Source organism: Eumetopias jubatus, unplaced genomic scaffold (assembly GCF_037043125.1).
Source record: "Eumetopias jubatus isolate StellerSeaLion01/CBP00866 unplaced genomic scaffold, mEumJub1_p1.0 scaffold_7, whole genome shotgun sequence".
In the NCBI taxonomy this organism is placed as follows: domain Eukaryota; kingdom Metazoa; phylum Chordata; class Mammalia; order Carnivora; family Otariidae; genus Eumetopias; species Eumetopias jubatus.
Genome location: NW_028274813.1, coordinates 73,223,074 through 73,489,307, shown reverse-complemented (window position 1 = coordinate 73,489,307; position 266,234 = coordinate 73,223,074). Strand labels below are relative to the sequence as shown.

The 266,234-nt window shown below is 41.2% G+C and overlaps 7 protein-coding genes, 2 non-coding genes and 1 pseudogene across 18 annotated transcripts; 2 read left to right on the top strand and 8 right to left on the bottom strand.

The window, feature by feature from the left end:
- The first annotated feature begins 27,760 nt into the window (after positions 1-27,760).
- On the top strand, positions 27,761-96,312 carry RPGRIP1 (RPGR interacting protein 1). Its single transcript, XM_088024680.1, is given in 25 exon segments — positions 27,761-27,779; positions 36,751-36,883; positions 40,631-40,896; positions 42,027-42,117; positions 42,645-42,758; positions 44,683-44,788; positions 47,575-47,598; positions 48,491-48,637; positions 49,109-49,182; positions 52,007-52,152; positions 54,133-54,293; positions 54,726-54,869; positions 55,340-55,457; positions 57,531-57,983; positions 58,146-58,297; positions 58,746-59,088; positions 60,510-60,724; positions 60,727-60,753; positions 60,971-61,174; positions 63,589-63,727; positions 73,376-73,473; positions 82,397-82,589; positions 89,887-89,971; positions 92,968-93,098; positions 96,200-96,312. Coding segments are annotated over 25 exon segments (3,696 nt in total).
- Positions 62,185-62,747, bottom strand: LOC114202113 (splicing factor 3B subunit 6-like; annotated as a pseudogene).
- Positions 96,313-96,596: 284 nt separating the features above from the next.
- Positions 96,597-134,604, bottom strand: SUPT16H (SPT16 homolog, facilitates chromatin remodeling subunit). The gene is made up of 26 exons (XM_028095157.2): positions 134,431-134,604; positions 119,469-119,561; positions 118,050-118,220; positions 116,922-117,074; positions 116,005-116,151; positions 115,231-115,382; positions 114,224-114,396; positions 112,461-112,551; positions 111,408-111,481; positions 111,164-111,276; positions 110,204-110,269; positions 109,994-110,089; positions 109,769-109,884; positions 109,526-109,679; positions 108,914-109,041; positions 108,291-108,426; positions 108,058-108,184; positions 107,701-107,819; positions 107,067-107,192; positions 106,618-106,730; positions 106,233-106,308; positions 105,695-105,864; positions 99,759-99,888; positions 98,979-99,108; positions 98,775-98,852; positions 96,597-97,919 (listed from the first exon to the last, which is right to left on the bottom strand). The coding sequence occupies exons 1-26, from the start codon at positions 134,494-134,496 to the stop codon at positions 97,774-97,776; spliced, it is 3,144 nt and encodes a 1,047-aa protein (XP_027950958.1). The 5' UTR covers positions 134,497-134,604; the 3' UTR covers positions 96,597-97,773.
- Positions 134,605-135,708: 1,104 nt separating this feature from the next.
- CHD8 (chromodomain helicase DNA binding protein 8) lies at positions 135,709-196,336 on the bottom strand. Of its 6 annotated transcripts, none has more exons than XM_028095143.2 (38): positions 196,255-196,336; positions 175,424-176,481; positions 174,184-174,552; positions 173,122-173,507; positions 171,675-171,789; positions 164,860-165,042; positions 164,711-164,779; positions 164,293-164,348; positions 163,678-163,795; positions 160,446-160,529; positions 157,552-157,689; positions 156,222-156,343; positions 155,835-156,078; positions 154,846-155,022; positions 153,680-153,823; positions 153,182-153,437; positions 151,957-152,167; positions 151,510-151,705; positions 150,831-150,998; positions 150,452-150,631; positions 150,196-150,306; positions 149,653-149,849; positions 149,252-149,451; positions 148,991-149,171; positions 148,811-148,900; positions 148,428-148,531; positions 146,332-146,461; positions 145,080-145,155; positions 144,564-144,618; positions 144,178-144,385; positions 143,522-143,730; positions 142,711-143,430; positions 142,328-142,479; positions 141,745-142,047; positions 140,311-140,424; positions 139,949-140,128; positions 139,439-139,555; positions 135,709-136,687 (listed from the first exon to the last, which is right to left on the bottom strand). In XM_028095143.2, exons 2-38 carry the CDS (start codon positions 176,264-176,266, stop codon positions 136,121-136,123), a joined length of 7,773 nt encoding a protein of 2,590 aa, XP_027950944.1. In that variant the 5' UTR covers positions 176,267-176,481; positions 196,255-196,336; the 3' UTR covers positions 135,709-136,120. The 6 variants fall into 6 exon arrangements, with proteins under 6 accessions (XP_027950944.1, XP_027950946.1, XP_027950953.1 ...); XM_028095145.2 differs by having other exon boundaries at positions 148,991-149,147; XM_028095152.2 differs by having other exon boundaries at positions 176,434-176,481.
- LOC114202137 (small nucleolar RNA U6-53/MBII-28) lies at positions 140,621-140,709 on the bottom strand. The gene has a single exon (XR_003607762.1). It is a non-coding gene; the product is annotated as a small nucleolar RNA U6-53/MBII-28 (small nucleolar RNA).
- LOC114202136 (small nucleolar RNA U6-53/MBII-28) lies at positions 145,685-145,794 on the bottom strand. The gene has a single exon (XR_003607761.1). It is a non-coding gene; the product is annotated as a small nucleolar RNA U6-53/MBII-28 (small nucleolar RNA).
- A 2,929-nt stretch (positions 196,337-199,265) lies between the features above and the next one.
- On the bottom strand, positions 199,266-216,610 carry RAB2B (RAB2B, member RAS oncogene family). The gene is made up of 8 exons (XM_028095180.2): positions 216,317-216,610; positions 216,019-216,090; positions 213,584-213,651; positions 206,449-206,531; positions 206,142-206,234; positions 202,661-202,772; positions 201,972-202,040; positions 199,266-200,902 (listed from the first exon to the last, which is right to left on the bottom strand). The coding sequence occupies exons 1-8, from the start codon at positions 216,360-216,362 to the stop codon at positions 200,795-200,797; spliced, it is 651 nt and encodes a 216-aa protein (XP_027950981.1). The 5' UTR covers positions 216,363-216,610; the 3' UTR covers positions 199,266-200,794.
- A 58-nt stretch (positions 216,611-216,668) lies between these two features.
- Positions 216,669-230,546, top strand: TOX4 (TOX high mobility group box family member 4). The gene is made up of 9 exons (XM_028095178.2): positions 216,669-216,763; positions 216,975-217,043; positions 223,197-223,439; positions 224,312-224,572; positions 224,921-225,151; positions 226,889-226,969; positions 227,301-228,044; positions 229,163-229,326; positions 230,028-230,546. Exons 1-9 carry the CDS (start codon positions 216,758-216,760, stop codon positions 230,086-230,088), a joined length of 1,860 nt encoding a protein of 619 aa, XP_027950979.1. The 5' UTR covers positions 216,669-216,757; the 3' UTR covers positions 230,089-230,546.
- A 735-nt stretch (positions 230,547-231,281) lies between these two features.
- On the bottom strand, positions 231,282-243,118 carry METTL3 (methyltransferase 3, N6-adenosine-methyltransferase complex catalytic subunit). 2 transcript variants are annotated; one of them, XM_088024679.1, is made up of 11 exons: positions 242,875-243,118; positions 236,541-236,758; positions 236,374-236,445; positions 234,534-234,709; positions 233,722-233,938; positions 233,308-233,495; positions 232,894-232,932; positions 232,601-232,709; positions 232,416-232,481; positions 232,156-232,268; positions 231,282-231,514 (listed from the first exon to the last, which is right to left on the bottom strand). In XM_088024679.1, the coding sequence occupies exons 1-11, from the start codon at positions 242,972-242,974 to the stop codon at positions 231,403-231,405; spliced, it is 1,410 nt and encodes a 469-aa protein (XP_087880805.1). In that variant the 5' UTR covers positions 242,975-243,118; the 3' UTR covers positions 231,282-231,402. The 2 variants fall into 2 exon arrangements, with proteins under 2 accessions (XP_087880805.1, XP_027950980.1); XM_028095179.2 differs by having other exon boundaries at positions 236,041-236,445; positions 242,875-243,117.
- Positions 243,119-251,169: 8,051 nt separating this feature from the next.
- On the bottom strand, positions 251,170-265,989 carry SALL2 (spalt like transcription factor 2). Of its 4 annotated transcripts, none has more exons than XM_088025072.1 (4): positions 265,917-265,989; positions 255,426-255,740; positions 252,911-255,023; positions 251,170-252,280 (listed from the first exon to the last, which is right to left on the bottom strand). In XM_088025072.1, the coding sequence occupies exons 1-4, from the start codon at positions 265,987-265,989 to the stop codon at positions 252,040-252,042; spliced, it is 2,742 nt and encodes a 913-aa protein (XP_087881198.1). In that variant the 3' UTR covers positions 251,170-252,039. The 4 variants fall into 4 exon arrangements, with proteins under 4 accessions (XP_087881198.1, XP_087881199.1, XP_087881197.1 ...); XM_088025073.1 differs by lacking the exon at positions 265,917-265,989 and adding an exon at positions 256,132-256,198; XM_088025071.1 differs by having other exon boundaries at positions 251,170-252,447; positions 252,910-255,740.
- Between the last annotated feature and the right edge of the window lie 245 nt (positions 265,990-266,234).

The window sequence follows — 266,234 nt, the reverse complement described above, 5'->3', positions numbered from 1 at the left end:
AGGCTGCAGAAAACTCACCAACCCTACAGTTTTTCAACCCTAGATCCCTTCTCAGTTCTAGACTCATGTCAGCTCCCTCCTGGATCCACTTGTCAGCCTGTCAAGCCCTTCTTCAGACAAACCGTATCTCACCCAAACCAACTGACTTCCTTATTCCTTTCCACTACAAGAAGTAAAGGAAGTCTAAAGTGCTGGCCTGGGATACTATGCCCACTCTCTGGCCTCCAGCCATCCTGCTGATACCCTACATGCCAACCAAATTGGCTTACCCCTCCGTCTCCCCCCGCCTCCCGAAATGACCTACCATCTACTGGGTGGGATCACCACCTGCCCGGTCCCTCTGGTTATATTAAAGCAGCCCTAAACTCAGTAAGAAATAGGTCCAGCTCTTCTAAGGAAGGAGATTCCCTTGTGCCGTTAAGGAAAGGAAGATGCAGAACACCTGATGACGTGATTACATCTGTATCCATTTTAAGGGGTAAATGTATATGTGAATGCAGTTTTATGCATTAGCTTTGAATTAATTCTGAATTGCAGATTCACAACGAAGCTGTCTGTTACCTGTCAAATGACAAAACAAACAATTTTGTAACTAGCTTGATGTCCTTCCTTCCCAAGGGAAAACCACCCACGGATTGGGAGAATACAGTGCCTCACAAGTAATGGAGCCTTCTACTAGAGGGCGTTTGGGCAACAGCGACTTTTACAGAGCATTAGAGGCGGCAAATCAAAACAGGCCTGGAGATGCATATCTCACCTTATTTACAAAGGTCAAGGAAGAAGGAAGTAAGTTTGGGAGCCCAGTGTTGACTTGGCTTTTGGGGATTGGCTGACAAACTATACAGCGTTTCTGGTCAAGAAGAATTTAAATGAACACCAAAGTTTGGGTTTCCGGGACGTGACCCCTGGCAGGAGGGACTCCATTTTGGACCTAGAAATTTATTTTAACGTCCCTCTGGGGAGCGGACCTCTTACCTTTTTAAGTGGTATGCCTTTTTATACTACTAGATTTTTTGCCATATGCATGTATTGTTTTTCAGCTAACTTGAAAAGCAAAAACAAAAGCATGTAAAAAAAAAAATACCAAAATACTAATAGTGGTTCTTTTTGTGGGAGAATTACAGGTGCTTTTTGTTTTTTTAGGGTTTTTTTTTTGCTTGTGCTTTTCTGTATTTTCCAAATTGTCAACTCTGAACAAGTAATCATCCTCCAGGTGCTTAATGCCAGCTCAACTGCCACATTGCATTGGAAACTCACAGCTCTATTAATTTTACACTCATCTCTCCTCCTGGATGGTAAGGTTTTATTAAAAAAATGTTTATTATTGAAGTATGGTTGACAATGTTATATTAGTTTCGGGTGCACAACCTAGTGATTCCACAGTTTTATACATTATGCTATGCTCACCACCCACAGTAAGTGTAGTTACCATATAATGTCATTATAATATTATAGGCTGTATTCACTATGCTATACTTTAAGAATCTGTGGCTTATTTCTTTTATAAATCGAAGTCTGTACCTCTTAATCCCTTTCTCCCTATTTCACCTATCCCACCAACTCTCTCCCCCTCTGGCAACCACCAGTTCTCTGTATTTATGAGTCTGTTTCTGTTTGGGTTTTTTTTGTTTTATTTTTTAGATTCCACATATAAGTGAAATCATATGACATTTGCCTTCTCTGTCTGATGTATTTCACTTAACATAATACCCTCTAGGCCCATCCATGTTGTAAATGGCAAGATCTCATTCTTTTTAATGGTTTAGAAATATTCCATTGTGTGTATATAAACATATATATCTTTATCCATTTATCTATTTTAAAAAAAAGTTTTTTAAGATTTTATTATTTATTTGAGAGAGAGGGATAGAGCACAAGCAGAGGGAGAAGCAGGCTCCCCACTGAGCAGGGAGCCTGATGCGGGGCTCGATCCCAGGACCTTGGGATCATGACCTGAGCTGAAGGCAGACGCTTAACCGACTGAGCCACCCAGGTGCCCCCATTTATCTGTTGATGAACACTTAGGTTGCTTCCATATCTTGGCCATTATAAATAATGTTGCAATAAATACAGGGGTGCATATATCTTTTCCAATTAGTGTTTTCGTTTTTCCTAGGTAAATAGCCAGTGGTGGAATCACTGGATCATATGGTATTTCTATTTTTAGTATATGTGCTGCCAAAGCAAGCACAGGTATTTCTATTTTTAATTTTTTAAGGTACACCCATACTCTTTTCCACAGTGATTGCACCAAAAATTTACATTCCCCACCCTCCCCAAATTTACATTTTCCTCCATCAGGCCAGGAGGGTTCCTTTTCTGCACATTCCCACCAACATTTCTTATTTCTTTTTTTTTTTTTAAGATTTTATTTATTTATTTGAGAGAGAGAGAATGAGAAATGGAGAGCATGAGAGGGAAGATGGTCAGAGGGAGAAGCAGACTCCCTGCCGAGCAGGGAGCCCGATGCGGGACTCGATCCCGGGACTCCAGGATCATGACCTGAGCCGAAGGCAGTCGCTGAACCAACTGAGCCACCCAGGCACCCAACATTTCTTATTTCTTCTGTGTTTGATTTTAGTCATTCTGACAGGTGTGAGGTGATATCCCATTGCGGTTTTGGTTTGCCTTTTCCTGATGATCAGTGATGTTGGGCATCTTTTCATGTGTCTGTTGGCCATCTGTATGTCTTTAGAAAAATGTCTGTTTAGGTCTTCTGCCCATTTTTAATTGGATTATTTGTTTTTTTAGTATTGAGCTGTGTTAAGTGGTTTTTTTTGTTTTTTAATTAAGTAGGCTCCATGACCAGCAAGGGGCTTGAACTCATGACCCTGAGATCAAGAGTCACATGCTCTACTGCCTGAGGCAGCAAAGCATGCTGCTGTATAAGTTCTTTATATATGTTGAATATTAACTCCTTATTGGATATGTTTTGCAAATATCTCTTCCCATTCAGTAGGTTGCCTTTTCCTTTTGTTGATGGTTTCCTTTGCTGTGCAAAAGTTTTTTATTTTGGTGTAGTTCCAGTAGTTTATTTTTGCCTTTGTTTCTCTTGTCTGAGGAGACATTATCCATAAATACCTTGCTCAAGCTGATGTCAAAGAGATTACTGCCTGTATTTTCTTTTAGGAGTTTTACGGTTCCAGGTCTCACATTTATGTCATTAATCCATTTTAGTTTATTTTTGTGTAAGTAAAGTGTAAGTGGTCCAGTTTTGTTCTTTTGCATATAGCTGTCCAGTTTTACTAATACCATTTATTGAAGACTTTTTTTCCTCATTCTATATTCTTGCCTCCTTTGTCATAGACTAATTGACCATGTAACTATGGGATTATTGCTGGGTTTTCCATTCTGTTCCATTTATCTATGCATCTGTAACCATATTTTTTCAATTGCTATAGCTTTGTAGTGTATCTTGAAATCTGGGATACTGATACGTCTAGTTTTGTTCTTCTTTCTCCAGATTGCTTTGGCTCCTAGGGTCTTTTGTGGATTATTTGTTCTAGTTCTGTGAAAAATACTATTAGTATTTTGATAGGGATTGCATTAAATCTGTAGATTGCTTTAGCTAGTATGGTCATTTTAATAATAGTAATTCTTCCAATCCACGATCATGGCATTTGTTTCCATTTATATCTTCAATTTCTTTCATCAGTGTCTTACAGTTTTCAGAGTATAGGTCTTTCACCTCCTTGGGTAAGTTTATTCCTAGGTATTTTATTCTTTTTCTTTTAATTTTATTTTATTATGTTATGTTAATCACCATATTCTTTTTGATGTAATTGCAAATGGGATTGTTTTCTTAATTTCCCTTTCTGATAGCTCATTATTCGTGCACAGAAATGCAACAGATTTCTGTATTTTAATTTAGTGTCCTGAAGTTTTACTGAATTTATTTATTCTAACAGTTTTTTTGGTGAAGATTTTAGGGTTTTCTCTATGTAATATCATGTCATCTACAAAGAGTGATAGTTTTATTTCTTCCTTACAAATTTGGATGCTTTTTATTTCTTGTCTGATTATTGCAGCTAGGACTTCCAGGACAATGTTGAACAAAAGTGGCAAGAATTGACATTCTTCTCTTGTTCCTAATTTTAGAGGAAAAATTTTCAGTTTTTCAGCATTGAGTATGATGTTAACTGTGGTTTTGTCAAATATGGCCTTTATTATTTTTAGGTATATTCCCTTTAAATCCACTTTGTTGAGAGTTTTTATCATGAATTGGATGTTGAATTTTGTCAAATGCTTTTTGTGCATCTATTGAGATGATCATATTGTTTTTATCCTTCATTTTGTTATTGTGATATCTCATGTTGATTGATTTGTGGATTTTTAAAAAATATGTATTTATTTTAGAGAGGGAGTGAGGGGATGCACATGGCTGGGTGGGGGAGGGGAGGTGCAGAGGGAGAGGGAGAGAGAAACTTAAGCAGATTTCTCATTGAGCATGGAGCCCCACATGGGGCTAGATCTCAGGACACTGAGATCATGACGAGCTGAAACCCAAAGTCCCAACACTTAACCGACTATGCCACCCAGGTATCCCCTGATTTGTGGATATTGAACCATCCTTGTGTCCCTGGAATAAATCCCACTTGCTTGTGGCGAATGATTTTTTTAAATGTATTGTTGAATTTGGTTGCCAATATTTTGTGGATAATCTTTGCATCCATGTTCATCAGGGATATTGGCCTGTAGTTTTTTCTCTTGTGATGTCTTTCTCTGGTTTTGGTCTCAGGGTAATGCTGGCCTCATAGAATGAATTTGGACGTTTTTCTTCCTCTTCTGTTTTTTGGGAATAGTTTGAGAAGAATAGGTATTAACTCTCCTTTAAATGTTTGGTAGAGTTCACCTATGAAGCCATCTGGTCCTGGACTTTGGGTTTGGGGGAGGTTTTTGATTACTGATTCAATTTCATTACTAGTAATCAGTCTGTTCAGATTTTCTATTTTTTCCTGATTCAGTTTTGCAGACTTGTAGGTTTCAAGGAATTTATCCATTTCTTCTAGGTTGTGCAATTTTTCGCATATAAGTTTTTGTAATAGTTGCTTGTAATCCTTTATGGTTCTGTGGTGCCAGTTGTTGCTTCTCCTCTTTCAATCCCAGTTTTATTGAATCCTCCCTCTTTTTTTCTTGATGAGTCTGGCTAAGTGTTCTTCAATTTTGTTTATCTTTTCAAAGAACCAGCTACTGGTTTCAGTCTATTTCATTTATTTCCACCTTGATCTTTACTGTTTCCTTCTTTTTACTGACTCTGGGCTTTGTTTGGTTTTGGATGATAAGTTTTTGGAGGGGAGACTTTAATTCCTTTTTTTAAAGATTTAATTTATTTATTTGAGAGAGGACATGACAGAGAGAGAGAGAGCACGAGCGCATTTGGGAGTGCACAAGCATGAGCAGGGGGGGAGGAGTAGAGGGAGAGGGAGAAGCAGACTCCTGCCAAGCAGGGAGCCTGATGCGGGGCTTGATCCAGGACCCCGGGATCATCACCTGCCGAGAGCAGATGATTAACTGATTGAGCCAGCCAGGTGCCCCGAAGGATTTAATTCTTATTACTCTCTGTATTCCCCTTGCTTACTACATATCCCAGGGCCTTACACAGAGTGTTTGAAATTTGTATTAATCAGTAACTTTTATTTATCAGGAGAAATTGTTATTTTCTCAGGACACACAGGTAAACTGTCCTTTCTTTATTATATATTTTATATAGCACTTACTCAGAGGGACCAGAGGTTTGGTTGACCTGTAATTCATGTAACTACTGACTTAAGTAAACAGAAATAATCACTGTTTAAAAAGAGACAATGTGGGATCCCCGGGTGGCTCAGTTGGTTAAGTGTCTCCGGTTGGTTCAGGTCATGATCCCAGGGTCCTGAGATCAAGTCCCACATTGGGCTCCTTGCTCAGCAGGAGTCTGCTTCTCCCACTGTCCCTCCCCCTGCTGTGCCCTCTTTCTCTCTGAGAAATAAATAAATAAAATTTTAAAAAAAGACAGCAGGCCCCAAATGGAATCACCTGTGCTGAGCCACACTACCAAACTGAAATTTAATACTTAACCTAATTGCAGTTTCGTTCTCCCCCAGGAGTATAATCTTAACCAGTCAGTCTGAAATTGCCTGATCAGCACCAGTGAGGTAATCCACCTGATAGACCCTTTTGTCCTCCATAGGAAGTGACCTTGCCTGAAATAATCCTTTCCCCCCCCATTTATGTCTTCCTTATCTCACCCCTTCTCTGCCTTTTGAAAACCTGTCCTTCCTGTAATGCTTTGGAGTTCCTTTCTATTTCCTAGACAGGATGCTGCCCAATTCATGAATAATTGAGTGAAGTCAATTAGATCTTCAAATTTACTCAGTTGAATTTTGTTTTTTAACAACACTAACATGTTTTATTACTCATTGTTCTTGTTGAATAAAAATATCTATAAAATGTTAATGAAACCTACTTACTTTCATTTTACCAGAAATCTGTTTTGCTGCGTGATCTTTGTCATGACCTATTTATTAACCAGCACTGTATTTGATGCAAGAGAAGTACTTAAGAGACCATTTATGTTTTCAAGGAGTTTGTTTCTTAGGTGGTGTAGAAGTAGAAGATATAGGAAGAATTAACAATCAATCCCTCTGTCAAATAACTTAGAATTTACTAAGGATGGGAAAACAAGTGAAAAATAGCATAATACAAGACAGAATGCTAAGCACCATGTTGATGACAAATATTTATGATTCTTTTAAGGCTTTGTAAACCTAGGTGAGTAAGTTGAAAAGTAGGAAGTGCCCTTGATCTCTTTTGCTTACTCGAAACACCGTACAGTTCTAAAGTTGAATGCTTGCTTCTATTGGGTGGTTGTGTATAATACAAAGAAAGCCATGAGCCAGACTTCAATAATGGAGGTGGAGTGGGGGAAGAGGTAAGGAACAGAGAAGCAATAACTCCTTACCTTGTGATAAAGAAAAAACAGAACAAAACTGAACTTTTGTGGATACCTGGGTGGCTCAGTTGGTTAAGCGACTGCCTTCGGCTCAGGTCATGATCCTGGAGTCCCAGGATCGAGTCCCACATCAGGCTCCCTGCTCAGCCGGGAGTCTGCTTCTCCCTCTGACCCTCTTCCCTCTTGTGCTCTCTATCTGTCATTCTCTCTCTCTCAAATAAATAAAATCTTTAAAAAAAAACTGAACTTTTGTTTTTTAATTCAAGAAGTAATTATCTTTGAAGAAGGTTTTATGTGGTTTGGAGTTATTACCAATGTAATAATTACCTTAATACATTACCAGGGTGATGTATCCCCTGCAACCTTCCCTCCTCCCAATTCCAAGCCACCTGCCAAGAAGAAAGGAAAAGCAGCACCAGCTGTGAAATACATAATGTACTTTTTCCCTAAGTTATTAGCTGAATGTTGTACTCGGTATCACATGCTCTCATTGTACTTAATTATCTACATTATTCCATTCAACAAGTCAAATGGGACTATACTAGTCAATCGTCATTGCCTCTTTTCCTCTGCATCCTCCATCAGCCAAGGATGTCCTTCCTATTGGAGAGTGAGGAGGTGGTTTCTGATGAATCCAAACAAAGCACTTAATTTAAACCTCACAGAGCTCTCTGATATACCCAACAGTACTTTATAATTCTTTGCAGTCATTTGGAAACCTTTCCCAATGTTTGCAATCTATCTTCTACAGGCAACTTTATTCTATGTGAAAAATAACATGATAAAGATATTGCACATCACTTTCAAGATCCTTCCTCTTTTACTGCCTTGTGTTTCTCCCACACTGAGGCTGTCCCCCATGCTGATTCTGCAAATTACTGTCATGGTAATCGTCTGAAAGTATTCACTTTTTTGTGTGTGACTCCCACACTAAAATTCTATAATAGCTCTCTGTTGCAGTCCTACATTTTAATTGTTTCATTCACAGCTCTTCCGTGACCAGCCCCACCTTACCTATCAATGTTACCTATCAATGTTATCCCCCTCCCCCCCTCCCCGCCCTGCCCCACACAAGACCCTGCGCCTAGCTAGCACCTGCCGTCCTTGGACTGCAACAGGCCACACTGCCATTCTCTTTGCCCACAGTCCAACTATTCTTTAAAACCCAACTCAAGTCCCAGTTAATGTTTTTAAAGAATATAGATGCTTCAACTGCTTATTCAATCAACCAATACTCCATGGGTTTTTTTAACTTTGTTTTCTATACTCACAAAACCAGATATAATGTAATTCCAGTACTCAAGCTTTGTACCCCTTCTCAGACTCATTTCATAGTTATTATTTACCCTTTAACAAGGTAGTACTGTTTTTTTTTCCTGTAATCCTTTTATTTATGGATCCCATTTTGTGCTTGGTGTGTGTGTGTGAATCGTAAAATTTAATAGGTTGATGATTTGACTCACTGTCTGACATGGCATTTTGTTATACCTATTTCTGTTTTCGTTCCAAAGGCCTTTGGCAGTGGGTAAAATCATACTAGGGCTTCTCCGAGTAAACCCAGGTTACTGGAGGAAACACAGGCCATCCCAGACAAAGGGGACTCCTGACTCTCTCTCTCATTCACTGTTCTTAATAGATATGGGGGCTTCTCCCTCACTCATTTCCCAGGTTAATGGCTGTAATTGGAGCCAACTGTGATTAAGTCTACCTCGGGATGGAGACTTTAAGGAATATTCCCAAGCAGCTGCTAGAACTCCCGTTGTTTTGGGGAAATTCCCTGTCTTCTCTGGCCTGACATGGACTACCTATTCCTCCTAGGTGGCAGGAAAACATGGCGTCTGCTCCCCTGTTGGAGCTGATGAGCTCTATAGAACCAGGAACCCTTTCTCTGCCCTCTGACAGCACTTTGCCTCTTCTATCTCCCCCTCCCCCTTCTCCTGTTTCTGCACCACCTTGGGTGTTGCCTGCATAACTGGCTTATAGACCGTCCTTGGTGCCTCAGGCACCATAGCTCCTCCCTTCACTGTCAAGGAGCAAAGAAGAACACCCCCTGGACCTAACACCACCCACTCTAGATTTCCCCACCAGTGCCTCAGGTAAAAATTGACAATGGGGAGGATCCAGGTGGAACATAACTCAGTGTTTGAACTAAGTTAAGTTTGTCAGTTTAATTAAGATAGACATGTCTCTGAGCATTGACCCCCTTGCTTTCTCTCTTTCATGGCAAAGTTTGGAGTAATCTTTCATCCGTGTGTACAGAGATTGCTGGCCATTCCCGGCACTATGAGTCTCCAGACTAAAACCCACCCTCCCCAACACATTCACTCCAAGACTTTTCACTGGGAAAGTTTAAAACCCCAGGGATCAGAAGAGGATTCTAATCACTTGAGGAAAGTGTAGAGTGGGTAACCATTCAAAAAGAATAGGAGCATTCAAATATTGATGAAGGATAGCTGGAATGCAGGCAGGCAGGGACAAGGGGCCCCTGCCCTAAGAGGAAACCACCCTTAAAAGGATTTTACACCATCCTGGAAGGAGCCCTCCACCCTTTCCCATGTGATAGATGGGTGACAAAAACCTGATTGGATGAGAGGTGCAGTGGGTAAATCAGATTAAAACAGCCCGATAACAAGCCCATTAAACCCCTAGACTTAGAAACTTCGGTGGCAGCCGTCTCAGGTTCCTTCCCTCCTCAGGAGTTTTGTACTCTCATTCAATAAGCTGTACTCTCCTCAATAAGCCCTGCTTTGCTACCCACCAAAGGAAAAAATAAATAAAAATAATAATAAGAGATAACTTTTATTGAACAGTTACTCTGTGTCAGGCACTTTTCTAGGTGTTTTACGCAAATTAGTTTATCTGGTGATTTTATTATCCCCATTTTAAAGATGAGGAAACTAAACCACAGAGAGGTTAGGTAATTTGCATAAGGTGGCAGTTTTTGAGGTAGCTAAGATTCTGATGCTAGGAAGTGTGATTCTAGAGTGTGTGCATATAACCATTTTACAGCTATTAATAGTTTGCCAAGATGGAAAATCCTATCCATTTATTCAACAAATGTTTATGAAGTGCATGCTATGTAAGAAGTATTGTGCCACGTACTCTGCCAGGTCATAAGAACATAGAAATAAACAAAATAGTTGTGGTTCCTGACCTTCAGAACAGTCGAGTATTAATAATTAATTAATTACTTACAGTAAATTGTATTAAGTGCTACTAAAGATAAGTATGAGGTGCTGTGGAACCTGTATACTATAGGTCCTTGCCCCTTCAAGGAGATATTGTGAAAATAAATGACTTACTTTAAAGAACTTTCAGAAAAAAACTTTCTATTTCTTTCTTATTTCCTTAATTTCTTTTTCCCCCTTCCTACTAAATGTTTCTCCATCTTTTCCTTTGTCTTCTTTGCTCCTCTTCTAATTTTCATCCCATCATTGACCTAAATCTGGTTTCTTGTAGGTTAAGCCTTCTTAACACACTTGCCATCTGTTCTTCTGGCTCTGAAGAACAAGATTTTATCCTCGTAATTTTTCATTAGGCTAATCTTTATACAGCTTACAGAGTGCTTTTCAGCCGACAAGCCTTACATTTCTTTTTTTTTTTTTTTTTAAAGATTTTATTTATTTGACAGAGAGAGACACAGCGAGAGAGGGAACACAAGCAGGGGGAGTGGGAGAGGAGAAGCAGGCCTCCCGTGGAGCAGGGAGCCCGATGCGGGGCCCGATCCCAGGACCCTGGGATCACGACCGGAGCCGAAGGCAGACGCCCCAAGCCTTACATTTCTATTATGGTAGAAATTGACCTTTTGAGCACACATCTTAATGTTATAAAAATACTATGTGGGGACGCCTGGGTGGCTCAGTCGTTTAAGCGTCTGCCTTCAGCTCAGGTCATGATCCTCAGGTCATGAGCCCATGATCGGGCTCCCTGCTCTGCAGGGAGCCTGCTTCTCCCTCTGCCTCTCTCTCTCTGTCTCTCACGAATAAATAAATAAAATCTTAAAAAAAATTACTATGTGGACTGGTTCAGATCCTTTCAAATATGAAATTATATTTTATGTCGTAATTATCTTTCACATGACTGACCATTATAAAGTTTACCCAGGTATTTTTTATTTATTTTTATTTATTTTTTTAAAGATTTCACTCATTTATTTGTCAGCGAGAGAGCGTGCACCCTAGCAGAGGGAGCAGTGGAAGCAGGCTCCCTGCTGAGCAAGGAGTCTGATGTGGGACTTGATCCCAAGACCCTGGGATCATGACTTGAGCTGAAGGCAAACACTTAAGCAACTGAGCCACCCAGGCGTCCCTATCCGGGTATTTTTTAAAACATAATTTTGAGACCTGTCTAAATGTCTTAGGAAGATTTCCAATTGAATGATTTTTCTTTAAAGATTTTATTTATTTATTTGAGAGAGAGCACGAGAGGGGAGAGGGTCAGAGGGAGGAGCCGACTCCCTGCCGAGCAGGGAGCCCGATGCAGGACTCCATCCCGGGACTCGAGGATCGTGACTCGAGGATCGTGACTCGAGGATCGTGACCTGAGCCGAAGGCAGTCGCGTAACCACCTGAGCCACCCAGGCGCCCTCCGATGGAATGATTCTTATCTATTCTATTCCACAACTCCTCCCCCAGGATACTGCCTTTTTGTCATTTCAATTTATATTCAGAAACCTAAAATTCAGAACATACTCCCCTGCTCACTTCATTGTCCAAAGAACCCTGAGTACTGTTCCCTTCTAAAGAGTGGTGAAAATAGAATAGTAGGAGTTAAAAAATGGTGAATTTGGGCGCCTGGGGGGCTCAGTCGTTAAGCGTCTGCCTTCGGTTCGGGTCATGATCCCAGGGTCCTGGGATCGAGTCCCGCATCGGGCTCCCTGCTCAGCGGGGAGCCTGCTTCTCCCTCTGCTTCTCTCTCTCTCTCTCTCATGAAAAAATAAATAAAATCTTTAAAAAAAATGGTGAATTTGCGGAATGAAAAGAAATGCCAAATTGGGGATAATATCACAAAGAAAGGTAGCATGCCTTTGAATTGGCAGATTTGAGCAATGGAGGACTGATCATTAAAATCCCTTCCCTTTTTTAAAAATTTAATTCCAGTGTAGTTAACATGCAGTGTTATATTAGTTTCAGATGTGCAAATAGTGATTCAACAGTTCCATATATTAGTGCCCATCAAGGTAAGTGTACACTTAATCTCCATCACCTGTTTTACCTATTCCTCCCCCACCTACCTCCCCTCTGGTAACCATCCCTTTATTCTCTATAGTTAAGAATCTGTTTCTTGGTTTGTCTTTTTTCTTTTTCTCTTTGCTGTTTTGTTTCTTTTCTTTCTTTTTTTTTTTTAAGATTTTATTCATTCATGAGAGAGACACAGAGACAGAGACAGAGAGAGCACAAGCAGGAGGAGAGGCAGAGGAAGAAACAGACTTCCCACCAAGCTGGGAGCCTGACATAGGGCTCTATCCCAGGACCTGGAGATCATGACCTGAGCCGAAGGCAGACTCCCAACCATCTGAGCCACACAGGCGCCCCTGCTGTTTGTTTCTTAAATCCCACATATATGTGAAATTATGTGGTATTTGTCTTTCTAAAATACCTAGGAATAAACTTAACCAAAGAGGTGAAAGACCTGTACTCTGAAAGCTATAAAACATTGATGAAGGAGATTGAAGACGACACAAAGAAATGGAAAGACATTCCATGCTCATGGATTGGAAGAACAAATATCATCAAAATGTATACTACTCAAAACAATCTATAGATTTAATGCAAACCCTATCAAAATACCACCAGCATTATTCACAGAACTAGAACAAACAATCCTAAAATCTATATGGAACCACAAAAGACCCCGAATAGCCAAAGCAATCTTGAAAAAGAAAAACAAAGCTGGCAGTTTCACAGTTTCGACTTCAGGTTGTATTATAAAGCTGTAGTAGTCAAAACAGTATGGTACTGACACAAAATTAGACACAGATCAATGGAACAGAATAGCCCTGAAATAAACCCATAGTTATATGGTCATTTTTTTTTTTTTTTTTTAAGTTTTGGGTGCCTGGGTGGCTCAGTTGTTAGGCATCTGCCTTTGGATCAGGTCATGATCCCAGGGTCCTGGGATCGAGTCCAGCGTCAGGCTCCTCGCTCAGCAGGGAGTCTGCTCCCTCTCCCTCTGCCTGCCGCTCTGCCTACTTGTGCTCTCTCTATCTCTCTGTCAAATAAATAAAATCTTAAAAAAAAAGATTTTATTTATTTTTTGACAGAGAGAGACACAGCGAGAGAGAGAACACAAGCAAGGGGAGTGGGAGAGGGAGAAGCAGGCTTCCCGTGGAGCAACGACCCTGATGCAGGGCTGGATCCCAGGACCCTGGGATCATGACCTGAGCCTAGGGCAGACGCTTAATGACTGAGCCACCACAGGCGCCCCATATCATCAATTTGATAAGGAAAAATCTGTGTGCTAAGGTGGCTGACTGAGCCAGCAAGGGAGTCCCAGCCCCTGCCCTGGGGCTCTCTGCTTTGCTTCCCCAGCGCACCAAGAGTGCCCAGTATGTGGAAGTAGAAGTGTATAATTACCCCCTTTGTGTGTGCTCGGGGTTCAGACCTTTGGAAACCACTCTCCTCTGAGCCCCCCGGCATTAAATAAACCTCCTATTCTCCGGGTGCTGCTTGGTTCTTCCGTCGGCCGATTCAGTCCAGGTTCCATAACAAATTAATCTTTGAGAAAGGAGGCAAAAATATGCAATGAGAAAAAAACAGTCTTTTCAACAAATGGTGTTGGGAAAACTGGACAGCAACATGCAAAAGAATGAAACTGGACCACTTTCTTACACCATACACAAAAATAAACACAAAATGGATGAAAGACCTAAATGTGATATTTGAAATCATAAAAATCCTAGAGGAGAACACAGGCAGTAACCTCTTTGACATTGGACGTAGGAATTTTTTTCTAGATAAGTCTCCTGGGATAAGGGAAACAAAAGCAAAAATAAACTATTGGGACTATGTCAAAACAAAAAGCTTCTGCACAGCAAAGGAAACAAGCGACAAAACGAAAAGGCAACTGACAGAATGGGAGAAGATATTTGTAAATGACATATCCAGTACAGTGTTAGTATCCAAAATATATAAACAACTTATACAACTCAACACCAAAAAAATAACCCCCCAAATAATCCCATTTAAAAATAAGCAAAAGTCCCTTCCCTTTTATGTGACTCCTCAAAAGCAAAAGAAAGCCTTATTAAGCTTGTCTGAGAAGGTTCCCAATAACTGAATCAAGTATCAGTTTTCAAATTCAAATTTAACCTTTGTTTAAGTAATCTCTCCACCTAATGTGGGGCTTGAACTCATGATCCCCATCCCGAGACCAAGAGTCCCATGTTCTTCTGACTGAGCCAGCCAGGCACCCCTCAAATTCAAAGTAAATAAACCTAAAACTGATCTATGGTGATGGCTGCATTAGTCAGTGAAGTTACTAAAAAAAACATTGTATTTTACACCCGAAACGGCCATATGTAAAATATACCTCAATAAAGTTGTTTTTTGAAACTGGAAGGAAAGGAGTGCCTGGGTTTCAATTGGTTAAGACTTTGCCTTTGGCTCAGGTCCTGATCCCAGAGTTCTGGGATGGAGCCCAGTGGCAGGCTCTCTGCTCAGCGGGGAGCCTCTTTTCCCTCTGCCACTTCCCCTGCTTGTGCTCTCTCTGTCAAATAAATAAATAAAATCTTTAGGGGCGCCTGGGTGGCTCACTCGTTAAGCGTCTGCCTTCGGCTTAGGTCATGATCCCGGGGTCCTGGGATGGAGGCCTGCATCGGGCTCCCTACTCAGCTGGAAGCCTGCTTCTCCCTCTCCCACTCCCCCTGCTTGTGTTCCCTCTCTCGCTGTGTCTCTCTCTGTCAATAAATAAATAAAATCTTTTTTAAAAAATAATTAATTAATTAATTAATTAATTAAAAAAAATGAAACTGGAAGGAAAAAAGGAAATAACATTTAAAAATTTAGTCCCTTAGTCACATTAGCCACATTTCAGGTACCTAATAACCACATGAGGCTAGTCAGTACCATTTTGAACAGCATAGGTCTAGTACATAAAACTTTCTCCATGCTGTTAAAAAATACTTTCTTAAATCTGTTTCAAAATACTTACAACAGATATATATAATAGCCAAAATAGAAAATGTGCAAAAATTAATATCCTTAATATATCAGGGACTCAAAAGAAATATATAATGAGGGGATGGGAGAAACGGGCTTTCAGTTATGGAATGAATAAGTCACAGGAATAGAAGGTACAGCGTAGGGAAGGTAGTCAATGGAATTGTAATAGCCTTGCATGATGACAGATGGTAGCTAGACTTGTGAACATAGCATAAGGTAATAGATATGTTGAATCACTATGTTGTACACTTGAAACTAACATTGTGTGTCACTATACTCAAAAAAATGTTTAAAAAATGAAATATACAGTGATAATATTTTTAAAGTTCAAGTCAAGTAGCAAAGAAATGCAAATTAAAAGAACAATGAATTCATATTTTCATTTATGAAGTAGGTTTTTTTTTAAAAGATGTTTCTAATAGTAAGAGAAGAAATGAACGCTGCTGATAGGCATGTAAACTGGTATGACCTTTTGGAAATAAGTAACAAAGACCTTAAAAATAGGCATTCCCTTTGACTTAGCAATCCTAATTTTAGTAGTTCATCTTAGAGAAATAATTATGGATGTAAGCAAGGTTTTATCTATGAGAGTTTTTAATGCAATATGGTTATAATGACAAAAAAGTCAAAATGATTAAATAAGTTATGTATTTATAGAAATATTAAGCAGCCCTTTAAAATCATATAGTAGACTACTTAACACTTGTAAATGTTTATTGTTCATTACATACTGGTATTGAAAAATAATGACTTTTTAAAAATAGAAGATGATAAATGATCTAGAGTAATCAAACCTATAGAAACAGAAAGTAGAAGCGTGGTTGCCAAGGGCTAGGTAGGGGGAAGGGAAATGGGGAGTTGTTGTTTCAACTTGGGTAGTTGGGTAATGAGTTTCAGTTTTGCAAGATGGAAAGGTTCTGGAGATTGGTTGTACAATAGTATAAATATACTGTTAAAAACAAAACAGGACCCGAATGGAGCCACTTATGCTAAACCCCATGTCACCAAACTTGAGACTTGACTTAATTAGAGTTTTGGCTTTCCAGAAATGCAATCTTAAACCAATCAGGAATCCCCTAATTAGCACTAGTTGGTTAATCTGTCTGGTAGACCCCTGCCATCCCCAGTAGGAAAATGACCTTATAATAACCAACCAGCTTTTTTTGTCTAGTATAACTTCCTTGTTCCTGTTTTCTCTTGCCTATAAAAGTCTTTCATTTTGGGTGCCTGGGTGGCTCAGATGGTTAAGCATCTGCCTTTGGCTCAGGTCATGATCCCAGGGTCCTGGGATCGAGTTCCGCATCAGGCTCTCTGCTAGGCAGGGAGCCTGCTTCTCCCCCTGCCTCTCTCTCTCTCTCTGACTCTCATGAATAAATAAATAAAACATTGAAACAAAAATGGCATCTTACCAGATGGCTTTCATGTAACAGCAAGGTGCAGAATTCATTAGTGTTGAGAGAAAAGTCATGACGAAGAAAACACAGAAAAGATGGGCAAACCAAATGACGTAAAGTCAAATGAATAAAGAGCAATATTTTAAAAATAAATAAATAAATAAATGAAAGTCTTTCATTTTGTACAGCTTCTTGCAGCTCCTTTCTGTCTTTTAGATGGGATATAGCTTGGGGTGCCTGGGTGGCTCAGTCAGTTAAGTGTCTGACTCTTGATCTCAGCTCAGGTCTTGATCTCAGGGTCATGAGTTTAAGCCCCACTTTGGGCTCCAGGCTGGGGGTGGAAGCTACTTAAAAAACAACAACAACAGGAACAACAACAAAAACACAAGCAAAAAGATTGGATGTGGCCTGACTCTTGACTTGTTGAAAAATGCCGGTAAGATCTTTAAAATTTACCCAGTTGAGTTTTGTTTTTTAATAATACGTAACACTACTGAACTGTACACTTAAAAATGGTTAAGATAGTAAATTTTATGCTATGTATTTTCATACAATTAGAATTTTTTAATACTAAAAAGTAAGATAAATGATCCTGTTTTTATTTAAATATTATATCTCCTTTTATGCATATGCAAACAAAAATTATAGCATTAGCTATCTCTGTGTGATACGATTATTAGTACACCTCATTTTTTAAAATTTTTCTGTTCAAGTCTACCATCAACATGTATTACTTTTGTAATCAGAAAAATGTTATGATATCTCCCAACTCCTTTGTAATGACTTTAACATGGAACAAGTCCTTATATTCCACATTAAAGTACATTAAAAAGTACATTAAAAAAGTACACCCAGGGCACCTGGGTGGCTCAGTTGGTTAAGCAACTGCCTTCGGCTCAGGTCATGATCCTGGAGTCCCAGGATCGAGTCCCACATCTGGCTCCCTGCTCAGCGGGGAGTCTGCTTCTCCCTCTGACCCTCTTTCCTCTCGTGCTCTCTATCTCTCATTCTCTCTCTCTCAAATAAGTAAATAAATAAATCTTTAAAAAAAAAATACACCCAGGGGTGCCTGGGTGGCTCAGTCAGTTAAGTGTCTGCCTTGGGCTCAGGTTATGACCTCAGGGTCCTGGGATGGAGCACTGTGTCAGGCTCCCTGCTCAGCTGGGAGTCTGCTTGTCCCTCTGCCCCTCCCCCTCCCCTTTCTTAAATAAAATCTTTTTTAAAAAATAAAAAATAAAGTACATTAAGCCTAGTGAAAAAAATATCAAATGGTCTAAATTCACTCTAAGATGTAATGAGGATAGCAAGGAGAAAAGCAGGAGGTAACTGGTGGCCTCAAAGGGGCAGGAATAAATGTTTAAAAATTTTAAAAAATCAGGGGCGCCTGGGTGGCTCCGTTGGTTGAGCGACTGCCTTCAGCTCGGGTCATGATCCCGGAGTCCTGGAATCGAGTCCCACATCGGGCTCCCAGCTCAGTGGGGAGCCTGCTTCTCCCTCTGACTCTCTCCCCTCTCATGCTGTTTCTCTCTCACTTGCTCTCTAATAAATGAATAAAATCTTTAAAAAATTTTTTTTAAAAATCAGAGATACAGAAAAGAGAGAGCAAGATCGCCAAATACAAACTTGGCCTACTTCAAAATTTTGCCCAGCGCTATCTCTGGTTAGATCATCCAAAAAAGGAGAGAAGACCTAAGATTTCTTGTGAGATAGCTTGAGCAAGAAGCAATTTTAGGCGCAGAAAAGGCTTCTGTCACTTAAACTTGGGAAAACATGTTGATTTTCTTATTTTCACTGGGAAATTTATGTGTTCTAGGTCATTTATATACTTCCTATTTGTCTCCCTCATTTTTATTTTATTTTATTTTATTTTAATTTAATTTCATAGGATAGAGGGGAAGTCATCCGAGGCCCATTAACATGTGCTCACCCTCTTGGGAATCTCTGTACTTCATGGCAGTAACCAGAATGGAGTTTCCCAATGCACACACCGAGTGTGCATAAAAGAGAGAATTTCATATGACAGTTGAGACCATCTGCCACTTAATATATGGTATGAATGCAGTGACCACCCATGCAGAATTTTTAAGAACATCTAATTTTCACATATCAAGTTCTGTTGCATAATTACAGCCCAGTGTTCAGTTTGGAAATTATGGTCACACTGAACTGGGAGATAGACATTCTTTTACTTTCTGGCACATGTGGATTGAGCAGGCACTTTGATTCCACCAATGGATCAGGGTTTGTTCTCTCCAGAGAGATCTCAGGGCTCCCACTGTTATTGCCCTTCAGGAAGAGATTTAAAGATCATTCTCCCAATACCAACAAATTTTATTAACCTCAAATCAAATAAATGTCTTCAGCTTTAGTTTTAGTTGAGAAACTGGTATGTTAAGGAATCTTGTAGCTGCACTTTCTTCAACTACGACACGCATAGAGAAAAAGCAAGCCTTTAAGCTCAGATCTATAAAGAGTTAATATCTCAAGAGCTAAACAGAACTGTATTAATTCCTCTCTTAATCAGCCAGGAGGACAAGAGGATTCTAGAAGACCAGAGGACACCGGAACAGTCAGAAAAGAATTAGAGTGAGCTCTCTGGAGGAAGCAAGAACTGTAAGTTTATATGTAACACACATAGTCCCCCATTTCTTTCCCTAGGGTGTTTTTGAGAAGAGTGAAATAAGTTTATTAATTTTGTACTGTGTTGCCCGTCTACCTGGCATCCAGGCACCACACGTCACTAGGTCATCTTTAATCCTGTCACCTTCTCGACTCCATTCCATATTTCACTAGGTGGCAAGTCTTTTCATTCTCCTTCCTCAGCGTCTCTGTGATCCATCCCATTCTTCCATCCCACTGCCACCATCCTTCCTAGTCCAAGGCCACTTGCCTGAACCACCCAGCAGTATCCTTACATTCCTCCTTTCTGCCAGTCTCTCTAACTCACTAACGCCAGATCAATCTTCCTAAAGCTTTTCCGCAGCTCTAACTCTATTGCTCTTGTGCTCAAAATATGTAATTGCTGCTGATTATCTGCAGAATGAATAGAACTCCTCTGACTTATATGCAAGGTCTTCCAAAATATGCCTCCTTTCACTTAAATTCCCACAGCTCTCTTTCTCAAACTTAGCATGCCTACCTGCTACTGTCCAAGACCACCCTGCTCTTTGCACACCCCTGCACAGTCCATTCAGACTGCCCTCTCTGTGGAATACTTTGTATCTCCGCCTGCCAAAATCTCTGCCAGACTCCAACAATCCCCCCTCCACTAAGCTTTATCTGGTCCTTCAAGTGAATGTGAGTCTTCCTTTACAGTCTTATTTTGCTTTGTTCTTCTCTGATTGACTTTTTGTATTTTACCTTTTTTTTAAAAGATTTTATTTATTTATTCATGAGAGACAGAGAGACAGAGAGAGAAGCAGGCTCCCAAGGAGCTGGAAGCCCAATGCGGGACTCGATTCCAGGACCCTGGGATCATGACCTGAGCCGAAGGCAGATGCTTAACCATCTGAGCCACCCAGGCGCCCAACTTTTTGTATTTTACCTTACAGTGAAGAATGTGCTCTTCTCGTTTCCCCTCTTAATTATTTACCTCCTAAGAGCAAGGGCTCTATTTTTCTTCTCCCTCTAGCAACTGCACAAAATGGGCATACAGTAATACTGGTCAAATTAAGTTCCATCCAAATTCCAGGAATTCCTGTCATCTTTTCTGAGCTTTCATACAACCGATGCTACAATTACAGAGCCTGCACTTTTCTCCACAGCCTCTCTTTATCTCTGCTCCAAGTTTCTTTCTCAATACTTAACATCTCATTTGCTTCTATTCTCTTACATAAGATCAGCTCCTCCTGGGTTCTCTTGCTCACTATAAAAATATTTTTTAAAGGTCTATTCATAATTTGTTCCTTCCTGCCCACAGACCTTCAACTCAAAGTAGCCCCACTGCAGCCCCCCTTTCAGGGACTTGACGTTTTTGGGGGCCTGATAGAGTTAATTCCTTGTACAGTGGGAAGACTTGAATTCCTAATCCATATTCAATTGGAAATAGTTAAAACCCTACTTCTATATTTTGTCATACACGTGTACTTAATCCATTAATTTTTAAAAGAGGGGAATATTTTTGCAGCATCATTTCCTGTGCACTATTGAAATGCTACTGGCATTCCTTTGAGCAGATTTTCCACTTGATTTTTGAAATTTTCTTATTCCTCCTCTCTCCTACTCCACTCAGTGATACCACTATGGCTTTCACTTCACTGTGTCCTTGGATATAGAGGTTAAGAATTAATACAGAACTTCGTAAAATCATTAAAAGCAATTCCTAAAAGGAAAACAATTTCTTCTATGATCCAATGTCATAATAATGCATCTGCTGAAAAATTATTATACATCTGCAGGTACCAGGCACTGCGCTAAGCACTCTATATGCAAAGATGGCCTCAAAAGAGCTTACGGACTAGTGAGGAGACATAATGTGCAAGCACTATAGAGAACTGACTTATATTCACCAAAACACAAGAAAATCATATATAGCATAATATAAATCAGTACCTTATACAGATAAATACACTGTAGACTTATCAATTGGCCAGAGACTAGTTCAGTGGACAATAAAAACAGCTAGCATTTACCTAATTTGGAGACTGTACTAAATACCAACCATTATGCTTAGCTTTTTATAGGCATTATATTTTTTTTTTTATTTAAAGATTTTATTTATTTATTTCAGAGAGAGAGAGAGAATGAGAGACAGAAAGCACGAGGGGGAAGGGGGTCAGAGGGAGAAGCAGACTCCCCGCCGAGCAGGGAGCCCGATGCGGGACTCGATCCCGGGACTCCAGGATCATGACCTGAGCCGAAGGCAGTCGCTTAACCAACTGAGCCACCCAGGCGCCCTATAGGCATTATATTAATTGATCCTCATCATAACCATATGAGGTTAGTATTTCATCCCTGTTTTATAGATCAAGAAGCTAAGGAAAGTGGTTAAATAACTTGTCCATGGTCACACATGATGAAAAATTGTGAATCCGTGTCTTTCTTATTCTTAGGCTCTTGATTATAGCCATGATTTACAGTTCATTCTCTCCAGATTTAATCAGAGGTGAGTACAAAATCAGAGGTGGAGGAGCTGGCTGTATAATTTTAATTGTTGGTGTCATCAAGCGGGCTTTATGCATCTATCACAATTAAAGGGTTATTCTTTGTTCTCCCTCACCCGAGCTTCGCCCCAGTGCACTGCAATTGTGAATATCACTTCAAGGGAATTCTTTCAGTTTTTCATTCCATTGAGTTCAAAACAATTGATAAACCCTCCTTACATCTACTCTCCAATCCTTTTTCCCTGAGAGATTAAATCTGGCCACTTCATTGGATTTGGATGTTCCTTTAATCATGCCTCCACTGACGCTCTCTCCTAGGTTTTCTTTTCTGGTATTCTGACAGTGTTCAGGTCTTTATTGGAGCTTCTGTAGCTTCTGTTTTTTCAGTAGTACTTCTCAGTTGCTCCACAGTGCCACACAGCTTTGGTGGTGTATTGTGGAATGGTCAGAAATGAGGACAATCTTCTCTGGGCTCAAATAGTAAGGAACTACAGAATCTCTTCTTCTGCTATAGTTCTACTTTTACAAATGGCTTCAGGTCCTGAGGACAAGGCCTGTAATGCAATCACCTCTCCTTTTCCTTCATGTTGCTTCTCTACAATAGGAGGCTGGAAAGACTGGATAATTTAGCAAATTTGCAAAAGCTACCTTAAATGTGAGATTTACTTTATTTTTATTTTTTTTAAAGATTTTATTTATTTATTCGACAGAGAGCGACACAGAGAGAGAGGGAACACAAGCAGGGGGAGTGGGAGAGGGAGAGGCAGGCTTCCTGCCAAGCAGGGAGCCCGATGCGGGGCTCGATCCCAGGACCCTGGGATCATGACCTGAGCCGAAGGCAGACGCTTAACGACTGAGCCACCCAGGTGCCCCGAGATTTACTTTAAAATAAAATGGTTTCCTTGATTGCTTCCATTCTGTTCTAATCTTAGGACTATTGTCTAACATGTGAAAAGACATCCACTTGTGGGTGATTATTTAGTTTCTTTAAAATAGGTATGCTGTAGGGTGCCTGGGTGGCTCAGTCATTAAGCCTCTGTCTTCGGCTCAGGTATTGATCCCAGGGTCCTGGGATCAAGCCCCGCATCGGGCTCCCTGCTCAGCGGGAAGCCTGCTTCTCCCTCTCCCGCTCCCCCTGCTTGTGTTCCCTCTCTCTCTGTGTCTCTCTCTGTCAAATAAATAAATAAAATCTTTAAAAAAAATAGGTATGCTATAAAATCTGTATAGATCCATTTAAAATTATGTCATTAGAAAGGTATACTCCACTTACTATGGTTTTAAAAAAATGAAACATTACAGAATGGAATATGAATGGTCCAACTGAAGTTAAATTATCTAGAAAGTAGATCAACAAATGTTAATATTCTCTTTCAGTGGTAAAATTTCTCTATTACATTTCTCTATTTGTTCAAAGTAAGCTTGTAGGGGCACCTGGGTGGCTCAGTTGGTTAAGCGACTCCCTTCGGCTCAGGTCATGATCCTGGAGTCCTGGGATCAAGTCCCGCATCGGGCTCCCTGCTCAGTGGGGAGTCTGCTTCTCCCTCTGACCCTCCCCCATCTCATGTACACTCTCTCTCTCTCTCATTCTCGCTCTCTCAAATAAATAAATAAATAAATCTTTAAAAAAAAAAACAAAGTAAGCTTGTAAACAAGCCTCTTCAGTTGACAAGTCAAGCTAGCTTCTGCAGAAAGGGGGTATTTCTTATACAGGACATAGGACTCTTCTACAGAGCCTAAGAACAGGAACAGAGACAGGTCTTGAAAAAGACTAGAATCAAGAACAGAAAGCTTCAGTACTTTTTGACTCATCTCAGCCACTCAGTGTCATTCTCTCTCTTGATTTGTTTATTCATTTATCTATTTATTTATTCAACATGTGTTTATTAGAAGCCTTCTATGTTTCAGGAGCTGTTTGAGCACTGGGAAATAGAGGTAAACAAAATTAACCAATTTTCTGCTTTCAAAGTTGTCCTATTTTAGTGAAAGAAGACAGACAATAAACAAATATAAATAAAAGAAGTTTTGAGTATGCTAAGTGTTACAAGGGAAATAAACAGGGCAACATGACAGCATAACTGAGGAAGCGCTCACTTTAGTCATGAAGGTCAAAGAAAGTCCTCTTGGCAAATGGAAAGATGCTGAAAGACTGAAGGATGAGATGGAAACTGCCATGTAAAGAGCAAGGGAAAGAGCATTCCTCTAAAGGATGAAGGCTTTAGGGCAAGCAGCTTGATTGTTGGGGGAGCAAAGAGGAGGCCGGTGTCCAAGAGTGTTGTTTGCTAGAGGAGGAGATGTTCAAGGTAGGGATCTGAGAAACAGGAAAGTCAGATCATGGAGGACTTTGTCAGCCATGGTAAGGAATTTAGATTTGATTTGATTTGATTATTCATTTATTGAGAAAGCACATGAGCAGGGGGGAGGGGCAGAGGGAGAGAGAATCTTAAGCAGGCTCCATGCCCAGCACAGAGCCTGACATGGGGCTCCATCTCATGACACTGAGATCATGACCTGAGCCAAAATCAAGAGTCAGATGCTTCACTGACTGAGCCACCCAGGCACCCCAGATTTTATTTTAAATGTAATGGAAAGCCATTAGGGAATTTTGGGCAGGAAATGCTATGACCTGGGTTGTCTCACAAAGATCACTCTGGATGTTTCAGGGAGAATTGATGGGGGCGTGGGGAAATGGGGAGAGCATTAGAAAAACATGGTAGTCGAGGACAGAATTGAATTATAGTGGTAGCTGTGGAGACAGCGTGATACACTTTTTAGGAAATACCTAGATGACAAAAGGGAGGAATCAAGGCTTTAGGAATTAGTAGGATGCTAATGCTACTTATGGGGATGAAGACTGGGAAATTAGGTTTGAGAGAGAAATCAAAATTCCCGTGTGAGACAATTGAGTTGAGATAGAAACTCATACAAGTGGAAATGTTTAAAAGACAGGAAGGTGTACAAATCTTAAAGTCAGAGCTGGAGATAAAAATTTTGGAAGCAACAGTATTTATTTTCTCAAATTTTTAGTTAAGTTCTAGTTAGTTAACATACAGTGCAATATTGGTTTCAGGAGTAGAATTCAATGGTTCACTGCTTACAGCACCCAATGCTCATCGTAACAAGTGACCACCTTAATACCCATCACCCATCTACCCTGTCCCCGACCCACCTCCCTCCCTCAACCGTCAGTTCTCTATCATTAAGAGTCTCTTATGCTTTGTTTCCTTCTCTCTTTTTTCCCCCTCCCATGTGTTCATCTATTTATTTCTTAAATTCCACATAGGACTAAAATCATATAGTAGTAGTCTTTCTCTGACTTATTTCACTTAGCGTAATATACTCTAGCTCCATCCACGTTGTTGCAAATGACAAGATTTCATTTTTTTGATGGCTAATATTCCATTGTATGTATGTATATAAATGTCATATATATATATATATGCATCACATCTTCTTTATCCATTTTTCAGTTGCTGAACACTTGGGCTGTTTCCATAATTTAGCGATTGTTGATAACGCTGCTGTTGATAACGCTGTTGATAACATTGGGGTGCATGTACCCCCTTGAATTTGTATTTTTGTATTCTTTGGGTAAATACCAAGTAGTGCAATTGCTGGAGTATAGGGGAGTTCTATTTTTAACTTTTTGAGGCACCACCTCCTTAGTGTTTTCCACAGTGGCTGCACCAGTTTGCATTCCCACCAATAGTGTAAGAGGGTTCCCCTTTCTCTTCATCCTTGCCACCTGTTGTTTCTTGTGTTGTTCATTTTAACCATTCTGACAGCTGTGAGGTGGTATATCATCGTGGTTTTGACTTGTATTTCCCTAATGATGAGTGATGTTGAGCATCTTTTCATGTGTCTGTTAGCCATCTGGATGTATTCTTCTTTGGAGAAATGTCTATTGACGTCTTCTGCCCACTTCTTAACTGGATTTTTTGTTTTTTGGGTGTTGAGTTTGATAAGTTCATTATAAATTTTGGATACTAACCCTTTATCAGATATGTCATTTACAAATATCTTCTCCCATTCCGTAGGCTGACTTTTAGTTTTGTTGATTATTTCCTTTGCGGCACAGAAGCTTTTTATCTTGATGAAGTCCCAATAGTTCATTTTTGCTTTTGTTTCCCTCTCCCCCAGCAACATGTCTAATAAGAAGTTGCTACGGCCAAGGTCAAAGAGGTTGCTGCTTGTGTTCTGTTCTAGGATTTTGATGGTTTTCTGTCTCACATTTAGATCTTTCATCTATTTTGAGTTTATTTTTGTATCTCGTGTAAGGAAGGGGTCATTTCATTCTTCTGCATAGTGCTGTCCAGTTTTCCCAACACAATTTGTTGAAGAGACTCTTTTTTCTATTGGATATTCCTTCTTGCTCTGTTGAAGACTGGTTGACCATGAAGCAACAGTATGTATGTATGTATGTATGTATGTATTTATTTATTTAATTTTATTTATTTATTTGACAGAGAGAGAGACATAAAGAGAGAGGGAACACAAGCAGGGGGAGTGGGAGAGGGAGAAGCAGGCTTCCTGCTGAGCAGAGATCCCAATGCAGGGCTCGGTCCCAGGACCCTAGGATCATGACCTGAGCCAAGGGCAGATGCTTAACAACTGAGCCACCCAGGCACCCCATGAAGCAACAGTATTTAAAACCAAAAGACCGATACTATAATCCAGGAAGAAGTGTTGACCAAGGTGTGAGGCAATTCTACAGATAGGATTTCCCCAGTTATTAAGGCTATAGAGAAGAACATGGCCATACCAGAACTTCCAAGTATACGTAATAGTTCTAGTCATCCAAAGAGGCTAATTTAACTTTCTCAGTCCCATTTCCAACCATCTGAGGAAGAGAATCTGATTGGCCCAGCTCGGGTCAAACTGGTTACTGAAGGGTCAGTCCCTGTAAATGGAGTGGGGAGACAGGGATCAGAAGATTCTTTCTTAGAGAAAGGGGATGGTCACTTGCTTCTAGGATTAGCAAACACTTAAAAAATGACCCAAAATGACATGCATCAATTCTATAATCAGAAAAATGGATTTCATTTTAAATAAGTAAGGTCATTATTACTTAATGCTTAGTCTTACCCTTTTTTTAAAAGTAGGCTTCACACCCAATGTGGGGCTTGAGCTCACAACCCTGAGATCAAGAGTCACATGCTCTATGAACTGAGCCAGCCAGGTGCCCCAAAGTATTTTTTTTTATTTTAAGTAATCTCTGCCCACAATGTGGGGCTTGAACTCATGACCTGAGATCAAGGGCCACATGCTCTACTGACTGAGCAGGCCAGGCACCGCTTAGTCTTACTCTTTAATAAAGAGTGGTCAAGGAACGCCCAGGTGTCTCAGTCGGTTAAGCGGCTGCCTTCGGCCCAGGTCATGATCCCAGGGTCCTGGGATCGAGTCCCACATCTGGCTCCTTGCTCAGCAGGGAGCCTGCTTCTCCCTTTCTCTCCTTCTGCTTGTGCTTTCTCTGTCAAATAAATAAAATCTTTAAAAAATAAAAAAAAGAGTGGTCAACACCACCACAAAAAAATGCTAGTGTGTCATGTACTATCAAGAAAGTAAGGGGCGCCTGGGTGGCTCAGTCGTTAAGCGTCTGCCTTCGGCTCAGGTCATGATCCCAGGGTCCTGGGATCGAGCCCCGCATCGGGCTCCCTGCTCAGCAGGAAGCCTGCTTCTCCCTCTCTCTCTGCCCCTGCTTGTGTTCCCTCTCTCAATGTCTCTCTCTCTATATCAAATAAATAAATAAAATATTAAAAAAAAAAAAAGAAAGTAAGGGGCGCCTGGGTGGCTCAGTCAGTTAAGCGGCTGCCTTCGGCTTGGGTCATGGTCCCAGGGTCCTGGAATCGAGCCCCGCATCAGGCTCCCTGCTCAGCGGAGGGCCTGTTTCTCCTTCTCCCTCTCCCTGCTCAGGGGAGAGCCTGCTTCTCCCTCTCCCTCTGCCCACTGAGTGTTCTCTCTCTATCTCTCTGTCAAATAAATAAATAAAATCCTTAAAAAAAGTGTTGATAAATTCATACATACAACTTAAGTACAGCCTGCAGAAGATAACCTAAAGTTGCATATAATTGACTGGATTTGCCTTTATTTCAGTGTCCTCTGGGACCTATAGCCTGGGAACTGATAGGACATCACATCTGCTGTGGACAACACATCAGTAGACAACTACCTCTGATGGTACCAGCATCAAAAGGTAAATTGTGCCTGAAGATGAAAGTCTTTTAAAATCAAAACAATGTTCAGTCTGTCATTGTGGGGCATCTTGCTAGCCTCCAGAGTGACTGCTTTGCTCTCAGCTCTTCTCTTCAATCTTCTCAACATTTTATTTCTAAATTATTACAACAGAAGTTTTACTGTGCAAATTTAGGAGGTGAAGCTAAATACCGCCACAACAAAAGCTGAGAACAAATGAGTGGTCCATTCCTCTATCCATGTTATTAGCCCTTCACTCTCGCTAAACAAAGGTGGGCAATTTTAGATGAAAGAGCACAGCCCCACAAGAGCTTCTTCCACACTTACCTTTTTTTTTTTTTAAGGTTTTATTTATTTATTTGACAGAGACACAGCGAGAGAGGGAACACAAGCAGGGGGAGTGGGAGAGGGAGGAGCAGGCTTCCCGCCGAGCAGGGAGCCCGATGCAGGGCTCGATCCCAGGACCCTGGGATCACGACCTGAGCCGAAGGCAGACGCTTAACGACTGAGCCACCCAGGCGCCCCTCTTCCACACTTACTTTAAGATATTTTTTTAACTTTGTCCCTACTCTCCCACCCCTCAGTCACAGTTACTATTGAATCCATTTTTACTTGATTTCACTTCTATAAAGTTTTTTCAAGGGTAGGGTGCTTTATGCACTGCCCATGGGGTGTGTAAATGGTGAGGTCATTTTGGAAAAAAACTTGACATTATCTAGTAAAGTTGAACATGCAACTTTACTTCTGGATAAAAAATTTGCAGAAATGTTTGCATATGTGTACCAGGAGACATATACTAGAATGGTCACAGCAGTGTTATTCATAAGACAAAAAATGGAAACAACATAAATGTCCATAGTTCAGGAAATGAATGCACATGGCTATATAGTCATACAATGAAATAACAAATGTATTTTCTTTATAATAAAATTATAATTAATATAAATATTAATTTATAATATATAATAAAATTATAATAAATCTTATTATTATTAATATATAAACAAAATTATAATAAAATTTCTTTATAATAAAATAAATAAATCTAATTTTCTTTATAAAATTATAAAGAAATATAAGGCAGTTAGTAGTTATAGAACATTTAAGATAGTGGTCACCCCTGGGGGAAGAAGGGAATAGTAGGGTGGGAACTTACAGAAGGTTCTTCATGTACTAGTAATGTTCTATTTCTTAAGCTAGTGTGTATGTTTGTGTACACTTTATTATTGTCCAACCTGCCCACATATGTTTTATTTCCTCTTTTATATGTGTGATATGTATACACTAACATTTTTATAATAATATACATAATGCATTTTGTTTATAATACATTTTATTATACATAACAGTTTTAAATTGGGCTATAACTTACATGCCATAAAATTTACTCTTTTAAAGTGTACAATTCAGCAATTTTTACTATATTCACAGAGTTTTTTGCATTCATCCCAACTAATTTAAGAACATTTAATTACCCCAAAAAGAAACCCTGTAGCAGACATTTCCCTTGTCCCCACATTCTGCTCCTGATAATCACTTATCTGCTTTCAGGCTCTATCAGTTTGCCTATTCTGGACATCCTTTGTAAATGAAGTCACATAACATATGCTTTTTTGTGAGTCTGGCTTCTTTCACTTGTCATAGTGTTTTTAAAGTTCATCCGTGTTGTAGCATTTATCTTTATACCTTCTTTCCTTTTTATTGCTGAGTAATATCTCATTGTATGGGCATACCACATTTTGTCTATATATTCATCAGTTGGTGGACATTTGGGTTGTTTTTAGTTTGGGGCTATTATGAATAATGCTGCTGTGAATATTTGTGTACAAGTTTTTTGTGTGGACATGTTTTCACTTCTCTTAGGTATATACCTAGAAGTGGAATTGCTGGGTTATAGGGTAGCTCTATGTTTAACATTGTGGGGAATTGCCAAACTATTTTTAAAGCAGTTGTATCCTTTTATGTTCCTACCAACAATGTATGAGAGTTCCAATTTTTTTCATATCCTCACTTGTTTGTTTCTTTTTTTAAGATTTTTTTATTGATTTATTTGACACAGAGAGAGAGACAGCTAGAGAGGGAAAAAGCAGGGGGAGTGGGAGAAGCAGGCTCCCAGCTGAGCAGGGAGCCCAATGCGGCACCCGATCCCAGAGCCCCGGGATCACGACCTGAGCCGAAGGCAGACGCCTAATGACTGAGCCACCCAGGCGCCCCTCATATCCTCACTTGTTATTGAAGTGATATCTTGTGTGGGTTTTAAAAATTTGTTATTTCTCTTGTGGTTTTGATCTGCACTTCCCTAATGAATAATCACACTGAACATCTTTTGTGTCTTTACCAGCCCCTTGGATAGCTTCTTTGGAAAAAATCTCCTTAGATCCTTTGTCCATTTTTAAATTGAGTTATTTGTCTTTATATTGTTGGTTGTAAGAGTTCTTTATGTATTTTGGATACAAATCTCTTATCAGATATATGATTTGCAAATATTTTTCCCATTCTGTAAGTTGTCTTTTACTTTCTTGATAGTGTCCTTTGAATCACAAAAGTTAATTATTTTTTTAAAGATTTTATTTATTTATTTGACAGAGAGAGAGACAGCAAGAGAGGGAACACAAGCAGGGGGAGTGGGAGAGGGAGAAGCAGGCTTCCTGCAGAGCAGGGAGCCTGATGCAGGGCTCAATCCCAGGACCCTGGGATCATGACCCAAGCTGAAGGCAGTCGCTTAACTGACTGAGCCACCCAGGTGCCCCCACAAAAGTTAATTTTGATGAAGTTCAATTTATCTATTTTTTCTTTTGTCACTTGTACTTTTGGTTTCATGTCTAACTTCATAGTGTCGTATTTAATACTGCCTAATCCAAGGTCACAAAAGTTTACTTCTGCGTTTTCTTCTAAGATTCTTGTAGTTTCAGCTTTTACATTAGGTTTGTGATCCATTTTGAGTTAATTTTTTATATGGTGTGAGATAAGGATCCAACTTCATTCTTCTTTTTTTTAAAAGATTTTATTTATTTAATTGAGAGAGAATGTGAGTGAGAGAGGGAGAGCATGAGCAGGAGGGAGGGGCAGAGAGAGAAGGAGAAGCAGGCTCCCCACTGAGCAGAGAGCCCAACATGGGGCTTGATCCTAGGACCGCAGGATCATGACCCTAGCTGAAAGGAGACGCTTAACCAACTGAGCCACACAGGTGCCCCAGATCCAACTTCATTCTTTTGCATGTGTATGTCTAGTCCTCCAGCACCATTTGTTGAAAAAATGATTCTTTCCCCATTGAATTTTCTTGGCATACTTTTTGGAAAGCATTTAATTGTAAATGTGAGGGTTTACTTTTGGACTCTCAGTTTTATTCCATTGATCTGCATATGTATCCTGTATCAGTATTATGCTGTCTTGATTATTGTAGCTTTGTAGTAAGTTTTGAAATCAGGATGTATGGATCCTCCTACTTTGTTCTTTTTCAAGGTTATTTTAGCTATTCTGGGTTCCTTGCATTTCCAAATGAACTTTAGGATCAGCCTGTCAATGTATGGGGAAAAAAAGCCAACTGGAATTTTGATAGGGACTGCATTGAATCTGTATATGAATTGTGGAAATCTTATCAATATTAATTCTTGAAATCCATGAACATGGGATGTCTTCCTAATTTTTTTTTTTTTTAAAGATTTTACTTACTTAAGGGCACCTGGGTGGCTCTGTTGGTTAAGTGTCTGCCTTTGGCTCAGGTCATGATCTCAGAGTCCTGGGTTAGAGCCCCCTGGGGGGCTTATTTATTTGAGAGAGAGCACGAGCAGGGTGGTGGGGAGGAGCAGAGGGAGAGGGACAAGCAGACTCCATGTTGAGCATGGAACCTGACACAGGGCTTGATCTCATAACCCTGAGATCATGACCTGAGCTGAAATCAAGAGTCAGACACTTATCCAACTAAGCCACCCAGGCACCCCACATTGATTGATTTTCATTTGTTAAACCAAGCTGTATTCCTGGATCCGTTCCATTTGGTTATAGTGAAAAGCCTTTTTATGTGTTGTTCAACTCAGCTTGCTATTATTTTGTTGAGGATTTTGTATATGTAATTATAAGAGATATTGATCTATAGTTTTTTGTGGTATCTTTTTTTTTTTTTTAAAGATTTTATTTATTTATTTGAGAGAGAGAGAATGAGAGCCAGAGAGCACGAGAGGGAAGAGGGTCAGAGGGAGAAGCAGACTCCCCGCTGAGAAGGGAGCCCGATGTGGGACTCGATCCCGGGACTCCAGGATCATGACCTGAGCCGAAGGCAGTCGCTTAACCAACTGAGCCACCCAGGCGCCCTTTTTGTGGTATCTTTGGTTTTGGCCTCAGGTAATAAGTTGGGAAGTGTTGTGTCTTCTATTTTTTGGAAGACTTTGTGAAGGATTGATGTTATTTCTTCCTTAAACATTTGGTAGAATTCATCAGTGGAGTCATCTGGGCTTGGGATTTTCTTTGTGGGATGTTTTTGGTTACAAATTCAGTCTCATAAGTCTGTTCAGATTTTCCATTTCCTCTTGAGTCAATCTTAGTAATTTGGGTCTTTCTAGGAAATTGTCCTTTCTACCTAGGTTATCTAATTTGTTGACATACAATCGTTTGTAGTATTCCCATATAATTATTTATTTCTTTAAGGTTGGTAGTGATGTCACCTCGTTCTTTCCTGATTTTAGTAATTTGAGTCTTCTCTCTTTTATCTTGGTCATTCTAGCTAGTTTTGTCAATTTTGTTGATCTTTCAAAGAACCAATTTTAGTTTTGCTAATTTTCACTATTATTCTTCTGCCTCCTGTTTCATTTATTCCTGCTCTAATCTTTGTTATTTGCTTCCTTCTGCTTGCTTTGTGTTTAGTTTCTTCTTCTCTTTCTAATTTCTTAGGGTGAAATTTAGTTGATTTGAGATCTTCTTTTTTAATGTAAGCATTTGTAGCTATAAATTTCCTGTTATCTGTTATCTCATCCAATAAATTTTGGGTTGTGTTTCCATTTGTTTAAGACATTAACAATAAAACATGTTTAATTAAAAAAAAAAAAAAGGACCCATGGTGGGACCTAGTCAAGCTGGGTGGTAACCAAAGCCACATGTCTAGAGCTTGTTCAATTACTGATGCTAAATGGATCATAATATTTTAATAAGTGAAAAATCTAGGGGTGCCTGGCTGGCTCAGTCAGTAGAGCATGCGGCTCTTGATCTTGGGGCCATGAGTTGAAGCCCCAAATTGGATGTAGAGTTCACTTAATAAAAAAGAAAGGAAAAACCAAAAAAGAAAAATCTACTGTGTTCAGTATGCTCTTCAGCAGTGCGCAACTTGGGATTTTGTGCTTCTCAAAGCTTTAAGTGTTCCACGAACTGAAATGTGAGCTGGCTGGGATAATTTTCAAAGTCAGAAAAGTTATAGTACTGGTGACAGAAAACCCTGTGCAGGGACTGACCACCTAGAGAGTCAGTTTTGAGGCCATCCTCATGAACAAAAACCCAAAATAACTTAATATTTCTTCAAAAGAAGGTGCCAAAAAAATGAAGGACGTACATATTTACTTTGTGGGAAAGAAATTTTGTAGGTTTTATTACAAACTGTGTCAAATTTTCTTCCTAAAAGTAAATAAAGTGCTTGTTTTAAATGAAGATTTTCATAAAGGTTTATGGTCATGTTAAAAATTCTATTCCTAGCCGGGCTCCTGGGTGGTTCAGTCGTTAAGTGTCTGACTTCGGCTCAGGTCATGATTCCCAGGGTCCTGGGATCGAGTCCCACAACGGGCTCCCTGCTCAGCGGGAAGCCTGCTTCTCCCTCTGCCACTCCCTCTGCTTGTGTTCCTGCTTTCGCTATCTCTCTGTCAAATAAATAAATAAAATCTTAAAAAAAATTTATTCCTAGTGATCATTCTTTCCTGTTAAGCTAACTGTGCCTGGCAATCAGCTGCATTATTTTGTAAGTTCATTGATTTGGAAGTTATAGCTTTCTTATTCACCCCATTCTAAGCAATCTTGAATTTATTTTGGAAACTTTGCTTTGGGAGAAGAGAAACCTTTTTTTTTTTCATTGAAGTATAGTTGACACACAATGTTACATTAGTTTCAGATGTACAACATAGTGATTCATGAACTCTTTATTTATGCTATTACCAGTGTAGCTACCATCTGTCACTATACAACACCATTGACTATATTCACTGTGTTGTACCTTTCATCCCTGTGACTTATTCATTCCATTACTGGAAACCTGTTCTTCCCCTGCCCTTCCCCCATTTTGCCTATCCTTCTATCCCTTCCCCTCTGGTAACCACCAATTTGTTCTCTGTATTTATGGGTTTGTTTCTGCTTTTTGTTTATTTTTTTTTTTTTAAGATTTATTTATTTGAGAGAGAGAGAGAGCATGAGCAGGGGGAAGGGCAGAGGGAGAGGGAGAGAATCTTAAGCAGACTCCCCACTGAGCATGGAACCCAACGCATAGCTCAATCTCATGACCCCAAGATCATAACCTGAGCCAAAACCAAGAGTCAGAGGCTTAACTGACTGAGCCACCCAAGTGTCCCTTGTCTATTTTTCAGATTGCACATATAAGTGAAATCATATTGTATTTGTCTTTATCTGACTTATATCTTTATCTTATTTATTTATTTATTTATTCATGAGAGACAGAGGGAGGGAGAGAGAGTGAGAGAGAGAGAGAGAAGCAGAGGGAGAAGCAGGCTTCCCACTGAGCAAGGAACCTGGTGTGGGACTCGATCCCAGGACCCCAGGATCATGACCTGAGCCAAAGGCAGACGCTTAACCAGCTGAGCCACCCAGGTGTCCCAATAAATAATATCTTTTTTAAAAAATGTGGAAGTGCTCAAAAGCTCATGGAGATATTTTAAAATGACACCAGAACCAACTGAAAAGGCTCAGAGTGGCTGAATCTGGGACAATTTGGGTGTCAAAATGAATGATATTGATGGATTATAACCCACTGAATAAAATAGGAATCCATGAGAATGCATAGGTATAGATAAATATAATAATAAATAAATATAGTAAAGAGAAATCTTTACCCTAGAGTAGAATTCCAACTAATAAATGTAGAAGGAATAATGGAATTAGAATTATACTGTGGGTATGTCCTTGTTTTAAGGAAATATACAAGGAAGTGTTTAGAAATAATGGGACATCATGTGTACAATTTACATCCAAGTGGTTCCAAGAAATGATAGAGAATATATGTAATATTTGGGGCATCTGGGTGGCTCAGTCGTTAAGCATCTGCCTTCAGCTCAGGTCATGATCCCAGGGTCTTGGGATGGAGCCCCGCATCGGGCTCCCTGCTCAGTGAGAAGCCTGCTTCTTCCTCTACCACTCCCCCTGTTTGTGTTTCCTCTCTCGCTGTGTCTCTCTTCATCAAATAAATAAATAAAATCTTAAAAAAAGAGAATATATGTAATATTATATATTGTGATATATATATATATTTGGAAAACAGTTTGACAGATTTTTTAAAAGTTAAACATACACATATCTTATGACCCAGCTGTTTCACTCCTATGTATTTACCCAAGAAAAATTAAAACATGTCCACACAAAGACTTATACACAGATTTTCATAGCTGTCATATTTGTAATAGCCAAAACCTGGAAACAATTCAAATACCCACCAACAGTAAGTGGTTAAATAAATTATGGTATGTCTGTACAGTAAAATGCTACCAGCAATCAAAAGGAACTATTGATATAAGAAACACCATGGATGAATCTCAAAATAATTATACTGAGTGAAAGAAGTCAAACCACCCCCCCAAACTAAAAAATAAAACAAGTACATAATGGATGAGATCTATATAAAATTCTAGAAAATGGACATAAAGCCCTACTGGAGGTTGCCTGGGGACTAAAGTGGGATTGGGGTTAGGATGAGATGGAGAGGAATAGCTCACAAAGGGGCAGAAGGAAACTTGGCAATGATGGATATGTTCATTATCTTAATAGTGATGGTTTCACAGTTATATAAATATGTCAAAATTAACCAAATTTTATACTTAAATATATTCAGTGTATTACATGCCAATTATACTTCAATAAAGCTGTTTTTTAAAAACTTACTTATCATTCCCATAGGCTAGACCAGAGAGGTGTTAGTGGTGGCTGAGGTGGTTCTGAGACTAAAGTTCTGAGCTCTTTCTTCCAGGAAAGGAGCTATATTTTGAGTGCTGGGGTTTTAGGATCTTTCCCATGAGATCAGAGCTGACTCTGGGCCAGTGAACACACACACACTTAGACCAAGCAGATGTTCTATGTCCAGGAGGCAACTTTGGGGACAGTTTCCCGGACCACAAAAACAAATGAGATGATTCTTGGTAATCAAGAAAGGTTTCTATCCTTTACCTTAGTAAGGGTTTAAAGATGGTTTTAGGCACAATCTTTGTCTAGGTCCAGATTATCTAGTAAGAAGAATAAACAGAAGAGTCATTAAAAAGAAAAATGAAGTAGACTAACAGCCCTATTTGATATTTTTATAGAGAATGTACTTTCTAAGACTCTTAATCATTGGAAACAAACTGAGGGTTGCTGGAGGGGGGGGATGAAGGAATGGGGTAACTGGGTGACGAACATTAAGGAGGGCATGTGATGTAATGAGCACTGGGGATTATATGAGACTGATGAATCACAGACCTGTACCTCTGAAACCAATAATACATTATATAGTAATTAACTGAATTTAAATTTTAAAAAAGAGAATGTATTTTCTAGACAGGACGTTGAGTCATACCTTATGCTGGAACAATATGGAATGATATTCCATATCCAGGAATGATATGTAACGATAAAAAGCTCCATTAGCACACATTTCATATCCTTCCTGAATTTCCTCTCAAACACTCGAATCAAGATAGATTGAAGCCCTTTGGACAAGATGCGATGAGACACCTGATGGGTTAAAAAAAATATTACATGGAAAAATAATCTCTGTTTACCCTGTCTTGGGACTTTAGGTAAGAATATAAAAGCTCAACCACCCTTGAGCAGAATGAGCCGGGAAGAACTGGAGGACAGCTTGTTTCGTCTTCGTGAAGAGCACATGTTGGTGAAGGAGCTTTCTTGGAAGCAACAGGATGAGATCAAAAGGTACCTGGTGTTCTCCTTAAGTCTTTAAAAGCTGGGCTAAAAAATAAATAAATAAAAATAAAAGCTGGGGAACAAAGGGAAACGGGCAAGTAAGAGAAGGAGGTTTTTGTTTTTGTTTTAAAGATTTTATTTATTTATTTGACAGAGAGAGACACAGCGAGAGAGGGAACACAAGCAGGGGGAGTGGGAGAGGGAGAAGCAGGCTTCCCGCTGAGCAGGGAGCCCAATGCAGGACTCGATCCCAGGACCCTGGGGCCATGACCTGAGCCGAAGGCAGACACTCAACGATTGAGCCACCCAGGCGCCCCATAAGGAGGTTTTTATTTGCAAAATGAAACCAAAAATCATATTGATCATTTATTGTATGCAGGCATATTGTAAGTGCTTTATATGTATTAAGTAGCTTAATATCATAAATGCAATTAACTTATTTAATACTATGAGGGAGGTGCTATTAAGTGGAAAAGGAAACATAAAGAAGTAATTTGCCTAAAGTCACAGCTAGCAAGCGAGTGGTAGCACTGAAAGCTCTTGACTCTGAAATTATACCACGTACAGTGACCTTACAGTATCAGCTTTCAAAAGTGGATCTCTTGGGTGGGGACCTGGAGAGAATTCTGAAATAGAGTGTGGATAAATAATCAGATGGGAAGAAAGGGAGTTCTGAAAGTTCAGATTTCATCTCTAGGACATATTTTGAGGATATTGGTGTCAGTGTCTTCTGGCCAAAGACTAGCAGGAACATACCTGTAGTTTGAGCAAGTTGGGTTTATTACTCATCACAGCTAGAGAAATGCACACCATGGGGAACTATGGTCATTTCAATAAGAATGTGTTGGAAAAAAATCTATTATAGGATTTGAGTTTCAGTTGAGTGATTTGTGGGAGGGTCCAAGGTAACAGGAGTTTGCTCCAGATTTGATACTGTTAGAAAGCAGGGAGAGAAAGGGGAACCCTCCTACACCGCTGGTGGGAATGCAAGCTGGTGCAACCACTCTGGAAAACAGTATGGAGGTTCCTCAAACAGTTGAAATTAGAGCTATCATACGATCCAGCAATTGCGCTACTGGGTATTTACCACAAATATACAAATGTAGGGATCCGAAGGGGTACGTGCACCCCAATGTTTAGAGCAGCAATGTCCACAATAGCGAAACTGTGGAAAGAGCCAAGATGTCCATTGACAGATGAATGGATAAAGAAGATGTGGTATGTATACACAATGGAATATTATGCAGCCATCAAAAGGAATGAGATCTTGCCATTTGCAACGACGTCGATGGAACTGGAGGGTGTTATGCTGAGTGAAATAAGACAATCAGAGAAAGACATGTATCATATGACCTCACTGATATGAGGAATTCTTAATCTCAGGAAACAAACTGAGGGTTGCTGGAGTGGTGGGGGGTGGGAGGGATTGGGTAGCTGGGTGATAGACATTGGGGAGGGTATGTGCTATGGTGAGCACTGTGAATTGTACAAGACTGATGAATCACGGATCAGTACTTCTGAAACAAATAATGCAATATATGTTAAGAAAAAAAAAAAGAAGAAGAAGATAGTAGGAGGGGAAGAATGAAGTGGAGTAAGTCAGAGGGGGAGACGAACCATGAGAGACGATGGACTCTGAAAAACAAACTGAGGGTTCTAGAGGGGAGGGGGGTGGGGGGATGGGTTAGCCTGGTGATGGGTATTAAAGAGGGCACATTCTGCGTGGAGCACTGGGTGTTATGCACAAACAATGAATCATGGAACACGTCAAAAACTAATGATGTAATGTATGGTGATTAACATAACAATAAAAAATTATTTAAAAAAAGAAAGCAGGGTAAATTCTGCATTTGAATATCTCAGTAAGCTTTTTTTTTAAGATTTCTTTTATTTATTTGCGAGAGAGAGAGAGAGTGTGTGTGAATTGGGGGAGGGGCAGAGTCAGAGGGAGAGGGAGAAGCAGACTCCCTGCTGAGCCCAGGCCCCCCCCCTCCCAAGATCATGACCTGAGCCAAAGTCAGATACTTAATCGACTGAGCTGCCCAGGTGTCCTGGTATCAGTAAATCTTATCTACAGGGAAGGTAGACTAGAGTGAGGCTAAAGCTGTAATTGGTTAGAATAGCAGTCACTCATTAACCAGGAAAAGATAATGTTTGGTATTTTGTGTGTGGCACAGTGAACTTGTTTCTGTCTGTGTTTAGACAAAATTATGCAGTGGCCTTGTTCAGTATCACTCTATAATGGTCTCGGTGGCCTTGTCTGATATTGGGGTGTTCTGTGAGATTATGTCCAACAGGATAATAACATGGCCTAGCAGTGAGCACCAGGCCCGTTTCAAACAACACTGGGAACTAGTTATGTCAGATCAATTCCCCAAAGTCAAGAACAGCTTTTTGCTTTCTCACTGGTAATCCCCAAGAGTGGTTTAGAGCTACATTTAGAATCTACAGAATACAGGGGCACCTGGGTGGCTCAGTTGGTTAAGCATCCAACTCTTCATCTTGGCTTGGGTCTTGGTCTCCGGGTTGTGAGTTCAGGCCCTGCATGGGGCGCCACGCCACACATGGAGCCCACTTGAAAAAAATCTACAGATACAGGCTTCCATTGTATGCCAGCACTCTTCAAAGTGGAGATTCTTTTGCACTGCGGAGAACTCAAGAATCTGGTGAAAGCAGGTTGCGTAGGCCAAAAAACTCTTGCTTCTTGGTTGATAACCAAAAAATACTTGAGATTGTAGATATTAAGTGGCTAAATTAGATTCTATCCCCCTGACTCCCCTGGCTTTGGGCAAATTACCTGGCTATATTTCATGACTTGATTTCTCTCTCCGGATATAATGACATGTAATAATAACTAACTCCTACAGTGCTTACAACACACAGGACTGTTCTAAACACTTCACATATATTAATTTATTTAATCCTCATAACAATCTAATGAGGCGGGTGCTATTTTTATCTTTATTCGTAGATGAGGAAACTGAGCACAAAAGGTTAATGACATGCTGAAAGCCGCATAGATAGTATGTCAGAACTGGCAGGCAGGGGGCCACAGAGTCTGATGGCAAGGATTGAAAGCATGATTTTAGGTCAAGATGACAAATAGTGGGGGTGCCTGACTGGCTCCATCTGTAGAGCATGCAATTCTTGATCTTGGGGCTGTGAGTTTGAACCCCACCTTGGATGTAGAGATTACTTAAAAAAAGGAAAAGATGACAAACAGTGATTGACTATCCAATGTAAGTAAGGCTGGGTGTATACTAAGGGCTACTGAGGTATATACTAGGGGCTGTAGAGGAGTAATCCTTAAAGTTGGGCAACGTATACAGGGGTGTGCGGACAAGTGGGGGATGGGAGAAGTAAATATTAAAATTTCTTATATTTAATTATCTCCCCTTTAAAAATTAGTCTTTTTATGCTGTAACATGACCACGGTTTATCAGGACAGAAGTATATGCATATAATTTAAAAATAAATGTACAAATAAATATATTGAGGTGTGGCCCAACATTTTTTACTAAGACAGTTGTGTAATCATTGCAATAGAATGGACAGAGATGGACACCACAATGTCCCTGCCTTCCCAGAGTTAATTGGGGATAGAAAATTGATTTTTAAAGTGTAACTAATAGACCACAGTAGATAAATTTGTATCACCGATCAGTTCATGATTATGTGCCACCAGATCAACTGGAGAAATAATAACATAATTACAGAAGGAGGAGCCATCCCCACCATCTCTACTTTTGCTCATAGGTTGAGGACGGCCTTGCTCCGCCTGACCGCGGCGGGCCGGGGCCCGAGGGCGGATGTGGCGGAGGCAGAGCAGCCGGCAAGGCGGCGGCGGAATGCGGGTTGGCTGCAGCCCCTTGCTAAGAACCAGCGCCCCCTGATGCATGGGCTGCAACTGCAGTACCAGCGTGTCGGCCCACCTGGTCGCCGACGCTCCCAGCCGCGGGTCCGCGTGGGACACAGACAGCTCCACACCGCCGGTGCCCCAGCGCCCGAGAAACCCAAGAGGGGTGAGGTTCAGAACCAAGTTTCCCACATTGCTCAGACACTGGGAAGGATTGATCTGTCAGCCACATTTTCCTCCTCACTGCTTTACTTCACCCACCACCCCATTTTGTCTTTTTGTTCCTAGTGCTTCTTACCTCCCTAAAATCTTTTTGTCCTGGGTGGTTTGTCAGGTTCGAAGTTCTCAGTTCAGCACGAAGTACTGCCGAGGAGAGAATCAGACAAAGTAAACAGGAATTTTGCCGGTCAAGTTCTGCAGTGGGCCTAGAAAGTAGATTAGATAATGTCCCACTCCAGTCTGAGTGGCAGTGATCTTAAGACAGGTCCCTCTACAAGGCCTATGGGACCCTGGGCTGAGTGGCCATGCCTCTAAAACTGGGGTTCTTTGCTTTTTGGGGGGACATGGACTCCTTTGAAACCATGCTCAAAGCTAGGTCTCCTTCCAAGAAAAGTGCACGTATACATAGTCAAAACTGCATACAATTCCACCAGTTCAGGGGTGTACAAAGCCCATTCCTGAAGTCCAGGCCTAGAAGTCAGGCTGTAAGTGAGCACTTGAAATTTCTCTTCTTTCTGTATATTCCAAATGGCTGAGAGTCTCTGGCTGCTGAAAACCCAACACTGAATTAAGTAAAATGTTTTGTGTAAATTTCCTTCACCTAGCCTACTCACTCCATGGGAATGGGGTGTCTTTACCCTGGGGATTCAATGTTAGATTTGTTTCATATGGTTCTATATTTTCAAACTCCCTACTGGAGCCAAATGAATCTTTGCAAAAACAGCTAAAAGTAGAAAAATTAAGTGAGTCTCAGTTTCAGTTCAGTTTGACTTCAGCATTATTGAGTACCAGTTGTATACCAGGTACCAGAGATAAAGATGCATTAGACACACAGTCCCTTTCTTCTTTGCACCCTTCTTCTTCCCACTTATACTCCCTTACTTGGCAGATTGTAGTCCCTCTGGCTTAGTAAGTCTGTAGTTGCACATCTACGCAAGAGTAAAGACTGAGAACCTCTCCTTTGGGATCAGTGGTCCTTATGGGGATTTCCCCCAGGTCTCAAGGCTACCTGTTTTTAGCACTTGGTGTTCTGGAGAAATCTGTTGCAGAGTCTGCATCTTCTGTCTAAACTTTCAGGGCCCAGTGACAGGCTGAGCTACACAGCCCCTCCCACATTCAAGGACCATGTGACGAATGGGAAGACTAGAGGTGAAATATCCAGTGAACTGTGAGTTCTTTTCTTTTATCCTACACTGTTACTCTTTAAGCTTTAATTGGAAATACATCATTTAGGGAACAAGTGAATGTTGGCAATTTAAAGTCTTCCCAGCATAATCAGAGAAGGTGAAAGTCAGCCCTAGGTCAAATTTCAACTTCATTGCTTAAAAGTGGGAAATAAGCATCTCTCTGTCTTTGAAGGAAAGGCAAATAAAAGCCCTTTCCTAAATGAGGGTATTCCCTCTCTTCCCCTTTCTATTTTTCTCCCTTAGGTCGTAATTCATTTATATTTCTGTTTGACACTTGAGAGCTGTATTTTATAAGATTATCCATCGCACATACCAAATTAATAACTCCTCTAACTTCTCTTCATACACGTGAGAACTCAGTTCTAAATCCCTGTAAGAGCAATTTCTACTTCTTCTTTTTTGTGGGTAATGTTCCTAATTCTAAGAATGTAATTTCTTTCAGTAAAGTCATAATTATGACTAAACTCATTGGTCTGTGCATGCCTAACAGTGCTCATGTTATGACCAGCAATACTATGCTAGTGGAAGAACCACCCAAGTCTCCTGAGAAAATGTGGTCCAAAGATGAAGATTTTGAACAGAGAAGCTCTTTGGAGTGTGGTCAGAAGGCCATGGAACTTCGGTAAGAGTGTGGCATTCCATACCTCAAACCATATGAACTGAAAAAGTAACAGATTTTTATTCTTATTAACTCTGGCAGAGGAAAGGAGAATGCTTGGGATTAAATTCAATCTTAAATTCAGTCCGAGAAATAGATGTGGATTCCCATGTGGGTTAAGAAATGGATTCACCTAAAGAGAATGTTTATGTTTATTGGAAGATTTGCTGTTTCACATCACAGAAGGAAAACTTTTTCATCCTTATCACCAGATAGGGGTTCTCAGTCCTCACTGTACATCAGTCTTTTTTGGAGAACTTTTTTAAAAGTAGACTTTATTTTTTAGAGAAATTTTAGATTCACAGCAAAAATTGAGCAGAAAGTATAGAGATTTCCCATATACCACACACCCACAGCCTCCCACTCTATCAACATCCCATACCACAATGGTATTTTTGTGATAGTAGATGAACCCATACTGACACATCATTATCATCCAAAGTCCATAGTTTACCGTAGGGTTCACTCTTGGTGTTACACATTTTATGGGTTTGGACAGATTGTATAGACATGTATCCATCATTGTAGTATCATAGAGAGTAGGTTCATTGCCCTAAACATCCTCTGTGCTCTGCCTTTTTATCCTGCCCTACCCCTTAGCTCTGGCACCACTCATCTTTTTACTGTCTCTATGATTTGTGCCTTGGCCAGAATGTCATATAGTTGGAAAAATACACTATACAGTCTTTTCAGATTGGCTTCTTTCACTTAGCATATGCGTTTAAATTTCCTCCATGTCTTTTCATGGCTTGATAGCTCATTTCCTTTAGCCCTGAATAACGTTCCATTGTCTGGATGTACCACAGTTTATTTATCCATTCACCTACAAATGACATCTTGGTTGCTTCCAAATTTTGGCCATTATGAATAAAACTGCTGTAAACATTGATGTTCAGACATAGTTTTCAATCTGGAGACCTTTTAAAACTACAGAAGCCTGGAGGGATGGTGGGTGGGTGGGGTAGGTTAAATGGGTGATGGGGATTAAGGAGGGCACTTGTTGTGATGAGCACTGGGTGTTGTATGTAAGTGATGAATCACTAAATTCTACACCTGAAACCAGTATTACTCTGCATGTTAACTAACTTGAATTTAGATAAAAATTTGGAGGAGAAAAAAATGTTCTATTCCAAAAAAGATAATATTAAGAAAATAATGATATATGAGGTAATACAATATGGAACATACCACACAAAAATAAATAAATAAATTAATTAATTAAATCAAATCAAAAGCTTGTGTATCTTATAATATAATATATTTCATATAAACAGATCCTGAAAATTAAAAAACAAACCAACCAACCCACAGAAACCTGGGCCCCACCCCAGAGATTCCCTTTCAATTATTTGGGGGAGGACTTCAGGCACTATAGGTATAAAGATGTCCCCAGATGATTCTAAGAAGCAGCTAAGACTGGGAATCATTGAGATAGAGTCTAATGAACCCAAATCTACCTCAATACCTTAGAAATAATAAAGAAAGCATGGTCGCCTAGGTTGAGAAATAATAATCTTCCCCTGTGTTTCCCTCCATATCCATACCTTTCTGGTTTCTCTAAGGAAACAGGACTCAGACTCAGCTGGACTTTATAAGGTTTATGGGAAATTGTGAGCACCATAATTTAAAAAATAGCTATTATGTTTTCTCATAACACAGGGTTTAAGGTTGGTGGCGTCTCTATTGAATCCCAGCTAATAGGAAGGGAAATGGGAGAAAGGAGATTATTTACTGGGGTGTACATTCACTTCCTACTTCTGGTATGCTGTGGGCGAGGTGAAAAGGCAAGAGGCAAGAGGAAGATATTCTTATTTGGTACAGTATTGAGGGGAAGGGTGTTTAATTCTGTCCATTCACAGAATGTCTTAGCATTGTCTTCTTTCTCCAGAGCTTCCATTAAGGAGAATATAGAGCTGATTCGGCTTAAGAAGCTCTTACATGAAAGGAATACCTCATTGGTAGCAACAAAAGCACAATTAACAGAAGTTCAAGAGGTGAGCTGCCAGGGCAGGGCAGTGTGGGATGGCCTGCGGCCCTCAAATCTCAGACCCCTGGCGTCCTTGACTGTTTGAGAAGCCTTGCTGGGCCCAATCAGGCATCTGGTTCCAGTGGGGACTGTCTGTCACCAGTTTGGGGGGGGAAAGAGTCAGTATTATTTTCTCCATTTTATACATGGAAGACCACAACTGAGAGAAATAAATTGTCACACAACTTATAGGGGATATTCAAATCGAAGCCTTGTAATTCCAAGTCCATTCTTTTCCCAATACTTCCATTATCTCTCTATTAGGAAGAAGGCTCAAGCCCTGCCTTCTAAGGTGGAATTAAGTGGGGTTAACTTGTACCAGAGTTAAGGTCCCGGCCAAGGGCCACACCAGAATGTAATTAAGGTGGGAAGCCAAGAGCAGTCACAGGGGAAGGGCAGGAGACTAGGCTTTACTGAGGACTCACCATGTGCTGGACTCTGTCCCAGTTGCTTATAGTCATGGTCTCATTTAAGCCTGACACCAGCCCTCAATGTAAGTACATTTAACCGATGAGGGAACTGAGACTCAAAGAAGTTAAGTGACTTGTATAAAAGTCATAAAAATACTAAGGGGTTGAGCAGGTTTTGAGTCCAGGTTCATCTGGCACCAAGGCTCCTGCTCTTTTCTCATTACCACACAAGAAACTCATATACGAATGGTGGAAGTGGGGCATCAAGGGTCTAAGTGATAGATCAACACCATTCTTTTGTTGAATAAATATTTATTGAGTATCAGGAACTGTGCAAAGCACTGGGACACAAAGATTACAAAGTAAGACAGCTCCTGCCTTCAAGGAACTTACCGGAGCAAGAGAACAAGATGTAAACAAATATAGCTATCCACATAAGGAGTATTGGCAGGAACATAAGAGACACAAAGACACAAGAGTCAGATCCTCAGAGAATGGGGTGCGGGATCCAGAAAGGACTCATAAAGGGGTATATTCATGAGCCAAATATTGGGATACTGAAAGATTAGCAGGTGTTAATGAGTGTGCAAGAGAGGGGAGGGTTTTCCAGGGGAGGAGAGGTGTAGGCTAGGGCACGGAGGTGAGAAACATCAGGGACTGGATCATGGAAGCTTTATCAGGATTTTAGACTTTATCTCATAGACAGTGGAGAACTGTAAAAAGGTTTTAAGTAAGTTGATAATATGATCAGTTTTTTTCCCCAAAGAGATCAATTTGCCTTTTTTTAATGTTTGAAATTTTTTTGAAATACATTTTAATAAAGAAATGATACTTTAAAAAACTATTATAAAGCAATAATAATGATTAACTTGGAGTAGTAGAATTATAGAGGACTGATATCATAGTCTTTATATTTTTCTGAAATTTTCAACTTAATCAGAATCACAAACCCAGAAGGAAAGATCATCTGGCCGTGGAGTGAATAATAAAGATTGGCTGGTACAAGTAAAGTGATCAGGTAAAAAATGACTGCAGTGCTCTAAGAGAGACAGCTGAGGGTCCCAACCAAGGCAGTGAGAGAGGCCCACAAAGAAAGGGCTGTATTGGGAACTTCCAGAAAGTAGAAGAATGGACTTCATCACCAAAAGGGAATGGGTGGAGGAAAAGGGGAAATGAAAGACGATTCCTGATCTCTAGCGTGGGCAAGAAGATGATGGTGGTGTCATTCATCTGGATTGGCTACAGTTAGCACTGCCCTGGGTACTTCTGTTCTGATGGGGATGAAAGGCATCTTCACGAGGTCAACCCCCAAACCTGTGTTTTGGAGAGAACTATGCATATGCTTGTATTCTTTTGACTTGGTTAATTTTGGTAGCACTTACAGAATGTGGAAACATGGGAAGGAAGATAATTTAAAATTGTATGGGCAGATAGCAATATTTGTAGGATTACATTTTATTTTTAAACCCCATCTATTCCTCCATTGCTTTAAAGGAAAAAAGGAAGCAAGCCATTCTAAATCTTTACCCATGTTAGTGGTAGTGGTAGAGATGACCTAAAATGGTGAGTACTCACCCACAATTGTTTAAAATGTAGGTTTTACAATTTGTTTTTCTCCAGCAGTTTGTCTTTCTAGTCATTGTTTCTTGCACACATACTTAAAATAAGTTTGCCTTGTCTCAATCCCTTAGCAGTAAAATATGGTGTTTGGTAGCACAGACTCTGGAACCAGACAGGCTGAAAGTAAAGTTCTGCCTCTGCCTCTTGATAGCCCTATGACTCTGAGCAAGTGACTTAGCTCTCTGAGTTTTGGGTGTCTCATTTTTAAGGTTTCAGTAATAACAACTACCTCTCAGATATGCTGTGAGGATTAAAAGATAATATATGTGAAATAATTATAATGATCATAATGTAACAGATAATGAAACACACAGTACTGTTCAACCAATAACAGCTGTTGTAGTTGGTTTGTTTAGTGTTGCTTTTTCTGTTTCTAAAACTGGAAAGAAAACTCTCTGAAGCATGCTGAGTAAGAGATAGCACCTACTCTGAAAATAAATCTTTTTCTTGGATATTCCACCAAATGCAATACAAATGTGAATACATGACCCTTCGTGCCTTTTAAAGAAATTGTGTCATCGGCTGTGTTCACAGACTTGCTGGCAAGCTAGGGCAAGGGGAAAGTAGCAGCAATTAGTAAACAAGTATACAAATTGACTTGATTTATAAGAATTTTTAAATATCTCTTAAACTAACCATTTAAACATTTGCTTTACAGAGATAAATATCAAAACAAATATGGAGTTGATAAATCAGTAGAACAATATGTATTTCTTTCTTTCAGGCATATGAAACTCTGCTCCGGAAGGTACTTAATAAAGATTGTTTAAATCTCTATTTCTTAGTAGTAAGAGTAATAAACCCCCCCAAAATTTGTGTTAATCTTCAAGTAACACAACACCAGAATTTAGCCAAGTAAATCAAAGTTATTATGACCTAAAATTTCTATTAAGACAAATGTCCTATTACTATGATCAGAATATATTTACTGTGCCATTTTCATTAAACTGAAATATGAGATCTGAAATACATGGAATAGTATTTTTCAGCCTATTGCTAGAGAGAATTATATAGCATTTGTTCAGAAATTCCTAAGAGTATTCCTCTAGCATGTATAAGGTGATGAAATATAACAAAGGTGTTGCATACCTCCTCTGATGTTCTTAAATGTTCAGCGCCATTCACTCCTGTGAATGGGGTGCAGGTGAAGCCAGGTGAATGGCCATGATGAAGAGTTACTAAAGCAGAGTTACCAAAGCAGAGTTTCCAGCATGAACAGCCACAGCTGTTCCTCACCAGAGAACTTCTGCACACTTCTGAGTTAACAGGTCACTTTGCTAGGTGCAAAAGAAAGAGTGTATCACCCTAAGAAGCAGTCGGATAGCTTACAACATAAAGGCAGCTATGAAAAGTTATCACTTCACTTAGAGCCAGGGTTTAATTTGAACCTTGGGAAAATTCATGCTCCAATTATGCATCATAGTTTCCTGGAGTGGAAAATTCTCACTAACGGGGAAACGATACTTCCTGAGAAACGCTAGAGTGATAAACAAGGCCAATTTACAGTGCAAAGGCACCATGCTATTAATCAAAGCCATTCTTCTTGACATCCACTAGGGAATGCTAGGGTTGCCAGTATCTTGAGATCATTTCTACTGAGTGATATGACCATTCCCAGAGCAACTTTCCTTTTGCCCCAGAATCAGGGAATCCTGAGTGCAGCCCATGATGCCCTCCTTGGGCAAGTGAATGAGCTCAGGGCAGAACTGAAGGAGCAGAGCAAGAAGGCTGTGAGCTTGAAGAGCCAACAGGAAGATGTGTCCATCCTGCAGATGACACTGAAGGAGGTAAATAATAGTAATAATTGAAAGGTGGCATCAGTTGTAAGTTACATTTCAATTTCAGAGATATTGAAAAGTGTATCTTAGCAACACTATGGCTATTTCATTTTTTCAAATGAGAAAAATGAGGCTCCAGGTGGTTAAATAATTTGCTCAAGATTACACCATTAGGGAGAAAACTGGGATTTATAGGGTTTTTTTTTTAAGTTTTTGCTGTATTACAACGTTCTGTTGCTTCCTTAACAGTAGAAACCCAGACACCGTGAAAATTTGCTTCAGAGAATCCTCATTATTTCCTGTAAAAGTTTCTATCACACCAGCTGGTTCAAGTCTTTCTAGTTTAATGGCTCCTCATAGACATGAGACATGAACATAGGAAGCCTTCTACCCAAGCCCCACTCTGCCACAGAAGAAGGGAGACGTGCAAGGCCATGGGTGTTACAATTTTTATCTCAGGCACCCTCCTGTCATTCTTAGTTTCAGGAGAGAGTTGAAGATTTGGAAAAAGAACGAAACTTGCTGAATGACAATTATGAAAAACTCTTAGAAAAGTGAGTAACAAGTTTGGGTCCCAGAGCACTGTTTGTTATAGAAGACAATTATAGAAAAGTGCCCTCACATTCTAAAATAATGCCTAGTGTGGATAAGGGGAAGCTGGTACTCAACACTGTTAGTGAGAATATAAATCGGCACGGTCTTTTTAGAAGGGAATGTGGTGCTATCTATCAAAATGTTAAACATGGGGGCACCTGGGTGGCTCAGTCGGTTAAGCGTCTGCCTTCGGCTCAGGTCATGATCCCAGGGTCCTGGGATTGATACCTGCATCGGGCTCCCTGCTCTGTAAGAAGCCTGCTTCTCCCTCTTCCACTCCCCCTGCTTGTGTTCCCTCTCTCACTGTGTCTCTCTCTGTCAAATAAATAAATAAAATCTTTTTTAAAAAAATGTTAAGCATGCATATACATGTATTTGCAAAAATAATGTATAGTTTTTTTCTATTATAATTTTTTTTATTATGTTACGTTAGTCACCATACAGTACATCATTAGTTTTGGATGTAGTGTTCCATGATTCATTGTTTGCGTATAACACCCAGTGCTCCATGCAGTACGTGCCCTCCTTAATACCCATCACTGGACTCACCCATCCCCCGCCCCCCCCTCTAAAACCCTCAGTTTGTTTCCTGGAGTCCAGAGTGTCTCATGGTTCATCTCCCCCTCTGATTTCCCCGCCCTTCATTTCCCCCTTCCTTCTCCTAATGTCCTCCATGCTGTTCCTCATGGTCCACAAATAACTGAAACCATATGATAATTGACTTTCTCTGCTTGACTTACTTCACTTAGCATAACCTCCTCCAGTTCCATATAATAATAAGATATAATATAATATAATAAGAATGTTAATTACTACATTGTTACTAACAGTAAAAAAAAAAGGGGGAAACATCCAAATTTCCTTTGATAGAGATTAAATAATGTTGCATCCCCACAATAAAATACTATTAAGCTGTTAAAAATGAGGTAGACTTAAAAAAAATGAGGTAGACTTATATGTCTAAGATATATTATTAAAAGAAAAGTCAAGTTGTAACAGTATATGTTAACTCTGACTTACTTATGGGGGATGTGTGTGGTATGCCCGGGTGAGAGAGAGAATCTGCAAACCTCTCATGAGATGAAAGGATTGGAGTAGGGCAAAGAGGCACCTTCACTTTTAATCTATATACTTCTGTATCATTTTAATTTTTTTATAACAAGCATATATTCATTTATTAATTTTGAAATTTAAAATACCTGGAAGTTTAGGGGCATCTGAGTGGTGCAGTCGGTTAAGCGTCCGACTCTTGGTTTCAACTCAGCTCATGACCTCAGTGTCATGAGATTGAGCCCCACGTTGGGCTCTGCGCTCAAGGTGGAGTCTGCTTAAGACTCTCTCTCTCTCCTTCTGCCCTCCCCACCCCTCCCCCGCATTCTCTCTCTCTGAGAAATAAATCTTTAAAAATAAAATAAAATACCTGAAAGTTTAAAAAGAAGTTAAATGTGCCTTCTTAAAGGCAGTAGGGGACAGATTGGAGAGATGGTATGGGAGCATCCTGGGAATATCTGATGCTCTTCAACTCAGTGAAACAAAGTGGTGTGGGGATTATTCACTTTGAAGAGTCTATGTAGCAAACATTACTATTAGCCCCTTCCCTTCATCACTCAGAATGTTATCTGCTTGGATCATCATGTAATGTATGGCTAGGAGGTGCCAAGAATTTTTTTTAAAGATTTTTTTTGTTTGTTTATTTGACAGAGAGAGACACAGTGAGAGAGGGAACACAAGCAGGGGGAGTGGGAGAGGGAGAAGCAGGCTTCTCACTGAGCAGGAAGCCCAATGTGGGACTCGATCCCAGGACCCTGGGATCATGACCTGAACCGAAGGCAGACGCTTCACGACTGAGCCACCCAGGCACCCAGAACTTTTTTTTTTTAAGTGGGCTCCATGCCCAGTGTGAAGCCCATTGCAGGGCTTGAACTCACATCACTGAGATCAAGAGTCAGACGCTTAACCAAATGAGCCACCCAGGTGCCCCCAGAACTCTTAATACTAACTTAAGCAAGTTGTTCTTGGACCACATTTATTCAAATGAAAAATAGGAAAAAGACATCTGCAGAAGTAATAGCTTGATTATCAATGTCACTTCACTCATGTAAATAATCAAAGACAGACCATGTGTTTTACACTCAAAATGGGTCTGCCCTGACAGCTAGTCACAATGGTGTACAGGGTACAGTCATTGAAAAAGGTAGTTCCTGCCCTTCAGTGTAGTAATTTATAATCTAGTTCAAAGGCAAGTATTCTCTAAACCAGCCATTAGTGAAGATAGAGGAATGGAGTAAGGAAAAGAGGAATATTTTGTTTCTCATTTTTTTGAAAGTCTATTTATTTAAGTAACCTCTGCACACAACATGGGGCTTGAACTTACATCCCTGTGGTCAAGACTCATGTGCTCTTCCGGCTGAGCCGGTCAGGTGCCCCTGTTCCTCATTTTTAATTCAGTAGGCCTGAGAATGTCTTGGTACACAGTACCTGAAGAAAACCATCATGCTGGAGAAGTTCCTTGGGAAATAGATGTGACTTGGGTTGTTTGCTCAGTGGGCTATCTGAGACCTAAACAGAAGTGATACTGAGGAACTCCTCAGTAGAGCCCCGAAGTTCCAAGGCAGTTGGTAAATGACAGTTACAGAGAAAGCACGGACAGAAAAAACATGTAGGGGAATGAATGATGCGCTAGGCCCAGGAGATGCTGAAACTGTGTAATAAAGACGTCACATCACACAGCTTTGAGTATTTATCCAACTTTCTCCTCGCTCCTTACGTGCTTCCCATTTTCAGCATGCTGGACAGCAGTAATCAGCCTCACTGGAGCACTGAGCTCCTAGGAGAACAGCTACAGCAGAAAGTCTCTCAGTTGCAGGACCAGCTGGACAGTGAGTTGGAGGAGAAGAGGAAAGTCTTACTTCAGCTGTCCAGAGAGAAAGGTAGGTCAGGCTGTGAAGACCTTTCTCAAGTGAGGCATCCTCTGTGTCTGGTGTGGGAGAAGGGACCTTGGGCCAGCATTTCTCCAGTCCTCTCCAATCCCCTCACCTGATCCTATTTTTGTGTGGATCAGAGATAACTAGCATAAGAACACTGGCAAGCTGGCAGTCAGATCAGATTTACAATCAAGAAAGCATGACACCTACCTTACACACAGAGGTTTTTATATGTAATGAGTTTTCATTTGAGAGGATGACAACTCTTAAATTTATTGTTTTTATTTATTTATTTGCTTTTTGAGAGAGAGAGAGAGAGAGAGAGAATCTTAAGCAGGCTTCGTGCCCAGCATGGAGCCCAGGGCGAGGCTCAGTCTCACGACCCTGAGATCATGACCTGAGCCAAAATCAAGAGTTGAATGGATGTGGGCGCCTGGGTGGCTCAGTTGGTTAAGCGACTGCCTTCGGCTCAGGTCATGATCCTGGAGTCCCACATCGGGCTTCCTGCTCAGCAGGGAGTCTGCTTCTCCCTCTGACCCTCTTCCCTCTCGTGCTTTCTATCTCTCATTCTCTCTCTCTCTCAAATAAATAAATAAAATCTTTAAAAAAAAAAAGAGTTGAACGGATACTCAACCAACTAAACCACCCAGGCACCCCGTAAATGTATTGTTCTTAAACATTCACTTTATTTATTGAAAATGCCTTTTATTCTTACCAATTATTCTAAAGGTGACTGGGAGTCTTGCTTTTTGTTTTGTTTTGTTTTGTTTTGTTTTAGCACCTCAAACTGTGAAGCAAATTACTGCTCTTGGTTGCTACTTCCATTTTTCCTGTCTTAACTCTGAATCACAGTAGATAGTTATTCTGAACATTTTTAAATACTGTCAAAGAGACTGTTGTCTCACTTCTTTTTGCTAGGCTCGACCTTAATATTTAGTCATATCAAGGATAGATTTCATTAGATTCTAGTATATTCACATAGAGGAGTGAAGGAAAAGAAATATCAAGAAAAATAGAGCTAGGAACCATAAAGGGTTAAAGCTCAGGAGCACATGCTAAGGACCTTGTAGTATATATGAGATACAAAGTATTGTAAGCACTTTGGGATAATCTAATCTAAACTCCCTCCTCTAATGCATGATAATGAAATGATCACTAAACACTGATCACCTTCCTTCCCTGAAACACCCATACCCACCCACCCAAACACAGGCATGCAGAAATGCCCAAATGCCCATTCTCCCTCCCTCCAGGTCAGGGTGGGACTGGGAGGTGTCCCAGGGAACCGATAGCATGGAAGTCAGAATAGAGTTGGGGAGATACTGGTTTGGCTGGTGCTAGCAAAAAGTTTGCACTGTAGGGCACCTGGGTGGCTCAGTCAGTTAAGCATCTGCCTTTGGCTCAGGTCATGATCTCAGGGTCCTGGATCGAGCCCTCTGTCAGGCTCCCTGCTCAGTGGGGAGTCTGCTTCTCCCTCCCCCTCCACCTTTCCCCTTCACCTCATGCTCTCTCTTTCTCAAATAAATAATAAATAAATAAATAAAATCTTTTTAAAAAAGAAAAGTTTGCACTGTAGAGGTACCTGGCTGGCTCAGTTGGAAGAACATGCAACTCTTAATCTCATGGTTGTGAGTTCAAGCCCCACATTGGGTGTGGAGCCTACTTAAAGTAAAAATTTAAAAAAGAAAAAAAAAGTTCGCACTATCCCAGTCAGTCAAGTGGCTCTGTTTGCTGCTGGTGGTGGTTGTGTTGTTTTTTTTACAGTTCTGCAGGTGTTTTTTGAGTCCCAAGTGTCAGCTCAGTTTACTGGGTCAATAAGCTGGAACCCCTCTGTAGAAATAAGATGAAATTGCTTCTCTAAAGGTAAATTTATAAAATAAACATCAGTGGGAAAATTTAATTAGCACTTGGTCCAACTTTAAGCTTGATTTCTGATAACTACAGAGTTTCAACTTTCTGGATGATTTCCCACCCCCCACCCCGCAGCTCAAAACAAGGATCTGCAGCTTGAAGTCACCAATCTGCTTCAGAAGCATAAGCAGGAAGTAGAGATCCTCCAAAATCAAGAGACAATTTCCCAGTCTCTTGACAGGCAATCTGAACCAGCCACTCACCCAGCTCTATTCCAAGAGACCACTCCAACAGAGGTAAGAGCATGCCTAATCAAGCAAGTCCCCTGAACAGAGGGATCCCCTGTATAGAGGGATGTCTGGCAAATACCCCTGGAAGAGACAATGCTTGAGGGCAGTCTTCAGAAGGCCGTGAGAAGGCTGAGAATACAGATAGCTTCATGAGCTCCACACATTTTTCCCACCCTTTACAGCTCACAGCATTTAGAATGCTTTTTCAGACAAGGACTTGCAATGATCTGCAGAAGAGCCAACAAGCTATTAGAGGCTGTGTAACTTACTGCTGCTACTGAACATGAGCAACTAGGGGAGAAAGCCCTTGTGAAGTGCCACAGTCCCCTTTTACTCCTGTTGCTGGTATTTTCCTATTACCAACAACTGCTTTGAGGATAGTTATCACCGTGCCTCTCATATTTCTGTTCCCTTTTACCCATGCTTTTCTCCCGATAGCCCTGTGAACCAAAAAACCAAGAAGAAAAGAAACTGTCCCAGATGCTAAGTGAGTTGCAAGTGTCGCATGCGGAGACCACGCTGGAACTAGAAAAGACCAGAGACATGCTCATTCTGCAGCATAAAATCAACGTGTGCTATCAGGTGCAAGAAAAGGTGGTACAGGAAGGGGGTAGATAAATGGGCACTTGGGGACCACTTCCACACTGGGAATTAAGTGAGGCCCTAGTTTCCAGGGCTGTTGCGAGGCGATATGCTGCTCCGTGCAACACAGAATGTGCCGTCCTTTGACACACTGGAGGACTCGCACGTGCCTGTGGCACCTTGGCAGTAGAAGCTGGTGAAGGGGCCAGCTAATGAAAACAGCAGCTAATGAAAACCAGGCTTCTGGTTCCAGTTTTCCCAGAATCAGGAAACTGTTATCCTATGGCACCAATAGGACAACTGGTCCTGGAGGAGTCTGTGATGACCCCAGGATTTTTTCTAGTGGATCAGTCTGCCCTGTTAAGGAGATAGCGGAATCTCCTTCACCCGAACAAGTGCCACCTTTTTATTTGGGCCCTTTGGTGCTGGGCCACTGAGATAGAAAAGTTCAGACGTTATTTTTTTTTCAGGAGGAACTGGAGGCGATGATGACAAAAGCCGATAATGAAAGTAAAGATCAAAAAGAAAGACTGGAGAGGTTGAATCAACTGCTAGACCTCAAGAACAATCGTATCAATCAGCTGGAAGGTATTTTGAGAAGCCATGGCCTTCCGCTATCCGGCAAGTCTTAGTCCTTTGTTCTCATCTTGGACCCGTCACGTAGCTAATGCTTGTGCTGCCTCTGTGCGCCTGCCTGGAAGGAGGCCTTTTGCGTCTCGGCAGGAGACACGTCCCTCCTGTTCTTCGTCCTACCGTCTTTGGTGTTTTCACACATGGGTAGCGCCTTCTTTTCCTCTTTCGTGGCAGTGTCTTCCTCTGATTCCTCTGAAGAGTTTCAACAGGGCCCAGTGATTGCTGAATTTGTTTTGAGAATTGAGAGCATATCACTGTCGGCCCCCAGGTTGGCGTAACACACTTCCTCTCTCAAGGTTGTTTCCTCAACCCAGGCCAATATAGAGCTTTATCACTCATCTCTCATCATCCTTTTCTGTGACTTCTCTCTAAAAGTCTCTCGGTTCTTTGTTGCAGTTTGAGGATGTCGACGTGACAGGGCAGCTGGCCAGACACTTATGCAAATTTCACAGTGTGGTACTTCCTTTATTTAGGACAGTTGCTGCTGACCAGGAGCTGGTCTCAGTCTCAACTGTCAAGAATGTTGGCTTTGTTATTAGACTCAGTTTTCAGAGACCTGACTCACACTAACCAAATTCACCAAAGATCGATATTTAAATCAGAATGTTCATTTATTATTTTATGATAGTGGCTGTTTCATTGCTGCCATGAGATGGTCTGGAACTAGTGTTCAGGGCAGTCCTCTCTCTGGGAAGCAGAATCAGGAAGGAGCTTACTTAGTGAGTGCGGAGCTAGAGTGAAGGGAGGTGGGTCATGCTGGGGCATGATTTATCCATGCCAGGGCCAGTCTATTAAAAAAGTCGCTGCCATGTAACAAAGGAAATCCTCCCTTGGATTGAAATTCTCATGTCTTTCAGATTCAGGGTCTTTCTCCTGGGACAGTACAGGATAAATCCTCTTATCTACTTCTGAAGACTTATTTGCTTTAACTTATAGTTCTTTCATTCCTGGTAAGATCAAGGAGTTTTTCATATGTGTACCAGTTATTTATATTGTGTCTTTTGAGAATTGCCTGTTTCTGTCCTTTACCTGTTTCTTGATAGCATTTTATTCATTTGTAGAATTTTTTTATACGCTAAGATTTTTAGCCGTGGGCCGTGGAATGCAAAACTTTAAATCTATTTTAGTTACGTTAATCTTATCAGTTAAGAAACCATTAATCTAATCTTTTTGTACTCCATTTATTTTGGGCAGGAAGACATTCTGATGTGTTCAAAATATTTTTATTCTACTACATTAACTCTCAGTATATGAATTTCATCATCGACACACATTGTGATGATTCAAATAACTCCCCGATTTGAAGCAGACTATATATCAAAGTTTCTGATTGGTTGGACATGGGAAGTAATGCACAGATTTGATAGACTGTCTTACATATCTTTTCATCCCTTTGCCAGTATTTTCAATCTATTTCCAGTAAGTTTCCTCTCCAACTTTTTACTCCATTACTCTTTGACTTAACAGTGGATTTTTTTTTTTTTTTTTTTTTTTTTTTGCCTTCTTGTGTTGAAACTAAATTCTTAACAGTGTAGATTCTTATGACTGATCTGGCTGGAAGGGAAATCATTTCTTGGTGGAGCCCAATGTCATGTAGTAGGCACCATGACTATATCTTGGTATTCTCTTGATGGCCCACATCCCAAATTTTTGGAAATACTCCTATGTTGTGTTTCTAGTGCTTCTCTATTGGAATTAACAATTAATTCATAGGACTTTGCTGTAAGATAAAACAATGACATCTGTAGATGAAATTGTGCCTCCAGTGTTTTCCTGAGCTTAGCATTTACTTTCCAGTCATTCATTTTGTACCTTATCTCTAAAGCAGGCCTTGGGTTAGTTGGCCGTCAGAAATCAAAGCTCCTGGTTGTCATTCTTTTGCTTTTCTTTTTGAATTACATGGTGTCTCGAAATCATCAACAATTTGGACGTTCATCATGATTTTTATTCTCCTTCTGTCCAACTTATTTTACCCTAAGGAAGAGCTGTCTATGCTTTAATGGATAGGCAGTTTTCTTTTCCCTCTAGAACAGCTCAAAGATGTGGCTTATGGCACCCGACAGTTGTCCTTATGTCTGGAAACCCTGCCAGCTAATGGAGATGAGGAGAAAGTGGACATTTCTCTGCTGCATCAGAGTGAAAATCTTTTTGAACTACACATCCACCAGGCCTTCCTGACATCTGCTGCCCTGGCTCAGGCTGGAGACACTCAACCTACCACTTTCTGCACCTATTCCTTCTATGATTTTGAAACCCATTGTACCCCACTAGCTGTGGGGCCACAGCCCCTCTATGACTTCACCTCCCAGTATGTGGTGGAAACAGATTCCCTTTTTTTGAACTACCTTCGTGGGGCTTCAGCCCAGCTTGATCTACACCAGGCTATAGCCAGTGAGCACCACACCCTTGCAGCTGGATGGATTTGCTGTGAGAGGGTGCTGGAGACTGTGGAGAAAGTCCATGGCTCTACCACACTTACTGGTAAGTGCTGTTGGTTTCCCACAGCTCCCAGGACTAATGTGGAATTTCCCAGAGTCTATAGTTGCTCTTCTGGTGGTTTCCCATTTTCTTCCTCAGCCTTTATTCTTAATCCTCGCCACACCATCCGTATCGTCCATGCCTTTCATGCTTTCTGCTATCCAGGAGCTGGTGGAGAAGACTTCGGGGTGCTAGAATACTGGATGAGGCTGCGCTTCCCCATAGGATCCAGCCTACAAGCAGGCAATAAGCGAAAGAAAGCTCAGGCCTACCTGTCAGCCAGTGTGCTTGGAGCCTGGGAGGCGCGGGAGGATAAGGTGAGAGAAAGGATGTGCCCAAGCATCTCAAAGGAGCCACAGCCAAGCAGGTCATGAGAACAGCTCAGTCTTCCACTCTCAATAAGTATTTGCTGAATGTGAATGAAGGAAAAAAACTGTCGTGCCATAACCAATCCAGATTCTTCCCTTGGTCAAGCTTGGGTTTGAAATGAAATTGTACCCTTGGAGCTAGCTGCCTCCCCCCTGCTGTGAACAAACTAGCTTCTCTGTTCCATTCTCTAAGATAAGCCTTGAGGGCCAGCACCTCTTTCAAATAACTATCTGCCAGAGCTAGTGTGCAGGCCCAGGAAAGTCATTAGGTTTCTGTGACCCAGTCAGAATTCAGCAGTTCCTTAGGTCATAGCTCTTCCTCATCAAGGGTGCCGGGCTTCAGCTACAGGTCTCTCAGGCTGCCCTTTTCCTTCATCCAAGACCAACATCTCTCCAGTCCAGATCAGAGACTTGGAAGCATCAGAATGAGCTGCGGGTGGAAATCATCAGATGCTACGGCCTCCGGAGTCGACAGCTGGGAACCCAGCCCAGTCCATACGTCATGTACCGCTTCTTCACCTTCTCTGACCACGACACTGCCATCATTCCAGCCAGTAACAATCCCTGCTTTAGAGACCAGGCTCGATTCCCAGTGCTTGTGACCTCTGACCTGGATAAATATCTGAGGCAGGAGGCCCTGTCTGTGTACGTTTTTGATGATGAAGACTCAGAGCCTGGCTCGTACCTTGGCCGAGTCCAAGTGCCCTTGCTTCCCCTTGCGCAAAACAAATCCATTAAAGGTGGGAGATCGAGGTTATTACATCTTTATGCTCTCCGCCCAGTGTTGTCTTCGTGTTTTACTTTTCTTTGATTACTTGCTTGGAACAGTCTCTCTTAAAAAACCTGCTGAGAGGATTTTAGAATATGGTCAAGAGCAACAGAGCAGAAGACTCATTGCCTCACCAATCCTATGGAAACATTGGCTGCTTCTGCTCCCCCCCCCCTTTTTTTTAGCAACAAAAGCAAGGTTCTTAAGTGGGTAGACCCACCAACCTGAAGTCCATACATCCATCTCTGAACAAACCTTTTCTGACTCTGTAGTGCTTGCCAGTATTTGTGTTTACTTACGGCCTATTGTTTCTTTCTTTCTTTTTTTTTTAAAATATTTTATTTATTTGACAGAGAGACAGTGAAAGAGGGAACACAAGCAGGGGGAGTGGGAGAGGGAGAAGCAGGCTTCCCGCTGAGCAGGGAGCCTGATGCGGGGCTTGATCCCAGGACCCTGGGATCATGACCTGAGCTGAAGGCAGACACTCAACAACTGAGCTACCCAGGTGCCCCGGCCTATTGTTTCTTAGCACATGACTAGATACAGACTATAAGCTGTGTCCTTAATACTCTCCCATAATTTTCTTGCTTCTTCTAAGCACAAGTTAGACTTTCATGCCACATCATGACAAAGGCAAATTTCTTGGATCTTTTTTTCCCCAATATGGAACTGATGTGAACTTAGGAAGGGTCAACTCTCTGGTTCCGGTATTGGGAGGGTGAGGCAGGGGTGTCTGTGCTCTCATTACCAAGTATGGTTGGGTCTAGCCAGTACCAACTATGTTTAACAAGCTTCTGGATGTTCCAGAAAGTGTGTGAGGCCTCCCTCCTTCTGATACCACAAGAGCTAAAAAAAAAAAAAAAAAAAAAGCCGACACTTCTCTCACAACTCATTCTTTGCCAAAAAGAAGAGGCAATATGGGCCGTCTGTTAAATTAATCAGTGTTACAAATCAGAAGTCTGGCATTTAGAAAAAGCAATTTTGCTGAAGTTTTCTTGGCTTTTGTTATTTTAGAAATAGGGACCACTTGAGTGTAGATAATGGTTTCTTCGGTCTACCTAAGGCTTAGCAAGCATTAGGTAATAATAATAATGCATGTTTATTAGCTGGGTGACTGATGACAAGCAAGGTGTATCTTTCCATACGTCTTTTGACTATCCCTTCCTGAAACCTGGAGGTACCCATCTTCCCCCACGAATATTCTAAGTGAATATTAATATTCACGCTATTTTATGTTACTCCTGAGTGTGTTATCATTATGCTTATGTAATGGATGTTAATTAATGACAAACAAAATATGGTAAAATTCAAAATCGGGGAAGAGATGAGGCTCTGGTAAATTCTTGCCTACTTAATGTGATCAGATCTTATTAATGTCTGTTTGTCTCTCAGGTGCTTTTAACCTCACTGACCCTGCGGGGAACCCCAGTGGATTTGTTGAGGCGAAACTGGATTGGAAGTCTTTCTACCTATCCCCAGAGAGCTTCCTGAAACCAGAAGCTCAGCCTGAGGAGAAGGACACCAAAGACAGTTTAGAGATTTCATCTGAAAAGGAAAAGGCTTCTTTTTCTCCCCAGGTAGCAGATCTCCACCAATCCTGTGGAGCATAGTTGAGGAAAACAGTATTAAAATTGTAGTATAAGAAATGCCTCCTGTGAATGTCACGTGTTCGGCAAACTTATTCTGCATCCCTCGTAGTGCTGTGAGCCTACCGAGGAAGCAAAACCCTGGGTTTTATTGTTGGGAGGAGAGAGAGATGGCATCTCTCAGCTCTGTGGCAGGAGAAGCATGAAGTCTCATGCTAGGCTGTTAAACTCTCATCTTGTAAGGCTGTCTCTGATCCTTCTATTTAGGACCAGATGGCACTTGCTGAGATTCCCATTGAAGCTGGCCGGTATCAAGCTAAGCGAAAACCTCCACAGGTAGGAGAAAGAAAGGAAAGGGAACATCAGGTTGCAAGCTACTCGAGAAGAAAACATGGCAAAAGAACAGGCATCCAAGGGAAGAACAGAATGGAATATCTTAGTCATAACATCTTAACCGGAAATATACTACAAGTAAGGCCTTAGAAACCCTGCAGAGTTAAAATATGGGTTGTAGGGTCCCCAGATATATTATTCTCAGGTAGAAGCAGACACCCAAGATCAGCAATAATCATGTTTTTTTTTTTTTTTTGTGGCCAACATGTGTTTCCTCAAACACAGGTAGTTTAATAAAACTCTGAACTGTTCACTTAATTTCAATGTAATTTAATTCAACAGCTTATGGACTCTGCAATTTATACTGAGAATTTTACCAGTCTACCTCAACTGTAGTCAAAATAAGTTAAAGAGCAAATATTTATTGGACACCTACTACATGCTTTATACTGTCTTTTCTTCATAGGAAACTAAAGTTACAATGTAGCACCTAAAAATATATGAGATTGTAAATATATATTATCACAAGATTAAATAATATGATTATGTTATAATCATGTATATTGTATTGGATAATTACATTAATATAATTATTAATTTTATGAAATTATTATAATTATATAATATATATACAGTTGATCTTTGAACAACATGGATTTGAGCTACATAGGTCCACTTATACATGAGGGTTTTTTTGTTGTTGTTGTTGTTTTTTAAGATTTTATTTATTTTTTTGACAGAGACACAGCGAGAGCGGGAACACAAGCAGGGGGAGTGGGAGAGGGAGAAGCAGGCCTCCCGCAGAGCAGGGAGTCCGATGCGGGGCTCAATCCCAGGATCCTGGGATCATGACCCGAGCCGAAGGCAGATGCTTAATGACTGAGCCACCCAGGTGCCCCTACATGAGGGTTTTTTTCAATAAATATAGTATTATGAATATATTTTCACTTCCTTATGATTTTTTTTCCTAATTTTTTTTTACAAAAAGTTGTAAGTTTATTCCCATAACATATTCTAACATGTGTCAAAGTTTCAAGCAGGTCCTTTTGAATCTTGAATAAGAAATTAAAACATTCAGCATTAATTAAAAAGAAGGGTGATGATGGTCATTTATGGGTTTTAGTCTAAAATGAAAATGCAGAAAACCTTTATTTTGGTGGCTATGTGTTGATGCCATATTTCTCCTTGTGAAGCTTCAATTGCTCTTCTTTTTTGTGTCCATCTTCTTTTTTTTTTTAAGATTTTATTTATTTGACAGAGAGAGCACAAGCAGAGGGAGAGAAAGGGAGAAGCGGGCTCCCTGCTGAGCAAGGAGCCCGATGTGGGACTCGATCCCAGGACCCTGGGATCATGACCCGGGCCAAAGGCAGCCACTTAACCGACTGAGCCACCCAGGCGTCCCTGTGTCCACCTTCTGAAATGCCCTGTTGACATTATAGTACAAAGCCACCAGGTGTCTGTTACAAACATTGAATCCTGAAATATGATCACGTACCTTCTTGGCATCAAAGATGTCTTCACAGACCACATAAGCTGTTTCTCTAGTTTTGGGTGTGTTCCCCACTCAGATTTGACGAATAGGTCGATATTTACCAAATATATCATACATTTCTTCAGCTGTGATTTTGTATGGCAAATTTCTTATATGTAAAATCCGATTTACTTCAGGTGGAAGTCAAATGTTACTCCTCTTGGCCACTTGCATCGCCATCTTGGTGGTCTGATAAGGTTACTGCAACAAACACTAGAATTCTTCCAGACACCTCTGGAGCTCACTCTACTCTTTTTTTTTTTTTCCAAATTTTTATTTAAATTCTAGTTAGTTATAGTGTAATATCGGTTTCAGGAGTAGAATTTAGTGATTCATCACTTACATGTAACACCAAGTACTCATCACCACAAGTGACCTTCTTAATACCCGTCACCCATCACACTCCCTTCCCTCCATCAACCCTCATTGTTACTCTATTGTTTGTTCTCTATCATCAAGAGTCTCTTATGGTTTCCTTCCCTCTCTTTTTTTTTTCCTTCCCATATGTTCATCTTTTTGTTTCTTAAATTCCTCATATGAGTGAAATCATATGGTATTTGTCTTTCTCTGACTGACTTCATTTAGCATAATATGCTCTAGCTCCATCTACACTGTGGCAAATGGCAAGACTTCATTCTTTTTGAAGGCTGAGTAATATTCCATTTTACACACACACACACACACACACACACACACACACACACCACCTCTTCTTTATCCATTCATCAGTCAATGAACATTTGGGCTCTTTCCATAGTTTGGCTATTGCTGATAATCCTTATGGTTTTCTTAATATTTTCTTTGCTCTAGCTTCCTTTATTGTAAGAATATAGTATATAATACATATACAGAATGCGTTAATCAACTGTTTATGTTATTGGTAAGGTTTCTGGTCAATAGTAGGTTATTAGTAGTTCAGTTTGGGGTGGGGTCCAGAAGTTATATGCAGATTTTTGGTGTCCCCAACCCCCATGTTGTTCAAGGGCCAACTGTAGTTATATTTGTTGTCCTTATTCTGAAGCAGATGAGCTACACTGAATGGAAGTTCTCAGAGCTTAAGAGCTCCAGCGATGACGGTTTAAAAGATCAGCAAATGGAAGAGGAAATAACATCATCGCACTCAGCAGTGATGCAGAAAGAAGCCCTAAATCCTGTAAATGGTATTGTCTTTTTTAAAATCTAATTTTCTGTTTAATCATTAGATTATTTTATCAAGTCAGTTGTTTACTTTTTTTTTCATCTTGCATTGCTAAACTTTTCATGGAAAATGAGTACTGAAGACCCTAGACTTAGTTTTATGTTACAAGTGTGCCGGTTAGGCCAACCAAGGCTGGAATTCTCAAAGTAACTTTCTATGTATTTAAAACTTGTTAGCTTGCCAGTTTAGTTACCTAGCAAGTATATCTTGTGAATTAAAGTTACAAAGAAATAGGAGAAGGAGTGTGATTGGCTTATTTGGGATGTTGATCCAAATTTTTTTAATTAAGGCAAAGCTTTTTTGTTTCTTAAAAGCATTAGATAGTCCATAAGAGAGGGAAGAATTACCTAGCCTCGATCAGGAAGATGATTGAAGCTCAGAGAAGTGAGCTGGAACTGCTTCAGCCCTGAGACATTGCTAGTTTGAGACATTGCTAGCGGTGGAGAGACAGAATCATGCTTTTGGTGGAATTTTGGGGTGGGGAAACAGGATGCAGTCTGAATCTGGGGTATGCCTAGCATAGGAAGATGTCTACCCTGGGCAGAACTGGCCACTTTGGTCCAGGACCCAGAAGGCAGCAGCATTCTGAGTCTCTTATGTCCTGAGAGGTAGCACTGTGCTTTGGGCACTTGCAGGGCTGGAGAGACAAGGGCTGACCCAGTGCCCACCAGGACTCCAGACACCGGAATTATCCGACACAGCCTGTGTAACAGCTGTGCTTACTAGCTTCATGGAGATATAGCTGAATTTTAAAATGTCAACAAAGAACTGGAGCTATGAGAAAAATTGAGATCATAAGTTTTAAAAAATGTTTTGTCTTAAAATAATTTCAAACTTATATAAGAACTGCATGACTAGGACAGAGAAATTCATCTACACACCAGTTCACACAAATTCACCAACTTTTAGCATTTTCCCACTTTCTGCTTTATCATTTATTCTGAAGCATTTGAGAACAAGTTGTACATTTCATGCCCCATTACTGCTATATATTTCAGTAAGGAAAAGAAAATTATATGACCACAGTCAAGTTACCAAGTTTGCAAACTTATCATGGATACATAGTACCTAATGTCCAGTTGAGTCTCAGAATTCGCTGGTTGTCTCAATAATGTCCATTATTAGAAGTCTTTTGTCCGGGCACCTGGGTGGCTCAGTTGGTTAAGCGACTGCCTTCGGCTCAGGTCATGATCCTGGAGTCCCGGGATCGAGTCCCACATCGGGCTCCCTGCTCAGCACGGAGTCTGCTTCTCCCTCTGACCCTCTTCCCTCTCATGCTCTCTATCTCTCATTCTCTCTCTCTCAAATAAAAAATAAAATCTTAAAAAAAAAAGAAGTCTTTTGTCCCCTTATCTAATCCAGAATCATACATTGCATTTGGTCATGTCTCTTTAGTTTCCTTTAATCTGGAAGAGTTCCTCATCTTCGTCTTTCCTGACAGTTGACATTTTTGAAGAGTATAGGTGAGCTGTTCTGTAGAGTGTTCCTCAATTTTGGTTCATCTGATGTTTCTTTGTAATTAGATTCAGGTTATGAATTTTTTTTTTAAAGATTTTATTTATTTATTTGGCAGAGAGATACAGAGAGAGGACAAGTAGGCAGAGAGGCAGGCAGAGGGAGAGGGAGAAGCAGGCTCCGCGCCGAGCAGGGAGCCCGATGCGGGGCTCGATCCCAGGACCCTGGGATGATGACCTGAGCTGAAGGCAGCCGCTTAACCGACTGAGCCACCCAGGCGCCCCCAGGTTATGAATTTTTTTATGGGAATACCACAAAAGTGATATTGTATCCTCCTCACTGCATCACATTAGGAGGTACATGATGTCAGTTTGTCCCATTATTGGTGATGTTAACTTTTATCACTTGGTTAGGAAAGCATCTGCCAGGTTTTTTCAAAAGTTATCATTTTTGCCTTTATAATTATTAAGTAATCTATTAGAAGATATTTTGAGACTATATAAATATCTTGTTCCTCACCAAATTTCACTTGATAATTTTGGCATTCATTTATGGGCTTTCTGACTGAATCACAAAGTCTTTACAAAATACATTGCAAATTTGGAAGTGAATCAATAGAAATTAAAGAACTGTTCAATACAGAAATTTATCAAAGGAAAAATGGGTCAAAAACAGATTAGATACAACTGAAGTGAGAATTGTTAAAAATATTCAGAATAAAGCAAGGAGAGACAACAAGATGGAAAATATAAAAGAGGAGAAGAAAGATATAAAGGATAAAATGAAGAGGTCAAACTACATATAATTAAATGTAGAAGAGAAAGAAGGGGGCAGAGGCAATATTTAAAGTGATAATGCCTTGGATTTTTCTATAAATAATAGAAGATATTAAGATTCAATAAAATGGGCACCTTGGTGGCTCAGTTGGTTGAGCGACCGCCTTCGGCTCAGGTCATGGTCCCAGGGTCCTGGGATCAAGTGCCACATCAGGCTCCTTGCTCAGCGGAGAGCCTGCTTCTCCTTCTCCCTCTGCTGCTCCCCCTGCTTGTGCGTGCTCTCTCTCTCTCTCTGTCAAATAAATAAATAAAATCTTTAAAAAGAAGTTTCAATAAAATGAAATTCAATGAAAGTAGGATAACTTAAAAAAAATCCAGATATAGGGGTGCCTGGCTGGCTCAGTTGGTGGAGCATGTGATTCTTAATCTCAGAGTTGTGGGTTCAAGCCTCATGCTGGATGTAGGGATTAGTTAAAAATATTAAAATTTAAATTAAAAATTTCAGATCTAAACATATCAGAATCAAGATGCAGAAAGTAAAATCAAATAGAAAATATTAAAAGCATTCATCTAAAAGAAAACAATAGGGGCACCTGGGTGGTTCAGTCAGTTAAGCATCCAACTCTTGATCTCAGCTCAGGTCTTGATCTCAGGGCCATGAGTTCAAGCCCTGTGTTGGGCTCCACCTCCACACTGGGTGTAGAGCCTACTTAAAAATTTTTTTTAAATAAAAAAGAAATAAAAGAAAAAGATATCCATGGGTCCATTGGTAAGATGGATAACCGACTTGTCAATAGCTACAACTATAGCCAGAAATTAATGGCAAGATACCTTCAGTATGCCGAAAGAAAATAATTAACTGCCAACAAAGAATTCTCTACACAACAAAAATATTCTTCCAGAATGAAAACAGAATAGACATTTAAAGATAAATCAAAATGGAGAATTTGCTTCCAAGCCACATTTTAAGGTTCTTCTTTAGGCTGAAGGACACTTATCCCAGAAGGAAACACAAAGATGCAACAAGGAATGAAAAGCGAAGAATATGAGTTAGTTGAAATGACTGTATAAAGCAAAAATATCAGCTGTGGGGTTTAAAATTAAATAATGTAGTGGGTTCAACAGTAGCCCGCAAAAAGTTATGTCCATATTCTAAACCCCAGAATTTGTAAATGTTACCTTACTTGAAAAAAAGATTTTTTTGCAGATGTAACTAAGCTAAAGATCTTGAGATGTAGAAATCATCCTGGATTATCTGAGTAGACACACAGAGAGACACATGCAGAAAAGGAGGCAATGTAACCATAGAGGCAGAGTTTGGAGTGATGTGGCCACAAGCCAAAGAATGCCTGGAGCCACCAGAAGCTGGAAAAGACAAGGAAAAAAAGGAAAAGGCAGATTGTCCCCTAGAGCCTTTGGAGTGAGCATAGACTTCCCAATACTTTGATTTTTGACTTCTGGCCTCCAGAACTGTGAGAGAACAAATGTCCAATTGTTGTTGTTATTGTTTTCTTTTCTCATGAATCTTTTCACCTCTACTTCTCTTCTGGAGATACAGACATTTCATCCGGAACAAGCTTAAGTGACTTGTACATGTTTTACGTAAGCTGGGGGCAAAACCAAGGCTAAAATAACATCTGGCCCAGCAACTAACATCACTGAAAAAGCGCATAGAAAGTTCACTCTCTCCTTACTTTATTGTAGAATGAATGACTCTACAGAAAAAAAAGAGAGAAAAAGGATAAAACGAGGAGATCTAAGCTACACTTAATTAAAGGTAGAAGAAGAGAAAGAAGGGAGACAGAAGCAGTGTTTAAAGTGATAAAGAAGTAATTCACATAGGCATTCAGAAAATGAAATCATGAGAAGAAGGGCTATTTTTTCTGGGTTCTCAGTTGTTACCCTCATTAGTTAGTTGTGGATTGCTTTCTTTGATGACTTTCAGAAGCTTCTGGATTTGAGCATTAGATTAACCTATCTTGCATCCAGAGGGGGCAATTTTGAAGTTTCAAGGCTTCACACAGTGTCTACTATACCACCAAGGAATTCTCGTCCAGGTCCATTTTGATCAGGTTCTGTTGCTGCTGAGGGCAGTCGAGAGTTCTACACAACTGAAAGAAGTGATGGCACATCCCCATAACCACACACATCTCAGGTTACCCAGTGGTTTCTTCAGAACCTTACAAAGAACTACAGTAATTCCTATGTGTGTCAGTCCCAGATACAAGTGTATTAGCTTGATTTGTGTTGGAGTCACTTTGATAGATGATTGCAGCCATCACTGGTTATGTGGCAGCATCCTAGCACCAGAGTATGTAGCTTATAGTGACTCAAGCCCTCACACAGAAGTTTCATGCTGCCGTCCTATAGAGCATTCTTTGTGAAGAACAGGTGTGCCAGCCTCTGGTTGATGACTAAAGCTGAAGAGAGCTTTTGCCACAGTTTACTGTGAGGTGACGTTCTCCAGTGACAACCTCTGCAAGAAAAATCAAACCCAAAGAAAGAAATAATAAAGATCAGAGCAGAAATCAATGAAACAGAAAAGGAATGAGAAAATCAGTGAAGCCAACTTTGAAAAGATCTCAACAAACTTGATAGCCTTAAAAACAAAGCAAAACAACAAAGAAAACTTGATAAGCCTTTATCTAGAATGACTATACTAATTAAGATCCAACCAGAAATTGCTTAGTAATTTGAACAGGAGAAGTTTAAAGAGTTATTAACCGTAACAGGAGACTGAACTGGGTGGGGGTGGGTGAGGACTGACTAGTAAGAAGTAAAAAGAACTCTAAAAATACAGGAAAAGCAGACTTAAAGAGCATCCATTAATCCCCAGGGCTGAGACAGAGTACCCAAAGAAGAAATAGGTCTGGTAGACAACCCCTTTCAGGGCGGAAATCCAGACCTCACTGGAAGGAGTGAAGTCATGTTTTATTAAATGGCACAGAAGTTTGCTGTGCCCGTACATCAGAACTCCAAGAAACTGTGAAGTTGACCTCTGGAACATTGCAAGCAAACCATTCAGAGAAGTACCATGCCAGTGGCATTTCGGTGCAAAGCTACTTTGGCTGGGGGGTGGGGGAGGGGGAGGGTATACCAGAGGAACTGCCCACAGGGAGGTGCCAAATACTACAGGCCCCTGGAAACTGCTAGAATTGGATGTTGCAGAAACCATGTGCTGTGGGTGCCTGGGTGGCTCAGTTGGTTAAGCGACTGCCTTCGGCTCAGGTCATGATCCTAGAGTCCCGGGATCGAGTCCCGCATTGGGCTCCCTGCTCAGCAGGGAATCTGCTTCTCCCTCTGACCCTCTTCCCTCTTGTGCTCTCTATCTCTCATTCTCTCTCTCAAATAAATAAATAAAATCTTTAAAAAAAAAAAAAAGAAACCATGTGCTGCTAGAAATGTGTTCTGCAGGAAACTGTGAGTTGCTGGAGCCAGGTACTGAGTTGCAGAAGCCTGTTGTAGGAGCCTGGTCTACAGAGTCCTTCTCTTCTGCAGGAGTCAGCCTGCACATTGGAAACAGGAAGAGAAGCCTTTTCCTCCTCCAGTGATCCTTTCCTGCTCTCTACTGACAAAACTGAACATGGTTCAGATGGCAAAGAAGAAATATTTACAGGGTCCAACTCTATCATTGCAGAGCAGATGATGAAGTTTTTATTTTGAGCTGAGAAGCAATTAATTGATAATTGGCCTGCTGATCAATTAAAAAAAAAAGAGCAAAGAGACAAGTTAGCAAAATCAAGAATGACTGCAAGGCCACTACAGACTCTACAATTAAAAGGGTTACAAAACTTTATGCAACTTAGATGGAAAAGACAAATTCCTAGAAAGATACAAATTACCAGAACTGACTCAAGAAGAAATAGAAGATCAGTATTGACATATAAAAAGTATAGACAAGAATTAGTCATTTTAAATCTTCCCAAATAAAAAAGTCCAGTTCCAGATAACTTCACTGATGAATTCTGTCAATATTTAAGGAAGAAAAAATGCTGATCTTTCATAGTCCCGGAGAATAGTAGAGCAAGGGAAGCTTTCTAACCGATTTGGTTATAAAGTGGTATTGTCTTGATACCAAAGCAAGCCTAAGACATTAAAAAAAAAAAAAAAAAGACAACTATAGACCACTATTCAACATGAACATAGATGCAATATCCTAAATGAAATATTAGCAGACCAATCCAGCAAAATATAAAATATAAGGTTGCTCACCATGATCAATTGAGATTTATTCCTGGAATGCAAATTTAGTTTAACAGCAGAAAATTGATTTAATACACTGTATTAATAGAATGAAAGCTTTATGATCATCTCAATAGAGAAAAAAGCATTTCAAAAAATCCAACTCCTATTCTTTTTTTGTTTTGTTTTAGATTTTTTAAAATTTATTTATTTAGAAAAAGAGTGTGAGCAGGGGGAAGGGCAGAAGGAGAGGAAGAGAGAGAATCTCAAGCAGACTGCCCTGAGGGCAGAGCCCAATGTGGGGCTCAATCCCATGACCCCAAGGTCATGACCTGAGCCAGAACCAAGAGTTGGTGGCTCAACTGACTGAGCCACCCAGGTGCCTCCCAACTCCCATTCTTGATAAGAACTCTCACCAAACTAGTAGAAGGAAATTGCTTCAAACTAATAAAGAATAATAAAACCTGTAGCTAACATCCTACCATGTGGTAAAAGACGGAATGCTTTTCCCTTAAGATTGAGAACAAAGAATGGATGTCTGCTTTCACTACACTCTGTTTGAACATTGTAGTAGAGATTTCAATCATGTAATAAGGCAAGAAAAAGAAATTAAAGTCATACCAGTTAGAAAGAAAGAAGTAGTGCTACCTTTATTTGCAATTGACATGATTTTGTATATGATTTTGTATTTACAAAATCATAAGAAATCCACAAAATGTTTTTAAAAACTAAAAGCAAGTGAACAACATTGTAGGATATAAATCAAGATACTAAAATCAATTATATTTCCATATAGTATCAATGCACACTCTAAAGTGAAATAAAAAAACAATATCATTCCAAAAGAATAAAATATTTAGGAATAAATTTAACAAAAGAAATGCAGAACCTATATACAGAAAACTACAAAAGTTCCTGAGAGAAATTAAAGAAGTTTAAAATAAATGAAGAAATGTACCATGTTTATGGATTCGACCACTCATAATTGTTAAGATGGCAGTTCTCCCCTAGATTTATATAGAAGTGCAAAGAATTTAGAATGACCAAAACAAGTTTGTAAAGGAACAAAGTTGAAATTTTTACACTACCTGATTTTAAAACTTACTATAAATATAGAGTAATTCAGACAATGTGGTATTAGCATAAAGATACAGATCAGTGGAATAGAATTGTGAAACCAGAAATAAACTTTTACATTTATGGTCAATTGATTTTCCACAAAGGTCCCAGGACAATTCAATATTTAATCTTTCCATAAATGGTACTAGGACAATTGGATATCCACATAGAGGGGGAAAAAAAACTTAGACCACTACTTCACATCACACACAAAAATTAACCAAAATATATCATAAATCTAAATATTAGAACCAAAACTATAGCATTTCTAAAAGAAAATGTAGGATAATAAGCTATTTGACCTTATTAGACAAAGATTTCTTAGATATGACATCAGAAGCATGATCCATAAAATTAAAAATTGGTATATTGGACTTCAGCAAAATAAAAAATGCATGCTCTTCAAAGGATACCATTAAGACAATGAAAAGATCAGCTACAGATAAGGAGAAAATATTTGCAAATCACATTTATGTTAAAGGACTTGTATCCATAATCTGCAAGGAATTCTTGTAACTCAATAAAAAGACAACTAAATTTAAAATGGTCAATAGCGGGGGGGTGGGAGGATGGGTTAGCCTGGTGATGGGTATTAAAGAGGGCACGTTCTTCATGGAGCACGGGGTGTTATACGCAAACAATGAATCATGGAACAGTACATCAAGAACTAATGATGTAATGTATGGTGATTAACATAACATAATAAAAAAATCATATAGGAAATTAAAAGAGAAAAAATAAATAAAATGGTCAATAGAGGGGCGCCTGGGTGGCTCGGTCATTAAGCAGCTGCCTTTGGCTCAGGTCATGATCCCAGGGTCCTGGGATCGAGCCCCGCATCAGGCTACCTGCTCAGCAGGAGGCCTGCTTCTCCCTCTCTCTCTCTCTCTCTCCCCCTGCTTGTGTTCCCTCTCTTGCTCTCTCTCTGTCAAAATAAATAAATAAAATCTTCAAAAAAATAAAAATAAAATGGCCAATAGAAGGGCACCTAGGTGGCTCAGTCAGTTAAGCATCTGGCTCTTGATCTTAGCTCAGGTCTTGATCTCAGGGTCGTGAGTTTAGCCCATGTGCTAAAAAAATAAAAAAATAAAAAATAATTAAAATGGTCAATAGATTTGAGTAGACATTCACTAAAGAGCATACACAAATGGTTAATAAGCATACAAAAAGATGCTCAACAGCATTAGCCATTAGGAAAATGCAAAATAATATCGCAGTGAGATACCAGTACACACCAGCTAGAATTTATATATTCTAGAGGTTGATTGTACCAAGTATTAGTGAAGTTGTAGAAAAATCGGAACCTCATACATCACTGGTGGGAACGTAAAACGGTACAACTACTTTGTTTTTCTGTTTTTGTTTTTGTTTTTAAAGATTTTATTTATTTATTAGAGAGAGAGAAAGAGAGCATGAGAGGGAAGCGGGTCAGAGGGAGAAGCAGACTCCCCGCTGAGCAGGGAGCCCAATGTGGGACTCGATCCCGGGACTCCAGGATCATGACCTGAGCCGAAGGCAGTCGCTTAACCAACTGAGCCACCCAGGCGCCGAGTACAACTACTTTGAAAAACATTTGGCTGTTTCTTAAAACGTTAAACATATAGTTTACAATCCAGCATTTCCTTTAAGTATCTATCCAAGAGAGCTGGAAACATGTGATCACCCAAAGACGTGTACCAAATCCTCATAGCAGCATTATTCATCATTCAGAATAAGGAAAGATGTCTTAAATAAAAAACAAAATGTACTAGTCATAAAGAAAATATTGATAAAGTCAACTACTTTATTTTTTTAAAGATTTCATTTGAGAGAGAGCACGAATGCACATGCATGAGCACAGGGGGAGGGGCGGAAGGAGAGGGAGAAAGCTGAGCAGGGAGCCCGAGGTAGGGCTGAACTCCTTATGTGGCAAGCTTCTGAATAAGTCAATCTTTGAAAAAGAGGATTTGATTCTCAGTAAATGAAGCCAAAACCTAGGTACTCAAAACTAGTGGCCAGATAATAGATTGAAGATGTAGGTACTGGGTTAAATAGGGTGCTTGGAAATAGTTCTGTAACTGCAGCCTTTTGTCCTGCAGATAAAGAATCCTGTGAACAGTCTTCTGAAGTCAGTGAAGCACAAACTACAGATAGTGATGACATAGTGACACCGGTCTCTCTGAAATGTCCTAAGGCAGTAAGTACACCAGGGTAATCATGGAGTGTGAGACAAGGTTGTAAATAATGACATTGTGCTTAACGGCCACAAAGGTGAAAATAATCCAGTTTTATTTTTTTAATTTCTTTTAAAGATTTTATTTGTTTGTCAGAGAGAGAGAGAGAGAGCACACGCAGGGGAAGCGGCAGGCAGAAGAAGCAGGGTCCCCGCTGAGCAAGGAGTCTGATGTGGGACTCGATCCCAGGACTCTGGGATCATGATCCTAGCTGAAGGCAGATGCTCAACCCACTGAGCCACCAACGGGTCCCAATAATCCAGTTTTAATGAACCCGATGGGAAATTGGAGTTATTTAGTTAAATTTACATTGTGAATGAATGGAAATGTCTTGATACAGTCTCTGATGAAAGGATCACTTTCTTGATCTGGTATAAATGAGGACTTGCTTCAATACTTCTATCCTTTATTTGGATCCCTTGCCTGCCTCCTTCATTGTATACTGTGATTCATCTCCAGCCTGAGTGATGCCCATTTCCTCAATCCACCTAAGGAGAGCAGGTTTACTTTCGGAGGCGGAGGCTAGAAAAGAGGAAAGGATTATTTGTGGGAAAGCTCAGAAAGATCATTCAGTTTCTGAAGTTTTTTACCTAATCTTTATTTATTTATTTTTCTTTAGATTTCATTTGTTTATTTGACAGAGACACAGCGAGAGAGGGAACGCAGCAGGGGGAGTGGGAGAGGGAGAAGCAGGCTCCCCGCTGAGCAGGGAGCCCGATGTGGGACTCCATCCCAGGACCCTGGGATCATGACCTGAGCCTAAGGCAGACGCTTAAATGACTGAGCCACCCAGGCGCCCCTTGACCTAACCTTAAAACCTGAAATTGCTGGGGCGCCTGGGTGACTTAGTTGGTGAAGTGTCTACCTTCAGCTCAGGTCATGATCCCAGGGTCCTGGGATCGAGTCCCACATCAGGCTCCCTGCTCAGCGGGGAGTCTGCTTCTCCCTCTGCCTCTGCTACCCCCACCCCCGCCCCCTGCTCGTGCTCTCTCTCTCAAATAAATAAGTAAAATCTTCCCTTAAAAAATAATAAAATAAAACCTGAAATTGCAATTATTTATTAAATATTACAGTCTCAGATCTCTTGTGGAACTGAGGATACATACACACACACAAATATATATATGACTAAATATCTGCAGATACATTTAACAATCACTGTATTAGAACCTCGTGGGGTTATAAGTGAGGTAGGAAATAAATCTCTCTCTTGAGCCAATAGAATGCTCCCTGACACATTTGTAGTTGCTCAATAAATATTTGTTGAATGAGTGACTGAATGAAAGATTGAAATCTGATTGAGGATTATGAACTTCATTAGAAACATTGTAAGTATAGTGTGACCTAGAATCAAGTGGTTAAATTATGTGATAGAAACTCTTAAGGTTTGTAAGAATTCAGAAAAGTGAAATTATTGCTGTTTTGTAAAGGTCAGAAAACTCTTCCTGGAAAGTGAGAACTTGTACTGAGGATTTGCCGGCAACTAAAGGATATTGGAGTAGGAAGAAACCACTCAAAATCAGTAGCCTTAAACAGTTAAGATAGCAAATATCTTCTGAACTTTTATCTCTTGTATCTTTCTTTAGCCATTACATAGTTAATATCTTGAGAAATGCTTATAAGATGGATCAGAGCCATAGGCTGTTGGAATGGGACTATAAAACCTTAGAGATCATAAAGGAGAAGATTAACTAATGTGTCCAGGATATAGAGCTAGTTAGCAGAAGAGCTGATCTCCAGTAAAAGTTTCTAAACCAAGCCACCTCTCAGATCAACCTGAAAAGCAGTCAGCTGGTCAGCAAGTTTTTGAACTACAAGTCAGACATTACATTGAAGATATTATTCAGAATTAAAGGCTCCTAAATAAGATCTCTTTCTGGAAAACCTTTGTGGACCCAAAAGTGCTATTTGAAGAACTAAATATGAAAACTGAGCTTACTAGGGTGCTTGGGTGGCTCAGTCAGTTAAGAATCCGACTCCTGGTTTCAGCTCAGGTCATGATCTCGGTCTTGAGATCGAACCCCACATCAGGCTCTGTGCTCAGCGTGGAGTCTCCTTAAGATTCTCTCCCTTTCCCTCTGCCCCTCCCCTGCTTGCACTTGCTCTCTCTCACTCTCTTAAAAAATAAAAAGGAAACTGAGCTTACTTAGCAAAAACTGAGTGTTATTATCAAATTAAATTCACAGCACAGACACATATAGTTGACCTTTGAACAATGTGGGGGTTAGGGACATGACCCCCTGCACAGTTAAGAATCCACACGTAACTTTTTTTTTTTTTTTAGATTTTATTTATTTGACAGAGAGACGCAGCGAGAGAGGGAACACAAGCAGGGGGAGTGAGAGAGGGAGAAGTAGGCTTCTCACCGAGCAGGGAGCCCGATGCAGGGCTTGATCCCAGGACCCTGGGATCATGACCTGACCCGAAGGCAGACACTTAACAACTGAGCCACCCAGGCACCCCTCCCCACATAACTTTTAACTTCCCCAAAACTTAACTACTGACAACCTACTGTTGACCAGAATGCTTACCCATTACATAAACTGTCAATTAACACATATTTTGTATGTTATATGTATTATATACTGTCTTCTTATGATAAAGTAAACTATAGAAAAGAAAATGTCATTAAGAAGATCATAAGAAAAAGAAAGATTTATAGTACTATACCGTATTTTTTAAAGGTTTTATTTATTTATTTGAGAGAGAGTGTGCGCATGTGCACGCGAGCAGGGGGCGGAGCAGAGGGAGAGGGACAAGCAGACTCCTTGCTGAGCACAGAGCCCAATGCGGGCCTCAGTCCCACAACCCTGAGCTCATGACCTGAGCTGAAATCAAGAGTCTGACACTTAACCGACTGAGCCATCCAGGTGCCCCTGTACTGTATTTATCAAAAAACAAAAACAAAAACAAAACCCCCGGGGCGCCTGGGTGCCTCAGTCGGTTAAGCGTCTGCCTTTGGCTCAGGTCATGATCCCAGGGTCCTGGGATTGAGCCCTGTGTCAGGCTCCCTGCTCAGCGGGGAGTTTGCTTCTCCCTCAGCCTCCCCCCTGCCCACTTGTGCGGGAAGGATACTTGAGCTCTTTTTTTTTTTTTGCTTTCTTTTTTTTTAAAGACTTTTTTTTTTTAAAGATTTTATTTATTATTTGACAGAGAGACAGCAAGAGAGGGAACACAAGCAGGGGGAATGGGAGAGGGAGAAGCAGGCTTCCTGCTGAGCAGGGAACCTGATACAGGGCTGGATCCCAGGACCTTGGGATCATGACCTGAGCCGAAGGCAGAGGCGCAACTGACTGAACCACCCAGGCGCCCTTTTTTTTTTTTTTTGCATTCTTATGAATGAAATTAAACAGTACATGTTTTTCTTTTTAAAAACTTCTTATTTTGAAATAATTATAGATTTGTAAACAGTTGCACAAAAATGTACAGGCAGATGCCAGGTATCATTCACATAATTTTTTGCATTTTTTTTTCTTTTTTGGTACACACTATTCTGAAATGTGCATTTACCTTCAGTAACATTTTGGGATTCCATCCAAGTTGATATAATTTAGCTTTTTCTAGTTCATTTCTCTTAACTGCTGATCATTATTTTGTTAAAATAATATGTGACCTTTTATTTAGACAGACGTCAGTGGGCAATGCTGATTGCACTTCTATGCTATGCACTTGATATTCGTTAACTCACTAAAGCCTCACAGCAGCCCTGTGAGTTGTTAACTCCTTCTAACAAGTAATTATGGAGTACCTGTCTTAGTATTTGCCAGGCTCTGTGGACACAAAATGGTGAATAAGACAGTGTTGGTTCCTTCCGTCTTGAATCCTACATTCTCCTGAGGGAAAACATATAAATCAGTGAGAAAATAAATAAGATTATTTGTTGACTTTAAATACTATGAAGAAAATAATTTGAGGGGCGCCTGGGTGGCTCAGTCAGTTAAGCGTCTGCCTTTGGCTCAGGTCAGGATCCCAGGGTCCTGCTCAGTGGGGAGCCTGCTTCTCCCTCAGCCTCTCCACCCGCTTGTGCGCTCGCGCACTCTCTCTCTCTCCCTCTCTCTAGCTCTCTCGCTCTATCTCAAAATCTTAAAAAGAAAAAAAAAAAGAATTTGAATAATAGTAATGGGAGGGGTTGAGGCACCTGGCTGGCTCAGTTGGTAGAGTGTGCGACTCTTGATCTTGGGGTTGTGAGTTTGATCCCCACGTTGGGTGTAGAGATGACTTAAAAGTAAAATCTTAAAAAAAAAAAAGAAAAAATCTTAAAAAAAAAGAAAAAAGAAAAAAAATCTTAAAAAGGTTGAGTTAGGTAAGGTGTAAGGAAATACTTCTCTGAGAAGGGGACATTTAAACTGAAATTTGAAGTGTGAGAAGGTAAGAGATGGAGGGAAATTGTCTCAGACAGAGGAACTGGCAAATGGAAGGACCCTGGTGTAGAAGAGAATTTGGTTTATCTGAGGTACTGGAGATCAAGAGATGGTTATAGGTCAATAAAACTGGGGGGCAAAAAAAGAAGAAGAAGAAGAAGGAGAAGGAGAAGAAGGAGAAGAAGGAGAAGGAGAAGAAAAGAAGAAAGGAAGAAGAAGAAGAAGAAGAAGAAGAAGAAGAAGAAGAAGAAGAAGAAGAAGAAGAAGAAGAAGAAGAAGGAGAAAAGAAGAAGAAGAAGAAGAAAAGAAGAAGAAGAAGAAAAGAAGAAAAGAAGAAGAAGAAGAAGAAGAAGAAGAAGAAGAAGAAGAAAAGAAGAAAGAAGAAGAAGAAGAAGAAGAAAAGAAGAAAGAAGAAGAAGAAGAAGAAGAAAAGAAGAAGAAGAAGAAGAAGAAGAAGAAGAAAGAAGAAGAAGAAGAAGGAGAAAAGAAGAAGAAGAAGAAGAAAAGAAGAAGAAGAAGAAAAGAAGAAAAGAAGAAGAAGAAGAAGAAGAAGAAGAAGAAGAAGAAAAGAAGAAGAAAGAAGAAGAAGAAGAAGAAGAAAGAAGAAGAAGAAGAAGAAGAAGAAGAAAAGAAGAAGAAGAAAGAAGAAGAAGAAGAAGAAGAAGAAGAAGAAGAAGAAGAAGAAGAAGAAGAAGAAGAAGAAGAAGAAGAAGAAGAAGAAGAAGAAGAAGAAGAAGAAGAAGAAGAAGAAGAAGAAGAAGAAGAAGAAGAAGAAGAAGAAGAAGAAGAAGAAGAAGAAGAAGAAGAAGAAGAAGAAGAAGAAGAAGAAGAAGGAAAGGAAGGAAAGAAAGGAAGAAAGAATAAAATTTCGTAGCCAGACTTTGTAAATGAGCCCTGACAGGAACAAATGTTTGATGACCACACCTGGTCACTTTTGTTATTGTACAACCAGGTAACTACAATAAAACTGGAAAAAGAAAAAAAAAATAATGTCACAGTGAACATCTCTGTTCACATGTATCTTTGTGTATTTGGCAAATGTTTTTGGGGGATAGATTCCTAGAAGTGAAACTGCTGGTTTTAAAAGGAATGTGCACTTGAACTTTTTTTTTTTTAAAGATTTTTATTTGAGAGAGAGAGAGAGAATGGTAGAGAGAGCATGAGAGGGAAGAAGGTCAGAGGGAGAAGCAGACTCCCCGCTGCGCAGGGAGCCCGATGCGGGACTCAATCCCGGGACTCCAGGATCATGACCTGAGCCGAAGGCAGTCGCTTAACCAACTGAGCCACCCAGGCACCAGCACTTGAACTTTTGATGGATACCTCCAAATGATCAGCCCCCAAATGATAACCACTGTCACCCTATGGTGGCCTTTTCCCCCCAGAGAGAGTGTCTGTAAGGGAAGGAATCAAAAGTAATTTGGAAAAATTTAGATCCAGGTGGCATAGAGAAGTAACAAAACACCTGAGGGGTACGTTAGATGCTGGGACTATGGGGGCTGGTGAGGCCGACTTGTGGTCCTAGAACACAGGGAGCTGACAGCCTGGGAGGTGCTGTCCCCAGAAGTAAAATGTGACACAAAGTAATTTAAAATTTCCTAGTGTCCACATGAAAAGTGTGTAAAGAAACAAGTAAAGTTAATTTTAATAATATATTTTATTTAACCTAGTATATCCAAGGTATTATCATTTCAATATGAAATCAATATAAACAATTGTTGAGACACCTTACATTTGTTTTTTTCCTGCAAAGTCTCCAAAATCCTGTGAATTTTATGCTGACAGCTCCCAATTCAGATTAGTTACATTTCAAGTGCTCACTAGGCACATGTGGCTAATGGCTATTGTGTCATAGAGCATAAGGTGGGGTGCCATATTTTCCAGCTACAAGTTGACATCCCTAGACAATGAAATCAAAATAGGGGGTCCCAGCCAGCACTTTTTTAAAAACAAACAAAAAACTGAGAAAAAATAAAATACAAAATAATAATTTGCATCACACCTATTGAGGTTAAAAATTGTTTAAGGAGACTTTTATTTCAGTGATTTCTTTTTATACACATATATAAATATGTATAGGCCAAGTTGTATAGTTTGAAACCCACTGGTCCGGTGGCTGTTCATTTTTAACTACGGGAAAAAAAATGTTCATCCTCATTAAGCATAGGAGGCTTTTTTTTTTTTTTTTTTTTTGGTAAGATGTTGCTGGAGATCATTCAGGTACTTATATAGCTATGAACACTTTTCTTTTTTTTTCCAGACCTCAGTGTTTCCTAAAGTGTGTTCTTTGGAAAATTAAGCCCAACCATGTCCAGGAAAAAAACAAAAGTGATTGTATAGTCAAATATGTTTGGAAAAAACTATCTTTGTATCATCCTCTAAAAGTGTCCTGATGCATATTAACATATTAAAGGCTGTAAGTCCAGTTAGAGAAAGCTGGTAACTTTGTTAATCTTGATTTTCCAAAATGTATTTTTTTAAAGATTTATTGATTTATTTTCAAGAGAAAGAGCGAGTGGGAGGAGGGGCAAAGGGAGAGGGAGAGAATCCCAAGCACACTCAGTCCCTGCTAAGCAGGGAGCCCGACGCAGGGCTCCATCCTGTGACCCTAAGGTCATGACCTGAGCCAAAACCAAGAGTCAGACACTGAACCCACTGAGCCACCCAGGTTCCCCTCCAAAATGTATTTGATCACAGAACCACTCATTTGTAAAACACCTATTCCTCAGACACCTTTGAGAAGTTCTGCTTCGTTTTTATGAAACTATAGGGCATAGGGTTCCCAGCTTAAAAATAATTGCAACAGGGGCGTCTGAGTGGCTCAGTCTGTTAGCCATCTTGGTTTTGGCTCAGGTCATGATGTCAGGGTCATGAAATTGAGCCCACGTTGGGCTCTGTGCTCAGCAGAGAATCTTCCTGAGATCCTCTCTCTCCCTCTGCTCTTCCCCCTGCTCACACACATTCTCTCCAAAATAAATAAATACATAAAATCTTTTTAAAAATTAAAAAAAAATTACAACAGTGGCATTGGAGAACTTTCTAGGGTGATGATTCTGTATCTTGAATAGGGAGTTGATTACACACTTGTATATATTTGTCAGAAGTGTACATGTTAGGTTTTGTATTTTACTGTGTGTAAATTATATACATAAATGTTTAAAAGTTAAACAGAGGGGCACCTGAGTAGCTCCGTCGCTTAAGCATCTGCCTTCGGCTCAGGTCATGATCCCACGGTCCTGGGATCGAGCCCCACGTTGGGCTCCCTGCTCAGTGGGGAGCCTGCTTCTCCCTCTCCCTCGACCTCTATTCCCCCTCACCCGCTGCTCGTGCACTCATGCACCCTATCCCAAATAAATAAAGTCTTTTAAAAAATTTAAAAAAATAAAAGTTAAACAGATTGTCAGGAGCCATCCTAGGCAGTGTGATTTAAGAGTGGCTTTTATGCTTTTTTAATGACAGTCGCTGTAAGAAATACATTTCTACATTGTGCCCAGTACAATCATATATAAACAAAAGCTTTAAGAAACAGGGCTTACCATTTGCCATGAACTCTCATATTTTCTGTCCTATTCCATTCCATTCTATCCTCGCCTATCTTATTCTTTTATTAAAAAAAAAAATGCTAGTGAAACCCAAAACCCACCTAGCTGACCCGTAAGTGTTAAAACCCACATTTTGGAAAACATAATAGTTTTCATGATGGGGATTGTAGGAGGGTTTGTGAGGGTTGTTGAGAGGGCAACATCAAGTAGCTTTATTTTCAAGAGTCACCCAGGTTGTTCTGAAGTAGATTTGTTGAGAAATACTGCCTCTGGCTTCCTAGGAGAAGGCCTAGGAGCTCCGCCTGCTTCCTAAGAGAAGCAAAGATGGGGGTGGGGGTAGATCTTTGGAGAAGTGAAGGCATTGGCCTGGCAACCTAGAGCACGGGAGAGTCCCCGCAGGTGACAAGGGAGAACCATGGCTGGTTGGGGCCATCCCAGACTGACCCCTTACTAGTGTCAGCACAGCACTTGTTGCCACACTGTGGAAGGGGAGGACTTCACTTGGCCTTCAGCTTCTGTCTTGAAACTCGAAAGATGTCAGCCCTCCCCCTGGTGTCCCTAATGCAAAAATGGATACAGGGACGGTCCAAAGAGAGGACGGTGGCTGTGGCAGCAACTCTGAAGCAGGGCTGGAAGGACAGGTGTTGCCATGAGGGGGCAGGCTGCTGGGCGGCCTGCTCTATGGCAGGCACTTCGTGGGCACAGGAAGCTCTGGGCAGTGGCTTTACCGGTAAACTGATTCTCAAACATGCGTGAGATAGGGGCAACCCTCGAGGGTCCCCTCCCTCTTCGGGAGCTTGGTGCTATCAGCTGTCACTCAGTAAACTTTGCTTTGCTGCCCACCAAAAAAAAATTTTTTTAAAGGGTATATGAGATGGAATATGGCTACGATTGCTGTCTGAGGGAGTAATGTGTTCATTAGATGGAGTAGAAACACTTGGAGCATCGCTAACCTATAGGAGATAAATAAGTATTTTCCTTGTCAGGGTTCGGAGAAGATGTGCATTGAAATTGTCTCCCTGGCCTTCTACCCAGAGGCTGAAGTGATGAGTGATGAGAATGTCAAGCAGGTGTATGTAGAGTACAAGTTCTATGATGTACCTTTGTCCGAGACGGAGACCCCAGTGTCCCTGAGGAAGCCAAGGGCGGGAGAAGAGATCCACTTCCACTTCAGCAAAGGTGAGGCATCCCTTGTGCTTGGCTGGAAGAGGAGTCTGAGGGGTCAGAACTGCCCCTCACTTCCAATGGGGTGGACGCAACCTTGTTATATATCAAAGTGATAGATGCATATGGTTTTACTTATGTGTTTTGTTTTTTATTATTTTAAATAAGTTTTTTATTTTAATTCCAGTATAGTTAACATACAGTGTTATATTAGTTGGAGGTGTACAACATAGTGCTTCGACAATCGTGTACATTATTCAGTGCTCATCATGATGAGCATACTCTTAATCCCCATCACCTATTTCCCCCATCCTCCCTGCCCACCTCCCCTCCAGTAACCCTCTGTTCTCTATACTTAAGAGTCCGATTTTTTGGTTTGTCTCTTCTTTTTCCTTTGTTCATTTGTTTTGTTTCTTAAATTCCACGTATAGGTGGAATCATATGGTATTTGTCTTTCTCTGACTTATTCGCTTAGTCTTATACTCTCTAGATCCATCCACAGTGGCTGCACCAGTTTGCGTTCCCACCAACAAGGCAAGAGGGTTCCTTTTTCTCCACATCCTCGCCAACACTTGTTGTTTCTTCTTCTTGTTCGTTAGCCATCCTGACAGGTATGAGGTGATATCTCACTGTGGTTTTGATTTGCGTTGCCTAATGCCAATTATGCATATAGTATGCATATGCATTGCATAATGAGTGATTTTGAGCATCTTTTCATGTGTCTGTTGGCCATCTGTATGTCCACTCTGGAGAATGTTCATGTTTTTGCCCCATTTTTTAATTAGGTTATTTGTTTTTTGAATGTCGTGTTGTATCAGTTCTTTATGTATTTTGGATACTGACCCTGTACCAGATATGTCATTTGCAAATATCATCTTCCATTCAGTAGGTTGCCTTGTAGTTTTGTTGATTATTTCCTTCACTGTACAGAAGCTTCTTATTTTGATGTAGTTCCAATAATCTATTTTTGCTTTTATTTCACTTGCTTTGGGAGACATATCTAGAAAGAAGTTGCTCTGGCTGATGTCCGAGAAATTACTGCCTGTGCTCTCTTCTAGGATTTTGATAGTTTCAGGTCTTGAATTTAAGTCCTTAATCCATTTTGAATTTATTTTTGTGTATGATGTAAGAAAGTGGTCCAGACTCACTCTTTTGCATGTAGCTGTCCTGTTTTCCCAACATTGTTTGTTGAAGAGACTGCCTTTTTCCCGTTGCATGTTTTTGCCTCCTTTATCAAAAATTAATTGGCATATAATCATAGGTTTGTTTCTGGGTTTTCTGTTCTGTTCCATTGATCTATGTGTCTGTTTTTGTGCCAGTAAAAATACTGTTTTGATTACTACAGCTTTGTGGTATATCTTGAAATCTGGGAGATTGTGATACTTCCAGCTTTGTTTTTCTTTTTCAAGATCGTTTTGCCAATTTGGGGTCTTTTGTGGTTCCATACAAATTTTAGGAATATTTGTTCTAGTTCTGTGAAGAATGCTGTAGGTATTTTGGTAAGGATTACATTAAATCTGTAGACTGCTTTGGTTAGCATAGACATTTTAACAATATTTGTTCTTCCAATCAATGAGCACAGAATATCTTTCCATTTGTTTGTGTCATCTTGAGTTTCTTTCATTGTTGTTTTATAGCTTTCAGAGTATAGTTTTTCACCTCCTTGGTTAAGTTTATTCCTAGGTATTTTATTAATTTTGGTGCAATTGTAAATGGGATTGCTTTCTTAATTTCTTTTTCTGTTGCTTCATTATTAGCATACAGAAATGCAATGAGGGGTGCCTGGGTGGCTCAGTCAGTTAAGTGTCTGACTCTTCATCTCAGCTCAGGTCTTGATCTTAGGATTGTGAGTTCAAGCCTAGTGTGGAGCCTACTTAATAATAATAAAAATAGTAACAATAATAATAAAGAAATGCAACAGATTTTGTATATTGATTTTGTATCCTGTGACCTTACTAAATTCATTTATCAGTTCTAATAGTTTTTTGATGGAGTCTTGAGGGTTTTCTATATATAGTATCATGACATCTACAGATAGTGAAAGTTTTACTTCTTCCTTACCAATCTGGATGCTTTTTATTCCTTTTTCTTATCTGATTGCTGTGGCTAGGACTTCCAGTACTGTGTTGAATAAAAGTAGTGAGAGTGAATATCCTTGTCTTATTCCTGGTCTTAGGGGGAAAGCTCTCAGTTTTTCACCGTTGAATATGATGTTAGCTGTGGGTTTTTCACATATGGCCTTTATTATGTTGAGGAATGTTCCCCTTAAACCTACTTTGTTAAGGGTTTTTATCATGAATGGATATTGTACTTTGTCAAATGCTTTTTCTCCATTTATTGAAATGATCTCTTATTGATAGGCTGTATCACATTGATTTATAAATATTGAAACACCCTTGTAGCCTGGGAATAAATCCCACTTGATCATGATGATTTTTTTAATGTATTGTTGAATTTGGTTTGCTGATATTTTGTTGAGGATTTTTGCATCTATGTTCATTACAGATACTGCCTTGTAGTTCTCTTTTCTTGTAGTGTCTTTATCGGGTTTGGAATTTTGATGTTTTCCTGCCTCTTCTATTTTTTGGAATAGTTTGAGAAGAATAGGTATTAACGCTTCTTTAAATGTTTGGTAGAATTCCCCTATGAAGCCGTCTGGTCCTGGACTTTGGGAGTTTTTTTGTTACTGATTCAATTTCATTGCTGGTAATCAGTCTGTTCAAATTTTCTACTTCTTCCTGAATCAGTTTTGGAAGGTTATTGGTTTCTAGGAATTTGTCCATTTCTTCTAGGTTGTCCAATTTGTTGGCATATAATTTTTCATAATAATCTCTCACAATCCTTTGTATTTCTGTGGTGTTGGTTGTTTTTTCTCCTCTTTCATTTCTGATTTTATTTGAGCCCCCCCCACTTTGATGAGTCTAGCTAAAGGTTTATCAATTTTGTTCATCTTTTCAAAGAACCAGCTCCTGGTTTTATTGATCTGTTCTATTGGTTTTTAAAGTTTCTCTTTCTTTAATTTCTGCTCTAATCTTTATTATTTCCTTCCTTGTACTGGTTTGAGTTTTGTTTCTTCTTCTTTTTTTTAGTTACCTTAGGTATAATGTTAGGTTGTTGGTTTTTTTGTTTTTTAATTTTTCTTGCTTCTTGAGTTAGGATTGTATTCTTATAAACCTCCCTCTTAGAACAGCCTTTGCTGCATCCCAGAGGTTTTGGACCATTGTATTTTCATTTGTCCCCATGTATTTTTTTTTTTATTTCCTCTTTGATTCCTGGGTTGACCCATTCATCGTTTAGTAGCATGTTATTTAACTTCCATGTATTTGTGCTCTCTTCAGATTTTTTCTTGTGGTTGATTTCTAGTTTCATAGCATGTGATCGGAAAAGATACATGGTGGGGCACCTGGGTGGCACAATTGGTTGGGCATCCAACTCTTGGTTTCAGCTCAGGGCATGATCTCGGAGTCGTGGGATCAAGCCCTGAATCGGGCTCTGCACTCAGTGTGGAGTTTGCTTGGGTTTCTCTCTTCCTCTCCCTCTACCCCTCCCACTTGTGCACTCTCTCTCTCTCTAAAATAAATAAATCTTTTAAAAAAAGAAAAGAGGGGAGCCTGGGTGGCTCAGTTGGTTAAGCGACTGTCTTCAGCTCAGGTCATGATCCTGGAGTCCCAGGATCGAGTCCCACGTCGGGCTCCCCGCTCAGCGGGGAGTCTGCTTCTCCTTCTGACCCTCTTCCCTCTCGTGCTCTCTCTCTCTCTCTCTCTCAAATAAATAAATAAAAAAGAAAAAAAGAAAAGATACATGGTATGACTGATATTTTTGAATTTGTTGAGACTTGTTTTGTGGCCTAATATGTGATCTATTCTGGAGACTGTTCCATGTGCACTTGAAAAGAATGTGTATTCTGCTGTTTGGGGATGGAATGTTCTGAATGTATCTGTTAAATCCATCTGGTCCAATGTGTCATTCAAAGCCACTGTTTCCTTGTTGATTTTCTGTTTGGATGATCTGTCCATTGATGTAAGTGGGGTTATGCATATGGTTTTAAAATATCAAATAGGCCTAGAAAGATTTTTAATTAAAATTGAGCAGTCCCTTTTTCCATCCCTTTTCCACAAATCACTCCCTGTCGTCCTCCCCATTCTCCTCAGTCCACCACACCCCTTTTCACTTTTTCTGCTATTTCTTGTTATTTAACTCTATGTTTCTGAATAATGTTTCTGTTGCAATTTCCTGACTCACCAATTTTAGATATTATCTGCTGACTTCTTATCGTGACATGTAAAATTTCTCTTACACTACACCCATTTTCTCTTCCTCCCATAGAGTTGGATCATAACTTTCATTTAATCCAATCTTAATTGTTTCCATTATTATGGATATGTAAATATTAATTCTTCAGAACCAAGTAGTCTGCCATGGTTATAATCCTTTTTTTGTTTATTATTTTGTCTCAATTTTTCGTTTGCTATATCTTCATTATGCCCATTGTAATTCTTTTCACATCCTCCAACAGCCTTTCCAAGTTTTCAAATAATCCAAACCTGTCAAAAAATGTATCAATTTTTTTTCCTTGAAGACCTTTCTTCAGCCCACCATTCAGCTATTATCCTGCAATTTGGAGAATTTGATTTAATTTTCTCCTATACTGGATTTCTTGTCTCCTGGGTTCTCTGTCATCCTCTGATTCACTTTTATATTTTAATGGGTCATATTTTCCAGTAGCTTTTAAAGAAAGAGTACGTTGGAAGGAAACATTTTGAGACCATCGTGCATGAAGTCTCTTTATTCTACCCGTATATTCAATTGATAATTAGATCAAGTATAAACATCTATTTTGAAAACATTCTTATTCAGAATTTTGAAGCAGTTGGTCCATGGTCTTTGCCAAGAGTCTATCCTTTGTATGAAAACTACCTCTACCTGTCCAGAAGACTTGAATATTTTATTTTTTTTTAATTTTTTATTGTTATGTTAATCACCATATATTACATCATTAGTTTTTGATGTAGTGTTCCATGATTCATTGTTTGTGCATAATACCCAGTGCTCCACGCAGAACGTGCCCTCTTTACTACCCATCACCAGGCTAACCCATCCCCCTACCCTCCTCCCCTCTAGAACCCTCAGTTTGTTTTTCAGAGTCCATCGTCTCTCATGGTTCGTCTCCCCGTCCGACTTACTCCCCTTCATTCTTCCCCTCCTGCTATCTTCTTCTTTTTCTTTTTTCTTAACATATGTTGCATTATTTGTTTCAGAGGTACAGATCTGTGATTCAACAGTCTTGTACAATTCACAGCGCTCACCATAGCACATACCCTCCCCAATGTCTGTCACCCAGCCACCCCATCCCTCCCACCCCCACCACTCCAGCAACCCTCAGTTTGTTTCCTGAGGTTAAAAAGTCCTCATATCAGCGAGGTCATATGATACATGTCTTTCTCTGATTGTCTTATTTCACTCAGCATAACACCCTCCAGTTCCATCCACGTCGTTGCAAAAGGCAAGATCTCATTCCTTTTGATGGCTGCATAATATTCCATTGTGTATATATACCACATCTTCTTTATCCATTCATCAAGACTTGAACATTTTATCTTTCTCTTCAGTGTTCTTAAATTTCAGGATAATGTGTATATTTTTCCTGTAATTGTTCCAGCCATCCAGGGGGCTCTTTCAATCTGGAAGCTTATGGCTTTTAGTTCTGGGAAATCTTATTGCATTTCTTTGATAATTTTGTCCCCAGGATTTTCTCATTTTCTTAGTAGAATTCTTGATCTTCCAAAGTGATCCTCTAACTTTCTCATTTTCTTCCTATAATCCTACCTCTACTTTTTTTTTTCTATTTTTGGAAAATTTCCTTAATTTTTTTTAAGATTTTGTTTTTAAGTATGGCTCAGTCAGTTAAGCATCTGACTCTTGATTTCGGCAGAGGATATGATCTCAGGGTCATGAGATTGAGCTCCCTCCCCATCAGGCTCCACACTGGGCATGGAGCCTGCTTAAGATTCTCTCTCTCTCTCCTTCTGCCCCTTCCCCCACTGCCTCTCTAAATAAAAAAAAAATAAAAGATTTTATTTTTAAGTAATCGCTGCATCCAGTGTGGGGCTCAAACTTACAACCCCAAGATCAAGAGTTGCATGCTCTACCGACTGAGCCAGCCAGGTGCCCCCTCAAATTTCCTTAATTTTATCTTCCTGTCATTGAAAATTTATCTTAAATTTCTTTTTTTTAAAAGATTTTATTTATTTATTTGAGAGAAAGAATGAGAGAGAGAGAGAGAGAGAGCACACATGAGATGGGGGGAGGGTCTGAGGGAGAAGCAGGCCCCCCCGCCGAGCAGGGAGCCCGACGCGGGACTCGATCCTGGGACTCCAGGACCATTACCTGAGCCGGAGGCAGTCGCTCAACCAGCTGAGCCACCCAGGCGCCCTGTCTTAAATTTCTAAGAACTGTTTGTTGCCGTCTGTCCCCCCCCCCTTTTTTTCCTTAAGTGTATCTGTCCTATGAGGTAGAAGTTTATTTCTTACCTGTATAAAATGAATTCTGAAGGGGGCAGTGTAGGACCGAGGCTACGTGATTCTGTCAGGGTCCAAACTCCTATCCTGCCTTCCTATCAACCTAGCGCCTGTGTTCCATCCTTTGGTGACCCTGTCCCCCTTAATGGCCACCAGGGAAAGGAAGGAGGCCTCCCAGTTGAGCCTGTTAAGCACGTTTCACATAACACGATAGCTAGAATTGAAGCGTGCAGCCAAACCCAGCTAAAACAGAGGCTGGAAAACATACGCTAGTGTATTTGCGGCTGCAGCCTTCCCATATAGAAAGGAGGTGGAAGGGGAGGGTGGGTGTTGAGACAGGTACCTCGAGCTGAACCTGCTGCAAAACTCAAACCTCTGGGTGGCCCTAAAAAATCAGTCTCCTGGGGTTCTTCCAGCGGTAGAGCGGCGGGAGCACACTCACCTTGGCGCCACGGCAGAACAGAGGCCTCCTTTTCATCAGGGTCGACCAACTTTCTTAAAGGGCCAGATAGTAAATATTTTAGGCTTTGTGGACCAAATGGTCTCTGTCACAGCTATTCAGCTCCGTCACTGTAGTTGGGAAAGCAACCATAGATAATATGTAAACAAATAGGCATTGGCTGTATTCAGTAAAAACTCTATTTACCAAAACAGGTGGCCCACCCATGAGCCCTAGCCTGCCAACCTCTCTTTTCTGTCACACGGTTTTACATATACCTCTTATGAAAGTCTTAGTGCCCAAAGAGCAACGGTGTATGATACTTTGCTTTTCTCCTCTCTTATCCTTAATACAGTGATAGACTTGGACCCACTGGAACAAAAGGCCCGAAGGCGGTTTCTGTTCGCCATGCTGAACAGACAAGATCCTGAGCAAGGACGGTAAGCATCTTTCCACTTTGGAAGAAGGGAGATATTATCCACACAGGAGCTCAGGAGTTTAATTTGGTTTTGTGCTGATATTGAATATTCGAACAACTTCTTTCATATTAATTTACTGAATGGATTTCTCATCTCTTTGAGTCTGATTCATTTTTACAACTACCTGATAAACCATAGGAGTCTCATCGGTGTAGTCCATCTCTCACCCATGCCAGCCCCCTGATAAGCACTATTTTTGTGGCAGCAAGTACTTGAATACTAACAGTGCTCTATGAGGAATGGCCAAAACCCTTTGACATTCCCAGATAATTTATTTCCCACAAACACAGTACCATTGCTAGCTTGCCAAATATTCTGTCTTTATAATATTAATTTCATATTTAGTTTTTTTTTTTAAGTGGGCTCCACACCCGGCATGGAGCCCAGTGTGGGGCTTAAATTCATGACCCAGAGATCAAGCCCTGAGCTGAGATCAAGTGTCGGACGCTTCATCAACCGAGCCACCCAGACACCCCCCATATTTAGATTTTTAAAATTATTTCTCCACAGGATTACTTTGAGTTTGATGTAACTGAAATAAGTTCTAGGTGTACTATCAATTGTAGGAAAGTGCCCTTGTTATTCCTCTGATCTGAAGAGGCCTCCATTTAGAAGCTCCCGATGAAATGCACAGGACATAGTTATACTAAGAAAATTATTCGTTGTTTAGTTGAAATTTGAAATTCAAATTTAAGTGGGCATCTGTTTGGGGTTTTTTTGTTTTTGGCAAGATCTAGCAATGTTGCCTCCTTTTCAAGTGTGTGGGTAGGAAATAATACAGGGCTGGGGTTTAATTTGCATTTACTTTGTCTCCAGTCAGTCATAGAAAAGACTGAAAAAGGAGCCACTGAAATAAACAGTGAATCTGACTCCGGTATCACTGTGCACTTAAACAGAGAGAAGTTGACTGCTAACTTTTTGGAATGGGAAGCGTTTGGTTGTTTCCCTTCTGCATCAATGTTAAATTTAGTTATTTTCTTTTCTTCTCGCAGCATTCCTAGAATACGCTCTTCCTTGATTCCCTTACAGTGGTAGCTTTTCTTCTTTTCTTTTTGTAACCTCCTATTCAATTTTAGATTTCGATTAATTTTACCTTTCTGTTTGCCAGCGTCGTACAGTGGACAGAACATTGGCTTTGTAATCAGAGAGACCTGGTTTTGTTTTTTTGTTTTGTTTTGTTTTGTTCTGTTTTTTAGAGAGGCCTGGTTTTGAATCCTGACTCTTCCACTTACTAGCTCTGTGATCTTTGAATATTACTTAACTTGAAGCCTTGTGTGAGGATATAACTGAAATAATGTAGTTTATATAAAGCATCTGGGAGGCGCCTGGGTGGCTCAGTCAGGCGTCTGACACTTGGTCTCAGCTCAGGTCTTGATCTCAAGGTCGTGAATGAATGAATGAATGGATGGATGGATGGATGGATGAATGAATGGATGAATGAATGCCCTGTACCTAGAAAGGGGGGACTTGGGGTCAGGGAGTCAGCATTATCCCTTTGAATTGTTGAAGTTCTCAGTAAGGATACAGAAGCATCATCACAAATGAATATTGCCTCATGAGCTAACAATGTATCACTTTCAGAATTTCTTTTCAGCTTAGTCTTGTTTAAGCTGTGATTTTAAAACCTTGAATTTTTAGTCCTATTCTTGCTCCCTTACCACTATTTGCCACTAGTATTTGCTTTTAAAAAATTAATAGGGATACAGAATGTCCAGAATAGGCAAACCCAGAGAGACAGTCGATTGGTGGTCTCCCGGAGCTGAGGGAAGGAGAACGGGAAGTGGCTGCGTGGTGGCTGTAGGATTTCTTCTTGGGGCGATGAGCATGGCCTGGAATTACTGGTGATGGTTGGGCAACACTGTCATTTTACTAAAACACACTGAATGGTACACTTTAAAATGGTTAAGATAATGAATTTATGTGTGAATTTTATCTCCAAAAATCAAGTAGGTAATAGTTTCTAGAATTCCTTCTTTGCGGGGCCGAGTCAGGAGAATGAGTGCCGTTGACTACTAGCCGCTTGCACTCTGGCGCCCTGTCTCCAGACTTACAACTCAAAGGGATACACTTCTTATACATTTTACAGTTGTGTTGCTTCTGTTTTCCTTTGCTCCAGCTCGATACCCAACTTTTATTTAGAAATCTAAAAACTCTTCTAATTCTCCTATAATCTTGGTTTTTGTGCAAACACCTTCACTGTCCATGACAAATCTTTCCTCAGAGTTGTAAGCACTCTTACAAGGCAACCTATCTGAACAGTCTTTTGTGGGGTTTTTGTTTTGTTTTGTTTTAAAGATTTTATTTATTTGACACAGAGAGAGCACAAGCAGGGGGAGCTGCAGGCAGAGAGAGAAGCAGCCTCCCTGCTGAGCAGGGAGCCCAATGCGGGACTCAATCCCAGGACCCTGGGATCATGACCTGAGCCGAAGGTAGACGCTTAACCGACTGAGCCACCCAGGTGCCCCATATCATGTTGTAGTCTTATTTACAGTAAACTTGTGGGGTTTTTTTTTTTTAAGATTTTATTTATTTATTTGACAGAGAGAGACACAGTGAGAAAGGGAACACAAGCAGGGGGAGTGGGAGAGGGAGAAGCAGGCCTCCCGCGGAGCAGGGAGCCCGATGCGGGGCTCGATCCCAGGACCCCGGGACCACGACCTGAGCCGAAGGCAGACGCTTAACTGACTGAGCCACCCAGGCGCCCCTGTCTGAACAGTTCTGAGACAAGTTCATCAACTACATCATCTTGAGTCTTAGTTCCCTCTTCTCCAGGCCTGTCATTACTTTAAAATACACCAATTTCTTACTCTTTCGCCACTATAGTTGTGTAAAGTGGAGGCAAGGGAAAAGTGATTCAGGGAGAACACTGTGTTGTGTATGATTACTTCTATCCTTATATATGTATTGTAAGCCTTACAGTATCAGCAGTACTGAGTTAAATGGAACTTTTCCTTTAGTTTAAAGTTTACAGTGGTAAGTGATCCCATGGACGACGAAAATAAAGAATGTCAAGAAGTAGGTTACGCGTTTCTGGAACTGTGGCAGATCATGGAATCAGGAAGAGATGGTGTAGAGCAAGAGCTAGACAGTGAGTAATACATTTTCATGCTTCTCAGTTTCACTTATTTCTAAGGAAATCAGCCTAATCACGAATACTCCTGTTTTACCTTCAGTATATAATTACCACTATGAAGTTGATGATGATGTAAATTGGATCGAAATCCCTACAACTGTATTTATTTCTAGATTGAGCATGAGAGTAGTCAGTTGCATATTTTAGCCCATGTACCTCATGACAACTGGAATACAATCTTTTATGAACTCCAGGGTTTGAAATCAGGGAACTTTGAAAAGACCAATTCTTTTGATTTCAGTCAGATTTAAAGATCAGAATTCCTGATTTCTCTTAAGCATATAAGGTTTGTAAAGGCAGCCAACACCCTCCTCTTGTAATGTCTCTTCCATAGACACCCACTCACCTGCTCCCTCACACCTCATGGTATTTGTTACCGAGGTTTTTGGGGTGGGTTTTTTTTTTGGTTACCAAACCTTAACCATCCTGCTTCAGAAGTGTCTGGACTGTATCCCCACTTCCACCCCATTCCCATCTGCTACAGTGTTTCTTTACAAAAAATTTGATCACCATTCTTCTTAAATCCATTTTTAACATTGTTTGCTGCAAGACTGGCATGCTTCAAAAAGATCTGCCTCTGAATGGGCCTGTCCTGTCCAGTCCGCACTGCTCTTACCCTGCATGCCTGGGATTTCACATTGACCTTATCTGCGAGGCTGTAGTAGGCCCCGAAGATTACCCGCTCGACCAATGGTTTTTGTTGTTTTCTTTTTTTTAAAGATTTTATTTGACAGAGACACAGCGAGAGAGGGAACACAAGCAGGGGGAGTGGGAGAGGGAGAAGCAGGCCTCCCATGGAGCAGGGAGCCCGATGTGGGGCTTGATCCCAGGACCCTGGGACCATGACCTGAGCCGAAGGCAGACGCTTAACGACTGAGCCACTCAGGCGCCCCACCAATGGTTTTCAAACTGCCAGTCCTAACCAACCAACCAATGGGTGGTGAAATTAAATTAGTAAGTCATGACCAGAACTGGGCGGGGGGGGGGGGGGGGGGACTGTAGAAAATATCAGAGTGCTCTGCACCTAATTTTATGACACTTTCTTATGTACGTGTGTACTGAGACATGATATAAAATTACAGTAAGACTTGAGGAATACTCTTCAGACCGGGGGCTAGAGTTCGAACTAGCTGGTAGACAAGAGTCTTCATTTTATTCCTCTAATACCTTTCCAGCTGAGATGCTGGGCAAGTTGTGTAACCTCTCCATGCCCGTTTTCTCAACTGCAAGGTGAGAATAGCAGTTGCTCCATAGGCATGTCCCGAGGACTGAGGGAATGCTTAAGAGGAGGCTTGCGGAGGGAGAGCAGTGTTGAGGACCTCGCTGGCTGGCTCGCTGGCTGGCTGCACAGGGCAGGTGGGGTCTCTGTCATCTGTTTTCTTTTTTTTTTTTTTAAAGATTTTATTTATTTATTTGAGAGAGAGAGAATGAGATAGAGAGCACGAGAGGGAAGAGGGTCAGAGGGAGAAGCAGAGTCCCTGCGCCAAGCAGGGATCCCGATACGGGACTCGATCCCGGGACTCCAGGATCATGACCTGAGCCAAAGGCAGTCGCTTAACTGACTGAGCCACCCAGGCGCCCTGTCATCTGTTTTCCAACTCGCACTCCCAAGTGCAATTCCTGTCGTCCCCATTCCCTAGACATGCTGTACTCTTCCTGGCTTCTGGGCCTTTATACAGAAGTAACATCCCCTGAAGCCTTTTCTAGTTGTGACCTTAACATTTCTAAAGCCAATGAATACGTCTCAATTATTTTGATTTTTTTTAATCATCAAAAGAAAAATTTATAGTCATTTCTTTATTATGGCTGCCCTTCCTTCCCCTCAAGACTTTAATCATATTGGTCTGATTTGAAAAACAAAACACTGCTTTCTAGCCCTTCTCTCCTACAGCACTTTCAAACTCGGGCTCCTTGAAGTATTTGCTGAATGGTCAGTCAGTGCAGTAAGTACTGTTCTGGCACCGCCTACACTGGTTAAGATCATGTTTTCATCCAAACACTTTACTGACTCTGTTCTTACCGGTTTTCCTAATTGTCCAATCCAATTGGTTTCCTTATTCATCCTACTTGACCTTTCTAAACCTCTAATATTATTGCTCATTCTTCTTTTTGAACTCCGTTCTCCCTTTCTTACACCATTTGACTTTCCAGATCACTCTGTGGGGGATCCTTCTGTTTCTTTACAGGGTCTTCTCCCCCGATTTGAACGTTGGGGTTCTCCTGGTTCAGTTCTTGGCCTTTTTTTTTTTCTCTCCATCTACCCTCTTCCTAGGTGTTTGCATTCACTCCCAGGATTTTAATTATAATCTAAAAATTAAATCTAGGTTTCCAGTCCAGATTTTTAATAAAATCTAGACTTACAGTAGACCAACAATCACTACTTCTATGTTCCCTTAGTACCTAAAACTTGACTAGCCACCATCCAGTTATCCAAATTAGAATGGTCATCCTTGTTTTCAGCCTACTCCTCACTCCCAACATTTAATCACATTATTTTTAGCTCTCAGATGTTCTGAATCTGTCCTTATCTCTCCATCCTATTATATTTGACTCCTTTCTCTCCTGAATCACTGCAACAGCCTCATAACTACCCTCCCTGATCTGCTCATGCCCCCAATTGTATTCTCCAAATAATAGCCATTTTTTTGACCCCAAATAAAAATCACTTCTATACTTTGGTTAAAACCAGATCCCTTAGAAGACAAACAAGGCCCTTTATGATCTGCCCCTGGCTTATCGATATTCTTTTTTTTTTTAAAGATTTATTTAGAATATCTTAAAAACTTAGCTCAGGGATTGTCTCCGGAAAGCCTTTTCCAAATCCCCCAGCTTGGCTTAGGTGCCACTTCTATGTGTTCCCAAAGCACCCGGAGTTTTCATCAGAGCACCTCGCATACTGTTCTGTGCTCTCCCTTCTTTTCCGCTAGACTGAGCCCCTGAAGAAACGAGGCAGTGACCTGTAGTGTCCCCATCCCCTCACACGGCACTTGGCAGTTAAGTGTTTCCTAATTGAACAGTGCTGCCACCTGACCTGTTTGCCTTTCCTCTCCCAACAGTTGTCAGCCCTGAAGATCAGGCCACCCAAATAGGAAGGCTGAAGGTGTCCCTTCAAGCTGCTGCTGCCCTCCATGCTGTTTACAAGGAGATGACAGAAGATAGGTTTTCATGATGGAGCAAGTACTATTCCATTCTAAACTCTCGGAGGGAACCACAGTAAAAAAGTCTCTTATAAAGTAACTTGCTGTGCCATGAATTTGGTTTACTGTGATGTCTGGTATCTCTCAACCTAATGACAAAAGCTTAGAAGGACGAAAGTGAATTTCTGTGATTCTCCCTGGACAAAGGCATTATTCTCTAACATCTCAGCACTCTTCCAGGTGAGAAGCAGGCCTGCTTTCGGGAACTGCAAAAGAATGGTCACAAAAGGTGAATTTACAAAAACAAAACAACAACAAAAAAAACCACAGTTTATTTATCTTTTAGTTCTTCCAAAATTGAAAATATCAAGTCCTACTGCTAAGGAGAAAAAAACAAACAAACAAACAAAATCCGAGACCCCTCCCCCCTCTTCTCTTAAAGTCACAGAACACAGAAGGAACTGCAGTGGGACAGGTGGGTGCAGAGAACCGGGAGGGGGAGGATGGCGAGATAAACTCCCCAAATACTTAAAAAGCTGTTCAACAGAAACTGTGATAAATACAGGACAATGCAAGACAAGTAAAAATAAGGAGCAGCAGTGATGAGAGGCTGTGTTGTAGACGTGGCCTCCCTTCCTCTTCTCTTTTCTCATCAGGGTATTCTAGGCCCCAGGCATGACCTGCCCCTTCCAGATCTAAATGTTGATTCCTCTGAGCCTCCTTCTAGGTTTCACTAGAAGCAGTGCGTGAGGCACAACCATTCTTCCTCAGATACATCAGAAAAGAAACAGTGGTAATTTTGCTTCTACCATGGTACCATGTGTGAATTTGTGAGGAGGATGAAACCGAGCCAGGGAGCGCCACTGCTTCTTAGGTCGTCCAAGGCAACAGAGATACCTCTACCTGCGTGAGGCAAAAAAGCAGGAAAACTCAGACGGAGGTACCGGCCCAATCTGCCTCACTAGCTCAGATTGTGTGGTTTATCACAACTATTAGCAAATTCCAAGAACCTTTTCTTGAGTACTGCAAAGATGGGATGTAAAGAGATGTGAGGAAGGTCATGGCAGGAGGGCAGGATGGAGGCTTGGATCTGCTGGTCAAGAACCATGGTACAGGTAGTTAGGGGTCACCTCGTACCAATGTCTTGGAAATACAGCTTTGAGACATCAAAGAATAAGATGTCAGAAGCCATCGATGTCCTGGCAGAAGGTGGCGGGAAGAGAGGAATGAAACGGTACTTAGTAACAGCGGAAGCCTCTGCCCTTCTTCAAGAACACCTCCTCCCTCGCCATCTGGATGGGGCCACTGGCACGTGTCCTGGTGGGCCTGGAATTCCCCGAGTAGATTGGTCCACACAAATGGCCCCCTAAACCCATAAACACAAATGGCAAAACTTCAAAAAGAAAAAAAAGGAAAAATACAGTTTCTATGTCATGTAAAATTTGTAGGGGTTGGCTGGATAAAGAATGGAGCTGAGGACCAAAGTTCCGAAGTTACTTCCTCTTTTTCTTGGGGGGTGCAGAGCTGTGTCTGGAACCACGGTTAGAGCCACGGCCTGAACTGTGCACAGATGCCTTCCTCTTCCGGCTCATACTTCGACTCTGTTCTTCTTCTTCCTCGTAACGACTTTCACGGTCCGCTAAATAGGAGAAAGACGCACTACTAGTTAGCGATAGGTTCGCTTTGATACCTCATAGTACGTGATAGCACGTGCTACTCGAGTGTGTACTCTGGTGTCAAACTTAGGTTTTAACCTATTAATCTCCGTCGCTTCTTGGTTGTGTGATTTTGGGCAAGTACTTAACCTTTCTGAGCCTTGGTTTATGTATTCATACGACAGGAAATTGTTTTACGATTAAATAAGGTAATCTAGGGCGCCTGGGTGGCTCAGTTGGTTGGGTGACTGCCTTCGGCTCAGGTCATGATCCTGGAGTCCCTGGATCGAGTCCCTTATCGGGCTCCCTGCTCGGCAGGGAGTCTGCTTCTCCTTCTGACCCTCCCCCCTCTCATGTGCTCGCTCTCTCTCATTCTCTCTCTCTCAAATAAATAAATAAAATCTTAAAAAAAAAATAAGGTAATCTATGCAAGGTGCCTATCCCAATGCTTGGGACCCAGTAGATAATATTTCCCTTTCACCTTTTAACTTATATCTGGCATCTGGTTTCAGAGTAATTAAACTAGTATTTATAAAAACAATCCTAACCCAGAAGAGGTCCAGAAAATTAGACTATTACAGGACACATTTGGAAACTGGCCTAATTCTGGAGCCTTCCAAGACTATGTGGCTACCCCAGGAAGAAAGCATCAGGTAGACAGAGTCACGCCACTTGGAAGAGTGTGAACGCATTCTAGAGCTTCTCTGCTCCTCTGATGAAGTTGTAGCTGTAACTCCACGTGAGTTTTATAGTGTTCTTTTGTTATTCGTATTAGGCAAATACCAGCTCAAAATACTAAAATCTGTGCCTCAAAAATAAACAAAAAATAAAAAATTTACCTTTCCGGGCTTCTTCCTCCAGTTCATCCCAATCCTTTCCACTCTCTTCTTCACTGCCCAATGATTCCTTGGAATAGTCTAAAATAAAATTAAGCATTAGTCTTCAGACAGGAATGCAATGGCGGAATTCTTCCCTCCTTTATGAGTTTCCAGAAATGACATTAGATTAGAAAGCCATGAAAAATTTCCCCTACAAAGACTAACCTGATTCTTCAGCTTCTGATGAATAGTCTTCATCACTATCCTCCTCCTCCTCTTCATAGTCATCCTCTGAAGGATTAAAAGTCTCATCTTCGATCTCGGATTCTGAATCCCCTTCCTCAGCATCACTGCCCTGGTGAGTCAGACAACATAATACTATTTCCTGGGTTCTTTTTTTGACATTCACTTGATTAATGAATGAATTCAACCCATTTAGCACACCAGCATTATTTCTTTTTTGCATGAAAGAAACAAAACCCAAAACCCCCGAGTGACCAAGAGATAAACGGGCTAATGTGAAATTGCTAGGAAAGTGCAATTACTAGATAAATATCTAATTTGTATTTCTTAAAGATGCACTTCACCCTTCCTTACCCAGGAAAATTAACCACAGAAATACTCTTGGTAATAATGCAGTATGCAGAGGTGGAAGAACCACTTCTTAGAAAACAATTTTTGCAAAATGCCCTAAAGTTACACCTGAAACTGATACTATGCTGTATGTTAATTATACTTCAGGGAGTAATAGTAAGAAGTAAAAATGCCCTGAAGAATTTTTTCCCAGTACTAAGAACAATGTTGCAATTTCAAAGAAATCTGAGTGGCTACCAGTCCCCAGTCAATTTATCACCTACCTGTAAAACTAACCTGGAGAAACAATACAGTAAGACCAAGCTCCCACTCGGTCTGCACCCTTCTGTGCTACTTACATGGCATTTCCTAGCCGCCCAAATGGTAATGGGCACCACCATGTACCAGAAAAGAAACCCCACACTCACGCACCTCACCCTCAGGCTCTAGGAAAGACCAGCCACCTTGTTCGAAGAAGCCCTCGGGGTCGTCGACAATGGTCTTCATGATTTTAGTCCAGTTGAGGGACTGCACTCCTTCTGTGTACTTTAGGTCACAGGAACTGAGAGACAGGACATTATGAAGTCAAAATCAATTCTATGTATTTTCTGAGAACGTACTGTGTCATCTTGCTCATAAGCATCTCTGAATGTAGATAACCTTTTCCTCAATATAGGGGAGCAGATATTCTTTGCACTATGCCACCAGAATAGACCCAAATGGCTGACAGTTGGTCTCTAGACACCAGCCCTCACGACAGCGCAGCATTCCAAATGAAGCAACTCTGTCTCTTGAACAAAGCTCATCATCTTTTTGTTTTTCATGTTCTCTCGTAAGCACCGACTTCCCTGTTCCTCCTTGAGCCTTTTCTCCTCCTCACCTATGCCTTCCCCTCCCTGACTCACTCTTATTTGCAAGTAGTTTCAACTTACAACCATTCCTAGGATTCTCACTTTTCAGCCATGATCATTCACACCACTGCAGTTCAGAAATAGCAACTGGTCCTAGCTCCCCCTCCCCAATCTTCCACTGCTTTCTTATGTGTTGCTTATTTGATGCAGGGTCTATTTGAAGGTAGGGATAAGTTTTCTGTTTGTTTAGTACCTAAAGTACCCTGTATTAAGATGTTCAAATGACTTTACTTCTGTTGAGGAGAGCTCAATCAATTCAAGTGGGTGGGAAGGAAGAGAAAAGGAAACGAAAGAAATGACAAGAGTGAGGATCACAACAGGAAACCGCCGGCACAAAACCTATCTGGGAACTGCTGCTGTAAGTCCGTCACCGGCACTGCATCATACACACCGTAACTTGCGCTTCTAGCCACGGCGGTGTAACAAGGGCTAGATTTTTACCTTTTCACTTTTAAACAACTAGAAAGCCAAACGAGATATGAAACAGTTTTCAAACGCTAGCTAAAAAGCAGCACAGGACTATAATTCCCTAAAGGAGGAAACGTACAGGGTTCTGTTTTAGAACTACCCAAGTTTTCTGCCTGGAGGCAGTTCCCAGGCTGCTATGCAGGGAAGTGGAACCCAGTCAGAACCTGAGAGAGAGAAGGATTTGTGGAGGCTGAGACAGCTAGAATTTTGAGGCAGGAGTACTGGAGGAGAGAGTGACAGAAAAAGCTCTGGAAATGTGCAGAGGGATCCCCTTCAATCTCTGGCTGACAGCATATCTCCAACATGCATGAGAGGAAGCTAAGTAGAGCTGGGCAAAGCAGCAGGCCAGATAATTCCCAAATCTCACACTGAGCTGGAAATAGTTCCTGCTGTACCAGCTTCAGGGGAAAAACCTTATAACACACAGTGAATCTGAGCCCTCGAAAGAGTACTGCCTCAGCAATGGGGTAAATTGGTCCTAGACCAAAAAGCTGTTCTGAACCAGCACTAGTGACATCTGAGAACAAGTTCTGAAAGATCAAGTGGTATCCAAATCACTCAACTATACCTCGAACGAAATCTAGAAAAAGTTTTAAAAACCTAGCACACAAAAATGTGTAGTCACACTGGCAATTGATCACAAATTACCAGACACGCAAAAAGGCAGAAGAAAAATCAACCAATAGAAACAGACCCAGAAAATACAAAGATGGTGGATGGAAGTATCAGATAATGATGTTTAAAAAGTTATTATAAATGAAGAGAGAAACTTGAAGATGTTGAGAAGTGAAGAAATATGTGTCTCAGAAAAAAAAGGGGGGGAACTGAGCAAAAATATTTGAAGAATAATGGCCCCCTGCTTGTCCTCTCTCTCTCTAGAAAGAAAAAAAAAAATGGCCAAAACATTTCTAGATATGATGAAAACTACACACCCCACAGATCTGAGAAGCCCAACGCACACTAAGCAGAATAACCATTAAAAACAAAACAAAACAAAACACAGCAAAGCACCTAATAAACTATTAAAAACCACTGATAGAAACAGAAAATAAAATATCCTGAGGAATCTGTACAGAAATATGAACAGTGACAGCAGACATCGCAGCAGATATCTGAGCTGGAAGACAATGGAGCAACATCTCACAAATATTAAAAAAGACTGTCAAAATCCAGCAAAAAACATCATTCTGAAATGAAAGGGAAATAAATACTTTCAAGAAAAAAGCTGAGAGAATTTGTCACCAGAAAACCTGCAACTCAGGATGCCTGGGTGGCTCAGTCAGATAAGCGTCTGCCTTTGGCTCAGGTCATGATTCCAGGGTCCTGGGATGGAGCCCCACATAGGGCTCTCTGCTCAGTGGGAGCCTGCTTCTCCCTCTGCCTGTCACTCTCTCTCTGGCAAATAAATAAAATCTTAAAAAAAAAAAAAAAAAGAAAAAAGAAAACCTGCAGCTCAAATGCTAAAGAAGGAGGTTTATGAGGCAAAGAAAAATTAAAGCAGACAGAAGGCTGGAACCACACAATGGAGTGAAGAGCACTAGGAATGGTAAATACATAAGTAAATATCCAAGACTTTTTTCCCCCTCATTTTATTAATTAAGAGATAACTGCCTGGGGGCACGAGGCTGGCTCAGTCAGGAGAGCAAGCAACTCTTGATCGTGGGTCATGAGTTTGAGCCCCATGTTGGGTATAGAGATTACTAACAAAAACAAAAACAAACAACAACCAAAAAACCAACCAAACCAAAAACAAAAAACCCCAAAAAGACCTTAATATACAATCCATAAAAATTAATCCAATAGGCAGCATATAAAGAGGAGAAAAGCAACAAAGAACAGAGGAGAAAACCAAGAGCAAGATGGCAGACTTAAAACCCAACCATATTGTCAATGATAAATGTAAATGGTCTGTTTTCACCAATCCAATTAAAAGTAGAAGAACAGATTAAAACAAGTGAGACCCAAATATAGGTTGTCTCCAAGGAAGCCACTTTAAACATACAGTTAAAAAGTAAAAGGACAGCAAAAAGACACGTTATACAAACACTAACCAAAATAAAGCTAGAAGCCCATAGTAGTGACACACCAAGTAGATATTGAAACAAGGACTATTATCAGGAATAAGGAAGGACATTTCATCATGACGAAAAAAAAAAATCAATAAAATTAAACCTCTAGGCAGACTGACAAAAAGAGGAAACATGATCCATATTAGGAATGAAAGAGAACACCATTATAAATTATACAAATACTAAAATTGATAACTTAGATTAAGAAGACCAGTTTGTTGAAAGACACAGGAGGATTCTAAAATTTACATATAATAGTCAATGTAATACAGCCAATTTTTTTTTAAAGATTTTATTTGTCAGAGACAACATGAGAAGGGGAGAGCGGCAGGCAGAGGGAGAAGCAGGCTCCTCGCTGAGCAAGGAGCCTGATGCGGGACTCGAAACAGGACCCTGAGATCATGACCCAAGCAAAAGGCAGATGCTTAACCAACTGAGCCACCCAGACGTCCCTAATATATTAAGCCAATTTTGAGAAGAAACATATTTAGAAGACTTACACTACCTGATTTCAAGACTTACTAAAGCTACTTATGACAGCGGTATAAGGACACACAGATGCCAATGCAACAGAACACCATCCGGAAATAGACCCTCTCCTACACGGTTGATCTTTTTACAAAGATACCAAGATAATTCAGTAACTAGGGGACAATCTCATCACAAATGGTACTAGAATAATTGGCTATAAGTATGAACCTTGACCCTTACGCTACAGTAAAAAATTAGCTCCAAATGCATCACAAACCTAAATATCAGGCCTGAACCTATAAAACTCTAGGAGAAAACAGAAAATGTTTATGATTTTGGGTTAGTCCATTTATTAGATAAGATGTTAAAAGCACAAATTACAAAAGAAAGAATAGATTTAACAGATTTCACGAGAATTTTACACTTCTAGTCTTTAAAAGACACTTGAGAAAAAGAGGCATAGAAACTACTGAAAGAAAATATATACAAGGGGAGCCTGGCTGGCTCAGTCGGTTAAGTGGCCGACTCTTAATTTCAGCTCAAGTCATGTTCTCAGGGTCCTGGGATTGAGCCCCGCGTCCGGCTCTGCGCTCAACAGGGTGTCTGCTTGAGGACTCTCTCTCCCTCTCCCCGGGCTCACTCTCTCTCTAAAATAAATAAATCTTAAAAAAAAAAAAAATACAAAACCTGTATTTGGTTAAGGATTTATATCCAGTCTAAATAATTTTATTTTTATTATTTTTTTAAAGATTTATTTGAGAGAGAGAGAGAGAGAGAGAGAGAGCGTGCGCGCGCATGAATGGGGGGGAGGGGCACACGGAGAGAGAGAATCTCAAGCAGACTACACGCTGACCGCAGAGCCTGACTCAGGGCTCGATCTCACAACCCTGAGCAGAAATCAAGAGTCAGATGCTGAACTGAGTGAGCCACCGAGGTGTCCCTATCCAGTCTAAAGAATTCTTACAACTCAGAAAAGCAACCTCCTTTTTAACATGGGCAAAAAATACAAAGTTACTTCCTCCAAGACACAGAATGACACATAAGCATATGAAAAGATGTTCAACATCATGGGTCATCATGGAAATGCAAACAAACCACACTGAGACAGCACTGCACACTAAATGGCTAACATTAAAAAGATAGACAAAACCAAGTGTTGATTAGGATGCACAGCAACAATTCTCAAATACTGCAGGTTTTCTGGGAAGTGATTTGATAGTTTCTTACAAAGTTGAACACAGACTTAACCACAAACCATAAGACCCAGAGGTGCCATAGTTTAGGTCATCTACCCAAGAAATGAAAACCTGCGTTTACACTTTAAAGACCTGTATGTAATGTTTATAGCAGCTATTCGTAAGAGCCCCCATATGGAAACAACTCAAACGTCTACTAAGTGGTAAATGAAGTATGGAATATCCATGCAATGGAATACTCCTCAGTAATAAAAAGGATGCACCCAACAACTAAAAATTTCAAAAGCACTGAGCTAAGTGAAGGATGCAAGATACAAAAGATTACATACTGTAGGCTTCCATTTATGTCAAATTCTAGAAGAAGCAATTCTATCACTGTACAGTGATATAAACCAGGGATACAACTGTGGGAAGGGGAATGACCATAAAGGAACTTTTAGGAGTGAAGAAGTATTCTATATCCTGATTATGATAGATTTGAAACTGTATACATTTGTTACAACTCCTCAAATCACATACTTAAATTGGTGAATTTTATTACATGTAAGTTTTCCCTCAATAAAACCTGTTTTTTAAAAAGTCATATACATTTACACATAATATTTGTGACATCACACCACCTACCTGCATGTTTCTTAGGAAAATGCTCAGGGAGACCATAAATTTGTATTGTTCTCATAACTTATTTCTACATTCTCTCAACCCACTTCTTAAGAGGTTTATATTTATAGCACTTCCCCTTCACAGGTAATGGGGGCTGAGGGTGGAGGGCAGAGCGAACTATACTCATGGCTACCCAGGCCTTACCCTTCACCTCTAGGGAATAACATCTCCTGGATACGGAGTTGAGAAACTGTTTTAGCTGAAGTGTGTAAATATGGATGTCAAAGGCTGAAATAAAAATAATTTCTATCTCCTCTTTTAATAAAAACAAGAGAAAGAAATATGCCTCCCTTTTTATAATTAAATTATTACATGTCTTTAGGTTTTTTTATATACGTATCAAGGAGAATAAAAAAAATCTTGGGACTTCGTTTCTGTATGTATAAGTATTCATCAACTACTGTTGGAATTTCAGGAAAAAGTTATTAACTCTTTAATAGATTACACATTTTTAAGTCCTGGGCTATAACTCAACCCAAAGGCGGTTTTCCCTGTAAGTACACCAGCACACTTTATATACAACACAGCACACTCCAGTCTGTAACCCAGGGCCCGCCGGGTAAACGGGGGACCGCGGCCAATTTACTTACTTCAACCACTCCTTGATGGGGTCCAGGGAGGCTACCGGGATGGCGTTGATCATCGTGACTTTCTTGCTGTAGTCCTTGTACACTATCACCATATCAAAGTTCTTCAGGTGAAACTGAACCCGCTCAAAGTGAATCAGCTCCACTTCATCCAAGGTCACCACAAAAGGTGGCTGTTAGGGAGAAACTGGATCACTAACACATAAATCCCCTAAGGCACCAGTCTTCAAATTCTGTCAGAATCTTTTTTTTTTTTTTTTTAAGATTTTATTTATTTGAGAGAGAATGAGCACTCCTGTTTTTTTGGGAAAGACTAAAAGCAATACAACGTGCTGAGAAGCCTCAGTAAATGGATTTGTAAGATCAAAATCTTTCCTCGAGGAGAAAAAAATTTAAGAAAACTTTTAAAAAAAAGAAAATAAAGTAACTGTCAAAAATGAAAATCATCAGAAATAATAAGGACCTAGTTTTCAAAACACCTATGCTTCCGCTTTCCTTTCTCTAACAATTTTCTTACTAAAAGGAGGTAAGGAATACTCACCCACTCTGTAGCATTTACCAGCGCACTACTAGTGGGCTGAAGGAGGCAAGTACTCCTGTAAGGAGCTCCATTAAATCTGAAAAAGAATAAGAAAAAAGACTCAAGTAAGACTGGGCCCATTGCAAGAGAAATTTGCTGCCGCAATAACACTTCTTCCTTTTCCCACCCCAGCATGCATACCGGAGAGTCATTTACAGGGGAAGCCTCTCAGTCTGAGCCACTCACCCCAGCCCTAAAAATGTTCAAGCAGGAATGGATGTCTCAGAGGTTTTCAATCAAAGGAAAAAGGGAATGATCTGTTATGTTATTATAAAGGAAGAATAACTAATTTTTCTAATAGCTAGACAACCAGACTTCAGGCCAAAAAGATGAGGAGATATGTTACCCCAAGTCCCTAAAAGGCACTTCAAATTCCAGTTCCTCCTTTGTTAGAGCCTCTACTTTCTCAATGAAATTTTTAAAGGCTGTTTTCAGTTTGTGCCTCATTTCTCGTTCCATCTGCAGAAGAAAAAAGAAATACTAATTAACCATAGCCATCACTTTACTTGTTAATAGTACATCCCTTCAAAAAGTCCGAAGTGCTTCTATAGTCCTTAATTCTCATACCCACGATGCCAACACGGATACTGTCCTAGAGGCCACTACACCGTAACTGCACAGCCGAGGCGGCAACTGACGTCTAGTCCACAAGCAACAGCATTAGGCCAACCCCACACACACTCGAATGGTTCCACAGAAAGATTCAGGGGTTGCTCATAAAAGAAGACTACTGAACTCAGATGTGAAGCACAGCTACGTCAGTACCCTGCACATACAACAGGAAATGTCACAGACCTGCTCAGCATAGAGGTCATCTCGGTCATGCATGTGCTGATGTTTGCCCAAGTCCGTGGTGATCTCTCCCACTTCTGTGTAGAACTGCACATCTGTGTGCCGCTTCTTCCCGAACATGATGGCATTCTGGGGGCAGAGCAGAAAGCACAAGAAAGAAGTCAGAAAACTCAAAGTAGCAAATAACGACAACAAACAACATGAAAACAGAAATAATACCTATGGTGGAAACCATGGCATTTATGTAAAGATAGTTAAACCATCCCTGGGGTCATCATAAATAATGACATTTGGGAATGTGAGAGCGTATGAATTTTAAAAAGTACTCCTATTTATTAGGATGGACTTTAGAGATTATGCTGGAAATAAACTGTGTCTAAAGCAACATTTTTCTACTTCAGAAACAGGAATTTGGAGAAAACCTCATGTTTGGTGGTCATTAGGTATCACACCAAAGGAACTTACATGCTGAGCACCTTCTAGATTTCAGACACGGTGGACTTTATAAACATTATCTCATTCAATCCTCTTAATAATCTTACGTGACAGGTGATACCACTCATCACTATTTTAAAGGAAAGAGGGTGACACAAAGATCTTGCCCAACGTCTGACAGCTAGTAAGAAGACAGGTGTACCTTGAGGTGAAAGTGCAAGACAATAATCATTTCTCCATCACATGGCTGAAACAAAGCATGCTTGATGTTATTGTACAGGATATCCACTTTGTCTCCTCGAACAGAGGTGAAGCGGAAGCCTGGGGACAAACAAATGAACCTGCTAAACGTCAAGTGGCAGCATGAGTGGAGGCCAGAAGACACTGCATCTTTCCTGGCTGATGTGGACAGGCCAAAAACTATACAGGGCTTTCCGTTCCTTGCGCCCATACAGCAATGTCAGTAGATTCCTCCCAGCGTTTCCCTGGTGTACTCTATTTGATCATCTACAAACGTGCCCCAGAGACAAAGCCCAGACCCATGAGAGATCATCCATACCATTGACATGGGCCTCCAGTGACCCCTGCATCCTCTTTTGGGCAATGTTTGGGCGAATGTATAGATCTTTCAGTTTGGGATTACTCCGGTTGAGATTGATCACCAGGGAGTCTTGTTTCACAATGCCCTAAGCAGAATGAGAATTAATGTGAATCCTCACGTATGTCTCCTGTGTCCGCCAAACCCACACGTATCCTGTTGCAGAAAGGTCCTTTGTTGGTGTTCAAGCTCACCTCCTTCTCCTTCTCTTCTGCTTCCCGGGTCTTATAGCGCTTCTGTACTTCCTTTATAATTCGGAAAGCATTCTGGAGGTTCAAGGCTGGTACTGTCTGTTCTCCAGGTGCCTTCATGTTTGAAGCTCGGTACGTACTGTTATAAAGGGGAAGCCAGAACTTATATAAGTTTCTGTATCAGGCTGGGTAACTTGCACTCTCTGCTCTATTTTTAACTGACTCAATATCTTTTAGGAGAAAAAGGTACCAGTGAATGGCAGGACAATGTCTGGAAAGCTGAAAAACATCTCCCTTTCTTCTCTCTTAAATAGAGAATATTATAAATGGCTAATCCACTGGGTGGGAAATCACACTGATTTTTCAAATCTGGCATAGTCAATTTCCTATTTATGATTCTACTGCAAAACATGTGTAATCAGTTTAACATATTTTCATGAGGATTACAAATTGGGTTCCATCCTCAAAACAGTATAAAGCTAGCAGGATGATCCTAAACAGGTGCCACCAAGGGAGGCTCTGCCATTCATAAGATGAGGGAGGACACAGCACAGACAATGAAATGTTTCTGAGAATACTGCTCCAACCAGCAGGGATTTGGGGATAGTCTTTTCCTGGGGACTCACATTTCCTTGACAAAAGTGGCTTCTGGGTTAGGAAAGATGTTGCCCTCATTCCTGCCCAGAGCACTGCCTGGGCAATAAAAGTTGATTCGCAAGTAAGTATAATCTCCTTCCACCGACATGCTTATATTCTGCTCAAAGAAAGGAAAAGCATTAACAAATAAACTAACAGGTTTCTTTCCAAATTCAAGATTAGTAGTTATGGGGACACAAAGTTAAGTTGCGAGTTACAAGATGACTGCTAAACCCAGCCTGTAAACCTCGATCTATCTCTAATCAACTGTACCTTATATTTTTTATATGACCAAATGTGTGCTTCCAAAAGAACCACTGACTTCTCAGAGCACCTGGAGCCACATGTCCCACTACACATTAAAAAATGCTTAACGCAAATGATATTTCTAGACTAGACCACTGAACTTTCTAACCAAGTGAAAACTGGGGAGGAAGGTGTGACAACAGGAGGTAGGGAGAGGAGGAGCCGATAAAGTGAGAAGGGCAGAGTCCAAAGGAGCCGAGGGTGGGAGGGATGGTGCAGTTCGAAAAAGAATCTGCGGAGAGCACAATTCGTAGTTTCCAGAACAGTCCGGATGGAGCCTGACTTGGCGCTCATACCTTGATTGTGGCAATGTGAAAGGGCGTCGCGATACCGAACACCGGCATTATCACAGTTTCGTATTTCTTATCGATATAGATCTTCATTTCCCGAATATGTGGTTCCTTAGGCATCAAAGATGGGTTTTTATAGGACACGTTAGATTTGCGAGCTCTGGAGTGGGGATAAAAAATTTTTTTGAGAAACTTCTACAAATCACATGTGAACCTAAGACAACCTCGCTGCCTGACACAAATGCTTACTTCTGAATCTGTTGTTCTCCTTTCTGTTCTGTCAGTCGCCTCTTTGCTTCCTCATTGAGTTGAGCTGCCAGTTCCTTTTGATGGGCTCTTCGTTTCTCTTCTGCAGTCATCTCGTTCTGGAGAAAGACAAACCCAAGTCAGCAGAAGTGTCGCTCCTACAAATGTACCCCAGATATGAACCATAGGACAGGTAGAGAGCGATGTAGACTGAAACCGTAAACTCACTCGTGTTCTTTCTGTAAGCAATGCTGCCCGAGAACCTCTTCCCAACAGGTCCTCAGCCTCATCTTTCTCCTCCTCCTCCTCCTCTTCATCCTCATTCTGTGGGGGAAAAAAATCATACTCAGAAATTGGGTTTTAATCTTTTTAGCCAACACAATTTTTGCCTTTTCACAGTACCAAACTTCCTACACCACTTATCTTCCTTCTTCCTACCTTTAGAAAAATCCCCACATTCTTCACTTTCTTCTTCACAGAAGTGAGAACAGTAGCTGGGCCATCCTGGAATAAAAGGAAGAAGTCAGATATTTATAAGAGCATTTAAATGAGGCACTTTCACTTTCTAGCCTCGTATATAGGAGGGCAGGGCTTTGAAACTTCTGGATACTAAAATCTTTGACAATACATACGTACAGATTTTATCTTCCCAACCTCATGAGGAACTATAATTTGGGAGACAATACTATCTCAGATAATGATTAAGAACACAAGCTTGATTTGAAACCTGGCTCAATCACTTCCTAGTGGTGACACCTGGCTACGGACTGCTTCCGCTCTGTGTCCCAGTTTTTTTATCCAAGGGTAGAGTATCTACTGCGCAGGATGTTAGAATTCAATGAATTACTGCATAAAAGTCCTTATATATTAAGAATACAGAAGTATTTGCTATTAAGCTTAAGAATCAGTTCTGATAAAAAGGCCACAAAAGCCCAGAACAAGCAAATCCTTAGAAAGTGGTTTAGTCATTACCTAGGTTTGGGGGGCTAGGGTACCGGGTTTCCTTGTGAGGTGATAAAATGTTCTAAAATTAGATTGTGGTGATGGTTGCATAACTGAAAATCACTAAGTATCACTGAATTATACACTTTCAGTGGGTGAATTGTATGGTATATAAACTGTACCTCAATAAAGCTGTTTTTAAAGTAAAATAAAAGAATCAGTTCCCGTTACTATCATTACCAGGGTTCAAGCCACAAAGTAATGAATGGCTTGGTTTAAATCACTCCCTGTACTTGAATGACAGTCTCTGTTCCTAGCTGTATTAGGTCACTGTCCCGGATCCCTGCCCTACAGCTAGCATTTGACAAACACTTTCAAGGAAAAAACCCATAGAGTACAAAATGTACCTCAAATGTCAGTTCACGAACACTCAAAAGTTGATGAAGCAATACACACCTCATCCACAAGCACTGTGTCACCGATGAAGAGAGCATAGGTTTTCTCTTCTGGTTTCTTCCCTTCCTTGTTAGTCAGATCTGAGAATCCCAAATTGATGCTGAAAACCATCCCTACAACAGCAAACAGGAATCAGTGTCTAACTGTGAGAGAATGGAGAAGGGTAGATTTTACACCAAAAAGGGGGGAATAAAGCTAAAGGAAACTATTCAAAAAAGTATTTTCCTAAAGCTGTAAAACTCACCTTTTTTCAGTTTGTACTGATTTTTACTATTAATTACTAAAGAGCCTTCACGGAATTCAATTCCCATTCCGAACCTAAAAAAGAAATGAAGAGAAACTTCAGCAATAGGCTAAAAGATCTCTAACATGTGTCAAGTACAATATATTCTATTGCAATTTTCAGGATAAGGCAGTCAAACATGTTGAGTGATTTGCCTCTGCTCATCAGTCAGTTAAGGAGCAGGATTTCAGGACAATATCTGGGCTAATAATATGTTGAAAAGAATTTCCTAATTAAGTACCTCATGTAACATTTATTACATCGAGCCTTCTTTATTTTAGCTTACTCACCCATATTTAAATTTTAATATTCTAACATGAAATCAAATTAAGAGTTTTCCTATAAACAACTTGGCAGACTGTTAATGGGTACATTACCAAGACTGTAATTAGCGGATTAAGCAAGGCGATTGTTAGTGGAATGTTGATAACTAGGATTCATTAAGTCGCCTGGGCCAGGACTTGGTACAGGTTGATATATTTCCTCTTGTCCATCAGAGAAATCCAGAAAGAAACTATATATCCCAGACTAATTTTCATCTAAAGAAACTGACCAGAGCCTTTATTTCCCAAAATGTCTTTGGTTCTGTAAGATGTTCTTAAGTATTTCTAAGTGTTCAATGCTCAAATACACCTGAGAAATGCTGAATTAAATAAAAATTGAAAAAAAAATGTAAATAGTAGGATATCACAGAGTATTTCATTTGCAAACGTGAGCTGAGGTGTTCTAAAAGAGGAAATGTAGTAAGTAATGTGCCCTAACACTAGTAAGTTAAGCTAGAACACCTACTGGTATCTACTACATTGGTCTGGAAAAATCTCTGTAGATTTTTCCCCATCCCTGGGAGGAGAAATGAAATCTTTCTCACATTCTCTGATACTACTATATGTTTGGCATATGTTTAATATTTAATAGTCAATAAATGATGGGTGAATCAATCTAAGAATATTTTGCCTGACCATGGCCAGTCAGGAAAATTGTCTCAGAGTGACAATGTACATCATCACATCTTACCCTAGATTTTTGGTGATTTTGTTCAGCAGCTCAGGCTTCTGCTTTTTAACCACGTCCATGACAGCATTATACACGTCACATATCTTCACACCTAATGACAAGACAGAGAGGAAACAGTGTCTTTCAGGAAAAAAAAGTTTGATTTGGTTCGGTTTATCAACATTTTTTCACCTGTCCCCTAAAGCAGAGTTTCTCAAAGTGTGAACTAAGAAATTCAGCTGTGGGGTGCCTGAGTGGCTCAGTTGCCTGAGCGTCTGGCTCCTGATTTCGGCTCGGGTCATGGGATCAAGCCCCAGGTGGGGCTCTGTGCTCAGCATGGAGTCTGCTTGTCCCTCTTCCTCCCCACCAGCCCCTCCCTGTGCATACGCGTGCTGTCTCTCTCTCCAAAATAAATAAATTAAAAAAAATTTTTTTAGGGGCGCCTAGGTGGCTGTCATTAAGCATCTACCTTTGGCTCAGGTCATGATCCCAGGGTCCTGGGATCGAGCCCTACATCGGGCTCCCTGCTCCGCAGGAAGCCTGCTTCTCCCTCTCCCACTCCCCCTGCTTGTGTTTCCTCTTTCACTGTGCCTCTGTCAAATAAGTAAAATCTTTAAAAAAAATAAAAAAAAATTTTTTTAATTTATTTGAGAGAGAGTGCATGCATGCACACGAGCAGGAAGAGCAGAGGGAAGGGAGAGAGAATCTCAAGCAGACTCTGCACTGAGCATGGAGCCTAACTCGGGCTTATGACCCTGAGATCACAACCTGAGCTAAAACCAAGAGTTGCACACTTAACTGACTGCACCAATAAAAATCTTAAATTAAAAAAAAAAAAAAAAAGGCAGCTGCCGAAGTGGTAGGGATTAGAAATTTGCATTTTTAAAAACGATTTACCTAGTCACTTAAGTCATTACACTGCTTGAGAATCACTGACTCGGGAGAACTATGGGATGCTAGGTAGTCTCAGTGAAATAATTTGAGTTGATAAATGGCATGACATTAAAGTTACACATTTTGGGAAAAACAGGACTACTGAATGGGTGAATTACTATTAGAAGGACTCCATGCTTAATTTTTCACGATCTAGGATATGAATAGACATTTCAAGCCAGAATAGTCTAGATATGGTGGCCTCAAAGGGGTCCTTATCCTCACCAAGCTACCTGTGACTACGATTTCCAATGGGATTTCTCAAGATTGACTTGGGATCGTAAGGAGGAATGGTGTCTAGAAGCGAGGGCACATGGGTGGGCTTATAGAGTGGCTTAAAGGTGGAACATATAAAGTCCCATTTAGCCAACTGGGAGCGTGGAGTTTCAAGACAAAAGAGGTGTGGTGTCAAGCACTTTGCTGCCTTTTGAGGTAGACGATTGCTTGCTTAGCAGAGTTGCTATTAGTTCTGTTCTTAGACTATGATTCCTTATATCCACTTGATGTAGAATTAGCAATACAGGTTCTGTTGCCAGAGATACTAGTTCTCAGAACCTTCTAAAGAAAAGTATTAAGGCCAAGGTATTTTATGAAGATCTGGACACAGAGGCCTAACCAGTCACAGTTTTTTGTAAGCACCAATGTAAAACCAAAGTAACTACTCATGCCTAAAAGAAGACTGAAGAATGAAATGCTAGGATGATTCAAGGTTAGTAAAATCCGATTCTATTTTAGTATAAGAGCCTCAGGAATAAAAAAAAAAAAAGAGCCTCAGGAATAGAAATGCACATAAACACTAGAAACATTTTTGTTAACATCATTTCCAAACCTTCTTTTCTAAGCCACCTCACCATGTCTTAATTCCTTTAGCAGTTCCTCTTGAAGTTGGAGCAAAAAGTTGTAATTTTCTTGAACTTCCTGAGAAGGGTCAACCATCAAAGTGCGAACAAGGTTGGAGCAGTAAGATTTGAAGCGAATACCCATGGCACAAGTGATGGCCCCAAAATGCATGTGATTCTTGTCACTAGAGACCAAAGGAAGAAGTATTTCATTACGCAAACTAGCAAAGTCCTTAGTATCACTGACATACAACATCTGTAATCACTACCTTTCCCTGCTCTATCCCAAAGCTGAAGCAGAAGGACCTAAACTTTTTTTTTTTTAAATAAACAAACCAGGTTATAAGGGAGTAAAATTAGTGACAAAAACTTATAGAATAAAAATTCAGTGAAAAGCTGAGTTGTGGTGTCCTAAATAGACAAAGAATATACCAAATTCTATTCATTATAGTTCAACAGTGCAGGGGAAAGCGTCACTTATCCACCAGCCACTATGAACTGTAGTATTCATTATGAATTAGCCCTAGTCTCTTCAGCCTGAACAGGAAAAACAGCATTCTCTACAATACTTTTAAAAATTAGAAGAATTACATTATGGCATATCTAATAATACCTTAATGGTTTTTCTCAACATGTTTTGCATTTTTTCTTGGTATTTTTAATCATCTGGAAAAGCAAAATCAAATAAATGCTCAAGTAAGAAATGAGTACCAATGTGAAATAAAATAAAAATAAGCTAGGGCGCCTGGCTGGCTCAGTCTGTGGAGTGTGTGACTCTTGATCTCCCGGTTTTGAGTTTGAGCCTCACACTGGGTATAGAGATTACTTAAAAATAAAATCTTAAAAAAAAAAAGAAAAAGAAATATGCATAGAATAATACACCAAGATAATGTAGAAGGCGGACTAATGGTTATTCTGTCTCTTCCCACTTTTCTGAATTCCAGCATGAGTCCAAGAAAAAACAGGCCAAAAGTTGAAACGCTCTGGTTATTGTTACATTTTGAAGTTCCCGTACTTACCTCACCACACTGAACTTGAGATTATAGTTGCCACCACTTTGAATGATAGGAGGGTAACACATTTCCACAGTAGAAGGGTCTGCCCCAGCTAGGTATTTTTTCTCTTCAATGGCCTTTTCCACAGACTCAGCCAGTTTGCTGTGTCGAACTTTCTGTAAGCATGCCCAGAAATAAAACAGTATTTACAATATTCATCAAACAGTGGCAAAGAGTTTTGGGTTTTTGGACATTATTGTTTGAAGACAACACATACCCTGATATCACTTGGGACGCTAAGAAAGTCTTATGAAATGGTCTACATGTCAGATAACAAGAGGTATACCTGCAAAGCCGATTTTGAGAACAATATGTGAATTTACAGCTATAGAAGGAATTCTCAAATAAAATACTGAATAACCTCAAGAAACTAAAGCGCAGGTTTATAGTTAGTTTGAAAGAGAGATGGCAGGGCGCCTGGGTGGCTCAGTTGAGCGTCCAACTCTTGGTTTCAGCTCAGGTCATGATCTCCAGTTGTGAGACTGAGCCCTGCAAAAGGCTCCCTGCTCAGTAGGGAGACTGCTTGGGATTCTCTCTCTCCCCACCTCTGCCCCTCCCCCACTGCATGCACAGGCGCACGTGAGTGGTCTCTCAAATAAAAAAATCTATGTATCAAAAATACATTTATGTATTAAAGGCCTAATTTCAAAGAAACTGAACACACACCAAAAAGCACTGCATGGGAGGGACTTATTTCTGCTTCATTAAAACAGTAAAGACTTGCCCCTCTCCATTTACCTCATCTGCGTCAACTATTTCCATGACTCTTTCCTTGAAGAATTTGTTGAAGACCTCAGAGGTGATGCTAGCTGCTTTCTTCATTAGGTTGAGTTCCCCATCCTCCTTTACAGCAATGGTATAGGCCACAACTGCACTGATATCTATCTGCAGTCAAAGTGATAAGAGTTTCTAGCATGTAAACAGAGAATTGCTAAAGAAATGCATTGCTCCCTTGGGGCGCCTGGGTGGCTCAGTTGTTAAGCGTCTGCCCTCAGCTCGGGTCTTGATCCCAGGGTCCTGGGATCGAGCCCAACATCGGGCTCCCCGCTCGGCAGGAAGCCTGCTTCTCCCTCTCCCACTCCCCCTGCTTGTGTTCCCTCTCTCGCTGTGTCTCTCTCTGTCAAATAAATAAAAATCTTAAAAAAAAAAAAAAGAAATGCATCCCTCCCAATTTGACTATTATCAGTGAATATATCTGGTTATTTAGCAAACGATTCATCAGTAGTTTACAAAATACTGAACTACTCTTTTCTTGGATTGAATAAACAGTTAAAATAGCTCTTTATCAGGTCACAGTGTGTATTCTAATAGGTATTACATTAATGAATCATTTAAATGTAAATGTAAATGATCCTCTCTAAAGGATTTTGTAAAGGCTGAAGGAGGAAGACAGGCAGTAGAGCAGTGAGAAAAAATACGTATTTTTTGGAATAAGAGATTTTTGTTTCCCTCTGAAATAGCGGAACTATCTTCCCAATGCCTCACCCCTGACTGAAAAGTCAAACTGCTTACTGCTAAGCCAAACAGAATGAAAAATGGAAATGTGAAGGAATGCCGTTTTCCCAAAACAAATACTTTGCACTATCTGTTATGGAAGCCTGTCACACTTTTGTCTTCCCAACTGCCAATTTGTTTGTTTCCAGGAGTATTCTTACTTTGTCAAAGCCCTCTTTGTTGAGGCAGTCATTCCAGTTCTTCATGAACTCTCCAGGGAATTTGTCTTTGCTGAACACTCCAATCTTCTTGCCATTCTTGCTTTCTTTAATGGCTTCAATCATTTTGTCAAAGCTGCTCTTATTGCTTTCATTCTATCAGTGCCCCAAAGAAAAAAAGGGGTTAATCAGTTTTAGAATTAGACATCTATGTTCTACTAGTAACAGGCAGAGACAAATATTTGGAACCCCAGAGAGAATAAATTCTCTCCTCATGCCCCATCTACTTCCTTACGACAGACCATGACACACTAAAAGTTAACACAAAATTCCTTCGGATATTTTTATATCCTGAAGTGCCACGTAGGTTGACAAGACTATTCTTTTTCTTTAGGAACAGCTAAAACACACAAGGTGAACAATATTCTGAGAAAAAGTGCCAGAAAGTACAACAAAAAGATTACATGTGGGGCGCCTGGGTGGCACAGTAGGTTAAGCATCCATCCTGGTTTCGGCTCAGGTCTGCTCTCTGGGTCATGAGATCGAGCCCAGTGTCAGGCTCTGCACTCAGCTCAGAGTCTGCTTAAGACTCTCTCCCGCTCCCTCTGCCCCTCCCCTACCGCAGCACACGCACCCACAGGTGCCTGTGTGCATGCTCACATGCTCGCTCTCAAAAAAATCTTAAAAAAAAAATCATGTGATAAAAACTGAAAAGGAAGTATATCTGTTTCCTTAAGGGCATTTAAAGTTATTTATTCTAGGGGCACCCAGCTGGCTGAGTCAGTAGAGCATGTGGCTCTTAATCTCAGGGTGGTGAGTTTGAGCCCCACAGTGGAGGTAGAGATGACTTAAAAAAAAAGTTATTTATTCTAATGAAGGTACTAAGATGAAAAAAACCAGCTGACAGTATCCTCGAGAATGGACAGATAAAGTGATTCTGCTGCAGAACTGACAGGGTTATTGAACTTTTTTCTTCTTAACAAACACAACAAAGATGTGACAGAACTTTGTAACAGCAACCACAGTCAGCTAAAATCTTCCTCTGTATTCTTTTAAATTCTTAGAAAGCATTTCTATTCATCACTTTAAACATTCTCTCATATTTATGACACGTTCTTTATTAGTTCTGACCTTTTCCCGTATCAGTAGAGTGATAGCAGGGGCTCCATTAGCATTCTCATTGCCCTTAGTGTTGGCAATCTGTTTTAAAAACTCCACTTTCTTCTTGCTGGCCATAAAGATGATTTTGTCATCACAGAAGACCATGATAGTATCAGTCAGTTCATAACCAAAGAGCCATGTCTATAGGAAAAGACAGTATGTGACAACAGCATTTACAGATAAAAAAATTGATGCACTTATTCAGAAATATTTATAAAATAAGGTATCCGGAATTAGCTTCAAAATAATACAGATGTAGATACAAATGAAATGAAGCTGGCCAAGAGCTGGCAATTTATTGGATAATGGGTACGTGGGAGTTCAATATATTATCTACTTTGATGTTTGAAATAGTCCATAATAAAGACCATCACTTCTTTTGGATAATTTGTGTTTACAGGATATACTGTTGTTTAATAGGACAGAAATGCATAAAACCAGGGACAAAGTAGCACATCAGGGAACTGCACATTCTAGCTCCCCCAATGACTGCCAGTTGCCTACCAATTATTCATTTCTTCTTCCTCAGAAAGACGGGATTGTTAGCTGGGCACACTACTCTGCATGAAGACTATTTCCCATCCTTTCTTGCAGCTAAGTATGGCCATTAAGTTCTGGCCAAGAAGTTGTAAGTAGCAGTATTCTGTGAGACTTCAAGCAAGTCTCCTTATAAAGGGAAGGAGGTCTCCATTTTTTTCCCCTTTCTCCATTCTTTCTGCTTGGAACGCAGATATAACGGCTAGAGCGCTAGCAAATTTTGCACCACGGGCTGGACTCTGTGTATGGCAGAGTGGAGACCTTAAAAACCCTGCGTCCCCAAAGACTAACTAAAAGAAAAAGAACTGGGCCGCTATGTGGCTCAGTCGGTTAGTCGTCTGACTTCGGCTTAGATCATGATCTGGGGTCCTCAGATCAAGCCACGTGTCCGGTCCAGCTCCACACTCAGCGGGGAGTCTGCTCCTCCCCTTCTTTGCCCCTCCCCTCACTCATGCTCCCCCTTCTCTCAAATAAATAAAATCTTTAAAAAAATAAAAGAGGAAGAACTGTTTTGCTTAATTCAGTTAGATTTTGGTTATATCCCAATTTACAGACTTCTCTTTCCTTATGTTCTAAGCACTCTCCAGTAAACTTTTATGTTTCTTTTTTTAGGTGAAGTATAGTTGTTTCTGTCTATAGAAGAATGTGTTTACTTTAATTCTTTTTTTTTTTTTTTTTGGGTCCACTCACCTTTTAGTGATGATGGAAATATTCTCTACCCGCTCTAACATGGTAGCCAGTACCTGAGTACTTGAGACTTGGGATTGAGGAATTAAATTTTTAATGTGGCTAGTCACTACCATGTGAACAGCGCAAGTCGATTCAGGGCTAAGACTGCCATAAAGCGCTCACCTGTAAGGCAGTTGATTTGGCATAAACAATTTCTTCATCAACACCCACTGATACAACAATGGCATCAACGTTGGCATATTCATCTTCTCCTTTCTGAAAAGTAAAGAGTGGGTAATTTGGTCATTGTCTTTTTATCCTCGTAAAACTGGGCTACTTCAGTATTTACTCAGGGTATATATAATTTTTTTCCTAATAGAAATGCCAACTTTGGGGCACCCGGGTGGCTCGGTCAGTTAAGCATCTGCCTTCAGCTGAGGTCATGATCCCAGGGTCCTGGGATCGAGCCCTCCATCGGGCTCCCTGCTCCGCTGGAAGCCTGCTTCTCCCTCTCCCTCTCCCACTCCCCCTGCTAGTGTTCCCTCTCTCTGTCTCTGTCAAATAAATAAATAAAATCTTAAAAAAAAAAAAAAAAAGAAATGTCAACTTTAAGGTACATGTTCGCTTGGCAGCCTCACAGTCATTAGTTACTCTGTTTGTTAAAGAGCTTTATTGAGATAGAATTCACAGACAACACAATTCAACCATTTAAAGTGTGCAGTTCAATGGTTTTAGTGTATTCAGAGTTATGCAACCATCACAGTCTAATTTTAGAACATTTTCATCTCCCCAAAAAGAAATCCATGAGCAATCACTACACATCTCCTCCCAGCTGTATGCAATCATTAATCTAACCTGTTTCCACAGATTCGTCTATTTGGGACATTTCATATACATGGCCTTTGTGTTTGGCTTCTTTCACTTAACATGCTTTCAAGGTTCACCCGTGTTGTAACATATGTCAGTGTACTTAGTCCTTTCTGTCACTGAATAACAGTCTACCACATAGTATCTATTCATCAACTGCTGGACATCTGGGTTGTTGCCATTTTTTGGCTATTATGAAAAATGGTGCTATGAACACTCATGTGTGTTTCTGTGTATACACACTTGAGTATATAGCTAGGTGAAGAATTGCTAGGTCGTATGTTTAACTCTATGTTTAACTTTTTGAGGTTAATGGTTTAACCAGACTGTTTTCCAAAGTGACTGTACCATTTTATCCTCTCAACAGCAATCTATCAGGGTTCCAAATTCTCCACATTGTGACCAACCTTTGTTGACTTTATTAGAGCCATCCACTGCATGTGAAGTAGTAACTCACTGTAGTTTTGATTTGCATTTCCCTGACAGCTAATGATGCTGAACACCTTTTCACAGGATTACAGACCATTTGTCTACCTTTAAGTGCCTATTCAGATTCTTTGCCCATTCTGTAACTGAATTATTGCTTTATTAAGTTGTAAGAGTTGCTTTTATATTCCAGATATAAGTCTCTTGTCAGATATGACTTGCAAATTTTTCTCCATTCAGTGGGTTCTTTTCACTTTCATAATGATGCTGCCCTTAGAAACACAAAAATTTTTAATTTTGAAGGACTCCCAAATTATTTTCTTGTGCTTTTCATCTCATATCTAAGAAGGCTTTGTCTAATCCAAGGACATAAAGATTTACTTGTATTTCTATAGCAGTTTTATAGTTTTAGCTCTGATATTTAGATCTAATGATTAATTTTGAGTTAATTTTTGTGAATGGTATGGGGAAGGGGCCTAAGCTCATTTTTTTGCATAGGGATATCCAGTTTGAAAAGACTGTTCTTTCCCCATTGAACTGTCCTGGTCAAAAACCAAATTATATATTTTTAAAAAAGCAAATGACACTGGGGCGCATGGGTGGCTCAGTCTGCTAAACATCTGACTCTGGGTTTCGGTCATGATCTCAGGGTCATGAAATCAAGCCAGGCATTGGGCCTTGTGCTCAGCAGGGAGGATGCTTGAAGTTCTCTCTCTCTGTCCCCCCTCACTGGCGTGCGCTCTCTGTCTAATACATACATAAATATAAAAAAAAAAAATCAGGTGATGCAAATATGAAGGTTTGTTTCTGGATTCTCAATTCTATTCCATTATCTATGTTTCTATCCTTACACTAACAGCATATTGTTTTGATTATTGCTGCTTTGTAACTAGTTTTGAAATTGAGAAGTGTGAGTCTTCCAACCATTAACTAGCTACTCTTGAATAACTCTGTAAGACCAACAGACTGGTAATTATGGGCTAGATGGTCAAATCTCTAACTTGCCCTATAAAGTCAAGAAAAACATCTATAATAAGACTCTTCACGTCTAGGCTTCTGGTTGCCAGTAAGAATCCAAATATAATATCAATTAAGATTTCTGTTGAATTTCTCTACCACAACAAAATAAACACAGGACAAAAGAGTTACCACATAGAAACTCTGTATTCCCCCACTGATTTTCAGTGAGAAAACGTTTTCCTTCAGGTTGGTAAAGTTTTATCATTAGTTCTCACTGATGATGCAAAAGCAATGGTAGTTAAAACACCTAGAGCTTTAACATGAATCAAGGCAGTGGCACCAAAGTAATTCTTTACTACTGCACACTTCACTACTGGAAGGGGGGGGATGGGCAGTTTCTCTAAGAATGTCTTTGATGCAGCAAAAATGATTAATAGTAAGAAATCCCAATCCTTGAGCATGTCTTTTCAATATTCTGTGTAAAGAAATGGGACGTACACACAAAGCACTTCTATGTGTACAGTTAAGTATGATGGCTGTCTTAAGGAAAACTACAATTATTTGAATAAGAAGTTGAAGGACCCATTTAGCAGACCTGGGTATCTAGCATACATTTTCTTGAAAATGAATGAAGTGATCCTGTTGTTTCAAGGAAAATGAATGATGTCTTATGTAGTTAATGATAACATTTGAGTTTTCAAGCAAAAATTAGAATTCTGAAATAGTTGACTTGCCACTGTGAACTTAGACAGCTTCCCTACTTAAGACTTTTCTGATAAAACTAGTGGTGATATTAACAAACATGATTCTTTGAAATCATATAATGAAATGTGTAACGTTTAGAAGATCTACACAACTGAGAGAACCAATGCATGATTGTTACAAAGTCATACATGGGTAAAGGATCAAAGGTACAATAACCTGAGTATAAAAAGTATAATATTGTGGTTTCAAATTCTAAATTACAACTAACTTTTACAAGATTTACAAGATTTTACTTCTCGAGTTTCAACGTAACAAAGTATATCCATAATTATCTTAAAAGGTTATGAAAATAACCCCCCCTTCCAGCTTCAAGTATGTATGATTTTCTCTCTATACTTGATGCAACCAATATAAAGAAAGGCTCACTGGGGTCCTGAATAATTTAAGAATGTAAAGGGTCCCGCTATCAAAGTCTGAGAACCACTGTGCTATATTATTCCTATACCATAGCACATTAACACACTAGTCTTGGCATCAGACATTCTCTCCTCTCAATTTTTGCTACATATACTCCAATTCTTCAATAAACCTGGATTTTGTGGCAATAATATTACCACTACCTTGATAACCTCCCAAAATTTGCAACAGGCGCCTGCCTATATTTAATGCTTATAGGTTCTAGATACAGATCAATCTATATCCCCCACCCCAAAATATCTATCTGCAAAAAACACCACTGAAATTAGTCAAAAAGTCATTGTATTTTTTGAAACTTGAAGTCTTGGTTCAGTCAATATTTTTCAACAAAGAAAAAGGTATCAACATGTATAAAAATTCAAAATACACAGTAATACATTTCTTAAAAGCATATAGCGTGTAATCATGTAGCTTAATCACTAATAATATGGGAAAATCAACCAAAGGGATCTCAATAAAATTGAAAATAGGGAGAGAGAGAAAACGGCCCACATATTCAGCTCTTTCAAGCAGATGTGGAACCAAACTCAACCATCCCAAGGATTTCAATTCGTATAAAATGCCTAGTTTTCCTTTGCCAATCACAAAGGTGAGAGGATGAATCCTAATTTCTCTTGGAACCCAGCTGCTCTGACCATTTCATACAAAGTTCTTGACTGATTCTTCACAAAAACCAGTGGGCTCTAACTCAGGAGAGAAATGCAGTAACTGGAGAATTTTATGTATTTAAAGATAATGAATTTAGAGAAAATTTTTCTTAAAATGTGATTCAATGAAAAGGGTTACAATAAAACCAAGTATCTTAGACAGCAAAATCTGGGATGCTGTTTCGTATTTTCAAACCTTATAAGGAGTACAAATGCTTTATACAGATCACATCTGAAAAGAGTCTTCTGAAACTATGGGAGATTTTTAGTTATTTGTTTATAAAACTTACATAAGTTACCTGAAGTAACATAACACAGAATAATGTAAAATATTTTTTATAAATTTTATTTTATATATATGTGTATATACAATATTTTCAGATTAAATTGTGTCTGGAGGGGCGCCTGGGTGGCTCAGTCGGTTAAACGTCTGCCTTTAGCTTAGGTCATGATCCCAGGGTCCTGGGATGGAGCCCCGTGTTGAGCCCCTGCTCAGCAGGGAGCCTACTTCTCCCTCTCCCTCTGCTGCTCCCCCTGCTTGTGCTCTCTTGCTCTGTCAAATAAATAAAATCTTTAAAAAAAAATGTCCGGAATTTATTACTTTTTATTTTTAAAGATTTTATTTATTTGACAGAGAGACACACAGCGAGAGAGGGACAACAAGCAGGGGAAGAGGGAGAGGCAGAAGCAGGCTTCCCGCGGAGCAGGGAGCCCAATGCGGGGCTTGATCCCAGGACCCTGGGATCATGACCTGAGCTGAAGGCAGACGCTTAACGACTGAGCCACCCAGGTGTCCCTGGAATTTGTTTTAAAATATTAGAGTAGAGTGGGCTGGTTGAAAAAAGGAAAAAAGAGAAAAATGCTACACGGCTAACACAGCCCTTGTCCCAGGACCAGTCCTACATCCAATTCCAAGTGGCAGCCTGGCTATTAGAGGGAGGTGGGGCTCAACTCTGTGCTGCTTAAATGGCCTCAGACTCCCACCTGATCTCTTCTGCTTGGGCTGATCTTCAGAACTCAGACCTGAGACCTGGTCAGATCTGGACTTGTGATCCCTGTGCTCCCCCTTCTAGATGAACCATCTTGCAGCAGTGACCCCTGGTGTGCACAGATTCTCAACATCCACCAAACCCTTTCTGTCTCCAAATTCTGCCACCTTCCATTCTGTTTGGTCCACTCGATATCCAAGTCTTGCTGCAACAGGTGTTCCAGATGGGAATAACAGTTTACTGAGCAGCCACTTTTTTTCTGTGCCTTGCATTTATTTATCATCTGTAACCCTCGCGATAAAAATTGACATGCAATATGCATGACCATATTCAAAACCCCGATCAACACCTGGCACACTTAAAACTCCCACACAAATCTATAAGCAGTCCTCACACTCATGATAATTCAGACTTTTTAAAAAGTGCTGAAAGCCTAATTAAAATACACATTAAACGTAAAATACTTTTTATTAGCATACAGCCATAGCGTATCAGATAAAATTATACTTTTCCTACCACCTCTATCTCTTTCATTTAACAAATCAGATGAGAATTTCATTAGGATCCTAAATATAAAAATGAATCCCTCTGGAAGGTTTCTGATTTTTACCTATAAAGAGACTTAGGGTCATTTGACAAACTTTTCAGGTAAGATGTTAGTATTGGTGACTTCTTAAATTTAACAGAAATTTCTTCAGCAACTGCAAGCAATAGGTATCAAGGTCTGCCTACTGTATTTAGAGACACTAAAGCCTATTGGTAAGGGCTCACTGAAAACAGACTGCCTGGGTTTGAATCCCTAATCCCACCGCTTGTTGTGACCTAACCTCTCTATGTCCCACTCTCCTCAATCATAAATATTGCTGTGAGAATTAAATGAGCTAATGTATATAAACTGCTTTGAACAGTGCTTAACTCACAGTAACTACTATTTATTTGTCATCATTATTATAGACCAAAAGGCTATTTGTTGTTAAAAATTTTACTGTGTACCACACCACTACAGTTACTGGTGTCAAAGATTGGCTGTCAATTGCATTATTAGTATAGAGTATGTGCACAGAATATTAGTACAGAATATGTGCACTTTCTGAAAGTCTGTGTACAACTCATACAGGAAATGATTTTAGGTGATCCCAGATGTGGCTTTTAAATATTCAATTACCTAGCAAAAAAAGTTACCTATTTTTCTCTTTAAATCTACTTGATCATATCAAGACTCTACCTGTTTAAGAAGATATTTACAAATGACATATCTGATATAGTGTTAATATCCAAAATATATAAAGAACTTATTCAACTCAACACACAAAAAACAAATAATCTGATTAAAATTGGGCAGAAGAGATGAACTGACATTTCTCTAAAGACATACAGATGGCCAACAGACACATGAAAAGGTGCTCCACATCACTGATCATCAGGGAAATGCAAACCAAAACCACAATGAGATACCACTTTATACCTGTCAGAATGACTAAAATCAAAATTACAAGCAACAAGTATGGGTGGATGTGGAGAAAAAGGAACACTGTGCACTGTTGGTGGGAATGCAAACTGGTGCAGCCACCGTGGCCAACAGTATGGAGTTCCTCAAAAAGTTAAAAATAGAACTACCCTATAATTCAGTAATCGTGCCACTGGGTATTTACCCCCTCCCCAAAATACAAAAACACTAATTTGAAAGGATATGTGCACCCCTATGTTTACTGCAGCATTATTTACAATAACCAAATTATGGAAGCAGCCCAAGAATCCATCAATAGATGAACAGATAAAGAAGATGTGGTGTACATATATACACAATGGATTATTATTCAGCTGTAAAAAAAAAGAATGAAATCTTGCCATTTCCAACGACATGGACAGAGCTAGAGAGTATAATGCTAAGTGAAATAAATCAGAAAAAGACAAATACCACATGATTTCACTATGTGGAATGTAAGAAACAAAACAAAGGGTAAAAGACAAACCCAGATACAGACTTTTTTTTTTTTTAAGATTTTATTTATTTATTTGACAGAGAAAGAGAGTGAGAAAGCACAAAAACAGGGGGAGCGGGAGAGGGAGAAGCAGGCTCCCCACCGAGCAGGGAACCTGATGTGGAACTTGATCCCAGGACCCTGAGATCATGACTTGAGCAGAAGGCAGCCACTTAACTGACTGAGCCACCTAAGCGCCCCTAAACTCTTAACTATACAGCACAAACTGATGGTTACCAGAGGGGAGGTGGGTGGGGGGAAGGGTGAAAACAGGTGATGAGGATTTAGAGTGTACTTATCTTGAAGAACAGAGTAACATACAGAAGCACTGAGTCACTATATTATACACCTGAAACAAATATAATACTGTATGTTAACTATACTGGAATTAAAATAAAAATAAATAAAATTTAAAAAAAGATATCTGTTTAACGCTAGTCCTTAACACCTGCTACAATTTAATAATGCTGTTGTGCTTACATTGTCTTTATTTTTTAACAGCTACATTTTATTTCTGGAAAGTGACACAACTTTCCATTCATAGTGATGTAAAGTATCCTTTCTGAATATATTTAGGTTTAAAGAGATCAACAGTTTTTGGAAGATGAAAAGAGGACAAAGAGTGGGAAATGACTAAGCACAGTTGTGGCAGCTACACCCCAAGAATATTTGACAAATATTCTCACTGGTAAGGTACCAGTAGATATGCATATCTCAAAGAGCCCCAATGAACTCAGAACTTAGGAGGCACCAAGTATCAGGGATAAGGGAACAGGGTACATCGAACTTGGATGAGTTCAGGACTAAAAACAGAAGGTCTGGTCAGTAAGTTTAAGAGAGGGGAAACCCCTCTCAACCCCCTACCCCACCCCCCAGGTTCTTGTAAGTCCTGAGACAACACCTAATCCCTATGCAAGAAGACTTTATTCTCTGGAAAAATGGGCTCAAAAAGGCTATAGACTCAAATATTAGGCCCAGTAGAAGGCAAGTACTAATTTTTAGAAAATTAAATGAAAGTTTGTATTTTGAATGACCATAATTGGGAACAAATGTCCCGAAGAAAAGAATTGAGGGGATTTTTCTTTGCACATCCTCACTGAATTCAGAAAGAACCTTCAGGTACTGACATTTGGGAGTCCTCCATGGAATAAGCAAGCCTATTCACTCTACAGTTACCCCTAACTAGTTGAGAGGCCCCATTCATGCAGAGCTGCCAACCAGTTCGTTATGGCCTTATTCTTAATACAGATGGGTATAGCCAAGACTTATTTTGGTTTCTGTGAAGTCTCCAATACGTAAGAGAGAAAGCAAGGAAACTCAGAGGAAACAGACAGAGGACAGAAGATAAAAATTAAATTAAAACACCTCCTATAAGATAAATAAATACAGCACATCCATGAAACAACAAAAGAATAGACAAGAACTCCTAGAAATTAAAAATGGCTGAAAATTTTTAAAAATTCAATAAAAAGCGGGAAAATAAAGTTAAGAAGCAATACTGTAAACAGAAGACAGAGCTAGGAAATAAAACCGAAAAATAACCAACAAACTTAAGCTGAGACCTAAACCTCCTGAATGGAAATTTCAGGGGAAAACAAGAGATCACTGAGGAAACAGAGGGAAGAAAGTACCAATAATGAACAATTCTACCACAGAAGGGCACTGAGTCCTGAGACTAAACGGGCCCCCTACTTCCCAACTCAATGCAAGGAGGGGAAAGAAAAGAAAAAAAAGACTCCTACCAAGGCAGTGAAATATCAAAACCCAAAGCATAGAGATGATTCTAAATGTTTCAGAGAGAACAGGCTATATATATTGGATCAGGAAAAAGACCCATCTGCCTCTGAAAAGTAATACTGAAAAAGTCTGAAGGCTGACAAATAGCTTCAAAATTCTGAGCTGAATTCTGAGAGATTTTCAACTTTGAATTTTATTCCCACTGAGCTGTATTACTAACCAAAAGTGAAGATAGAGTAAAACTTTTTAAGACACACAACAGCTCAGGAAACACATATTCTCTATCTATATCCTTTCTTAAGAACCTCTTAGAGGAAATGCTCTAACAAAGAAAAAACAAATCAAGACAAGGGTTGTAGGACATAGGGGACCCAACATTGGAAAGTCCCAAGTTCAACGGGCCCGGAGTACAACCTGCACAGACAGAACAATATAACATAAGGCTGCGGGACGGGAGAGGTGCGGGTGGCTAAAAAAACAAACACAGAGTTAATAAAATACCTGACGAGTGTGAGAATGTTAAAATAAAAGACTGATAAGATTATGACAACTGCAGGAAAAAAATGGGGCTAGCGATATTTTAAAAAGGAATAAAATTTAGGATCATTATCAGGAAAAATGAAAAACTGTAGAGAAGGAAATTGTACTCTATGACTTCATCTAAGTGAGCAAAAAAATGTAAACTGACTACTGATTTTAATAAAAATTGTGAAAAAAACTTATCAAGAGGTGTAGATATGTGATAAAGTATAATAAAATATTGTTAATCTAGGTGGTGGGTACACAGGTGTTCACTATAAAATTCTTTCACTTCTGTATGTTGGAAGCTTTTTATAACCATTTGTGAGGAAGAGATTTAAAAAGTACTAGGAGGTAGAGAAGTTAAACTAAATTTGATGGTAATACAAAAATTAAACTTAAATCTTAAACTACCAAAACAACAGTTAATACCGAAAATTGACAAACGAAGAAGTAACAGTATATAGATAGGTTTTTTTTTTTAAAGATTTTATTTATTTGACAGAGAGAGAGAGCACAAGGAGGGGGAGCGGCAGGTGGAGGGAGAGAGAGAGAAGCAGGCTCCACGCTGAGCAAGGAGCCCAAGGAGCCCGATGCGGGGCTTGATCCCAGGACCCTGACCTGAGCTGAAGGCAGCCTCTTAACAGACTGAGCCACCCAGGCGCCCAATAGTATTTCAAAATATGAAGCAGAAGATGTGCGCACTTCAGCAGCACATATAGAAAATATGAAGCAAAGAACTAAAAGTCATTGCTTCTGGGGCAGGTGACTAGTTTTTAAGGTTTTGAGAACTACCTGGTTTTTAAAAACCTATACATGTATTACCTTTTTTTTTTTTCTTAAGTAGGCTCCATGCCCAGCACGGAGCCTAATGCGGGGCTTGAACTCATGAGCCTGAGATCAAGACCTGAGTCAAAATCAAGAGCTGGATGCTTAACTGACTGAGCCACCCAGATGCCACAATGTATACATGTATTACGCTTAAAAACCATTTTTTTAAAAGATTTTATTTATTTGAGAGAGAGACACACCAAGAGAGGGAACACAAGTAGGGGGAGTGGGAGAGGGAGAGGGTAGGCTTCCCGTGGAGCAGGGAGTGGGAGAGGGCAGGCTTCCCGCGGAGCAGGGAGCCTGATGTGGGGCTCGATCCCAGGACCCTGAGATCATGACCTGAGCCGAAGGCAGACACTTAACGACTGAGCCACCCAGGCACCCCTAAAAACAATTTTTAAAGAGCAAGGTACAGGGGCATTGGGGTGGCTCAGTCAGTTAAGCGTCTGCCTTCAGCTCAGGTCAAGATCCCAGGGTCCTGGGATCGAGCCTTGCATCGGGCTTCCTGCTCAGCAGGGAGTCTGCTTCTCCCTCTATCCCTCCCCCTGCTTGTGCGTGGTATCTCTTTCTGTCAAATAAATAAATAAAATCTTTAAAAAAAATAAAGTGCAAGGTACATATAGATAATAAGAAATTAGCAGAAATTGTGAAGGTAGTATCAGAATGATAAAGATTGTGGAAATACTGCGGCATAGGAACAACCAACTTCCTTTGAACCAAGGTATTACATTAAAAGAGGAAACATTTTTAAGTCCCTGGTTATAGCTAGGATATAATTTATCATCCAAACCAATACAATTTGGAGAATACATTACATATGGGATTACATAGGGACAAGAGGTGAACAGTTCTAGGAAAGGAAGAACTTACGGCCACTTACACATAGCCCGGACAGAAGTCCCTTCAAACCAAGAAACGGTTGCATGAAAGCTCAGAAATTGCCACCACTGTTCACTGAGTGCCTACTACACACCAGGCACCACACTTGGTAATAGGGATAAAAAATAAATGTAAGAAAGTGGGTAACTAGAGTAGACTATAAAAGTTGAGCATGCAAGAATAAATGAATCCCAACCTGTCCAGGCATTTACTTCCATCTAGCTCTCCTCTTCTTGAAGTCAAGAGACCAGTGCATTACTTAAACCTTTCTCTACCTCAAGATAAAAGAGCCATGAAGAACAGAGATGCGTAGAAGTAACCCATTATCATTGCTCAAAGTAGTATGGGTATTGCCTGTATTTTAAAGAACCGTCCTAAGCCATAGACAGTAACTGCCTAGCTTTGGAGAGCAATCCAGAACACAAAGCTTGTCCATGACAAAAATCAGGAGAGTCAGAAAGCGGCAACTGAGAGAAACATTGACACTATAGCATATAGTTTTCTCCATAGGCACAAACTTTTTAGGGTTAGAGCCACCCACCATTTCAATCCTGACTGATGGCATACAGACACATGAATGAATGCACTGGATCAGCATTCCTTTTGAAAACAACTGCAAATTCTGACATTTTACAGAATTCTTTTGGGATAAGAGGCAAATGACTGACGTCAAGGTTCACTCATAGCAGGATGCCGAGAGGTAGGTCTCAAATGGGTTATAGGTATGCCTGGATATTGTTTCCCTTGGTTCTCAAAAAGCTGGAACTTGGGGCACCTGGGTAGCTCAGTCAGTTAAGCGTCTGCCTTCACTCAGATCATGATCCTGGGAAGGAGCCCCTCAGCAGGGAGTCTGCTTTTCCCTCTCCCTCTGCCCCTCCCCCCCACGTGTGTGCTGTCAAATAAAAAAAAAAAACTTAAAAAAAAAAGCTGGAACTGCAGAATGGTGACTAACCTCCTTCACCTCATACCCCATGTGGTACTAATCATAATACCTGGTTAAAAATGATCACAATGCTGAAAAGGTGGGAGCCCTGAATAAGGACCCAGTTAAAAGGTCAGAGGAGAAGCCCACAGCCCACTCTCATGACCCACCACTACCCCCTGGAGTTTTCTAACACAGAAATAGACAGGCGCTACACACCCTTTCTGCTCACAGCAGTTCTAATTTAAAAAATAAGAGGCAGGGGCGCCTGGGTGGCTCAGTTGGTTAAGCGACTGCCTTCGGCTCAGGTCATGTTCCTGGAGTCCTGGGATCAAGTCCCACATCGGGCTCCCTGCTCAGCAGGGAGTCTGCTTCTCCCTCTGACCCTCTTCCCTCTCGTGATCTCTATCTCTTATTCTCTCTCTCTCAAATAAATAAATTCTTTAAAAAAATAAATAAATAAGAGGCAGGACCGGACCAGACTCAAACATCCAAGTACAGTCATAAAACAGTAATAACTTCTAGTCACTACAGAGATCTCCTGATTTTTGACTGAGCTTTTTCCTCATCTCTCAAATGACACTATTTCTCATTGATGTTTTAGCAATTTCTATTGAAAGAGAAGTATGTGATGCTACAACTATTTTTAGGACATAAGTACGAAAATTGTAATTAGGAAATAATATCTTCCTGGGACGCCTGGGTGGCTCAGTCAGTTAAGCGTCCGACTTGACTTTGGCTCAGGTCATGATCTCAGGGCTGAGACTGAGCCATGAGATGGGCTCCGCACTGGGCATGGAGTCTGAGATTCTCTCCCTCTCCCCTCACTCATGCCCATGTGCGCTCTCTCAAATAAAATCTTAAAAAAAAAATTAAAAGAAAAAAGAAATATCTTACTTGCAATAGCCTCACAATATGTATCTAACCCAAACTCAATTTGCAGATAAGTGAGATAAGGAGCCACATTAACTCCTGTTCTTATTTAAAAAACAAAACAAAACAAGGTTAGTTTTTTGGTTTTCTTCTACTCTATGTGGCTGAAGAGTTGGAGCTCCCACACACAACACAGTTCTGAAAACCTTATGCTTGAAGGTATCTAACACTAAAAAGTATATATGGCACCCAACTAGTTTTCTAGTTTGTGAACTTTTGTCATAATGGGTAGTTCTTTGAAGATGGATGCTGACAATACAAAGCTTGGGATTTATATAGTTAACTTCAACTTATTCCCTTATCTCAATGCTAGTTTTCTTATTAAAAAAGGAAAAATGTAAAGAAAAACTGTATTATGCACCTATATATTTCATTATCTTTCTGCTACAGCTAAGAGAATAAGCAAACAGAATTTACCCCATACCCCAGACAACCATGATCTATGCTTAAGCAGATCAGAATGAAAATACTGTAACCTGGAAAGGCTGTCCATGCAAAAAGGAATTCTACAGGTGGGTTCTGGGCAGTTATTAAAATTTACAGTTACAAGAAAGCAGAAAGTTTATTCAAGTAAGATTTCATATTAGCCACAAATTTTGCTAGTGAGTACATTTTATATGGATCTCGCTCATAACTCAAACACCATTAACATGTAACATACCTCTTCAAATGATGTAAGTAGGAGGACCAAGATGAATTTTACTGATTTTTGAGAAACAAAAAATTAGGGCCAATAATTTAACTTCCCTGGATTTAAAGATTATCATTTAATATCAAGTTTGTTAATCTGTCTTCGGGCCTTAAGTTTTTCCTAGTCTCATGTTTTGCATTTATCTATCATGTAAGGGAACTCTGAGCTCTAAATTAATCTCAGCTTTTGTGAATGGTCTAGAGAAGATGAACAACTTGATAAACTCTGAATCACTGTGACTAGAAACAATCTCTACATCAAAGATGTGTAATTTCAGGGTCTAGAGGTGGAAGAGAGGGCTTCTGATTACTGTACATTTATACTTACTGACCTCTAGAAAACAATGCGGCTTTTAGAAAGAGTTTTTCTAACATGGATTATGTTAAAATTTAAAAATGTAACAGTGAAAGAAACTGTGAAACATTCATTAGAAATTAACCAATACAAAATTTTCAAATTAAAACTTATGTTCATTATTTGTATAAAGTCCTTATTTTTCCTTTTCATAAAACGCAACAAAGAATCCATTTTATTTACTATTATCTAATGCATTTATTTTCAAAAGATGAAACAGACACATGAACCTTTAATACGAATGGCTGGGAACTCACCAATTTTAATAGCTTGTTTTTTAGTAGAGGGTCTCTTTGAAAGGCAATTTACAATGCTGAAATCAGAACTGATCATTTTTGTCAGGACGTTTTTCAGGTTTTAAAAAGTCTTTATTAGTTTTAGTTTCCCTGGATGACAGAGTTCAGAGGCCAGACTCAAGACAGCTCAGCCTGCACCACAGGATGCAATCAAATATATGAACTGATAAATTACTATCATAAAAATTTTAACCGTGGACATTTTTCAAGCGGCAAAATTACCCAATCATTAAAATACTAGGGACTGCAACAGCTTTTTCTCAACACGTGCCCCGGATACTCTACCAAGGAGGAGAACTAATGAGGTTTTAGGCATCACATCGTTTTTGCATTACTAAAGCTTGCAGGTTTTCAGCATTAGGTTTCTCTGTTACCCACGGCAGGGCCTAGAACATGAGACGGTTGCGCGTGATTAGTATTTTTTTTTTTAACTCCAGCAAAAGCCCCGCAAACGATAAACACGAAAAGCCCGATCACATCCTACCAGCCCCTCCATCCACCCTTTACGAAGAAGGTTGTAATTCTGGCGGGACCTGGGGCGGAATACTCTGGTTCTGGAAGGACAGAGCGAGTGCGTGGGTGTGTATGAACACTGCAGGAGGGGGGCAGCAAGACGTGATCACGGAGTGGGAGGGAAGGATGATGCCTCTTCTAGGGCGGGAAGAGACCGTGAGAGGAGGCTGTTTTGCATGACCAGGGCCAGCACGCGGGGAAGATGGTGGTGGCCGCAGGGCAGGGTGATTGCGGGGGATTCCCTGTTCCGGGGCGGCGCTGGGGGCGGCCTGCGGTGAATGGTCCTGCAGCAACTAAAGGGGCGCGACACTGAAACCGGGAATTCCCGACGGAAAAGGAAAAAAGGGCGCCGAGAAACGGGGTTATTATGGGATGGCAGAGGGGGCTCCCCAGGGAAAATTACGGGATCTATCTCACCCGCCAATTGCTGTACAGTCTCTTCACTCGCCGGTAATAAGCGTCTTTGTCCAGAGTCACAGCCATAGCCACAGACGCCGCTCCTGCTCGGGTTCCGAGAATCACGCGAGGTCCCGGATCCGCCACCCGCTCTCGGCCCCGGAATCCCGCACTCTCCCAGTGACCCGGAAGTATCGACCTCAAAGATGCCCTTTCCGCTTCCGGGTCCCGACAGCGCTTGGGATTTTTTTTTTTTTTTTTTTTAAATCTCTCTCCGGAGGTTGGAGGAGAGGAAGACAGTGGGGAAATCAACAAAATGTGCAACACAAAGAGTCTAGATTTTCGCGGGGTTTTCTTGTCAACTTAGCAACAGCCGCACGCGAGGCGACGTCATCACGTGACGCTCAGCCCCGCCCTTACTCTCAGCCGTGCTGCGGTTTCCAGGAGCTCCGATTTCTGGCCCAGGCGGCGGCGGAGGCGGCTGGGCACTGCTGAGGCGGGAGGCCTGCCGTGCCTGCCCCGCCCCACATGAGCAGCCGCGCGCCGCTGCAACGGCCCCACCCACTGACAAATGAAGGGAAGCGGAAAGAGCGGGATCTGGCGTGGGTCGGGAGTGGGAACTTTAGGTGCGTTTCCCTCCTAAATGGTGGGGAAGCAAAAGCCTCTGCTGCTCCAGGACTTGGAAGGATCCTTTGTGGCGAGGAGAGAGAGCACTAACCAGGGAGAAAAAGCCCACAAAACTCTTTGCCTTAGGGAAATAAAATGCCCAGGCTTCATCTGAGCGCTGGGATGGCAGGGGAAGAGTCTTAAACAAATGGTTTGAGGGGCTTCACACAACCCAGTCGACCTGCTCCCTCTCCCCCCCCAACCCCGTCCTCCGCCCTGGCCCAAGTCTTGACAACGTTCCTTCCAGTCAGCCTGTTCCCTTGCCACAGTTCATGAAGTGATGCCGTTCTTATGGCTTCCCCAAAGCACCGTTATTTCAGTTAATTCCAAATACAAGGTACATGGTTCCTTGAAGAAATTCTTCCTTCTCATTTCTTCCAAGAACTTGGGAGTTTAAATCTGGTACATTTGCCCACTATTTAACTTAAAACAATTCACTTGCTTTTAGCAAGCTGGATTGACTACACTTACATATATCCTTTAATGGAGTAGAGATGACTTGTCCGTCCTATCCAAGATAGCTGTATTCACAATAATGAACTTTAGGAAAGTGGTATTGAAATTACCCATCATGAATTCAAAATTAACATTTATATTGGGTTTTAGCAAATATAGAACAAGGGAAGAATGGAAAAGGATTAACTTAAATTTATTAATGCCAAGGGGAAGGAAGGTAACAGTTCCTGACCCTCCAGCTGTATCCACAGTTCGGCCAGGAACAGGCTCCGCCAGAGGCTAGGGCCAGCGCTACATAGTCTGTGGTTAATGGAGGGGTTTAGGGAGGGGTGAGCACATCAGCTGCTCTAGTCTCCTTTCCTTCCCCAGAAATGAGGAAGTGGTCATGTATTATTTTAGGAGTTCCCCCTGCCCACCCAATCCTCTCAAATTTGGAAGCAATCAGGTACAAGTTTTCTTTTTCCTTTTCACCTCCTGGAGTCCTGGGTTTCCCCACATCTCCCCTGCCCCTCCCATTTTTCCATAGTCCAAGGGCCAGAGTAATTGAAAATACAGCAGCCACCCAAGCAACGGGGACCATGCTGGGGCTTCAGTCATCAGCATCTTCGCTTGAGTCTGAGTTGGCTGGCATCATAGGATCATCAATGAGTGAGAAGTCCCTTTCTGAGCTATCATAGCCCTGAGATAAATCATCATCATCATCTTCATCCTCATCGTCCTCATCCTCCTCAGGCTGCAGTGGTGGCAACCTCAAGGCAGTACCAGAGGTGGTAGTGGCTGGTGAAGAAGGGTAGCCAGGGGCTCTCAGGCCTGGATGGTGATGGTGGTGATGGTGGGGGTGGGGGTGGTGGTGGTGGTGATGAAGCATGGTGCTGGAGTCTACATGAGGGGATGATGCTGCACCACCCATCACAAACGGCATAAAAGGCAAAGATGCAGAAGTGGCACTGCTGTGACCCAGGGATGACACAGACTGCAGGCCACTACTGCTGTGTTGGAAGGTATTATGCAGAGATAGGGACCCAGTGCCTCCACCCTGCATCAGGGCCATCATCTTTGAAAGGTCTGGTCGCATCCTACGGGCCCGCTTCTTGCTGCTGTCTGGCGTAATAGGCCCTGGCAAAACCCGGTTGAACACAGTTTCAGCATGGTGACCCTAGGAGGAAGGAGCAGAAGATAGTAAAAACAAAGAAAGGAAAAAAGCAAACTAGAAGTCAACAGAGTCCTAGCTTGCAAGCGCTTTTTCACTGAATATCTTCAGGAGGGACAAAGCAAGCATAGTCAGATGAGGTTAGATGGTAATAGGAGGGGGAAATGCTGGATACAGCTGCTAGAAGCATTCCAGTGCTAAAGTTAAAATGGAGACACTGATACTGACACTTATGTGAACCAGAGTTTTGCTTGTTTCCATGACTGCATTGTACCTTTACTCTATCCAGCCATTTCACAGATGCTTACCTTTGTTAACAAGGAGACTGAGTAAGCCAGTGAATGAATCAGTATTTTTACAGTACACTTTACTGATGGCAGGTTGTTCACATGATCTTACCATGTGAAGTACAGCACAACTATATTGACATTTACAAAACTATTACTCATTAGCATACCAGAGTGTGGTAAACTAAAGACAGGTCAGGTTAAGACTTCTTTCTGGATGTCTAGAACAACAAAAAGATTGTGGGGAGCTCCTCACGAAACTTAATAAAGTGTTTTTCACATTGATAAAAAACATATCTACTGAATTTTAAGTTGCTTCTTCTAGATGTTCTGTCTGTAAATTATTTTATTTTTATTTTTTAGAGAGAGAGAGAAACCAAGTGGGCAGGGAGGGGCAGAGGGAGAGAGAGAGAATCTCAAGCAGGCTCCACACCCAGTGTGAGCCCAACACAGGGCTCAATCTCATGACCCTGAGATCATGACCTGAGCTGAAATCAAGAGTCAGACACTTAACCAACTGAGCCACCGAAGCACCCCTGGATATTCTGACTGTAAAGTTTGACTAAGTATACTGAAGCTGGAACTTATTACTTCTAGTGCCTCTGCTTTGCTAGACCTAAGTATAATACTGGGTATACTGGCATTAAATTCAGACATTTGGTATCTGTGTCTCTGGACTCTACTTACCAATCTAAGCCTAACACCTGACATGGGAATATACCTTTCTGATTTGGAAAACTAAACATCTCAATACACTGTATTTGTGTAGACTTTTAAAATATAACAATAAAAGCACCTAAACTCCTGCAGGTACCAGTAATAATACACCATTAATTCTGTCTGCATTAAGAATTCTGTACTGGGGGGTGGGGGGCGGGGGGATGGGTTAGCCTGGTGATGGGTATTAAAGAGGGCATGTTCTGCGTGGAGCACTGGGTGTTATGCACAAACAATGAATCATGGAACACTACATCAAAAACTAATGATGTAATGTATGGTGATTAACATAGCAATAAAAAAATTTAAAAAAAAATTCTGTACTGGGGCGGTGGTGCAGTTAGTTAAGTATCCAACTCTCAGTTTTGGCTCAGGTCGTGATCTCAGGGTCGGGTGATTGAGCCCTGCAATGGGCTCTGAGCTTAGCACAGAGTCTGCTTGAGATGCTTTCCCCCTCTGTTCCTCCCCCAGCTCACACGCTCCCTCTCTCCCTCTCTCTCAAATAAATAAATTCTTAAAAAAGAAAAAAAAGAATTCTGTATTAGTCATATTATGATTTTCTGTGATTCCCTAGGATCTTTCCTTTCTTAGATTTATCAACTGAGTATAAAGAAGTAGCAAAACACTTGAGGGAAAAATAGGTAATACTGGAGGAAAAGCCTTTTTTATAGGCTGCTCTATAATGTGAAATTCACGACAGAGAAGGCACCAGCCTTCCAGCCATCAGTCTCCCATATCAACCACTCTTATTCTTGGTCCCATGGAGGCTATGAGGAAAAGTTAAAATATTCTTCTATGGTAACAGTATTTATATGAAACCACTTTCACCAATGTAAAAATAATAAGCCTCAAAAATGGACCTCACAAATAACTACAATGTATAAAGTAACAATCTAAATTTGTTAAATGCAGAAGATGCATATTGTTCATTTGGAAATCAATTTTGTTAAAAGACACACCATGTGGTTTTAGATATAAACATATATGTGTAAAGATGTATATAAAAGATCCAGTGGGGGATGATTAGATAAGTGCTAATCATTTTAAATGACTGCTTACCAAACCATGATTTAGTATGTTTAAAAAAAGACAACTATTGACCAAAGTAAGGCAAACATAGCAAAGAGAAACTTTTACAGTCACATTTTGTTGCAAAGAATTATGGGTACCTCATCTACCAAATGGCCTATAACTGGGATAAAAGCCTAAGTACATTTGAAAATAATGGAATAACCGAAGTTATTGTTAACTATAAAACATATTTTCCTGTCCTTTTTCCATTACTAGTGTTATTATCAGTGATTCTCAACTTCCTCCATGTTGGGAAATGCTATGATTATTGTCCCTGGTAGGCCCAACATCACTTCTAAAATGTATAGGATCATAAAACTTTTAAGAGACTATCTGCTCGTATACCCTCAACTTTTCAGGATGTTCAAACTGAAAAGGTTAAAGGATTTGCCAAAATCCCTTAGTCAGAAGAGCAGAAAGCATTGACTGTTCCAACACATCTTACTCATCCTTACGTTTTAATATGCTTAAAGTGCTCAAGTTACTTTTAGAATTCTATGCTCCTCTACAGATGATGGTGACAAGGACTGTAAAAATATCAATAAAATTACCCTAGTTTCCTGATTGGTGGACTGAAGATATATTTTTCCATACACTGGAAAAAAGGAAGTAACAACATGAATTATTTCTCCAGTCACATCTAATGTGGGAACAAGAGTGGTAATGCTTCAGTTTCACTCACCTTTCTCCCATTCCTAGAGTTAGCTGTCTGTACTGGTTCCATTCCCAAACAGTTCAATTCTGCCTTATTATTTTTTTTACATCTCTGCCACTTCTGTTTTCTGCGATCCTCCATATACTGAAATAGAAAACTGTTAGTTATCCTAGAGGAATAAAAATCTCTCTGGAGTAATTATTAAGGTACTAGTGTCTAGTTTGACAACAAATTCTTATTGCATGGATAAATTAAGGATTAGTCCCAGTGGAAAACTGCCATTAGCAGATCTCTCCCCCCAAAATTAGGTAGTTATATAATCAATAATAAATATTTGCCTAGTATTTAGTTTAATAAGTGCTTTAGCGTTATTTTATTTTGATCCTCACAAAAACTCTGTGAGTTAGGAAGACTGGATATTATGGTATTCGGCAGATACAGAAAAAAATGACATACTATGGCATGCTTCCTCCCTCTCACGCAACTTAAATACCACGGGAATGACTTTAAATCTTGCTGGATGGAACTGCCACTCACCGCTAGAAATCGGGGATCGACAGCGAACTCTGGATGACCCTGTAACCACATCTCCAGTTCAGCCCGGCGAGGGGCATCCTCACCCACCAGCAAAGTACCATCCACCTTATTGATGACAGGGATCCGGGTCTCCAGGTCCACATCAAGGTGATTAGGCTCTTCCATGCACTCCACCTCCAGCTGCAAACCCAGAATCCACCCCCATGAGCACATACTCTTCTTTGGGGCAGGGAGGGAGGGGGAGCAGAGCCAATGGTAACCATAAAATAATTCTAGTATCTTCTAGTCCCTTAATCCCAACTGCCTTCATCAATGAGAATAAAAAAACCTAATCATCATGCCAAAAACTCTCTTCCACTCACCTCGACTAGCTTCTTTCTGTTTCCCTTCTTCTTATGAAACAGAGGATGTCCATCTCCCATTACTCCATTAGCCATCAACTTGTGCTTCTGGAATGTTAACTTCAATCCTTCCTCCTAAGAAGACAACCCACCCACCCAAGATGTCATATGGCACATGTTTTTAAAGTAAATATTAAGCTTTGGGGATCTTAGGGTAAGGGTCATCCTCTGGCTCAATGATGAGAAGGCCATCTGACTAAATAGTAGAAATTAGAAATGTATCTAAACTTATATACTTTTTCCATAGAAAGATTTCGTTTCTTGACCTAGTGCCCCTCAGGTAGACGTAAGAGAAGAATTTATCTCAAAAACACCCCACACCTGGTATCTCAATATTAGCATGGCAACTCATCACAGGGGCAAAATCCTGATAATTCCTATCACATACTAGTTTAAGAAATTTTTCTTGGGGTGCCTGGGTGGCTCAGTCAGTTAAGTATCTGACTCTTTTTTTTTTTTTTTAAGATTTTATTTATTTACTTGAGAGAGAGAATGAGAGAGAGAGAGAGAGCATGAGAGGGGGGAGGGTCAGAGGGAGAAGCAGACTCCCCGCTGAGCAGGGAGTCTGATGTGGGACTCGATCCCGGGACTCCAGGATCATGACCTGAGCCAAGGGCAGTCGCTTAACCAACTGAGCCACCCAGGCGCCCAAGTATCTGACTCTTGATTTCAGATCAGGTCTTGATCTTAGGGTTGTGAGATCAAGTCCCATGTTGGGCTCCATGCTGGTGTGGAGACTACTTTAAAAAAAAAGGAAAAAGAAAGAAAAAGAAAATTTTCTTGTTGAGTACTTAAGGACCAGCTAATAGGATTTCAATAGGGAAGATGATCAGGAAAAATAAAATTTCCCATCTATAAAATAAATAACACTGATTTAATTTCACTAAGAATGACTTCTTATTTTTAACTTAATAAGGCCCACAATACTTAGGCATTATTTTACTAGCTTTCCCACAATTTGATTTCAATCTTTAAAAACCAGGTTTCTAGGATCTAGAAACAAGCCACCCGAAAGAAGCCTTGTATCAATTATATTTCTTTCAAAACATATGGGTTCTTTTAATCCGGTCCTTAGGAGATACAAGATCCCTTCCTTTACTGCAATGACTTTTCCTCAATGGAGCTTTGTGAACTTTAATTTTTCTCCCCTCTTTTTATTTTTACTTATTTATTTTAAAAAATTTCAAGTCATCTCTACACCCAACATGGGGCTCAAACTTACAAACCCCGAGATCAAGAGTTGCATGCTCTACCGACTGAGCCAGCCAGGCCCCCCAGCTCCCTTCTCATTTTTTAAAGTTAGCTAAGCAAACAAGTTTAATATCCCCTTAGTGAAGTAGTTAGCAAAACTCTGGTCTCCTTCCCCACTTCCCAGTGCCTAAATGCTAAGCTTACATCTTTGATCTGAACTGTAAACTCCTTTTCATCCATGCCTCTGCGAAGTTTTGTGAACTGAGCTGCTGCTGTGGTGACTGCGGACACTTCCTCCTCTGCCATGGAAGCTGTGCTGCTACTTCGTGGTGTGGGGACTGGAGAGTCACCATATTCTCCTGGAGTCAATGAGGGACTGTCTAGCAAGTGGTTGCCTGGCCCCAAAATTCCTCCTGTTACCATTTCCTGGCTCCGGCGGCTAGAAGGCCACTTCCCTGAGAGTACAGCCTGGCAGACGAGGTCAATACGGTTTATAAGGACACGATCCTGAGTGGGGGGAAAAGAAATCAATACTGGTTTTAGGGCCTGAGTACCAGCTATGTGATTCTGTGACAAACAATAGGGCCATCATTAGCAGGATGGGTAAAAATCGTAAGGCAGAAGGAGGGAGGTAATAGTATCAGATCCCTAAGTCAACTGGGAAGAGTTTCATGAAAAAATGTGTAGCACTAAATACAATTAAAGAAACCCAGAACCATCTGTTCCTTGTTCCCGGTTTTTGTTACAGTATATTTCTAGACTGTATGTCCAGGCATGAGGCTGTTACCTTGGGCCACTCAGAAGCTCTTTGTCTTTCTTGTAGCAGCAGAAGCTCAGGGGTCATCTGTTCTCCATCTTCATTTGGGAATCCATCTTGGGACATAGTGAGGGACAGAAGACTCTCTTCATCATAGAGCTTTGAGCGGGACCGGTCAGCAGCTAGAGATCATACAGAATATGAGCAAAGAGAGAAGAATAAAGTTATATATAAATGGAATTATATGGGCTTTAAATAAAGGCCCAAAGAATAACAGATCTCTTCTGGTGTTCTATCAAATCAAAATCCAAATCTCTCCCAGAGGATGCATTTAGAAAAGAAGGGAAAGAGTGGGGGGGGGGGCGGGAGCTGGAAATAGGGAAAAGGGCCAACAGCCTGTCACATGCACTCACTTAGCTTTTCTTCCTTCTCGTCCTCACTCTCATCAGTGCTGGAGCTGGAGCTGGATGAGGATGAGGAAGAAGAGGATGATGGTGACAGCTTACTCAAGTCCAGTTCAGAGTCTGAATCATCCTCATCCTCCAGTTTGACTGGTGGAACATTCCGGGAAACCAGAGGGGTAGTATCAGAGGGGGTTACTCGCATCTCATAGTCTTGTGGGGTTGGTCGGCTCCTGGCCACCACCTCATGCTCTAGTTTTAAAGTCAGACTCTCCAGACTGGGGACCTGGGCAGCTGTCTCCTCAGGTGGCTTTTCAACAGGAGCATCTGGGCGCAGGGGCAGTGGTGAGGCAGTGCGCGAGGTATACTGCTGGTGTAGCAGTGGCGTAGAGCAGCGTGACAAGGATGGAGCTGGTGCTCCTGCCTGATGGTTCTGCATATAATTCATACGGGCAGCCAGAAAAGAGAAGTCTGGGTCCTGCATGATGTTGCAGTCTGTTTGGCTCACCCCATGGCGGGCTGCCCCTCGTAGAAGCTCCCCATCATGCCGAACAGGCTCCCACCATTTGGGCAATTCAGGACCTGGAGGCTGACATAATGCCAGCCGATCTTCCAGAAGGGGATGGCATAAAACTTGTTCCCGTAAGCGCCGAAGCAATTCAATACGGTAGAGAGTCCGTGAGGCCCTCTCCTCAGTGATGGGCTCAATGAACAGATTAGGGTCCGGGGGCTCTGCAAGACATGGGGTGGGAGGAGAAACGAACCACATTAGTTTCTGTTGCCATCCATCCCCCCTCACCCAAGACTCTCCAGCCTTGCTTACCATCTCCAGCTGCTGGCGGAAGGCGGCACACTTGGCGACACATGGCCACAAAGCCATGGAAGTACTTGGTAAGGCTTTCGTCTGTTTTTTTGTCGAGTCGGGCAAAAGTACGGAAGCGATCCCAATGGAACTGCATGGTATCAGGGTCATATTCCACACCAAAGGTAGACACTACTCGATAGAAATCCGTTTGTTCACGCCTTGTCCATCTAAAGGGAAAAGGAATCAGGCAGCAGTGATCAGAAAAACACAGGGAAACTGGTTACTTCTTAGTGTGGCTTAGAATACTTGAATAAACAAAAAATTGAAAATAGGGACAAAAAAACAAAACAAAACAAAAAACAGCCCAGAAGACAACAGAAAAAGTAGTTAAGAGGTACTCTATAACATGCAAGAATTTAAGACTAGCCAGCTAGCTAAGGGAAAAAATACGTGGGCAAATAACTCAATGAGAATGGCCACCTTCCTAGGAGCTGTGGTTATGCACACAAGCGAGTTTTTTTGTCGCAGAGGAGTAACAACCAAAGGCAAAAAAGATGGTCCCTCTGTAGGGAATTCCAAATAAATCCTTCCTAAGATGCTTTTCAATATAGGACCCATAGCCTGTAGCTGAAGGCAAGCTTACACCTCAGCCCAAATTCCCAGCCACACTTTACCGCTGCTGCTTCTCCCGCCGCGCAATTTCTTTTAGCTTGAAGGCTGCCTCACAACGCCGCCGTCTCCGGTCCCCTCGTTCTGCAGCCTCTATCTTCATCTGTTCTCTCTTGTAGCTGCGCTGATAAGCTGTTACTAGGCGCCGAAGCCTAGCTGTCAGAGCAGAGCCTGGAGGCCAGAAGAGATGGCCTGGCTGCTGGGTTACCTGGGCTGTGGGAGGCAAAGCAGAATGAATAGGAAGTATAGGAAAGGTAGTAGAGATACCACCAGTATTTCAACCCACCCAAAAGCAAAGCTCTTAGAAATCCCAGGACAGGACAGAATTCAGTTAGTAATTCCCCAACCCACCACCCCACACAAAATTATACTAGTTGACCTAGAAGTTTACCTTCATCTCCATCAATCACTGAGATCTCCTCATCCATCATCATCAAGGGATCACCCTAGAGAAGGAGATCCACCCCACAGGATGGAGGGGGGAGGGAAAGGGGGGGGAAGTTGGCATTCTGAAATCAATTTCTTATGTGTGTCCTTCTATGGCACCAAAGGGATCTAGGAAAATTTCTAATGAACCCTCACAAAAAAAATGGAAGCAACCAACTAAAGGAGTAAGAAAAGTAGAACCTAAAAAAAAATCAGTTGCTATTAATGGCTTGAAAATAAAGGGACTCAGGAATTTAGCAGTCAAATAATATATTTCAATATCCAGCTTGGTCCCACCTCCTCCTCCACAAAGTCATCCCTAGTCTCCCCCAGCTGGTATATACTTTATAGTCTCAAATAGTAGTTACTTTCTGTTTTGTATTATAAATTAATCAGTATACTTCAGAATCCAGGGAATGGGAGAATACTTAACTATTTAGTCATAGTAGAGCAAAGCTACTCTCAAATAAGAATTCCTCACCTCATCATCTTGGTCCTTCGGGGGACCCTGGAGTGGTTTATATTCAGGATCTTCACAATCCTTATCAAAGTCAACCCTAAAATTATCCAAAGGCATAAAAAAAAAAAAAAAAAGAATGTATCTTCTTTCACTAAGAGGAATTTAGGATGAATACCTGGCCAAACATACAATCCAGCATGGAACTATGGTTTTCCTTCATGCTCAAAGAGATGGCAGGCCAGGTGCTAAGCTCTGAGTAAGGTTAAATAGAGCATCCAACAGGATGAAGAATGGGAAAAAACTGACAAAGTGCCATTCTAAATTGCTTGAATCTGAAATGAAATACTTTGGCCAGAATACTTCCTTTCTCTTGATAGCCCTTTTCATTGTTTACCCATTCTTCTCCTCTTTCCTATTTAATTGTTACATTTAAATAGTCCATGTTTGCTTGTTTTACTTTGCTCTATTGAGTAGAAGGGTGACATAATAAACAATTTGTGATGAATAACCAACCCAATTTCCTTTGAGGGTCCTGCACTAAGCAAACTAAGGTTGTGATCATCAAAGAGAAATCTCTCAATTGCAGAGTGCATGGGTATTCATGAATTAAGCCAAATATTTCACATGCCCCTCAGGTCTCCATGTGAGAAGTTTTGTTAAACTCACTGGCACCCAAATTAGGGCAACACTGCCCTACCTGGTGACTCAGTATTAGCATGGCAACTCATCATCGAGACATGTATCCAGACCGAGTATATATGCCTGTATGTGTCAGTCACCATTGCGATATGATAAACCAGGGCTAAAACCTCCTGAGGCTCTACCACGTAAGTGACATAGGAGAGCTGCATGGATATTATCTTCCAAGACAACCAGTTCAGTTGTCCTTTCAGCTACTGTGGCTGCACAGAAAAGCATTGCAACAAACAAACAAACAAACAAAAACACTCCAAAAAACTGAACAGAACATCAAATAAGCCATTTGGTATATGTGCTGCTGAAGCAAGCACGTCAAATAAGCCATTTGGGAGTAACATTCATTTTCACCCTTGGTTACATCTTATGGCAAATGTGTGGTTTTAGCCTAGTTTACGGAGTCCTTTCTGCTGGTCCCACTCTTTGTTAAGAATTTATCATTAATGAGTATAACCACCATTAAGAATACCAATGGGTTCAGTCAAGGCCAGAATTATGTTACCACTTTGCAGAAGCAACTAAGAGCCTTTCAAGGGGTAGACTCAGAACTTCAAGAGAACTAAACACCAATGCTTACCCTTCTACTATGTCAGAGAAATTATCCAACACTCGATGTTCTGCTGCAATGGCTTTGTCATCTGGTCGCCCAGCCTTTTCCAGGAAGCATAAGGCTGGGTCTGCCCTCATAGTATTATATTTCTCATAGCCTAGAAGAAAAAGGACCATAAACCAAAGAAAAGATTCACTTTGCCTAAACTGCGCTGGAATAATTTAAATATATGAGCTACTTACTCAAAATGCAAAATATTAACTTGGACAGCTGTTGGGTTATATTACTGTATTGAATAGTTCTATAGCAATTACAAAGAGTTTTATACAAAGAGTTATGAAAGATAGGAATTTTTTTTTTTTATTCATTGGAGACAGAGATACAGAGCAAGAGAGCAGGGGCAGTGGGGAGAGGCAGAGGAAGAGGGAGAAGACGACTCCCTGCTGAGCAGGGAGCCCGATGTAGGGATCAATCTCAGGACCTGGAGCTCATGGCCTGAGCCGAAGGCAGACGCTTAACCATCTGAGCCACCCAGGCGCCCCGAAAGATAGGAATTTGATCAGAATATTTATAGAATGGTGACAGATTTACATAGCCATTTAACTGGTAATTTTTCTATTATCATTCTTACTACACAGATGGGGAAAAAAGTAAAATAATTAGGGCTAAGTCACAAAATTTTTTTTTTAAAGATTTTATTTATTTCTTCATTAGAGACAGAGAGTGAGAGGCAAAGGGAGAAGCAGGCTCCCGGCTGAGCAGGGAACCTGATGCGGAACTCGATCCCAGGACCTCAGGATCACGACCAGAGCCCAAGGCAGACGCTTAACCGACTGAGCCACCCAGCTGCCCCTAGGTCATACATTTTCTTTTTTCTTTTTTTTTAAAGATTTTATTTATTTATTTGACAGAGAGAGACACAGTGAGAGAAGGAACACAAGCAGGGTGAGTGGGAGAGGGAAAAGCAAGCTTCCTGCGGAGCAGGGAAGCTGACACGGGGCTTGATCCCAGGACCCTGGGATCATGACCTGAGCCGAAGGCAGACGCTTAACGACTGAGCCACCCAGGCACCCCTAGGTCACACATTTTCAAATGAAGGATAAGAAACACGTGCAAGGGGTGCCTGGGTGGCTCAGTCGGTTAAGCATCAGCCTTCAGCTCGGGTCCTGATCCCAGGGTCCTGGGATCGAGCCCCACATTGGACTCCTCCTCAGCGGGGAGTCTGCTTCTCTGCCTCCCCCCTTCTCCCACTGGCTTGTGCGTCCTCTGTCTCACTCACATTCTCTCTCTCAAATAAATAAGTCTTAAAAAAAAAAAAGAAGAAGAAAGAAAGAAATACCTGCAAACAAAGAGGCACTGGGTATCTGATGAACAGAGAATGAATGAATGAGTGAATGAACATAATTCAGGGTGTTTGGACTCTTCTAAACCTCCTCGTCCCAAAAGTAAATTTAAGACTAGAAAATGTTCACAGTTTTTCTTATCCATCAAAGTTCTTCAAAACATGTGGTTTAAGTGCCATTATTTATATTTTATAGAAATAAACAGAAAAGTATTTTAAAAAAGAAATGATATTCTAGTTCACTAAGTCACTGGGCTGGAAGTTAGTTAGCACTCACGGCTTCTAATACCTAGGATTTGTTGTTAGGCTAGACTGAAAAGGGAGTACTCTCACTTCTTGTACTTTATTTTTATTTCACTGTAGCTCACACTTCCATCAGAATAACTGTTGAATATTTAGACATATGGGATGCTACATAAGTAGAACATTTTCACACAAATTAAGCATGGTTATTATTAATAGGAATGGGCATATATTACCTCCCCAGATTCGTGGAACCTTAACTGAGATGCAAAACATACAGACTGATAACATGGATTAGAGAACAGATGGAAGACTCCCCACCTTAGGATTTAACTATCCATCTGGCCTTTTTGAACATCTATTTATAGGAACTAATTGCTTTGCTCTGGATATTTAAGAACTAGTTTCCTATTCAAACATAATTTTATTGAAGATCAATCAGAGAACTCAGTTATTGGCCATGAGCATTCTGCTATGTGTTCCATCCATGGAAGTAAGTCAACAATAGGAAAGGAATAAACTAAGGAAAGGTACCCACCATGCTTAAAGACTCCAATGAGCAGGGACTTGTCAGCCTCACTGTCCCACCATGTTGTTGGAACCTCCAGCTGATCCACTACTGGGAACCATATGTCAATCTCACTAAAGGTGTAAGAGAGCAGAAACAGCACAGCAATGAAGGGAATTAAAATGACAATCCTTGGAAAGATTATTATACCTATCTTCTTTTATCCATTAATTTAAATGCTCATGGATCTATTTCCTTCCACTGGTATCCAGCATAGGATCAAACACCTGATATACAGATCTTAATTACCAGTTATCCCAGATAGTATAGAATGAAATAAGTAAACCAATCTTTTCTGGAATAAGGCAGGGTATAAAGAGAAATACATAAAGAAAAATATAGCATAACCGTACCTGGCAATGGCACCCCCTAACACCTTCTCTGCCTGGTCTCCAATAACCTCCTGCCTCAGATAATATAGCATTCGTACCCGCAATAGCACCCTAAAAGGGAGGGAAGAAGAGCTGGCTCAGTAATAATGCAGAAACTTTAAGATGGAAAATGCTTTAGTCTTTGCTAATTTCCATCCTTACTTGTTACACTGATGTTTTAAATGCTTCTTATAACTCTCATCTTGGAACAGAGTATCAGGATTATATTTCCGGATCCAATCTGCCTTATGGATATCAAAAGTGCTTTGCGACTTTACTTTTTTCCCCTTTCGTCCACGGGGCACAGGGATAGACAGACCTGGGAAAGGGGAAACATTGAAGACTTGGATTGAGAAAAACCCTTGGACCTGAAAAAGATTAGATAACCTATAGAAATATGAAAAGTAAAGAGTTGATAATTACCTGAGTGATTCTGCAATTCTTTTGTCTTGCCATTTTCAGCAGGACTAATCAAGTCCCAAATGAAGCCTTTGATATTTTCATCCCCACGATAGTGCAGAAGACAGTATACAAGGATGGCCCGGCAAATTGTCTCCACATCTCGTTCAGTCATACGTCGCTTGAAGCGTCCATGAGACAAGATATCTCGCCACCGTCCCCAACTAGAAAAACAGAAAATTGTGTTAATATTTTCCTGGGGACTCCCAAAAGGTAGGAGACAAAGACATCTGGGGAAAACATGGTAACAGAATAAAGTTTTTTCCCATTATCCCCTCTTTGGTCACAGCCTCCAATTTGAAGGGCAAACAGAGTGTCCATCAGGATGGAAATACACTACCTCTAATGGCAAGGTGGTTTCTTACCCATATACCAAGAGGTGCTTTTCCACCCGAAAGCAGTCAGTGCGCCCATAGGTATGATGTCGGTCATGTCGGCGAGAGCGTGGCCGCTCATCATCTTCACTTTCCAAATCAGAGAATTCCACTAGGTCATCATCTTTCAGAGTGCTGAAGTGGCGGGTCTGTTTTCGTACTCTAGGTGTGTCAATCACCAAGTTATTCTAACAGAGAACAGAAGTAGAAGAGTAACTCTCTTCGTGACAAGGCCGTGGGAAAGGAATTAAGACAATTGTGGATTGAAATAGCCTCGGATATAACATTTGTAGATACTCAAAGAGATTTTTTTTAGGACATGCAAAATAACCTATAGGGACTCAGAAGTAAAGTTAAGCGGTAGGTATCTAAGTAGTTTTCTGGGGCTTCCCATGCAGAAAGTTTTTACAATGGCTTATATACAATATACATCATAAACCAAGGTCAGGATCAAAGAATCAGAGCAGCTACAAAGGCTCCTGAAAGTAATGTGTCTTCTGTAATACTTCCTCCCTAAAAGAAAAGGAAGCTTACCTTGCTATTAAGCAGATCCATGTCCAGGTCAGCCTTTTTGGCCCACTTCTGCCAAAAGTTGGGGTCATCCAGAGAAATATCAGTCCTATTTTCAGAAGCAACAAAGCTTGCCTAGTGAGAACAAAGAACACAGTTGACTACAACACTTTTTTGAGCAATGGGAAACCAGTAACTATATTTAAAAAATACATTTAAATTCTAGAAGATTCCAGTCTCTACCTCTGTTTCCTTAGCATTTGCCACAGACAGAACATACCTTGGCAAAGGTTGAACCCTTTCCTTCAGACTCGATGGTGATGGTTGTGGTTCGTCTTAACAAGATCTGGTCAATGTCTTCTTCACAAAACTTGGAGCCCTCATCATCTTCTTCCATTATGGCTGCATATGCCCCTTTTCGTAAAAGATCTTCAATCTCCTTCTTGGAGAACTGCTGGATCTGCAAAATCCAATAGTAAAATGAAAAAACTAAGAAGAGAAAATTATCTAACCATATCATAATAACTTAGTTCATTATGTTTTAAGCAGTATTTTAAGAAATCCAAACAAGGTGGTCAGATTCCTGTGCAAAAAATAGCTTTGTCTCCCTCTAGCACTATGACCTGCTATAAATATATCTATAGACTAAGAGGACTCACTCCGGTAATGTTGCCATCCCGACCACTCATGGACTGAAGCACAGCCTTATCCAATCCCAACTTGAGGCTAGCCTTATCAAACATCTCTCTCTCATAAGAATTACGAGTGATGAGACGGTACACCTTCACAGCTTTGCTCTGCCCAATTCGATGACACCGTGCCTGGGCCTGGTTTAAAAGAAATGGAAAGAAAGGGCAAAAATGACATAAAATTGGGGTGGGGTGGGGTGGGGGAGGGAGATGGGATTCAAAAATACTAGTTCACATCTATAAAGCAGCCATGAAATCAACTCAAAACCAAAAGTCAATTTTAAGATGAAATTATTGTCCCACCAAGTACACCAGGCATCAGCAAACCATGGTCTGCACATCCACCTGTTTCTATAAAGTTTTACTGAAATGCAACCCCACCCATTCATTTATATATTGTCTACAGCTGCTTTTGTACTACAAGAACAGAGATGAGTAGTTACAACAGAGACTGTATGGTCCCCAAAGTCTAAAACATTTACTATCTGGCCCTTTACAGAGTTTGCCACCCTTACATGGAGACTGCCACCCTTAAACTAAGTAAACAATTCCATACTCTTTGAAGGATATGTCTTTCTAAGAGATCCTGATCCTGTTGAAAAACCTCTTAGGTTAGGTAGTTAGCTCCTAAGACAATGATTTCCTCTACCTGCAGGTCATTTTGTGGATTCCAGTCTGAATCAAAGATGATGCAGGTATCAGCAGCTGTGAGATTAATACCAAGTCCACCAGCCCGGGTACAGAGCAGGAAGACAAAGCGGTCTGAGTCAGGCTTGCTGAAGCGGTCAATAGCTGCCTGCCGAAGGTTACCTCTGACTCGCCCATCAATACGCTCATATAGGTACCTATATGGCAGTTACAGAAAAAAAATTAATTGGTTAAGCAGAAAAAGAAGCCAAAAAAGCAGATTAGGATCAATACCAGTAATTCTGTATCTCTAGCTGACCAAAAACCTTATCAGAAATTTGAGAGTGAGAATCTTAAATACTTCTTTTATCCCAGTCCTGGTCAACTTTTATTAAACCCAGACCCTCCTACTCTTTGCAGTTTTTTGAAGCTACAGTAAATACAAGGCAAGGGATGACTCTTTTCTTACCTCCTCTGGATTAGATAATCCTCTAGGATATCTAGGCATCGTACCATCTGGGAGAAGATCAGAACCTTATGACCACCAGCTTTAAGTTTTGGAAGTAACTTGTCAATAAGAACCAATTTGCCAGCTGAACGAACCATGGCCTGCAAGTGGAAGTCATGAGGTATAATATGGCAAGCTTCTCGAAATTCTGTTAGGATTTTTTCTTCTGCACCTGCCAAAAGAAAAACCAAACTTGATAGTGAGATCCAGAAAAACATACTAAAGCTATAGTTTACTTAGCTGAGATAAGGAAGCAAAGAAAAGTAATCTGACTTGAGATAAACATTCTTTTCACAGAGATTTCAGCACCCAAAAAATCCTAAATCATCTTCAACTGTGTTATACAAAATACTGCAAATAAGTCAGACTTAAGATTGTATTCAGACAAAACACCTGTAACAATGAGGACTAGAACAGTACATGCAAACAACTACTACCACCCTACTGGCATCCAAAACAGAAACTACAAAATGGAGTAGCGATGAGAACATTTATCCAGAGAACAGAATGACTTGAGTTCTTGTTCATGAAATTCTGCACAGCAAATCCCATATAATTTTGAAGATTATGCAGGATCAAGGGGGAAGAACTAGAGAAAGACATTCCACATAAGAATTGTTTTAGAAGAGAGATGCCTGAGGATGCCTGGGTGGCTCAGTCAGATAAGTCTATGCCTTTGGCTCAGGTCATGATCACAGGGTCCTAGGATTGAGCCCGGCATCGGGCTCCCTGCTCAGCAGGGAGTCTGCTTCTCCCTCTCCCCCTGCCCTCCCCACCCCACCCCTCATGCTTGCTCTCTTTCTCTCTCTCTCAAATGAATAAAGTCTTAAATAGATAGATAGATTAATTAATTAATAAATGGTGCTTGGGTGGCTCAGTCAGTTAAGTGTCTAACTCTTGATTTTGGCTCCGGTCATGACCTCAGAGTCGTAAGACTGAGCCGCACATCAGACTCCTCACTCAGTAGAAAGTCTGCTACTCTCCCTCTCCCTCTGCTCCTGCACAGGTGTGCTCCCTCTCAAAAATAAATAAATCTTAAAAAAAAAAATTTGTTTTAAAAGAAGAATCCCCTTCCCTCCCAAAATTAGGCTGGATCAGTCAACGTATCCGCTGTTCCTGAGGAATATTATTAGCAAGTAAACACAGGTGATACAGAAATGCAGGCATTGTCCAGGAAGTCTCTCACCATTGATGAGGTACGGGTGGTTGCAGCATTTGCGCAACTCCATCATCGTATTGAGTAGATTAGGCATGTTCGTATGACCTGCCCCCTTGGACAGGAAGGAGAAATTCTTCTCCAAAATAGCCCGGTAATATTTCTTCTGGATGTTGGTCAACTCTACTTCAATGATAGTTTCCTGTTTTGGTGCCAGGTTTTTTTCAACATCCTCTTTGAGTCTTCTTAGCATCATTGGCTTGAGAATGGCCTGTAGCTTTTGAACCTGTGTCCAATACAGGAGAGAAAAAGAAATAAAAACTATGAGGACAAACATTCTCACATTATATGGAAACATAAAGAAACACAATGACAGCTTTCCATTATCTGAAAAATGTGGATTTTGTACAATGCCACAAATGATGTAGGCACAAGATTATAAGAAGTTCAGAGAGGTCCTTGCTGCCCATGGTAATAGATGTGTGCCTAGTACAAACTTTACCTTTCTTGTCCAGATAGACTTCCTACCTGTTCCTCTGTCTTAAGATCCCCAAAATCCTTGAGGAACTCTGATTCTGAAGGAAACTGTGAAGGTTCCAAGAAATGAAGCAAGCTGAACAGTTCCTCCACAGTATTTTGCAATGGCGTTCCTGTGAGTAGCACTTTGTGTTCCTAGAAATGGAGAAAACAAAAAAATGGTAAAACTCAACAACACAAAGGACTTCTGGGGTTTTCTCTTAAATATATAACTTTAGCTTTAATTTCGTTATCTATAAAATTATGGGAATGGACCAGATTACTATCTTAACTTTTCTTTCACTTGTTCCCTCTTCTGATAAACACAAAACATTAAAAACAACAAAAAAAGAAAAAAACCTTGATATTATTTAACAAGAATTTAAATGTTAAGATTACAAGCAAATAAATAAATACTCAAAACTACAGTTTTTTTTTGCAATTACATATGCCTTTCCACACTCAACTCCCCACAGATATCCTAATATATCCCCCTCTAGGGAATGTACCTGTGCTGGATTAAATATGGCCATTAATTCTTTGTAGTTCCTCCTATCAAGGTTCAACCCTTGAATCTGGGCTTGCCTTGTGGCTTGCTCTGACAAAGAGAATGTAGCAGAAGTGATATTGTGTGAGTTTCAGAGCCTATACCTCAAAGGCCTTGCAACTTCTGCCTTTGCCCTCTCTGGATACTGCCCTGATTCTACCATGTCAAGAAGCAAAGTCTGGCCTACTGAGGGATGACAGGTCATGTGGAAGATGACCCAGGAGCCCACCAATTGCCAGCTGCAGCCACATTACTGAGTACAGGCAAGACCACCAAAAGGGATGGCCTAGCTGTGCCCAGCCCAAGTTGCTGAACTAGAGAATCCTAAAAAAATAATAGTTTGTTTTAAGCCACTAAGTTTCAGAGTATTTATTACGTACCAGTAGGTGACTAATACAGTATCCCACCTCTCCACCTAGTTAAGAACCACTAACACACAACTACCTTCCAATTCTAAAATTTATAGGACTTTTATATGACTTTCAGGTGTCCATTCCCATAGGCTACACCCACCACCCAATACTAGGATCCTGATTTTTTTTTTCTCTGCTTAGTTATATTAATTCCACAGGGAATTAGGGTTATTTTAATTCCAGGTGTTTCCGCCCATAAGTCAATGTGAGGAACTCACCAAGTCCATGTGCTTGAGGCTATCAAGCAGCTTGCAATTACGGTTCTTTAGCCGATGGGCCTCATCAATGATGACACAACGCCATTCAATCTCACGAAGCTCAGGACAGTCTGATAAAATCATCTCAAAAGTGGTGATCAGGGCATCAAACTTGTATGCACCTGGGATGAGGCGCCCCTAAGCATGAAGGCAATAAAGTTAAGACCCAATATGTACCTAAATGGGGACCTCTTCTGCATTACACATTCTCCTTTCTATATTCAGGCAGGCTCAGCAGGAAATACAAACAGCACCACCACCAATCTCTGCTGCTGTGTATTTTCCTGATAAATAGTGGCAAATCACAGAATGTAAGATACAATGTCTCTTCAAGATATTCAGTTTCTTGGGTAAATGACAGACATCACTGAATAAAGCTAGACACTTTTGACCACTAAGTCATGATTCTTAGACCTAGATCTTCTGGTAGTTAACACTAAAATCCACAAATGTTGGGCACTGTTGAAATATACAAGACAAAACTGAAAGTGAAACAGGTAATATCCGTTACTGTCTAAAAACAGGAGAATTGAATCAGTTTAACAAAATTAAAAGCAGCAAAATGTGGACTAAGAAAGGATGAATAATTCAAATTTTTATTTTCAAATTTGTATAGAACAAACTACTCTTAATGAAAATTTTAGTACTTGAAAAAAAAAGGAAGTGGCTTAAGTTCACCACCTCAATACTTCCTTGATGAAAACTCATCAATGCTGATAAAATTCTATTTAAAATGCATGTATTCACAAATAGAACTTCCAATGGATCAAAATTCCACTGGATAAAAAGAGCAAAAGATAAAAAAATTCCCTGTGCAATCTAGACAAAATACCATAAATCACCTCAGAAAATCACAATAGAAGTCTTTTATTCACGTAAAAGCCTCTAAAATACCAGGTCCCTTGGCCTGCTCTCTCTAAACCATTACATTCCCATGATCTACAACTCACCCGTGAATCTTTGCAGTACATTTCATATTGCTGGATCATCTGACGGCTGGCCAGACTGCCATGGTATACAATAGTGTTCATTTCTGTCCATGTATTGAATTCTCGCTCCCAATTAGTAATTGTGGACAGTGGGGCAATGACCAGGAAGGGGCCATGGATGCCCACATTATATACCTCCTGCAAGAAGGCAATGGACTGGATAGTTTTGCCCAGTCCCATCTCATCAGCCAGGATACAGTTTTGCCTGAAGATTCATCATGGAAAAGGAAAAGCATGTCAAAAAAGATACCATCTTTTTAAAAAGTACGTAAAAAGGAATTATTTCAACAGAAAACAAAAATAATTCCAGACCAAGCCTACATTTCATGGGCCTACTCTTTTCTGTACCTGTTATACCAATTAAAGAGCAGCCAGTTGACCCCTTCCAACTGATATTCCCGTAACTGGTTTCTGTTTTTATATTCATGTGACAGCTCCAACTTCTTCCAGGCACTTGCCTGTGGACGAGTCTACAAAAGAGAAAATTTGAATAAATGGGGTGAAGACACTAACAAAATTAGGAAAACTTACTAGGTAGTTCTAGTACCTAAAATCGATTCAAAAACACGGATTAAAAACATTTAAAATATATTCAAAATTCATGAGTTCATAATAAAGTTTAAACTAAAATAAAGTTTAAAAAGCTTTTTAAAAAAAGAGGAAAACCAAAAGAGGAAAAACCCAGTGGTCACTTTTGGACGATGCTAGAGAACTACGTCATTATTTTGAAAATTGGGAAATAAAGAAAGAAAACAAAGCATTTATCCTCCTTTCCTAAACTATCTGTATCTCAGAGTAACCAAATAGTAGATGAATCATATTTCTTTTTATAGTAGATTCTGGTCAACAAATGAAAAGAACATCATTTTGAAATCCTTAAAGAACAGGCTGAGGCAATGCTCATAAATGGCTAATAATATAAAAAAAGATAACCTGAAAGAATCACCTATGAAGCAGATTTAGTGCTCTCCCTTCCCCATTTGATCAAACCTTTAGAAGAGTGGTATCTAATGGAACTGTCTATCATGATAATGTTTCATATCTGCCACTAGCCACATGTGATTACTGAGCATGTGAAATGTAGCTAGTGGCTACTATATTAAGCACAGTGCTAAAGTTCCAGTGGACAGCACTGTTCTATATCTAACCATTTATGAAAAAATATAAGGAACAAAGAACACGTTAGAAGTTTCCAAGGGGATGCAACTGGTAAACTTCAGACTATAGAAAACCCTAGAGAACAAACCACCTGATTTCTTGAAGAAAAATTGTAAAGGAGGGGGAAACTAAAATTAAGAGACATTTGAGACACATTAACTGATAGCAATATATAGACCTTTATTCAAAATCCAAACCAAACAATTTAACAAAAATTAGAAGGCAATCAGGGAAATATATATAGTAATTGGTGATTTGTTGATATTTAGAAATGGTTAAATTTTCTCAGGTGTAAAAGTGGGATATTTACCTTTAGACATAAACACTGAAATATTTACAGATGAAATAAAGGAATCTGGGATTTGCTTTAAAATAATATGGGAATTGGTACATTACACTATTACTTTTGTGTATGTTTGAAAATTTCAATAAAAAGCTAAAACAACACATAAACTTCTATAAATAAAAAATTATATTATTGCCTACGTGGGCTTTACATTCTAAATGCAAATGTACTTACCACTCTTTTGAGTTCTGGGTGCCTTGACTGGATCCGTTTAAATTCTCGAATCTTGCCCTCATCAACATCCTCTTTCAGCTCCCACGTACTATCCTCATAGGGCAGAGAGCACCATTTCACCAGGTAGTAAATTACAGGCTAGGAGAGAAAAAGCTAAAGCCTTAATAAACTGATTCTGTGTTCTCTGCTGTGGTTAGAAGGTAAGAATTTGACTATAGAATCAGATCACAAAGTGTTAATACCTAAAAAGTGCTTAAAAAAAAAAAAAAAGTCAGGCTAGGAACACCAACCATAGGCTCACCTGCGAGGCACTGTACTATTCATGGCTTTGATCATTTTTCCAAGCAATTTATCAGAATCTGTTCTAAGAGGCAAAGTTATACCCAGTCGTTTCTAGAACACTAAGCACTAAAACATTATGCTCATCAACGAAGCAAATGCAAAAAATAAAATAATTCTATTCCTATATTAGGAAGTGAATTAGGTTGAAACTAAAAGGTAGGGCTCTGCTCCATACTATTATCCTGGCACCAAATTTAATACAGTGGAAGAGTGGAAGCCAGGCTACTTTTCTAAGTGAGGAACAGATTAAACCCATTAGAGCAAAGCAGGGCTGATATCACTGGGCTTCTGAGCTTCTGTAGCTCTGAGTGCAGGTGCTACTTCAAAGAGCAGTCATATGGTAGAAAAGAGATTTCCTTGTGAGCTAGGAGATAATCAGGAGAGCGTCACTGAAGACAGGTAACAAGAGAGAAGAGAGGAGGGGCAAATGCTGAAGCTCCAACTCCAAGACTGTGCTCTATGTAGGTGTTCTGCTGCAAAGGGACAAGCAGTGACCTAGGGTAAAATGGCTCCTGTTCTCACTTCTCAAATTGATCACTGCCATGACTGCATTTCTATTTTTGGTTTACATAAAAAAAGGATTAGATGGGGCCTAGTGTAATCAACAAGAATCTAATACCCCTTAAAACAGCCAGCAAGAAGTCTGAAGATATAAGCACCTCGACAGAATCACAGATCAAGGAATCCCTAGAATTAATCTGTTGCTCTTTTCCTATTTTCTTTTTTAGAGACTCAGGTCATTTTCTACATAAAGCCATTTGTCCAGGTCACACATTTCCAGAAACATAACTTAACTTTTCCAATGACTTTATTATTTATAATACTGATTTCCACTATTAGGTCATGTAAAATGATGACAAATTAAACTTATTTTGGGGAGGGGGAAAAATGGGTACACAGAATGTTGTTATCCAATGTTGGGAGCACAAGTTATAGTACCAGAAAACTAAAACATTTTCATCTGTCTTGCCATTTCCAACACAGTCCAAAGATCAATTACTTTTGGAAGAGTAGTAAGTATGTTGGTAGAGAGCATAAAATGTTTAAGGCTGAGAAGGCTGAGATCCTGGAAATGATAAGAATTTAACAGTAGCTAACATATCCATTCTAATAACTAGTTCATTCCCCACTCACCTCTCCCTAATGAACAATAAACAATAACTCCCACCCCAACCCATAAAAGCAGAATATGTATTTTCTGAGGCATGCTTGTCAGGATTTGAAGACACTGAACTGTAATAGGCCCTGGACATCTAGGTTCTGAGTGACCCTAAAGGCTTATAAAATAGAGTAAACACAGAATTTTACAGAGGGAAGACTTGATTCTTAGGTCCTGTAAGGGTGATGTATGGAAACATGTCACTTAGCTTGTGAGTGAGCCTAGCTCACCACCAAGCACTGACATTTTAACAAGGTTCTGTTGTTCTATACTGGTCATTGGGTAAGCAGGAACTGTCAGATGTGATAAAAACTTGATGAAATGTGGCCCTACCAAGAACTGCTACTTTAAGTGAAAAGAAAGCGATGAGTTCTAAGGGAATGGTGGTTCACAGTCTAAGTAAGTTTGAAATAAATTTAAAAGAGACAATGTTGAATTCACTGGTGTCTTAGATCTTTACAACTCTTATATGGAAAATAATAAAAGTGATTTATGAAACTGTATCACCAGGTGTTTTAGCACATGTAAAATCTGCTAACAGAGCTTTAGTGCGGTGATTCCCAAATCAAGCAATGTTTCACAATACCTTGGAGAACCAACTTGAAAATACAAATCCCTGGGTCCCACCCAGAGACCCACTGAATCTGAATCTGTGGGAGTGTGATCCCATAGTCTCTTTTCTTTTCTTAAAGATTTTATTTATTTTTCAAAGAAAGAGCGAGAGAGAGAGCAAGAGCACAAGCAGGAAGAGTGGCAGGCAGAAGGAAAAGCAGGCTTCCCGCTGAGCAGGGAGTCCGATGCGGGGCTCGATCCCAGGACCCTGGGATCATGACCTGAGCCGAAGGCAGACGCTTAACCGACTGAGCCACCCAGGCATCCCTCCAATAGTCTGTTTAAAAGTACAGATTTAAATGCAGTAGATTGGTTTTAATGACAAACGAAAATGCATTCTATTGATGGTAAGTTCAAAAAAATAACTCTCAACGACATGGAGAAAGCTATTAGTCTTGTGCAGGCATTTTTATATTTATAAATACGGAGATTTGTGACGTATCCCTAATTCTTCTCCCCTTCTATCACCCTTAACTGGATGTCAGGGGTCTCCCATATAAAATCTAAGAGAAAACAAGATCAAGGTGAAGAAGTACTTGTTAATATAGCTCCTGGTACTTATAAATACAACTCTCAGATGTTTGACTTTATGAGAAGCTTTCCTTTTAGCCTCTCTCCCTATTCCCTTATCTTCCCAATATCATCCTAAGGAGCCCTCAGAAAAACTCAAAAATACCTTTTTGTCCAAGGGATTTTTCAGCCATATCTGCATAATAAAGGATGGGCAAGCAGACAGCAGAAATCTCTGAGACCTTTAATGTTCTTCCATGCCCCAACTCACCTCCCCATTGTCTTTGTCAATACTGTGAGACTCATCCAATATCCTATCCACCTCTACATAGTCTGGATTGAAGGGTTCTTCATCCTAGAGGAGTTACGAAACAAACAGTAAGACCAAAAGATAACTGTCCAGTAAACCTAACCTTCCACCCCACCTTTACCTGATGATCTTACTTCAAAACATTTTTTTAAAAAGACGCCTTAGAAGGAGTTCCCCATTTTCACAGTATCAAATCCTAAAAACTTAATTGAACCTGCACCCATCTTCTCACCTATTACCAGAGCAAGTGTCTCCTACCAGAGGCCATTCTCTCCGTATATGCTCTGGATATACCATCCCTTCTCACCTTCTTAGGGAGCCCTCTTCTGGATTATTCCCATAAACACACAGATGTACTCTACTATTTCACATCTTAAAAAGACCTCCTTTACTCTTCATCTGTCTGCAACTACTTTTCTGTTCTGCTTCATACCCAAACTTTCCCAACAGTTTTAACCACAAGGCATCCTCATGTCATCACCTCCACTGTCCATCCACTGCACTCTTCCTTCCACTTCCTTCACACAACTAAACTACTCTTGTCAACGTCATTAATCTCCAAATTGCCAAATATAATGAAACATTTCTGTCCTCATCTCACTTTACCTCTACAAAGTATTCCACAATTCCTAGTTCTCTCCTTTAAGCACTCTCTTCCCTCGGCTTTTCTGAGACACTCTACTCTCGTCAGTAGCCCTTCCCCCTTTATTTTGGTTTTGGCCAATTCTTGATCATCTTCACTGGTTCTTTTTCTTCTACATCATTGGTATCCAACTTTGGGTGTTATCTGAAAATAAATAACCCAAGGCTCTAAAGAAAGTTCTTAAAGAAACTTTAAGGAAAAAACTCTTCCTTCTTAAGACACTTCTCTCCCTCTCTTGCTTTTTGTGACATATCTGCTTCCTAATCTTTCTCCTGCCACTCTGGCACACAGTTCCTTCTGCTTTGCCTGGACCTCTGAATTTGGGAGAATTCTTAAGCCTTGGTTCTGGGCTCACATACATTCTATTATAGAAACAACTTTCATAAGAGAATATAGAACTATTAGAATGTAGAGAAATTCCTTCCCCCCAGGTGACTTTAATCATTATTAAGGTTTTCATAACTATTTATATGCTGATAAAATCCAAGTTTTAACTGCAGCCTGAAAAACCCAGATTTGTGTATATGTGCTTGCTAGAGATATGTTAAGGAATTTTAAGGTTAACACAGTCTAAACTAAATTCTTGATTTTCCCCAAATCGGCTACTTCCACCATCTTCCATACTTCAGTAAAGGATCCCACCTCAAACCATTTGCTCAGACCACAAACCTGTCTATATAAGCCATCACACCAAGCCCTGTCAAATCTAATCTATCCATTCTATCCAGGTGAAACCACTCTACTCTAAGCCATGATATTTCCTTCCTTACTGCTCATCAGACTTTCATGCTTAACTCTTCTTCAATCCACTTTCCAAAGTCTAGGTGATCTTTTAAAAGTGAACACTGGACTATGTCTTTGACTTGTTTTAAACAATGTAATGATTTTCCTCTTCACTTAGAATAAAAACAAAACTAAAGCCAAACTGCTTAAAAGGTCTGTATGCACTGCTCGCCTAAATTTCTGATCTCATTCTGGGCCATTCACTCTCTTTTGTTTGTCAACTGCACTGTCTTTTCAGTTCCTTCGCCTGTCTCAGGGCCTTCAAATATGCTGTTTCCCATGCCAGTGATATTATTTACATGGGTTCATGGCCTTGCTCCTATTCATAATTCAATTTTCAGAGAAGACTTCCCTAATTATCCAAAGTAGGTGTTTCTTTCCCCTCCCCTTATGTCTCCTTGTGCTCTTTCTTCTCTGGCACTTAACACAATTTGAATTATTTTTTAGTATTTCTCTCTCCCCAATCAGACAGTGAGCTGTATAAGAACACCGACCATGTCTGGTTTGTTCTCCATAGAGACTAGCACATGATAAATGATGAATAAACGAATGACTGATTTGATTAAATGGCCTACCTATATATGGAGGTTTAATTGGCATATGAGTTAGTACTAGAGACTGGTTCAATAGTCACAAATTGGACATCTAATATCAGCTGGAATGGGATTACAGTTTCATTGTACATTTCACAAATTATGCTTTAAAATAACTTAGATGAAAAAAACACAACCCAATTATTACTTTCATATAAAAAGAAATTATAAAACTACATGGTCCTACTTGCCCTCTCCAGGTGATGTGAGAAATAGTTCATTTATTTGCAAACTTGGTGGTATCAAGTTAGCTTTATCATATGTATTCAGGCAGAACTGGATTTTTTTTTTTTTTTTGCTAAAACTATGCATTCAGTTCCTTCCTTCCCTCAATCTTTCTTTTTTGTTTTTTTCAAAGGTTTTATTTATTTATTTGACAGAGAGAGAGACAGCGAGAGAGGGAACACAAGCAGGGGGAGTGGAAGAGGGAGAAGCAGGCCTCCTGCTGAGCAGGGAGCCCAATGCAGGGCTTGATCCTAGGACCCCGGGATCATGACCTGAGCTGAAGGCAGACGCTTAACAACTGAGCCACCCAGGGGCCCCCTCCCTCAATCTTTCTTACTATACTTTTTTCCCTTTAGCTCTAAGAAGCTTTGAAAAAGAATCTGTCTTCTCAAGGCACTTAGTTCTGTATATATAATAAAGATGAAAAATCCCAATTCAGCAAAGGCATATGTATACAAAGCTTTCAAAGCAAAATGGACAGTTAAAATATGGCTCAAGAGATCCTTATGCACACGCCAGTGTTTAACCAGTAGTAAGAATGGTTATGGTAAATTAACGCTCCTTTATTACCATTTCTTGTTATACTGGATTAGAAATGTTAGAAAATAAATGTTCTTTCCTAATGATATGGTTGCTTATGCCTACAGATACCACCAACCGCCAGACAGACATTAGAAGAATGCTCCAAGTGGATCAGAGGTCAGTTTAAAATCCGTCTTGAAAACATATCACGAATACTGAGCAAGTCAATATCAAAATATCCTATTAACTTAAAAAAAGACCACATTTAGACCTGGTTAAACAATGCATGGGGCAATTTAGTAAGGAAAGTCCAATGATCAAAATTAAGACTTCATACCCATATATACAAAGCAACTATAAATCTTAAATAGTCAAGACTGATAACCCCAGTAATTTATGCTTCTGTGAAATAAATGATAGGCAATACCTCATGGAAGAAATGTCTCATCTGAGCCATTTTGGTTTTGAAGCGCTTTAGTTTTTGATGGATCCTTTTATCCTTCTCTAGTTGGGAGATGGTAGCCCATTCACAGTGTAGATAGGAGCTGAAGGGGATGGAAATAGCTGGTCATGCTGAGAAAAGGGAAGTGGGAGGCTAGACTTGGGGATAAGCCAGAAGCAGGCACAATGAGTACAACATACTTAAGTGGGGAGACAGTGTCCTAGGTAAGTGCTTCTTAAGCTTGATTTTGCACACAAACACCTGTGGCAGGCCTGAAAGTTCACATTTCTAACAAGCACCCAAATGATGCTCAGACCACAGTCTGAGTAGCAAGATCTTAATGTTAAACTAAGTTATACAGGGCCACAAGGGATTTTATCAGGAACCACCCTTACCCCACCTTCCTGTTGGGAAATAGGACGAATCATGCCCATTCCCGAACTATACTCTCTGAATAGACATTTTCTTCAATGAAAACAACAATTTGGGCCAGGAGACTATTAAAAGGGGACACATTCCCACCCAGTATGGACTATACAGGAGAACTCTTTACAACCCTGTGGAGTTTATTGTGAAAAGTTTTTTGCATGGATCACATACTAGTTCTTGTACTTGACAAAGAATTCTTCTGCCTCAGTATATTGTCCAGAAGGAAGCTGAGAAGAAAGAAATTATAGTTATTAATAACCTTATTTGTCAAAAAGAAGAACCTTAAATTTTCACTACTCAAGGTAGAGCTTCATACCAATGTTCCTAGAGTGTATTACTGACTGAGGGATTAAAGAACTAATCTAGTACTCCAACATAAGAGATCTGATAGCTGGAAAAAATAAGCCTTTATCCATTTTAAACAGATACGCAAAAGAAGAGCAAAAAGACAATTCCTATTTTCTAGCTAACTTCCCTCCACCATATCTCATAATTATACTGTAGTAATATACCCTGGCATCCAAAAGTGTTTATTAAATAAAGCCTGTGAATGCAGGATTATGGGTTGACATGAAGATTAAGGCCTCACCTCCTTCTTCACAATCCGCATGGAAAGCACTTTATCTACTATGGCTGCATCTTCTTCACTGGGATTCTCCTGTAGCAAAAAATGCAGTCAGTCAACAGACACTGTGAGAAGCAGGACAACCTCTCATATTGCTTAAGTTCTCAGCTTACCACAAAGAACTGCATGGAAGGCAAAGTTTCGCCATCTGGTTCCTGCACTGGTTCAGGGAGGATAGGCTCAGTTTTTATTGGACCAGTTACGTCCACTTCTTCTTCTTCTTCATCATCTGTGATCTTTATATCCAGATCCTCTGTATATTTTTTTCGTTTAACTTGGCGGTTTGACCGTCTTTTCTGTAGCGGCAAGAATGGTTAAAATAACTGTGTAGGTATCTCAAAGAGAAAACCTTTGAAACTATTTGCCTACAGTCGTATACTTAGACTTACTCCAAAATCCCTATGAAAAACCAAGCCAAAAAGATAAAGAGCTTATTTACCAAATTATGTGATATCAAACCATATAATTTATTTTTTGTACCAATACATATTAATTTGCCAAACTCTTTTATCAAAGAACCAGAATCCACCTGAAAGTAACCTGGCTACTACTGGCAAGAAGCTCTGGTAAAATGAAACAGGACTCAACCTGCAGGGTCCAATGCGCTTTCCATAAAGAGCAACTCTGAACTGCAAAGGTGCAAGAATGTTTTGTTACTAATTTTGCTTTTTGTTTTAGTTCTAAGGTTTTTTTTAATAAATAGAATCATAGTATATGGTGATTATAGTATTGTTCTGCTACTTACCTTTTTGTTAACAGTATTTCTTAAAGATGTTTTCCATATCAACACATTTTAGATTTACGTTATTCTTTCAAGTGGTTGAGCAAACATTTTTGTAAGATTTTATTTATTTTAGAGAGAGAGAGCATGCGTGCACAAATGTGTGCACAAGTTGGGGGAGGAAGAAAATGCCAAGCACACTCCACACTGAGCATGGAGGTGGACTCAGGGCTCAACCTCAGAACCCTGAGATCATGACCTGAGCTAAAACCAAGAGTCAGACGCTCAAGTGACTGAGCTACCCAGTCGCCCCGAGTAAAATATTAATACGTTGTAGCTCATGATAAAAAATTGGGTAGGATAGAGAGATAAAATTATTTTTCAATCTATCATGATTATATCTCTGAAAAACACAAATAAAATGAATTATTAGACACAGAACTACTGAAATTAAGCAAACTTCGCTGGCAAAAAAAATTTTGAAAAATATCATTCTTATGTAGATTGAGCCATAAAATATAATGAAAGAAAAGATTCAGGGCGCCTGGGTGGCTCAGTTGGTTAAGCGTCTGCCTTTGGCTCAGATCATGATCCCAGGGTCCTGGGTTTGAGTCCCACATTGGGCTCTCTGCTCAGTGGAGAGCCTGCTTCTCTCTCTCCCTCTGCTATTACCCTTGCTTGTGCTCTCTCTGTCAAATAAATAAATAAAATCTTTAAAAAAAAACTGAAAAAGGAAAGAAAGAAAAAACTCTATATATGAAAACAAGAAGATTACTTATCTAAAGAATTAAATTTAGTAAGAAATATATAAAATCTATATGAAGAAAATTTTAAAACACTCCAGGAGGACTTAAAGACTTGAATAAATAATAAAATACATTGTCCTGCAATAAGAAGACCTAATTCTAATTATATACATTACATAAATATGACAAAATAAAATTAACAAAACTTTTTAATTAGATAAGCTGATCCCAAAATTCAAAGAGAGAAATAAACACTTAAGAATAACCAGGAAAGGGGCACCTGGGTGGCTCAGACGGTTGGGCGTTTGCCTTCGGCTCAGGTCATGATCCCAGGGTCCTGGGATCGAGCCCCACATCGGGCTCCTGGCTCAGCGGGGAGCCTGCTTCTCCCTCTGCCTCTCTCCCTGCTCATGCTCTCTCTCTCTCTCTCTCTGTATCTCTGTGTCTCAAATGAATAAAAAAAAAAAATCTTTAAAACAAAAATAACAACCAGGAAAAACAGCAAAAGTGTGCTTGGCCTTACCAGATATTAAGGACACTAGAGAGCTATACTAATTAACAAAAGTTGGTAGTACCTCTCCAAGAAAAGATAAACAGGTCATTGAAATAATGTCCAAATATAGACTAAAATACTTATGTGGATATAGAACATGATAAAAATAGCACTTCTAATCAGTGAGGGAAAAGTAGATTATTCTATAAACAGGATTGGAAACAAATGACTAGCCATTTAGAGGTTGAAAGAAACTAAATTACATAAAAATAAAAGATTTCAAAATCTTTTTAAAAAATCTTAAAAAAGGGACACCTGGGTGGCTCAGTCAGTTAAGCGACTGCCTTCGGCTCAGGTCATGATCCCAGGGTCCTGGGAAAGAGTCCCGCATCAGGCTCCTTGCTCAGTGGGAAGCCTGCTTCTCCCTCTGCCTGCCTTTCCACCTGCCTGTGCTCTCTCTCTCTCTCTGACAAATAAATAAATAAAATCTTAAAAAAAAAATCTCGGGCGCCTGGGTGGCTCAACTCATTTAGTGTCTGCCTTCGGCTCCGGTCATGATGCCAGGGTCCTGAGATCAAGCCCCACATCGGGTCCTTGCTCATCAGGGAAGCCTGCTTCTCTCTCTACCACTTCCCCTGCTTGTGTTCCCTCTCTCGCTGTCTCTCTGTCAAAAAATAAATAAAAATCTTTAAAAAAAAAAAAATCTTAAAAAGACGTAACATTTCTAAAAGAAAGCATGGAAGAATTTTTTATAATCTCGTAGTAGGAAAGATGTTTCTAATAAATTGATCAATTTTACCTTGCAAAAAATTTGAGCTATTTACATATCATAACAAAGTTGAGACAAATAAGAAACTGAGGGGGAAAACACCAAATGATCCATTTCCAAGCACAGAGTTCTTTTGACTAAGAAAAAGATCCGTAACACAACAGAAAGATAGGCAAACATCATGAATAGACAGTTAGTAGGAAAAAAACACAAATGGCTTTAAAAGTAAAAAGATGTTCACGCTCATAATAAAATAAGTACAACCGAAACCTAAACTGAGATACCTTTTTCTTTTTGTTTTTTTGCACCTAACAGACTGGTAAAAATCAGAAAGTCTGATCAAATACTGAAACAGGAACTTGTACATACATTGTTGGTTAGAATACACATGGGCATAACCTCTATAAAAGAAAATTTGACAATACCCTTTGGTCTAGAAATTCCACTTCAAAGATATTATCCTACAAATAAATCTGCACATATATACAAATCTTTGTAGCATTACTTGCAGTAGTAGAAGACCAAAGAAAACCTTAATGCCCATCAGTAGGGGACTAGTTAAACAAATTATGGTATAGTCAAAATATGGAATACTATAAAAGTATTTAAAAAGAATGGGTAGTTGGCAAAACCAAATACTGAAGATGTGGAACTGGAGCTCTCATTACCGGTGAAAGTGTAAAATGACACAATCACTTTGGAAGTTGACAGATTCTTATAGAGTTATAATGTTTATATGTGTAACTACCCTATGGTCTAGTAATCCTATTCCTTAGCTAGGAGAAATGAAAACCTGTGTCCAAGAAGTACTAAGACTGTTCACTGCAGCCTTATTCATTATAGCTCCAAATTGGAAACAACCCAAATGTCCATGAATAGAATAGATTTGCAGTTATTTATTTTTAATTTTTATTTATTTATTTATTTATTTTTGTTTAGTAGAGTCGCATACCCTACTGACTGAGCCTGCCAGGCGCCCCTCTACTTTTTGTTTTTTATTTATTTGACAGAGACAGACACAGCGAGAGAGGGAACACAAACAAGGGGAGTGGGAGAGGGAGAAGCAGGCTTCCCGTGGAGCAGGGAGTCCGATGCGGGGCTCAATCCCAGAACCCTGGGATCATGACCTGAGCCAAAGGCAGACGCTTAATGACTGAGCCACCCAGGCGCCCCTCTACGTTATTGTTTTTAATTGCCATGTACTATTCTATCACGTGGATTTTCAGAATTTTATTAACTATTTCCCCCCATGGACAATGAATTTTTGGACATTTCTGCTATTGTAAATATTGCTGCAATACATACTCAGCATTACATACTTTTGACGGTTTCCTAGATGCAGAATCATTGAGTCCAAGGGGGCTGACATTTTAAATTTTGTTACATACTGAAATACTGACTCGCCAAAAAGATTGTCTCAACATTCCCATCAACTGCCTGAAAAGCGTCTGTTCCTTAACTCCACTGCCAACGCTGGCATTACCACTTATGGGCTGAATTATACCCCCCAAAACTCTTTTAAGATTTCATTTATTTATTTGAGAGAGAGTGAGAAATAGAGAGAGAGAAGAGAGAGCAAGAGCAGGGTGAGGGGCAAAGGGAGAGGGAGAAGCAGACTCCCTGCCAAGATGGGAGCCCAACACGGGGCTCGATCCCAGAGCTCCGGGATCATGAACTGAGTCAAAGGCAGACACTTAACTGACTGAGCCACCAAAGCGGCCCAATCCCCCAAAATTCTCATGTTGAAACCCTAATCCCTAGTACCTCAGAATGTGACTGTATTTGGAGAAAGAGCTTTAGAGAAGTGATTAAGTTAAAATGAGGCTGGTAGGGTGAGCCCTAATTCAACTTGAATGGTATCCTTTTAAGAGGAAATGTGGACACATAAAAAGACACCAGGCATGTATGCACTGAGAAAAGACCATGTAAGGACACAGTAGGAAAGCAGCCTTCTACAAGCCAAGGAGCGAGGTGTCAGAGGTAACCAAACCTGTTGACCCCTTGATCCTGGACTTCTAGCCTTCAGAACTGTAATAAGATTAATTTCTGCTCTTTAAGCCACATGGTCTGTGGTATTTTCTTATGGCAACCCTAGTAAACTAATACACCACTTTTTAAAATTTATATTCTTTGTATTACAAAGACTTGCCTTCAGTTTGTCTTTTAATTATTTCTTTATTTAACCTTTTTTTACTTAACATACACATATATAACTCTTTCCATGCCCTCTTACCATGAGCTAAGCACTGTCCTACGTGCTTTATAAATGCTTCCATTTAGAAAAACATAAAAATAAAAATAAAACAAATAAATGCTTCCATTTAATTCTCCTAACCACCCTACTTGGTAGGCATTAGTATCTGTATTTTAGAGATAAGGAAACTGGGGCACCAAGAGGTTAAATAAACTTGGCTGAAGTGACAACGTTAGTAAATAATAAAGATGAGAACCAAGGAATTCTTGCTCCAGAGGTTATGCTCTTAACCACTATGTTATTTGTAGAATTTTTTTGTTATACGTGCATAATTTTTATATAGTCAAACATACCAATGTTTCCCTTTATGATTTCTCAATTTTAATACCCCCTTAGAAAGATCTACACTACGTGATAATTATTTTAAAAAATCCATCCATGTTTTACAGGAAGTTCATGATTTCAAGTTTTACATTTGGACCTCTGATTAAACTAGTATTTGTTTGGGGCACCAGGGTGGCTCAGTCATTAAGCGTCTGCCTTCGGCTCGAGTCATGATCTCAGGGTCCTGGGATCGAGTCCTGAGTCGGGCTCCCTGCTCAGCAGGAAACCTGCTTCTCCCTCTCCCACTCCCCCTGCTTGTGTTCCCTCTCTTGCTATGTCTCTGTCAAATGGATAAATAAAATCTTTAAAAATAAAATAAAATAAACTAGTTATTTGTTTAAGTAGTGACACAAGAAATCCGGTTTTATTTTTTTCCTACATGGGGAGCCAGTTGTCCTAACATAATTTATTAAATATTCTTTCTTTCCATTGATTTATAATGGCATTTTAATTCATATACTAAATTCTCATAACCATTTGAATCTATTTCTAGACTATTATCTTTATTGATGTTATTTCTTCTCTAATTCCATGCTCCTAGTAATTATTATTTCATACTATATCTAATATCTGTTAAATCTAATTTTTGCCTCATTTTCCTTTTCAATTGTATCTTAGCTATTCTCACATGTTAATTTCCACAGAAAAACCCAACTATCAGTTTGCCAATGTACTGAATGTATATCAAGAAAGAGGGGATGCTTTTCTGAGTATTAATAGTTAGGGAAGCCCTTAAAGTTTGTTTAGTAAAAGCCTCCATTTACCAAGGAAAAATTCAGATACAGTAGCTAAGTAAATTGGCCAGGCTCATAGTGCTACTAAGAAGTACCATGGGTCTTCCAAATCTTAATACTAGGGGATGAGATTCTTTGTATGGTTGGAAACCAGAGCCAAAGGTGGTACCATAAAGCAACAATCAGAGACAGAGGACTAAACTTCTGGTCCAGCTTCTTTTATTCTCTTCCAGTGTTTCTCATCTTCAAAAGGTAGGAAAAAACATTGTGCCTAAGCACCCAGTTCACACAGTCAGAACCCTGAAGTGTAGAAAAGGTAAGGCAAAGGGATAAATGGACAGTTCTAAGAGAAACCAAGGTACTGACAGCCGTAACAAGCATGTAGCATAATTTCATACTTGCTTCGTTTTGGAAACACTGGAATTTCAGAAAATGACTACTGCTATTTTTTTTTAATTTTTTAAAGATTTTATTTATATTTTTGATAGAGTGTGAGCACGAGCAGGGGTAGGGTTAGAGGGAAAGAGGGAGAAGCAGACTCCCCACCGAGCAGGGAGCCCGTCGTGCGACTCGATCGCAGGACCCTGGGATCATGACCTAAACCGAAGGCAGACACCCAACCAACTGGGCCACCCAGGTGCCCTGACTATTGCTGTTGTATAGTATACTATAGTATAGTACAGTATAGTAATATGCTTTTTGCCTAAAAAACCAAAAATTTAAACAACACAACCATGACCAGGTCCCTCCACTTTTACCTTTTGGGCCTACCTTTCTTTTAGAAAAATTCTTGAAATGTGCATAGGCTTACAGTCTCTTGTATCTATTCCTGGTTTGTCTGTCAGAATTAAACTTGATTTTTCTAAGTTCTTTCGGGATCCTTTTACCTGAATGCTGCTTTCTTCATCTTCTCGGGGTGATTGGGCAGGCATGACTTCTACATCTGAATTATCAGATGAGGTATTACGCTTTCTCTTTTTACCCACCACAGGGGTAATGGTGCTAAAAAGGAAAAACCAAATTCATTTTCAGTGAGGGTCTTCATTTAGGAGAAGAAAAATATAATTAATCTAAACCATCATCTATGAAACTTTCTAATAGAAGTGTCTAGCTCTTCAGTCAGTAGGACACACAGCTATGGAATAATGTGTTTGAAAAATAGAAGATACTTGGGTTTTGAAACCAATGTCTGACCTTTACACCAGATTTGACGAATCCTTTCTACTACTGTACTCACAAATACCTGAAGGAAGGTGTCATAAGAAAGCAGAATACTGGCCCAAGAATTACAAGGCCTCACTTTAGTTCCAGTTCTGTCACTAGCTGGGCATTAGTTTCCTTATTTGTAATATAAACACCAAAGATAATACCCAGCCTGAGAATTGTTGAGGATTAACTAAGATAGGCAATATAAATTTTTTTAAAGCTGAAAAATCCTCTCCAAATATAAACCATTATTATAATTCCACCACAAAGCCTGGAGAATCCTAGGGGGTAGAAGCTAGGGAGAAAGGAGTGAAGCCACAAAGACATGGAAAGGAAAGAGAAGACAACTGTGATAAGCCCTGGTTCTGCCAACCCTGCTTAAGGCTGACAATGGTTGCTAAATCTTCTCTAGTTCACAGATAAGATTTAAGAACAGGGCAGCTACACCTCCAACAGCTTTTTTACTGATGCAGGTGGTAAGGGGATAGTGAGATATCTCTTTCACACTTTAGTAATAAAAAATCAGGAAGACGTATAAAGTCAGCTTTTAAACATAACCCCCAACTCAATAATTAGCTATCTTTTCTGTGCCTTGTTTCTCTTCCAAAATATGCTAATTTGCACATTTCTGTTTAACAAATCATATAAGCATTGGGACAGACAAAAGAAAGGCCTATCTTCTGTGGTAGATATATCACCTTGAACTGTGCAGCTGCTAAATACAAGTACATCCTAGGGGCGCCTGGGTGGCACAGCCGGTTAAGCATCTGACTCTTGGTTTCAGCTCAGGGTCATGAGATCAAGCCTGATGATCAGGCTCTGCACCGAGCACAGAGTCTGCGTGAGACTCTCTCTCGCTCTGCCTCTCCCCCTGCTCTCTCAAATAAATAAACAAATCTTAAAAAAAAAAAAAAATACAAGTAGTTCCTCTCAATACTAATTTTTTTTTTTTAAGATTTTATTTTCCTAAGTAATCTCTACACCCAATGTGGGGCTCAAACTTACAACCCTGAGATCAAGAGTCACATGCTCTACCGACTGAGCCAGCCAGGCACCCCTCAACACTAATTTAAAAACAAGTGCACTGTCCTCAAATGTCCCAACAAATTAGCAAAGGGTTGTACTCACTTCAGCTTACTCTTGCCCTTAGTTTTGGAGGTACCAGATGTTTTGCTCTTCTTTGGCTTTTCTTCCTTGAGTCTCTCCCCACTGCTCTTCTTCCTGCGTTTCTTCTCACCTTCTTCCTCAGGCCGAACACTGGGCAACTCATCCTCATTTAGGACTCGAGGTATGTTCTGCTCACCCCGGGCACGGGCCCTAGCAATAGCTTCTGCTACAATCCGATTGGCTTTCTCTTGCTTCTTCTGGTGCTCCAGCCTGCGGTTTTCCTCCATTCCTATCTTGCCCCCAGTATGAGGAGCAGAGCTTGCTGGTGAAGACAGAGCTGCCACTTCACTGGCACTTAGAACTTTAACTACGGAGAGCCCAGAAGAAGCCCCTTGGGAAGAGCCAGCCTACAGAAATAAAGACACTAAAATTTCAACATGCTGGTAGCTAAATGGCCTAAATAAAACCTAGCTCTAAAGAAGACAGGCTAGAAATGTTCCATCTCTAATTCCTCAAGAATCAGACTCAGATCAAGTCTTACTGAACTTGGACACAGAAGAGGGGAAAAAAGTGTTGTTTTTTTTTTTAAGTTGAAAGGGGATGAGAAAAGGCAAGAATTGTGCCAAATCAAACTTCAATATCCTTTAGCCATGCTCCTAATGTCAATAAACCTCTCCATTATTCTATGGCCAATGCTGATCTCTAAGCCGAAAGTAAATAAATTCAAATTCTACTCTTGGCCTATCTTTATGGGGGGGGGGGGAGTTAATAATCACTTGACCTCTTTAGGACAACTTCCTTATCTTTCAAATGAAAGAATAATGCCAATCACTTTTACCCCCCCCACAACAATATTAGGAAAAAGACTATAAGTGAAACAGCGCAAAGACAAATGTTAGATAAATCACCTCTTATCCCAAACCTAACAATGACCCTCAAATCTTTTCATATAATTAAAACAAAGTTCCCACAGGCAAAAGAAAAGCCTGCATTTCAGTTCAGAGGCATGACTCCAGTGACCCCACACTCAACAATTAGTGGTTGCTCAGGGGGACAGCAGGGGGCTACCTGTGGAAGTCTCACCTGTGGCTGCAGCACCACCTTGAGTGGTACTGAAAGTCTTTGTCCTGGGCTTTGTCCTGGCCCCATTATCTGAGCCTGCTGCACAGAGGACAGAGTCACAGGCTGGGTTGAGGGTGGCGGCGGCGGCGGCTGCGACGCTGGTGGCTGTGGTACAATCTGGATTTTCTGCTGTGGCTGTTGCACCTGCAGCTGGATTGTTACTACTTTGGCGGGCTGCCCCTGAGCATTCTTGGCTTGGGTCAGGGCTGCCAGCTGGTTGCCCTGTAACACTATCTTGCCTGGTAGACTCCCTAGAACGACATGCCGGTGTCCTTGGGGACCTCCAGACTGTGGCTGCTGGAGGACCAGGGTGATGCGTTTCGATTCACCCTAGAGTGAAGAAAGGAAATTGCAAGAGAGGTGCAACATTAAAGAATGGTATACTCTTAAATATTTACACCAGTTTTCCTCATCCTAGAACCATCAAAACTGAGAGTTAGAAGACATAACACAATTTATTTTGTTCATCCTCCTATCTGTCCTGATTGAGTCTTCTCTGTAACACCTCTGCCCAGTGGTTATCAGGCCTATTTTTGACAAACTCCTGATGGAAGGCTATCTTCTAAGGTAGTCATTCCATTTTCTGGCAGTCTATTAGAATGAAAGTCTTTATAATCCACCTCCTCACAGCTTTTTTCCACTGGTCCTACTTATTTTAATGCCACCCTCTTCCTCACAAATGCCTTTGGCTCTTTATTCAGAGGCTAGCACCTCTACGCTCTTACAATAGAAACTAGCCTTTTCACTGGATAAAGGAGGAAGACAATCTCAGTAATAAGAACAGGGAAAACATACGCATAGCTTCTGTAAGTCTTGCAAATATAAATAAATAATGACTCTTTGTTCCCATAGCATCCAGTATTTCTCATAAAACTTTGTATTATACAGTACTGTGAATTCTTGTTTACTGTCGGCCTTCCTGGCAGACCGTGAGCTCTGTAAGGACAGGGACTGTGTCTGTCTTGTTCAGCACCAGCTAGGCACAGAGTAAACATGTAATAAGAGCTCAAAAAATATGTCAACATTAACTGCTTGCACCTAATAAGTAGTAAGTACATGGCTGTCAATGCTGATTTTTTAAAATAGCAAAGGTAGAATTTAAACAGGATTTCCTAGAGATAGGTCTCATGTGCTCTCTTCTCACACAGTTGCTGGGCCCTCTACTAAACCAAAATTCACCTCCCCCTTTCACTCAAGTCACCTGGGTAGGTGTAGAGGTCAGTGTAACTGCAGGCTTCAGTGGGGGCCCTGTGGCCCCAGGGTTTCCAGCAGGAGCTGAACCCTTAACTGGCTGTAGGACCAGCTGCTTTACTGGTCGGCTGGGCTGGACAATGCGCTGAACAGTAGCCTGGTTCCCAGGGACCTTGGCGGCCAACACTGTATTACCAGAGACAATGGAAACACCTGGTCGAAGGGGAGTGCCGGTTAGCACTTTGGTAAAAGTAACTTTTCCACCATTGGCTGTGCCAGCCACCAGGGGCTGAGCTGTGCTGGTGATACCTTGGGCCTGAATTTGTGCCACATGGGCACCAGTGACTGAGGAGCTTGGTGGGGCCTTAAGGATAACAATCTTAGGGGCTGACTGAGGTGGTTGCCCTCCAGCACTACTGGAGGAGACAGCTGTGGCAGAGACACCCATGAAAGGATTCCCTTGGCTCAGGATCTCCTGGCTCTTGGAGACCTGCAAAAGTCCTGATGTTGGCGTCGGTGTCTGTAAGACAGGTTGGGCTGGCTGCTCCTGGCTGACGGGCTGAGTGGTATAATCATGCAAAGTTAAAGATTCTGGAGCTGGAGCTGTTGATTCTTTGGGAAGTTCTGTGGGGGCTGTCTCGTCTGGTGGGGGGACCAGGTCATTTGCTGATGAATTCTCCACATCACCACCTCCACCATCCTGGTTCATCTGATCCAAGGAGTCCAGAGAGCTTGGCAGTCCAAGGGCTTCCTCAATGGGGTCTTGTGTGACCTGGTTGAAGCTGTCATCAGTCAGAGAGTCCAGGCCAAATAAATTTGGGTCATCAAACAGATCCATGATGGGGTCTGCCATCTTGGGAAAGCAATGGAGGGTACTTCCCCAAGGTCTAGGGAGGGAAGGGGAGGGGGGGTACTGGCTCTCCCCTCCCCTCCCCTATTAAGAAAAAAATGTACACAATGGAAGAGGACTACTCTTCAGGTAAAGAGGCAAGAAACAAGTGCATGTCAGATTGTCCTGACCTTCATGGAGCAAGATGGCTAGGTCTTCAGAGGAAGATGGTGAAACTCCTGTTGTGAGAAGACAAATGAAAAATAAGCAAAGTTGGTGACCTCAAGGAAAACTTCTCCTTCTTAGGTACCACCTTAATATCAACTGGCATCAAAATAATAAGAGAAGACGGAAATGCGAGGTAATCTGAGGACAGAGACACAGCAGAAAGAACACCCACATTTTTGCTTCAAACTAAAACTATAAAAGAAATAAACCAAACCCCTTTTTGGGCTCTTACACCTACACACTTTGAAGTTTCTGTCTGTCAAGATCTCTCGGCTGTCTCCGTCCATTTCTTTTTACAATTATCATTCTTAGGTAGAGATCAGGGAGTTTAACATTCACTCACCTTCTCTTTCAGGTAATGTTGACAGAACTTAACAATATACCAGTAGCATTTCAATGACTGTAAAGGTTTCTGAATATATTGCCTTTCATAAATTTCCCTTGTATTTTAAATGCTTTCGCTTACCACTGGCAAAAATAACCACTTTTAACCAAGCTCTCAGTACAATCTTGCTACACTTTTAGTGTAATTTTACCCAGGAAGTTTCCCAAACTTTATTCTAACATATCAATCTATATATACTACTTCTGTTAAGTCCCCTCCCCATTTCTCATATTTGTGATCAAAAACTTCCTCTGCAAGAAGTTCAAAGAATTTACATTTTAGTTCCACTTTTTTTTTAAGATTTTTTATTTATTTATTTGATGGAGAGAGACACAGCGAGAGAGGGAACACAAGCAGAGGGAGTGGGTGAGGGAGAAGCAGGCCTCCCGCCGAGCAGGGAGCCTGATGCGGGGCTCAATCCCAGGACCCTGGGATCATGACCCAAGCCGAAGGCAGACGCTTAACGACTGAGCCACCCAGGTGCCCCTTTAGTTCCACTTATAGTCCCAACTTTCTCTCTCATCATTTCCTATACATACCCTACATTCCAGGCCAACTAGACTACACAGTTCCCCCATGTGATTCCTATCTGCATCTTTGCCTGTTATGCTGTAGCTTTTGCCTAGAACACATCCTCCTCCACTCCCAAGCATCTCTCCCAGCTGAAATCTTTCCTACACTTTCAAAGGTCTTCCTTCTATTCCAAAAGGTGAGCCCAGAACCTCTGCCCTTTTCACAGCAAAGCAATTTGTGATGACTTGGTTCTTTCACCTTCCTTAAATATTCACAGTGTTGTCTGCACCTATTTAAAGCACTTACACTTAATATTTTACTAAAATGACCAGTCTCTTGTCCATATTCTCTGAAGGCCCAAATGGTTCCTTTGTGCAATTAAAAGCTGCCTGCTCCTTAAGATGCTTGTCTGCCATCTGCTGGAAAATTGTCATACTAAACATATTATCGATGATGATAATGAATATGTGCAATGCACACTGTGCACAACCCTGCATGGTGGCCCAGTAGCTCTTTCCCCAAGAGACAAAAAGTTCCTGGATGGTAAGAACCATGTCTTAGTTATGGATCCCTGAAGAAACAGGAGAATATCACATACACAGTAGCTATTCAAAAAAATACTTAATGAATTAATATATTTGCTTGCAGTACATGGAATGAACCATTCAATCCTTATAAAAACTGAATGGTATTCCCTGACTTTAAGATGAGACAGTAGCTTCCCGTCTTGAAAAACTGTCCTACAGGTGTGCCTGGGTGGCTCAGTCGTTAAGCGTCTGCCTTCAGCTCAGGTCACGGTCCCAGGGTCCTGGAATCAAGCCCGGTATCGGGCTCCCTGATCAGAGGGAAGCCTGCTTCTCCCTCTCCCACTCCCCCTGCTTGTGTTCCCTCTCTCGCTGTGTCTCTCTCTGTCATATAAATAAATTTAAAAATGTAAAAAAAAAAAAAAAAAAGAAAAACTGTCCTACAAAGAACTAAAAGCATGTTCACTGAATCCACATCTAAGGATTTAAGTTCATGAAAATGTTGGAAAAAGGAAAAACTAAAACAAGGAATTGAGTACACCACAATATAACTGAACTATATGAAAATATTAAATTTCTTTGTATATGATGTCCATACTTGACAATTCACAAAAGCCTTGCTTGATAAGACCTTTTCTCTTAACTTTTAGAAGACACCAGAGAAGAAATTTGTCAGTGACAGAGTACAGACTTTACTGAAAACTTTTCCATACAACCCACAAACTACTTCGTCCCTTCCTCAACTTATTCGTTATCCTTATGAAACAATAAAATGTGGGTAAATAGCCCAGAAACTCAGATATAAAAAGAAGAGACTGATCAGTAGTTGGCACAACAAAATTACAAAGCACACATGGCATCTCCACCAATGTTAAACAAGATCTTCCTTGCTTCAGTAATTGTATACGCTTCATATCTCCGCAGGATCCATATCGCTTCCCACTTTTGGCTAACCTATTCCACCAGCTCATTCCAGCCTCTCCTAATACCTGCCCCAAAGGTGCTCCAAATGACAATGAGAAAAGTTATACGTATTTCTTGATTTAACAAAAATCTACTCAAAAATTTTATGAATTTCCTCAACATTACCATCAGCTTTTTTCTAGCTATGCCCTACTTGGCTACCTATTATCTTTCATCTCCTATTCACTGCCACAGAAGTTACATTAAATAGATCTAATTAGGTGTCATACAAAAACCACAGGGGCACCTGGGTGGCTCAGTCCTTAAGCATCTGCCTTCAGCTCAGGTCATGATCCCAGGGTCCTGGGATCAAGCCCCACATTGGGCTCCCTGCTAGGAAACCTGTTTCTCCCTCCCTCACTCCCCCTGCTTGTGTTTCCTCTCTCACTGTGTGTGTCTCTCTCTCTCTCTGTCAAATAAATAAATAAATAAAATCTTTTAAAAAAAAAACTACAATAAAAGTTTCACTAATTAGAAGTTTATGCTGATAATAGTTTATAACCTGCCTCTTCTTCCATGGGGGATTTTGTCCTTTCCACTATTCCTTTCCTCCAAAGCAGCCTGATCTCAGAGAGAAATCTCATTTTTTTCATGGGAGAAACAAGGCTAACAGTTTCTGAAATATTTCCTTACCCTCATGCAACTCAAGAGTTAAGTTTTTAAAAGTCAATCAATGTACGTATCATATATGTCCCTTCCCAATTTTGGGGCCAAATTTCTACTTCCCTGGTTCAGTCTGGGCCTGATAATTTAAAAACATCACCAGTGGCTTAATGCCACACCACCAAGTTTCACCACTTCTCAGTCCCCTTGCATCAACTCACCTCTACTGATCTAATTCATTTTGTACATATTTTTTAATCCTAGTCACCTGATTCTTTTCTAACTCCCATGTTTAAGTTGTCCTTGACTCTCAAAGATGAAACCTCCCATCATACCTCTAACTTTCTTCAACCCTCCTTCCATTCCTACTTTCTGGGTCATCCTGGCCATATCCACATCTGGCCTACTCTACCAAGCTCATCTATCCCATGAATTATCTTTCTATGGTTCAAATATGGGTAGTAACAATAAATAGATGTTAAGGGGCGCCGGGGTAGCTCAGTCGGTTAAGTGTCTGCCTTCAGCTCAGGTCATGATCTTGGGGTCCTGGGGTCAAGCCCACGTCCAGCTCCCTGCTCAGTGGGGAGTCTGCTGCTTTCTCTCCCTCTACCCTCCCCTCATACCCCACCCCCGGCTCGTGCTCTCTAATAAAATCTTAAAAAATAAATAAACAGATGTTAAGCTTTCAAATATATGAAGCACTCAGATATCCCTAAGTAAAACCATTGCCTAAAGAAGTCATCCTAGACTTCTTTCACATTGAGAATGAAAAGCCAGTCATGGCCTACCACTGCCTCAAAGAGAAATACATGTATAGGCTCAAAAGGAAAGACAGAGTTTGATGATCGCACTTACTCACTTCCCATAATTTTAAACTAATGACAGAAACCTTGGGGGGAGTTGGGGAGAAATGAAACATACCAGCCAGTTAAGTTAGAATACGAAGCCACCTATCTATAATCTCCATATAACAAGCCAGTTAATGCTAAATAATTTATATAACAGCCTTTCATCTCACCTTCTTTCAAAGGGGGAACTACTCCTCCATGAAGTAAGTATAAACTGATGTTCTTCTGCAGATTTACCACCTTTGATATACTTCCTTTTTTTTTTTTAAGGAATCTATAAAATCCCAACTCTCCTATTTTACCAGTCTCCTTTCCCTTGCCTATTTCAATAACATGTCCACCTGATCATAAAGGACTTCGTTTTCATTCTTTGTATTTTCCATTGCAATCTCCCCATACCTTTCAACAAAGCAGTGATTCTTGATCGGGGGATGAATGATATGTGTAGTTTGAAAGTGCATACTCAATGTCATAATTTTATATTTATCAAATGGAAAAGAAAGACATATCTCAAGGTTTAGGGTATTTATATTCAACAAAACTAAAAATCTTCTTGGCCAGTGAGGATCTGTAAAAGACAACTGGGGGAAGGGGGTGGAGAAGCATGCCTGGATGGGAAGGGTTATCAACATCTCTATGGTAGGGTAAGATTTCTTATGGTCTCTCAAATGGAAGTTTATCATAGTGTATTGTTTATGATGGACAAGAAACACTGCAACAGAGATTAGTCCAGCTGTCCAATAGATGAAATTATATAAACTGAACTGAACTACAGACATCCATTTTCCAGACTTCTCTGGACTGCTCATCCTCTTAGAAGATAATGAACTAATGCCATATTGACATATACTGACCTTTTTTTCTAATATGCACTTCCAGAAAGTACCACCCATGCCCACTTAACCTCTAACTACTCAAAGATTCAGAAAAGAACAAACTATTTTACTTCAAAGTATAAATCTTGTTACTGGAAACTGTATCCTTTCAAGAGGCTCAGCTGAAGACAGACATAAACACATGTTATTGAAACACAAGATGGTTAGAAGCAGCTTAATCGAAATGAGAAATCCCTTGAAAATAAAATCATCAGAAGGCCTAAAATGAAAATCACCAACATAGTTTTTAAAAAAGAAAAATTTAAAAACTACCATGGAGACACAGTAAGACCCAGAGAGTCTCAAATCTAATAAAGAAATGGTAAATAAACATCCAAGGTGAATGTAATAACAATTTAGGGTCAGCAAGGGATCAGGATGTGGAAGGACATAGAGCATAAGAAATGGAGCTATTAACTTGGAGCCACTCAAGACATTTCCTCAAGAAGATCAAGATCCTAGGCCATTTTCTCTATCTTCACCATTCTCACTGCCAAATATGTGGCTACTCTGTTTTTGTTTTCCCAATTGCTTAAAGAAAAAGCACTCACACCTCAATCAGGGGTATGGACATTTGGGGGCAAACATGGCTGGTAAAGTGAGCCTTTCTTAATAAACAGAGAAAGTAAAAAGGCAACTATGAAAGCTAAAACCATGTACGTATATTAAGGGTCCAAAGGGGAAACTACAGAAATCATGTACTCATATGAAAGAAGAGAAGGGGAAAGGTAAGGAAGTGAGGGGTTGATTGAGAGGGAAACGCTACTGGGGGTGGGGGTGGCGGGGACCCGGGTACATTACCTGCTCATACTGCCGGGGTTGTTGCCAGTAAGGCCCATACAGCAGGGGGGGGATATTTCAGACAACTGGCGTCCCCAAAATAGAAATGAGGTACATGCACTTGACGGAGGGAGCTAGCGGGGTGCCCTCCTGGGTGGGGATGGCCAAGACGGGAAGATGCGGGGCGGGGGGGGGGGGTGGTGTGTGGATGCCCGGGTGGGAGCAATGTTAGGGCGGAAGCTACAGGCTGGAAGGTCCGACAATAACCTGAAGGAGAAAAGGAGCTGTGCCTCACCCCAGCGGGCTAAGAGAGGTGCCTTTACCTGCAGCGGCCGTGGGGGGCCGGTTCGCCCCTCTCGCTGTCTCTCCAGCACCAGTTCCCCCCTCCTCCTGCGCAACCTAACTTGATGCTCCCGCCCGCCCCGCGTCTTCATTGGCTAAGCTCTACTGCCACTCACAAGAGGCGCAAGGACGCAAACCAGCGCAAAGGGTGGGACTAGGGAAGAGCTTCCCCCTCCCCCGCCACCACGGGTTAGGTTGAGAGCGCACGGAGAGGCCTATCCGGTTTCTAGGGCCGAGGCGAAGCCTGCAGCTTGCTTGAAAAAAAGGGGCCTGGCCAGAAGCACTGTCTCCTGCTGCGGGAAACTAGTCCTGGGGATTAAATTCCTTACCACCTACACTGTATTCTGCACACTAAAGAGCGTAAACCCGGGAGGGAAGGTTCCACACTATGCCAACTCCGCCTCCCAATGAATCCCCTTCCTTCTAGCAACCCTGTCTATCCCTTCTCCTGTAGTGACTATACCAGATTCCACTCCCCATTAAAAGGGGACAAATCTTCCCTCCATCATGGGAGTGAGTCAGCCCAGTTGCTGTTATATGAGGCCTTTTACTCTTAAAAGATAAACACTCTTTCTGCCACAACCATAATGCTGGTTTGTATTCTTGATATTCCAACCTTTGGGCAGCAGTATCACTTTCTAGAAAGTAATCCCAGGTGCCCTCTAGCAATTCCCAGACCCCACCCCTCCAAAACACACATCCACTCCTCACCCCTAAACCTGATCTCTGAGCCTCACATCACTTCTCTTGAAACAGCCTGTTTGACATATTGGCCAATATCCACTTTGCAATGCCACTTGAGACCACTCTAATTCCCAATGACACTAGTCAACTCCAGAATGATGGTACCCAAACTTTAATCCCTCAAAGTACACAACCGCTAAAATCAGCTGCTTACCTCCTGACTACTAGTTTCCCCTGAAATGAAACCAGTCTCAACACTGATATCCTGTTTTCTGTACTCTAGGACATAACTGAGGAAGGTCAACTTGGCCTCACCTCTATTTTTAAAGATCCTAGCATTACCACTACTATTAGGAACACCAATACCACTCCTTTAAACAACAATACTGTTTTCTCATTCACTCAGACTCAAAACCTCAAAGGCATCTCTGAAACCACCTCCTGTATCCATCATCCAATCATTTGCCAAGTCCCAGGGACTCTCCCGAAATATGTCACAGACAGATTTTGGAGCTGGCAAGGACTTTGGTAATCGTATCAAGTCAACCCTCTCGTACAGATGAGAAAACTGAGGCTTAGAGAGATGAGTGATTCCACTATGAAACTAAGAGGAAAGTTAGGATTCATCTATCTGACTCTCTTATTTCTGCTGCCACCTCTTTATTTATGCAATTACTTACATTAAAAAAAAAACAACCTCTTAACTGATCCCTTCCCCTACGAATCCATTCTGCTACCAGATTAATTTCCTAAAACACAGTGAGTTCAAATCAGTCTCCTCCTTAAAAACTTTCAAAGGTTCCCTGTTACTTAAGATATAAATCTTAAGACTACATCTTGCCTTTCCAATCTCATTTCCCACTATCCTTCTACATATACACTGATAGGCTAGCCAAAAAACAAAAAAACCCAACTTCCTATTGTCATATATTTTTCTTGTAGCCTAGCTAATGCTACTGTCTTCAAATTATACTCCATCCTTATTTCATTTCTTTGCCTCATCAAAATCTTACCTCCTAAGATCTACATCAAATGCCTCTTCATTGTGTCTACATTTATTGAGCATAGAATACACTAACTAATGTGGAAATATTAGAGAACCAAAGGTGAATAAGACATAATCTCTACCCTCAAAGAACTCACAACACGTAGGAGTATATTTGGGTATATAAGTGGGGAGAGGTTGGAAAATAGGGACTACAACAATAGTGACAAATGTAAACAATCATAATACAAGATGATAAGTGCAATGAAATAAGCAGGGGGCTATTACAGGAATACAGATGAAAGGGACTTATTAACTTAGAAGGAAAAGGTTACCAAGAAAGTCATTTCTTGGGCGCCTGGGTGGTTCAGTTGGTTAAATAACTGCTTTCGGCTCAAGTCATGGTCCCAGAATCCTGGGATCAGGCCCCGCATCAGGCTCCCTGCTCCATGGGGAGCCCACTTGTCCCTCTCCCTCTGCCTCCAGCTCCCCCTGCTTGTGCTCGCTCTCTCTCTGTGAAATAGATAAAATCTTAAAAAAAAAAAAAAGTCATTTCTTAAAAGATGAGGAGTTAACTAAGGAAGGTAAAGTGGGCTACAAGAAAGGAGTATTCAGGCAGTAGATATAATAAGAGCAAAGTTAAAACAAAGCACAGCAATGGCAAACAGCATGAGACTTGTAGAGGAAACTCTAAGGAACTCTAGTTCAGTCTTGCCCAAGTGTAAATCACAAAAAGAAATTAGATGAGCTTGAAAGGATAAGGTAAGGCCAGACCCTTCAAGGAAGCATTTTCTGATGCTCATTTCTCAACCACCGATGAGGAGCCACTGAAACAGAATGACAAGATCAGAACTGCGTTTGGGTTAGCTAAGTCTGGCTATTGAATAGAGAATGCATCCGGGAAATGAAGGGTCAGAGGACATAGAAGCAGTCAGGAGGCTGCTGTGGTAGTCCAGAAAAGAACTGTATAGTAGAAATTTCATTTTTTTTTTCTACTCAGCAACAAAAGCCCCTTTCCTAATAGTAGGTAATAGGGGTAATAGCTCAAGGTAGAACTCTCAATGGAAGGCTGGATCTTACCTCTCACTGTAGACTGTTAGAGGAGATGGGAAATCAGAGTGGGAGCTGGAGGGAGGGGTCCCACTTCCTCTTCCCAGCAAAGACAGAGTACACACGTGACCTAGACTAGCTTAAGTGGACAGTCCTTCAGAGAAATTTGACTTTGCAGAGGTAATACAAAGATCCAGAACCAACCAATTAAACAATACTCAGCAGTAGCAGACACTAGAGTTCTACTACAGCATCCTAAATAGACTATTCAGGGGTACGACCTTGGACATGTTCTCTATCTCTAACCTCCCTTAGTTTCAGATCATTTTCTAAACCAGATTGTCTAGCATTCATATTGATTTTGTGAGCCACACAATATCTTTCTAATAAATCACCTTTCTGCTTAAGTTAGCCAAAAGATGATTTCTGTTGTTTGTAACCAAGAACCCTAACAAGGCGATTAGTGCCTGAATCACAGCAGTGTGGGTCAAAAGGTAATGATAAGTAAGGGACAGAGCTGAGTAACAAACATTTAAGGGATAAAAATGCATAGAATCTAGAGTTTAGAGAGAAAGATGACTTCAGCCATGTTGAGTCCGGCCACGTTGAATTTGAGTTGCCTAGAGCAGGCTAAGTAGTGATATTTGATAGGATATTGGATATATAAATCTAAAAGTTGGCTTGGTGATAATTTAGAATTCTCAATATCTAAATAGTAGTTTTAACAGTAGAGCTTACCCGGGGAGTATGTAGAACAGAGCAAGTATACAAAAAACTGCACCAATACTGTTGGGGAGACAACAGGGAATGTTGGGGTCTATGAAAGACTGAAGAATCCATGACCATCCCAAAGAGAGTAGCTGCTAGTCAGCTCTAGTTAAGTGTTGCCATATGGAAATGCACGTCCAAGGTTGAGCGAGAACTTCAGATTTTTCAAATGCCAGAAATAGAGTTTTATGTAAATCTAGGTTTTAAATGCATACAACTAATTAAAAAAAAAAAAACCAACATTTTGAACATTCCGCAGGCTAAACAAAACACTTAGCTGGAAACCCAAGTGTTGAGATTTTTGAGGTAGAGTGAGAAAGTTAAGGAGGAACCCAGGAAAACATCAGGATTTAAGAATCAGAGGTGCCTGGCTGGTTCAGTCAGAAGAGCATGAGGCTCTTTTGGGGGGCTGGGACAGAGAGAGGGGGAGAGAAAGAATCTTAAGCAGGCTCCATGTGCAGCACAGAACCTGATGCAGGGCTTGAACTCATCACCCTAAGATCATGACTTGAGCGGAAATGAAGAGTCAGATGCTTAACTGAGTGAGACACCCAGGCACCCCAGAACAAGCAACTCTTGATCTTGGGGTCGTGAGTTCGAACCCCACGTTGGGGGTTGAGATTATATACATATATACATACATACATACGTACACACATATATAAATAAATAAATAGGATTTGAGAATCTGAATAAGTGGGCACTGGGCTGGCTCAGTCAGTAGAGCATGCAACTCTTGAGCTCAGGGTTGTGAGTTCAAGCTCCAAGTCCGGCATGGAGTCTACTTAAGCGGGGGGGGCTAAAATAGGTGGAGATTAAGGAGTACACTTACAGTGATGAGCACCAGGTGTTGTATGGAAGTGTTGAATCACTATATTGTACACCTGAAACTAATATTACACTGTATGCTAACTAATTGGAATTTAAATAAAAACTTAAAAAAGAATCAGAATAAGCTATACCTAAGTAGGTAGAGAAGGAAAAGCTAGAGAAGCAAACAGTGCAATGTCACAGAAGCAAACAGAGTAGAGAACTGTCGGGGGAAAGAGTGATCAATTATATCAAACAAAAGCAAAAATGTCTGACAATTTAAAATGTCCACTGGATGTAATAATTGAAAGCCTTCTGATCCCTACTTTTCATTGTCAAGCCCAAAGTAATCAGTTCCTTTTGAGCTTTCGTGCCATTTTGTTAAGTATTCTTTTAGGATAAGTATCTTCTACTTTATATTTTAGTTATACTTGTACATGAAAATATAATGAGCTTTGAAATCAGAGGGACCTGGGTTCAAATTTCTGTCCCACCAAGTAAATTAACCTTTCTGAGTCTAGTTCATTCTTCTGTACAAAGGGGAATCAAATTACAGGGCCATTAATGAAGACTGATGAAATACCTAACACAGTATTTGGCATATAAACACTATGTCCTAGGAGACAGTCAACAAATGTTGCTGGATAGATCGTTGGGGAAAAATTTTGGTTTTGCCAGTGTCTCCACCTACCTACCTAGGAGATGCTAGTCAGCCTTTGAGAGGATCACCAAAATAATTTGTTAATTTCAGCAGGTACTTGAATGTGCACTCAGGCTCTCTTCCTCTATATTAAATCTAATCTAAGGCAAACAGGAATAACTACATTTTAGATTCTAAAGTCTGAAGATTATGTTCAACTAACTGGCTTCGGTCAGCCTAAACCTGCTATAGATAGATGTTCTAAGTCAGAGTATTCAACCTTGAGTGGTAAGAGACCTAAATGCTCTCAGGGATCAAAAGAAAGGTCACAAAGATTTTAGAAAAACCACTCCCGCTCTCAAACACTTTTTTCAGATTACTTCCAGGACATCAGGATGACTTTTCTGGTTTTCCTTCTACTTCCCTGGCCACTTCTGCTTTGCTACTCTTCTCCTCTACCAGGCTTTCATTGTTGAAGTTCACAGAGGTTTGATCCTAGGCCCTCTTTAATTCTCATTCTACACTTTTTTTCAAGAATGTCTAATTTACATACATGGCCTCAACTATTACTATTTCCTTCAACAAATTATCTATATGTTTATATCTTTCCGCAAGATGTCAACCCTGAACCCCCAACCTGTACATCTACTTGCCCCAAGGCTTTTCTTGGTAGTGTCTCCAGTCTCCTATTTCTAGTATATGTGCTGCTGAAGCGAGCACTGTCTCCAGTCTCCTTAGCTGACCCACCTGTCCAACTCTTCCTTTAACAGGCTTATTTTTTTTAAAAAAGATTTATTTATATATTTGAGAGAGAGAGAGAAAGCACACTTTTGTGAGTTGGGGGAAGGGCTGAGGGAGAAGGAGAATCTCAAGCAAACTCAGCACTGAGCGCGGGCTCAATCTCACAACCCTGAGATCATGACCTGAGGTGAAATCAAGAGTCCAATGCTTAACTATCCTTTAACAGGCTTATTACCTCAAGGAGACTGGTTCCTTGGTAGTCTGTCTAGTCTCCTTCATCCCCACCACCACACATGCACATACACAAGGAGGGTAATCATTCTCCAGCATCTCCCATTCAGTCATGGCTGCAGAGACCAGAAAACCTCTTCCTCATGACCCATATCCATTATTTGAAAATCCTACCTTTACCTCCTAAATATCTCTCAAATGCATCCACTTCTGTCTCTACTGCCATTCTGGATCAATTTATTATCCTCACTTCTCTGAAGTATTGCAAGTGCCTTCTAACTGGTTCCTCCATTCTATTTAATTCTTACATACCCTTCAAAGTTCACTTCAACATCATCATTTCAAAGAAAAGCTTTCCCTGATGTTGCAGATAAAAAACAGCCAAATTTACTGAGTATACATTACATGCCCAGCACTGTTCTAAACAATGAAAATGCATTAACATATTTAATTTTATTAAGCCTGAAATAACTTTTTTTTTACAGATAAGGAAACTGAGGCACCAAGAGATTAAGTAATTTGCCCAATATCCCACAGCTAGTGAAAAGTGGTTCCAGGGGCGCCTGGGCGGCTCAGTCATTAAACGTCTGCCTTTGACTCGGGTCATGATCCCAGGGTACTGGAATGGAGCCCCGCATCGGGATTCCTGCTCTGTGGGAAGTCTGCTTCTCCCTCTCCCGCTCCCCCTGCTTGTGTTCCCTCTCTCGCTGTCTCTGTCAAAAAAGAAATAAAATCTTAAAAAAAAAAAAAAAGGTGGTTCCAGATTCAAATTTAGGCAGTGTGGCTTCAGAAGTCACATTCTTAAATACTTTACTATACTATGCTTTAGGTTATATGCCCCTATTATAAATTCCCCTGTAATATCCGCAACTTTTTAGAGTAGAGATTGAATAACTCGTTATATAATTAATTGTTTGATCCCCCCCATTAGAATATAAGTTCCACAAAGGCAAGAACTGTGTATGATTTGTTCATTACAATATTCCCTTCGCTTATCAGGTGGGCATTTAATGTACTTTTCTTGGAGTGTATTTTCAACATCCAGCCAAAGGTGTGTGGGAGTGGGGCTGCGGAGAGGTAATGGGGAGGTTTCTGAGCAACAGCAAGGGCTTCTCTCCGACTGCAGATAGTAAACGGGCAGAGGCATGTTTCCTACCAGAAACATTCAGAAGAGGCATTTTAAAATCATAAGCATCTTCACTTTTTAGAACCTGGGTTACATGCAGTATACACAAGACTATTTTCCATGTATGATAATTACTGTTAAAAGTAATGAAATTTTAGTGATTTCCTTTAGGCTTGGGACCATAAAGCCTCAGTGGTGGCCAATTTAAAGCTGTGGCAAGAGACAAACATGACACTATACACATATGACCCCAAAATAGGGCGTGGATTCATTTTCAAGTCAGTTTCACTGTAGATTTTTTTCCAGTAAAACTCGAGAGTTTTGGCCTAAGTCTGAAGACAGAAAATAGGAGCCTAATCTTTGAGGATCACTGCCCTTAAGCTGACTTAGCTGGAAAAGTTCTTCTTCACTGGCACATGGTCACCAAGGTGAAAATAATATTCTGAGTTCCAGCTGAGGAATATCTAACTGGATCAATATATCCGCCTTGTATGATGCTACTTGTGGGCATCCAGCATAAGTAACAATATATATAAATTTAGGTAACAAAGTCCCATTCTCCTTATGGTCCCCCACCACACACACACACAGCATTCTTGCAGGCCCCATTTTAACTGGGCCAAGTATATGTACATTTGTTCAGCCTAACAGAAAAATGTAAATATTTACTTAATTATTTATGAGGTATTGTTTCATTGCAACATTTATGTTAAAAAAGTATATGTGGTGAAGGGAGGAGAAATATTATAAAGCACTTTTATTATCACACCCCTGCCTCCAGGCACAAAAAATGACCCCAGGGAGATGGGACTGATGAAAATTTAAATTTAGTGGACTAGTTTGACTTGCATTGGCTAAAAAATAGTTATTTGCAAGACTGACCAAGTGAATTTCCTCTGTATAGCTTAAAGTATTTCACATAATCTTATCTTCAAAATTAGTTAAATAAAGGAAACAAACTATTATTCTTTTTTTTTTCCTTTTAACAGAGATACAAAGACAAAAATAAATTTTACATTCCCAAGGTTCTTCAACTGTGAAAGGTACAGCTTTAACAGGCTACCGAATGCCTCCTTGTCTTGTGTGGTCAAAGACAGTTCTCCCACAGGGGTCAGCACTGAACTTTTCAATGGGGGAAGGCTGGATCATGAATGGAGTTTTGAAGTCCGACAGACCAGAGTCCTACTCCTGGCTAAGTTACCTAACCTCACAAAGTCTTATTTTTTTCTCTTCTGTAAAATGAAGCTAAAATCACATATATTTCAGGGTTTACTCTGAAGATTAAAAGATAACGTACAATGTTTGGCACATAGTAGGCAAATGAAAAAGGAGTTTATTATTCCCTATCCAATAATTTCAAAGTATACCATTAAAGGTCTCTCTCAAAGCAAATCACTCCTTAGAGACTTGGCCGTGCTGGTCTGCTAAGCAGAATGGTGGGATACTGAAATAGATGTAAAAGTTTCACAATTAGAATAGCAGGACTGCTGGGCATGATAAAAAGACTCTGAGAAAGCAGTACAGCCCTTTAACCTTAAAACCATGGAAAAGACTTCAACCAGCCCTGGTGTCTAGAGCAACATCCAGGTAATTCAATTAATCATTTTTTGTGTTTGTAGGAATGAAGCCAGTGTCTATCTCATGGTACTCCATTTACTTCACAATGCCTACTGTGGGAACATACAGGTCTCCAACTGACTAGGCTGCCCCTTGATAGTTCACATGCCCAGATCCAACTGCCTCGACTCTTGACTTCCATTACTTTCAGGACAGCCATGAATGGAAGCAACCATTACCTATTTAAGGCCTCATGAAGAAGGTGCCCCCCCACCCCCAACAGGAAGCATACCTGAAAAACAGACAAAAGCACTACATTTTATAGGTGAATTGATATGTAAATAAACAAAGAGCTGACTAATGTGCTCAGCTCCCCAAAGGAAAAAAAGAATAACTAAATACTGAGTAGAAGCAATGAAGAAGAAAACACTGAGTGAAAGGTCCATGCTCATGGAACGTGGTAGCCCCTGTTTAAAAATCCAGAAAAATCTTCCCATTCAGTTTACTTAAGTAGCTGTTTTACTGCTGTATATCTGGTATCTGTAATAGAAAATGAAAATTATGTTCTATTAAGAAATTTTGTTATGATTTGGGCTCTAAATAGGCAGCTCAATTACTAAAATCACTGGTTTCTTCTAGAACCAACCAAAATGAAACTCCCATGTCACCAATGGGACAATGTACCTCTGAACATGTCCCAAAGGAATAATCCCCAAAGACACAGTGTATTCCCAAAGTTGGTAATGGAAGAAAAAATGAAAGCAGGATATTCCAAAGGTTTCTATAATGACCATGAGAGACAATTTGAAAAACCTGTAAGACTTTATAGCTCCTGAAGGTCCTTCCTCCCGGATGATATTAAGAATTCTGTTAATATATAACCTTTCTCAGGAAGATACTGACATAGGTTTAGGAAAATTACAGACTCTCAAAACAAAAAGGTGTTATTACAGAATGACAAATTACTAGAATATTGGGACATTACCAAAAGAATTATAACTATTACATTTAAATTGCTGACATACAGGGGAGAAAAAAGCACAGTCCCCTTATTACCTAGTAATTTCAGTAGTATGTCGTTTAATTATCTTTTTAAAATGAAATAAACATTGAAAATACCAAATGAAATGCAACTATACACAATAAATTTCTCTGGAAAGGTATAATTCAGGGATGTTTCATTCTTTTTTTTTTTAAGATTTATTTATTTATTTCAGAGAGAGAGCATGCAAGGGAAGGGGTAGAGGGAGAGAATCCTCAAATTCCCTGCTGAGCACGGAGCCCCACTCGGTGCACGACCCATGATCACGACCTGAGCAGAAACCAAGAGTCAGACGCTTAACCGACTAAGCCACCCAGGTGCCCCAGGGATGTTTCATTCTTTCAATGACAAAACCAATCTTTTCCTAATAATTATGCATAAGAATAAGTAAAGTTTAAAATTTGGGTTTTTTTTTTAATACTTTTGATTATGAGTGAGTCTGATGTTCTGGAAACTCTTATCAAATTAATGAGAATATACTTGGATAGTCTGAATTTGAAGGGGTTAGAACATTATCTAGATTGCCTTATGTCAACTCTACTGCTTGGAATATATTCCAATATATCTAGCCTGCGGAAGACAAATGTAGAGCAATTATCTATGCCAGTCTACTTTCTGTTTATGTCTGCTGTATTTTTTTTATTATATCGTAACATACATTGGTAGGAAGAAATTAACTGCTTTATTTTTAAAATCTCCTACTGCAATCTGAAGACAAGAATTAAGATATTTTAAAATTAGTCTAAAAAAAACTGAAAAGGGGGGCGGGGCGCCTGGGTGGCTCAATCGTTAAGCGTCTGCCTTCAGCTCAGGTCATGATCCCAGGGTCTTGGGATCAAGCCCCGCATCGGGCTCCCTGCTCTGTGGGAAGCCTGCTTCTCCCTCTCCCGCTCCCGCTCCCCCTGCTTGTGTTCCCCCTCTCGCTGTGTCTCTCTCTGTCAAACAAATAAATAAAATCTTTTAAAAAAATAATAAAATAAAAAACTGAAAAGGCATAGAATTATCAGTCTAAAAAAAGATATTTTAAAGTTGACCATTTTCCTTCATGTGACATTAAACAACCAAGAGCCTAGTGAAGGATAGAAAGTGATGATAATAAAGAGGGCAAAAGAAATGTTAGCTACAGAACAGCTTCATGAGAAATCTCGGAGACTAACACACTTTGTAGTTTAAATTGAAAACATCCAGGCAACTACAAAGGGGCAGACTTATTTTGCAACACAAATACAATGAAAATCTTAAAGGCAATATGAAAGAGTGAGAAAACACAAAAAAGAGCTCAATTACAACTTGACACACTTGTACACACAAAACAAAAGAGAGGTTAAGGTGGGGAAAGGTTATCCAGGATAAAACTTAGAACGTAATAAACGATTAAATAAACCTTTAGGCAATAGTAAATGGTTGATACAACAGCTTTGTTATATAAAAATACAACTGTCCCTTGAGTACCAGGATACCAAAAGAACACATCTTGAAAACTAGGGTCTCTTTGAGGCCTCAACAAGACAGAAGCAAGAAAGGCACAGTGTCAGTGAATTAAAACAAAAAGCAAAGTGAACAAAACTGTAACAGAAGTTTGAAGGGAAGACCACCAACTTTGTGAGAAAAAGAATAAAAAATTAATTGACGAGGAGACATAAAAAGTTTTTAAAATATGAAACAATACTTTATCAATGAATCGACTGCTAATGGTAAAACAGTAAACACTAGGTTGGTCACAGTAGGTAAGTCATGCAAAGACCTGCAGATCAGGGACTTGCCCAAATGCAACTCCAGAAGTGGAGTGACTTTTAGGGGTAAAGATGAGGGGCCAGAAAATATTTGTTTGTTTATTCCCCAGATATCAGGCTCAATGTAGGCTCAGAAGACAACTCTTGCAGGGCAGTGGACAAACAGTATCTTCAAAGCATTAACATTCATCTCAATGCTCTAAAAATGTTACAGCCTTTCCACAGATGACAATATCAAATCTCATTCTTTCAGTAAGCAAGTACAGTTCTTGGCACCCACAAATTAATCTTAAGTGGCAGTTTAGCTTTAAAAAAAAACTCACCCTTTTCAAAGGAGATGGGTACAATGGTTTCTTTTATTTTTATTTATTTTTTTTAAAGATTTTATTTATTCATTTGACAGAGAAAGAGAGCGAGCGAGCGAGAGAACACAAGCAGCGGGAGCAGCAGGCAGAAAGAGAGGGAGAAACAGGCTCCCCGCTGAGCAAGGAGCCAGACATGGGGCTCGATCCAAGGACCCCGGGATCACGACCTGAGCTGAAGGCAGACGCTTAACCAACTGAGCCACCCAGGCGCCCCATGGTTTCTTTTAAAGACTAATTCCCCTTCACCATCCTACCTTACCAATGGGAAACTCTATCTTATCTATCAGAGCCTTCGTATAAAATGTCAGATTTTTTTTTCCTCTTATAACCAAAACTCTGCAGTGGTGGTGACCACAACACCAAGATTCTTCCACCCCATCACCTGGTGGTGCTGCAGAGAAGACTGTCCCAGAAAATACAACATCTGTATTTCCTGGTGATTCACAACCAGTTCAGTAGATTTCTATCTATTGCTATCATTTTTTTTTAAATTTTTATTTATTTGTTTATTTATTTGTCCAGAGAGAGAGAGTACAAGCGGGGGAGCGGCAGGCAGAAGAGAAGCAGGCTACCCACCGACAAGGAGCCTGATACAGGGCTCGATCCCAGGACGCTGGGATCATGACCTGAGCTGAAGGCAGACGCTTAACCGACCAAGCCACCGAGGCATCCCTATTTCTATCATTTTCTGTCCATGTCTAAATAAATAGATTTTATCGATTTGGGAACTGACAAAATCAAAAGATCGGATGCACAGGATAGATCAAACACTGGCAAGGTGTGAACTGTGCAAGTATCCATACACTGCTCCATCAAATCCCTGATCTCAATCCATTACTCCTCTGCTACTTCAGTTTTAGACCTTCCCCCAGGCCTGTCTCTTCACCCACGCCTACCCTCTCTTTGGCCAATGTCCTTCATCGTGCCTTGCAGACCCACTGGCATGCGTCTCTTGCAACCCAGGTCTTCTTAAATAGAAAATGTTTTCTTTATAACTCTCTTTTAAGGGGTGGATAAGTCCAAAATACCACAATTTGTTCTGAAGCCTGTTTGATGAGCACTACAAATGAAATTCATAAGCAGAAGACATTAATTAACTAACAGAGGACCTTATTCAAATCCCAAACTCACCTTCTAGCATCTAAAGTGTCCCACACCAGATAGGACCTCAGCCGACTCTAAGAATAACCCAGTCAGAGAACCCTGACCGAACTGAGAGGCTCAGAACAACACGAAGAGTAAATAATTTCTGGATTCTGGTGTGAGAGTAGGATGCAATAGACATTGATAACGCAGCTCCTCTGGCTTGAATTTGGGGCAATTCCATTAGGACAACTTCTTAAGTCTTCGACTCCTACCTCACTATTCTTAGTCACTTAAAAAAGATTGGTCCGCTAAACATCTATATGCCCATACACCTCCACTATACACTTCTTTTAAGACCTTAATCACTTTAGGACTGCCCCTTAAGGGCAGGAGCTGCTGCACTTGCACAGCTGCTGCAATGGCTGGAAAATTTCCTGCGACACTAGAGACAGGTAAATAAAGAAATTGCATTCGCTCCGAGGCAGGGGGAGGGGTCTTCTGTTAGTGAAGAGTTTACATAATGCAACAGAAGACCAGTAAGCTCTGCAGACCTGTCAATGGAGATGCAAAGCTTGAGCTCCTCTCTTCCCACCATCTCTAAACACTCTCCAAAAGCCTGATCTTCCCTCCCAAAGACCCACAGAAATTACACCTAATAATGTATAACAAGGTACACACCCTCACCCCAAGCTTTCCTACACACCTTTATTATTAAAAGAGAAAAAAACCCTAACCTCCCACTTCTGAGACCAAAGTATGGAGTAACCAAACGGAGCCGGGGAGTTTTCTCTCCGCTGAAGAGGCAAGGAGAACAAGGAGCTGCCTCAAAACTACACCACGCCCAGTAATGCAATGACAAGCCCTAAAAACCCCACAGCGGCGGGGCAGCCCCCTTCGCGGCTTGGCCCAACTCCGGCCCCGCGGCCCAGCAGCCGCCCTCTCCCCCGGCCTTTCACAAAGGAGAATGGTTCAGTCCAGAGCATCACCCAGCACCTGATCCCTCACAACTGGGGGACGGGTAAGAAGCGGGGGAGCGAGGAGGAGAATGAGTTACTGAAACCAATTCTAAGACCTTTAGTTTTGCAAAGACTCTTGGACCAGCACTGATGAGCAGGCGTGAGAGGGAAGCCTACCTGAACAAGTCCTGGTGCTTCCTTTCCAGCCAGCGTTTCAACTCACCCTTTCGGAGAACAAGGCGCCTTCCGGCGGAGCATGGCCAGCCCTCGCCTCAATCTAGCTTGCTGGTAGTCCATTCTCCCTCGGCTCCGCCCACCTACGCGGCCACCCACCAATGGCAGGGCTGACGCCCGGCCTCTTCCAGCAAGGTAGTGTGAGTGCCATCCAGGAAGTCTCTCCAGGGTGGGAGGTCCTAAAAGGCTGAGAAGGGTACGTAGGCAACCACAGATATGCCTGATTGAAAATAAAATCTGGCGGCAGCTTGTCTTTGACTGCTCAGTTCACAGGCGTTCAGGCCTCTCGGCATCTTTTTTTTTTTTTTTGACCCCCGCCGGTGGGGGCGCTCTAAACTAAAACATTTAGTTACCTGTTTGGGGAAGCCATCTTGGATCCGGCCAGTGCCTTGGGGACGGGGAAGAGGAAGGAGTATTTAAGGAATTTGAAGCCCTTTTCCGAGTTCTGTCGACCTACGTAGGTCCAGCCCCAACATACTTTATGTAATCAGAATGTCCCCAATCACGACGGTCAGGAATAGGGTTTAATGTGGTTACAGGCAACTACTCCCCCTTTTGAGTGAAGAGATCTTACCAAACCAAAGCAGCAACAAAAATCAATTTTTGGGAATGAGGGTGGGTTTTCACCTCACCCCTCAGAATATCAGCATAAGACCAACGTAGGTTATGTATCTATTCTAGGTGCTTCTAATCCTAATGCTTCAGTTCAAGTTTTCCAGCATTGGGTTTGGCAGTACAGACGACTGAGAGTCTCATATAAATGACCAGGATTTAGGGAAGAATTTTTTTAAAAGACCCCAAATTCACCAACAGACCCAAATTACGTGTGAGTACCGACAGAGCACATGATAGGAGCCTCCGAAGAGAGATTATATGTGAAGGGGGCCATCAGGGGACAGCCTTAGAAACAGTCCGCCGAGAATAATTTCCTGGTAACAGCATTTAAACTAGAAAGGAAATAATTTTATTGTAGGAGAGGGGCGCCTGGGTGGCTCAGTCTATCACTCCCCCTTCTTTATTTGACAGAGAGAGAGACAGCGAGAGAGGGAACACAAGCAGAGGGAGTGGGAGAGGGAGAAGCAGGCTTCCCGCCGAGCAGAGAGCCCGATGGGGGGCTCGATCCCAGGATCCTGGGATCCTGGGATCATGACCTGAGCCGAAGGCAGACGCTTAACGACTGAGCCACCCAGGCACCCCTAAGTAAGAGCTCTAAAAAAAACTTTTATTGTCGGTGAAATTCTCTTGTGCTCAATAACACTTCCCTGTATTTCCTAGTATAAATTTCTACTGCTATTACAAACTTGCTACAGGAAGGTTTTGCTTTTTGAACCTGTGAGTGAAGGGAGTCCTTTCAGATCACTAAAGGTATTTCTCAAGGAATAACATTTTTGCAGTCACACATCATAGAACTCAGAGACGGTAAGGAATCATAGGAATCAATACTTTATCACAGAAGTGGTAAGACTCGGTCAAATACATTTCCCTGTATATTGAGCAAAATCCGTTAGCCAAATTTCTCCCTGGCTACTGCTATCATCGTTATCAATTTGAGGTTAGTATTAGAATTTACCAAAACAATTTACCAGCTGTGGCTTTGGTGTTTGTCTGTAGATGCATATACAGCAATGATCTTATGTTTCTGGAATGAAAACCAATAGGTTCTTTTTTTTTCTTATTTGGTACAAAATAAACCTATCAAAGGAACTAGTTGCAGGCATTTATGGAAAAGGGAAAGGCTGTGGCCTGCTCTACTAATTTCTACTATCTGCAATGATCTGTAAGTAGTAGTATTTAGACTACTTGCTATAAACAGGATTTCCAGTGATCCTGCTCGCCCCCCCTTTTAAGTAGGCTCTATTCCCAAGGTGGGGCTTGAACTCAGGACCCAAAGATCAAAAGTTGCTTCCTCTATCAACTGAGCCAGAAAGGTACCCCTGGTGCTGGCCTTTAAAAGCCAAACACCCTCATTACTTCATAATTACCATTCTTCATATGGAGGTGGGGGAATTTACTTCCTATAATTTTTCATGACCATTTCACTCCGAATATCAGCAATGATCAATACAGGTCATGAATTTGCCCAAGTAGTTTTCTCATGCTTTCCTTACATTGGTGAAATACCCAAGTATAGAATGTTATGAGTGTTTTGGATTTTAAGTTTAATTTTTTTTTTTAAAGATTTTATTTGACAGAGAGACACAGCGAGAGAGGGAACACAAGCAGGGGGAGTAGGAGGAGAAGCAGGCTTCCCACTGATCAGGGAGCCCGATATGGGGCTCGAACCCAGGACCCTGGGATCATGACCTGAGCTGAAGGCAGACCCTTAACGACTGAGCCACCCAGGTGCCCCTAAATTTAATTTTTTTAGTAATCTCTACACCCAACATGGAGATCGAACTCACAATCCCGAGATCAAGTCCCATGCTCTTCCAACTGAGCCAGCCAGGGACCCCTCACTTTCCATAATTTTAAACCAATGACAGAATCCTTGGGGGTTGGGAGTTTCTGTACAGAAACTACAAAGTTATATTTAGTTTTGTCCCAGGTGTGAGGGGACAGGCTAACCCCAAATTCAACAGCCTCAAATCCTTTTTGGAATGAGGTAGGATTTTTTTTTAAAGCATAATCAAAGCACTACACCTAAAGTCCCCCAACTTCTTGTGGTGTAGTATTTATTATTACTACTAACAGGGGGCAAAACCTAGTATAAAAATGAATGTATCTGCACTTGTGATGAGCACCGGGTGATGTATGAAGTGTTGAATCGCTATATTGTACACCTGAAACTAATACTACACTGTATGTTAACTGGAATTTAAATAAAAACTTAAAAAAAAGATGAGTGTATCTCAAGGAGCCTTCTTCCAATAATACCTTTGATGCAATTTCCTAGAAGGAGAGTATCTACATATGTTTGGGATAAAATCAGAAAGAACACATGAAATATGAGCAGCTTGGATACATGCATATATTTAATAATGAAACAATTCATCAACAACAAAAAAATTAGAAAAATTCATGAGACCTCAATGCTGTGGAAGAGAACGGGACATCAAGGCAAAAGATACAAAAACTGACCCAGAAGGCTGCCTGATGAGTGAAGCAAAGGCAAATTTGCTTAGCATAGTAGTATATGCCCTTGAAAAGAAAAATGTTTGGACAGGTACCCACTTATCTGACTGCTTGGAAGCTGACAGCCTTACTGTATGCTGCAGGGAAGGGAGGCAAAGAGCCAGGGAAGGGAAAGAGGGGCAAGGGGTAAGAGCAATATAGAATCCAGGGTAAGCAGATGGAAGAGACTGAGACAGTTACAAAGAGATGACTCTAAGGCCTTTTGTTTCCTCTGCAGTCTACAATAAACCTGTTCCAAGTCTTTAAGTATGTCAGTCAAGTCCAATGATCACACAATGAGTAGCACTAGGCACTGTGAAGGAATAGTGGAGGGAGTGGTCTACAAAAGTAAAGGATAACATGGTTCCTGGTCTCAAGGAGCTTACAGCCTATATGGGAGACAGATTCCACGCACAAAACAAATTTACAAAGTAACATAAGTATAAATAAATATACACATGAATAAACAACATATGAAAGCTTAAGGGGTACTGGGTCAATAATTATTTAGAAGTTCCTAGGTCAAAGAAGGTTTTCTGAAGGAAAAATTGGGGAACTGAGTATAATGTTAGCAGAGAGTAGGGCATATGCAAAGGCATAGAAGTGGAAGTAAATATGTCATGTCCAGTAAGCAAATTAGCTTGATTAGAGTAGAAAGTCTAAATAGGTCTCGTTGAGAAGTATGGTGAAACAGTAGGGGGTTAATTCGGTGAAAGACACTGCAGTGTTAGGTCTGATCCCTAAAACAAACAGGGAAAGAGGTTTCCTTTAGGTAATGATGATAAGTAGCCATAGGGCCAGGAGCAACTCCACTACTCTCAAAAGTTTTATGGTTACTCTGAGACAAAGAAATTAGCAATAGGATGGCAGAAAATTATTCAGCATCCTTGAGCAGTTCAAGAAGAAGGAACTGCCTTCTGCAAGAACTCTTACAAAATGGCAAATGAAAACAATCAATGAAATTCCTAGATATAAGATCCACCATCCAAAGGCCAGCCAGCTAGATCCCAGTAAAATCAAGTGCTCAAGCAGAATGTCCTAGACCGTTGTTACTAATTCTTGGTGGGGAGCCAATTGTGTACGCTTATAAAAGAATTTATTTTTGAGCTACCACGACAATCAACTTTGATCCTAACATTTTCGAAATTAAAATAGGAGGATGAGAAGAGCCCTAATCTATAGGGAATGCTCACGTCCCTGAAGGAGGACAGGTCAGTAAGGGCCCAAATTCTTCCCTGGTCTTTAAGTGGAAAGGCAAAACATCACACCTTGAAAAGAGGCTTTTCTCAGCCAAAGCAAGTAAGACCTCTTTCTTTAAGCCTATTGATCTGAAGCTGTTCCAGGAAGGAAAAAAAGAGTCCAGGCCAGATATTCAGCAGCAGCCGGAGTTGGACCCTATTTCACTAGAGTTCCGCTGGGAGGCGCTGGGTCCTACTGATGTTGAAATACACTGCTGAGGACCAATCTTGATGCCATTTGCCTGTAAAAGAAAAAGGCAAGAGTTCCCACCTCAGTGCTAAAGTAATTGGGATAAAAGACAGGGATAAAAAGAGAAATCAGAAATTACATTTTTTAGAAGCAGATATGGCTTTGGCAGGTAACCATGTGCCCGCCCAACTGATGCAGAACAATAATCTTCAACAATAAAGATAAGATGACCAGCTCAGATATAAGTATTATAGATGACTACAAGTGACCCTTGTGCCCATTTTTTTTTAAGTGAGGGTGGAAGGGAAGGGGGCAGAGGGAGAAGGAGAGAGAAAATCTTTAAGCAGTCTCCAAGCCCAGTGCAGAGCCCAACACAGGGCTTGACCTCACAACCCCTGAGATCCTGACTTGAGCCGAAATCAACAGTTGGATGCTTAACCGACTGAGCCACCCAGGCACCTGTCTTGTGCCCATTTTTAAGGTAAGAGTCATATTTAGGTTTCATAGCGATGTGCAGAATCAGGATGAGATGAGGTTAAGAGCAGGAGGAGGCAAAAGAGTAGATGTCAGGGTGCCTGGGTGGCTCGGTTGGTTAAGCGACTGCCTTCGGCTCAGGTCATGATCCTGGAGTCCCGGGATCGAGTCCTGCATCGGGCTCCCTGCTCAGCGGGGAGTCTGCTTCTCCCTCTGACCCTCCCCCCTCTCATGCTCTCTATCTCATTCTCTCTCTCAAATAAATAAATAAAATCTTAAAAAAAAAAAAAGAGTAGATGTCAGCATTTAATTCTTTGTTTTGCCACAGAATCTGCTTTATAGAAATGGCCCTGTTGAGCAATTAGGAATTACATCACCCCTAAACACTGGGATAGTGCAAAGAAAATCTCCCATACTGTATAAACATTTTAGATACCAACTAATTATCTCTTTAAGCATTCTGGGCCCCAGACTTGAGAAAAAACAGAAAATGACAGATTTCTCTCTCCCTACTTAAAAAAATCAAGTATGAATTGGCATAGCTTCAAATAGCATGATGTTAGAAAGGAAATGCTTACGTTCTAGAGGATTTCTTGTCCTCTTTAACACAAAGCAAAGTTAACTGTCAGCCCCACCCCCCTTCTCACCTCATTGTGGACATCAAATAAACCCTGCTGGATCTTCCTATATATTTCTTTGGCTGTGTTAATGAAGGCCTAAAGGAGACATAAATCATATTATTAGGCTCAAGTTTAAGAAATCTAATAGGAAAAGGTAATACCTTTTCCTTAATACAAATATTACAAACACCTTAATACAAATATTATTCCCACTTGGATTTCTCAGGTATGAATTAGGAACCATTGAGACCAGAGTAAAAATACAGAAGTGCCCACCCCCTGCCCAAGTCTCTGTTTCAAAAAGAAAAAAGGGAGTATATGGTATTTTGATACTGAAGATATTCCCTAGATTGGCACCTTCTCCAAATAAAACAAACATGATCTGTTTTCAATTAATTACTGAAGATACAGTCAATAGCAGGCTTCAGAATGACTACAGTAGAACCCATGAGATCCTCCAACTAAAATATTTACAAGCAACACTGGTGTCTAATCCACACTTACCAATTAATGTTACACAAGGCAAAAGTAAAACTCCACTGTAGGAATCAAGGCAAAACAAAAAAAAGGACAATTCCCTTAAAGGGAAACATGGTCAATGTGACCACAAGACATCGTTTCCTTAACTATGGTCTTATAGAAGAAAATTTTGAATAAAAGAATAAAGATATGGCGTCATCTCTCAAAAGCTTTCCCTACTTTTTCCCAAGTAGTACCTCTTCAACATTGCAGGCTGTTTTGGCTGACGTTTCCATAAAGATAAGTCCATGCTCCCGGGCAAAGGCCTCGCCTTCTTCTCTCTTCACATCCCTACGGGACTCTAAGTCACTGCAAGAGATTAATTGGGGAGAAAACTAAAAAAAGATCCAAGTGAAAGAAGAAACTCTTATTCTAAAAGATTCCCATGGCTGTTTCAACCAGCAGTTAATGCATGAAGAATGTGGATCCTACACGATTTTCTCTTAATACAGAGTTACTAATTTCTGTAGCTTCTTGGAAAATGGTTCTTCAAATTCATGACAGGTGCTGCATGGTTGAGAATACCTTACTCTCTTATAGAGAAAAAGGTTTATAGTTAGGCAAGCCCCAGGAGAACACAGCTGCCTTAACTCTCACTAGTCTCATTATTAACATATATAATAGCAGCTTGCCACCAGGGAAATAAAAGACTTAAGACAAAAATGTATAAAGTTAGGTGGTATGAGGGGAAAAAAGATAAAGCCACAGACTGAGAAAGAGAATCAGGTGGCATGGAAAGACTTTATGACAAGACAGGATAAAAGGCTGCAGACAAAGGTAAGGATGGACTATCTGACTTTCATTTTTCTAATGAAAATTAGAAAATTAGAAAATTTCTAAATTTGCATTTCAGAGATTTCCAGTTTTCCAACCATGCAAAGAAATCAAAGAGTAAGCTCACTGAAGAACAGCAAATCTATAAAATGTATATTTATCATTCACCAGCTGTGTGAAGACCTGGGGAGAACTACCCATCTAAATGTCTACCTCTAGCCCAGCTGCTCCTCTAAGCTCCAGATCTCTTGCCCATTTCTGTTCTTCATTTCCAGTCTGATGTGTAAAAGGGCACCTGACACATACATCAAAACAGAACTTCATCTTTTCCCCCAAACTACTTCTGCCCCAGGCTTCCACATCTCCATATAGAACAGAAGCTAAATCCAGGATGTCATAATTTTAACAGCTTTTCCTTCTTCACTCCAAACACCCAATTCATCCCAAAGCGAGGTACTTCCAAAATGCACCTTAACACCATCATTTTCCCTCTCTCTGGTGTCATCACCTGAGTCCATGCCACCATTCACATTTAGACTACTGAAATGAACATCCCACTTCAACCCCTGCTCCCCTCCAGGGTGATCTTTTAAAATCTAATCAAGCCACATCTCTGCTTAAAACTCTTAAAAGCTTCCTACTATATTTAGAATAAAATCCACATTTCTTCCTAAGGCCTGAAAGTGCTATGAGTTCTGGCACCTGCCTACCTTCCCAACCTCGTCTTGTACCATTCCCCCTTGATTCAGCCCAACCACACTGATTTCTTTCAATACCATGACCTTGCCAAGGTTCTTCCCAGTTCAAGGCTTTCAGTTTGCTCCCCCTCTCTGATACTTTTCTCTTTTTCAAACTGTGCCCACTGAACTCTTACCTATCCTTCAGGTTCCAGCTTAACTATCACCCTTAATTAAAAATAGTACCGTTACTCTCTTTTATAGCACCTTTCTTTCCTTCACTGCATTTATCACAATTTGTAATAAGACATAATTCCTTTTATATTTAATATTTACGTCTCCAATAAACTATAAGCTCTATAGGAGCAGGGGCATGACTCTTTCTTTCTCCCCTCATACACTCAGGGTCTGGCAAATAGACATTTAGAACACAGTTCAAATAAATGAGTAAAATAAGTCCGTGGCCACAGTTCTCAAAACGGTGCACTCTAGGCACTACTATAAACTCACAAGGGTGCCACAGGATACTTTTTGGTTTTTTTTGCCCCAGGATAAATTTTCAAGGGAAACACAGCTAACACTCAACATCAGAACACCACGTGAATTATAAGCTTAAAACAGTTGGCAAGGTCACTATCAGAACAAAATAGACCCTGCTCAATATTTGCATATGTTTGTGTAACCTGAATTTTTGGTAGCTGCTGTGATAAAAAGCAAGTACAAAACTGGGGCGCCTGGGTGGCTCAGTCAGTTAAGCGTCCAACTCTTGATTTTGGCTCAGGTCATGATCTCAGGGTCGTGAGATTTAGCCCCATGTCAGGCTCCACACTGGGTGTAGAGCCTCTTTAAGATTCTCACTCTCTAGTGCTGGAGATGCTCAGCACCATGGAGGACAATGGCTGGGAATCCCCTTTGTTTTCTGGGGTGCGGGGACTGCCCAAGGAGCCCTGCCATGTGGCTGCTGCAGGAAACCTGCAAGAGGGACCCGTTAGTTCTGCATGTTCTTGGAGGGAGAAATTGTGGGGAGAGAGGCAGATAAGCACATTTTTTAGAGCTGGGAAAGAGCTCAGCCTTGGATTCACTCTTTACTCTAGAAGAACGGAATGAACTTGTGTAAGATATTAACAGAGGACTTTTCCACCCTAAATTCTTTTTTTTTTTTAAGATTTTGTTTATTTGACAGAGAGAGCGAGCCAGAGAGCACAAGCAGGGGGAGTGGCAGAGGGAGAAGCAGCAGACTCCCCGCTGAGCAGGGAGCCTGATGCGGTGCTGGATCCCCAGACCCTGGGATCATGACCTGAGCCGAAGGGAGACACTTAATTAACCAACTGAGCCACCCAGGCGCCCCGACCCTAAATTTTTTTTAATGCTTCTTGTGACGATTGGTACGAGATTTAGGGTTTACCTATTTTATTTCATTCTTTAGTTGTAGGTAGCAGTAGAGTGAGCTGCCCTCTCAGGCAGAACTGGCATTGGGGGCAGAGTAGTAGATCTGTTAATTATAAAGTTTATGCCTTAACACTTTGAATCTGTTTTTTTTTTTTTTTTGATATATTACCTCAGTAAATTTAAGAGTTTTTTAAAATGTAAATCTAAAGCAATTAAGTTTCTCTTTGGGGGGCGCCTGGGTGGCTCGGTCATTAAGCGTCTGCCTTCGTCTGCCTTCGGCTCGGGTCATGATCCCAGGGTCCTGCGATGGAGCCCTGCTTCAGGCTCCCTGCTCCATGGGAGGCCTGCTTCTCCCTCTCCCACTTCCCCTGCTTGTGTTCCCTCTCTCGCTGCATCTCTCTCTGTCAAATAAATAAAATCTTAAAAAAAAAAAAATTTCTCTTTGGAGAGCCTAGTGGCTCAGTCTGTTAAGAGTCTGACTTTGGCTCTTGTCATGATCTCAGGGTCCTGGGATCGAGCCCCACATGGGCTCCCTGCTCAGTGAGGAGTCTGCTTGTCCTTCTCCCTCTGCCTGCCGCTCCCCTCGCTTGTGCTCTGTCTCTGTTTCTCTCTCCTCCTGCCCCGCCATGCATGCATTTTCTCTCTCAAAGTAAATAAAATCCTTAAAAATGGTTAAAATGATAAATTCTACCTTATGCATATTTTACAATTATTTTTTTTTTTTTTTTTTTTACTAAGAGCACCATAAAGTAAAAAAGTTTAGGGACCGAGTGATTCAATGTCCACAGAGCACTTACATGACTTCTGGTCCTTATTATTTCTACAAATAAAATTTTACCTCTTATTCCCAATCAGCATGATAACCATGTTGGAGCTGGAGTGTTGCCGGGCATCCTCTAACCAGGAGGTCAGGTGGTTGAAGGTTTCACGCCTACAGCAGAGAAGTTTAAAAGTGGGTCAGAGGTCTATTTCAAAATGCCAAAGTAATTCCAAACACATGGGAAAAGGGGGAAAGCTACATGTCTAAAAGAAAATATTAGAGAAGTCTTTCTTCTTTAGCATTCACCAGAACCAGAACACAGAAAAGAAAAAGATTTTGAGAACATGGGGAAAAGGCTCCCTCCGGCCCAGCTGATCTGACTCACCTTGTGATATCGTACACCAGCAGTGCTCCAGCAGCTCCCCTGTAGTAGGAACGGGTGATAGAGCGGAAGGATTCTTGCCCAGCCTTTCCCACCAACATGGCAACAAAGAAATCCCAACAAAACCAGGTTATTTCCAGAGCAAGGACTTGATCACATGCCACTCTAACACAAAGGACTTAACTTTAAAAAAGAACTTTTATTAAGAAAAGAGAATTAGAGGGGCGCCTGGGTGGCTCAGTTGTTAAACGTCTGTCTTTGGCTTGGGTCATGGTTCCGGGGTCCTGGGATCGAGCCCTGCATCGAGCTCCCTGCTCCACGGGAAGCCTGCTTCTCCCTCTCCCACTCCCCCCGCTTATGTTCCTGCTCTTGCTATCTTTTTGTCAAATAAATAAAATCTTTAAAAAAAAAAATTCACACTCTACATTTCCATATGGGGCCAAGATATTTATAACTGAGCAATTTATTAATGCCCCCATATATTGGGTACTTTTGCTTTCTTGATGGAATAGTTGTGGGTTATTTTTCCTCCTTACAGGCAGCAAAAGCATCTTTTAAATAATAATAGTATATTATTATTAATAATATCCTAGGCACTGAATCTGTCCTATTAGAAGTTTTCACATTCTTGTACTGGCTCAGTAGGTGGAGAATCTATTGATCTCGGGGTCGTGAGTACGTGCTCCATCCACAATGGGTGTAGAGATTGTTCAAATAATAAATAAATCTCAAAAAAAAAAAAAGTTTTCACATTCTTTTTTTTTTTTTAAAGATTTTATTTATTTGACACACACACACACAGAGCACAAATCGGGAGCGGCAAAGAGAGAGGGAAACACCGACTCCCCATTGAGCAGGGAGCCCAATGCGGGACTCAATCCCAGGACCCTGAGATCATGGCCTGATCTGATGGCAGGTACTTAACCGAGCCACCCAGGCACCCCAAGTTTTCACATTCTTGAAATCATTTATTCTCGTATCCCTACATTAAGGTTAAGAAGGAAAACTATTCATATTTTAAAGATGGGGGAAAAATGGCCTTCTCATAGTATAAAAACAGCAACAGTGAATACTAACACAAATGGGAAAATTGAAGCTCAAAGGGTAACTGGCCAAAAGTTATAAAATCTGTAAATGCTGAATCCATAATTAAACTTAGGATCTTAGTGCATCCCAGCACAAAGATTTGTTCTATTAGCCATTACATCATATAATCTAAACCTGGATTTGAAGGTGAGAAGAGAGTTCCAGTACATTAATTCTAAGGTTATTTTTCCAACAACATGAGACTCTCTTTCTACAAGAATCATACAAATGTTTTAGTGAGTTGTGTACCTCTTAGAACACCAAAATCAAAAATAATTCTAAAGAACTTTGTTGGGAATATTAACAACACTTTAAGATTTAAAACGTATTTTTCCCCTTTAACAGCTCACTTAACATTTTATTTAGTCCCTAATAGTTTTAGGTCTTAAATTATTTGATTACCATTCTGCTTTTACCTTACTTTTTCTCCTCTTCTGCTATGTTGAAAGGCCCCTCCCTCCCTGTGGCCTTCTAGGAACTAAAGGGAAATCTTGAGGGAGGCCTATGTGATGGTTGAAACACATGGCAGCATTTAACTTTAGCAGCTAAAAATACTTCCAGAGGTTCATCAGAAAATGCCTCTTAAAACCAAATCCCTTGAGTGGCTGGGTGGTGGCTCAGTCGATTGAGTGTCTGACTCTTGATTTCAGCTCATGTCATGATCTCACAGTCGTGGGATCAAGCCCATGTTGGGCTTCCTGCTGAGCGGAGAGACTACTTCTCTCCTTCTCCCTTTGCCCCCTTCCCCTGCTTGCACGCATGTGCTTGCGTTCTCTAACATAAATAAATAAATATTTTTTAAAAAATCCCTGGGGTGCCTGGGTGGCTCAGGCGGGTAAGCATTTGCCTTAGGCTCAGGTCATGATCCCAGAGTCCTGGGACTGAACCCCATGTTAGGCTCCCTGCCTGGCAGGGTGTCTGCTTCTCCCTCTCCCTCTGCCCCACCCCTACTGATTTTTTCTCTCTCTCTCTCAAAATAAATAAATAAATTTTTTTAAGTTAAAAATTAAAAAACAAAAATCAAATCCCTTTACTTCTTCATCTGAGTCCAGTTCATGAACTTTTGTTCAACCAATAACCTAGAAAGAGATGAGTGGTTCAATTTGGGCTGGTCTGTGTTGGTTTGAGGTATCTTTGTCCAACCCCATTAAACAAATCTGAAGCAGCAAAGAATTAAGATGGAGGTATGATATAAAGCATGATAAAGAGAATTAACACCTTTTGAATTTTCTCCCAAGTGGAAGAATCGTATTATGGTTTCAAGATATATACAATTAACCCTCGCATAACACGGGTTTGAACATCTCAGGTCCACTTACACACAGATTTTTTTATAGCACGGCACTGTAAATGCATTTTCTCTCCCTTACGGTCTTATTTATTTTTTATTTTTTTTAAAGATCTAGCCATCCCTTTTTGTTGTTGGTTTTTAAAGATTTTATTTATTTGACAAAGAAAGACACAGCGAGAGAGGGAGCACAAGCAGGGGGAGTGGGAAAGGAAGCAGGCTTCCCGTGGAGCAGGAAGCCCGATGCGGGGCTCGATCCCAGAACCCTGAGATCATGAACTAAATCGAAGGTAGACACTTAACGACTGAGCCACCCAGGTGCCCCTTATTTTTTTTTTTATTTTTTTTAAAGATTTTATTTATTTGAGAGAGAGAGAATGGGAGATAGAGAGCACGAGAGGGAAGAGGGTCAGAGGGAGAAGCAGACTCCCTGCTGAGCAGGGAGCCCAATGTGGGACTCGATCCCGGGACTTCAGGATCATGACCTGAGCCGAAGGTAGCCACTTAACCAACTGAGCCACCCAGGCGCCCTATTTTTATTTTTTTTAAGCCCCAATGCGGAGTTTGAACTCACAACCCTGAGATCAAGACCTGAGCTGAGATCAAGAGTCAGATGCTTAACCAACTGAGCCATCCAAGCAGCCCTCTCCTTTATGGTTTTTTGTGGGGCTTTTTTTAGGATTTTCATTCATTTATCTAAGAAAGAGAGAGAGCATGCACAAGCAGGGGGAGTGGCAGGGAGAGGGAGAAGCAGGCTCCCCGCCAAGCAGAGAGCCCGATGAGGGGCTCAATCCCAGGACCTTGGGATCATGACCTGAGCCAAAGGCAGACGCTTAAACCACTGAGCCACCCAGGCACCGCTCCCTTATGGTTTCCTTAATAACAGTTTCTTTTCTCTAGCTTACTTTATCATAAGGATACAGTATATAATACATATAACATACAAAATATATGTTAATTGATTTTTTGTAAGCCTTCTGGTCAACAGTAGGTTATTAGCAGTTAAGTTTTTGGGGATGCCTTGCTAGCTTAGTCAGAAGAGCACGCAACCCTTGATCTCAGGGTCATGAGTTCAAGCCCAAGCCCACGTTGCATGTAGAGATTACTTAAATAAATAAAATTTTTTTAAAAAGCAGTTAAGTTTTGGGGGAGTCAAAAGTCATACGCAGATTTTTGACTGTACAGGGGTTGATGTCCCTAAGCCCCACATTGTTTTAAGGGTCAACTATCTTTTTTTTTTTTTAAAGATTTTATTTATTTATTTGAGAAAGAGAGAATGAGAGATAGCGCGAGAGGGAAGAGGGTCAGAGGGAGAAGCAGACTCCCCGCTGAGCAGGGAGCCCGATGCGGAACTCGATCCCGGGACTCCAGGATCATGACCTGAGCCAAGGGCAGTCGCTTAACCAACTGAGCCACCCAGGTGCCCAAGGGTCAACTATCGTTTGAAGTATCAATTCCTAAAAAGTCAGAAAGGCTCATTTTCTAAGAATCAAAATGCATTCTGAAGTAAAATACAAATGAATTTGGGATTGACCAGTATTTTATATTAACTACAGTATAATGTCTCTTTGTTTAGCATGGGTTATTTGGGCAATTATATGTACAGAATGAAAAGGGATAAACAATAATATGGCTCTCTAGGGGCATGTGGCTGGCTTAGTTGGTGGAACACATGACTCTTGACCTCAGGGTCATGAGTTCAAGCCCCACATTGGGCACGGAACCTACTAAAAAGAAAAAAAAAGGTAATACAGCTCTCTAAATCCTTATCAATAACCAGAACAGTAACAACAGAAAACTCTGGGTAAGTTGATCTCTTTAAAAATTCCCTCATGGGGGGCACCTGGGTGGCTCAGTTGGTTGAGCGACTGCCTTCGGCTCGGGTCATGATCCTGGAGTCCCGGGATCGAGTCCCACATCGGGCTCCCTGCTCAGCGGGGAGTCTGCTTCTCCCTCTGACCCTCTTCCCTCTCGTGCTCTCTATCTCTCGTTCTCCCTCTCTCAAATAAATAAATAAAATCTTAAAAAAAAAAAATTCCCTCATGGTAATCCCTAAATATTTTCACGTAGGATGACTTTGGGAATATGTGAGAAAATGGGGTCAACAAAATGGGAAACCAAGGTGGGTAAGCAATGAGTAGATCAGGGCTGACAAGGGAAAAAAGATCAGGCTTACCCAGAAGAGTGCAGACAAGAAACACACCACATTATAGGCAGGAATCTCTTAAAAATTTCAAGTAGAAAACCTTGTATTCTTTTTTTTTTTAAGATTTTATTTATTTGAGAGACAGGATGAGAGAGAGAGAGAGAGAGTATGAGAGGGGGAAGGGTGAAAGGGAGAAGCAGACTCCCAGCTGAGCAGGGAGCCTGATGCAGGACTGATCCTGGGACTCCAGGATCACGACCTGAGCTGAAGGCAGTCACTTAACCAACTGAGCCACCCAGGTGCTCCGAAAACCTAGTATTCTGAAACCTGATCTCTTTTTATGGTTCAACAAAAATTAGTCTAATCTCAAAATAATTATTAAAAGAGAACAGAAAACAACTAGCCCAGTTGCATCACAAGTGACTATCAGGCCATATGGTCCTTGAGGATCCTGTCAACAGAGCAGTGGCTCTCAACTTTCTTATTTTATGATCCACTGTGTCTCATGTTACCATGTAAGGAGGAAAAAAAAAAAAACACAAAAGCCAGGAAACCAACACTTAGACACTCTCATAACTGTGACCATAGCACTAACTGGAAGCTCTTGGGTCTCCTGGCATGAAAACATCCATTTTTAGAAATGGTGGAGGTTTAAGTTAAAAAGGCAGAACTAGCTATTACCAGTCTTGACATCTACAGGTTTCACTCTGTCACCTGCTCAGAATTTGTCCTATGGCCTCTTTAGGGGGGCAAATATACCTTTGCGGGAAATATAAAAATTAGGAGATAGTAAAAGGAGAGTTACAAGATACATACTTCGGTTAATAGTGACAAAGAACCCCTGCGCCCAAACAATGAAAGGAGAAGGGAATGAGTGATGAGTGACAGCTGTTTAAGAAATATATGAACTTAACCTTGGCAACAAACATAGAGTATATCTCTTGGGTTTAGCTGGGAGGAAAAGGCTAGAGACAAAACTAGTCAAAAGAACAAGTCTGGAAGATTCAGAGGTATGTGGCTAGTGCTGCCACTATTAGAAACGTAAAGTCTGTTCAGAAGGGCAAAAGGTTATTAAAATACTTGCAAATATGACCAAATAGCATACAAAAGAATATGATCCTAGTTAAAAGCACCTCATAAATGAGCGCAACCAAAGGTGGTAACAACCTTGGAGGCCACCAGAAAAAGATTCTGCAAAAAGGGCTTAGAGCAGCAAGTTAACTTACAGTTGACTCGGGAACAAGAGGGGAGTTAGGGAGGCCTGCCACCATGCAGTCGAAATTCCTCGTATAACTTCAACCCCTCCAAACCTTAACTACCAATAACCTACTGCTGACCAGAAGCCTTACCCATAACATACGTTGATCAACATGTTTTGTATGTTATTTCTATTAAACACTGTATTTTTACAGTAAAACAAGCTAGAGAATAACATTAAGAAAATACATTTACAGTACCGTAGTACATTTACTGAAAAAATTTGCATATGAACGGACCTGCGCAATTCAAACACACGTTGTTCAAGGACCAATTGTACTTTTAAGACAGATACCTGCATGCGTAGGGAGATGGAGGATGGGAGGAGGGTAAGGGGAGGAAAAAAAGGAAAAAATCACTGTACTGCTTATAGCTATAAGGGCTTCAGCTCTTGAGTTTTGAAAAAAAAACCAGAATGAAATAATAAGTAAACAAAAGCAGATTTTAGCTGAATATCAAGAACTTTGTGCTTGCTTCCTTCAACTTTAAATAAAGACAGGGATATTATTTTCCTTAGAGAAAAGAAAGATACAAATCAAATGAGATAATACACATAAAATCAGTTTATGTGGATAAAACAAAATTATACTAAGTCAAGATAAATTTTAGCAGTACTACATTTGTCAAATTTTAAAATACGCATAACCTCTGACCCAGATTTTCCATTTCTGGGCAGGCATTCCACAGAAATTCTCAAACTATTTGCATAAAGATGTAGTAATCAAGGACATTCAGTGAAAATTTGCAAAGGTGAAAACTGGAAACCTGAATTTCCATCATTGGGAGTATAGCTAAACAAATGATGGTACAGACTTTTTATGAGTCTATATAGTGCTTAAAAGAAATGAGGTAGAGATGTATGTATCAATACAGAAGTATCCAAAACATAGAAATTATTAAATAAAAAAACTAACATAGCTAGGTCTACTCGGCCATGATTCTATGCAGGTAAAACTAACAAGAACAAAACCACTACCATGTACTTGTACATGTGTATGTATCTGAACACAAAGAAGTCTGAAAGCATAAGCACTGAAACATTCACACTGATTAGGCAGAAACCAGGAATGGAAGGAAGAGATGTGTGTGTGTGAAAGGGGACATTCACATTTTATTCTATACACTTATATTATTTGCTTTTATTTTTACCAGGACAAATTCATACATTACTTGGGTAATTTAAAATAAAAATACAAAGACACGGCATTCAGAATTTTAACTGTAACAGATGAAAGTGAAAACTCTCCCTCTACGCTCATCTTCACCATCAGCCCCACCCTCATGGCCCCTTGCCCCCGCATCAGCCTTTACTGTTCTGTTTGGATCTTGGTCAGGGACTAAATTATCCTGTTCTCTCTCACCGTATCCCAGATTTGCAGTTTGATTTGTTTTCCATCAATGTTGACCATACGGGCCCCAAACTCCACACCTGTCAGTGAAAAGCAAAAGAAAGGATGTGATTCTCATGAACATCACCCATGTTGAGAGGTTCATGTTTTTCCCCAATGTGCCCACTGACTCCTTCTCTGTCTGCACTCAGTACCACTAAGCCCATTATTGCTATTTGCTACAATTAATTTTGTGTTTCTTAAACTTTCATTTTCCTTCTAGAATTAAAAAATTGTAATCTAGGTGATAATGACCCCAGGAATGTAACCAAAAAGCAGAAATGGAGATGAAAGTAAGAAGTAGAAAGGGTGAATGTATTTTTAGTAATGTTAACACTTAAATTTCATTAGATAATTAATGTTTAATTTGTAACTTTTTAAAAAAAAATCTAAAAACTTTGAAATATTTCCTAACATTTTCTCAAAGTCACTCTCTAATCCAGTATTTCTTTTTTGTAATTCCATAATTTTTTGTTTGAGAAAAGAGCCTAAGAAATAGGTTCCCAAGGAGGATACATTTCAGATCTCTAACTAATTCCCACAGTTCATTAGAAAATAGCCTTCCTCACAGGAATACGGAAACTGACAGGCTGAATAAGGTTTTGGTTTACCTGGCATTCATCTTCTTTCAAGTAATGTTAGGACAAAATTTAAAATTGAAGGTCGCTCAAACTGAAAATACTTGATCATAAGTCAATTTGTCCTATGTTCTATTTTTATATAGTATTTTACTAGAGAAATTCTGATTTCCAAGTAAGAAAGAGCGCTAATTTAGCTTCTGCTAAAGGGCTGATAGGTGCCTATTCAGTGCCCCCCCACACAATATTATCAGGACTCTCTCTCTCAACTCTAAGATGCTGCAGTTAAAAAGATATAAAAAATTCTTTTACTACTCTAGACTGCTTCATCAAGAGCAGTGATACCTACTGAAAAAAAGTCACTAGATTTTTTTTTTTCCCCTTTCTGGACAATAGAAATGGAATCTCAATAGCGAATTAAAAAATAAAATTTGCCTTTTATGCAACTTCTCCCAATTATGCACTCAGAGATCCTTGTATTTTACACATATTTTCTATCCAACTGTCTTATCTTGGTATATAAGTCTGAATTCAAAAAGAAACAGAGCCTATACGGGACTCTGGCAAAAACTTGATCAATTCATTCCTCCACTTTAAAATTTGTCATTTTCTCACTACCTTCAGCTGTTTTAGAACTTGGTCCCTAATTCATTCTCTAGCTTTATTTTTTTTGCCACTCTCCACTTGAAATTTCATGCTCTAGCCATATTACTTTGTTTTCCAAAGGTAGTCTGATCTGACATTCCTGAGTATTTGCAAATATTATTCCCTCTTGCCCTGACCAGTTTTCCATCTCTACAACCCCTGTGCCTGGCTAACTCTTGTTCATTCAATTTTCAGCCTCTCCTCCCCTTCTACCACAGGAATTTACTTAGTCTCTGATCCAGCCCCACCTCCTACATTGGAAGACTAAATTACTTAAGGACAGGCACAATGTCTGCCTGGTTAGGCACTATATACCATTAGCACCTATTACACTGTACTCACTTCATATTAACTTACAAAGATATTTTCCTGTAGATGTTATCCTCTAAATCCTTTTCTAACCCCATTACTTATTTGGCTCTGAATAAGGTGTTTGGGAACAGAAGTAGCTTCAGATTTCAATAAGGTGGGATTTGGAAGTAGCGATACGGTAAGAATGGGAGTTAGGGATTTTATCCAGAACCTGCACCTGCATGGCAAGAAGGCTAGTTTCATATACATTATTCATTTGGAGTGGGGTTATGGAGATTATGGGGAAGGGGTTGTTGAAGTCCCAGAAGGCCCCCGCCTTAACACAAATGTGCAGCAAATGTTTATGCCTTCCATAATCACAAGTGTGATTTTGTTATTCTACTACACTCTTTTCCTTAAAGGTCATCTGTTTTACCTACCTTCTACTTAGAAGGGAGCCCTGGGAGGGCTCTTCATATTTACTTCTTCCTCTCCAACACACACAAAAATCTGCATGTTGGTGATCACTTTGAAAAACATACGTGACGTTTGCACTAACTTACCGCAAAACAAGGTGAGTTTTTGAATAAAGCAGTTAAGCTTTCGTGGGATTTTCCATAAACATACAAATTATATTTAGGAAAAAAAAAAAACAGGGCAATGAACTCATATCTCACGCCCATCTCTGAAGTTGCCTTTCAATGATTTACTCCCCTTTACACCACTCCCCATTTATCAGCATTTGGTTAGTCACTCTTTATTACAATACATAACCTTGGACTAGCTTAAAAATAGGAAAAGGTAACTTTTTAATTCGAATACCGAAGCCTGCTAACTTTCCATTTCAGCTAGTCAGGTTTCGTTATCTCTTCTGGGACAGGCACATGGACTTACCTATTGTGAGGTCGTGGACAGGCTGGAACCGCTTGTCCGTAAACTGTAGGAGGAGACATGACTTCCCCACACCTAAAAGAGGAAGACGCACGTTCTAGGAGTCACGCGGCCCAAGAACAATCTCGAGTCCGGGCGTCCGGGGCTGGGGAAGGGGAGCCCCGAGCCCCGCCCCCGGCCGCCCCGCCCCCGCCCGCTCTTCACTTAATCGCCCAGCCCACTAAATGAGCCCCGCCCCACGCCCGGATTTGTGAACTTCGGATCCCCGCCCCAGCCGTGAGGGCAGTCGCCCGCAGGTTACCTGTGTCCCCGATGATGATGTACTTGAAGAGATAAGCATAAGTCATGGTCCCGTTTCCTCTGGATTCCGGGTCCGCCCGACTTCCACAACCACTTACCTCCGGCCTCTCTAGCCGCACAATCTACCGATCTCTGGCCCCTCTAGCCCAGATCACGTCTCTATTGCTCTCCCCTGAAATTCTCTCTGGGTCGGAGCGACTGTAATACCCGGACAGCACCTCCAGGGACGCCTCCAATACTTCTATTTGCCATTATCCCACCAAGCTCCAGGGGGCGGTAGCTACCCTTTCCGCCCGCTTGGCCATCCCGGCAACAGCCCCACGGCTCTCCTTCCAATCAGCGGAGAGCGACGCGCGTCCTTGCGGAAGTGACGGCAGTTCGAGTCCGGTGGGGGCGGTGGGAGCGATGAGGGAACTGAGACGGTGGTAGCCGTTGTGTGAAGATGGAGGTAGGAACCTGAGCGTTAAGAAGGCTGGAGAGAGAGCGCGGCCGACCGAGTCGAAGCAGAGGCGGGAAGCCGGGCGGAGAGGCGGGTGACGGGAGGGGAGAAGAGAGCCGGGTTTGGGAGTGTTGTCAGAATGTCGGGGACAGAATCCGTCGCTCCATGCTAACTCTCTACTCCCCCTAACTTATCCCCGCCGCTTTCTTTTGGTTTCCAGTTTCCCGGAGGAAATGACAATTACCTGACGATCACAGGGCCCTCGCACCCCTTCCTGTCAGGGGCCGAGGTGAGCACGAGCTGCCGACGCTGTGGGGGGAGGGCCTGAGGCAGCGGTAGGGTAGGGCGGTGGGGAGGAGAGCGCGGACGCCCGGGCCCGGGGGCTGGGAACCAGGGGCCGCGATTGGTGTTCAGAGAACAGTGGCAGCTGCTTCCCGAGCCTATAAAGACTAAGGGGAAGGCCCGGGAAGCTGCTGTCATCAGAAAAGCAAGACTTTGAAAAGAGCCAACCCATTTCAGAGTGATTCTGGATTGGAAGGACAGGGTGGAATTGTTTCCTTTCATTGGGGAGAAATAACTACAATCTGGGGGATCACAGCGGGAAGAAATTGGGGTAAGGGAGTTTACTTAAGGGGTTAACTGTGAGCATGTGTTCATTCTTGGAACTCTCTCTGTTGTAGGGTCTTTGTTTCTCTTAAACTTCTACTAAGAAAAAAAAGTGGTTATGTTTACCTACAAGCTTGTTTCGCTAGTGACAGGATGAAAGGAAATATTTGCCAGAAAACATGGAGTTGAGTACATGTGTTTCTGTTTGCCAGTGACTCAGAGTTTGGGCAGGTTACTTCACCTTTATATGTCACAGATTCCCTAGCTGTCAAATGGCTGTAATAATAGTTTCTTATGATGTTGTGAAGTAGAAGTAATGGTTATGATGAGATACTTTAGTATCTGTGAAAAAGCTTTGCTTAAAATATTGTCATAGATACATATCACTTGTTTAGGCAGGGCAAAATAGTAAGATTTGGAACAGAAAAAGTAAATTTCCCAGTCTTCGAAAAATTAGTCTTGAGCTTTCTAGGATTTGGGTTGTTTTTTTTTTTTTGAGAATTTTAGTACTTTCCCCCCCCAAAAGTGATGTGAACCACTTGCAGCAGTTTTTGTTGTTTTTTGTTTTTTGTTTGTCCTAAGAATTCTCAGTTGCTGTTGAGTAGGCTTATCCTGGATTAAATCTTAATATTTCCGTGGATGAGAATTAGATTGAAAAGGGACAGTTGCTAGTTTGATTTCTTTATTGCCATTATTGGTTATCGTTACTCTCTTGAGGCGAAAGTATAGCTCAAATGAACGACAAATTTAGAAATGATATAAAACTAAATCTCTTTGATGCTTTCCAGTCTCATTGCCAGTTTTTTCTGAACGATATCTCCATGGTTTAATTTCGTTATTTGGAGTGCTGTAAATCTCACATTGGCCTTATCCACACGAACATGCATCATTGCCAATTTCTTCTGAATCAGATTTAAATTTAGAGTGTGGTAAATTTCACACTGGCCTCATCAAGAAACTTTCCAGGTTTGAGTCTATCCTTTTTTTGTTTTTATGACTTTAAGAAATTTAACAACACAACTATTTTGCCAAGAAGCTCACAATTAAATTTCAGTGTCTTCCTTTAGCTTAGGTCTTTGTCATTGCTAACAGTTCTTCTCATTACAACTTCACCTTTCCTCCCCCCCTTTTTTTTTTACCTTTATTTCAATTGGTTTGTGGTTTTTGTTGTACCTGGTCTTGTTGTGAATCACCCCCAATATAACTTAGAACTAGATAAAGGTGATATTTTTTCTTTTAGAAAAAGAGTGATATTTAGAGTTTTCTTGCATGAAAAAAGATAGATGTCCAAAAAATACTAACCATAAAAAAAATTGAAAAATTGGACTTCACTGAAATTAGGAACCTCTTTCCATCAAAAGACATCATTAAGAAATTAAATAGGTATACCAGAGACTGGAAGAAGATATTTTAATACACATACCTGACACATATTCAGGATATATCAAATACTTAATGTAGAGTAAAAGAATCCAATTTAAAAACAGGCAAAAGATTTTTTTTTTTAAGATTTTATTTATTTGAGAGAAAGAATGAGAGAGAGAGAGAGCACATGAGAGAGGGGAGGGTCAGAGGGAGAAGCAGACTCCCTGCTGAGCAGGGAGCCCAATGCTGGACTCGATCCCGGGACTCCAGGATCATGACCTGAGCCGAAGGCAGTCGCTCAACTGACTGAGCCACCCAGGCGCCCCAGGCAAAAGATTTGAACACACACTTCACAAAAGAGGGTATCCAGATTGCCATTAAGCATATGAAAGAGTGTCATCATCACTCATCGGGAATGCCAGTTAAAACTATAACGAGCATGACAGTATACCCACTAGAGTGGTTAAAATTAAAAACACTGACAAAAGATTTTGCAAGGATGTAGATAACTCTTAATCATTGCGGATTAAAGTGTAAATTGATTCACTTTGGAAAACTGGCAGTATCTGCTAAAAATGAACATATACCTACCCTGTGACCCAGAATTTCTACTCCTTGATGTATACATGAGAGAAATGAGTCCATATATTCACCAAAAACATGTACGTTCACAGCAACTTTGCTCAATAGCTAAGCACTGGATACAACCCAAATGTCTATAAACTGGTACTAGTAAAAAGGGATACTACACAGCAATAAAAAAGGACATCAACTACTAATAAATGTACCTTGGGTGATCTCAAAAATATATTGTTGAGTAAAAAGCCTGACATGAAAGAGTAGACACTATATAATTTCACTTTTTTTTTTAAAGAGTATAAGGAATAGACAATGTGAAACTATGGTAATAGAAATCAGAATAGTGGTACCTGATAGGAAAAGGAGAGAGTATTGACTGGGAAGGAGTATGACAAAATCTTTTACAGTGATAGAAATGTTCCGTATCTTTGATCTGGGTGATGGCTAATTGGATGTTTACATAATGTAAAAATTCTTTGAGCTATGTACTTTAAATTTGTATACTTAAGTTATACCTAAGTAAGAAATAATACTAAAAATTTCTAAGGAGTAAGTATCCAGAGAGGAAGGCTTAGGATGTGTTACAGCATTGCTTGAGACAGGAAAGTTCTATCTGAAGGGAGTTTAATCTGTTTTCCTCATTCTCGTTGGCTCTTATACAATGATACTGTGCTTTGAGCACTTTTGGGAAATAATATAAAGATACCTATTTTTAATTAGGAAAGGTACTTATAATATTAGAACCAGTTAATTATTTCAGGCTGAATACTTAAAATTTTCACTACTATAGAATTTTTAAAAAACAATGAATTATCTTAATGACCCATTGTACCAGTGTGCTGTGAGTAGACAGGTGTTGGATTAAAATAAATTTCTTTAAAAGGAGTAATCTACACAAAGTATTTTTTTTTTAAGATTTTATTTATTTATTTGACAGAGAGAGACACAGCCAGAGAGGGAACACAAGCAGGGGGAGTGGGAGAGGGAGAAGCAGGCTTCCCACTGAGCAGGGAGCCCGATGTGGGGCTTGATCCCAGGACCCTGGGACCATGACCTGAGCCGAAGGCAGACGCTTAACCGACTGAGCCACTCAGGCACCCCTACACAAAGTATTTAAAGAAATACTGGGTTGTATGTTTTAGCATGGGGAAATAGGAAAAGAGGGAAATCTTTTTTTTTTTGGTTCTTCAAATAGCTGAGCATCCTTGTTTATAAACTGTAATTCCCAAATTGTTTCCTCCCTAAAAAAGGCCCATGAATTTAACGGAGAAGGAAAAGAAGGCTGAATGAGAGGGTAGCTACATCATGTTCCTGTTTTCTCCTTCTGGGTTAAAATCACTTATTTTTACCTGAATATTTGCTAGTTTTATCTTTGTTTTATATATGGTAGAGTAAGATCTAGTTATGTAGTAGGTCCACTAAAATAAAATAACTAGATATTCATTATTGGCTTTATCATTTATGGTAGTAAAAGAGCTTTAGAGTGAATCTCTTGTGTTTATTCTAGTCTATAGTTTACCCTCTGTATTCTTGATCATTGCTCTTCTTTTACTTAGGGAAGAAACAAGCAAATAAGCAAAACAAAACCCCCCAAAAAACAACATTAAAGCCATGGATACTGAATAACAAAGCTGTTTCCACATTCCAGGGGGTGGTGCATAGAAAGAATGCCTTGTTAATTCGATACAATGGAATCTCTGCATGTCTGGTTTTTTAGTGTAGTCCATGAGAGCACTCCAGATGGTTTATGTGGGGTAGTCCTTTGCAGAACACTGGTTTCTTGTTTGGGATATGAATTTTTACTCTTTTTTCTGTTCTCTTTTAACAAATAGTATCATTTTCATATCTTGGCAGAGTTGCCTTTTTAAAGCCAAAAAAAGATAGGCATCTTTTGCTTTGTCAAAACATTGTTTCTTGTAAAAATTGAAAACTACTATCATACAACTATTAATCTATTATAGTAGATGTTTCCCCTGATCCTTTTTCCCATCCCCATAACTTTGTTCACATGAAAATTTGGTAGAAATCTTTGTACTCTCTTCTTGAAAAATCTCACATGAACCTAAACTGAAATTTCAGAGAGAGTCATGGACTTGAAGTTCAGAACTTTCACACAAGAATCATGAGCTGTGTACTGAGAAAAGTTCAGCTGTTGCGGAGATTTTTAGTTTTTCCCATCAAGAACTGCTTGCTCGTATGTTCCTTGTACCACTCTCGTGTTACATCTCTACCAAATTTTTACCATGTTAAGTAAAATAGTAAGGATCTTAGAGAAGGAAAATGTAGAATTGAAGCTATATATATATATATTGTTTGTCTTGTAGGAAACTTTTCTCAGTTTGCCAATGTGATTCAGAGAGATTAGGCATTTCACAGACATATTTTTGTTCTCCCTAGTTTCTACTAGCTGGAAATTCCTTTTAAGCAATGTCTTCATTAAAAAAAAAAAAAAAAAAGTGGGGTACTTGGCTGGCTCAGTCAGAAGAGCAAGTGACTCTTGACCTTGGGGCTCTGAATTCAAGCCCCACGTTGGGTGTAGAGAATACTTAAATAAAACTTAAAAAATGAAATAAAAAATGGTGATATTAGTGAGACCCTTTCTGGGCCGATAATAACCTTGAAGAACCCTTAAAGAATGTATTGTTTAACCATGGGGAAAAAGTGTGGGTACCTCTGGAATTTGATCTGAATCAGTTGATATTTACTATGCCATGTGATAGGTTGATTGAATTTAAAGTTTCTAAAATTTCCAATTTTCTATAACTGATTAGCAGGTTGCAAGTTAATAATTAGGATGCTAATGTTATCATTAATAGCAATGATTAATAGTTATTAAACAAAATAACAATATAAGGAGAGTACTGTTACAACTCTTATTTTATAGATGAGGAAAACCCCTTCAGAGTCCTTTAGTAAGTGGCAGAGCTGGAACTTGAACCCAGACCTCTCTCACACCAGAGTCTCTTGCAAGTATTTATAATGCTCTTACTGCAGATGTCGCCATTTTAGTTTTTTACTGTCAAAAAAGGAACCATAGCATCTAATGTATCTTAGTTCAGACATTGGTCTGTTAGCTCTACAAATGGTGGACCCATTCAGTATAGAAAGGAGTCTATTACTATAGTTGAAGTCAGAGGAAGGAATTGGGTTTTATAGCTAGCTGGAGTAATCTTTTGCTTCCTCTCTTGCAGAAAAGGCTCTGTCAGAGCAAGACTAGGAATGTTAGAGAACCAGTTTGCCGTTTGGCCATAGCTCTTATGAAGGTTTTTCTCCTCAGTATTAACCTTATCTTGACATTGTTGGGTTTTCCAAAAATAAATCTTACTTGTTGTTAACATCATGATTACTAAGATGGAACTCTTAAGTGTAGATATTTTAGAAGAGGATATCATTCCATGACAGTACTTTTTGGGATTTGCTTCAAAGGAACCTAAAAACGGTAGTCAAAACTATAATTGTCTGGTTGAAAGTGAATTTCTGTGGTCTAATAGTTCAGGTGGATAATTGCAAAATAACTGGTGTCTATTAGAATCTTTTGAGAGTTTTTAAGCATCGTAGGCAAAACAATTTATAAAGACTGGGTCCTTACTAACAGCTCAAAGAGTCACTCATTAGAACAATAAGCATGATAAGACAACAGATGGCAAAGATAAAAAACTGAAAACTGTGATTGATTTTGGCAGCCTTGTATATGCCATTATGACCAAGGGTATTAGGAAGAACAGAGGTTTATTTGTAAAATTAAATAGGTCTTAAGAAATTGATAACAAAAACAGGATCCAGGCTGAAAAGAGGTACACTAAGAAACTCCAGTACCCAGCCGTGTTTTTCACTTAGCAGTATGCAGTTCCTCCTCTTCCCACTAACTTTTTTTCTGTTTTTCCCCCTACAGACATTCCATACACCAAGCTTGGGAGATGAGGAATTTGAAATCCCACCTATTTCCTTGGATTCTGATCCCTCACTGGCTGTCTCAGATGTGGTTGGCCACTTTGATGACCTGGCAGACCCCTCCTCCTCTCAGGATGGCAGCTTTTCAGCCCAATATGGGGTCCAGACATTGGACATGCCTGTGGGCATGACCCATGGCTTGATGGAGCAGGGCGGGGGGCTCCTGAGTGGGGGCTTGACCATGGTAAGGGGCAAGACATTATCAAGCTTACCCAAGCTCATGGGCTTGGTAGTGGTAGGGGAGATAAAAGTGACTCTCTCTTCCCTACTACATTTGGGTATTACTTGGTTCTCATTCTGTGTTTAAAGGCTCACCAACAAAGACTTAATTTCCGCTGAAGGAAATTTATCATTTGAATCAATTTTACTTGAAAAATAATTTAAAATTATAAAATGTCCAGTTCACCCGGATATGAAAATGATTGGGATGGGGGGGTGTTTTTTTTTCCCCATCTATAATTGCCATCACATCCTAGGATTAAAATGTGCGTGTGAAAAAAAAATGTGAGTGTGACAGCTGGCACGTTGAGAGATTTATTCAAAACCAGTCTGAACCAATGTATTGTGGATTACTTTGTTATAAATTGGTATATTGGACTTCCAGCACATTTCATCAGTAACACATCTTCACACTATATTTGATGCCAAACATCTCTAACATCGGCCTTATTTACTCTTGATTGCCTGTATGTTGCAACTTTAAAAGACCATTATTGTAGGAGAGTACAGGAAGGAAGTTTTTCTTTACCCTATGTGTCATCACTACCTCCAGATTACTGAATAATTTATTTGTTCTTTAAACTAACTTGTCCAAAATTAAGACTTCTCTGGTTATTTTTCATTATTTTGGAACAGGCTTTTGAGTACAAAGAAGTAACTTTAATAATTTCTGTACTTTATTAAAAAGCTTAATATAGGTAAGTTATTTGATGTTTAGTCTTTAAATGATGATACAATCTGGGTAAGCAAGGGTTATAAACTGTCCTGAATTCAGTGGGGGGAAAGAGTGGTGTTTTTTTATATTTAGTGTTTAATTAGTCCTTCTGCTTCTCTCAGGACTTGGACCATTCTATAGGAACTCAGTATAGTGCCAACCCACCTGTTACAATTGATGTACCAATGACAGACATGACATCTGGCTTGATGGGGCATAGCCAGTTGACCACCATTGATCAGTCAGAACTGAGTTCTCAACTTGGTTTGAGCTTAGGGGGTGGCACCATCCTGCCACCTGCCCAGTCACCTGAGGATCGTCTTTCAACCACCCCTTCACCTACTAGTTCACTTCATGAGGATGGTGTTGAGGATTTCCGGAGGGTGAGGCATTCCCTGCCAAAATCAAATCTGCCATGATATTCTGGGATAAACTCTTGGCATACAGAGCCTACCGAGTATTATTTGCTCCTGCCCTGCCATCTCCTCTGCTCTTTTCTGGGTATGGGGTCCTGCCTCTCAATCTACAGTTTATAATGCTTTTCCCAATCCCCATTCTAATTGGTCCTCACATACTTTACTAATGTCTTAATCCTATTGCCTCTTTTTAGCATTTCTGAAAATTCCATCCATGTGCCTAGTTAGTTCCCCCATATTAAGGTCCTTTTCTTACAGTTCTCCAGACATGATACTTCCTTCTTCCCTTTTGTAATTCTCTTTTCTCCCCTGCAGCAACTTCCCAGCCAGAAGACAGTTGTGGTGGAAGCAGGAAAAAAGCAGAAGGCCCCAAAGAAGAGAAAAAAGAAAGATCCTAATGAACCTCAGAAGCCAGTTTCAGCATATGCTTTATTCTTTCGTGATACACAGGCTGCCATTAAGGGACAGAATCCCAATGCCACTTTTGGGGAGGTTTCAAAAATTGTGGCCTCCATGTGGGATAGTCTTGGAGAGGAGCAAAAACAGGTGAACAGAACATGGAGGGACTAGTGGGTAGTGAATGTCCCAGAAATTTTTAAGTAAGGGGATAAAAAACTAAGTTTCCTTTTAACTTTTTAAGTTGTTATTTAATATCCTCTTTGTTAACAGCACATTCACAGATCATAGTCTTAAAGTTACAGCCATCCACTGACTCCAGAATGCACATCAAAAACTATTAATAATGTTTATAAAAACAGTCTAATTTAAACCCCATTTTTTTTCCATCTGTAAAATTAGGCCATTCCTTGGTAAAGAGCATCTCTAAAATCCACTAGCCTTAAGTTTGAATTTAGAGTTTAGTTTATGGTTTTTTCATTGTCCTAGTATAAACTTGAAAAACTATAGTTAATCTCTCTATAACATGGATTTAAAAAATAGGGGCACCTGGGTAGCTCAGTTGGCTAAGCATCCAAATCTTGGTTTCAGCTCAGGTCATGATCTCAGGATCGTGAGATTGAGTCCCACGGTGGGCCCCACACTGGGTGTAGAGCCGGCTTAAGATTCATTCTCTCTCTCCCTCTCTCTCCCCCCGCCCCTCCCCCACTCCCCTCCCCCTTGCTCTCAAAAAGTAAATAAATAAAAATTATGATACTATGTAAATATACAATTAATATTGAAGATGGCTGTAATTATCATTGCCCTAGACTCCCCAGGTCTTTTGTCAGAGTGAGTCTGCTACTTAATATTTGAAACAAAAAGCTGAAACTTATAGCAGTTATCCACTGCTACTCAACAAACCGCAGATTTAATAGCTTTATTTAATTTATTTTTTTAAAGATTTTATTTAACAGTGAGAGATACAGCGAGAGAGGGAACACAAGCAGGGGGGAGTAGGAGAGGGAGAAGGCTTCCCGCTGAGCAGGGAGCCCAAGGCAGGGCTCGATCCCAGGACCCTGGGATCATGACCTGAGCTGAAGGTAGACTAACAACTAAGCCACCCAGGCACCCCGCAAATTTAATAGCTTTAAAAATAGTGGCAGTTTATTATTTCTCATGATAATGTGAATTGGTTAGATGGTTTTTCTGATGTTCTTGCCTGGGCTTATTCTTGTGGTTTGTTAAATGATAGCTGGTATGGCTGGTCAAAGTGACCTTGCTCTCGTGTCTGACATTTGGTGCTACTTGGCTTAGATTCCTGCTCATTGACATGGCCTCTCCATCAAAAGGCTAGACTGGCTTCCTTGTAGTATAGCTTAGTGCAAGGTCTCTCTGTCACTTCAGCCAGAATTGCATGGTCAAAGCAATTCATAGAGCTATCCCAGATTCAAAGGAAGGGGAAATAGGTTTCAGCCCTTGATGGAAGAAAAAGTATGCAAGATGGAAGGAATTCTCGTGGCCATCATTTCAAATAACTTGCCACAGTCCTTAAGGGACAATATACCCATTAGACACATCCCAGGCTAAGCAGACTATTAATCTTACACAATGTTTGGATCTGGATTTTCTCTCTTTTTTTTGGTTATAAAAGTGGGCATGAGTTGGTGTTAGCTATAGAAGTGTAGTTGTCCTGGCAAGACTTGCTGATTGGCTGACTTTCAGATGCATGGTCACTGGGAAGTCTGCCATGGAGGCTATCTTGATTACTAGCCAGAAATATATTCACTAAAAAGAGTTGTCAATATTTAACTGAGATGAATTGTCATTCGTTGATAAATAATACAGAATTATTAGTCTTTTCTAGGAGTATGGGGACTTTATAAACAGTCTCTGCCTTTCCTGTAGGTGTACAAGAGGAAAACTGAAGCTGCCAAGAAAGAGTATCTGAAGGCTCTGGCTGCATATAAAGACAATCAAGAGTGTCAGGTGAGAGGGTTACTTAAAGCAATAAAAAGATTTTTGGAGCTGTTTATTAGCAGTTAAAATAAGTAAATACCGCCAAAAAACTGTAGGACCTGTTAATACTATGTTGTATTAAAAGCTTAAAAGTATATAACAGGTTTCCTATTGTTTCCATCATAAACCTTGCCACAGTCTGTCTTTCTGAGTTTATCTCCATTATTTACTTTCACAGCTCTTTTCTTTCTTCCACTCTGTGATGTATCTTTTTTGGGAGGTGATTAGAGTGAATATGTTCTGGGGAAGAGAGTAAATTTCCCAATGACTTACTTACTTTCCTTTTTTTTGGGTCTTTTAGGCCACTGTGGAAACAGTAGAATTGGATCCAGTGCCACCATCACAGACTCCTTCTCCACCTCCTATGGCTACTGTTGACCCAGCATCTCCAGCACCAGCCTCAACAGAACCCCCTGCCTTGTCCCCTTCCATTGTTGTTAACTCCACTCTTTCCTCCTATGTGGCAAACCAGGCATCTTCTGGGGCTGGGGGTCAGCCCAATATCACCAAGTTGATTATTACCAAACAGATGTTGCCCTCTTCTATTACTATGTCTCAAGGAGGGATGGTTACCGTTATCCCAGCCACAGTGGTGACCTCCCGGGGGATCCAACTAGGCCAAACCAGTACAGCCACTATCCAGCCCAGTCAACAAGCCCAAATTGTCACTCGCTCAGTGTTGCAGGCAGCAGCAGCAGCTGCTGCTTCTATGCAACTGCCTCCACCCCGACTACAACCCCCTCCACTGCAACAGATGCCTCAGCCCCCCACTCAGCAGCAAGTGACCATTCTGCAGCAGCCTCCCCCACTGCAGGCCATGCAACAGCCTCCACCTCAGAAAGTTCGAATCAATTTACAGCAACAGCCACCACCTCTGCAGATCAAGATTGTGCCTCCACCCACTCTGAAAATGCAGACGCCTTTAGTCCCACCAGCTGTGGAAAGTAGTCCTGAGCGGCCTGTGAACAACAGCCCCGAGGCCCACACAGTGGAGGAAACCTCTCCTGAGACAATCTGTGAGATGATCACAGATGTAGTTCCTGAGGTGAGCCTGTTTTCAAGTCTTTCTCCAGACCAGTGGAAAGGTAGAATTATTTTGGTTGACCCAATAAAAGTGGAGGTTGCTACTAGCATTTAATGTCTGGCAACCAGGAGTTCCTGTAGGGAGTTCCCTGCGACTGTGACTTGTCCTACCCATAATAATCTATTGTTCTTGGTAAGAAACATTTAGGAGGGTGTTCTGTCCCAGACCACCCCTTAACTAAGCAAAAGTCATACTGCAGTTCTACAAAAGAGGATAAAGCCTAAGCATGGAGTTATTTTTCAGAGGTATCTATCCAAGGACCCTAAACTTTGGAGATGGAATTTCTCCTATATCTCTGCTGCTTGGCTTGATGTGTTTTAAGTGGGGGATGGATAGCTTGAAAAAAAATGGTTCATATCATTGAGTCTTTCCAAAGAGACATAAATAGATGCCAATTACCCTAGTTTTAATTTGTACATCACCAACAGTCATTTAAAATATGTTTTGAGACTCCAGGTCCACAATTAATGAAGCAATCATTTAAAGAAAAATAACCCCCCATCAGCAGGAAACTATGAATCTCTGAGGTCTTTCCCTTTTTCTAATGGCATAAGCCAGCCTCTATTCACACTGTACTTTGTAGAGATTTTCAGAGGAGTAATAGTCAAGTGTGGAATAAAGTCAGTGATAGATAAAATTAAAGAGTACTAGCCAGCATTCTACCAATTGGAAGAATCTTCATGTCAGTCTCAAGATGCTTAGAGAGGGGGAGACCAAGAACTCTTTTAGAACTCTGCCCCCAGGGCGCCTGGGTGGCTCAGTCGTTAAGTCTCTGCCTTAGGCTCAGGTCATGATCCCAGGGTCCTGGGATCGAGCCCCACATCGGGCTCTCTGCTCTGCGGGAGGTCTGCTTCTCTCCCACTCCCCCTGCTTGTGTTCCCTCTCTCGCTGTGTCTCTCTCTGTCAAGTAAGTAAATAAAAAAAAAAAAATTAAAAAAATAAAATAGTTAAAAAAAAAAAACAAAAAACTCTGTCCCCTTATGGGGGCAGCTCCATTGGTTCCTGGAGTTAATTTGACTAGCTGGCTAGTTAAGTAAGTAGCAATCTGATTCGTCTTTTGTGCTCTCTTCCTCTCATAGGTTGAGTCTCCTTCTCAAATGGATGTTGAACTGGTGAGTGGGTCTCCTGTGACACTCTCACCCCAGCCTCGATGTGTGAGATCCGGTTGTGAGAACCCTCCTGTTGTGAGTAAGGACTGGGACAATGAGTACTGCAGCAATGAATGTGTGGTGAAGCACTGCAGGTGAGCTTATAGTTTCCCTTCTTACAATTCAGATATTGCTAAGTTAACTGTTGGAAAACAGGGTAACCCTGAGCATATAGTCAGTATCACCTGACCTGAGGTAGACTAGATTGCTATATGTATGTCTAATTATAGAGGCTACTAGAAAAGCTTTCCCTGCTTAAAAAGAGCTTACATTTCCCACATAGACAAAGATGATGTAATTAGCAGTTTTTGCTTTTTGGTTATATTATATTCAGTTACATGTGCTCTTTAACATTCAGTTACATATGGTCTTTTAAAAAATTATAACACCTAAAGCTGTTAGTGACTATGGATATTAGCTTAGCTTCTCTCCTTACTGCAAATCCAGCTACCCGGGGAATTAGAATTTGAGGACGACCATTATGCTAAGTGGTAAGTAGCGTAAGAAGAAGGTGCTAAGTGTGGCAGAAGGGGTGGGTGGTAGGGGCGAGAGAAGTTCTGAAGATTTTGCCCATCTCCCCAATTTTCCTGGGATTTACCTCTATCTATGAAAGTATTGGTATTTTCCTAAGTCAAATCTGCTTCAGCAAATCAGGATTGTCTAAACTTAATTAAGGCCCACTGCCCTTATATTCATATGTTGATATCATTTCATCTTAATGAAACTATTTAAGACAGTTCAAAAAGGCTGTATCTAGGCTGTAATTCTAAGTTTATGTGTATCTCTTCTCTCTCAGGGATGTCTTCTTGGCCTGGGTGGCCTCTAGAAATTCAAACACTGTGGTGTTTGTGAAGTAGTCCTTCCTGTTCTCCAAGCCAGTGAAGACTTATCTGCTGGAAACATGTCTAAGAGCCTCTTTTTAAAAAACAAGTTGGGCTTCAGGCTTCTGCCTGATCTCAACCCATGATGGTCCTTCGTGCTTCTCCCCTTTTCTATCTCTTCATCAGGGGCCATACTATGGAGCAAGGCCATTGAGTTGGCTGTAATCTGGAATTGCTTTTTACTTTCAAGTACAAGCAGAGATACCAGTGATAATAGCAGAGAAAAGGGTAAAGGGAATATGAACAAGCAGAACATAGGGGTGGTGATGGTGGGGGGTTGTTTGAGGAAACTCGGTATAATTGTCATAGGACATGCCTAAACAATTATTAAAATGATGGGAGAATACTCAGCTTTGAGCCTAGGCTAAAACACTGTGTGCATCCATTTTAAAGGGGATAAAAAGTTGCATTAAAGGTTATCTCTTAAACAGGAACGATTGCTGTCACACCTATACATTGCTTTGAGAACAAAAGTTTTCAACAGAGCAGGCACCTTGGGCTATAGGGAAAATACTGTCACCTGGGAGTTCCTTATTTATTTCTTTACAAATAATGTTATTTCTGTAATCCTTGATCCTCCCTCTTGCACTTACCACAGTTTATGAGTGTAAAAGACAGAAGTCTATATCCTTAATATAAGGTTTTACCAAAGTCTAAAGAAGTTGTGTTCACTTGTGTTTAATGAAATATCTTTTAAAAGATAGGCTAGAGGTGTTTTCACTTACATAATGTATAGGCTAATTCTCTGTACACCCTAGGGTTTCATTTAAATTTAAGATGTGCTTATCTCATTTTTCTTGGAAATAAGCTAAAAAAAGAAAAGACAAGCAAAGCCACATAGTTGTGAAAGGGTAAACAAATATTTAGAGCATGTTAGCCCTAATGATGATAACCTTAAGTGAAATCAAATCTTACCTTGAGAAATAGCTGTCCCAGAGAACCCCCTTCTTGATTACGACGTTCACGTAGTACTAACTGCTAATCACTTTGATCCTATATAGTATAATCAACATTTTAATTCTTTCCATGCACTCATTTAGTTTGAACCTTACAACAACCCAGTGAGGTAGGTAGCATATTCCCAGCTTACATATAAGAAATCCTGCTGAGAAATAAGGTGCACGAGATTACACACTGTCAAGTGGCAGAGCCAGATTTTGACCTTGAAATCCCAACCACAATACAAACTTTTATTTAAATAAGGAAGAAAAACTATTGTACAAATATTACTCTTCAGGTGCAGCCTACAGAGCCATGGCTGTAGGTGCTTAGCTCTGTAAGGAAGTGCTTCTACAGATTTTTAGGTTTAGAGATGATACCATCTGGATACCTTTGCTTGAACCGGGCAACCACATCTGGGTCTAGTAGGTGGATCCCATCCAGTTGGTTTCCAAGGGTGATCCTGAAGTAAAGATAAAGAAGAGGCAAACCAAAAAATCCTGGAATTAAAAGGCTTAATATTGTTAAAAGATGCTTACCTTTTATTAAGGCTGCCTGTCATCTCATCTAATATTCATGCCAATTCTTTTAAGAAGACCTTAATATTAGAATAGTATTTGGTAGTATGACTGGTTAGGAACTGGGCACAGATTTTGGTGTTAAAATAGGCTGGATCTGTATTACTTAAGGGTTAGTAACAGACAGCTAACCAGGCGTACTTCACAAAGTTGCTGCCAATGAGTATTCTTTGGATAAATAAAATGCTAGCAACATGTCTTCCAAAGCTCTACTAAGAGAATGAAAGATACTGAAACTGTTGACAGATTAAATGGATTCTTAACCACCAGGGGGCAGATTCAATACATCCCATAGAATAACTGAGGAAAATCTTCAGTAGAGACCCTTTAAGAGAGCAGTTATTTGGGTCTTAAAACCTGTTGGGTCTCCAGTGAATGTTGCAGAGCCCCATAAAACAGTTTAAATACAAGCTTGGGTGGCTTATGAATCCTCTGAAGCCCATTTTTAAACTACTGAAATATGAGGTAAAGCTCTACCAACAGCCATCCTTGACCATAAACAGGAGGGCTACTATGTTTGCCTTACCAGTTGGGCTGCACATTGTGTGGTCTTCCAAATAACTCAATCTTGCGAGTGCCAGGGGATAGTCTCTCAATCATGCCATAGATTTCATCTGGTTTATGACTGGTAGAACGAACCTAGGAAAGCAAGGCTGTAGTTACTTTTATGTTACCAAAGATTGCAAGTCTAGCCCTTTCCATTTATATTTATGATCAAATGAGAGAACCTGGAACACACCTGACTTGATTAATGTGGAAGGTTTGGATGCCTGGGGAAGCACATACCTCAGCTACGATCACATCGCAATCCAGACCCTGGTTGAAGCCTTGGGGATTTCCTTTGACACCAACCTGCTCAGCACAGAGAACAGATCACCTTATGGAACCCCCAGCATTTGAACTTTTTCTCAGTAAGTCCAACAATTCCTCTTTCTGCTTCACCTATTGAACTGGGCCCCAGTGTTGCTCACCAAGCAGTGTTCCTTCCCGTGGTTCAACCAGTGACCCGTACGGCCTGTCCGAATAATGCGCTGCAGTTGATTTGTCTTCACCCAGATAATTTCATCTACCCGTTCATAACTGTGGGACATAAGGAAGAGAACTAGAGCTTTAATCAGGCTTTCACAGTTGAGGGGTAGTACCATCTACTCTACAGAGGAAAAGGACTCATAGGGAATACTCTGGGAGAAGAGAACACATCTCAACTACAGCAATTACATTTCTATTTCCTTCAATAGAAAGCAACACAATGATCACTACTTACCCCCAGAGGTTCAGACATTCTCTGCCCAATTCCATGGCCCTAAAAAGAAAAGGGTTAAACAGCTGCTTTCATGTCGGTATTTTTTATCCCTTCAAGATACCGAAATGTTTTCAGTAGACATTCAGTGAACATTTACATGCAAGACGCCGTTAGGGCAACAGGATGGATCTAAGAATGAAAACATAAAACAGTATCTATTCTCAATGGCCTTACCTTTCATAAGGAACAGATGTAAAGTTAAATATAATTCAGGTATCATTTGTGTTATATACAGGCATTAGGTCTCAGTAGCAAAAAAGGCTGACATATAGTCATACAGTTAATAGCAGGGCTAGGAAAACCCAGGATTTTATTCCCACCCAGTACTCACTCTGTACTATCTGCCCATACCTACATATCTTTGAACTGCATTACCTGCCTGTGACCCAGAGGAAGAGAAAGCCATCATCCTGCAGTACTGGTATGTTGAGCCTGCGCATCTCATCATCTGTCAGCGTCCCATAGGGCAGCTCCATGTGAATATCCCAGGGTGGGTCAGCCATCACAACTGCAAACTTGCCCAAGATACTGACGTCCAGGTAGCGGATATCACAACAGATCCACTGCATGAGGTGGTATTCGGTCATCTTTCCTTCCTTCACTCTCAGATTCATGGCCCCAGTCCCTCTTTTCCATTTGATTTTCCTATTCCATTATAAATATGTATATCCCACACCATTCCCAATCAGTAAGATAGATTGCTGATTATGCCTGCTTTCCTACATGTATGGCTGCCCTACTCAGATATAAGTACATAAATTGAAGTAAGTTTTCTGAGTGGACAGGTACCTGAGGAGGGAAGAGTCGATCTGCACTGGAGTCACCTCCAACACTCTGTGTAAGAGCAAGCTCTTGGCTAGGTGTATGGTCTTTGCTCCCAGGAGCCTCAGAATCCATGCAAGCATCAATTTCATAGTGAACATATTTGCAGGTATCCATGTGGAAACATGTGTTAAGGAAAGAGCAGTCACCTAATGACTCATCAGTGTGTTTATTGATGATTCGTCTGGGAAGATAAAAAGGGAGAATGAGAATCGAGATGGTGTTCCATAGTTAGATCCCATAGTTCAAGTTCCAAACTATTTCAAAATTTTGTCCTTTATTACCCTCTCCTAATTTTATCTTTAGAGCTTCCTCCAAGAGTTTGCAGAGAAAGGAAGCAGGTAACATGGAAATCCATAATGCACACTAAAGAAGAATTTAATTCCTCTCTGAGCAAAGACAACTTTCTTAGGACAGGAAAAAGGGCTTGCTGGTTAGAGCTGAATGAAACAATGGCCCTAGAGCCCAAGTTCCTATTTCCAAGATCATCCTTCCAGAGAATTTTAACTTTTACTGGGCCTCAGAGACAGAGATGCCTTGCTAATGCAAGAATGGGACATTATTTAAAAAAATCTCATCTGTTTGGGAGTGCAGTCTGTATTCTCTCCCACAGAACACTACTTCTGAAAGTACACCTTCAGAATCTGGAGGTCTAAGACAAATCATTAAAACCATTTAATGACAGGATCAAAGACAGAACCCCAGTGACTGGAAAAATGTGCTGAAAATGAATGAGTGCTTCTGGGAGCCCCACCCCACCTCTCTCCCTCCCAAGACACCTGAAATGCAGCTTGCGGCAGGGCCGGTCAGCATCACTGGCTTTCATGCACTCCTCCTTGGTTCCATAGTCACAGAACTCTTGTACTTGGGCCCGACCTCGTGAGCGAAACTTTTCAACAATGGACTGTTCCTTGGCTGTTGTTGTATTTAATAGCTCTAGGATCTCCTGACTGACCTGTGACAAAAGAAGCCTTAGACTTAAAAGGGTTTGCAGATAAAATGAGCCCTAAGCCACCTCCCTAAATTCTACTTGATAATGTCCTGTTCTAAGAGGTGAATGAGCTAACCTAATACGGGAAAATTGGGAGTTCTAGAAGATTTGTCATGGGTTCAGTACTTTCTTACAGATCTGCATTTGGGATGGAATTAAAATATATGAAGCCTGGTTCCTACTGCTGAGCATTAAGTTAACCTCTCCTCCCCAGGAAAGCAATCCTTCCCACCAAAACCACTTATATTTACATAATCAAGACACAGTAAGTACTAAGCACTTCACTGTTCAGCTGAGTCTATGCAACAGTTCTGTAAGGGAGGGTACTCTGGTTATCCTCACCTTACAGATGAGAAGACCAAGGCTCAAGAGAAGTTAAATTTAACTTGTCCATATTTACACATGTAGAAGTAGCAAATGGGTAAGAATTCATGTGAGTCCATTATTTATATTGAGAACCACAGTTAACTGCCAATTCACATTGTTTAGTAATCAGTTTCCATAATTAATGAATGGTCCATGGTAACTACCTTCCAGTATTGATCTCCATTCATCTCCCTCTGTTCCTATATTTGGGGTCACTTCCGTTTACCTGATGATTCTTCCAATGACAAACATTCTCAAAATCGGGAGTTTCTCAACATTGGCTTTATTGACATTTGGCGGAAGTAGTTCTTTATCATGTGGAGATTATCCTATGATTGTAGGACGCTTAACAGTAGTAGATGCCTGTAGCGCGACCCTGTGTTGCGACAACCACAGTGTCTTTATGTGATTGCTAAATGTTCTCCGGGGGAAGGAAGTGGGGAAAAATAATCCCCAGTTGACAACCACTATTCTAAACCCACAATCCTAAGAACTGCTCCTTGCCCTAGTTACGGGTAAATCCCTCCCAACCAAAGCTGTAATTCAAAGTGTATATGTGAGGAGTGCCAGGTTGGCTCAGTTGGTAGAGCATTCAACTCTTGATCTTGGGGTTGTAAGTCTGAGCCCCAAAATGGGTGTAGAGATTATTAAAAATAAAATCTTTAAGGGGCACCTGGGTGGCTCAGTCGTTAAGCATCTGCCTTCAGCTCAGGTCATGATCCCAGGGTCCTGGGATTGAGCTTCACATCAGGCTCCCTGCTCAGCAGGAAGCCTGCTTCTCCCTCTCCCTCTCCCCCTGGTTGTGTTCCCTCTCTCGCTGTGTCTCTCTGTCAAATAAATAAATAAAATCTAAAAATAAAAAAAATAAAATCTTTAAAAAAAACAAAGAAACAAAGTATATGTGTTAAAGCATTTCCATCTACCCCTACCTTCTTACTCTGTTGTTCCTTAGTAGACTGCTGGTTCAGAAGGCTCTCTATCTCCAGATCAACATCTGAGGCAGCATGTTTCCTTGATTTCTTGGTTGGCTCCTTGGCTGCTTCTGATGCTGTAGAGGCCAGGCCAGAGGCCAAAGAGCTAGCAAAGGCAGCTACTGTGGTTGAGTCCTGCTCTGCACGCCGCTTCTGCCCTGTGATAGTCCCTGTTACCTCCCCAGGGCCCTTCTTTTCTGCCACAGCACCCATCATAGCAGAGAGCTTGGAATGATCAGCATAGGTCACAAGAGTGGGATGTGCGTCATCTTGTAAGAGACCTCGTTTTACCTCAATCAACTCCTGAGCTGCAAACTTCTGTAGGAGGCTTTCTACCCCATCTTGAGTGGCAGGGGCATCTGGCTAGGGAAGGAGGAGAGGGAAAGGCAGTAAGACACTGACCATGAACTGAAGCAAAGTAAGTGGTATATCCTAACCCTGTCTTATCAGATCATTACCGTGGAGATGGCAAGACGGATGGACACAGCATCAGTGGGCAATGTTAAGGCCAGATCAGAGAGGTGGTGTAGCAATTTCTTCTCTAACTCGGGGTCTGTAGCTAGTTCAGGAACTGCTGAAGCTGTGCTGGGCTTAGGGCCACCAGAAGTGGGTGCAGTAGGCACTGGGCTGTCACTGCGGAAGGTGGGAGACAGTGCTGCCTCTGGATTTCGTAGATCTAGGAGTGAAGAAAAGTGAAGAAAATGATAAAGGACAAGGACTGTAGTGTAGGTCTGTCTAGACACTCCTCAGGAGTCAAATTCTCCAACATTCACAGCACGTACTTTCATTTCATGAAGAGAATTCTCTGACCAAATTTAGCACTAGATCACCTTTCCTCAATCATACTCAAGCATTCACTGCTTTGCCAAGGTAATCCTGGATTTTCTGAGAACCACTTACCTTTTCTCTACTGAGTAAGAGGTATTTTCCTAATTCCAGTCCCTGCTGTGGTTCAAAGGAAATTAGCAGCATGGTAGATTTAAATGTCCATACCACCTCCCTTCAGTCACTCGAATGACAACCGAAATAATCAACCCAAATTTAGGGGCACCTGGGTGGTTAAGCATCCCAACTCCTTTTAATTTCACCTCAGGTCATGATCTCAAGATCCTGAGTCTGAGCTCCATGGTGGGCTCCAAGCTCAGGGGGGAATCTGCTAAAGAGGCCCCTCCCCCAGCTTGTTTGCACATACATGCTCTCTCTCCAATAGTAAACCTTTAAAAAAATATATTTTAAATAATAACCCAAATTTTAAAGCCAGAAATATTTTCAACAACCTATCAGCTCTTCTGAGGAATGGAGTTTGAATTTTAAAGAATTAAGGCCACTGGACACCAGAGGATATGTAAAATGACAGTGTTGAGGATTAGGACCTTTTTCTTTATTAAAGATTTTGTTTTTAAGTAATCTCTACACCCAACATGGGGCTCAAACTTACAAGCCCAAATCAAGAGTCGTGCACTCTATCGCCTGAGCCAGCCAGGTGTCCCTAGAATGTGACCTCTAACACTCAAACACGAGAATTTTATAAAACTTTGCAGAAGGGCACCTGGGTGGCTCAATCGTTAAGCGTCTGCCCTCTGCTCGGGTCATGGTCCCAGGGTCCTGGGATCGAGCCCCTCGTCTGGCTCCCTGCTTAGTGGGGAGTCTGCTTCTTCCTCTGCTCCTCCCCCCGCTTGTGCTCTCTCACCCACAAATAAAATCTTAAAAAAATAAAATACAAATGAAATATTTAGCTCTGGACTTGTACCAGAATTCTGTTAAATATTATAAGATATAAGTGGGTCATTAGTTTACATTTAGAAATATTTTGGTTACTTAAACATTTTTACTCTAATGGAATTGACTTTAGTAAAATTGGACTCACAAATTCCAAGGAAAATGGAGCTGAACTATATCAAACACCTTGCTGGAACAGTTACATTTTATGAAAATGAGTTACACCCTATTTGGAAAACAGACTCCACAATACCATACTAGCTGGAAATGTTAAATAACTGACAGAACTTGGGCGCCTGGGCGGCTCAGTCGTTAAGCATCTGCCTTCGGCTCAGGTCATGATCCCAGGGTCCTGGGATCAAGCCCCACCATCAGGCTCCCTGCTCCGCGGGAAGCCTGCTTCTCCCTCTCCCACTCCCCCTGCTTGTGTTCCCTCTCTCGCTCTCTCTCTCTCTGTCAAATAACTAAAATCTTTAAAAAAAATAACTGACAGAACTTTGTTCACTTTGCTTATGATTCCTTTATGTTCTGCTAAATCTTAAGAGTAGAACATTTGCCAGATGAACTGATACAAGTTCCTTGTTTTGTTTGGCAAAGAGGTACTGTATATGTGGAGATCCCTGAAGCACTTTCAAGGTTGGGACAAGAAAGAATTCAAGAGCAACGGACCCAAGCTAAAAATATGTAAGAAATATAAGTGACAATTATTATTTAGCTTAATTGGAAGACTACAGGCAAAATTTCTGCACTGAACAGGATTGAATGATGACTGCTGAAGTCCTTGCAATTCAGAGATTCTAGGAGTCTAATAAACTTGAGCTAATTGAGCTAAATACCCCAATTACAATTTACACTGGGATAAAACTGAGATTTTTTTTTTAAATCAGTCAAGTTTTAAAATATTTTGAAGTAACCAAAAACTTATTTCATTAAGCAACTGAAGCACAATCAATAATAAGTATTATTTTTAAGGCAGAAGAAACAAGTACTCTAAAATTAGGATTTCAGGGGCGCCTAGGGGCTCAGTTGGTTAAGCGCCTGCCTTCGGATCAGGCCATGATCTCAGGGTCCTGGGATCGAGCCCCACGTTGGGCTCCCTGCTCAGTGGAGAGCCTGCTTCTCCCTCTCCTGCTTGTGCTATTTCTGTCGCTAAATCTGTCTCTCTCTCTCAAATAAATAAATATCTTTAAAAAAATAAAATTAGGATTTCAGGGATGCCTGGGTGGCTCAGTCAGTTAAGTGTCTGCCTTCGGCTCAGGTCATGACCCCAGGGTCCTGAGATTGAGTCACGCATCAGGCTCCTTGCTCGGCGGGAAGCCCGCTTCTGCCTCCGCCTGCTTCTCCCCCTGCTTGTGCATGCGCGAGCGCTCTCTTTCTGACAAATAAATAAAATCTTAAAAAAAAAAAAAAGGATTAGGATTTCAGAATTTCAGGGGGGCGCCTGGGTGGCTCAGTTAAGCAACTTCCTTCGGCTCAGGTCATGATCCCAGGGTCCTGGGATGGAGCCCCACCTCAGTCTCCCTGCTCAGCAGGGAGTCTGCTTCTCCCTCTCCCTCTGCCCCTCCCCCCCATGCTCTCATGCACCTGCGCACATGCTCTCTCTCTCTCTCAAATAAATAAAATCTTTAAACTTAGGATTTCAGGCATTACACCCACAAATTGTTCTTTTTTTTATTTTGTTTACTTGACAGAGCGAGCACAAGCAAGGGGAGCTGCAGAGGGAGAGGGAGAATCAGGCTTCCCACTGAGCAAGGAGCCCGATGCGGGGCTTGATCCCAGGACCCTGGGATCATGACCTGAGCCGAAGGCAGACGCCTATCGACTGAGCCACCCAGGCGCCCCCCACAAATTGTTCTATATGTTATCTACTGATGTAACTCATTATTATATACTGATATAACTCATTATTCATATATTTATTTGTTTTATACATTATGTACTAATATAACTCATTATATATCTTTAACTCCTACAGTATGCCAAAGGGAGTAAATCATATTAGCTACTGTTAACAGAAAATGGGGCTAAAGGAAGATGTGGGTAAATTTTAAGTCAATACCCAGGATACAGGTCCTCTGTTATGCAGCTCTGAAATTTTTAATATTTTAGGTAAGCCATAAATTATCCGTTACCCCTCCCCCTTAATTCATGTTTAAACTTTGTGCCAGGTACCTTACTTATCTTGCTGCCATTAATATGAGCTTTATTTTGTTTGTTAAAAAATGGCTATGGCACCAGGGTGGCTCAGTAGATTAAGCATCCAACTCTTGGTTTTCGCTCAGGTCATGATCTCATGGGTCATGAGATCGTGCTCAGCGGGGAGTCTGTTAGAAGATTCTCTCCCTCTGCCTCTCCCCCCACTCAATGGCAGGCCCTCTCTCTCTAAATACATCTTTAAAAAAAATAAAGACCTAAAAAAGTAATAATAAAATATCTAAATAAAAATTTTAAAAGGCCTGGGCGCCTGGGTGGCTCAGTTGGTTAAGCGACTGCCTTTGGCTCAGGTCGTGATCCCGGAGTCCTGAGATCGAGTCCCACATCAGGCTCCCTGCTCAGCGGGGAGCCTGCTTCTCCCTCTGACCCTCTCCCTTCTCATACTGTTTCTCTCTCTCTCTCTCTCTCTCTCTCTCAAATAAATAAATAAATAAATAAATAAAATCTTAAAAAAAAAAAAAAAGGCCTAAGCTCCCTATAGATAACACCTACTACACCTTTTTTTTAAAACCACCTTAAGGGAAAATAAATAAATTAAACAAGCCACTTTAAGGTATGACTGACATGTAAAAAGCTTAATATATTTAACAAATATAACTTTATGAGTTTGGAAATAAGGTTACACACCCATGAAACCATCACTACCATGAAGGCCATAAACCTATTGGGAAAAAAAATGTACTTTAAAAATGCCAAACTAAGGAAGGTCTCCCAGTGATTCTTTGTCCATGGTATTTGCATTCATTAATGATATGGATACATTTTAGTTCACTTAATATCCTTGTCTTTTCTCCCTGAGCTTTGTAGTAAACAATTAAGTATCAGATTTCACTAATGCTATAAAAATCAAGAGGTAGTAAGAAAATTTTTATTTCCTGCAGGAAAAGAATGGAATCATCTAAATTATTAGCAAGCCTTTGGTTATTCTTACCTGGAAACTTGATTAATAAACTAAGAGAGTATGTCTCACGTTTTCCTAAGAATCCTGATGCTCAAAAAAATAGATTCTTTGGAATAACCAAAATAATTCAAAGAAAGAACAGTGATAGGCTGGTTTATTTTGTGTTTTATCTCTATCTACTCCCACAGTACCACATGGGCCAGCCAAAGCTCTGGGCCAGAAGACAATACATTTTTTTTTAAGATTTTATTTATTTATTTGACAGAGAGAGACACAGCAAGAGAGGGAACACAAGCAGGGGGAGTGGGAGAGGGAGAAGCAGGCTTCCTGCTGAGCAGGGAGCCCTATGCAGGGCTCGATCCGGATCATGACCTGAGGCAAAGCCATCCAGGCACCCAACAATACGTTTAAGCACAACCTTAAAAATATTTTTATAAGTCCTAACCATATTCTTTAGGCAGATGTACTAGGAATCTTAACCATATTTTAAGTGGGTCAAGAGATTAAGTCAAGAGATATTTATATCCAAAAAAAAAAAGTATTTACATTCAAGGGAGAATACAATCTTGTTGTCAAAATTATTAAACATGCTTAGCATGAAACTGAAGTATCGACACTCTAAGTTAGGTTTGCACATGGCACAAAGTCTGGTTAATACCAAAGTGTGGTTATTACCATGGAAAAGTGAAATGGAACTTAAAATTGACTACTAATTAATCTCCGATCATAGGACTTGTACTTCTTCTTCCTCTACTTGCCCTGCCCTCTTAACTTCTCTTTAATTATCTAAGTCCTATGTAGCCATCAAGATCAAATCACAAGTGCTAACTCATGTTGCCTTTGCAAATAAAGCCAACTCTTGTTACTTTTCCCTTCCCTGTCTATACTTATTGTGGATTCATTCATTCAGCATTTTACATATATCATATCATAGTTCTGAATTTTTTATAAGCATCTGAATTATTTTATAAGCATCAATCCTTTATCCCCCCTAAATTTTAAACTCCCTGAGAGCTGAGACAGTATGTCACTTATCTTTGTCCATTTTTTGTTAGGCACACTGTAAATACTTAACAGATGTTTGTTTATTATGGTGTCAAAGTCCTGACAGAACATCTAGGTTCCAGGGGCCAGAACATGAGCACATGGACCTGATATGTACCAAGACAAGATTTAGAGATGGACTCCAGGATATTAATAAACACTGGAACTACCACAAGGATGGTATGGATTCACTATCCTTGTAGATCTTTATAACTTATTTGTTTTAAATAATCCAGGGCTTGTGCTGGGGATAGGGGTAGATAAAACTGGACAGTCATTTGAGGTTCCTTCAAGTTTTGTGACACAGAGGGCAACGGGAGGGGAGAAAAAGTTTAAAAACATAAAACAAATATTTTCAGGTTTCTGCTTGGGACGTAGATGGCTAAGACAATGCCATTTCTTCTACTCATTTAGCAACTCTGTAAGGGTCCCTGAGCTGGTCACTGTGGATACAAAGGTTCGGTCCGTGCTCTCATGGTGGCTACAGTGGCAAAGAAACGACCACTACAAAGCAGTCGCTATAACGGAAGAACAAAGCGCCATAGGAGCAAAAAAAGGGGGGGGGCTTAACTGTTTCAAGGGATGGGGGGCTAGGAGGCCTAGCAAAGGCAACGTTCGCGCAGACTTAAAGAGGAGTCTGCCAAGCGGACGAGGGTGGGGTGGGGTGGTGGGGACCAGGCTTCTGTCTCGAGAATGTGAACTGGAGGAACCAAGGCCCGAGGTGGAACGGAACTACGACTACGTACAGGAGGACGAAGGGTCTGTGTGCTGAGGGTGAAGAGGAGAGTACTGATGTACCAGGTATTAAAGAAATGACCGCTTGGGAAAGGGTGCTGACTTGGGAGGTCTTTTTCTCCAGGGTTCCCTCCCGCCCTCCCTGGCTAAACCTCGGCCCGGACAGCCCCGCGCCTCACCCAAGTGCCCCGAGTCCTGCTTCCGCCTCCGCTGCAGCCTCTCTCGCAGCGAGTCCAGCTGCTTTTTGTGGGCCTGGATAGAACTCCACGTGTCCGACATCCTAGTCTCTCAGCCGGGACACGTCTCGAATCAGGCGCGGTGGACTAGCACCTCCCAGCCCCAGCAGCAGGAAATCTCCAATTCTCCCGCGGACACCCCCAGGCTAACCGGAAAGAGTTCCGGGTAATGCGCTAGCCGGGAAGTCATTTTCCGTTTCCCGCTCGCTTTGAAGCTCAAATGAGAGCCACCTTAGGTGTTGGCAGGATGGCGGAAATATTTTTAATAGGAGCTCCCCCGTTCTTCCGGGCGCGGTGAAGCTGTGGTTTCCATATTAGTGCCTGGCAGAACAGCCATGTTGCTTATAGAGGCGCATGCGGCCATGTTGAATGTAAGGAGTTGACCCAAGGTGTTAAGACAGCACTAATAGAGCAGCAAGTGTAGTACAGATTTTTATTTATTTTGCAAAGATTTTATTTTTAAGTAATCTCTACACCCCATATGGGGCTTGAACTCACCACATGGAGATCAAGAGTTGTATGCTCCACTGACTGAGCCAGTGAGGTGCCCCAGTGGTACAGATTTTTAAAATGAAAGACAACTAATTCCTTTTGACAGTTAGATACTAACATACCTTTTCCGCTGTAGATGTTGCCGTTTTATGTTTTCATGCATTTATTTATAAAGATACAGCTATTAGGCTGCGCCTGGTGGGCTTAGTCATTAAGCTTCTGCCTTCAGCTCAGGTCATGATCCCAGGGTCCTGGAATCCGGCCCTGCGTGGGGAATCCCTGCTCTGCAGGAAGCCTGCTTCTCCCTCTCCCCCTGCTTGTGTTCCTTCTCTCGCTGTCTCTCTCTGTGTCAAATAAATAAAATCTTAAAAAAAAAAAAGATACAGCTATTACGTTGGTTTACAGTCTATGGGTGTGTGCCTGGAGGTGCCCTTCTTTGAAAGAGAAGGAGGACTGGGCTCCTGGGTAGCTCAATTGGTTAAGCATCTGCCTTAGGTTCAGGTCATGGTGCCAGGGTCCTGGTGTCTAGCCACATGGCTGGGTCCCTGTTCAACAGGGTGTCTGCTTCTCCCTTTCCCTCTCTCTCTGTCTCCCCCCACCACCACCACCTGCCCCTCTCTCAATTTTTTTTAAAAACCACATTTATTTAAAAAAGAAAAAGAGGGGCGCCTGGGTGGCTCAGTTGGTTAAGCGACTGCCTTCGACTCAGGTCATGATCCTGGAATCCCGGGATCGAGTCCCACATCGGGCTCCCTGCTCAGCAGGAAGTCTGCTTCTCCCTCTGACCCTCTTCCTTCTCGTGCTCTCTCTCATTCTCTCTCTCTCAAATAAATAAATAAAATCTTTAAAAAAATAATAATAAAAAAGAAAAAGAGGAGGACTGATGGTGCACAGATATCTTTTTTGTTGTTGTTGTTAAGATTTTATTTGGGGACACCTGGGAGGCTCAGTGGGTTGAGCATCTGCCTCCCCAGCCCCGGGTCCTGGGATCAAGGGGTGGAGCTGACTTAAAATAAAAAGGTTCAGGCTTGAATTGACAGCTATGGCTTCAACAGATGAAGCTATAGGAGAAAATTCCAGGCTGAGGACATGATAAAAAAAAAAAAAAGATCTAGAGTTAGGAAATTATGATGTATGTCCTGCCAATCCAGATTGGTTTGCAAAACAAAGAGAATTACATTAGAGAATTTAGGAGGTCATTTATGTTTCCATATTTGAGGCCACATGGAAAAGGGTACATGTTACCTTAGTAAAGAAGTTGGAATTTATTCAGAATACAGCAGGGAACACTTTAGGGTTTGGGAATAGGCAGCTCTTTAAAGATTAATCTAGTGTTCTAGTTGGATTGAGATGGGGAGGAAAGAGAGTTTAGAGACAGGGAAAATAGTAGCCTTTTTTTTTTTTTTAAGTAGGCTCTATGCCCAAGGTGGGGCTTGAACCCAAAACCCCTTGGGGTGCCTGGGTGGTTCAGTCGGTTAAGTGTCTGCCTTCAGCTCAGGTCATGATCCCAGTGTCCCGAGATAGAGCCCTGCATGGGGTTCCGTGCTCAGCGGGGAGTCTGCTTCTCCCTCTCCCTCTGCCTCCCTGCCTGCCTGCCTGCCTACTTGTGATCTCTATCTCTCTCTCTGTCAAATAAATAAATAAAATCTTTAAAAAAAAAACAACTATTAAAGGGTCACATGCTCTACCAGCAGAGCCCACAAAGCACCCAAGTTAGTAGCTTATTTCAACCGGTGTTTGGTGATAGGGCCTTTAATTAACTCAGAAGCTGGTTATGGATAGTAATGGAAAGGAATGGGTGAATATGAGAAGTGGGGGCTATTGAGAAGAAAGATGTATGTGTATTGGAATGTAGCAGTTTCATCCATTTATTCAGCAAAGATTTAGTAGTGATCAAAATATTCATTTCCAAACTTTTTTCTCAATTTAATATACTTACTAGGCAATTTACACCATCTTTTGAGATGTGTAACTTTGTGTGTTTGTTTGTTTGTTGAGATGCATGACTTTATATGTGAGCCTTCAAGCAGAGGACACAGAAATGTATAGGGGCTCATATGAGTATCTCTGGATATTTAATTCTCAGGATTATACCTAATTAAAAGGGAAAATGCTATCTTCCTCAGCTGAAATACTCTTGGAAAAGTTGGCTGATACGAGATCATGGAAGACTACTCAAGGGGACTGCTCTACCTAAGGGTTTTGGCTTCCTTTAAGGACCTGGGTCTAGCAACTGCCAAGAAAGTGGACAAGGGATGCTTTTGTACTTTCGTTTGGGATGTATCCTGTGTGGCCCTATGTTTAGACACATGTATCATTCCTGAAGTAAGATAATACCATTAATGCTATATTACAGATTTTTTTTTTTTTATCTGACAGAGAGAGAGAGAGCATAAGCAGAGGGAGGGAAAGAAGCAGGCTTCCCGGTAAGCAGGGAGCCCAACCTGGGGCTCAATCCCAGGACCCTGGGATCATGACCTGAGCTGAAGGCAGACACTTGAATGAGCCACCCAGGCACACCTATATTATAGAATTGTTAAGGGGCGCCTGGGTGGCTCAGTTTGGTGTCTGCCTTCAGCTTGGGTTGTGGTCTCAGGGTCCTGGGACCCAGCCCGCATTGGGCTCCCTACCCAGTGGGGAGTCTGCTTCTCCTTCTCACTCTCCCTCTGTGATCTCTCTCAAATAAATAAATAAATAAATAAAATACTTTAAAAAACCCCAAAACCTAAAATCCATTAAAAAAATTGTTAAGAGTTCATTGTTCACAAATCTGAATCCCTCACTTGTTATAAGATCACTTTCTTTCAAGATCCTTAACATATAGAAATAAAATACATGGAAATCATATAGCAGTTAAGTTAAATAGTCTCGGGGGAGAAAAGAGTATTGGACATAGCCTTGTAGAAGAAAGGAGTTGATTCATCTTGAAGATGGAATTCCATAGGTTAAACCCCTAAACAATATAAGCATTTTTGTCTAGGAAAGGAAGGATTTTCTAGTGGAAGAGATTCAGTCTCTGGTAGAATTCAAGATATCTAAGGCCTGTATTGCCTCCCCTTACCTACAGAAGAAGCCAAAGAAGTAGCACAAATATTCCTGAAAGTCAACCAAATCAAGGGCAGCTTCCAGAAGTCTTTGCTTTCACATTCACTTTGGGTAAATTATTACAGTAGTAAATCAGGCAAATTTTAGGAGCATAGGAGGGCCACTCAGCATGCTCTGCTTATAGGGGGATTCTTTCTAGACTCCTCATGACCAGTTTTCTGCCCACTCTTAGCCAGTCTGCATACAATCCTGAGCAGTGCATAGGGAAAGGAACCTCACCCAAACCTCTTCTAGTCAAGACAGAGTGCAAGCCTAGTTGTGAGCAGATGAGTGCTGTATGCACTACATTTCTTAACTTTTCTTCATATCTGCTGTGGTAGATTGTTTCTAGAGTTAGTCACAGTGCTTCCCATCCCATATGCCTTTATGCAGGGTGACTTTGCCACTCTTCCTTTTAAGAGGTAAAGCTTATTTTCTTTCCTCTTGGATCTGAGCAGGCCTTTTGACTAGTTCGGCCAACAGAATGTAGCAGAAGTGATATTCTTTGAGTTTCAGAGCCTAGGCCTTAAGAGCCTTGCAGCTTGCACTCCTTTTACCTTCTTGGAGACCTGGGTCATCATGGGAGGCCACTCTCTCTCTCTCTCTGAGAGAGAGAAAGAGAGATATCCTAGAGATTGAAAGATTTGAAAGGGAAAGGGGCCCACAGGATGACAAGACAATAAAGAAAGAGGCCCCAACAATCCAGCCACTCAGCTGAAGGGCCAAAAGTGAATGAAGCCATCTTGGATCCTCCAGCCCAAATCAGAGTTGCCCAAGTGAGCTCAACCCTCACTACATGGAACATAGACAAGACATCCTATCTGAGACCTGCCTAGACACCTCATGGAATCATAGGCAACTATATAATTATTGTTTAAGAGACTAAGTATTGGGATGGTTTGTTGCATAATAATGGATTACTGAAACACCCACAATACTGACCAAATACTACTGTACTTCTTACTTGTTCTTTAGTCAAATGGTTTTTTCCTTAAGTTTTTTTCTTTCTTTTTTTTTTAAGATTTTATTTGTTTGACAGAGAGAGAGATAGCGAGAGCAGGAATACAAGTAGGGGGAGTGGGAGAGGGAGATGCAGGCTTCCCACTGAGCAGAGAGCCTGATGTGGGGCCCGATCCCAGGATGCTGGGATCATGACCTGAGCTGAAGGCAGATGCTTAATGACTGAGCCACCCAGGTACCCCCTTAAGTTTTTTTTCTTACCCAATTTTTATTTTACGATCAAAAGCAAAATGTCCACTGGGGATAGCCAATCTGTTATTAAATTAAGCATTAGAGGGGCGCCTGGCTGGTTCAGGCAGAAGAACATGCGACTCTTGATCTCAGGGATATGAGTTCAAGCCCCACGTTGGATGTAGAGATTAGTTTTAAAAAAATCTCAAAAAAATAAGAGGTGCCTGGGTGGCTCAGTCGGTTGGGCATCTGGCTCTTGATTTTGGCTCAGGTCATGATCTCAGAGTCCTGGGATCGAGCCGGAGTCAGGCTCCCTGATCAGCGAGTAGTCTGCTTGTTTCCCTCGCCCTCTGCCCTTCCCCCCTGCTTATGCTCTCTTTCTCAAATAAACCTTTTTTTTAAAAAAATATTTTATTTATTTATTTGACACAGAGAGAGAGATAGGGAGAGCAGGAACACGAGCAGGGGGAGTGGGAGAGGGAGAAGCAGGTTTCCCGCGGAGCAGGGAACCCGATGCGGGGCTTGATCCCAGGACCCTGGGATCATGACCTGAGCCGAAGGCAGACGCTTAATGACTGAGCCACCCAGGCGCCCCTAAATAAATAAATCTTAAAAAGTTAAACTGGGCCCCTAAATAAATAAATCTTAAAAAGTTAAACTGGGCCCCTAAATAAATAAATCTTAAAAAGTTAAACTGGGGCGCCTGGGTGGCTCAGTCATTAAGCGTCTGCCTTCGGCTCAGGTCATGATCCCAGGGTCCTGGGATCAAGCCCCGCATCGGGTTCCCTGCTCCGCGGGAAACCTGCTTCTCCCTCTCCCACTCCCCCTGCTTGTGTTCCCTCTCTCACTGTGTCTCTCTGCCAGATAAATAAATAAAATCTTTAAAAAAAAAAGTTAAACGTTAGAAAAAAACAAGGAGAAGAAAAGTCAAAGTTGGGTCTAATTGAGAGTAATACTAGTGAAGTCTGTCTTGCTGGTCAGGAGACACCCACTCCTTGGTTTACTAACAAGTTCCAGTAATGATAACCAGAGCCTCAGTAGTAGGAGTTTGTGAAAGATGAAAATGTGCCAATAGAATCTAGGCCTTTTTCATGAGTAATACAGGTTGAAAACTCCGAGAACCAGATGGAAGGCAGAATTAAGATTCCAAAAGTTTTAATGGGGAGTAACACCTGTAAAAGGAAAAGGGGGTAAAATGAGTTTGGAGCAGGAAGAACTGTCAGACTATGAGGCAGACCTGACCATCTCTGCCAGTCCAATGGGGACTTCCAGAGTAAAAATGCTCATTAGAGTGCCATGTTTCATGGAAATGCCTAAGCTCCTGTACCACTCACCATCTTTGCTCAGTCTTTGGCCAGAGCTGAAGAGTGGAGCGGTTGAAGGATGTCAGTGAATCAGGCTTCTTGCAGCTAGGTAGCCAGTTCTTCCTTAAAGGGGAACCTCTAAAGCAGCACATCTCTGTATCTGCCAAAGGGGACTTGGCATATCTTACATAGTTCTTAAATGATAACTGCATTGGTCCTTAGGTTGTTGAATGAATTAATATATTTGAGTGGTTATTATGAAAGTTGAATTCAAGAGAATTGTACACCCTCTCCCCCTTCTCCATCTTTGCATTATGAGTTATTTCCCTCTCTGGGAACCTGCAGGCCATTGTTTGCGTCTATCATAGTATTTACTACCACACCACCATATAAAAATGTTTATATTTTTCTTCATCTTAGACTGAGCTCCCATAGGGGCAGAAGTGTCTTACTTACTTTTGGACCTGCCCAACACTTGGTCTCTGAAACAAAATAAATCCTCAGAAATTAACTGAATGAATGAGCAAATCTGCCTTTTAATAGTGATGCTTTGCATCCATCCAGTTTGAACTGGATCCACTATATTTATTTGTTTTGCAAGCCACATTTTACATTCTCATTCCAGCAAGTTAGAGTTCATTCACCTTCTGAAAAGATGATCAAATGAAAAGTGATTGAGAGTGAGAAATGGGACGCTGAAGGTGGGGATTGGAGGGGCTATGAGAAGGAAGAAACTAAAGGCTCTAAGAGACAGAATAAATTAAAGGTGACGAGAGAAAAGAAAAAAAAAATTAAAGCTGTCAGATAAGAGAGGTCAACGAAGAAGAAAAAGCAGGGCAGGAGAATAAAAAGAATAAAAAGGAGACAGAAGGGAAAATAAAGTAGAGCAATGAAGGGGTGTGGGGAGTGAGGCGCAGTGCAGACCTGCCTAAGGAAGTATCCATGAGTCAAAGCCTTACCAACAGCTGTTACCATAATGGGAACTGACATATAAAGAGAGGGCAAGTCTACTTTAATTATTTAAACGGCATTATCCATGTCCAGTGGGGGTAGGGGAGGTAAATAGAATAGGATTGGTGACCTACCTCCTTCCATAGGCTGAAAGGAGAAAAAGATTTACAAAGCTTTGCTAGGAATTAGAGGCAGAAGCTGTTTCTTCCCCAGTTGACTTCACAAGATTCCCACATATTCCTGTTCACCAAGACCTTTTAAAGGGGACCGGTACTGCTCTAGTGGGGGCAACTAGAATCAAACGTTGGTTCTTTACTTTGAATTGAGCCAAGAATAGGTTTACTCACCTCCTCCTTTTGGTCTTCCAGCCAGCCAGCCAGTCTCACATCAGGAGTCTTAAATGGTGTAGCAGGAAACAAGCACTGTCCCTGCTCACTGGGTTCCTTAATCCAAGTTTGCCACTAATTGGCTGAGTGACTTTGGGCAAACCATTTTACCAGCCCCATCCATGTAGCACTAACATTCAGTCACATTATAAAAAAATTCTGGGGACTGTTCTCTAAAAAAACAAGGTCTTAGAGTCAAATCTAAACCTCACCAAGTTGTGGAGAGACAAGGTAAAAAATGTATATGTTTCATTTCACACCGCCACTCCTCACGTACTTCCTCTGCTAAGAATCTTCCTTTAAATTATCCCACTGGTAGAAATTATTAGTGTTGAATTACTTTTTTTCCTGTTTATAACATCAGATCTCAAGGATCATAAAGATTTATTCATCTTGGTTCTGCAGATTAACTGATGTCAGGTAGGCTAGCCTGGGGTTCAGGAAAGACAAAGAAACAGCTTCTAACCTCCAACAAAACAAACAAACAAAAAAAGCCTGGTGGTGGAAAGTTCTAGGCAAAGAAAAAATCTAGACAATGACTGCACACAATGGACAAATCCTTTACTTTTTGAGAACATAAACTCCATTTCCACAGGGAAATTAACATTCACTGGAGGTTGTTTTAGGACAAGGCTGAATAAATTAAATATTTCAACACCATATGTTCAGCTTTGGCAGGAGATGTAGGTGGGAAGGGAATCTCAATGTTAGGGAATGCCCATATCACACCCCAGCTGGCTATTTAATCATGAAATAAGGAAAAGCACACAAATATTTGGTTAAAACACTTTTAATGAAAAGGGAAAGACACTAGTATCTCCCTTGTCTGCTCTTCACATTTTACTATGTTAGGAAGCTCTGGAGCCTATACCTTTGGAGGAGAAACCATCATTCAAGTCAGTCAGTAGCAGAACTCTCACTCTCTCCTCCTCAAAACTCCTGTTCCAAATGATCCTATGTTAAGAGTAAATACTACATCTCATTACAAGACGGAGAGGTAGGGAGAACACCACCTAGAGCTCGTCTCCCAAAGTCTGGGACTCTAAGACCCAGACAGTGGCAAAGACGTAAGCCCTGGTCCATAGACAGGCAAAATGGGGGAGGAAATAGGCCTTGAGAAAGGAAGACAAGGAAAATCCAAGGGGCCAGGGAATAAAGGAGGGAGTTATCTAAAACTAGAAGCACACTAGTGCTAGGAAATCCCCTATGACCTGTGGTGCAGTGCTGCACACCAAGTCACTAATAGTCCAAAAGAACATTCATGAGACCCATCCAGTCAAGAATTGGAGGTCCCCTCCCTCACACCATGCCCTTTTCTTAATCTTATAGGTTCCCAGCAAGCCCTATGCTTTAGCAACACTCTTTAACTCTCCATCATTACTCTTTCAACCCCCCTCACCAATAATGCTTCTTAAAGATATGAACTTCGCAGTTCCCAAAATATTCCACAGGAGACCTGTTGGCAAGACATCTGCTTGTTTCCTAACTTTGAGAGGCTATGATGAAGGAATAGAAGCTGGAGGTGTCTTGGCATATTGATCAGCCAACACCTTCGCCTGACCGGGAGTGTACGGGGAAGAATGTCCTATATGCCCTTCATTTCCCCCTACCCCTTAGGGCCGGGCCACCAGATACAGATATTGTTGTGTCTTCACTGCTGGCACCTTCTGGAGCAGGGAAAAGAAGGAATGTACAGTTTGCTACTTTTCTTCTGTGGTGGGCTTCTTAGGCACTGCCTTGGATGCAGGAGACCGAAATAGGAAGAGGGGGGCTCTCTTCTCCTTGGCCTCTCTGGATCCCATTGCTGGAGGCACGTTCCCAGCCACAGTTCCCGGGCCAAACAGCACTGGTGGCGCCAGGCCTAAAGTGGTACTGGAGGTGGAGCTGGAACTCCGGGGCTTGGTGGGCAGGTCACTTGACAGGAAAGCTGTGTACTGGTTCCAGAAAGACAGGGGACCTACCCTCACCAGTTGGACAGGAATGTCCTGGGATAGGAAGTCCTGCAGGTTGACCTGGTCACCAGAGAGGAGTGGCACTGGGCCCTCCAGAGACAGCTGCCGGCCCCTTCGGGCTGGGCTGCAATTCCAAATGTGGGTGCTCAGGTGCACCTGCCAAAGGGAAAGGGAGAGGAAGAAAGGAGAGGGGAGAAGGGTCACCCCAGGGAAGCTGGAGAGGGTTCCCCTTGGGAAGGTGAAAGCTGTAGAGAATCTATTTTCCTCAGGTACAGTGAGTGAAGAGGGAAGAAAAATTCATCAGGGGGTCATCCCCCTGTGAGCACAACTATTTCCAAGCTCGGGGACTAGAGAGAAGCCACTAGGGAGGTATCACAGAAGGACTCAGAGAAAAAGACAAATAAGGGCTCATACATCTTAGAAGTCCTTCTACAGAGCTCTCGGTTTCTGCTCCCTGGGTCAAGGGGCAGCAGGTACAGAAAAATAAGCTCATGGGATCGTGGGGTCATCTTTTCGGGGAAAGGGGGAGAGCCCCGGGGAAGTGATGGAAGGTGAGCAGCCTGGGACCAAGGAAAGAGCAGCAATATTCTGAGGGCCGTGGGGGGCAAAGGGTTGTACCTGGTGGTGAGCCAGCAGCATATGCTTCTTGAGGATAGCCCGCTCGAGAAAGCTCTGCCTGCAGAAAACACAAGTGAAGAGCGGCCCCTCCTTGGGGTGGGTCTTCTGATGCTCCTCCACGGCTGCCTGCGTGGCAAAGGTCTGACCACACACCTCGCAGGCCTTTCTGCTACTGCTCTCGCCCGGCTCCTTTCTCATGGCCTCCTGCATGCTCAGCTCCACCGAGGCGCTGCCGCTGCCTTCCCCTTCCCGGCTGAGTGCCGCCGTTGGGCTTGAGCTCCTCTCCGCTCTGGCCCCCTCTTCCATGCCTCCGGAGACATCACCGCCTCCCTGCTCCATGGGCTGTGTTTGATCCAGGCTGTCGGGTGGTGGTGGAGGCGGCGGCAGCAGGGAAGGCTGTTGAATCACTTTCTCATTGCTTTCCATCTCCTTCCCCGTGGTGGCTACTGCTGCCGCCGCCGTCGCCACAGTCCCCACTTCCTCCTCTGCCCCTGAGGCCTCTTCTGAGTCACCTCGCACGGATATTGCCTTCTCGCCTCCACTCTCTGAGCCTCTCCCTGCCAGGGAATCTTCATCAGTCACATCTTCCTCCTCTTCCTCGTCCTCCTCCTCCTCTTCAGACAACTCCTCTTCTGGGGACGGCTGCTGGGACGGCTGCTGGGGGAAGCTCCCCGGCCCCGAGACCGTGGGTTGCTCAGCGCCATTTTCCTGGGCAGCTCCCCCGCCTTCAGAGAGCGTGGTACCACCATTGGGGATCTGGCCCCCCAGGTGCATCCGAACGTGCTGCTGCAGAGTAACAGCGTTGGTGAACTTCTTCTGGCAGATGGGGCAGGAGTTCTGGGCCCGGGCGGCTGGGCTGGCCTTGTGGCCCACGAAATGTGCACGCAGGTTGCCCCGGGTGGAGAAAGCTCTGCCACACACTTTGCATTTGAAGGGCCGCTCACCTCCATGTTGGCCATAATGCAGGCGCAGTGCGCGAGGACAGCTCAGCACCCGGAGGCAGATGACGCACTGGTTAGGTCCCGACGAGGCGGGGGACGAGGTTGCAGGCGCCGAGGTGGTGGGGGCTCCCGAGGCAGTAGAGGCCACTGCCACAGCTCCTTGCCGATCAATCTTTTCTACCAGTTGCTGCAGCTTTGAGGTCTCGGAGGGTGAGGCCCCCAAGGGCTCAAGCACATAGGGGAAGGGGAAGCTACCTGTGGACTTAAAGTGGTTGGTAAGCAGTGCCCAGCTGGGAAGCGAAGTCACCAGCTTACTCAGCTGCATTCGGGTTGCTGTGCCACTTTCTCCCACCCCGGTGATGGCTGAGCCCTCACTCCCCGGAGGGGTATTTTCATCAGCTTTACTCTTTGGCTCTACTGCTTTCATGAGCACAAACTTATTGAAAGCAGGCAGCGCAGGAGCCGTGGCTGTGCCTGCACCGGTGGAGAGCAGCGTGAGGCTCTCCGTGGCACTAAGTGCTGTGGTGGAGGCCACCAGAGGCTTGCGTTCCACACCTCCACCGGGCATGGCCACCTCCTCCTCGGCCTTCTCTGGCGGCACGGACATACCGTAGGGCAGGCCGCTGCTGGTGATGACGTAGTCTAGGTGCTCGGGCACCGGGTGAGGGTTCATCTGCACGTGTGGGTACTTCTCGCGATGCCGGTGAAAATGCACTTTGAGGTTGCCGCGGGTGGTAAAGCGGTTGCCACAGACATTACACTTATAGGGCCTCTCACCTGTGTGGGAACGCAGATGGATCTGCAGGGCACTGTCACTGCCAAATACTTTGGCACAGAAGCGGCACTTGTGCCGTCCACCGGGCTTCTCCAAGGGACCCATCACTTCCCCGTAGCCCAGCTCACCACTTCCATTCTTTGGCTTCAGGAGCCCTGGGGAGGCAGTAGCCTCAAGGCCTCGAGCTGCCCCAAGACACTGTGCTGCCAATAGTCCCGTGGTGCCTGGGAATGCCAGATGAGGGGAGGCCATCAGCTGATCTGTGCTGCCAGGCAGGGCTGGGGAGGGGGCAGGGGTTGGTTTGTGGCTTCGCCCAACCCCTCCAGCAGAAAAAGGGTGCTGTGACCCCAGCGGATGGTAAAGATGAAAGAAAGCCTGCTTGGGCGTTTCTGCCCCCGAGGAGGATGAAGAAGAGGAGGAAGGTGCCAGCGTCTTGCTGGTTTGGACGGGCTTGATGGGGCTGAAGAGGGGAAGCAGGGGCTTGGTGGAGGACGCAGTCCCCGTCCCAGGTAACTCTGAGGGACTGGCAGGGGTGCCCACTGTCTGGCCTAAGGAGCCAAGCAGCAGCACCTGGCGGCAGATTTGCTCAGTCATCTGCATCTGGTGGATCTGGCGCTGCTGCAGCACCCGGAGCTCTTCCAAGATCAGAGGGATGTTCAAGTGGCTGCTGCCTACCCCTGGGGGCGGAGGTGGAGGAGGAGGAGGGGGGGGTGCAGGGGCAGATTCTGGAGGTAATGGGGTTGCGCCCAGCTTGGGACTCGCCAAGATCAGGCCCCCGCCTCCCCCAGCTGCTGTACCTGTGGCAGCGACCAGGAAGTGCCCCGCAGACTCCTCTACTCTCCGCTCTGGGCCCCAGGAGGGATCTGTGGGCACTGAAGACCCAGAATCCGGAGGGTTGCTGTGCTCTGCCTCCATGACCTGGGTACTATTTTGGCCCTCCGCCCGGGATTCAGAAGAGGTCGAAGAGTTGTTGGGGTTTTCCTGGCCCCCAATTATCACCATTACAGGGGGGTCAGTAGAACATGCATTCTGGTGGGCGAGGAATTCAGTTGGGTCAGTGAATTGTGCGCAGCACTTGGCACAGACTTGGGGGTGGTCCTCCTCGCTAGCATCACCTAGGGAGAAGACAAGGAGAGAGCGTGGGTGGTGCGGTTGGGATGGGCATGCGAAGGCTCTAATTAACAGCGAGCCCAGTAACCGCTTGTGGGGGGCGGGGAGATGAGCTCACCATCAGGCCACGCAGAAGGCTAGAGCTCAGTCTTGACCGGCCCGGACGCGAAACACCCCAGGGTTGGGGGGTGGGGAGGGGCAGGCACGCTCAAGCTTCTGCCTTCCCTAGTCCGTCCCCCACCCCCCCCAACCCCGGGCCACCGCGGGCGCAAGGAACGGGCGTGAGGAGGGGGTCCTAGGCAGAGAATCGTGCATTTCATCCCGTCCGCCGAAAGTCCCTTACCGCGCGCGCGTCCCCTCCGCCCCCACCCCTGCCGGGGCAGGGCCCTACCGCACCTCCAAGCTCCGCCGGCTCCCCGCAGGGCCCCCCGAGACGAGAGCTCCTCCCGGTTTCGTGCGCCATGGCTGTGGGGGAGGTGGAGGGCCGGGTAGAGTGGGAGACAATAGGTAGCGGGATTGGGGGAGGCGGCGGTAGCCGCCGGGGCTGCGGCAGCCTCTGCGCCCAGCGGCCCAGACTGCGGAGATGGAGATCGGCGGCGGCGGGGGCGGGGGCTGGGAGCCGCGGAGGAGGGGGAGGGGAGCGGGGAGGCGCGGAGGAGGGGAGGAGCTGGAGCGAGAAAGCTGGGAGAGGGGAGATGGGGGAGGAGCTGCTCGGGAGCCGGGCGGGAGCAGGGAGTGGGAGGTGGGTGTGTGGGGCCGGAGCCCAGAGCCTAGCAGGTTTCCGGAGGCTCAGTGACAGGTGCTTGTGGGGCGTGGTGGGGGTCCACCTTCCCTTGCACTCTACCAGCTCCCCCCTTCTCCAGATGTCTTTGCCCAGACCTGCCCCCACCCCCCTCAGGCTCAAGGGGGCACAGTGGGAAACACAGCCCTGCTCAACAGAGCAAAGCGAGAGGCTTCTCTTATTTTTCTTTGGATAAAAGATCCACTGAGCCTGGAAAACGTGGACTCCAGAGAGGGTGGTCTGATCTCAGAGGTCTGAGGGAGCCCAGAACATCCATCCCTCATCAAAACACGCTCCCCCAAATACCCCAAGTTTTATCCAGTCTTCCTCACCTTTATTCCCACCCTACCCCCATTCCTCTCCGCAAAAGACGTTTCTCAGGGTGGGAGGCTGCAAGGTAGAATTTCCAAGGAAGGCACTTCAGGACCCCTCTCTGCGGAACACTGAGCCCCTTTACTCCCCGCCCCTCCTCCCGCAGAATAGCCGAATGCAAGTTACCCCCCAGATCACCCGGCCCACACCTGATTTATGGAGCTCGTGCTTATTCAAGGAGCCATCTCCTCTTTAGTGCTGTCTTCCCTGCCCGTCTTCTTCCTCCATTGCCCTTCTCTTGCAACAACACTGCACGCTGTCACTATTAAGGACTGTGGAGGTTGGGGAGATGCCGGCCTGCAGGGGCCTAGAGGCCCACCTAGCTCTAACCTGGGGGGAGGGGAATTCCTGAAACAATGGGAAAAAAAATGCAGTGGGAGCTACCAGACAGCCTCTCAGTGCCACAAGCCCTTTCAGCCCCAATCTGGTTTGAATGCCTAGAAATGACTTAACGCCAGCTCACTGCCACAGAGGCCACCTCCCCTCAGAGAAGATAAGTAGGGGTGAGATGTCTCTTAGACCAGATACTCTGCAGTCCCTTTCTACCTTGAAATGTGTCTTCATAGGTTTTCCACTTCCTGAAGGAGTTTATCTTACTTACAGGAATTGAACCGCAGTCACTTAGTTTTGTGGTTCGCTTGGGCATCAGTAAACGCAGGTTGTGCTAATCCCAGTTCTGTCCTTGACTGACAGTGGTCAATCATGCAACCATTTTCCTTTTTGTAAAGTGGTAATATTGTAGGTATGTTATCTTTCTCAGAGAAATACTGTGGTGACAAAAACTTGAAAAACTCTTGACAAATCATGTTAATATGAACATATGGGACTTTAAATATTATGGATTAGAGAATTGACATTGTCAATGGCAAAACAGTCAAAATAACCTAAGATATACATATACTAAAATTAGATCAGCGTTTCATGTTGCTTATTGACCTTATTAATTTCTGAGGTAAGACATTGTTTAATATCATTGGCATATGCCAACATTAAGGAGCCTTTTTTGGATGGAGATAAAACTACCTAATATTGGCAACATCCATTCACTGTTGAACGCAAATTTTGCCATCTTTTTTTTCTCTTAAAGATTTTATTTATTTTCTGACAGAGAGAGAGAAATGAGAGAGGGAACACAAGCAGGGGAAGTGGGAGAGGGAGAAGCAGACTTCCCGCAGAGCAGGGAGCCCGATGCGGGGCTCAAGCCCAGGACCCCGGGATCATGACCTGAGCTGAAGGCAGATGCTTAACGACTGAGCCACCCAGGCGTCCCTTGCCATCTTTTTAAAATGAGAACATTTTACTGAATTATGTTTAGAAACTTCAAATAATCATGAGGATCGTAATGTTATAAATGATGGCTCTGAAACAGATGAGCTCCGTGCTTTCAGGCCTGACCCTTACAGTGAGGGAGAGGGGAATCTATTTCAATTATGGAAGGTCACGGGTTAGTGTGGTATTGTTTATTTTTACACATATGGAAATTGAAGCTTGGAGAGATGAAGTGACTTTTCCAAGTTCACACTGTAATTCAGTGAGGCAAACATTCGGAATTTCGACTCCTGTCCAGTTCTTTCTCAAGCACATCAACATTGTAAGCCTTCTCTAATGCTAGAGAAAGAGCCCTGTGTAGCTCCCACCTGCCATTTGCTCTCTGGCCTCAGCAAGGGAGAGGGAATGAGATGGAGGCTTTCTACTGAGCATTTGTTAATTAGCATTGAACATTTGATATCAAGTTGCTGTTTTGTCAACTCTTCCGACAAGAAAAGAAATCCTTTTCTTTTCATCTTCTCCTGGGAAACACTGTCCCCTTTCTTGCTCTTTAATGAAACTTGCTTTCTGATGCGTAATTCGATCTGCACTCTTCTTTAAGGTAAATTTAGTCCCTGCTGAAAGGTGACGGATCAACAGCCACCTGTAAGAGGAACCCTCTCTTTCTCAGCACTTTGCACTCACTGCCTCTCCTGAAAAGGGGGGCAGGATTCTTAGGCAGACAGGAATGAAGTCATAAACACAGGAATAAACTAAGCTGGTAACGGTGTCCCTAGATAGCAGATAAGGTGAGGTAAGCTATCCTGGGTCACATACAAAGTCTGGGATGGACGTGGAGACTAAGACCTGGACATGCTTGTTTAAATTTATAAAGAGCCGAAATGACAAGGAGAAAGGAAACCAGGTAGCTCTCTAAACTGCTGCTCTAGGCTTGGGAGGGCATGGCTAGGGAGAACAAAGAGAAAAATAGGTGGGGAGTACACAGCAGGATAGTAGTTGAACAAGTGGTTCTCAAACTTTGCTGCCCATCAAAATTACTGGCAGGACTCGATCCCAGGACCCCAAGATCATGACCTGAGATGAAGGCCGACTGAGCCACCCCGGCATCCCATTGGGCTCCCTGCTCAGCGGGGAGTCTGCTTCTCCCTCTCCCACTCGCCCTGCTTGTGTTCCCTCTCACTGTCTCTCTCCCTGTCAAATAAATAAAATCTTTAAAAAAAATCACTGGCAGAGCCTTTAAAAATCCCGATAGCCAGGCCACACCCTAGATTAATGAATTTAGAATCCCTGAGGGCGGCATCCAGGTATCAGTATGTTTATAAAATTCCTCAGGTGATCCCAATGTCCAGCCAAGGATGAGAACCACAGTAGCTTTCGGGCGGCTGCTCTTCCCAGCAAACCTTTTTTCCTGCTGCTCACGTCTTACCTGCCCTCAACCTGGCCAAAATTTAGACAGTGGCGAAATCAGCCGCTCAATGCCAGATCTTCCTGTCAGGCTCCTTCTCTCCTCTGCCCGCAGCCACAGGTTAACTCTCTTGTGTCCAGCTTCCATGGACAGAATTTTTTTTTTTTTGAAAGGAGATAGAAGTTTATTGAATACACCGCAAGGGAGCAGCAGGCAGGACAGCAAAGGACAGACTGTCTGCCAGAATTTGATTATGATTTAGACCTGATTGTGAATTTAAGCGACTGTATTGCTTTTCCCAGAATACGTTCATCTTGAGCCATATTTCTAATTTTAAGTTAAAGGTTGGTTCCACGCAGAGTTCAAGCATCGTCCAGCTATTAAAGAAACAAAGCATACTATGTAAGCACCTGCTTAAACTTACTCTTAGTGTTGGTCCAACACTAATAGTTTCCATAATTATGAATCGATTCTGTAACTGCTGCTACTGTTGCTATAGACTACTTCTAAGGGGGAATGTCCCATGTTCTCTGCATCACTCCTCTCTCCTAAATACATACACATACTCACTCCTTTGCTACCCACACCTAGTAATGCACCCATGGCCTATGCAACACCGTAGGCAAACAGGCATGCTGAGGTATGTTTACATGGGGTGCTAAGTGAGAAAAATATATTTGTTTCCAGAACAGGAATATCTTAGATCGAACACCGAAAAAGTTTTTAAAGAGACATTTTTCTGACATTGAAGGACTCAGCATTTAGCCAGGAATTCATACACTTTTGCTGCTGGAAGGGACTGAGATCTGACCCTCTGAGCAAAGTGATTAAGATTGACAGCTCTGAAGCAAACAGGCCCGAGTTCTCGTCCCAGCACTATCTAATCTTTGTGATCTTGGGAAAGTTTCTCTATTTCTCTAAGGCTTGGGTTTCTCTTTAAAATGGGGGTATAAGGGGCGCCTGGGTGGCTCAGTTGGTTAAGCGACTGCCTTCGGCTCAGGTCATGATCCTGGAGTCCCGGGATAGAGTCCCACATCGGGCTCCCTGCTCAGCGGGGAGTCTGCTTCTCCCTCTGACCCTCTTCCCTCTCGTGCTCTCTCTCAAATAAATAAATAAAATCTTTAAAAAAAAATAAAATGGGGGTATAGCTTCAAAAGGGAATGAAATTCTTAGGCTACAACATGGAGGAACCTTGAAAACATGCTAAGTGAAACAAACCAGACACAAAAGGACAAAGTGTATGATTCCTTTACATGAGGTATCTAGAATTGGTAACTTCATAGTGACAGAAAATAGAATGGTGATTGCTAGGGACTGCAGAGAGAGGGGAATGGGGAGTTATTGTTTAATGGGTATAGGGTTGCGGCAGCTCTTTCTGCCCATGGGTCCTTTCCCTGTGCTTTAATAAAAAATCACCTTTTTGCACCAAAAAAAAAAAAATGAGTATAGGGTTGCAGTTTTGCAGGAAGAAAGAGTTCTAGAGATGGATATTGGTAATGGTTACATAACACTGTGAATATACTGAATGTCACTGAGTTATATGCTTAAAGATGGTTAAAATGGTAACTTTTGTTATGTATGTTTTACTACACATTCAAAAAAATTTTAATGGGGGGATGCCTGGGTGACTCAGTCAGCATCTGCCTTCGGCTCAGGTCATGATCCCAGAGTCCTGGCATCTAGTCCCACATCGGGCTCCTTGCTCAGCGGGGAGTCTGCTTCTCCCTCTCCCTCTGTTGCTCCCCCTGCTTGTGCGCTCTCTCTCTCTGACAAATAAATAAAACCTTTTTTTTAAAGATTTTATTTATTTATTTGACAGAGAGATTGACAGTGAGAGAGGGAACACAAGCAGGGGGAGTGGGAGAGGGAGAAGCAGACTCCCCGCTGGGCAGGGAGCGGGGAGCTCCATCCCAGGACCCTGGGATCATGACCTGGGCCGAAGGCAGACGCCCAACGACTGAGCCACCCAGGCGCCCCAATAAATAAAATCTTTAAAAAAATTTTAATGGAAGTAATAATAGTGGAGTTGGGAGGAATAAACAAAAGGAAATGCATACAGGACCTAGCATAGTACCTGACAGATAGTAAATGCTCCACAAATATTACTGAGGAGTGTATTATTTAAAGGCCAAATGCTGAGGCACCTGGGGGGCTCAGTCGATTAAGTGTCTGACTTGAGCTCAGGTCATGATCTCGGGGTCCTGGGATTGAACCCTGCCTCGGGCTCCCTGTTCAGTGGGGAGTCTGCTTCTTCTTCTCCCTCTGCCCCTCTGCCCCTCACCCCGCTCATGCTTGCTCTCTCAAATAAATAAATAAATAAATAAAATTTTTTAAAAAAGATTTTATTTATTTATTTGACAGGGAGAGACACAGTGAGAGAGGGAACACAAGCAGGGGGAGTGGGAGAAATAGGCTCCCCACTGAGCAGGGAGCCTGATGTGGGGCTCGATTCCAGGACCCCGAGATCATGACCTGAGCTGAAGGCAGGCGCTTAATGACTGCGCTACCCAGGTGCCCCAATAAATAAAATCTTTAAAAATATAAAAATAGGGGCACCTGGGTGGCTCAGGTCGTGATCCTGGGGTCCTGGGATCTAGCCCCACATTGGGTTCTCTACTCAGCGGGGAGCCTGCTCCCTCTCCCTGTCTGCCACTCCCTCTGCTTGTGCGCGCTCTCTCTCTCTCCCTGTCAAATGAATGAATAAAATCTTTATAAATAAATAAATAAAGGCCAAACACTGAAGCCCTGGAAGAAGAATGGCCCCACCCAAGGTCACCTAGCTTCAAAGTCCAAGCTGGATTAAAAACCAGGTTTTCAGGGCGCCTGGGTGGCTCAGTCCTTAAGCGTCTGCCTTCGGCTCAGGTCATGATCCCAGGGTCCTGGGATCGAGCCCCGCATCCCTGCTCCACGGGAAGCCTGCTTCTCCCTCTCCCCCTCCCCCTGCTTGTGTTCCCTCTCTCGCTGTGTCTCTCCCTGTCAAATAAATAAAATCTTTAAAAACAAACAAATAAATAAATAAATAAAATAAAAACCAGGTTTTCTGCTTCCTGATCCAGTGCTCTATGTTGCACCCCACCTGAGTTACTTTCTATCTACACAGAGATGTTTTCTTTTTGACCCAGGGTTCCTAAGGACTGAAAGGCTTGGGCTCCATACCCTGAGGGATTATGTTCTCTACTTCCAGATATGAAGACAAACAGAGCCCTCAAAACTCTCTTTTTGCCTTCCTTCTCCTTTTGCTGCTCTTGATGTCTGCCAGCTCCCATTTCTCCCTCTAGATCTGTTTGGCTGTTGTCCTGGTTTCTCCTTCTCACTAAATATCTGGGTTTCTGTTTGTTTCCTTTATTTCCCAGATGTATGAGTTTACATTTTCCCTAGTCACGTCCCTTATGTTCTCTAATCCAGATTTCTAGACTCTAGGGGAGAGAGAAAATTTTTTCTCTCTCCAGAGTTTTTAAGTAAATATACTATTTCCTTCTCATCACTTATGTGCAATAACTATTCTGTTAGGTTTTTGGTGTTCTGGTCAGGGAAGCTGAACAAAAACAGGGCTAGAAAACAGGTTTTTTCAGACTGTTTCTTGGTGACATCTTAGGTCACCGCAGAGATGAGGCTTATAAATGTGCAACAAAGGCTTAGCATTTGCTTGTCACATATGGTAAACATTGCTTAAAAGAAGGCAAGTAGTCCTGAAAACCTTGGAGACACCCTCACCTGCTAAATAAATGTCTGCTGATATTCCTGAGGGATGCCCATAGTTTCACAGGGACACCAGAGGATGAACATAGAGTCCCTCCCCACCTAATCTGGGCACATGCAGAACAAGAAAATGTCTTCTGTGGTAGAAAGAAAAGTCAGGGGTCTGAAGATCACGTAAGCAAGTAAGAACTCTACCAATGGAAAAGGAGGGAGTGGGAAATCTATCTATCTTGTAAGAGCAGGAAAGAACTTTAGATTTGATCAGATACAGCCACCTCATCTCCAGATGTGACCCAGTGACACTCCGGGTCATGCAAGTAGCACAGGATCTTTCTCTCAGATCAGAAAACCCTTCAGCTTTCTTAAAGCAGACCTTAAGAAGTTACTGCTGCCTTCTTGCTCCTCTCATTCACGTTTCTGACTTTTATGGCTCAAAGGCAAAAATTCCAGCTCAAATGTGTTGCCGCCATTGGATTGGAGCCTGCACTGTTTCTACGGGAATGACTGTAGCAGCATCCCCATGCCCCCGCAGTGTTCGCGGCCCCAAGTGGGAGCTACAGCTCAAGGGGCTTAAGAATCCACTCAGGGCAGTGGTGAAAAATTTCTTTTGACTCCCTCACAGGCTCTTCATTAGCAGTGGTGTGGGCTGTGGGTGAGCAAACTTGCGAGGTGTGGGGAGAGAAGAGGAGAGGAGAGGTTGTTTTTTGGGGAGGCGGTTGGAGGCAGGGGGTGTTTCGGCATTGTTCCACAATCCAACCAGCAGGGGAGCAGGACTGTGAGGCAACGGAAAGTCTCCTGTAGAGCCTGAGGAAGAAACATCCGGCCTGCAGCAGCATGAAGGAGGGCGAATGTGTCCCAGGAGGGAAGGATGCCACCACCATGAACCTCTAAATATGGGCACAGTGGGATCCCAGCAAGGCAGTGACTTGAGGAGAATGTGTTCTATCCAAAATACAATATGTTTGTTAAGGCTGTTCCTTAGCACATAGAGCACTCATTTTTTTTTTTTTTTACAACAGGTGGAAAGATAAGTTTAATCATAACTTCATTTTAGTCACTACAAATACAGTATCCTAGCTAGAGCTTTTCATAGCACACGTCTCCTAGAGAAATACTAAAGTTCGCCAAGAGGTTCCTGAGCTTTGGACATATTTCAGCCCTTGCAGGAAGTGCCAATGTCCTCATATATAATAACAATACTCACACATATTAAGTACTTATTTCTGTTAGGGACCATACCATATATATTGAACACTTATTTATACTATTTATTTTTCCAAGTGCTTTACACATATTAACTCATTCCAATTCTCACAATAACCTAAGGAGGTAGGTAGTGTTTTACAGATGAGGAAACAGCACAGAGAGGCAAAGTAAACCAAGGTTGCACAGCTAACCAAGTGGTGGAACCAGGATTTGAATCCTGAAAGTCTGGCTTCAGAACTTTTGTTCTTAGTACTACACTACACTGTCGGGTGAATCAACTGTTTGCTAAATAGCTTATCCCTGAGGCAGGACTTCCAGACTTTCACAGCATGAATGTATATAGCCATAGCAGTATGTCCAAAACTTGCCTGATCCTAGAACTACCTGATCCCTTGCAAAGATAGAGATTCCCAGACTCTAGGCCGGATCCACAATCAAGCAAGTTTGAAAAACCCTAATGTAGCAGAGTGAGCACCACCAGCCCTGAGCCTCAGGAAACCTAGGTTTTGGTCCTGACAGTGCCTCTCACTGTTTCTGAGACTTTGGGCAATGTCACTTTTCAATACCCTCGTTGCTCCACTATCCACGACGTCCTGGACTATTCTAAGAATACATGAAATAACCGCCCCCCTTCATAGAGAAAATCTGTTCCTTTATTTTTTTTAAGTTTATTTAATTTTTTTTAAGTAATTGCTACACTCAATGTGGGACTCGAACTCACGACCTCAAGAGCAAGCGCTGCATGTTCTTTTGACTGAGCCAGCCAGGGTCCCCAGAAAATCTTGTTACTTTAAAAAAAGATGCAAGTATGTTGACTCATACTTGTTTTGTTTTGTTTTGTTTTTAGCTTGGCCTCCCTTGAAGCACAAACCTAAGCCCTCCGGTCTCTACCCCAGGTGACATGGCTCCACACCCCAAACCAGGCGGCATCTGACGGACATTAGCTCTCTCCCTCTGGGAGCTCTGATCGGTTCTCAGCTCAGCCCAACAATGAGAAACTTTTTTCTCTTCTCCCTCAGGGGAACCTTCGTTTATCCAATTCATTCTCTTGCAACCCAACTCTCCAGAAAGAAAAGGGGGGAAAATCCCACCCCTAAGAGACGGCCTCCAGGTCTGAGGAGGTTACTTAGCAACGGCACAAAGACCAGTGAGCAAAGGGGGACCTGAGGAGAAAACTCTTGGGTGGGGAGACAGAGCCAGTTTGAAAACTCCATTTCATTCGGAGAAAAACAAGGAAAACACAAACAGAATCAATCCCGAGGAAAGCCAAGCGGGGGCTTCTCCCCAGCACAGGTCAACGCCTTACTACTCCCTGCATCCAATGCCTTCACACCCCCAATGACCAAGTCCTCCCCTGGCTTTACCCGTGGCCCAGGTGCCCTCCCTTGCCCTGGCCTGACCCACACGGGCTGGGACTCAGGGCTCCCGCACCCCTCCCCAGGCACCCACCGTTCTCAGACGCGCTGGGACCTTCGCAGTCCGAGATTAACTGTTGGGGTTTCCGCTGCTTTCGCCGAGACATTCCCGGGTGGAGGTGGGGTAGGGAGGGGCAAAGCTCACTGAGTCCTAACCGGGGTGACCTGGTCTGGTCTCTCCTTGGGTCTGAAGCCAACGGATGCCTCTCCCCCAGTGCTAATCACTGTGAAGCAGAGACGTTCTCCCTTCCCAGAGACAGACAGACAGACTGGCCCGCGCTCTCTCTGATTCTCTGTCCCTGACTCTCTCTCTCTCTCTCTCTCTTTCTCTCTCAATCTCTGCAAGTCTTTA

What these genes read in the sequence shown, in the direction of transcription:
- TOX4 (XM_028095178.2), top strand. An exon ending in TTGGAGAGGAGCAAAAACAG is followed by an intron (nt 225,152 to 226,888) that starts GTGAACAGAACA and finishes CCTTTCCTGTAG; the next exon opens with GTGTACAAGAGGAAAACTGA. An exon ending in TCACAGATGTAGTTCCTGAG is followed by an intron (nt 228,045 to 229,162) that starts GTGAGCCTGTTT and finishes TTCCTCTCATAG; the next exon opens with GTTGAGTCTCCTTCTCAAAT.
- CHD8 (XM_028095143.2), bottom strand. Translation starts at nt 176,266, where the DNA reads ATGGCAGACCCCATCATGGATCTGTTTGATGACCCAAATTTATTTGGC. An exon ending in TGAGACATTTCTTCCATGAG is followed by an intron (nt 160,530 to 163,677) that starts GTATTGCCTATC and finishes TAACTCCTCTAG; the next exon opens with GATGAAGAACCCTTCAATCC. An exon ending in TTACAGTTCAGATCAAAGAT is followed by an intron (nt 140,425 to 141,744) that starts GTAAGCTTAGCA and finishes TTGTCTTCTTAG; the next exon opens with GAGGAAGGATTGAAGTTAAC.
- RAB2B (XM_028095180.2), bottom strand. Translation starts at nt 216,362, where the DNA reads ATGACTTATGCTTATCTCTTCAAGTACATCATCATCGGGGACACAG. An exon ending in CATCATCATCGGGGACACAG is followed by an intron (nt 216,091 to 216,316) that starts GTAACCTGCGGG and finishes TTCCTCTTTTAG; the next exon opens with GTGTGGGGAAGTCATGTCTC. An exon ending in CTGGTGTACGATATCACAAG is followed by an intron (nt 206,235 to 206,448) that starts GTGAGTCAGATC and finishes TCTCTGCTGTAG; the next exon opens with GCGTGAAACCTTCAACCACC.
- METTL3 (XM_028095179.2), bottom strand. Translation starts at nt 242,974, where the DNA reads ATGTCGGACACGTGGAGTTCTATCCAGGCCCACAAAAAGCAGCTGGAC. An exon ending in TCCGTCTTGCCATCTCCACG is followed by an intron (nt 236,446 to 236,540) that starts GTAATGATCTGA and finishes CTCCTTCCCTAG; the next exon opens with CCAGATGCCCCTGCCACTCA. An exon ending in GAATGTCTGAACCTCTGGGG is followed by an intron (nt 232,710 to 232,893) that starts GTAAGTAGTGAT and finishes TATGTCCCACAG; the next exon opens with TTATGAACGGGTAGATGAAA.
- SUPT16H (XM_028095157.2), bottom strand. Translation starts at nt 134,496, where the DNA reads ATGGCTGTGACTCTGGACAAAGACGCTTATTACCGGCGAGTGAAGAGA. An exon ending in GGAGAACAACAGATTCAGAA is followed by an intron (nt 109,680 to 109,768) that starts GTAAGCATTTGT and finishes TCCCCACTCCAG; the next exon opens with AGCTCGCAAATCTAACGTGT. An exon ending in GCCACTTTTGTCAAGGAAAT is followed by an intron (nt 108,427 to 108,913) that starts GTGAGTCCCCAG and finishes CCTTTATAACAG; the next exon opens with TACGTACCGAGCTTCAAACA.
- SALL2 (XM_088025071.1), bottom strand. Translation starts at nt 265,989, where the DNA reads ATGTCTCGGCGAAAGCAGCGGAAACCCCAACAGTTAATCTCGGACTGC. An exon ending in TCCCAGCGCGTCTGAGAACG is followed by an intron (nt 255,741 to 265,916) that starts GTGGGTGCCTGG and finishes TCTTCTCCCTAG; the next exon opens with GTGATGCTAGCGAGGAGGAC. An exon ending in TGCTGCTGGCTCACCACCAG is followed by an intron (nt 252,448 to 252,909) that starts GTACAACCCTTT and finishes TCCCTTTGGCAG; the next exon opens with GTGCACCTGAGCACCCACAT.